At 37.8% G+C, this 253,909-nt stretch overlaps 6 protein-coding genes and 1 long non-coding RNA gene across 14 annotated transcripts; 5 read left to right on the top strand and 2 right to left on the bottom strand.

The window, feature by feature from the left end:
* The first annotated feature begins 383 nt into the window (after window positions 1-383).
* Window positions 384-14,048, top strand: LOC139980892 (matrix metalloproteinase-17-like). Of its 2 annotated transcripts, none has more exons than XM_071992897.1 (10): window positions 384-761; window positions 4,422-4,961; window positions 7,267-7,340; window positions 7,639-7,793; window positions 8,063-8,287; window positions 8,382-8,627; window positions 9,155-9,259; window positions 9,794-9,964; window positions 12,015-12,148; window positions 12,643-14,048. In XM_071992897.1, exons 2-10 carry the CDS (start codon window positions 4,845-4,847, stop codon window positions 12,937-12,939), a joined length of 1,524 nt encoding a protein of 507 aa, XP_071848998.1. In that variant the 5' UTR covers window positions 384-761; window positions 4,422-4,844; the 3' UTR covers window positions 12,940-14,048. The 2 variants fall into 2 exon arrangements, with proteins under 2 accessions (XP_071848998.1, XP_071848999.1); XM_071992898.1 differs by having other exon boundaries at window positions 4,757-4,961.
* On the bottom strand, window positions 13,956-34,776 carry LOC139980894 (synaptic vesicle 2-related protein-like). The gene is made up of 16 exons (XM_071992899.1): window positions 34,490-34,776; window positions 32,059-32,131; window positions 24,635-24,720; window positions 24,061-24,231; window positions 23,262-23,386; window positions 22,659-22,722; window positions 22,193-22,318; window positions 21,563-21,697; window positions 21,039-21,112; window positions 20,470-20,546; window positions 19,840-19,938; window positions 18,878-18,992; window positions 18,072-18,153; window positions 17,467-17,556; window positions 16,436-16,546; window positions 13,956-15,758 (listed from the first exon to the last, which is right to left on the bottom strand). Exons 2-16 carry the CDS (start codon window positions 32,123-32,125, stop codon window positions 15,753-15,755), a joined length of 1,428 nt encoding a protein of 475 aa, XP_071849000.1. The 5' UTR covers window positions 32,126-32,131; window positions 34,490-34,776; the 3' UTR covers window positions 13,956-15,752.
* Window positions 24,848-31,248, top strand: LOC139980895 (carbohydrate sulfotransferase 11-like). 2 transcript variants are annotated; one of them, XM_071992900.1, is made up of 3 exons: window positions 24,848-25,484; window positions 26,065-26,174; window positions 26,758-31,248. In XM_071992900.1, exons 1-3 carry the CDS (start codon window positions 25,388-25,390, stop codon window positions 27,604-27,606), a joined length of 1,056 nt encoding a protein of 351 aa, XP_071849001.1. In that variant the 5' UTR covers window positions 24,848-25,387; the 3' UTR covers window positions 27,607-31,248. The 2 variants fall into 2 exon arrangements, with proteins under 2 accessions (XP_071849001.1, XP_071849002.1); XM_071992901.1 differs by having other exon boundaries at window positions 24,849-25,484; window positions 26,761-31,248.
* Window positions 34,777-35,726: 950 nt separating the features above from the next.
* On the top strand, window positions 35,727-54,281 carry LOC139981130 (uncharacterized). 3 transcript variants are annotated; one of them, XM_071993316.1, is made up of 14 exons: window positions 35,727-35,861; window positions 37,693-37,821; window positions 38,722-39,242; window positions 40,163-40,277; window positions 41,306-41,541; window positions 42,119-42,254; window positions 43,442-43,665; window positions 44,095-44,170; window positions 45,634-45,863; window positions 46,980-47,106; window positions 48,029-48,162; window positions 48,692-48,862; window positions 50,118-50,240; window positions 50,504-54,281. In XM_071993316.1, the coding sequence occupies exons 2-14, from the start codon at window positions 37,719-37,721 to the stop codon at window positions 50,723-50,725; spliced, it is 2,418 nt and encodes an 805-aa protein (XP_071849417.1). In that variant the 5' UTR covers window positions 35,727-35,861; window positions 37,693-37,718; the 3' UTR covers window positions 50,726-54,281. The 3 variants fall into 3 exon arrangements, with proteins under 3 accessions (XP_071849417.1, XP_071849418.1, XP_071849416.1); XM_071993317.1 differs by having other exon boundaries at window positions 35,734-35,865; XM_071993315.1 differs by lacking the exon at window positions 35,727-35,861 and adding an exon at window positions 35,943-36,100.
* A 2,194-nt stretch (window positions 54,282-56,475) lies between these two features.
* LOC139981128 (autism susceptibility gene 2 protein homolog) lies at window positions 56,476-232,176 on the top strand. Of its 4 annotated transcripts, none has more exons than XM_071993311.1 (16): window positions 56,476-56,928; window positions 103,264-103,368; window positions 132,197-132,289; window positions 135,330-135,365; window positions 143,278-143,304; window positions 184,868-184,925; window positions 192,097-192,487; window positions 199,716-199,984; window positions 200,557-200,762; window positions 201,216-201,248; window positions 214,617-214,730; window positions 216,124-216,192; window positions 217,148-217,250; window positions 219,081-219,242; window positions 219,781-220,012; window positions 225,210-232,176. In XM_071993311.1, the coding sequence occupies exons 1-16, from the start codon at window positions 56,656-56,658 to the stop codon at window positions 226,264-226,266; spliced, it is 3,228 nt and encodes a 1,075-aa protein (XP_071849412.1). In that variant the 5' UTR covers window positions 56,476-56,655; the 3' UTR covers window positions 226,267-232,176. The 4 variants fall into 4 exon arrangements, with proteins under 4 accessions (XP_071849412.1, XP_071849413.1, XP_071849414.1 ...); XM_071993313.1 differs by lacking the exon at window positions 56,476-56,928 and adding an exon at window positions 82,566-82,751; XM_071993312.1 differs by lacking the exon at window positions 103,264-103,368.
* On the top strand, window positions 76,277-79,537 carry LOC139981131 (uncharacterized). Its single transcript, XR_011797788.1, has 2 exons — window positions 76,277-76,583; window positions 78,326-79,537. It is a non-coding gene; the product is annotated as an uncharacterized lncRNA (long non-coding RNA).
* A 3,531-nt stretch (window positions 232,177-235,707) lies between the features above and the next one.
* Window positions 235,708-249,657, bottom strand: LOC139980828 (matrix metalloproteinase-18-like). Its single transcript, XM_071992779.1, has 8 exons — window positions 248,747-249,657; window positions 243,080-243,324; window positions 240,531-240,811; window positions 239,541-239,699; window positions 239,016-239,128; window positions 238,443-238,587; window positions 237,847-238,098; window positions 235,708-237,365 (listed from the first exon to the last, which is right to left on the bottom strand). The coding sequence occupies exons 1-8, from the start codon at window positions 248,894-248,896 to the stop codon at window positions 237,256-237,258; spliced, it is 1,455 nt and encodes a 484-aa protein (XP_071848880.1). The 5' UTR covers window positions 248,897-249,657; the 3' UTR covers window positions 235,708-237,255.
* Window positions 249,658-253,909: the final 4,252 nt, after the last annotated feature.

The raw sequence follows: 253,909 nt of genomic DNA on the forward strand, positions 1-253,909 counted from the left end.
TACAGTGAACTAGAAAAAGACTGGATATAAGACAGGAACGTTAGGAATTCTTAAATAACAAAAGAGCCTAGCAATTGTATGAAACGGTCACTCAAAGAGTTCTAGATGTTAGGACCTATGAAACAGATACAATGCTGATTATAGAATTCAAAAGATTTACAGGAATGCTGAGGGAGTTGCTGGATCTAGTGGTTGTGTACAGAATAACAATTGGAAAAAGGAGGTTGAAACACTTAGGCAGAGCCCTATTACAAAATTGGAACATAAAAATTGCCATTTGATGACTGTTGATGTCGTAAATATTGAGGGTGTTGAGTTTAACGAAAAGAGGATTCTGTAAGAAAGAGCCAAACGAACTGCCTTTTTCAGAAGAGCCTGAAATTTCTGCAGTTGCGAAGGGTAGTTGCTGGCCCAGCAGAATTACAGTAAGATAAGTAGTGCAGGATAATATTATCATAAACGGTATGGAGAATTCTCATACGGTTGAGAAACAAAAATACCGACTCCTCTAGAAACTTTGATGCACGCAAAATCAAAGATGGACTTTTTGTGAGTAGAGAACATCACACAACAGGTCTTTTGACTTTTAGTGAAAGTATATAGACCTTAAACCACATCGCAGAACAGGTCTTCTTGACACTTAGTGAATGTATGTAATAATAATAATGGACACTTTGTATAGCGCCGGTATCCGCCCGAAGGTGCTCATGGAGCTTTGCAGAAACAGCAGAAATAGGTTACATAAATGAAACTTGGAACAGGTAAGTTCTTGAAGTTTCCAAGGCTGTTGACAAGTATAACTGATTGAGGTAAGTTATTCCACACTTTTGTGGCTGCACACAGGAGAAGGATATCTGGACCCACCGATTCCTTGAAATACGATCCTGTGTATGGTTGTACAAGTTCTGACAGGTACATTGGTGCAACATTATTGAGAATTTTAATAACGAAAAGAGCAGTTTTGTAAATGATCCTCTGTTCAACCGGCTGTAACCAGTGTAATTTGTTCAAAATTGGAGTTATATGGGAAGCTGCTGAGAATAATGTGATTAGCCTGGCAGCACAGTTTTGTATACGCTGTAAGCGCTGTAGTTGAGATTTAGTGATGCCAAATAGGAGTGAATTTCCGATGTCAATCTATGTAATGAAGGCGTGAACCATCAATTCCTCTGTTTCTTGGTTAACATATCGGCGAATACGGCCAATGTTCCTAATTGATAAACAGGCATGATGTAATGTGGCTCTCCTTTGATAGGGATGAGTCCAGAATAACTCCAAGGTTACGAACGTTTGAAGATGGCACAATGGTTATATTACCAACCCTAATGTAAGGGATATTAACCTTTTCAAGTTGATTATACCGCCAGTCACAATAAATTCAGTTTTTTCGTCATTCAGTTTTAGGTAGTTTTTTTTTTCATCTATTTCCGAACATCATCTAAACAGTCTTTAACCACATCGCAGAACAGGTCGTCTTGACACTTTATGACTGTATGATAGCCTAAAACCACATCGCAGAACAGGTCTTCTTGACACTTATAAGTGAATGTATGTAAGCCTTAAAGGCATTGAAGACTCGCCCTAAACCGCGTGCCGCCCTCTTAAAAAGTTAACTTTCTGTTGCTTGCAAGTGAAGTTTTTTCTGGTCGCTACAAAATGCAGACAGTAATGAAACGTAATACCTTGTTATCTTTTATCTGGACCTGAGATGTCCATCGCTGCTATGTAAACTGTGTTGTGGGTATTGATCGTAGCTGCATGTATTGACTGTACACTAGTGTCTAAATACCGAGCGAGCCTTCATAAATAAAAACGATAACATTTATCTTACCTTCACATCACCAAATCCGTAAGAAGTTTTAATCCGGTATGGAAATGGTGACACGTACGTTCAATTTCCTTCGGATCCAGAGAACAAATTATATATTATGTTCTAGCCTTATATATTGTCGGATAATCAACTTTTATTCAAGAAATGATCCCCACAACAATTTTGAAGGAATAATTTGGTACATTTTACGGTCAAGATCTTCCATTTCCTGAAACACTTGAATCCATATGAAAATAGCGACTTTTCCTTCTTCCATAAAACAAACTCTAACAACGCAGCTGGTTCCTTCACATTTTGCGAAATGATATTCCACATGAAATAAGTAAGGTGTACTTTTCACTAGCAAAATCTTTCATTTTCTGGAATATTTTAATCTGTATTAAAATGTGGTGACAACTTCCTTCAGATTATGATCCATAAAGACAACATGGATAATCCACGTTACATGACACAAATGATTGTGTACCTTTCTGGGTCAAGATCTTACATTGTTCTCAAAGAGTTTATTCCGCATGAAATGCTGACTGGTTTCCTTTATTATAGCAATATTATTCACTTCAGGGGAGTAGCCAGCTATTTGATTGAGGGTGGGGGGGGGGGAGCTAAATTTGTATCTCCAAATTTAAGGGGGGATTTCGTCCCGATTTAACGGCCCACACTAAGAGCAACCGCCAAGCGAGATAAAATATGCCCTTTTAGACATTAATTAAACCAATTTATGACTGGAAAACAGTATTTTCCCTTATTTGTTTGGGGGGGGGGGAGAGAGAAAACGTTTATTATTTACCCTTATATGGTCACTCCATCTTCAATTTGTTTTCAGTCGTGCCCATTTCTCTACCCACATCCAAAACAAATTTTGTTGGGGTACTTTGCCCTATGCCCCCTCTGGCTACATCAGAGTAAGTTGGATGTCAGGAAATATTTCTTCTCGGAGTGAGTTGTGGGCGAGTGGAATAGTCTTTTTAATTCGGTAGTTATGTCTAAAAGTGTAAATGCCTTTAAGAATGCACTTAACAAATGAATTTCCTGAGTGTGGGAGACTGTTGTCTTTTTCTTTTTATAAGCACACTGTCCTTCCTGACCCTTTTCTTACCTAAACTAAATAAAGCCAATACTTCACTTGTCTAGAAGGTGAAGGGTGAGCAGACGACGATCACATCTTGCGCAATTTGCCCGTTTTGGTAATGGCGCCGGAATCTGCTTTTTGATATATTTTATGCATCTTGAAGAAAGCTTGATCCAAGTCTAAGCCTAAACGAAAATTCTCGCCATTTGTCAACATGTAATTGAGAAATGAAAACTGCTATAGTCATTTTACCGCCCCCACACCCACCCCACCACACCCCGCGTAATATTTCTATTATTGAGAGGTATATCATTCGGCAGGATAAACCAAACGAGTAATTTCCCACAGGGCTTAACTAACATGATTCGCTAAATTTCGCTTCCTTTTCCATTTTCTGTTTGTTTGGTTTCTGACGTATATATGTGTATTAAGTATCTTTTCATGGCTTAGTATATTCTGTAAGAAGCAAAGCATTTGTTCGGCCTCTCTACGATATATGTTGCAAAGTCCAATGACTAGCAAATGTTTCATTACACGAATTCTGCTATGTTCACATGTGCTGGAGAAGTGGTTGATATTAGTTGCTTCAGTCATAATGTACACGACGTGTCATTAAGTGTTAAAGAACATGCGAGACAAGCCTTGCAAATATCGATCTCGAGTGACAGATTCTCTAACGATGAACCATCAACCACCGTCATCACAGCATGATACCACTGTATAGGATAAACGAAGACATACTGAGACGAACACAGGAGGCACAGAAAGTACTTCAACCGGTTCATGAAAAGAATACTTAGAATGCTCCACCACACACCTTCCCTTTCCTCGCACAACCCCAGAAACCCCCTTCCCCGCACGATCCCAGAAACCCCCTCATCGATGAGTTTATTTCAGTCTTACACTGTAGAAATTGCTGATCGGTTTCACCGGGTAACTTGAACCACCCTGCCCTTATATTGCTTTACCGTATTTCGTCTGGAATTTTGTTTAAAACCTTGTTGACTAGAGACAAGAGTTATGCAGAGCTGGGTCTTGATATCCCTCTAAATAGATAATATCTAATCTCCCCCCCCCCCCCCCCCGTTATCATCTCTGACGAGGCGAAAACAGTTCTGTAATTATTTAGACCATAGCCCGATAAATGACTAAATATTTGTTATAAAGACAAATATTTAATATAAAGTACCACATAGCTCATGTACCCTAGTTTGAATACTGAATTTAGTTCACCACCTACCCACCCACCCGCGCAACCCCACACCCCATATCTTTCTCTGTCACCCTTCCCATATAAACAATCCACTGACTTGAGTGATACAGAAATACAGTGTGGCGATTACTGTTCGTATTCCATGCCTCTTCCTCTTGGCCTGATCATAACTGCTTGTGTAACGGTTGACCTAAGCTGGTCAAGTACATAGTTTACATGGGTCTAACACGATAATTCGCTTTAAAAACTTTGTACTTATTGGCTAGCTTTTTTTCTTGAAACAGTCATCAACATTCCCTTATTTGTAGATTGATGACGAACGAAGAGGAGAACAATGTGGGCCACCTGGATCTCTGTGACCTTTACGGAGCCCTCAATATCTGCGATTGACCTTTAATGGTGATAAACAAGTAGGAAAGCCTTCCGACATCGGGTAGTCATTCGGAGTTAATCCCCCCACCCGTGTACTGATCATGCCAGGTTGCGGCGATAGAGTGGGCCATAATAATCCCATATAATAACAAACGGAACTGTAATTTTTCGTATATACTGTTTTGACTTTGGCAGTATCGTAGGCTTACATGCGTCATTGTGTTACGTGCTACTACTGATTGAGGAAGCGATTTGGTGCTTCCACCTGCAGGTTGGCATAGCAGACTGTTAGAAGATTTTCAACACCCGCTACCACTACCCTGTCACATTGAAGTGAATGTTATATAGCAGGAATCAACATGCAGAATTGGAAGGTCTGCAGTATATTACTGATAGCTTTGCTGTCTCTAGTTGGCTTCGTGGCAGGCAAGAAAAAGAAAACAACAAGTGACGAGATTATTGGCACTGATGAATTCGTAAGTTTGCAGAAGTTGCCGTAATGGTAATGGTATTACGTATATAAGCCTATACGTAAGTCTAAGATGTAAAACGGGGTTATAGCCTACAATATATGAGTTATTTTTAAAGCTACCTAAAAGGTATAGGCTTACCTACGTATAACCATATTTACCAACTTAGACCTATGTAGGTTTACATGGGTGTAACATGGTAACCATTGGTTTGTCGTTAGAGATATACGTCGTCTGATCTGTTGGTTGCCAAGGTATTATTTCAGCTCAATCTTGGGCATGCATGCAAGTTTGGGAGTTCTATGGTGACCCTCACCAGGTATACATGACACATTTAATGCAGAGGATACAACGGTTATTCTTCAGAAAGTCATTATATGGTGAGTACACGCATTTCTTATAGTTTGTTAGTGAGTACACATGATAAAGTGTGGTATGTTACTCAGCATGTTACGATGTAACAAAATGTTTCCCTACATCTAAGTCGTGTTTGTTTCGATATGGTGAGGTTTATGGTGAGGGTGGGACAAAAATGATTTCTGTGGCGGTAGCTCAAGTCTAACTCAACGAAATTGAAACATGCCTTGTAAAATTAGCGCAGTAGAAAGCCCGTACTGACAATTTCACCTTCTGTGTTCAAATTGGAGTATGATTGGTGGTCAAGTCACCGTGGTGGTTTTCGAGGCTGCATGATAGCATAACCAGACGTCACCATTACCAGTGTTCTCTTGTACTCTCACCTTTGAAATAGAGAACTGAATTTGTCTTGTACTAAATAAGTCATTACGTATAGTCATAATTCTAACTGCATATAGTCCAAGAAAAAGAAAGACGGATATAGATGGTCAAGCAATTTCGGATATGTAGATTTTGCTTAAAAATCACTAGGAGAGAACAAGAAATTCCAGAAAACGACGCATTTTTAAACTACAGCGTAGGCCTACAGGCAATAATCACAATTATTCGTCTGTTATGTGTAATTAAGTTTAGATATCGTAAATAAAGTTGAGATATTTCAATGTCTGAAAATTTCGAATTCAAGCTAAATATTAACCTACCAAGGTAGCCAGCTTACTGTTGGTTTTATTTCTAATTTGTTGGTTTTATTCTTGCGTAATTACCACCTGTTTCATTCCTTCCTAAAAGCAAACGGAATCATTGCGATCATGATGCAGTATGTATGCGTGTCTGTGTGTGCGTATGTATGTGTGTATGCGTATGTGGGTGCGTGCGTGTGCGTGTGTATGTGACGCTTTGGCTTGTAAACACGATAACTCAATATTCTAAAGTTGCATGAACTTCGAACTTTGTACGTATAGATGCACCATATTGAGTTCTCGGTTGCTATTGTTTTTCGGTTGGGATCAAAGGTCATACTAGGTCACCAGTGGTCAAACTGTGAAAAACTTGTAAACACTATAACTCAATATTAAAATGTTGGATGGGCTTCAAATTGGCATGTACATGCAACATAGTGAGATTTCGGCTGCTTCTGTTTTCGGCTGGGATCAAAGGCCATACTAGGTCACCAAAGGTCAAACTGTGGAAACACTGTAAATACGATATCTCAAGAACAGAGGCTTTGATGAATTTCATGTTTGGCATGTTGACATCCCATGTTAAGTAGAGGAAACCCATTGAAAATGGTGGAGGTCAAAGGTCATTTGCGGTCAACATTGAAGTTAAAGTTTGAAAATCTTGTAAGCACGATAACTCAAGAAGTACATCTTTCTTGAACTTCATAGTTTGGATGTAGTTCAACTTGGTGAGTGCAAGAACCCTATTGAAATTGGAAGAGGTCAGTAGTCAAATGAGGTCAACAGGTTACAAAGTCTGGAAAACTTTTAAACAAGATAACTCCAAAATTTAAGCTACAATTAACCTGTGAATTCTCCAACTGGCTTTCTGGTCGTAAAGTTACGTCATAAATGAACAGTCTGCATTTGCTTGTTTGTTCCTTTCAATAAATAATTCATATACACAATTCTTGTATCCATGCCGGTCGGATTGTCTGCAGCAAACAGCTTCCAATTTTTTATTTTTTATTATCATATAATACAGAGATATTGACTAATTGAAGAGACCCTGTGACACCTAAATCCATTTTTAATAGAAGGTATTGGGATTCGCTTATGACTTATAACACTTATTGGCGTAATGATGTAGATAACAGAGTTTAACATCAAAGTCAGTCAAAGCAAATCCTCCCCACCCCCCCCCCCTCCCACGCCCTACAAGCCCGACTATAATACCTGTGCATCTCAGTGGATTATCCTGTACATATCTTCTGACGTTGTGTTTGTTTTTGTAGAACTACCTTGTCAAATACGGATGGTTTCCGACTGGTGTCTCGCATAGCCAAGACTCGGGGAGATCGGCTCTAGCGTAAGTAGTTTGATATTTCATCCACTTTAGCTGTTCAGTTCTAGTAGGTTTTTGTCCATTACAAAGCAGCAAAGTGCGGCACACGGTAGGTTAGAGGTTAGGTTTAACTTGGACAATCAGTTCTTTATGTTGGAAATAGTACCGCAACCAGGAAAGATGTAGGAACAGAAAGCTCTTCAGTTAAACATTCTTAAATTCCTCACTGACAGTCTGTAATCATCATAATGGTTTCGAGCTAAAACACTGTTGAGTACATATACGAATATTAACAAATGTGTATCGCATTTATCATTGACAGTGCAATGCAGCTATTCGCCGGTCTAGAACCTACTGGAACCGTAAACGAAGAAACACGTGAATTACTCATAACACCGCGGTGTGGCAACCCCGATGTCTTCGGTGCAAATGAAATGCAAAGACCGAATATAAGAGCTAGACGATATGCGACAAGCCGTAATATTTCATATTTCATTGCTTCTTAGAGTTGTTACTCCTCTTTACTGCTCAGGATAAGTTAATCAAATTTCAGATAAAAACCGTTACCATATTGCGTAATCATAAAATACATATTCATGAGCAATCGTGCGGGCGATGTGTGATAATACACTGCACAGAACATATTGTTAAAATAAAACACTTACATGACATTGAAATTCCCTGGAACATGTACACATGCTGGAATATAAGCTTTCACTTTGCATTTTCCCATTTTATTACTATAGAATATTTATGGTCGAGAATGGATCTGAAATATTACTTTGAGAATTTCAGTGTCCACCTGACTCGGGCGGAGGTAAGAGACGCCATTGAGAGGGCGTTTGAACTCTGGGCTCGACACGCCCCTCTTACATTTCGTGAAACAGATGATTCCAGTCAAGCCGACTTCACGATTAGTTTCAATACTGGTGATCACGGGGACGGGGCGCACAACGCATTCGATGGACCTCGTAAGTACCAATCACTCAATGGCCACTCACAATTTGAAATTTGAAAACAGAAAATGAAACTATAGGTGTTTTCCAAACCAATTTTTCATCACAGGTGGAACCTTGGCGCATGCGTTCTATCCAGAGGACGGACGAGCCCATTTCGACGATGAGGAAGATTTTACTGTTAGATCATATAATGGTATCAACCTATACATTGTTGCTGCTCATGAATTCGGTCACGCGTTTGGTTTGGGACATTCTGACGTCCAGGGGGCCCTGATGTACCCATGGTACCAGGGGTACGTGGAGAACTATGAACTACCCGAGGATGATATCCAGGGCATCCAACAGATGTATGGTAGGTATACACTTACATCAAATACATTTGAAACACCGATAAACATTAGAGTGTAATGGCGTCATTGGCAGTGTGACGTCATAAGACAGATAAGTTGTTTCCATCTTCGAATTTCATTTATGTTTTGCTCAGAATTATTTATTGGATTACGACTTACATGAAGTAGGCCCAATACATAATCGATTGAAGAGAGCTCTGACGTCATTTCTGCAGATATTCCCTTTCCATTATCATATTGGTCTTGGCAGCAATGAGTCACCGCAAAGACCACAACAACTCGGCAAGATTTGTTCCTTTATAAAGATTTGATATAAAAATCGATTGAAATTAGAAAGATATGATTTGTGCTTAATGGAATCTTCGCAAAATGCAGATAATTTTGAGATCTAAAACGTTATATTTTGTTGACTATTGGTGATAACTTCGTCATATAAGCATTTAATTTATGTGATTATATTCTATGAATGTGTGAATATAAACATAAACACAATGTTACGAACAATCTATGCATTGAATTTATATTCCAGGTATTCCACCCGAAGAAGAAACCCCGGCTGTAGCGTCTGGGCCTGGTCGCACGGGGGAGAACTTACCTGACACTTGTACCAGTCCATGGGATGCCGTAGATCAATGTATGTGTGGTCACTTAATGTGTACATATAGTACAGAACAAACCATATTAAACATATCAAACATTTGTGTTTGCTTGCACATGTAAATAATAAATATGTGTCATTTGTGTAAAGAAATCACTTTCACGCCGTTTTATGGATTTGTATCGAAGGTTGTGATCTCTGGTAACACGGAATGAAAGTTGGTTTTAACTTGTAGCACTACCAAAGACCTGATTGTTAAGGATCTCAACCAGTTAAGGGCTGAATTGCTCAGTTGGTTAAGTAGGCCTTGTAATTATGAAGTCACTAGTTTGATGTCTGCTTGATCTAATTGTTTTCTCTTTCAAAAAGTGTTTATAACTTCCCATCAATTTTCTATTAATGATTTGCTTTACACTATTTTACGCAAAAGACTTTTGGTAACTAAACTTTAAACTATGTAATATAATTATATAAAAAAAAAACAGGTCACAGGCATTCATTCGAACGAAGTGAATTCAGTATATTTAAGAAACTTTTGCTAAATCTTGACTTGACATTTGAATTCTTTAGCATTTGATGCCAAGGTGTACGCGTTCAAAGGAAAGCACCTTTGGAGAATAAGGAACAACGGCGTCGCCAGTGGATTCCCAAAGAAGATTACTTCCGTGTACAAGGGAGCTCCAAGCAATGTTAACGCGGTTGTGACATCAAAAATTAATCAAAAGACTTATATTTTCAAAGGTAAGTTCATAGAAACTGAGCTGCTAACTCTGTTTTTGTTTTTTTACGGTGTGTATTTACGTCATTGACAATGTCACATGTTACGATAAAGCATTTGATTAATAAGCAATTAAACAATCACAGAAACAACACACAATAGCAGTCATAACTGCAGTCAAAACACTCTTTGCTTTTTGCCCCCCTGCCAAAAAGGGGGGGGGGCTGAAGCAACTGCCAATAAGGTAATTAAAAGGGTATAACACCCACTGTTTAAACAGATATCGAGGGCACATGCGTAGTATATCTATATTTTTTAGCACGGAATAAAATCAGTGTCGGTTAGGTTTTCATATTACTGTAGTAAAGATATGTTGTAGAAGCCTTTATTATTTATCAGGTTACTTGCAGCGTTATTCTGCAGTGCAATGAACCAGGATTAGCCGCAGCAATGCAATGAAGAGGTATTAGCCCCAGTAATGCAATGAACCAGGATTAGCCCCAGCAATGCAATGAACCGGGATTAGCCCCAGCAATGCAATGAACCGGGATTAGCCCCAGCAATGCAATGAACCGGGATTAGCCCCAGCAATGCAATGAACCGGGATTAGCCCAGCAATACAATGAACCAGGATTAGCCCCAGCAATGCAATGAACCAGGATTAGCCCAGCAATGCAATAAACCGGGATTAGCCCAGCAATGCAATGAACCAGGATTAGCCCCAGCAATAAAATGAACCGGGATTAGCCCAGCAATGCAATGAACCAGGATTAGCCCCAGCAATACATTGAACCGGGATTAGCCCAGCAATACAAGGAACCAGGAGTAGCCTCAGCAAAACAATGAACCAGGGTTAGCCCCAGCAATACAATGAACCGGGATTAGCCCCAGCAATGCAATGAACCAGGATTAGCCCCAGCAATACAATGAACCGGGATTAGCCCCAGCAATGCAATGAACCAGGATTAGCCCCAGCAATACAATGAACCGGGATTAGCCCCAGCAATCCAACGAACCGGGATTAGCCCAGCAATGCAATGAACCAGGATTAGCCTCAGCAAAACAATGAACCAGGGTTAGCCCCAGCAATACAATGAACCGGGATTAGCCCCAGCAATGCAATGAACCAGGATTAGCCCCAGCAATACAATGAACCGGGATTAGCCCCAGCAATCCAACGAACCGGGATTAGCCCAGCAATGCAATGAACCAGGATTAGCCCCAGCAATAAAATGAACCGGGATAAGCCCAGCAATGCAATGAACCAGGATTAGCCCCAGCAATACAATACACCGGGATTAGCCCAGCAATGCAATGAACCAGGATTAGCCCCAGCAATACATTGAACCGGGATTAGCCCCAGCAATACAAGGAACCAGGAGTAGCCTCAGCAAAACAATGAACCAGGGTTAGCCCCAGCAATACAATGAACCGGGATTAGCCCCAGCAATCCAACGAACCGGGATTAGCCCCAGCAATACAATGAACCGGGATTAGCCCCAGCAATGTAGTGAACCGGGATTAGCCCAGCAATGCAATGAACCTGGATTAAGCCCCAGCAATACAATGAACCGGGATTAGCCCCAGCAATACAATGAACCGGGATTAGCCCCAGCTCCTGAATACACTGGTTGCTCTGAAGGAATGATACCATCCCACGCCCCTGCCCCACCCCCCCCCCCACCCCCACCTCCCTTGGACGACACGCCCTCTCTTACATGTATCACAAACGGAAGTGCCCTTCTATAGGGAAAATAACATTTGTCTGTCGTTTTCCTGCCACCGGTAAAGGGTCTTCCATTGGCATGAATATGATAGGCTAGGCATATATCGTCATGTGTTTGTGACAGAAAGTCGCTTTTGTCCAGAAATCGGGCACTCTGCACAAGTAGTGGACTTGACAATGGTCCAATGTTTACACCTTTCTTGTGTTTGTAATCTAGACAAGGCAATCAGTCCTTTAACATATTCTTGGTCTCATACTTCGATGGACGTATCTTTACATGAATTCAAATTGTGATTGTTAGGTATCTATAGTAACTGTTTCCAATCAATGGTTGCCTTTTATTACAGGAAATAGATATTGGAGATACACCAATTACAAACTCGACGCAAACTTCCCAAAAAAGCTGAAAAAGACGGGATTACCAAAATCGGTCACGGCTGCATTCGTGTGGGGTGGTAATGGCAAAATACACATATTTAAGGTGAGTATTACAGCTGCATTCGTGTGGGGTGGTGATGGCAAAAAACACATATTCAAGGTTAATGCCACGGCTGCTTTCGTGTGGGGTGGTAATGGCAAAATACACATATTTAAGGTGAGTATTTCAGCTCCTTTCTTGTGGGGAGGTGATGGCAAAATACATATATTTAAGGTGAGTATCACAGCTTCATTTGTGTGGGGTGGTGATGGCAAAATACACATATTTAAGTTTAGTGCCACGGCTGCATTCTTCTGGGGTGGTAATGGCAAAATACACATACTTAAGGTGAGTATTACACCAGCATTCGTGTGGGGTGGTGATGGCAAAATACACATATTTAAGGTTAGTGCCACGGCTGCATTCGTTATGCATTAATTATGAATTTTGCTTTTCTTTGCGATTATTCGTCACCCTTCTTGGCAGACGAAAAGCTGCGATTTTGCAACATATGGCGTTGTTTTGAGTTAAAAAAAAGTTGTCCCTTTCATTTTCAGGGAAACCATTTCTACATTTTCAACGAGCGTACTGACAAAATCAAAGGCGGGAAACGTACAATCAGTGACAAATGGAGAGGCATTCCGTCATCGGTGACGTCAGCGTTCCAGTGGAAGAATGGTAAAACGTACTTTTTCCGTGGAGACAACTACTGGCGATTCGATGATAACACACTCTCCAAGGAACGAGGTTATCCGAAGTCCAAAGCTTTGTATTGGATGGGATGTGGAGCCGGTCCGGATATTGCCGAACCAATCCGAGTCATGCCGGAGGAGAACGAAGAAGGAGGGAATTGATGATTTGAATGATTCCGTTGAAGTTACTTTCTTATATGGATGATCAAGTTAAGAGTTGTTTGTTTGCATATACCAAGCTAAAATTATACAACCAGTAAAAAGTGTCATTTCATACTAAAATGTCGTTTTGGTAGGATTTTTCATTTTCTTTTAGTATTAATTCTTCTACCTAAGTAATTAACTGTACCCTAAAGTCATTGACATGAACAAAACAATGTTCCCGACGGTTTGCAAACACCTGATAATTGTCTACGCTCAAGTCATGCCAAGTTAGTTTCAGATTTCATATAATATGGGAAAACCGGGAATATTCATACTCTCTCAAAGCCCTATTTTCTCCCTCCCCCCCCCTGGCCCCTGGACAAACAGGGCGGTAAACACATACCTAACATAAATGTATATAACTTTTTTTGAAAACCATATATTACGTTTTAGATTTTTTGCATTAAGCTTCTTGTCAAAGACCCAAATATTATACAGAAATATAGCGTATGTTACCATTAAAGTCCAGGTTTTGTTAACGTTTTCTTGAAATATTGAACTATGAACCTTTTATATAATATAGGTGTGGCATGACTATGAATAATATGGCTGCCAGGGTGCACCCACTTATTATCCTCACCCCTCGCTATAGGAATTTTCCATTGGAAATATTCTTGTTTGTGCAAGATACGTGCGTGGGCAGGTTTTTTCTTTGGTTTATGGAATTGCACTGGCTAAAGGATTCATTCTTATAATTAAGTCTAACTGTAAGAGTAAGATGTATAGTCTTTAAAAGAGCAAAAAAAGAAACGGATGCGAACCAGTAAATCACACAATCATATAACCACATAACCAATCACCCATCATACAACAATAAGGCATACAACCATCAACTATAGTAAAATGTGGTCTATGGCCACCCGCTCCCAGCAGATAAGGGACAACATAAATGGTTACATAGAAACATGCTAGATATCGGTTCGCATAAGCTGTAAATGTGCGTATTCTTCAAATGACTGACATGAATTCATCGATTTTGCTTTAATGAATTACTTTGTTTAAAATGTTCTCTTCAGAATTTGTTTTATTTGCTTATGTAAACTGATTGAAATACATTAAAAAAAAGATGTCTATCATTTTGTTGCATTTATATTGATCGGCCTTATATTGATCGGCCTTATATTGATCTATATTGCCTTCCAGATGTTGGCTGGTTGTATCCGAGGGACGCCATTAGAGACATCGTCAATCAGCTGACAAGTACACAGATTCTTTGTAATGTATCATAGATTTGATAACATAAAAATTAACAAGAAACTTTGATAACGTATACCTTTGTCATGGGTATTTCCAAAATCATCCATATTCCTTCATAGACACAAAGTAGAATTTTACAAAGTATCTCAAATTTGCCTATAAACTACGCAAAATTTGACCTGCAAAAAAACCTATTTGCAGCTAGATAGCTCTTTTATGTGTTTTGGGGGGCTTTCCTGGCATGCCAAAGGAATTTCACATAAAAATTGTTCTCTATTCCTACATAGCGCCACTAACTTGAGATCAGAATCTTGTTCCATGTGTGGTGTCTATGTAAGTGTATGTGTAGGCTATGCAGGCTGTACACATTACTATATAATAAAGCCTGACAGTTTTTGCACTACACGTATAACTAGCGATAGAATTAGCAAAATATATTGATTGGGCACCGGGCAGTTTTGTTGTCCTGGCGAGCAGGCGATGATGAAAACATTCACCAGTTAGCAGTGGTAAGAGTACTAAGTTTAACATTGTTTGGTCGTAGTTACAATGTAGGCTAACGTTAGGCCTAGTCTATGAACGGTGGGTATATCCGAGAGGGAAGGGCAATAAAATGCTTCCTAATTTGTTGCTTGGCTGATAAATTTAATTGTTATCATTTGAAAGATCTTCTGATTAGGAATCAAACCAGCTGTAAAATTTAACAAATAATAATTTGTGTAATATTCGTTAATATGCGTAAATTTAAAATGGCAACCTAGTTTGCATATTTGCAGACGTCACAAATAAATATAAAATATCATAATACCACGTTATTTGAAGATCCAAAGACTTTAAGAAAGAACAAGGCACCATTGAATATATTACACACCTGTTTGTATCTCATTACCTAGCAACCGAAATTTAAAATTCCTATACATTATCCAGGCCTCCTGATGCAATCAAGCAGCATTTCTCTGTTATGTACTGCAGCAAAACACAGGTCATAGTTCATTCTATACTAGTAGTTTAATATTCAACTATCCATTTGAGATACTTGTGACCAATCAGATCGTTGTTCTCCGTTGCTAAGATGCTATATTGTATCACTATCCGCGCAGACTGACTCAGCGGAGAACGGTATTTTCTGTCGCCTGGAATGATCGTGAGTTCAGCTAAGAATTTGTTGGGTCATGCGTCATGACAATAACAACATCGCCCGAATCGTGCATGCGAAATAGTCTATACTACTGATTATGCGTTGGTCTACTTAAATTATTTTATGAAAAAATAACGGAAATCCTAGCAGTTACTCTAAAATGTTGGTAAACCACTTTCTTGATAAGAAACAGAACTCATTCGTCAATAACTTGACCTTAAAGGAACGTTCCATACATTAAATATTTTTTAAGATAATTCACAACCAAGACCTGCAATCAAACTTGACTTTGGATTGGAATATGACATGTCAACACGTCTGGATAACGGTCACCCTTTAGAGTTGCTGGACATAAATTGTCACTACATAAGGGTTAAACACCCTGCCATGGCCCATCAAGTTGTTCCCAGCAGCTCGACTGTATGACTCCTGTATGTTATGTCTGTAACAAAAAACGATAGAAATGTGGAATTTTCTTTATTTTACCTGCTGCAGTTTCATGTTTTAGTGGGTCGTCGGTGATAGGAAATATCATTTATGAAAGACCTATATACTGTCTTAAGGCTCGTAACCTAAAAAGAAATGTATTTTCTTTGCACTCATTTTCTCATGTGACGTCGTTTTGCCGAACTTCAAGAATTTTGGGTTATTAGAGAGTAGATCCCAATTAAATTTGTCCCTATGCGGCGGGATCGGCTCGGCCGAACTGGAGTGGATATGGAAACAAACAACCCAAAGGGAAGATGGGGAAGAGGGGGGGGGGGGGGGGGGTGAAGTCTAAAAGGCTTTAAGTTTGTAAGTCCAATGTAATATTCTTTTGTATAATCCACGCCCTTTATATATCTATAGAAGTTTGCAGACATTTATATTCCATAACAGAATTGTTGACAACTGTGTTGTTCTTAAAATTTCGTGTGAACTTATTAATCAGGGGGTAAAAACAGCATTTCCCGGAAACATGCCAGAAAGGTAAAATGTGGACATATGTCATCAAACTTCTACTGGGCTATGTGTTAATAATGTTTGCGATAACGGTGTTGTGGCCATTTCAGTTTTGTTAGTTTGAGGATAGTGCAAATCACCCCAAAAATGAGGGCGTGCATCATGTTCTTGTCTTACCGGAATCGGTTTTCCCTTCGTCTCTGGGAGGAAGAGACAGCCAATGAAACAAAAAGTGGAACATATTGCGTAAATGAGAAGCGATAGTTGAGGCGTGTATCTTGATAAGATCTAAAACGAACGAAAATAAGAAGCAATGAACAAGTATAAATATATATCTATGATGCCAGTCATTAAAATATGCATGATACATTCCTTGGAATAAGCCGTGCCGCCCGCGTCTTTTTGACACACAATTTAATTCATAAATTCATGCTTTGCATGGAACTTGACAAAACTCATTTATTGTAAGGAACGTGGTAGCATTTAAAGTAAGAGCAAGGAGTTGTTATGAACTCCCTGGTATGATATAAACCTTTTCTCCACCCCGTTTAGGGGATTGTTTGGGAATGCCCCAACCCCCCCCCCCCCCCGCTATCTCCACCCTCAACCCAGCCATCTTGTCAACAGCTATAAAACATCACCGCTACTTTTAGCATGCTTATATTGTTTGGACCTTATTGAAACATATGGCATTCCGTACTATAACGTTGCTAAAAGTAGCGGTGATGTTTTATAGCTGTTAATAAGATGGCTGGGTTGTGGTGGAGAGGGGGTAGTTCAGGCGTGAATTCAAACGCCAAAATGTTCCCCACAAATATGAAGTTAGCAGTTACATTCGACGTGTTCATATGTTTCGACACTCTCATAATATTTTGGACATGCTCATATTATTTTTGGACATAATTATATTAGTTTGGACATGTTTTATATAGATTTGGACATGCTTATATTAGTTTGGACATGCTTATATTGTTCTGGACATTTCGCAACAAATGGCGTGAATGCAAACGCCAAAATGTTCCCCACAAATATGAAGTTAGCAGTTACATTCGACATGTTCATATAATGTTTCGACACTCTCATATTATTTTGGACATGCTTATATTAGTTTGGACATGTTTCTATAAATTTAGACGTGCTTATATTATTTTGGACATGCTTATACTGTTTTGAACATTTTTGATACAAATGGCATTCCGTAACCTTACCTGTGCCACTAAAGGCGTCAGGGCAGCACCTAGTCTAGCACATCCATTGCAGACGCCAACACTAAGGGCGCGAACTCTGGTTGGATAAACCTGATTGGGGAAAGGAAGGTAGATATGCGTGTTACGTCACTATACAATCACGTGGGTAGACGCATATTTAATACCGGCATATGAAGCTGCATGGTGATTGGCTGAGAATTAATGTCGGTATTCAATAGAATTAATACCGGTATACTTTTAATTCGTACTGATTTTAAATCAGCAATTATTTCCCGCATGGCCTACCACATAGACGCGCTGTTAGGGTGCACCGTACACACTTTAGGAATAGCACCATTGTAAAATACCACCCTCATAGAAAAACGAATAGAGGTGAAAAACAGGACAATATTAAAAGTTCACGGAAATTCAAAGGGATTAGAACTTAATTTGGTTTGCAGTCTTTCATTATAAGCACCTCTGTCTTTTACGTTAATGGTTATTATGTCAGCTTACCATTTAATTTGCAATAAAGTTATATATTTGTGTGTAATTAGTCCCTTTCCAATTAATTTCTGCTTCTTTTTTAATCAAAAGCAAAGAAGATATATAAAAAAAGAGCCTACCTCTGGCGTGTACACAAACAATGTGATAAAGGTCACGTCGATGGCACCACGTGATATAAAGATACACACGGTCGTAAATATCCTATAAAAGGAAGAGGAGATAAAAGGGGAAATAACAGTCATTGCTATTGATTCAGTTTTATTCGGTGAAACAGCTTCCTTAGCGGGAAGTAAAGTATGGATCGATAATCGACAATTTAAGGCAAAACGTAACGGAGTGAACTCTTCCGCATTTATAATGAAAGACAGACAAACTGGTTAACTGTTATAAGATCTCTCTGGGAATATTACGATGTCTCTTAATCTTACTTGTTTTCATATATCTCTCTGGGAAGATTACGATGTCTCTTAATCTTTCCTGTTTTCATATATCTCCAGGGGCGTCGGAAGCTATTTGGGATTAGTACGGCAGATCAGAGTGTGGCCATCTATCATAATTATCGGGGGACGTTTGATAGGTCAAACCACGCTACGTGCCACCATGGTTAGCGCGCAGCGTAATGGAGAAATTTTGAAAAAAGGCCTCCCAGATTGCAGGAAATGGCACTTCCCGAGCTTGAAAACAAGACCCCTTCCATGCCAGAGTAGTCACATTTAGCTTACTTGCAGTCATCATTATTTGCCATGGCATCACTTTTTGCCATTTTTTTTCTTAGTCCTACTTTTTTTTTTTTTTTTGCCCCGTGAATATTGGTCCGTATCGGCTCCGACGCCCCTGATCTCTCTGGGTAGATTATGAAGTCTCTTAATCTTACCTGTTTTCATATATCTCTCTGAGAAGATTATGATGTCCATTTATATCTTACCTGTTTTCCCAGCAAGTCATTAAAGATGCTGAAGCCAAAGCAGACAAGATAGCGCCGCCACATAGTAAGAACTTCCGGCCGTAAACGTCAATGGTGAGCGAAGCGAAGACAACCCCTTTAAAGATGAAACAATTAAGGTACATTACGTATCAGTGTGATTAGATAACGCTTTGCTCCAACGTGCCTTGCAGGTAGTGCTTCTAAATAATATGTCACAAGTTTTAGTGACTACTCAATAAAAGAACAAACAAGTTTACAAACCTGTATCATAATGAGTAGAGACGCATATTTAATTAACAGGCAATGTAGATGTCATGGATGAGTTGATAAATTAACCAAGCATTGATAAATATGTTTGAATAACTTCCATAACCAAAGGTCCTTAGTTAACTGTTTCTGTTGTTGTGGTAAATTAGTGAAACACTTGGCAATTAACATAATACTTACTAGGATGGTCTATAAATATTAGGGATGTCATTATAAACCAACATTCCAAAGTATATACCACTGCAAAAGTAAACCGTGACATTAAATTTGTGTAACTCCCTGGATGAAACGGTTCATAGATCACAGACCAGGAGTAAGTGAGCGGCTCTTAATGCCAAGATCCAGTAGTTTATTATCCTTTACTTGCTAATAATACACGTCTTGGTCAGATGGTAAAGCCAAATTCAGATTGAAATGGTGAAAACTTTTGATACATAAAAGTTGATTCCCACACAACGGACCAGGAAGTTGTTATCAACTCTCAGATACATGACAGCGGTACAGCATTTTTTTAAGTCAATATCGGAATAACTTGTAAAGCAATTTCTCTCCTTAAACTTGCCTAGGATGTTGCTTACGATGTGCAAATATGATATGTTCGTATAGTTGCTACGGTATTTTTTCGACCCAATCCGGAAGTACGTCATGCGCATGCCCAGGTGAATCATGCAACGGTACTTTGGTAATATACACACCTGGCATATCAGCTAATGATACGATAAATAACGAGAGATAGGCTTCTGACGTCATTCGTGAACATTCATCGTGACATTCAAAATCAGATATTACGCAACCTGTCAAAAATAAGTAAATGACATGAACAGAAAACAGTTGATCGAAAATACACATAATAAGTGGACTCGACAATTTATACCGTTTCTTATGAAATAAGCGTGTTGTGAGTTGACTTACTTTCAAATTTCTCTCCTACCACATCTCACACATCATTTGCATAAGAACGCTTCAATTATTGTACACAGGCTTCTAACCAGTATATCTTGCAATAAATATGTAGTTTGTTTTTTGGCAAAACTATTTAAATCAAGTGAATCTTATCACTAGATAACGTGTATATGCCCTGAATATTGACGTCAACAATAATTGTACATGCATCTATACCAGTATCTTTCAATAAACAGCGAAACACTGAATCGCTCACGTGGACCAAATATCTAGAAATCAAAAGTAAGAATACAAATACGAGTATTCTGTTTTACCTCGGCATATAGAAATTATATTATATATATATATATATATATATATATATATATATATATATATATATATATATATATATATATATATATATATATAAATAGACTTACTGGAACATGGATTCTCGCTCTTAAGTAATGTTGAAGATAAGAAAACTACGCCGTACAAGACAAAGGAGGTGATAAACCTGTACAGAAAATAACAAAGATATACTCAACTTAAATTCGTGGAAGGAGGCCGCGGTTCTGGCAGAGGGGGAGGGGGGGGGGGGGCGGAGGTCTTTAGGACTCTAGGGATCTGGTGGCTAGAGTGCTTTGTGAGCTAAACAGCACAGTCACCGGGTGTGGTGTGAATGGTTCTCTCACCTTAAAAAGTATTCCCTCTGTCTATTAGAAATTCGACTTATGTCATATGCTTTAAGACGTCATCATCGTCGTCGTCATTATCATTCTCATCAGGGTTACGCAATATCCGTAAGTTTCGCTGAACTCTACCCCATGTCATGCTACAACAAATACACATGTGTAATGGCCCTGGCTTATAGCTTCCATAAATGAAGCCAAATAAAAATAAAAACAATATATATATATATATATATATATATATATATATATATATATATATATATATATATATATATATATATAAATATATAAATCTGGATTATTTGTGTTCTTACCAAAGCGCAGGTAAAAGTATAGTCATCTTCTTTAAGAAAGGTGTGGACACCAGCTCCACATACTCTCCCCTCCTCTGAAATAAATTGCACATGTGCAAATGATGGCTTAGGAATCTTATATCACTTATGGCTGATAGAGTATACTAATAATCAAATTAAGTCAATAGTTCGGCTACTATATCACGTTATAGCAATATTGGAGGAAATGTATTATAAACAATAATTCCTAGGCTTAGAAAGGGTATGATTCAATCCTGATTACTTCATGGCGCTTTTTTTTTTACACTGAACAGAAATTTCGAACCTCTGCCCAAAACAAGTTTTGATATTTTTACACTTAAGTGTGTTTTACAAATGTCTTACAAAAGTTTTGTAATTACAAGCCATGCCTCTGGAATTAGGAAATTGAGAAACGATTTTTGCCATTTTCTGGAAAGTTAAGAACAGCAGAATAGGCCTTTTTTCAATTTCTCGTATCCGGACAAATAATTTGTTCAAATTATTTCAAAATGAGACTTCCATACCTCAGAAACGTGATTCTTTTTCAATTTTCCTGGAGGTAACGGTTTTCCATTCATTTTTGCTATGTGACGAAGGACCTCCATTGCCTTCTCTGGACGTCCGGATGACATGTAAAAGTGAGGACTTTCTGGTAACCACTGGCAAAAATGGAGACAAGAAATTCGACTCAAACAACGAACACTTTAATTGGATAAAATTACTTCAAATATACAATTCTTTCTACCATGATGAATGCCCCTGCATCTTTTTTTCCGTATTAATATGCCAGTTTATTACGTCATGCTAATGGGACGACCTCATGGTGGTACCTTTTATATTCTAGTTATCCCAAAACTTATATTATTTATTAGCGACGATAATTATACCTGTCTCCTCTTAAATCATGCACTTTTCCGATCTCATAGCATGAATCGAAGTGAGTCACACTCTAACACATGTACTTGTTCTAGTACTCATTTGTACTCCTAATTTGTGATTTGTACTCGTCCAGTACCATATATAATTTGTACTACAATGCGTGGTTGTATCGTTAAGTGTTTAGTTTGTATCCACCATACGGTTTGTGAGAAGTTTAATAAAACAAAATTTAAAAAAATAAAAACAACAGAGAAAGTAGTTAAAAGAAGATATACCTGACATAATATTAGAAAGATAAGTGATGGTAAAGTACAGATCGCTAGATACGCTCGCCACCCCCAGCTGGGCATCACCAGCCAGGCAATCCCGACCGCAAAGCCACCTCCGATAGCAAATGAGAGCTGAATGTTTAAGCGTACAAAAACTCTCTTTAATACATTAAAGCAGAGGATTAGAGACAGGATTTGCCACGGTAGATGTTTAATACAAAAAAAAAACAATTTTTTTTAACTCAACAAATACCAAACTTTGAACTTTATAGCATTTATAACATCTTGTACAGCCTAATTTACATGACAATGATTACGTTGCATCTGTTATTGTTATGACGTGTATACTGACTTCATTGAAACTTCTTATCTGACAAAGAGATTTATTTACAACCTTCTAGTCATTTTATGATATATTCCATTAAGTCGTATTATATTAAGAAATATTCAAATAGGAATCAAGATAACCCACGTTAAGCAGCCAGACAAACGTTCCTCTTCGATTGCGGGGTACGAACTCCGGAACTATTGGAATACTGTAAATATTAATAAAAAAGAAAATATGAAAACCACGTCCTAACTTGCCATTATGCAAATTGACTGAGGAACCTAAAAACGATATAATTCATTATTGAATGTTCTGCTATTCACATTGTTTGAAGAACATTTTGGATAACATTATTGACATTTATGACATCATAACATTAAATTAAATTAATGTTAAAATGGAAGAAATGCACCATTTTCACGTGTAGACCGCCCCCCCCCCCCTCCCCTGAATTGGTCGTGTGATTACGCCGCCTTCAATGGGTTTACCACAATTCTTTACCTCACAATTCTGTAAATAATATATATGATACATATGATACGACGAATTACCGAAGCAGATCCATAATCGATCACTAATCGATATGGGCTGATTCCAGTTTTGAGTCAGTGGAATAAATTTCGTCCGTCCGTTTCCTTGTGCAAGAATCGTTACATATCTATTTACTCTTGGATGTCGGAAATCAGTTTACAAAGGAAATTGCTCTAAAGTTCGATAATATAAACAAACAAATAAACAGCTGTTTACGATTGATGGAAGCCAGCGATTAATCCACCGACAAAGAACCGTATGATCACCAGCCAGACGAATGTCGGAACCGCCGAGCAAAGGATTCCGAATACGAGCATCAAGACCGCAGCCAGTTTTAATTGCTGTCGAGAAATTTAGACGGGAAATAACCCAGGTCATCATCAGATATCCAAATATCCTTTAGTGTTTATGTCAGTGGTATGTGGTGTGAAATTGTCCATCACCTTCCCTGAGAATTCTACAGTCTATGGAATAAGAGTAGGCACACCACCACCTCCCTGCCTCCCCCCTATCCCGTAACGAGAATCACTACTGCAGGGCCCTATTACATAAAAGTTAAGAACATTCTTAGCTTGGACTCAAGAAGAATAATCTTTCTTAAACTACGAAATATTTCTTGTTAAAACTTCTGAAGTGGCTTACGAAGAATTAGTTAAGAAGTTTCGTAAGTAATCTTTATAAGTTCTTTCATATTTCTCATCATACTTAGATTGACGGTAACGTGCAGTTTTAAGGTATCAGTGGTTGGAAAAGATTACATTTCTGGTCCCTAAACTCAAATATTTATTTTCGTCTAAGTTTTGCAGTCCGAAATAATTCATTGAGAAATGTGTCTTATATTGGATCAAATAGGCCTAGCAGTAGAGTAATATACAACAATAAGTTGCTTACTCACTCAACCTCCACCCTTATGTGACAATGTCAGACAGGTCTTCGAAGTGATTTCACGGCTTCCAACCCCCACCCCCTCTAGTCATGCTAAATGAAAGTACTGAAGAACAACAACACATCTTACAAAAAGCCTGCCAAACTTGTCCGAGAGTATGCCCCACAATGACGATTGGAAGGTCATTCCTAGGAAAGTCAAAAAAGACAGCATACTAGTTTGTACAACGGAGAGATTCCACGCACACAATAGCTCTGGCTCCAGTACACTTAGAACCAAGATCTCCATTGAATCGGATGTCTGTGAAACGAGAAATGATAAAAACTCGTTATTTATTAATTAAGCAAATGAACTTTATGAATGTGTTTGGTCTATGGCATACTTTGTGTCCAACGGAGGTATAGGCAAGACACCCCCCCCCCCCATCACCTCACACCATTCCCTCATCGTCTACCATGGTACTCTTTTTCAAATGAATATGTAGTTGTAAATATTTACATATCTTCGTTTTGTTTTGTATCAGATAAGCTGATACAAATTTGTTGCAAAGAGAAAATTGCTTAAAATTAACTAATAAAATTGCACATTATTATTTTCTCGATGATGATAAACTTCTTTTATGACTTAGGCTATATTTACTTTATACTATATAATGTATATGATTGGCAATGTATTATATTAGGTTGGAAAGATATTTACTTACCCATCCTATTATTAATATGAACAGAGCGATAATCTGAAATCTTCCAATCCCAATGAAATCTATTGCTTCTTCCACAGTATACTCTTCTGTAAAGAAAACAACGCGCAAGTTAATATGAGTGCACGTAATTATTACTATATTATGGTGACACGGGTCACTGCCTTTCATTCAGTTATGACCAATCTATTTGGTCACTGTACCATATCCGCAGTATTAGGCACAGAACCGACGATAGGTGGTAATTACTATAGGACATAGACTAACTTATAAGGGTATATTAGTGAACTGTGAGCATGTACTTAGGCTATATACATTTTGATACATTTCTGGAGTACCGTATAGTTTGGTATAGATTAATTATCAACATTTTCTCTGGAATCGACCAATGGATTCAGTCACTTTAAAACTTTTGATGCATCTCCTTGTATACTGGAATCGTTGGACAGAAGACGTGGCCGTAATTCGTTGGATACATTTGAAGCCTACCATGTAGGCCTACGACTTAGTTAATCCATGCAATTGCGTGTGTTAATGAAACAGCCATTCCTCGCGTGGACAATTCATGTTCGATTGAGACTTCGATTGAAACGATTGGCAGAAAAGTCTCTCGAGTTTGGTAGGGCTTACCGTAAAGTGTACTCTGGATACTTCAGCATAATTTCTGGAGACTCGCGGCACGTTCTAATACTAAATTCGTCACTGGTTGCAATGATAATATTAACAAAATAAAGATAGACCAGAGCGAAAACGAACATGACTTCCTTAACTCAACGAAGGCATAAATTACTTATGTTTTTGATTGTAACAGTACTTACCACGATTCTGGTTATAACGACGAATTATAAATATGGTAAGACTTGTTTGGGAGACAATATTTTTATCGAATTATCTACAGTTTTCTTGTTTTGAAAATACCGGTTGTTATTTAGGCCTGCTTATAGCATACAAGGTCATTTAACATAGGACTGCATATAGAGTCATTTCGTGTGGCGATTTTGAACTGTTGAACAGATTCCAATCAATACGGTTGATTGAATTAATGAATCAGTTGCTCTATGACATCATTTCAATAAAACAATCAAATCATTTTGACTGAAGAAAGAGGAACAAATATTCAATTCCCATACGAACCGTTGTATTGAGATAGATGAAATGTTCACAGTTTGTAACATAGTGAACTTGAAGCAAATAAGCGTGATGTCATGCTCATACGATATTGCTTTAGCATAGGGGTCAACTGCCATTTCCGGTAAATAATGTGAACTTTTTGAAATATGACATCTAAAGAACAGAATTTTCAGGTATCAGGTTCTTAAAAGATTTATTTGATTACGTCATAGATACTTCAATGCACTTCCACATTCCAGCTCATTTAACTTCTCAGAATGTATCTTAAATTACGAATTTCTTCTGAATCTTAATTCCATGAGGACGAATCAACCAAACATTCGCAGCCTCCGATGTACTCACTTCTCAGGACAGCTTTTCCGGGACGAACGAACAAGACCGAACGAACAATAACCTCGGTTCTTCGAGCCAGGTAGGTGGTTGGTTTAACTGCTTAAACTTTATGATTTCTCCAAGACCCCCCCCACCCTTCCCGATGGTGGTGATCCCCTTCCCGATGGTGGTGATTCCATTCATCTCTCTAACTTGGCAAGATTTGGCAACATGCTAATTGTTCCGTAATTGTTGTATCGATTTACAATATCTTCAAAATTATAGTCTCCTCACCCAGAAATTGTAACCCGATCCAAACGTCACGTTCATGCAATTTATATTACGAGTTTCCCGTATGCTCTATGAATCCACAAGTCCATGAGTGGACCTGCTCTAGAGTTGAACACCAAAGAGAGAGAGATATGAATTGATATGATACTCGACCCCCCTCCGCCCCCAAGCACCTCTTTCACCAATCGCTACGAATCAAACTTTAATATATAACGTATATTCTCCAAAACAAACATACAAAACTGAAGAGAATTGCAATTCGATTCAGAGCCCCACTTTCATGTTTGTCAGCATGTTGGTTATCCCATACATATACACTATGATGTATATAATGTATTCCGTTACTATCAGTGTTGTTTCCATTGTTAAATTTGTGTTTTTCTCTCACTCAGAAGCAATGCGACAATGATTGTCAGGAGAAAGTCCAGCGCATGCGGAAGAATCACTTAACAAAACAATGTGAACAACTTGGCTTAAGTAAAAAAGATGAAGACGTAAAAGTGACGTCACGACTATTGAAAGAGCTGAATCATTCCATTGTTCTGGAAGAATACAAAGTCATTTATAGTTTCATACCGAAAGCCGGATGTACCAATTGGAAGAGAATACTGCTCCTACTAAAAGGGGTTGTGACGTCAGTAGATGACTTAGAACAACATGAAGCCCACTTTTTGGTCAAGAAGAATATGAAACTCTTATCATCATACAAGGTTCAAGAAGCTAGACACATACTGAAATCATATACAAAATTTGTCTTTGTTCGGAATCCTTTTGCTCGGATTCTGTCCGCCTATAAAGATAAAATTGAGAAACCTACAAAACTGAATCCGAAGTTTCGTGTGTTTTGGAATAGGAAGATCAATCTTGGACTTGAGAAGAATGCTTCAGTAGTTGGAGATAACACTACGTTTATCCATTATGTGGATTATTTATCAAACCACAGTGTGAACGAAGACCATTGGCAAACAATAATAACCTTAAGTCGGCCTTGTGAGGTCCAGTACGATTTTATTGGTAAGATGGAAACACTCGATAGAGATATTAATTTTGTTTTAAAGAACATCATTCGTAATACTTCGGAGAGAGTACTCTTCAGAACCTCGACTAATCCAACAGGTAGTAGTACTATGCTGGAGAGGTACTTTGCAGGTGTACCCCGTCGAAACAAACAAGCATTGTATGATCAATTTAAAAACGATTTCTTGCTCTTTGGATATGATAAACCAGCTGACTTAAATTGATAAATTGTGGCTGGCTGTTGTATACAACTGTTGTATGCCTGGTTGACGTAATAGTGACAACAAGCTAGTGTGGTGTACCCAACAAGACTCGGTTTAATGACCAGTTTTAAGTTGTGGGCTGTTGTACCTGGCTGACCTAATAGTTACAACAAGCGTGGTGTACTCGACTGGACTCGGTTACATGACCAGGTTTATATTATGGGATGTTGTACCTGGTTGACTTAATAGTGACAACAAGCGTGGTGTACTCGACAAGACTCGGTTACATGACCAGCTACAATGGCGTAGGAAGGTACTTTTGAGTGGGGGGGGGGGGCTGAAGACTGATGGCCGGCCTGGGGGAGGGGTCTTAGGGGAGGGGGTGTCCCCCTCCCCTTTGGAAATTTTTGCATTTCCAGGTGGCCTCAGATGCAATTTGGTGCAATATAGCACACTTCAACACCCACTCCATTTTGTAAACTTAATTTTGTATTTTCACCTGGCCTTAGATGCAATTTGGTGCTCCAAATGAGATTTTTTTTCTCATTTGGAAATGAAAAAGGGGTTTTCTGACTTGCAAACCGGGGGGGCGGAATGATACTTCCGCCCCTCCACATTTTTCACTGGGGGGCTGGCGCCCCCCAGCCCCCCGGTTCCTACGCCCTTGACCAGCTATATATTGTGGAATGTTGTACCTGGCTGACCTAATAGTTACAACAAGCGTGGTGTACTCGAAAAGACTCGGTTACATGACCAGGTTTATATTATGGGATGTTGTACCTGGTTGACTTAATAGTGACAACAAGCGTGGTGTACTCGACAAGACTCGGTTACATGACCAGCTATATATTGTGGAATGTTGTACCTGGCTGACCTAATAGTTACAACAAGCGTGGTGTACTCGACAAGACTCGGTTACATGACCAGCTATATATTGTGGAATGTTGTACCTGGCTGACCTAATAGTTACAACAAGCGTGGTGTACTCGAAAAGACTCGGTTACATGACCAGGTTTATATTATGGGATGTTGTACCTGGTTGACTTAATAGTGACAACAAGCGTGGTGTACTCGACAAGACTCGGTTACATGACCAGCTATATATTGTGGAATGTTGTACCTGGCTGACCTAATAGTTACAACAAGCGTGGTGTACTCGACAAGACTCGGTTACATGACCAGCTATATATTGTGGAATGTTGTACCTGGCTGACCTAATAGTTACAACAAGCGTGGTGTACTCGAAAAGACTCGGTTACATGACCAGGTTTTAGTTGTGGGCTGTTGTACCTGGCTGACCTAATAGTGGCAACAAGCGTGGTGTACTCGACTAGACTCGGTTTAATGACCAGTTTTATATTGTGGGATGTTGTACCTGGCTGACCTAATAGTTACAACAAGCGTGGTGTACTCGACAAGACTAGGTTTAATGACCAGGTTTATATTATGGGATGTTGTACCTGGCTGACCTAATAGTGACAACAAGCGTGGTGTACTCGACAAGAGTCGGTTACATGACCAGGTTTATATTGTGGGATGTTGTACCTGGTTGACCTAATAGTGACAACAAGCGTGGTGTACTCGACAAGACTCGGTTACATGACCAGGTTTATATTGTTGGATGTTGTACCTGGCTGACCTAATAGTGACAACAAGCGTGGTGTACTCGACAAGACTCGGTTACATGACCAGGTTTAGCGATATATCCGATGTAAATTAATAGTCTACGATTACCTGGTGATGTGTTCTATCAAATTACAATAATTGGTAATATGGAATAAATATCAGATGAGCTATGCAGGGGCGGATGCAGGATTTTTTACAGGGGGGGGGGGTCTGACTGGTCCAGCCGCGCCTGATCGAAAGACTATCTAAGCAGAGCGCCACCATCAGTTGGCTCGGAGCGTACCAGAAAAATTTTGGCTTTACAAACCCCCCCAGATTGCCGGAAACGGCACTTCCCGAGTATTCTAAGCTGCATGTACCTAGCCTGAAAATATGGATCTCATGTCTGCAATTTCTCAATTGATGAGAAAAAAACAATCTATGAAATATGGTAATACATATCAGATGAGTTGAGATGATACAAAAATCATAATGCCTTTAGCCACCAATCCCCCTCCCGTTCCGTCACCACTGTTTGATGCAGGGCCGGATCCAGGATTCTGGAAGGGTGAGGGGTTTGGCCTCCAGTGATCCTAGGGTCTAAGAGGAGTGGGTTTCCCTCTATCCATTGTGAAATTCTTGGATATTTAAGTACAACAGGGACACCCCTTTAATTTAGCCATTCAAAGCACCTACAAAAACTCACTCGAAATGTATCTGCATCATTACGAGTTAGCTACTTTTATTGATGATCTATTCATGGTAGATTGGAGAGAACAAACGCCGTGGATGTTTTTCAATGAACTTTCGGACCACTTCGTCAGTGTCGATAGGAGTGTTATAATACGTGTTCATGAGAACAAGAGCTGTGAGACGTTCCTTGCCCATTGTTGATCGAAGAACAGTTTTATGCCTTCTCAACGCAGAAAACGATCTCTCATGAAGAATTCGTCGGCGCATCCTATGCATCCTACCGCTCTGCCACCTCACCGCCCAAAACAATTCGAACACCACCTCAATTTTGAAACTTTTCGGTCTGAAAATTGAGATTTTTAGGCATTTTTTGCACGTGTAACACGCGTGCACACTATAGTTCATTTGACGGAAAAGACACACCTGGCTGACTTGTAAGGATAACCGCCCTTCTGACGTCCTACATGTTTAAAATTGGCGTTTAATTTAAATATTTGTTTTCTCTCTCTTTTTTTTCTCTTTTTTTTTGGCCAAGAGCAGGGGGGGGGGTCCGGACCCCCTGGACCCCCCTGGATCCGCGCCTGCTATGTAGGACCACTAGTTAAAGGTGGAATAAGTTACGGTAACTCTATGATAAACAAGAAATATCGTTACATGCTCCTTGAGATAGTTAACTTTAACCAAAAGGAGACTTTGGTAAAAGACGCACCGAGAATTTACACTAATGTATCAATCAGTCGGCCCTGCAGAGTGATCGACTCAATGCAGACGAGTTACCATAGCAATCAAGTTATTGTCGTGTTAACTTGCAATATCTATGGTAACTCAGTAGCCTACCAGCCATCCTACCAGTAAATTTAGGGTGTATGCATATCTGTCGCTCACACACACATACACGCACAACCCTGTTATATATAGGTATAATAACATAAGAAATCACGGCTTCAAAAGAAGTTTTTGCATCGCCTTGTATTTGTGTGTGTGTGGTGTGTTTGCTATTGTGGTCAATATTCCACAGACGAACAATAAGAGTCTACACAGTACTTATTTGCATAAAAAGCTACCTTTATTGTAATCATGGGTATCTTGTGTCGGCAATGGCAGAATATTTATCAAACATAACAAGTGATATGGTATTGATGGAATTGACATATAGCTTCTCTTTTTTGTCGTGGTTGTAAAATTGGGTTAATAAGTAGTTGATTACCATAGCGACTATAGATCATACCCAATATTCTATTGAGCTTCACCAGCAGACATATGTGGCATACACGCATATATCAGTAATCAACATGATATGTTTTCAAGTTCAATATTTTAGCTCATTTTTGATTCAGTGTGACCAATCAATCTCTCAGTCATTCAGTCACTCAATCGTTCTTCTTTCCCGCGTGCCAGTTCTTATTAATTCCAAGTGAAAATTAGTTGCAATCATGGCGTTTGAAATCAGTTCAGAACATCCATGCACTACTACCTTACTGAAGGAGTCAAGTTAAGTATTAACGACTGCAATTACACTTTCATTGTGAAATGTGCAGGCAAGGAGTTACTGATCAGGTGGCTTTATGCTTTATGTGACATAAAGTTATAACTCGACCCGCCGACTCCAGTTTTGAGTCCCAAATATCCAGTGGCGTAGGAAGGTACTTCTGAGTGGGGGTGGGCTGAAGACTGATGGCCGGCCTGGGGGAGGGGTCTAAGGGGAGGGGGTGCCCCCCTTTGAATTTTTTTTTGCATTTCCAGGTGGCCTCAGATACAATTTGGTGCAACATAGCACACTTCAACACCCACTCCATTTTTAAAATAAGTTTGCATTTTCACCTGGCCTTAGATGCAATGTGGTGCTCCAAATGAGATTTTGTTCTCATTTGGAAATGAAAAAGGGGTTTTCTGACTTGCGAAGCGGGGGGGGGGTAGGAATGATACTTCCGCCCCTCCATATTTTTCACTGGGAGGGGGGCTGGCGCCCCCCAGCCCCCCGGTTCCTACGCCCTTGAAAATATCCCTGGTCCATGATCACGAGTCCACACAAGCTCGAGTTGGATTCAGGATTCGAGTGCTATATATACAACTGAAATGACGTCCATGTTTGCATGCTCGATTCGAGACAATAAATTCACTGTTCAGGAAATTTATGATTCTTGAAATTAAACAAATTTTCGTATATAAACTCACCTTCTTCCTTGTCATTATGTCCACGAAGCTGATCCATCCCATAGTCTTTGGTTCTTTTCGCCGGCATTGCGAACTAAATAATTATAAGACATATAAATGCTCTTGTTTATGTAAAGAAAATAATGGAACAACGAGAGGTTTCATCAAATTCATGGCTTGCATATGTTTGCATTTATTTTTATGAGGTAATAGGAACGGAATCTTAAGGATTATTTCAGTGGGGGAGAGTATAGACCTGAGGTTGATTCGGACACCGTTGTGCAAGATTTTCTCTCAGCCTTTTCGACATTGAGAAGCAAATAGACTTTCCGAAGCCTGTTCATGAGTGGAATGTTTCTTTCTTTTGCAAGTCTGAAAGGAGAGTTCAACGTGGATTTAGTTAGCAAGTTTATCAGCATTGAAAGGGGGGAGAAGATAACTCTGGAAGGATATACGTGCGATTGGTTCCCAGTACTTCAAATGCGTGAAAATGTGAATAGGCATTCTGTTCTGCGATTTTGACTTTATGACACAATTGCAGGCTGGCTTTACATTCCTTTCCATAAATGTGTGGCAGAGAAATTGCACGATAAAACACGTAAATTTAATTTGTATCAAGTATTTGAGAACGAAATATGAAAAACCAATATCATCCAGAACTGGTAATTTGTGAGTTCTTAAAATAATTCAGTGAAATTAATCATTGATGGTACATATTGGTGTTATATAAACACGACTTATATATCTATATACGTCTCAGTATATATAGGTCTAACCCACACAAATTTCAGAATTATATATACTTCTTACTATACCGTTAGATAATATAACTGTGCATTAACGTGGCTGACAAAGAGAAGCGATATGCTTTACCGCAAGTTGTGAGCTATGGTATATAAGTAATGATATTTATGTGATTTAGATGGTATAGATTTGCCATTGCACAACGATGTTCGTCAATTCTCATTGTAATAATCCAGAAACAAAGCCTTGGTATGAAATCCCCAAAAATTGATCCACTCTCAGACCCTGCCGGCCCCCCTTGGGACGTACCATGTGACTATGACGGTGGTTACTGCTAATTTAATGGCAATATCACGAATCTGTAAGGTATACTACACATATAGCCAAAGGCCGAGAATCTACTCTTCGGTATGTACTATATACAGAAGAAGAAAAAATAGTTATAGCATCACACGTTCTGTAGGCTACAAACTAAATCGGGAATATCTTCTAAACAAAATATCACAGTTGTCTGGTTCAAGTTCACATTACATCTCTTCGTGTTTGATGTATAACAACTAAATACAAAGCAACGGGAAATGTCTCGCATAGGGATGGCCTTGCTTAGGTACATATGGGCCAAGCTTCAGTCCCCTTCATCTTCGCTTAGCAACCCCTCAAAATTCCAGACCATGCTCGTAACCAGGCCTTGGCTCAAAGGGGACCCCCCCCCCTGCCCAAGCAGACTACACCCCGTTACATGTGCCACCATCACAAAACTTCACAAGTTACGGGCAGGTGTATTGTGCTCCCCTTTTATGTTTGTTGGTGCTCCTCGTATGGTTATGCCCTCATTGTATGGTTAGTGCCCCTCGCCTTATATGGACGTTTCCCTTCATTGAGAGATACAGGATGATTACTCTTATGGAATGGATTACAATTTCACTAGGTTCTAGTGAGCGAGGTTTTGTCATTTTCTTAAACATTTACGTTATGATCTTTAAGAGAAAATGATACATACACAAGGTATCATTGTATTCCACACATAACTGAATATAGACAAGATCTTATTCTGATAATTGGATCTCACATTCGTCTTGGATTTCAACAGATGATGATTTCAAGTAATCTCAGGCTATTAATATTATGATGGAGACCAGAGATATAATGAAAAAGCATTCTCTCGAGTAATTATACGAAACTGTGAATAGCTCCACTCTCCGGCAATGTCACACTAAACAAATTTGTTCAGTCACACCTTAATGTGTGACTGAATTTAATTCCGTCTGTTGAGGATTGAGCTACGAGATATTAGTGGTGAATAACTGTAGTTTCATGAGGAATGCCGGATACACGTAACAGAAGCAGTAAATGCAGGCTCCACTCTCGAGCATTAATGTCATACTAAACAAACGTATGACTTGCTCAAGACCATAGAGGAATGAGGCACGGGGACATTAAGCTGTTATTGACTCGATTCTCCAGCCTGTATGACTCCATCAGCCAGAAACCTACGATAGAACACTCAATCACATCACCTCGTTGGGATAATTGTTATTTTATATAATTTTAAATAATTTGAGTTACATGGTCGGAGTCAATTTATACACGTCTTGGCGTTTCTAAGCCTTGCCCCCCTCCCCTCCCCCAACCCACACCTTACCCACCTTAAATTTAAAGAAGGCCACATTAAGATTGTTTATCAACTTGGCAGCTTTAATCAACTCACCTCTTCGAGAGACAATGGAAGACCAAGTTTGTTTCTTTTTCCTCCAAACTATCGAACCGGTACGAATTCCGTTTTGTAGCTAGCTCCGCATTGTAAATAGTAGGCCTACTGTGCAGAAGAAGTAGGCTATAGTTCCGTATCCAGTAATATCTATCGTTGTAATGGAGGCGGTGAGTTGTATATGTTAACAGAACACGTACATCGTTTTGTACCAACTTAAAAAACAGAAAGTACAGGAAAGCATGCCCGTACTGTGATAACACCCGTGTGATACACTTGCATAGTCAACGCAGGGAATTGTTTCTGCCTATATTCTAATCTGTACTCTACATAGTGGGGCTACTTCCACGCACTGCTACCTGTGTAATTCATCGCAGTGTGGTTAAAATTTAATGATAGCTCCTACAGAAATTTTATAAAGGAGAGAAACATATCATCGGCACTGCTTATAGTTTATTAGGTAAACATATATAAAAGACGAGTAATGTATGGTCATCAAGGGTGAATTACCGAGTGCACAACAACACAATTAAACTTGATAAATCAATCAGACTTTACATAACCGACCCTGAAGCGAAATTTCTCCTGACTGAAACCCTTTAAACGCTATCATGGTAAACTTGCCATTGCTTTATTGCAGCTATACATACATATACAGTAGCTGTTTTGTGGGTAGCATTGCTTTCTACTCTGTTTGATGTCGTAAAGATTGTAACTTTAGGAACGCCCATACCCTCTATAGTTCAGGTTGAGCCCCGGCATGGGCACCGGCAAATAAAACACTTCACGTGCTTCATCAGTATGATAAGGAGAACGTGAAAGAAAAGCTGGGTGGGTACTTTTCACCAGGCGCGTAGCCAGGAATTTGCCAAGGGAGGGGCGAAACTGTAGAATCGGCATTGCAAACTATCTAAGCGTAGCGCCACCATGATTGGCGCGAAGCGTACAAGAAAATTTTGGCTGTAAATGCCTCCCAGATCGCCGGAAATGGCACTTCCTATGCCTTGTTAGTTGCATCTTAGCATTTTCTCTTTTGAAAATAATAGCGATATCATAAAAACCTTAAAAAATTTTGTAAAAAATATGCTCAAGGGGGGGGGGGGGCGGCTGCCCCTTCGCCCCCCCCCTTGGCTACGCGCCTGCTTTTCACGGACGAATATAGGTTCCAACTCAAACTTTTCAAACATTTTCTCTGTTCGCTCGTATAGCTCCCTCAGTTTTGTCAACTTCATGTAATGATGTACGTACGTGACAGTAATATCCACAATGTCAACATTGTCCCCTTTCTATTATTTTAAAAGACAATGGGCTTTTGAGAATTCATTCGACAGTCGTGTGATAGTAGCTAGTCAACAGCAGAGCGGGTGAAATCGTAGGTCAAGGAAATCTATTGTTTCATGAATTCGCTCCCTGATTTGACCTTGGCCAGCGTGTTCGACACGAATACTAATAGGGAGAGCATGACTATGCAATTAACCATTTTTTTCTAAAACCGCTATCGCGCGTATTGTCCTCCCCATTGTGTTGTGATCGTTGAGGTAGTAGTTTCGCTACAATATCATTCCATATCCTATCATTGCTAATCTCAAGTTGACGGTAAATGTTAGCCAGGCAAGAGAATATTTTATTTTACGTGTTAATCTCATTCATTTTGTTGGACACTACTATGGACAACACATATTATCGTTCTAGGTCGTATTAGCATGTTACAGAAGTGTTTAAAATACACAATGTTCACGCAATACATTGTTTGATTATGCAATAACTAGGCCTAGATTAGGACTAACTTACTTTAGTTTAGGCCTACAATAGTTTGAGTAGGCATCCTACGATAGGCTGATGCTGTGTTAGGCCTAACCGTACTAACTTGATGACCAACCAGCTAGGATAGTTCTTCAGTCACAGAGAATAATTGATCCAGTATTGCATCGCAAGATGCTATACAAAATGGTCAAGTTTCTATGTAGGCCTTCAACATGTTTAGGCTAAAGATGTATACTATACTAGTATTGGCCAACAGTTTCTAAATTGGAAATATAGTATTCAATGAGAGAAGGATTCAGAGCTGTGGAAAATGCTACACAAAATATGGACACTAAACTATTGTTGTGATCTAACAAACTATTGTGATCTAAACTGAGTTGTGATCTAATTAAATAATTACCACAACTGAATAGGCTGACAGGAACTTCAATCAAATTTTCAACTAGATTTCATTATGTAGCCATTTAATATTAAGCTGCACTAAACCACTAAAAGAATCATACACATTCCTAGTCAATAATGGGTCTAAAGTTAACCATTCAATGTTACAGTGCTGTCAAACATGGTTAAATGTTAATTCCTTGTATACACAGTACTCAGAGAAAGGATACTTTATAATGGATACCCCATGATGAGTAAATTAATCCCATTCTGTTTTGTGGAGATTAAAAGTCTGCATAGGTTGACAGAGGTGGTAATATGAAAACCTAGTAAACACATTGTATACTCTCAAGAAGTGAATCTTGAAGTTGAACCATGCATGAGCTAGGTTGCCCACATTTATTAGTTCATGCCTGTTGTCTGTAGTGGAGATCATAGGTCACTTGAGTTCCTAAACAATCCAAATGTGCTAGTCAGGTAAACATGGTGTCTCAAGAAAGGAAGTTTGAACCATTCTTATCTTGAGGATGACCAATTGTGAGTTCAAAATGCCTTGTATAAAGTGGTGGTACAAAGGATGTTTGAGGTCAGACACATCAAAATGAACACAACCCTTTAAGAAGAAACACTAGTTTATATTTGCATGTCCCGTATTGAGTAGACACAAGCTTTTGTTTCTAGTGAGGGACTAATGTGTCATTTGGGGTCGGCAGTGGTCAAACTGTGAAAATCTTTAAAACTAAGTGTAGTAGGCCTATCTCAAGATGAGAAATTTGTCTGGGTATCATTGTTAGTTGGAGAATGTCCCCATAATAGTGGAAATGTTCGATTACATGCAGTGGTGGTCAGAGATCGATTGAGAACAAAAGACATCAAAACAAGGAAATCTTGAAAGCCTGTCATCTTCAAGACAGGAAGCTTTAGATACATCAAATTCCTGAATCAATTAATTGTATATCATCCAAAACCTCCATAACTTTAACTTTTTAACTTTTACTTTAACTTTTTTTAACCAAAACCTCCATAACTTTTTGCAAATATCTGATTTGTCTACTTAGGTTAATCCTGCACAGAAAGCCTGAAGATGGTTAGGGTGTACTATACGCTGCCCTTTTTTCGTTTTTGTAACTTCCTCCGGTTGCTGGTGTTCCTTGATGGATGCCTCTCAGCTGCATTATGGATTGCTGGTAAGTCCTTTGAATTCATCAAGTTTTGCATTGATCTATATCTAGACTATTACATGAAATAAGTGTTTAGTCTCTGTATAAAATATTCATAAAATTTCTTTGGTGATATGGATAGTTTTCAATGATTTCTGGTATGTACTTTAATGATGCACTCAGTTTAGACATGAATGTTAAGAAAGTGTTTCTATATTGAGATAGTAATATTTTTTACTTTCCTGATCAGGTTTCCTCATAGAAACCTCCGCCTTCATCACCTTGCCCAGATCCCTGATTCTTGTACTTGGTTTATGATTTGTTCTCACCATGAAGTAGCTGCCTCGGCTGAATTTACATGCACAGTATCACATTGTAACTATTTGAAGTGTTTAAACTAATTCTCACCATGTCTGACATAGTGTTTGAGTGGTCTGTCACCACAAGCTCTGTATACTGTCCGTGTACAGATAACCCCCATAAAATGCAGTAGCTATAGATGACTTGTTACAACAGAAATTAAATAGAGATGACTGGGGTAAATGCTATGAAAGATTGGTCCCATAACTTGCTAAACAGCCCCTTTACAAAAATTTCCCAAAGCCTATTCCAGGCAATCAATCATTCTTGGAAACTATGCAGCCCCCCCCCCCCCCCCCCCCCCGCAAAAAGAAAAGAAAATTGAACCAAAAAGAAATCTTATGTGGTATATTCATGTGTTGCACCAGAACTGACAGTTAACAACATGTATTCAATGTGATAGAATTAATGTTATTTGGTACCTTCCAGTAACATGCATGCCATAAAATATATCACAAATAAAATCAATACCCAGCTTGCTTTAGCTACTCTATATTTCTTGTTGTCTTTGTTAAACTTGACAAAGGTCCCTGCAAACTGATTGAAACATCATGTTTCCCTTTCCAGGTGGTCATACCAAGTACATGGAGGACAGCGTCATCGACTGGACCATCACTGGATCTGTTTTCGAGCTTGCTTGTCTTGGCCTCATCAGAATGGTTATTCTGTTCCATCTTTTCACTAAGCTGGAAGACCATTCCCTAGCCCTCCTTCAGCATCCGTATGATAGATCCATCACATCAAAGAAAAAAACTGGTTTGCTCATCACCATTGTCTTGTCCATACTATCGCTGATATATTCTGCTGTGAAAGGAGGCTTGGTGTTGTCTTGTCTGAATGGCAGCTTCTGTGCAATGCTTAAAGCAGATTCCTATGAACCTATGCATGTCACATACAATGCATTAGTCATCAGCTCTGTTGTGTTTTCATTGCTGGAGCTACTGGCAGCAGTGACAAACCCAATATTCCTGAAGAGACTCCAGGTGATGAGAATCCAACACGAATTGAAAGAGGACGAAGAAGAAGGAGAAGGAAAGGAGAAGAAAAAGAAAGCTGACCTCAGACGATTATTTACTTTGGCAAAGCGTGTGAGCTTTTACCTTTAATGTTTTTGGTGTCTAGTATTGTATTTGATTAAATTTTATTGAATTTACAAAATACAAGTAGACTGATAGTCTATAGAAGTGTCTGTGCAACCTCTTAACCAGACTTGTCAGTGTATATGGATACAGCCAATCTGCGGAAGTATCCATTGCATTGATAATCAAATCTCATTAAAACGAACAATTACTGACGCAAGGGTCATCAGTAATGACAAGAATAAAAATGCCCCCCAAAAAATCTTGATAGTGAAAGCAATTTTCATTGGAAATTGCATCAAACAATGCACTTAAGTACACACTTCTTCTATCCTGTCTAGTGATCATCAATTTGATATGGTCATAAACCTCCCTAATAGTACTTTTCATCAATTTCATCAATTTGAAATGAGCTTAGATATGATGAACAACTTCCCAAAACAGCCAAGAAAATTGTCCTTCCACTGGAAAATATCACAGTTTGTAGGTTTCTTCACATACAAGCGATCCAAGAGCAAGTCCAAAGCTAACATCGTTGAGCGACACCTGTTTGTATTGTTATGACTTAACTTTAACTCTGCTACAACACTTGATGATTGTTGGGTGTGTTTCTCCTTTAGAGTTGTAAAAGGTGTTTGTTGTTCTAAATAGAGTTGCATAGATCTGTCTTTCAACTTTATTTGAAGTTCTCAGTCATTGCAATATTTAGGTCATTACTCACATAAGTTCTGTGAATTTATTCTTGCAGATGTTGAGCAATGAACAATGTTATCACTTTTAGGTAAGAGTCATATATGATATCTATTAGAATGTTAGGTTACAAAATAAGCATCTCTTCATAAGGGTGAATTTAATTATGTAATCTCACAGATGCTTACATGTATTTAAGCAGTACTGTGCACGCTGAATTCTGTCTCTTTATACTGCAGGAGAAATGGCTAATACTCCTTGGTTTGTTGTCTCTGGTGTTAGCCAGCGGTACAACAATGGCAGCTCCTATCTTCTTTGGACATGTTGTGGATGCAGCAACCCGTAAAGATATGAGTAAGTTACACCTTAGACCAGACGTAATTAAACACTTATGAACAGGTCGCGACCTTTTGGAGATGATTGTTTATGAACTATTATTATTGATGTTACCACACATTACTTACTTTAGACCACAGGTTGGGAAATGCAACCCACCAGGAAATTTTCTGCAGATTGGAAGGATTCAAGACCTTATTATCGTCCCAACCCCCCCCCCCCCCCCCCACCCACCCCTCAGAATGTTATGGCAAAGGTGATATCATATGTATAGTATCTATCTGATAGAATAGATCAGGAAAACACTTTTCTTTAAAAAAAATAATTTTTTTTTACTATTTACATACTTCTGAATTTGTTTCAGACTATTTGCGTTCAGGTTTTTTTTTTATACATATATTTTTTATTATCGTCGGAATGGGTACATCCCTGAGGGATTCACTCTGGCCCCCAAGATCCGTTTGTATGACCACACCTGATCTCCATACCATGCCTAAATATGGCGGATGGAATTCATGTTAACTTGATTTGCATTTATAAATATCCTGGCTGGGGTTGTTGTTATCGTTAAATGTTGACGCTGCTAATTTACCATAAGATATCATCCCTTTACTAGTAAGTGGAGGGAATCACGTTGAAAGTTGATAATTTACCATTTATTAATTTAAGAAAAAACTAGTTGTTTTAAACGTCTTGGTCAAAATTTGGAATTTTGACAATATTGAGTTACAATAAAGTATATAGTTACAATAAAGTATAGAGTTACAATAAAATATTTCTGTAGATTTCATTCAAGAGTTTGCACTTGCAGACCATTTAATGATGTAAGTACTGCAAGGTTTCCACCAGTAGTATGTTTGAGTGGCTGTGGGTATTTTTAATTCACACCCAGTCTAACATCTGAAAGTGCACCAGTCTGAACTAAGGGAAAAGTGCTTTGTATGAAGCAACAAATGGCAGTTTCATTTGATGTGTTTCTGACTTATTTCATATTTCATTTAGACATTTTACATCCTCCCTTGATTTGTCTTTACATCTGTCTTTAGGTTTGGTCAACTATTACATCCTGATTCTGTTAGCCATTTTCGTGGGTGGTTCTGTGGCTGCCCTGGTTCGTTCATGGGCCTTCACACTGGCAGGTACCCGTGTGGTTTGCAGGATCAGAAGGAATCTCTTCAAAGCGATTATTAAACAGGAGATTGCATTCTTCGATGAAACCCGCACTGGAGAACTGACAAACAGATTATCATCGGATACTCAAGTTGTGCAGAATGCTGTGACTGTGAGTGAAAATGGAAGATCTTAAAACCTTTGATCAGTGTTTTAGACAATTCACAGAGGCTTGTTAACTGTGTGAATAAGTTATTAAGGGAAAAACATCATCATGAAGCAATAAAATTGAGTTTGTTATACTCAAGTCCAGCTACCACAAACATGGTCTGCTTTCATTTTTGAGATATTATAGCTTTGATGTTCTGCTGTGTACAAGACTAAAGAATTCATGTTATGTTAACTTTGCATCAAGTTGTGGCATGTGAAGCTTAATGCACCTCTGGAATGTTTGGAAGTTTGTTGCCAATAAGAGCATGCAGTAATTAATGATTGTGTTGAACATTGCAAACTGGAAAATGTGATGGTGGGGAGGAGGGTGTGGGAGGAGGGTGTGGGAGGAGGGTGTGGGAGGAGGGTGTGGGAGGAGGGTGTGGGAGGAGGGGGAGGAGGGGAGAGGAGGGGGAGGAGGAGAGGAGGGGGAGAAGGAGGTATAGAATTGGTGAATATATGCAGAAATAAAGGAAGTAAGTTCTGTTAGCAACTTTGTGACAAGGATTATGAATTTCATGTGTTTTTCCTCATTGCAGGTCAATATTTCCATGTTGGTCCGTTACCTATTTCAAATTCTTGGCTCAGTGGTTATTATGCTTACCCAGTCTGCTGCCCTCACCGGTGTACTGCTTGCAGTGGTTCCTGTTGTAGCTGTTGGGGCTGTTATCTATGGTAGGTGCCTTCAGGTATCTTGGGTTGTTATGTGTGGTAGGTGCCTTCAGGTATCTTGGGCTGTTATCTATGGTAGGTGCCTTCAGGTATCTTGGGCTGTTATCTATGGTAGGTGCCTTCAGGTATCTTGGGTTGTTATGTGTGGTAGGTGACTTCAGGTATCTTGGGCTGTTATCTATGGTAGGTGCCTTCAGGTATCTTGGGCTGTTATCTATGGTAGGTGCCTTCAGGTATCTTGGTCTGTTATGTATGGTAGGTGCCTTCAGGTATCTTGGGCTGTTATCTGTGGTAGGTGCCTTCAGGTATCTTGGTCTGTTATCTATGGTAGGTGCCTTCATGTATCTTGGGCTGTTACCTGTGGTAGGTGCCTTCATGTATCTTGGGCTGTTATCTGTGGTAGGTGCCTTCAGGTATCTTGGTCTGTTATCTATGGTAGGTGCCTTCATGTATCTTGGGCTGTTACCTGTGGTAGGTGCCTTCAGGTATCTTGGGCTGTTATCTATGGTAGGTGCCTTCAGATACCGAGGGTAGCATTAACCTGATGATTATTGTCTGTTTCCATGTGTACACTCAACGGTATTATGACAATGTTATGCAATTTGAAGTAAAGCATGGCTTATTATAATTGGTTATAAAGTCTGAACTGGTATGACCTCCAGTGAACTGATTGACTTTGCTTGAGAGTGGTCACATAAACCATATTTTTGCTAATCAAAAATTGTTTTCCTACCAATTCATGGCACCAATTTATGCTCTTTCAAATTGTAATTTGCATAGCAAACGAATCCATTGCATGGATAGTTACAACAGCTATTAATTGCTATAGCTTCTAGTTATGATAGTTCATTGGGAATGATTACAATAGTCATGTAAAACCATGTTACTGTTAATCAATTCATGATACTATAATAATGAAAAGGAAAACATTAACTTCCTATCAATGTAAACATAAAATCACAAAGATACATAACCTGCCCATGAAATCATATATATTGAAAGCCACTGGTAATATTCGCAATCAACATCTACCTCTCCACTGTCAAGCACAAGGTACATTTAAGTTTGTTACTATGTGTTAGTCTGTTAGTCACCATTTGTTGAATCATTAACACTATGTTCTTCTCACCATTGCAACTATGTTAATATTGTGCATTTATTCAGCTTGCCGTACCTTTTTCATTTTGTAGGTTGGTTTGTACAAAATTTACGTAAAAAGTTTCAGGATGCTCTTGCTGATGCAGGGACTGCTGCTGAGGAAGCCATCTCAAGCATTCGTACCGTTCGTTCTTTTGTGGGTGAAGATAAAGCGTATAACTCTTACAGCAATGAAATACAGAATAGCTACGGGCATGGCAAGAATATGGCCATAGCGACAGGAGTGTTCAATGGATTAATAGGGTCAGTGTCACAGGTTAGTGTAATACCTTGAGAGCAGCTACTACAATAGCTAAAATATTGCCATAGCAACAGGAGTGTTCAACAGACTGAAATGTTAGTTGCTACACCCATTCGAACAAACTATAGGGCTACACACTGGAAGAATATGTCAACACATAGCATAGACCTATCCAAACATAGCATAGACCTATCACACTCTTATAGTTAAGGAACCTAGCCTAGCCTGCATTTTAACAGATAAGAATCAGTGTCAGGCCATTATTTTAGTAAGACTCAATCGCAGCTATCCGCTGTGACTGCCTCTTCAGAGGAAATGGAAAATTTCATGGACCTGAAATAGAACTTTGATCAAGTAACTTGAATGAGTCTGCTGAGAGGTTGATCAGGTGATGTAGATTCAGTAAGTTTGATAATTTCAGTATTGTCTTCTTGTTTTCCACAGGGTGCCATTGTGCTTGTGCTATGGTATGGAGGTAGTTTGGTCACACACGGTGCTCTAAGTGTTGGTACACTCACTGGTAAGCAATGACAATTGTTAATCACAAGAATAGAACTATAGCCGTCACTCAGCGGGGTATGCCTAGCTTACACTACAGATAGCTTCAGAATCAATAAACATCAATAGATCACTAGTTATGCTCAACCTTTGCTCTGGACCATACCTCATCTTGCATTTAATGGTGAGGTACATAACTACCAGATTGTACCTTCTCTTGCATTTAATGGTGAGGTATTACTACCAGATTGTACCTCGTCTTGCATGTAATGGTGAGGTACATTACTACCAGATTGTACCTCATCTTGCATGTAATGGTGAGGAACGTTACTACCGGATCGTACCTCGTCTTGCCTTTAATGGTGAGGTACATTACTACCAGATAATACTTCGTCTTGCATTTAATGGTGAGGTATGCTACTACCTCTAATGGTGTAGTACGTTTCTACCAGATGGTACCTCATCTTGCATTTAATGGTGAGGTATTACTACCAGATTGTACCTCGTCTTGCATGTAATGGTGAGGTACATTACTACCAGATTGTACCTCATCTTGCATGTAATGGTGAGGAACGTTACTACCGGATCGTACCTCGTCTTGCCTTTAATGGTGAGGTACATTACTACCAGATAATACTTCGTCTTGCATTTAATGGTGAGGTATGCTACTACCTCTAATGGTGTAGTACGTTTCTACCAGATGGTACCTCATCTTGCATTTAATGGTGAGGTATGTTACTACCTCTAATGGTGTAGTACATTACTACCGGATCGTACCTCACCTTGCCTTTAATGGTGAGGTACATTACTACCAGATAATGCTTCGTCTTGCATTTAATGGTGAGGTACGTTACTACCTCTAATGGTGTAGTATGTTACTACCAGTTTGTACCTCATCTTGCTTTTAATGGTGAGGCACGTTACTACCAGATAATGCTTCGTCTTGCATTTAATGGTGAGGTACGATACTACCTCTAATGGTGTAGTACGTGACTACCAGATTGTACCTCATCTTGCCTTTAATGGTGAGGTAGTTACTACCTCTAATGGTGAAGTACGTTACTACCGGATCATACCTCATCTTGACTTTAATGGTGAGGTACGTGACTACCAGATTGTACCTCATCTTGCCTTTAATGGTGAGGTAGTTACAACCTCTAATGGTGAAGTACATTACTACCATTAATGGTGAGGTACGTGACTACCAGATTGTACCTTGTCTTGCCTTTAATGGTGAGGTGTGTTACTACCAGATCGCACCTCATCTTGCCTTTAATGGTGTAGTACGTTACTACCAGATTGGGCCTCATGTTGCCTTTAATGGTGAGGTACGTTACTACCAGATTGTACGTCATGTTGCCGTTAATGGTGAGGTAGGTCACTACCAGATTATAAACATTCAATGCCAGATGCAGATGCAGGTTTCAAAATGGATGATCATTTTAAATCATAATTTTCCCTGTCTTTTTTATTCATTTTTTACAGCATTTATGTTATACACTCTGAATGTTGCCATGGCGTTTGCATTCCTTGCATCACTTTACGGTGACTTCATGCAAGCTGTCGGGGCATCTGTTCGTATTTTTGAACTCATGGACAGAACTCCAAAGCTCTCATTAGATGGAGGGGCCACACCGTATGACTTCACTGGGGACATTGTCTTTGCAGAGGTCTTCTTCTCATATCCTTCAAGGCCAGATTCTCAAGTTTTGAAGGTAAACACTTCACAAAATTGGGAATCAATTATAAATGGGGAGAGGGAGAGGGAGGGGGATGGGGAGGGTAGAGAGAGGGGAGGGGAGAGGGAGAGGAGAGGGAGGGGAGAGGGAGGGGAGAGGGAGGGGAGAGGAGAGGGAGGGGAGAGTGAGGGGAGAGGAGAGGGAGGGGAGAGGGAGGGGAGAGGGAGGGGAGAGGAGAGGGAGGGGAGAGTGAGGGGAGAGGAGAGGGAGGGGAGAGTGAGGGGAGAGGAGAGGGAGGGGAGAGGGAGGGGAGAGGGAGAGGAGAGGGAGGGGAGAGGGAGGGGAGAGGGAGGGGAGAGGGAGGGGAGAGGAGAGGGAGGGGAGAGTGAGGGGAGAGGAGAGGGAGGGGAGAGGGAGAGGAGAGGGAGGGGAGAGGGAGGGGAGAGGGAGGGGAGAGGGAGGGGAGAGGGAGGGGAGAGGGAGGGGAGAGGGAGGGGAGAGGGAGGGGAGAGTGAGGGGAGAGTGAGGGGATCTTAGCTTTCCATTATTAACCATTTTGTGTGAAACAATTATTGCTACATACTTTCATATTAATCAACTCTACCAAGGAGTAATATGATATTCTCGGGCACATTAAAATTTATTATGCAGTCTATAGAGTAACAACTTCTAAATACACCTGCGGCAAAATTAAAACCCCTTTATTTGAATTGACAATTGGTCAGTACAAGAGACACACATGTTGGGTACTGTAATTAGGACTCATAGGCTAGTTTAACAATGGCTTTTGTTACACTGAGGGCTGTCTCTTTGCTTTCCGATGTTTCAGATAAATTGCCCTTCATTAACATACTATCACTCTAAAGGGAATAATTCCTTCTTGATGGAACTCTCTAACTGGAGATGTTGCCTAGTCTTGCTATCTCCTCCTTTTGTTTATTTTTCTAAGCAAGTTTTTAAGTTTGGTTAATGTCTTTCACTGACATTTAAGTTTAAGTTTGTCTTGAAAATGCTTAATATGTGTTGTGAAAGCTGAAAGAGTCTGCTTCAATAGTTTGTTGGTCGTTCATTGCATATAGTGTTTACACCATGAAAGCTTGTGCTGGTGGTTGGCTGCATAAAGTTATTTTTGTTTTGTCTTCTTCTGCTTAGGGAGTCTCATTTAATGTGAAACCAGGAGAAGTGGTAGCGTTAGTTGGTCCATCTGGAGGGGGAAAATCAACCATCGTTAACCTTATTGAGAAATTTTACAAACCAGATGATGGGGATATTAGATTAGGTAAGTAGCTCTTCAAATGTATGTAGCAATACCTGATGCCTGCTTTCTTTAAGTATGCCTAACATCTTGTTATGTGATAATTTGAAATTGAGACACTTTCAGAGTTGTCCTGTCAAACCCAATCAAGGTGTGAATGCGGTAAGAAACAATAGACCTTCATTATCTCTGATAATTAATGGATAACAATTTACCAAAACAGTCAAAAGTATGTGTTATGTCCTGTTGCTGCCTTATGTGTTTATGTCCTTACAATTGACTTCTATTTCTGGTGAGATTCCAGTTATTAGTCATGTTATGCAGACATTCAGCTCTTTATCTAACACCTGTAAAAGTTTCGGTTTAGCCATTTTCCCAAGACATCATAATATGACTACTTTACACCTTATTTTCCTAGTCTGTATTTCTAAACGATGTTCACACCACATTGTGATTTCTGTTAAATCACACTTGTTTGAAATCTATTGGCTGGTTATTTTTAGCAACCGCTTGACATCATGTCATAAATATGTAGAGAGGAAATATTACATATTGACTGAATGCAAGATCCCTCTCCATGAATCAACAAACAAAAGAAATGAAATTAATCAGTGAAGGAACTATTAGGGATGCTGAATACAGGATGGCAGAGATTCACTTTATTGTTAATCCCCCTCACCCCCCTATCCCCCACCTTCCTTCACTCCCTGTGTTAAGTAGAATATATATGTATGTTTGATCCTTAATAAATACATGGTTTTTTCATAAGTGGTTATCATATGCTTGACCTAGAAATGAAATTACTGGTCTGCTAAATATTGGATGACAGAGGTTCAGTTTATTTAAGTCCCCCGCACCTCCCCCACCCCTGTGTTAAGCAGTTCATATATGTTTAATCCATGATAATGAGTAATGTTGTTAGTATTATTTCTGTGTTTTACCACAGGTGGTCATAATATGCTTGACCTAGATCCGCAATGGTTTCGCAAGAAGATCTCAATCGTGAGTCAGGAACCAGTTCTATTTGCTTGCTCCATCAAGGAAAACATAGCTTACGGCAAGGAAGCCACCCAAGATGAGGTAAAGAATAATGACTCATAGGTTACTCAATCTAGTGCAGGGTTGAGTAAACTAAGAGGATGGCTTGACTTTATGAATATGTTATAATCCAAAAGAATGGAAGAGATTTAGTACTGTTTCTTAGGCTCAGTCTAGTGCAGGCTTGAGTAAACTAAGAGGATGGCTTGACTTTATGAATATGTTATGTATGAATTGTGATATATTTATGAATATTAAGTACTTCTTCTGTTTCTTTGTCTCCTGTGTGTTTTAAAGCATATGCCTTGACTCATATCTGTGCTCTATCCATAGTAATTCTGTTATTAATCAGCTTATTATCTACAGGAGGTTATCATCACTTAAAAGCAACTAAGTTTGCTACTCATGGACAGTTTTATCTTCAAGACAACATTGACTTTTTCTTTGCTCTTTGATATCCATGAAGCTTATAAAGAGCTATTAACTCTACGGGCTGTGTATACTGTGATGGTTTAAGTTATATGATTCGATATCTCTGTTCATGTTGTAACCAACAAACTCTCACTTTCAGATCATCGAGGCTGCCAAGAAGGCCAACGCCCATGAGTTCATCAATGCTTTTGAGGAGGGTTATGATACCCTGGTAGGAGAGAGGGGTGTCAGATTGTCCGGAGGTCAGAAACAGAGGGTAGCCATCGCCAGGGCTCTCATCATGGACCCTGCTATTCTTCTTTTAGATGAGGTTTGTTTCATCAGTACCAAATAAATTGTTTCACTTGACAAGCAGAGGGGTGCTGGGGTAGGGGATGGGGTGCCTATTAGGTTAGAAAAAGAATTAATCTGTAGTAAAATTGGGATTTAATTTCATTCATTGATTGGGTTGTGATTGATGACAGACTGAAGTTTGTTAATTGAGTAGGTTTGATGATAGGTAGTTGCCCCCCTCAGGGTTGTTCTGTGAGTGGGCTGTTAGTAATCACAAGTTGATAGGTAATATGATATGTTAAGTTGGCTTCAAGTTTGTTAAATTGGATAAATCAAGATTTCAAAAATTCACAAAGATTTGTCACAATTACAACACTCATGCTACTGAAATATTAAAAACGAGACTGACTTACTAATAATTTGCTGGTTGATCTTGAAAAGATCAGGAAAGTGGTTTTAATTTTCATCGGTTGCAATCTTACTTTGCAGTAACACTCACTAGGTTTGCCAACCAAGTACAAATACAAGATGATATAATTAAGAAGGGGTCTCAACTAGTTGTAAATGTAAAATGTAATGTATGAAGGGATGCAGTACTACACAAATCATCACTATTAGTGGTTGATTTGATTCAGTGTTGAGGCTACTTCAGTTGATGTCCTTTATGACAGTGGAAAACTCTTATTGTGCAGGAAGTGTTGGGAAGGTGATTCAAAGTCTGTAGTGTTCTACTTTCAAAAACTATTGGATTTATTCGGGAAGACTTTAAGTGGACCTCTTATCGTTGTGTTTTTGATGGATCAACTCTTGAGCTCTATCGTAAAATGCAGAAATATTCTAGGTATAAGTGGCTTATCTAACGGCAGGCTTTCGATCTGAAAGCCTGTAACAGGCTCTTTATGATGAGTTTTATGATGAGGTTGTCTTTTGAATCTCTCAAGAGATGGCCTTTGCGTAGTTTTATTATGAAACTCTCAAGAGATGGCCTATGCGTAGTTTTATTTCCTGATGGCAGCATATACATCATATGCAGCCAACTTTGAGCAGTTTTTCACTGCTATCAGAAGAGAATAAATATGTAAATCATGTAATATGTATGTAGCTTGCATGCACATGGAAGTGTTGAGGTCCACTTTTACAATAAAAAAAAAATTCTACTTCAAAACAAATTAAACAAATTTCATGAAATCCAGTGTACCTATTAAGTAGAAAATGAAAATTAGAGGTAGAAAAGTAGAAAATTAAGTATGAAAATGAAGATATAATCTTTGGTTATGTGATGTTCCCTTCAGGCAACCTCTGCTCTGGATGCTGAGAGTGAGCATCTAGTCCAAGAGGCCATCGACAGGGCCATGGTGGGCCGGACGGTACTTGTAATAGCCCATCGTCTCTCAACTGTCAGAACCGCTTCAAAGGTATGATCAATAAATTCAGATGTAATCAATCTTGTTATTCCCTTCATTCATCTGCTAAATATTAAATTGATCAATACCCAGCAAAACACTAAACTTGCCAATTTGTGGCAGCGTGCAAACATATTTTGTCAAGAATGCCATATCTGTGTGAAGATGATTAAAAGAGATTTACATGTGTCTGTGAGTGAGTTCTTATTATTTCCCTGTACAAGTAACTGCTGGTTCTCTGACAAGCTTCTCTATTGTTTTGACTTCTCATACAGGTTGTTGTGATCAAACACGGCTTGGTAGCTGAAACCGGATCTCATGATGAACTCATCTCAAAGGGCGGAGTCTATAAGAAACTGGTCTTACGACAACTCTCGTCGATGCAGGATCGAGCTGCTATCATTAATTCTGGACTTGATGACTACGTCCAGGAAAGTGATGACTCGGACGAATCGGACTCGGAGCAAAACTTAGATGAGAAACAGAAAACTCCTTAGTCGTTTTTTCATTATCTTCATGCTTTCAAGATTAGACAATAGGTTTTAACATCACAAATATATTCGGTTTTATGGTATGCTCCAAATGTTGGTTTAGGAAGCTAGAAGTTATACTGTAGGATAGCAGTGTTAATAATTAACATCAAATATTCAAGAAGATTTACTATCTGATATGTTAAGTATATACATATAGATATATACAATACGTATAATGCCATCTTACTGAGCTACAACCATGTGTTAGTTTTTTAGCAGTTTAGTTTCCAGCTGGAATCAAATGGGTTGTAATGTTAAATATGCTTTTAAACCGGCCCAAGAATCACACAGGTATATGTTGTTTGCTGTTTGATCTGCTCTCGTGTGGTTTTGTTATGATTTTGGATCAGATCAACTGATAGAAACACAAGAACATCTTCAATTTTATGCCAAGGTGTGCCGTGCCAAGTGTGTAAGAACACAACAGAAAAGAAATGTTTTTCCTTGTGTGCCATATCCATCAGTGATATGGTAACTAATAAATGAATTATTTTTATTTTGTTTTGTTGTATTAGGTTTACTTTAAATAACTCATTCTTTCTACTCAAAAGTTGTTACTAACAGGGTTAATTGGGTTAATGTAGTCACAGGATTGTTCCACTTTTATGCACCAAAATTACTATATTTCCACACACACACCAAAAAAAAAAAAATAATTATGGATATTTTTCTGTTTTGTTTTTATATTTTCTGTTTTTGTAGGTTAAAGCTAAAGTGATATGGAATGCTTGTTTCATACAGGGTAATGGAAGCACAGTCACCTGACTCAGATACAATTACTCTACTTATATGTAAAGAACGCTAGACTTTGTACATCTGTATCACATACGAGGTATTTGAAAAATACTTGAAAACTGCCATAAAGCTAAGGATCTCTGTGTTGTGATTAATCGACAGTACTTAAATATGATCATTAAAGTAAATAGTGATTTTTGCTGCGGTTTCGATGTTATTGCAGAACTTGAAGCAGCATTTAGAAGAAACTTTCACTTGGTGGATTCTAGCTAATCTCATGGTGAATGTTTTACTAATTGCTGAACAGGAGTAACAGGTAGAGGTATGATACGATTTGTATGTAAAGGTTTTGAGCCTGTTTGATGATAACCTATAAACCAACTATTTGCATTAATCTAGAATTATCTGGAATTGAACTTGTAATCTTTATTATTTTTAGATTATTAGATTTATTCAGATGATCCCTTTACAAAGCCTATTGCAGTGTGATGATCAATGTGACAACACCTATTGCTGTGGTATTGTGGTTTTTTGTTCATAGTTTGATTGCGTTCAATCAGACTATAACACATTGTCTATCTTTCTCACGTGATTAACATTACTGTGGCAGTTGTTTCAATGACTGTATTTGTCCTTGACAAGTTTATAGGTGGGCAGATTTGCCAAAGCTTAACCAAAATTGTAAATATAATGAAGTCGACTATTTCCAAAGTTTTGTAATGACCTGGAGTGGACTAAAGGAGTGGTATAATAACTTCCTAATCATGAGAGAGTTTTTTGACCATTGTGCAACAATAACAGTAATAGAAGTAGTCTTTTACAGGTGATGTATGTACCGGCTGCATTGAGAGAGGTTTTATGACCGTTGTGCAACAATGACAACATTAGGAGTAGTCTTTTACAGGTATTTTATGTACAGGCTGTCTTTACAGAAAAGTGGAAACCTATTTAAATTAGAAAACTGAAAATTGTTGAACATACAGCCTTATAAAGTTGAAAGCTGGATATTTAGTTTAGTTAGATACAAAATTAAATTTCTTATCCTCCTGAAAAGAATTCATTAAATTGTCTTTCAAATGCTTACCGATATGCTTAGGATGCTTAGGATATAAGTGTTCCTAGATCTAATTAGATATCTTTATATCTATGAGCATATCCAGGAGGGAGGCTAGGCAAGAATCTTGATATCAAGTCAGCCCCTCTGTACATATTTTGCTTATTTTGCAGTATGATATCCTACAGGAAGTATCAGTAAAGAGTACAGTATTGGTAATAGAGGCCATCTTAAAATGGTTTGGCAATATGGATACCTTTATACCAAAGTCACATTGGGCATAAGTTGAACTTGTGTTTTCTGTTCAGTTTCTGAAATATCGCAAAAACTAATAATTTGGCATTAATATAAATGTAATATTTTCTTATCAGCAAAGTAAGTCATCTGTGAACTGTCACCTAAGGTTCACACTTATCTTAACCTTCTTTTCTTTTGTATCAGAGTCACTAGAATCCTATCTCCTTTTACACTATAAAGATATTTTTTAAATACCTATCGATATTTCGCATAGTCAACATTTTAACTATTTTTTAACATGATTGGGCAACATTAAAAGAGAACTTAGTAACTGCCAGCAATGTGTGTGAAACATAATTAATTACACCATGTAGATTTTTAATACATCACCAAGCCGGACATACAATGGGCGGGGGGGGGGGGGGTGTTAGTTGGGAATGGGCACATGGATTGTGATGTTGGTAATTATGGTAATCGTAAATATGGTAATGGTAAGTATGGTTATGGTAATTATGTTAAAGTACTAATGTTGTTGTTCTCTGCTTTCTTATAAAGGAGGTCATTGATACTAAAGTAAATATAAAGATGGCAAACTTAAGACAGCTGAAAAAAAAGAATTACTGTAACATTTCTCTCGGTGGAAATTTGTGCCTTCGAAAGTTGTGTTTTCAGAATAATGATGAACTGAGAAGTTGGGTATTTTATGTACCTGTTTAGTGTTATTGTTATTTGTCAGTATTAAACCAGCTGGATGTGTTGACAGTAGAAATTTTCCTGCCTTGCAAAAATATACACAAGTGCAAATTATATTGTACTTTGAAAGAGCAACAAAATTGTTAATAGAAAAGTATTTGAACCATTGACCAGAGATGTCCTGTGCCCCACTCACTGAGCTATTCAGCTCTTGTTAGTCGTCTACTATCTTTGGGATGGGGGTGGTAGGGGATGTGTTCCAGGAAATACTGGACAAAGTATATTGTTTGAGTGAATTCTGGTATGGATGATCTCTATACCACTAGGCTGGTTAATGACAGGTTATTTCATCGATTAGTGGGTGGTAGGTGGTTTAGATTATGTCATTTTAGTACTGTAATATAACCAACTGCTTTCAATGCCTCATTTTCTGTGTGATTTTGACCATTATGTAGTTATTAAACTTGCTAAATTTCCTTGTCACTCTCCCTTCTTACATTTACTTGTTAAATTTCCTTGTAAGTTGTCACTCTAGTTTCTAACATTTACTTGTTAAATTTCCTTTTCACTCTCGCTTGTTACATTTGGTATGAACTGTTTCGTCCGTCTTGTAAATTGATTGAGATTTGCATTAATGAATCACTGCTGGGACCTACAATAGACAGTATATATATATATATATATATGGTGATCATTTTACAGTTTTGTTTGGTAAGTTCATAAATCAGGTATGTTTTGCAGACCAACATATTTTTCATATTGTTAAATTGAGAATCCAAAAAAAGAAAAATCTAATTAGGATTTCATCCTGTTCATTTTTCTTGTTTTCTTTGAAGTGTTAGCAAACTTTTCCTAACAAGGATGCCAGGGAGGTGAGGGTTACATGTAGGTTATACGTAGGTTACACCCAGATTACACGCAGGTTACATGCAGATGTACAGTAGAACCATACTTAAAGTTCAAAATACCTGTTGGGCAATCAAACTTAAGAGGACTATAAAGTTAAAGTTAAACATAAAGACAAAGAAGAGGTAAAATTATGTTGGACTGTAAATGAAATCCTTCAATCTTTCATATCAAACAGATATAATGCTTTATTTTCTGTTGTTGCATCCATCTTATCTTAATCATCCCATGTAATTTATACAAAACCCTCCTATGACCTGACATTCACAATGGAGGTTAAGGGGTGGAGGAGAGTAAGTTTGGGTTCGGGGGGTTCAATAATTAGAGATGGTCTATTTGGATGGACTGCTAAATAGACTTTTACCAGATGAAATATCATTAATTCCTATTCGTTCCCACTCCCCCACCCCAAATGACAAGTTTTGTACAGTGCCTTGGGCAAGTTATGAATGCCACAGAGAAGAAAGACAAAGGAAAGTGTTTCAAGAAAGATGTTATGTTTGTGAGTCCCTATAGGATTGTATTGTGTACATGTACTATAAACATGTACGCAGTACATGTACTGAGTACAGGATGTATTGTGTACAAGGTACTTTGGTGAAGGCCTTGCAGACAGTTAATATCAGGTGATATAGCCATAGGATGTATATTTGTATGTATGTATTTTAGATCCTCCTGCAAGCAGGAACTCGCAAAGAAGTCTCATTGGCTTATCAAAGCCGCAAGCTGACCGAAGTCAGTCTCTCAGATAACGTCCATGATTTTGAATTGTCAATTGTCAACAACTCTGTAACTGGACGACATACATTAATCTTGGAGTGACTCGAACTGGGAACCTTATGATTGGAAGGCACCGGCGTTAACCACTGCGCAAACACTCCATGTAATGTAGAAAGGACAGTACATGTAATGTGTACATGGACTGTGAACAGGATCTTCTGTGGTGTGAACCCCCTGCAGACAGTTGATATTAGATGCTATAGTTATGGACCAGCTTAATCTCATGGTTAATATATATATATATAAGTGCTAGTTGAAAGATAACATGTTCTTTTCAAGTAACTGTTTCTCTTTAAGAACAAAGTTGGGAGTAACATTTTGGTCCTACTTGGTCTCTAACGAGTTTTAGTTCACATAATTCAGACAACAGGTAGTTGTGTATTTACGTAAAGCATATCCAATGGTGAGTTATGAGGAAACCTCTGTAACACATATATCATGTCAGTATGTACAATGCCATCATTAGATGGACACTTAATTAACATCTTAACCATTTCATGCTCGTCTTTTTCTTCTGCCCTATTTTTTGTTTTTTTCCAGGTTTTTTTTCAAATACTTTATGGTGTTAGTGCTATGAGTGTTTGTAGGTCTAGTCTGGATCAACAACAATAAATGCCAACGTTTGTACCCGACACAAAATTGTTACGAAGATATTTCATTTACCTCTACCTGCCTGCTAAAAAGGCTCTTTCCAACACTGAATATCGGTGGATGAGGATTTTTTGGGGGGAGGGGAGGGGAGGGGGTTATTAATATTCATTATATTCCAATTCAATAATGATTAACTCCAATTGCATATAGCTGTTGTAGCCAGTAATGTAAGTTTGTTTTTAGTCAGTATTTTACAGATTTTCACATAGTTTTTTTAATGCTCCATAGAATCAAATTCATTGGTACAGTTTCCTGTGACATTCAGACCTGTTTTGTTTTTGTTTTTTTATATATTTTCTCATTGAGTTGATAATTAGTTTATGAACAAAAATAAAGTCCAGATACACATTTATTTAAGCTACAGTAAGAAACCATGTATAGAATTATATTTCAAGTCTGAGATGATTTACATAACATCTAATTATTTATGAAGTCACTGCAATTCATGCATAAATTAATCATCAAACTGAACAAATCTTGTTCCATTCCACATACGCATTCAATTGTCTTTTGAAGTTGAAACTATTGAGCCCCATTTGTATAAATAGTCCGTGTTCCACACAGGAATAAAACTTTGGAAAATTCATTTCTGTAATGCGCCACCAATTTCATTACCACCACATCCTCGCTACTACAGAGGTGCTTGTGTTGACACCAGTCCTTTAATTCTATTGTGCCAACAATGTTATGTTACAGATACTGAACGAGTGGAAAAAACATGGCGACTGCCTGGTATAACCCTTACACATTACAAGGATTTTTATCCAAACGGTGATATGGAGTGATTTCCTATGTCAACCAGAAGTTTCTTTAGGACTTATGGAACATATTCGAAGTCATGGAAAGTGAGTCAAAGCAAAGAACTCAGAGAAATCGTCGACGAGAAAGAGCACAAGAAATGAAACAGGAACGTCAAAGACAAGCCCAGCAAAACAACGAGGACGGGAGCGGGGACGAGGAATCGCCCTCACCCCCTACCAGTCGTGGTAGGGAAAAAACAAGACACCCTCCCAGAAGGAAAAAACTCTCTAGGTCTAGATCAAGTTCTTGTGAAGAGGTCATCGTTGATGGATTTGCAATTTGCAGCTTCGCCTCACTGGATGAAATGGAGGTAGGAATGTTCTAAGGGCTATTGAAAAGCATAACATAACTTGGTTAGGCCTCTGACTCTGAGTTTGTTGCACGTACGGTTTGCCACTGATAGTGACAAAGTAGATGATAGATAGCATAGGATACACGCCGCTCGTGCGGTTAGTGTAGCATAAATTGGTCACACCAGGACTAAAAGAACAAAATAAAAGGCTTAGCCTAATCTACCAGCAATCATAGCCTATTTATGCACTAACACTTGCCAAGACCAATGCTACTTAAGGTTTTGCAGAAGGCCGTGGCTGTTCTTACGACTAGTCGTAACAATTATTTATAAACTATTCTTACGACAAAGGTGAATTCAAGCGCAGTAAAGTAAATAAAGCAACTGCGCATGTAGTAGGGGTAACCTTAACCCTAAACATAACCCTAAACCTCAATCCTAACACTAACCCTAACCGGAAAATATTGTTACTCCTCGTCGTAAAAATAGTACTCCTGGTCATAAAAATAGCAACGGCGCATGCGTAGTCGGAAATTATTCATACAACTAGTCGTAAGAATAGCCACTTTGTTTGCAGAAATTTGAAATTAGTCTAACCAGGCTATACTATAGTTAGGCCTAACAACACTCGTTTCCTGATATTCTCTAAAATTAAGTAATAAAATTATGCTACCACATCAGGACAACCGCTCTAGGATTGATCTCCAGGTTTAATTAAGCTGGCTAGGGAAAATGTAGCCTACAACTCTTCTCGGCCTAACCTACAAACGCCAGAAATGGTGATTTTATCTTGGAAATTGTCGCAGTGAATTTCGGGTGACCATATGTCCCGATTAATTGGGATCATAAATAAACTGCCCTATAGCAAACTAAATTCTCCCAATTTGCTGTTATGATATGCAAACTCAAGTAAGTACACATGTAACTTAGTAATGATCACTATACATGACCGTCTTGGAAGCATGATGTAATCGTTTTCAACGGCTAGAAATTTATTATTTACTTCGCTTCCTGCTTACCTGTCACCCAACAACCTTACCACTCTCCCTCTATTGTGCTTAGTGAATTGGTAACATTTTCAGCATTGTGCACCCTATGCGACATTTAGTTGGTACCACTAAGTATATCCCACTTTTCAACCAAAGAAGTATGGCAACCCTTTATGAACATTTCTCGGCAAGCTGTGAGTAGTCAGGATGTCCCCTTCATCAAGAAACAATAATTGGCTACATGAGACCCTTAATCTTATTCTCATTTTCTAGTCATAACAAAGTAACAAAGTGTTTAACATAATGTAGAGGCACACATTTGCTATATTGGAAATGGTACAAGAACACATTTGCTGCAATGATTTCAGAGATAAATAAACATCTTCTTACTACTAACTTTGCTATTGGGAACTTCAAGTTTATTGGTTGTTGGACATCAATATTCAATGTATTATATCTATGAGCAGAATAAGTTTACTACTGTATATTTACAAGCAATAAGGAGCAGTATGTGTTTCCGTAGTGTTCAGCTTTGTGGGAGGGCGCTTGCCTCCACCTTTGAACTCATCCACATTTGGGTCAGATTCCAAACAAAGTATCACCATGCACATCACCATTTTGGTTTGGGTTTAGGCAGCTAAACAAATTGTTGTCGCAGAATTAAGTTGGGCCAGCATAATATTAGAAACTACTCATGAACGAAGGAAAGTCAACACGACAACACCTGCAGCGATCCTTGACAACCGCAGTGATCACTCAAACTAGTACAGTTAACAACCAATATAATTGGTGGTACAGTAGCTAGATTATGTTTATTTCCAGCACTACCATTGCACATTATGTACATCAACTATGATGTTGATATACATACATAGTACTGACATTACATCATTGCATGAACTATCACACAACACCAATTGTATTTTGAACCTTATAAATATGGCAAGCCATATGGGACAAACCGCATATAATATCCTTGTATTAATTACGAATATACACACGTATTAATTTGAATATATACACGTATTAACTGGCATGTCTTATAGCTTTCATCCACATTGTAGCCCCGCCAGTGCAATAAATGAGAAATTGCAAATTTAGTTTCTATTGACGTACACTCAGGCCAAATGTACTTGATGTAGACAACAGCATGACTTAATACATGTATATATTCAAATTAATACGTGTACATATACATTCAAATTAATCCTCATAACATGTATTCAAATTAATCCTCATATGTTTTCGAATTAATACGTGTTTTTATTCAAATTTATACGCGGATATACTGAAGCCTTATTGAAGCCTACTGGAAGTATTACTGTTTCTTCATATGTACACTTAGTGAAATATATATGATACTTAAAATCTATGAAACTGCCTTGCCATTTATCATCATTTGAATGGAAAGAAAACAACGTTCCTTGCCTTTTTCATGATGGAGGAGGGGGGGGGGGAGGGGTGCTTTAGTTAATTAATTTCAATCACAACTTGTTAATAGATACAGTAAGTAGAATGATAGCCACTGAAGGTACTCTTGAGTTATTGAATTACACCTTACATAAAGCTTTTGTAATTATTTCACTTTTGGTAAAGTTTTAAGGTGATACAATACTTACTGTATAGTACAGGTACTTAGTTCATTGAAATCACCTTTAGTGACACAAGTTACCTTCTACCATATGGTATTGTAGGTTCTGAGTGCATCTTTTATAGAATCAAGTTTATATTTGTAACTAACTTGTTGACAGCACTACTTACAAAGATTACAAAGACACTTAGTAGGGTGTTTATTAATTAGTTTTGTACAGTACAGTGGAAGCTATCAAATATAGACCATGGTTAATGTTATGTTTACAGATATAAGATAGTACTTAGTAAATTGTACCTTTACTCAGAAACGTGAGGTTTTCCCTCAACCCTGTGCAGTGCCTTCCAGTAACATGAGTTTTTCCCTCAACCCTGTGCAGTACCTTCCAGTAACGTGAGGTTTTCCCTCAACCCTGTGCAGTGCCTTCCAAGTAATTCTACAGTCGTCCTAAAGTTACATTCTGTCATTTGTGGTTCAAATTCATCAGTGCAAAATGTATGGTTGAGTTGATTGCACATTGATGGAAAAGGCCGCTTTCTAAATATAGCTCAATTAAGTTATCTGTTTGTTTGTGTTTTTGAAGAGGTATTGATGATGACATTGCCAAACTTCATGAAGTGAAGCACATAAATATTTGACCTTCCTGTGTACATTTAAGATTAGAAGAGAAGGCACACTGGGATTGCTGTCAACCTGTCAGTTATCCCACAGAGGTTTTTAGTTTATTCTCTATTTGAACTCTCATCAACATGATTGCAAACTCACTAGGTCAGCTACTAAATACAAGTAATTTGTACAGCAGTTTTGATATTGTGAATGTATGTACTGTGTACACTACACCAGTGAATCTATCCCCATTGTCTAGTACATGGTGAAGGAGCAGCCATATTTGTTAATTTAGTATCTATACTAGAATGTTAGTAGGCTGATATACATCTTTGAAGTTGTGCAGTAGTTTGGTACAGTATTACATAGATCTGCAATAGCTATAAATATGTAACACGATATTTTGATCTGTCATTCAGTTTTGTGTAATATTATTACCTAATGTGATTCAGTGTACATTATTGGTATGTGATCAATTCTCCATCTAGATGCATTGCTACATATTTATACCTTAGTTACAGTACTAAGCACTTCTTTGGCCAAACAAAAACATTGTATTTCCCAATACAGTCAATCTATAACATAATATATTGCCAAACTTATGATAATGAATACTTAATACTAGAACATTAATTGACACCCACTTGTTGCCAACATACTTCTGCAGATTTACATATAGTTTAAAAAAAAATAATTGTGGCTATTTTGGCCTTGAGGTATGGACACTAAGTAGACCTGAATGGTAAGTCAGTACTTTTGTTGAACTGAAGTAACTTGGCATGAGTTCAGTGTGGCTGTGTATAACAGGAAACACTGTGTGGGCAAGGTCAACAAATTCTTTCTGTGGTTACATCTTGCGGATTTAAAATCAGTTGAGGGCTGCTTTAATATTCTCTCTATTTGAAATCCATCTTAGGTTCTGTCAAATCATACTAGAAATTATTTGTACAGAGAAGAAAGAATTTCTTGTTCAACTACAGGATAATGCACAGTTACAGAATTGCTTAAAATGTAAAGACATTGGTCCTACAGTAGCTGGCTTCAAAATGGTCACAACAGTACAGTTGGAAATTATATCTACAGATAAGCACTCAACTGTTTAGATGATTTAAATCATAAATATATATCTGGTTGCATTCCATTTAGTCATACAATCATATTCCCAGCAGATGTTATTTCTCTCAATACTACTGACTCTGAGTACATTACTCTAGTGTACATACAGTAATTAAATAGGTCTCTGCAAATCAAACAACTGTACTGGCTGGTTGCATTTGCATATCATAGTGCTTCTCATCAGAACATAAACTTTAACTTTGTAAATTATGCTAATTACAGCAGCTTGGATTATTGGATTTACTTTGCTCCTCTCTTACCTTTCTCCCACTCCACAATTGCACTTTCCTATCTACCTAACTACACATTTGGAAAACGATTAGCACTGGCCACTGGGCCACGCCCACTATTACTCCTCTTTCCGTATCTACCACAACGGAAGTTACGACACATTTTTTCCGCAAATTCTTCGCTTGTAGTTGATACAACTGTGTTTTGCCTTTTGGAATTCATCTTTGGATAATTTGACTACAGAGACCTTCTTTCGTAGCTGTTCCAAGAAGCACTCATAAGTATCCTTTGTTTTCGTACATTTTGGATTGCATTTTCTGTTCGTCTGTGTGTGTTGTCCGCTTCTCCGTTGTACATTTGTTTGTACAGGTACCGGTTGTGCGACACCTCAGTGGTGGGCGCTACCTCCCCGACCGTTAGCCGTTGGCTAGGTTTTATAGTAGTTCCAGCTTTGTATTTATTTCCAGAGCTACATACTAGTATATATACATCATTGTGAATCTCCTACACTCAGCATGTACAGTACCAAATATGCTTGTACTCAGTATATAAATATCCAGCAGTCTGTTTGCCCAAGAGTGAGACAACTGTTTATTTAATTTTGAGAGAACTCACCATTGTCATGAACAAAAGCATGAATTTATTTACATAGCTGAGATCACATCTGCTTAATACTAAGAAAGACAGACACAAAATTAAATAACAACAGATTTTGAATTTCAACTTGTAACTCTTGTTCTTGGTGGACCATGGGTTACTGATACGTATGCATGCCTGTATCAATACACTACTCTGACTGTATTGCCCCATGTATCCAACGGAATCCTATCACATGTACTACTACACATGGTTAACTCTGTACGTACTATAATACTGTCCATACTGTATGCCTGCCTGCATCCACTCAACTACCTCTCACTGTAGAGTAGTGTCATATATATCCAAACAGAATCCAATCCCATCATATGTACTACTGCACATGATTAACTTTGTAAACACCATTGTTGTTCCTTTCATTGCTATTCTGTATTTGGGTTCAACTGTCAAATGGTTCATGCTGTTGGTGGTGTTTGACCTTCTGTTGAAACAGTTATAGCCTGGGGACAAGTGTAACCACTCTCTCTGTATGATGTACAGTATTCATCGAGCCTAGGTCTGTTTTACCTCCATGGTAGGATCAAGCAGTAAGTACTGCGCTCTCTCTGTATGATGTACAGTATTCATTGAGCCTAGGTCTGTTTTACCTCCATAGTAGGATCAAGCAGTAAGTACTGCACTCTCTGTGTATGATGTACAGTATTCATTGAGCCTAGTAGGATCAGGGAGCTGCTACATTAGAGTAGCAGCTCTCTGGTAGGATCAAGCAGTAAATACTGCACTCTATCTGTATGATGTACAGTGTTCACTGAGCCTAGGTCTGTTTTACCTCCATAGTAGGATCAAGCAGTAAGTACTGCACAGCTCTTGCTTTGACAATTCAAAGCTTTCAATTATTGTAGTCAAGTGATATTGTTATCGCCAAAGTGATGCAGTCCCCATCTGAGACAGTCCCATAAATTAGAGACAGTCCCATCAATTAGAGCACAAACCCATAAATTAGAGAGAGTCCCATAAATTAGAGCACAAACCCATAAATTAGAGCATAGTCCAATCAATTAGAGCACAAACCCATAAATCAGAGTATAGTTTTAAGTTGATAAACTGACAAATAGTGAATGAGAGGTTAATATTTAGATGAGACATTGTTTGTACCACCTGTTCTCATCATTATTCACATTCTTAGATGTATGTATGATTGTCTGATCCAGGTCTCTGTAAGTTTTCTTACCTTCCTTCTCTCAACTAATCAACTCCAAATGTGTAAATAACCCCTGAGTTGACATCTGGTTCTAAGCCTGTGTCATGTTTTGTCCTTTTGCTAGTTGAAGAAATATCACCTCTGATTACAAAACTGTCAAGGATGTTTACTGAAGGATTTAATTTCCAGTATCCTCAATGTGGTCCTCACATCAAGGTGTAAATTTGGCTGTTAATACTCACATCAGGTTTGCTTCTACAATACACTGAGCTGCTGTACACTTAAATTGATGACTTCCTGTACCGGCATACATTATATGTCCTGACATGTAGTGTGTGTGTGTCTTGCAGTACAGTAGATTGCATTCAGGTATTGTTAGGCTGTACTATAGCTGATTGCCTGCTGCTGCTACTGTCTTATCCCTAGTGGCCATCCATCAGAGAGAGAGCTTCAGATCAGGTTTCAGTCCTCCTCCAGACCCTGAGCGATTGAGGAGGAGGAGGAGGAGGAGGATTCCTCTCAAGATGTCATCTGTCACCACCAAAAGAGAAATGAAAAGATGCAAAACACTTAATTATTATCAGTGAGAACACATATTTAATTAGTTGTAATCAGAGTGACTGATTCTGTCTGTTAATGGTATTCAGTGGTACATACAGTATGTACAGTCATATACGGAACAGTGTTATTGTGGGGAGATATCGCCATGGTATGTAGTATTAGCATTAATTAGGATAATTAATATTTGGACAGAAGTAAACGATACCTAAGTTTACCGGATCATTAGAGTTTGCCCCATTTTTGTTAATTAATATTTTAGGAGCATAATCATGCACCATCATCAATCATTGCTGACATTTACATTTAATATGGACTTTTAAATCACTGGCATCATAAAATTGTATTTTATCTTTTGAATGACTCGTAAAAGATGTCAATTGGCCAGGTTGTTTGTTGTGCACGCCTTTGGAATGATTAGTGGCTCTTGAAAAAGTGCAAGAGTTTATGACTCTATTTAGGAATTACTTCTGTTCAATGTGAAGTTGTTTCGTTTTGAATTAGAGTGTAAGGGAAGTACTTGACAGATATATACTTGCTGTTGACATAATATTCAAAAGAAATATGGTGAATATAAATTAAACCAGATCTATGAGACAAAAAGGAATTCAAAAATAAATTGCACATGAAGGAGTAAAGGCAGTTCTTGCATATAAAGTAGCTAGCTCTGTTAACTTGGTGTGGAAACTATAATTTTTAATCATTTCATTTTTAAAGTGACTTTTGCGATCTCAACGGTCATCTTTCCATCCTTACTATAGAGCATAAATCCAAACAAGGATGTCCTGAGTTGAAATGTCCCCTCCAGCTGTTCATTTGAAAGAAAATCTTAGACATTGAAGTCTGACAAAACTTGCAAGATCAATGTCAATATATTTCTTTTTGTATTATTGTTTGTACTTACTCTACTGTACACAACTAAGAAGCATGGTGTATACACGCAAATCGCTCAACACTGTTAGAATTACATACAGTATGCATATTAAGGAAAAGTTCTAATTAAGCATCCTTTAATCCACTTCACTTCTTAACTTACCTGCCTCCTCACAACCCCAGTACTCTGACACGGTACCTATAGTGAATTGTTAAAAGTTTAAACACAACACACTAAGGAGTCACTTTGAGCTGATTTAGACCAGAACATCCTTGATGAAAGAATAATTCTGTGAAGTCAGTAAACAAATCCAAGATTTTAATTGGCTATAGATTTTTGGTATGACTTCAAACTTGACCCTTTGGAAAGTTGAATTAATCAACACCAGTTATTTCAACTCTTCTGGATTATTGTTTAAGTCATTAATTGCAAACATTTATGGTCGAGAAGTTGTCAATAATATAACAAAATGATGAAAAGGCAAAATGTTAGCAGAAAGTTGTCTCTATGGTTTTCTGAGAATAGTTTATTGTTCATATTTAACATCTGCCATTTTGTGGGTTGCAAAGTTTGTTTAATCATGGAGATTAATAGTTAGAGTGCTAAGGCTTCTGTGTATAATACATGCTTATCATAGGCCTATACAGCAACAAGTACAGTTTTGCCTGGCATGTTCTTGTGTCATTCAATATTTGAATTTAATTTATTCCCTGAAAGGAAAAGGCAACATCTTTAAAAGGGACAACGAGAAATTATGAACAATTCATTTGAACAATATTTCCTCTCCACATCTGTGGTGTGAATCCTTGGTGAAACAATTCTCTTGTGGTTATGAGAAATAGCTGGACACCAGCTTTGGTACAAATCTTATTGTTTTCTCTGGGGTTAATACAGTAACGTTACACCATAGCAGGGGTTGTTTGTCTGTACTGCAGTACAAAGTCACCTTTCATGTCATTTGCAAAGATATACAGTGGTCAGTAGGAATTGGACACAGTCAGCTTTAAAAGTCATTGAATGATATAATTCACTCATCATGGGTTTACACTTAGATGTGGCCAATGGAATCATTTTAATCATATCAGGCAGTTGTTTTATATAGTAAACAGTCTATAGCAGCATACTGTATCACTGAAAAGATATATTGTCATTCAAAAGTAGTGCATACAGAAAATTAATGTAAATTATACTTAAATTTAATGAAGCAAGTTTACTGTTACAGGCCAATAAAACCACAAACTGTTAATTGAATTAATAAAATATATTAGACCATACCTGCAACATTTTTCTTCTCAACTTTAGGTATAATGTTAACCTATGTACAGAAACCAATTTCCAGTTTTTCTTTTTCTTTCATCAACCAATACTTTCATAAATTATTACATGAGCTATTTTTGACAGTGTTTGCAGAGCTATCCAGTTTTGTCTGCATCTTGCAATGTAAACCTACAGTATGATCAGATGTAACAAAGTAGTTACAACACTCAACTCTTTCCAGGCAACTCTGCTATTTTTAATGAGTTAGGAATTCTACTCTGTACATTACAATGTGGTTAGAATGCCGTATGTATTATCAAGAAAGCAAGGGAAGACAATCACACACACCAACAACTCTGTCACGACGCTGAATTGTGCAGCTGGTGCCGCTCCAGAAACCGCATTTTCCGAGGTTCTGCAAGCAAAGTACGAGTTTAATCTTGTCATCTTTTTGTTGGGCTCTTAACAGCATCCATACTGTTTAATGAAGGAGTTTGTAAAAGATGAATATTTCCTGTAGGATTACCAAGTGTTTCTGGCTCCTTCATTACCTCTCTGTATTAGTAGTACACTTATCTGTGTGCAACACTGGCACAGTATAGAAGACTGTGTAGTCTAGATATATATCCTATATTTTATATCGAGCTCCTGTACTAATGCAGTTATAGAAGTACAGTAGCTCTATGCTAAGATACCAAGCTACAGTTAATTGAACTGAACATGATCAGATCTTAACATTGAACTAAGGATACTAGTACATTAAGCTCCATCAACACAGGAAGTGTTTACACTGCATGCAGAGTGTTAAATGCATTGTACTACTGTTGGCCTAGATGTAAACTGAAGCACAGTTTCTTAACATGGAACTACTTCCATGCTAATGAAAAACAAAAGGATACAGACTATATGTACACACAGTGTCTTCTACTCGGCAAGTATTGCTAGTTATATGAATATGCACTGTATACTGCTGGTGGCATATATAGTAAATTGTAGCCTAGCATATTAGCATAGAGCTACTGTACTTCCATGCTAGTGGCTTCATATACTACAGAAAATGTATAGACTACATTCAGTTTAATACTGCGCAGTTGTTGTCCACAGATAAATGTACTGTACTACTGGTGGCCAAAGTAAACTGTGGCTTGGTATGATAGCATAGAGCTACTGTACTTCTATTCTGTAGCTCCATATAAAAATAGGATATGTATCTAGACTACACAGTCTTCTATACTGTGCAGGTGTTGACCACAGATAAGTGCACTTTAATACTGGTGGCCAGAAAAACTCTAGCTTGGTATCTTACGGCTGCTGAAGTTTCAGGAGTTTTTTTTCTTCCATCGGATTATATCTTAGATGTCCTTTCCAGCCTGATAGGTATCCTTTTCTTGTACTGGGAGGGATTTTGGGGCTGTTGCTGTGGGGGTAGCAGTTCCGGGAACTGCACGTTAGTTCAGCCATTTTAATAATATTAATAAAACAATGTATACAAATTTATAAAATGCAACAATTCCATAAAACATAATAAAACCCACTAAACCATCAACAACTTTATAATACAAAACAACAAGGTAACACTAAACTGAAAGCTAAACCTACATAATATAAAATACCTGTAGATAATAGTTATAATCCAATACTTAAAATACAATATTACCAACTGGTACAAAGGCTGGTAATCAGACGAGCAGCTGTTCTTTGAACATGCACAACGGGAATTGAGTTTGTTAGCAGGCAAACCAGACAACAGAGAATTACAATTATCAAGTGTGGAATTAGAAATGAACCCATGCACAAGGTTTTCTGTATTAGATTATGACAATGACAGATATCAGATATGACTGATGCTTCTCAAGCATAAGCTGACTACATACAAACATTTGTAATGTGAGTTTCCATTGACAATGAACGATCTAGTGAAATAACAGATTCTTAGCACCAGAACTAAAAGTACTGTATGTTCTTATCTCTTTAATTATTTTTACTGTATGTTTGAATAGTACTTTAATAAAGCCCATCTTACTGTGGCTAGGCTACTGTGCCAAATCCTATTAAATTGTCGGTTGCTCTAAGAAGTGCTCACACAGTTTTATCACACGTAGTTGATAGGCTACCATGCCTGTTTACATAAGTTGTGCATATCAATTGTGTCATAGGGTTCACTGTCCCTTTATAAACCACTGCCATTTTGTAGGTTAAAGTTTAGTTTCCATGTTGCATGTACTTATGCTGCAGTATTGCAATCTGTATGTATGCAAATAATGACCATTAAATTCAAGCAGGCCTGTATCTGTATTTGAAGACAAGAATGACGCAAAGAGGAGTTAAGTCAGGAAGCCCATCGATTGGATGTAACATTAATCCTGGCACAAATTCTAAATACATGCTACCTGATATTACACATAGCTTCTGATAGTGCTAGACCTTTCTATGTAGGGGATTGACTGCAGATATTATCCCCTGGGACAAAGTGTTGTATCTAACCATGAGTGGGATCCAGAGTGAACCGTTCCACCCCTCAGGGGTATCGAGATAGAAGTGCAAGAATGAAGTGTATTGTTTGCAATTCCTATGATTTCTGTGAATAGCTAGGTCTTCAATTACTATATATAGAAATGTGTAGAGTGTAATGATGGGGCTCCCCTCTGAAGAGTACTCCGATGATGAAATTTCCAATTAACTCAGGAGTGCTCAAGTCCTTGAGACAGTCATATTGTTGCCAAGTGAATATGAAGGTATATGGAAGTATTCAGAGAGCGAATATAAAGGTGTATGGACGTATCCAGAGAGTAATATGAAGTAAACATATCCAGAGAGTGAATATGAATGTATGGACGTATCCAGAGAGTGAATATGAATGTATATGGACATATCCAGAGAGCAATATGAAGTATATGGATGTATCCAGAGAGTAATATGAAGACATATGGACATATCCAGAGAGTGAATATAAAGGTATATGGACGTATCCAGAGAGTGAATATGAAGGTATAAGGACGTATCCAGAGAGTGAATATGAAGTATATGGACGTATCCAGAGAGTGAATATGAAGTATATGGACGTAACCAAATCGTCTGAGACTGATGGTTTTGATTATATCACTGAATATGGTGCTGAGGAACAGTGGGATCCTATGATAGATAAAGATTTACTTATAACCATTTTAACCTGCCTCTAATTAAACCAATTTTGTTTTTCTTTGGGGGGGAGGGGATAAATGGAGAGGGGGAGACAAAAGTGAAAATGAAATTTAAGAAGACCATAACTACTTATCAGTGTCATCATATGTAAAGCATCATACAGTATATATTAATTTACTTCATTACTCTCTTACCTGTCTCCTACATCTGCTGTAATCTACCTTGCCTATAATAATTGGTAATTTATTCTTGCACTGTGCTGCAAATGAATTATTATTTGATATTTGAAAAAATAGAAATCTAGATCTTTCTAAATGAAAAATAGAAATTATATTAACTTCCTTAAGAAATCACCGAACATTCTTGTAGAAAAGTAAGCTTTACTAGGATTTGAAGAATATGATATTTTAATACGCCTCCGCAGTTGTATTGTTTACATGTATTAGTTAATACTCAGAATACAGTGTGTTGTTATTCTACTCTACTTGTTAGAGAACATTTCAGAGAATTGATTTTGTTCCTGTGTTTTTGTTAATATCAATATCATGATATGTTAAACTCATTTTTGGGGAATGTTTTTTCCATCAGATGGAATGGTTAAATCAGTACCAGACATACTGTATGATTTTATCAGCCACATGTTATGATTTTAGTACGAAGGACATAAATACTAGGCACTTAAATTAGTCATTGTTGGCATTGGGTTAGGTATGAGAGTTAGGTATGAGGGTTATGTATAAGGGGTTTGATATGAGGGTTAGGTATGAGGGTTAGGTACGTATGAGGGATAGGTACAAGGGTTAGATATGAGGCATAGGTACAAGGGTTAGATATGAGGGTTAGGTACTGTATAAGGGTTAGATATGAGGGTTAGGTATAAGGGTTAGATATGAGGGTTAGGTATAAGGGTTAGATATGAGGGTTAGGTATGAGGGTTAGGTATAAGGGTTAGATATGAGGGTTAGGTATGAGGGTTAGGAATAAGGGTTAGATAGAGGGTTAGGTACGTATGAGGGTTAGGTAAGTATGATGGTTAGATATGAAGGTTAGGTATGAGGGTTAGGTATGAGGGTTAGGTATGAGGGTTAGGTATGAGGGTTAGGTATGAGGGTTAGGTATGAGTGTTAGATAGAGGGTTAGGTATGAGGGTAACAGTAGGTATAAGGGTTAGATAGAGGGTTAGGTATGTATTAGGGTTAGATATGAGGGTTAGGAATGATTTGTCCATATGTGTTGCTGAAGGATAACTGGTCTGAGGTTTACAGCGTAAATTTGTACATTAAACTGCCATTTGTTGAACTAGTTCATTGGTCATTAGCACTTATTTTCTTTCCAGAAGGTTAATGAACTGTAAGGTTTACTGACATTGAAATGAATGTACTATAAATTAGAAAGCAAACTGAAGTTATGCATTAGAATGACTATTACATTGTAAAGTATTGACTCCATGCCAACCAACCCTCCTTGCCCATCCATATCTACCTCTCACCCTCTCCCTTTACTCTCCCCTCTACCCTTCCCTGTTACCCTCTCCCACGAAGGGAAAATACAAAGTAAAACAAGCACTTGAGAAAGAAAGGTGACACACTTGAATAATTACTTGATAAAAATAGTATGAACATGCCGTTAGCTAGAATTGTATTTAGCAAAATACACAGTTTATTGTGAAAGTGTCTTGTGACGTAAATAAGACTGCTTGTTAATTATCTAAATACTATGAACCTGCCATTAGCTAGAATTGTATTTAGCAAGATACACAGTATAATGTGAAAGTCCCTTTGTGACGTAAATAAGACTGCTCATTAATTATCTATATAGTTCAAGTTGCTGTGTAATGGATATTTACAAAACTGAGATGTATTCCGTTTCCTGTTAGAACTTCCTTGCTTGCAAAATTTGTCTCATTAATTTCAGCAAAATCGTTTTGGGTGCCCTCTCGGAAGTTTTGAATGGATCATCTGTTTTTCTTGAACTTGGCAAGTGTTGATATGAGGTCGAAAGAATTTACTAGCAATTACATTCCAATTCTGATTTTGAGCTGTTTCCAGAGACTCAGATAAATACTTTCGTTATTTAAGTATTCCACACATGAAAGTACATTAAACACTAATTCATGTTAAGGTTCTTGAAAATAAAGTTAACAGTTAAACAGTTAAAGCCAAATAAACTAGATTGTGTAGTGAAATTATGACATGTGATGTGACTATGCAACTTCCACCAGATATACATACAGTACATGTACTGGGATGTACACAACATGTACTGGGATATACACAACATGTACTGGGATGTACACAACATGTACTGGGATGTACACAACATGTACTGGGATGTACACAACATGTACTGGGATGCACCAACATCTACTGGGATGTACACAACATGAACTGGGATGTACACAACATCTACTGGGATGTACACAACATGAACTGGGATGTACACAACATCTACTGGGATATACACAACATGTACTGGGATGTACACAACATGTATTGGGATGTACACAACATCTACTGGGATGTACAAAACATGTACTGGGATATACACAACATGTTCTGGGATGTACACAACATCTACTGGGATGCACCCAACATCTACTGGGATGTACACAACATGTACTGGGATGAACACAACATGTACTGGGATATACACAACATGTACTGGGATGCACCCAACATCTACTGGGATGTACACAACATCTACTGGGATGTACACAACATGAACTGGGATGTACACAACATGTACTGGGATCAGTGGGATATACACAACATGTCCTGGGATGTACACAACATGCACTGGGATATACACAACATGTACTGGGATATACACTAGTATATGGATGTACACAACATCTATTGGGATGCACCCAACATCTACTGGGATGTACACAACATCTACTGGGATGAACACAACATGTACTGGGATATACACAACATGTACTGGGATGCACCCAACATCTACTGGAATGTACACAACATCTACTGGGATGTACACAACATGAACTGGGATGTACACAACATCTACTGGGATGTACAAAACATGTACTGGGATTCTGGGATATATATATATACATGTACTGGGATATGCATAATATACTAGAATGTACACAACATGCACTGGGATATATACACAACATGTACTGGGATGTACACAACATGTACTGGATTTCTCAACATGTACTGGGATATATACACAACATGCACTGTGATGTGCGCAACATGTACTGTGATATGCACAACATGTACTGGATTTCTCAACATGTACTGGGATATACACAACATGCCTGGGATATACACAACATGTACTGTGATATACACAACATGTACTGGATTTCTCAACATGTACTGTAATAGGATAACCATGACATGGGAATGTCCTCCCATTCAGTTCAAAGATCAGGGGCTGGTGTTTAAGGATCAAATTAGTAACGATTTATAAATAACATCTGGAGCCTTTCATGAGAATATCAATTCCCAAATAATTGAAGCAATATTCTTGCTGTTGACATGATAGTAATATCATCATGTCCTTTGTCTTCAAGGCTGATTAATACAGTTAAGACTTATCCATTGAAAATTGTCAAATTACACTGGCCTCCTTGCACCGTCCCTTGGAGACCAATAAAACATCTTGTAATCTTGCTTATATGTTATTGCAACTGATGGACAAAAATGCTGAGTGACTTTATATACTCTACAGTCTTGTGTGCCTGTTGCATGTAGACCTAACTGTGGTGTGACATAGCACTGTTGTACATCATGTGAGGGACACATACTGTGGTTTGTATAGTGCAAATCATCCTTTTACTATTTAGAAAAAGAATACAAAATTTGTGAATGTTTGATTTGTTTAAAATGTTTGTACAGTGAAATTCCAGAGATATGTTAACCTAATTGTATCTTCTTATCATACTATATTTAGTAACATATGGTAAAATATTCAGCTAGTGTACACTAATGACCTTGTTGGTTCTATAATTACATAACATTGCATGGGAACGAGGTGAGTCCCTCTTGCAGTTTTGTGGTAAATGTTCATTATGCACAACACACTATAGATGTGCATTAATCAGCATAGAATGTAAATTTACTACTCTGGGACACAAGCGTGTTTGGACACTATGACAGTAAATCATTTTCTGTCTCTGTGTATGTGTGAATGGTTTGTATTGGCAGTTAGACTGTTGCAGTGCTAAGTACTTCTATTAGTGAAGGACAAAAGATATCTCCCATTAAGTGTTAACAGAAATCAATGTGTCATTTACACTAGGTCATACATATGTGGATTCACAATGGTGTTTGGAGGGTTAACCACAAAGATTTTGAAGTTCAGTTAAAGATGAGTGGCTATTTACTATTGATATGAGGGTAATTGTCATCTATAGTAAGTTAAATAGTACAAGATTATAACAAGAATAGTTTAGAAAAGAATAACTCCCAAATATAGTAGTAAATAGTAAAGAATTCAACAAGAATAGTTTGGTAAACAACTCTCAAATGCAGTGTAATGTTAACAGACTGATGTGAGGGTAATTGACATCTATAGTAAGTTAAATATTACAAGAATGCAACAAGAATAGTTTAGCTTTGTGTAATAGACGTTACAATTCCACAGCTTGCAGTAGCTGTAGGGTACAAGTATGACAACAGTTTGTATCATGCATGCACAGTATCAGAATGGAGAACACTTAACTTAGCAAGCAATGGCTATCATACATGTATGTATTTATATAATGTCTGCAGTTGTTTTCAGCCATAAATAACATGAGACCTTGTACAAGGAGTTCCAGAAGGGGCCAGACATGTCAAAGCAAGTACATGAGTTTACATTTGGTCTGGCTAGTGGAGGGGCTCAGTTATTTGCAGGGGTCGAAAGTTGAGATAAATCTAAGAAGAAGCTAAACATTATTTTCCATTTTTGTAATAGATATATTTGTAGAAGATAAGAGTGGATTAGTCTGCTTATCTTGTAAGGTCAGCTTGAGAACTAAATATACATCATTTATTCAAACTAGGATAAATAACCTCTGCTGCTTGCATTTGGTTTGCTTCCAACATAAATAATTAACAGGCTACTACTGTATGTAGAGGCTGTGTTAAAGAGGTGCGTTAGATTGCCAGCACTGAAAGTAATACAAAGTCACTTTTAAAGAGACATGTACATTATAGCATGTGAGAGAGTACAGACTGTATCAGGAGGACCAGAGTATGAAATATACTTCAAGTCATGTATAGACCGTATCAGGTGGACCTGAGTATGAAATATACTTCAAGTCATTTACAGACTATATAGTAGGACCCGAGTATGATAGATACTTCAAGTCATTTACAGACTGTATACTGTAGGAGGACGGGATATAAAATATACTTCAAGTCATTTGTAGACTTTATAGGAGGACCTGAGTATGAAATATACTGTACTTCAAGTCATCTACAGACTGTTGGAGGACCTGAGTATGATATATCTTCAAGTCATTTACAGACTGTAGGAGGACCTGAGTATTGAATGTACTTCAAGTCATTTACAGACTGTGTAGGAGGACCTGATGACAATTATAAACAGTGTATTCTACTTTTGGATCAATATTTTGTGAAGTCAGATTCAGACCATAGTGGACTTGAGGTGTTTCTTTTGTGTAGATAAAGCACATTAAGTCCTATAGTTACATCATTCTTCTTTTACCTGTAGACAGTATCTCATGTACATACTCCACTGTACCATAGCCTAAGAACAGGTAATAGTAGACTGTACTATGCAGCCAATCACACTCCTCTCTAAGATCACTGCCCTCTTCCTGTCCAATTTACCATTCTTAAGCCTACAGTACCACCCCTGATTCTCTCAGGATTTGTCATCTTTCGAATCGCATCTGGTATCATATTCTACTTGGGTTTTTTGAAATCAGAGGGAAGTTACTTTCACCTAGTACTGTATCATATCTTGATCAATCACTGTGAATTGTATCTCAAATTTTTCCATGTATCTGAGCATGTATTTAAGTATGTGTACGGACTATGCGAAAGTGCTGTGATTGGTAAATTGCAGAAACCATTAAGTTTTGGTGTTTACTGTAGGTGTGAGTGAATGTACCATACATAGAGTGGGCCATCAATGTTATCAAGCTCCCCGCAGTCTGGCTCAGATAGCTGATGTACATTGGCATTACAGTTTAGAGACAGAATCCATTCATATCTGATAACTGTAGTATTTTTAGTCCAGATCAATTTAGAAAAGGAGGAACACTGATTGAAGTTGGTCATCATAATAGCTCTCAAAACAGCTTAATAGGGAAATAATAGTCTTCACAAATGCTCAGACAATAATTTTTCTTTCAATAAAACTGGTAAATTGTCAAATTTATGACTGGATATTCAGAAAAAACTTGGAGATTCAGGAGTAGAAGAACACTTATAACCTTCTTTTCTAAAATTGAAGAGCATGCTGTACTTTAAGTACTCTACAGTGGTACATCTCAATTGCACTCATTCTTCAGGAATTCAGCACAGGCTCTACATTTGCTAGATCTGTGCAGTGATAGAAGCTATTAACAACTACAGACCTGTGCAATGCTATATATGCCACCCCAGTCATTATAGGCACATATGCTGCTGAGAGCAATCTTGGGAGGACAGTTGACACATTGGCTGTACTGACAGTTAAAATCAATGAGCTCTCTCCTAATGAGTCCTGACTCTGAAAGTGGGTAGAGTATTAAAGTGAAGGTATCCAGTTATAGGCCAGGATCAGCAACAAACAGCCTAGGCTATATCTCCTAATGAGTCCTGACTCTGAAAGTGGATAGAGCATTAAAGTGAAGGTATCCAGTTATAGGCCAGGATCAGCAACAAACAGCCTAGGCTATATCTCCTAATGAGTCCTGACTCTGAAAGTGGGTAGAGTATTAAAGTGAAGGTATCCAGTTATAGGCCAGGAATAGCAACAAACAGCCTAGGCTATATCTCCTAATGAGTCCTGACTCTGAAAGTGGGTAGAGTATTAAAGTGAAGGTATCCAGTTATAGGCCAGGAATAGCAACAAACAGCCTAGGCTATATCTCCTAATGAGTCCTGACTCTGAAAGTGGGTAGAGTATTAAAGTGAAGGTATCCAGTTATAGGCCAGGATCAGCAACAAACAGCCTAGGCTATATCTCCTAATGAGTCCTGACTCTGAAAGTGGGTAGAGTATTAAAGTGAAGGTTATGAGCCAGCTGTACAGTTGGAAGTCTGACCTCAATATATGACCGTTACTAGCAAATTTTCGAGCACAGCTACTTGACCCGGAAGTAATTGTTTCGCGCAAATCCGGTTCTACGGACTTCGGTTCGCTACTTCCATGTATGGATGTAATCGGTAAAATTCGCAAACATCCCAATGTCATTCGGGTTTACGAGTATCGTAGCTCGATAAAGGATACTTTAGAGACTCAAATACGATCATTTCCGGAAAGAAACGAAGATTTTACCAATAGAACAGTGCATTTTCTTATCGACGACCAACGCAAAAACATAAAGGTAAGTCAAATCGAGTCGACGTCTATCGTTATGTGACTTTCGCGTCTTAGACAACTTTTAACCGTAAAAATAGCATTTTTGTAATATATAAGCTTGAATCTTACTCATATTTTTCAGAAAAGTTGTAACTCCCCCGAAAAGTGTGATTTTTTGGTCAACGAAAATGGTGCTCCTATGTGGTTTTGGTTGCCCCTAATACATGTATCCTAACGTACATAATACACATATACACAAAAGCACCTTATCCTATAACGTGCAGCCTAGCGCTATATGTCGACTATGATGTAGCTAGTGCTAGATTTGCAACGTCTCGTATTTTTCGTAATCTTTCTATTCGGCATAGATTCCCTTCATTTTTTTGCGTTAATATGGAAAAATCAGGGAGTTGATAAGTCACGGTACTACTTATGGCTACTAAATAGTTAAAATTTAAAAATTCGAGGGCATAGCGGACAGTAATATTACTAGTACAAGCCTAGGCTAGCCTATAGGCCTAGTACTTTTGTATTTACTAAAGTAATATACTACGACAAGTTTTTACTACAGGTAGGCCCTAGCCTAGTTTTAGTAATACTAGAATACCTGCATAGTTAAGTCCAATTTTAATAACGGACTAAGGCTTATAACCTTTAGTTCTTAGCCTATGCCTTCTTGTCCTTGTGTAATAATTCTAAGGGGCCTGTTCTTGAAAAGATTTGGACTGCATAAGATACAATTTAGTATTATTATTATTATACAAAAATTATTAGTAGTACTAGTAGACTGCCTTTGTACTATGTATAAGTTAAGATCATGGCTTATTATGAGTTTTATTAAAGCTGGACTGGGTGAAAATTTCCTCCATCCTGGGATCGGGATCCATTTCAATGTCACTTTGTTACAAGTGTTCAAGACCGTTATTAAATCCATGACTTAAGTCTAGGCCCAATTCCCTATGCTTCATATGTAGTTAGGTAGAGCAAGATACGTAACACAGAAATAAAACTAGCTTGCTTTATACTGCTTACACTTTATACTTATTGCTATTACAGTTAGACCTACTGCAGGTACTTGAGAACAATTGCACCTCATAGAGCCATGTCGTTGTACATAGCTACTTATAATTCCAGGTGACTTAAACAATATCAGGGATCATTTTGTGACAACATGTTTTGCTGTTAACGAGAGTTTACGATCTTTGTATTGTTAAGTTGTTTTCTATGATAGGTACAGTAGTAGAAGTACTTAGTTAGTCATTCACATACAGTCTTCCCTATGTGTGTGTGTGTGTCACACACAGATTTCTCTAAGGTGCTTTCCCATGTATATATGACCAAAAAAAAGTTATTCCCAAAAAGATGAAAAGTTTCATTCACTATTAAATTTGTTTTGTTATGTATAATGACTAACATTGCAAAATGCAGTTCCACTGGTATTAAGTATTAGCCCAGAGAGCTTCCAGAGTTTATTACATCCTCATGTTTATTATCCTCATATCTGAAGTCTTCATATAAGAGTTTATATATTTATAGAAATCTGTTAATAAATGTAGTCTCACATTCTATTTAATACTATATATCTTTAAGTTCCTAGCTCTGTTATATGTACCCGTAGTAAGAAGGAATGCAGCCTGTGGATCAGTTAAGTGCCTGTTGTTACAACTCTGCTCCAAACTATTGTTTGTTTAATCAGGTTGTATTATTAGTGTGCTACCTTTAAGCAATTTTGTTTTCTATATATATGTAATTTACATTTTTCCTCAGTTTCTGTTATACTCTTATAGAAAGAACAAGTTGTGTGCAGCAACAGGCTGTAATATACTCAGCAGTCTCATGCCTATTCTATAGCTAACTCGAACAGGTTATTGGCCCAGACACATACACTGGAAGTTAACTGTGTAGAATAGATTGTTGTTTGGAATTTATGTGCTGATTTTGGAACCATTTCTTGGGAAATGTCGGTGCTTAAATTGGTTAATTTAGTCGTGACAACTGACCAATATGGCTGGAACAACAGAAGATATGACGTTGAAAATTAACAAAATGGATGGCTCGAATTGGCTGACATGGAATTTCCAGATGAGACATTTGTTTCTTGCAAAAGGCCTGTGGGGTATGAGGATGGCTCAGGAAAGTTGGGGGTTACTGTATGTGAGAAGTTGAAGAGTGCAAACTTGAAAAAGACACAACTGGCATTTTTCACCATTGTGCTTGCAATAGCATCTAGTCAGCTGGAATTAATTACAACAAGTGACAAACCAAGTGATGCTTAGGATGCCTTGCGTACTCTGTTCGAAAGGATTCTCTAACCAACAAAATTCAGCTCAAGAAAAAGTACCTCAGAACTGAAATGGCAGAGGGCAAGTCAGTTGGAAATAATTTGAATTATATGAAAGGAATTATGGATCGTTGGGCTGCTATTGGTGCTCCTATTTCTGAAGAAGACCAGGTTGTTAAAGTTATATGTCAAGTTTGGACTTATTTATTAACTTTCTAGTTTCTACTCTTACCTTTTACTTTTATATATTTGTCTTTTAATTTTAATCTTATGCTATATGTCACAGGTATATCTCACCATTTCAAAGTTACAAAACTATCCATCCTGCCACCTGAACTGTTGTTGCTATGTCATGCCTTCACTATGCCACCTTGAAATACCCCTTCCAGTCATAATGCACTTGACATTGTGTGTGATTTTTTTTCAGACAATATTATTGTATGAAGTCTTCACAGTATGAAGTGTGTTTCATTTCAAGAAGTATTCAAATTTTGTTAAGCTATTCCTTCCATTTGAACAAAGTATTTCACTTTGAAGTGATCGAAGTAATTTATATTTCATGCCCATATTTTCACAGGACATTAAAACATGTTCTTTCATGGAGAGTGTCACACCAAATGTTTTTGTTTTCTTTTTTCTGTTGCTTAAAGTGCCTTATTGTTACAGTTATAAAATCAATAAAAGACCAGGCAACTCTATTTCCACTGTTGACTAATGTTCTACTATGCATGTGAAAAAGAAAACAGCCCTACTCAAAATATTTGGTCAGAGTATCCATAGAACGTAATGTATCCAAACACGTCCTGTGTACTGAAAGTCCGCTTTTAATTAAAGTCCCCATATGTGGCAAAACCACCTCATCCCTCCAAAATACCCTAACTCTTCCCAAAGCTGGTGAACACCACACCCATCCCAAAGCTGGGAAACTCAAAACCCTTCCCCAAATCCGCTAAGCACCACATTCCCTCCCCCAAAACCCCTAAAAACACCACACCCCTCCCCTAAACAACACACCCCTACCCAAGCCACAGTACTTAACTCCAATATTGACAAGTGGTTATGTAGTGTGATACATGAACCAAACAAGGATTGGTATTGACTGAAAAACTGTTAACTGATATTTATTGATGAATATAAGCAACAGATGAGTACCCAGCTTTGCAGAATCTCACTGAGTAAGGGCTACTGTGGAATTATGGTAAGTGGGTAAGTATAAATCATTTGGTATTGTAGGTATAAATCATTCGGAATTGTTGGAAGTTCCTTAGAAAACAACTAGAAATAAGGTTTGGCCTAGGCCATGTTACCTTTGTATATTCGACATGTGGTATGACCCCTTCAGTTTTGACAACAGACTCAGGAAAATTTGTGTTACCTTAATAGTTACCACCATTAATTTAGCTAGAAAGGAAACACCATCTCCCTTGACCCCTCCCCATTTTGTCTCTCTTACCCCTCCCATACGCAGCTCTCAGTAATTTCACATTTTACGTAATCATATATTAGAATTAGGGACAAAATTTCTTCCAAACCTTAGCACAACTTAAATTACGCCACAAAACCTAGCATTCCTAATAGACCGTACACTAAAGGAATGGGTTCCACTACATTGAAAACGATTTGAGTGAAGTCTTGTCTGTAGTAGCCCATAGCATGCAAACGGCTTGGCGAAAGTCTACCTAAATTCAAAATGGCGGCGACAGCAACAAAATCGCCGAGTCGAGGTAATCGTTTTGTGACTGGCCGTCTTAGACAACCATTTCACCTAATCTTTACAGCATCATGTAGGAGAGTACAAGATCCACAAATGGGAGAACTTTTTTGCTGTAACTCTCTTTCGTTGGTTCGTTTTGACCTATTTTGTGTCAGTTAGGAATACATGTGTGAGGACGAAGTTGGATTGCAATCGTTGTTTCATAGGTTTTCGTTGATTTTTTCTCGGGTATCTTTGCCCTACCATACATTGGAATTACTTTTAATCCATTCTGTGAGGTTCCGGTAAGTTGTAAACTATCAATGTCTGTAAATTCTGTGAGTGAAACGTAGGACCGACTTTACGTAAAATGCGGGCAAATTCAAATTTAATGATATGCGTAATCGTTGATCATTCTTCGAGGTCACGGGGTCAGACTCCCAACTGTGTAGGCCAGGAATAGCAACAAACAGCTTAGGTTATATCTCCTAATGAGTCCTGACTGTGAATGTGAATAGAGTATTAAAGTGAAGGTATCCAGCTATAGGCCAGGAATAGCAACAAACAGCCTAGGTTAAATCTCCTAATGAGTCCTGATTCTGAAAGTGAATAGAGTATTCAAGTGAAGATATCCAGTAGTAGGCCAGGAATAGCAACAAACAGCCTAGGTTAAATCTCCTAATGAGTCCTGATTCTGAAAGTGAATAAAGTATTCAAGTGAAGATATCCAATAGTAGGCCAGGAATAGCAACAAACAGCCTAGGTCATATCTCCTAATGAGTCCTGACTGTGAAAGTGGGTAGAGCATTAAAGTGAAGGTATCCAGTATGAGGGGATGAAGCTGGAGATTGGAGGGGTGGGGTAGGGGGTGGGGAGGGTATAATGTATGCAAGGGGAGGAGGGGATGCATACCATCTGATGGATTAATTTCTTGTTCATGACTATAGAATTACCCAGGCTAGTATTTATCTTGGATGTGTACTACTCACTGTAAGTGCATAGGCCTGCAGAAGTAAATATATTGATAGTTAGTGTTGGCCTGAGCTGGGGCTAATTCTACATAATACAAACACTATAGAATACACAATGTCAAGCAATAATTTTGAAATGTTATAGAAGATATGTCCTACTGTATAAGAGCATTGCTGTTTTAATGGATTTACAGTAGCATGCTTTACACTGTATTTTGTAGTGGAATTGCATTAGTAGACTGTCGTGAGTACATCCATTTTAAAACCCATCACTCAATGGACATCAGATCCCGATCAAGTAGAGGTCTTCCTTATTATCTAGCTTTTACTGAAATATGAAGCTTCTCATAATGTGTCTGCTGTTCATCATACAACGACTAAATCACTTGTTAGAGTGCCTATTGAGGATGTTATTGAGCATATGATGATAGTATCATGTACTGTAGAGTACAATTAAAAAGTTCATTGATAATACTAGTTATTAAACAATCTGAGACTTGATGGTAGTAACTTGTGTACATAGTAGACAATTGATTCAACTTGAAACAATGGCATTGATTAATTTACAGTAGAAGCAATGATGAAAGATTCGGATTTAATTACTGTATCAATTCATGTACTGTACAAATATGATCCAAGCTCTCCAGATAAGTATTATTACAGACCCATGAATATGGAATGAATAATGTCTATAAAGATGTTGTGACAGGATGTTGATGTTGTGACAGGATGTTAAGTTTCTTAATTTATGGATCATTGAAATCAACCTTTTTGAAATGAAAGTTAAAATGTTGATAATGAAACTTTGAGGAACAATTAATTACATATATTGGCAATTCTAACCAGCCACTTGACTATCAAGGACCAAAGTAAAACACTTGATAAACTCTTTTAAATGGTAGAATAATTGTTAACTGAAGTTCAAAGTACTGCTCTGATGGCCATAGAAGTTATCCTTGAAATCTCAAGTGGATTACAGGCAAATATTTATATGTAGCTGATTGAAAGAAGAGATGAACAAAGTTAGTTTGATCCTTGTGTTGAGTGCAGATGCATGGGACTCATGTTTGATGTACATTCTGTGTTCCCATCTGAGTCAAGTAGACGATTGAAGCATGTAACACAGTTTGTTATCTTCCATGTTAAACCCATGACGCAGCAGATATACATACTTTATTTCTGTGCAAAGTCAGTTTCGAATAATCCCTGGAGAAGAACAGCAAATGGTACTTCCATGAGGACAATTTAGTAAGTTGTTTTGTTGTTTTGTTTTTGTTGTTATTTCTTTTAAATAAAAAAAAGTTAAAGATGTAGTTAATTAGCAGAAGAAGGTCAGGACCATAAGATGTTATTTAGGATCTACGACGATAATTTGTGACTTATTGTAAGATAACATACATGTAGAAATTCAATGAAACATTCACTAAGAAGATGAATTCCTAGATTAAGTTCCTCTTTTACACAAGCCAAACATCATTTTGCCTCTGAACCTTCTTTTATGTTTTAATTTTTTTTTATGTCAATTTCACTCCTGTTACAATTTGTTGATCACCAACCAGTGTCACAGTTTTTTTTTTCCCCTTTCACAAAACTCACCATATTTCTTTCGCAAAGCTTATTTTTCTTCAATGTTCTCTGTGAAATTAAGTCAGCAGAGATATTGTTTGATATTGACATGTAAAATTTAAGGTAAACCGCCAAACACACAAACATGGTGAAAATATTTACAAAGGTAACAGTTCTGTGTATAATTGGAAAAACGGGCTGTGACATTTATCACACCATGCGGTATCATGGTAAACATACGGAACTGATGAAAGATGAATTTTGTACTTCATATGACCTGTGCTATTGCAAGCTACTTTGATATATTTGATATCTGAACAGGTAGAATTTTAAACACTCTGGAATTTTCAATTTCTTGCCAAAGGCAGGTCACACTTGCAGCCTGTTTTAGTTGGGTGGTTAGTCGTACATACATTACAGTGTGTTACGACATTGTATCGGAGTTGTAGGCACGTTTGCATCATTAATGGTCTAGTGGTATTAATATTTACATAGCCAGGTGTGAATTATAGAATTTCTTCCCTCCCTGAGACAGGTGCTGCCATCATAGCAGTGGTCGGTTATTTAACTACAGTGTCTTCTATGGATACACTTCTATCAGCTGCATCATCCAAAATGTCATAGATTTAATACCCTCAAAAATTTCATATTCCGTTTCCCAGGAAATTGACAGCCCACCATAAATTAGGAATGTTTGTTTCACCACATGCCAAGTTTGATTTGGAAGTAGTGTCTTTATGAAATTAGGATTGCAGGGAGTAGCAAACTATAACAGCTCCCTTGCTATGTTGAGGTTAATCAAGATGGCTGATGTATCCCAATGAAATGTGGTGACTGTTTGTTGGAGGACTGTATGAAATGAGTTATGTACCCCCTGGTGCATATACAGACTGAGAACCTGCCTGCTGGAGAATATGTGTAAAGGGAAAGGTTTATCATTAGTCCACTAGTATCTAAGACAGTAGGAGTTCTCTTTAATCAGTCAGAAGGTGTCTCTGTTCAGTATCACACGCTTCCATGAATATTGGTTTTGAATTGCCAGGCAATTTGAAGAGGATCTAAAACTATCACTCCAGTTACAGGTTTGATAGGGCTTTTAAATATGTAGAGGAAACAGCATTCAATATTCAGAATAAAATGTCAGGAGAATTTAAGAAAGACTTTGTAATACATTCAATTGGATAACAACCGCCTGCTACTGTATTTCTCAGTTATTCATTATTCCTGGATTGATATGTCTGAAGTAAATTGTACCCCATAGGAGAAGAAAAGTGTGACAAATGTCACACAGTTTATACCTAGGAAAATGGAGCCTTGGGAATTCCTTAAATATTAAATAGAAAGTTGATTAGGCCCCATTATGTACTGTAATTTTGCTACATGCGAATTATGCCATTTAGTTTCCTTGAATGAGTTTGTTTGTGAGCTGTTTTGAACTGTTGTGTGCATTATCAACAGTCACAGTTATATATGACTATATATACAGTCTTGTAGTTTTTGTACTATGCACAGATATGTTTGCAGCTGTACAGCCTTCATGTGCATACATTGATGTATCTTTGTTTATGAGAGAGATTTTGGAGATGCTATGAACAGTGCCAATCATAAATCAGTTTATTAACCCTTGGTTATTGTCTCTGTTCAAAATATGCACTCCAATTCACCCCAGCCTACAAGAATTGGTAACATTTTATATCCCTGTGCTACTTACCACGTCCAGGATTGTGAGCCTTTCCCTCCCCTCTCCTGTGCCTCCTCTTATCCCTCCTGAGCCTCCTCTTACCCCTCTCCTGTCCCTCCTCTTGCGCCTCCTCTTATCCCTCTTCCCCATTCCTTTTATTCTTCTTCCTTGCCCATTCCATCCTTTCCCTTTCCCTAAGTTTCCTTTAAATATGGAAAAATCACTTCATCAGTTATAGGAGAATGGAAATCTTTAGACCATGTTGATATTTAATTTCAGATCATAGCTCTATAGGGACAACTGGTGCTGCTACAAACTATTGTACTCTGAAACACCCCCAGTCTCATCAGCTGGTCTGACCTCTTTGAGAGTAAATTTCACCCATGGTCCTCCTCCACTGAATAGAAATCCAAGGGTGCAGGGTAGTAAAGTTCTCCAACTGTTTGCTAACTAATGATCTACACGGAGAGATGTATGGCAAGTGCTGTAAATGTGTATTTTGTAGTATTGTCAGTTTCAATCAGTTTCTAGTTCAAGTACATTTAGGATTCTGTCATCACCAATTGAACTCAGAGAGTGTGGATTGGTTCCAACAAGTTCATCAGTAGATAAGAGTGTGTTGGTATATAGTGTACAGACACCGATCTTTCTTATAATACATTCGCTGGCGAATGTTTCTGTGACATATCTTTGTTAAGTCAAAGTTAAAATTAAGTGGAAATGAATTATTACTGACAATGTTTAGTGTGTCTATGGAAACAGAATTGCTCAGGCCTCAGTTCAGTTTAGATTGAAGCCACAATCACTTAAATAGATATAACACAGTGGTTATGCTGACAGTGCTGCGGTGTCAGCATTAGATTGAATCTATAATCAATGATAGAGTTATGCATAACTTCATGTGGGAGAGAGGAGGATGTATGTACAGAAGCTTGAACTTAAGATTGAATCTATAATCAATAATAGAGTTATGCATAACTTCATATGGGAGAGAGGAGGATGTATGTACAGAAGCTTGACCTTTAGATTAAACCTATAATCAATAATAGATTTATGCATACTTAATGGATTTATATACTGTAGCTTGAACTTTCGATTGCATCTATAACTAATAATAGATTTGTGCATAATTAATGGGTTTGTATACTGTAGCTTGAATTTTTGATTGAATCTATAATCAATAATAGATGTATGCATACTTAATGAGTTCGTTTACTGCAGCTTGAACTTTCGATTGAATCTATAATCAATAATAGATTTTTAAATAGGTGTGTATCTGGCAGCTTGAATTTTAAATTGAATCTGTAATCAATAATTGATTTGTGCATACTAAAATAGGTGTGTATCTGACAGCTTGAACTTAGATTGAATCTATAATCAATAATAGATTTGTGCATTCCTAATAGGTGTGTGTACTGTAGCTTGAACTTTCGATTGAATATATAACCAATCATAGATTTTTAAATAGGTGTGTATCTGGCAGCTTGAACTTTAAATTGAATATATAATCAACAATAGATTTGTGCATACTAAAAATAGGTGTGTATCTGACAGCTTCGACTTAGATTGAATCTATAATCAATAATAGATTTGTGCATACCTAATAGGTGTGTGTACTGTAGCTTGAACTTTGATTGGATTTCATTTACTGTACAATCACATCTTTTACAGATTAAGTGGTAGAATAGTACTGTACTACGGTACTAGGCTAATTGTAAAATGAATCTGTAATCACATAAATTTAAGTAATTAAGGCAATAGGTCCATTGTCATGTTACATCTACCATGTACAGTAACATGTCAGTTTAATGTCCCTTAACTATGGAAGAGTGATTTACTTATACTCAGGACTACAAATACCCAGTCATCCTTGATCCACCTTCCCCTTTCCTTCCTTGAGCAAAAGTATTTTCGAAAATATGTTAATAATCCTTTTTCTGTAGTCTTCATAATTATATACCTGTTCTAAATCCAGCTGGTTTCTGTGTAAATGTGTGTGTGTGTGTCTGTAGATTGTAATTCCATATGTTGATGCACCCAAGCTATCTGTCATTGCATGTATTAATTCCAATTTCATGAAAGCTCTCTCTGCCATGTTTTGAAAGAAGATGATTCTTGTAACAGCTGTAATTCTGATGGTTGCTACTCTTCACTTTACTTGATAGTCATGTAGTTTAATAGTAGTAGTAAGTAGTAGACTATGGAGCTGGTATTATTATTATTATGATTATTATGCACACCCTGAGCTAAACCTCGGGGCCAGAAGTTAATTCAATAGCAAGGTTTGTAGTAACTTAAAAACACATCTGTGCTACATGACTTCACCGGATTTTAATATGAAAAGAGAGCTTATGTTGAATGTACGCTGAAGGCAGGATAAACTCCTTATCAAAACATTCAATGGTTGCTGCGATCCCTGGGGAATGTATCTACACTGTAGAGTTTTGCTGCTACCCTTGAAGAATCCAATAATTATATTAGCTACTGCAGGCAATTACGAAAAGCAAATGAGAACTGGGCAGTTATGCTCTATGCTGAGATCATTGGGTTGAGTATGTAAATTAGTTGCAAGGCTAATGTAAAAAGCATAGCACACTTCCAGCACATTGAAGGAGTTTATGTGTATTCATTGGTTAAAAAGAGAGTGGAGAATACTAGGAGAGTTACTGCAGTGTATGTAAAGAGTCTATTAAAACTAAATTGAAGTATGTCTTAATGCCAACAATTAATTTTGATACCTTTGTAGATTGCCACTAACATTGCCATATAGTCTGCATTGATATTGTCTGCATTGTATTTCTATATTAATTTTATTGTTTGAGAAATGACCCTTAAATATCCGAGTCCCTTCAATCTAAAGAATCTAGGCTACTACACCCAGAGATTTGGCATATTTTAAGTTAAATATTTGGAAAATCAGAATAGAGCTAAAACATCAGTCTTAGATTCTTTCTTCTCTGACTACAGCATATCAAGACTAATAGCTATAGAAACATTATCTATACTAGCTTCTTTCTTCTTGGACTAGCTCATATCAAGATTAAAATTCACTGCATTCTTTAATTAAAGGGATCTGAAGAGTCCTTATGCTTCAGATTGCCCAAGGTAGCTAATAAATGATTTACTAACTGTGTTAAATCTGTGTGTTTCAACTCACTGGTATATATACAGTACTTAATGCAGTAACTTTAATTGACTGTTGCACATAGTTTATGAATAATCAGCAGAGTTTTACCAATTTCTACCGTACATACATGGACAGTATGTTAATGAAGAGAAAAATCAAGCTGTGCAACGAGAATTACACTATGGCCACTGCACTGCTGGACGGAAAATACAGGTATGTGAAAAAGTAAAAGGATACTTGAGCTGTTCTCAAGCAACTTGTGGTCAAATCCTGCAAGAAGCCAGGACCACAGGAAAATCAACTCACTTTGTGAAAATCAGTGTGACTCATGAAAAGCCATCAGTAAAGTATATATACATCGGGAATGGTAGATTCAGAGGGAAGACGAGATGGATAGAAGAGTGTGAAAGAAGAGTGCAATAGAACTAGAAGAGTGCAATAGAACTAGAAGAGTGCGATAGAAGAGTGCGATGGAAGAGTGCGATAGAAGGGTGCGATAGAAGAGTGCGATAGAAGAGTGCGAAGAAGAGTGTGATAGAAGAGTGCGATAGAAGAGTGCGAAGAAGAGTGCGAAGAAGAGTGTGATAGAAGAGTGCGATAGAAGGGTGCGATAGAAGAGTGCGATAGAAGAGTGCGAAGAAGAGTGTGATAGAAGAGTGCAATTGAAGAGTGCGAAGAAGAGTGTGATAGAAGAGTGCGATAGAAGAGTGCGATAGAAGAGTGCGATAGAAGAGTGCGATAGAAGAGTGCGATAGAAGAGTGCGAAGAAGAGTGTGATAGAAGAGTGCGATAGAAGAGTGCGATAGAAGAGTGCGATAGAAGAGTGCGAAGAAGAGTGTGATAGAAGAGTGCGATAGAAGAGTGCGAAGAAGAGTGTGATAGATGAGTGCGATAGAAGAGTGTGATAGAGCTAGAAGAGTGCGATAGAAGAGTGTGAAGAAGAGTGTGATAGATGAGTGCGATAGAAGAGTGTGATAGAACTAGAAGAGTGCGATAGAAGAGTGCGATAGAAGAGTGCGATAGAAGAGTGCGATAGAAGGGTGCAGTAGAAGAGTGCAGTAGAAGAGTGCGATAGAACTAGAAGAGTGCGATAGAAGAGTGCGATAGAAGAGTGCGATAGAAGAGTGCGAAGAAGAGTGTGATAGAAGAGTGTGATAGAAGAGTGCGATAGAAGAGTGCGAAGAAGAGTGTGATAGATGAGTGCGATAGAAGAGTGTGATAGAAGGGTGCGATAGAAGAGTGCGATAGAAGGGTGCAGTAGAAGAGTGCAGTAGAAGAGTGCGATAGAACTAGAAGAGTGCGATAGAAGAGTGCGATAGAAGAGTGCGATAGAAGAGTGCGAAGAAGAGTGTGATAGAAGAGTGTGATAGAAGAGTGCGATAGAAGAGTGCGAAGAAGAGTGTGATAGATGAGTGCGATAGAAGAGTGTGATAGAAGGGTGCGATAGAAGAGTGCGATAGAAGGGTGCAGTAGAAGAGTGCAGTAGAAGAGTGCGATAGAACTAGAAGAGTGCGATAGAACTAGAAGAGTGCGATAGAAGAGTGCGATAGAATAAATGAGTGCGATAGAAGAGTGTGATAGAAGAGTGCGATAGAAGAGTGCGATAGAGCTAGAAGAGTGCGATAGAAGAGTGCGATAGAAGGGTGCAGTAGAAGAGTGCGATAGAACTAGAAGAGTGCGATAGAAGAGTGCGATAGAACTAGAAGAGTGCGATAGAAGAGTGCGATGGAAGAGTGTGATAGAAGAGTGCGATAGAACCAGACCCATAAGCAATGTAGTTGGCTAGCAGCAGTTTCCATACAAATAAAAATAATAACGGTCTGCAGACAATTAAGTTAGCACAACAGATCTGATAGCCAAGAATCAGAAGTAGATAACCTTTCAAGATGCAGAAATACTGTCCTGGCTGAAATTTGTTATAGTTGCAAAGGAGTAAAATAAGGAGTTTTCTTGACATATCAAGTTGCAACCATTTTATAAACTAGCCTTTGCTGCGATTATAGAACTAAGAGAATCAGCATCACACAGAAAGTTGAACTACGCATGGCACATCGTTATTCATGGGAGTGCCCCATGTTAGCAGCTGGTGAGGATCTGAAGAGGGTTAACATATCCCATTGAGAATAGTTTAAAATGTAGACAATGATATCAAATCATTAGTTTGAAGCTGCTGAGCAAAGGCTGCAACCCTACATGTCAGTTGAACAGATTTTAGTCAGTCATTCTTAATTTGTGTGTAGACTTGACGACCTACATGGATGGAAAGATTGGATGCAAGTAAAGAAATGGAGAAGAGCTAAATATTTGGTCAGACATAAACCACCATTCTTAACTGATATAAAAGAGGAGCTTATTCTTAACATCCACGTGTCAATTCCTTTCTACCGTTTACAAGATAGGGATATTTGAAGGAATTTTATCATAAGTGACGATAATAAAAAATAAGGATATCAAAGTTGCACAATAACAACAACATACTTTGTTTGGCTATTTTTTTTTTGTTGCATTCACTCTCTTGCATTCATAATCTATCCCACTTTTAATTTGGATGCAATTAATTTGAAGAGCGAAAATATATTTTGTCAATATGCATTACGTCTGATTGTGTCATGTATATATCTGGTACAAAATGTGTCAACATCAAATGTTGTTATGAACTTTAAAAAAAATGACACATAGGAAATAAAACGATTGCAAAATTTACCAGGATGTTAGACACATTAGCATTGTTTCCTTTTATTAGTCATAATGAAAGGCACTTCTGTAAGGCTCCACTTATCTCTCGATTATTACAACAGTCTCTTTTACCCAGCTGCTGGCTGTACAGTAGGTTTGTGATTTAACCTGGACAGTATTGTAATGTAATGTTGTGATGAGTGATATTATTGTGGGGGGGGAGGGGGTCTAATACCCCCATGGGATGTAACCTAATGTTGTACATTAATGTATGATTGGGTTAATGATTACCACACTGGGGAGGATGACCGATCTGAGCGTACACTTTAAACTGATTGTAGCTGTTATTTACTGAGTAAACACTCATGAGGAGCCAGTTATTACACGTAGCTAAGTGTCTTCTCATCCTCAACTTAATTAGAGAGCTAGAGAGTCGTTTCATGAAGGTTTTGAATTCTCTGAAGTTAGTCACTCACTTTGGAAACTCAGTTTAAAGTCACAAGAGGTTTGAGTTGGGGGAGGGGGGCAGAGTAGTTGAGGGAATGGAGGGGTGGCTGCCTATAATACCTGTCAATAGGAGTATTCTTGCTTTAAATTAGCTAAACAATGGATGCAAATCATATTCCTGTTTTTGTTTATGTGAATTTAGGAGGCTAATTGAAACATGTCTATAGTTGTATTAAAGCCAGTGCAGTAATGTACTGTACATTTTTATTCTCCACTAGACAACAGTTTCACACATTCATACTAGTCTGAGAATATATTACATTGAAGTCCAGTTAAGGTAAATTTAAAACTTTGCAGGTACCTCTGGAACTTACCACGTTGATTATGTGTTATTGTCCACATGATCACTGCCATAGTGGCCTCCTCATCCATGATGGCCTGTTATAAAATTCAGTGATTGATTATGTGTTATTGTCCACATTATCCCTGCCATAGTGGCCTCCTCATCCATGATGGGGGGTAAAACACTCAATGATTGATTATGTGTTATTGTCCACATTATCCCTGTCATAGTGGCCTCCTGATCCATGATGGGGTATGAGACTCAGTGATTGATTATGTGTTATTGTCCACATTATCCCTGTCAGAGTGGCCTCCTGATCCATGATGGGGGTGTAAAGCTTAGTGATTGATTATGTGTTATTGTCCACATTATCCCTGTCATAGTGGCCTCCTCGTCCATGATGGGGTATGAGACTCAGTGATTGTTTACGGTCAATTGGGCTGCTGGTCTCCAGAGTACAAACCTACCTCCTCTAACTCATTCAACAGAGTGCTATTGAAAAGTACCTCATTATTCTGAGGCAGTCTCTTTTATTGATGTCTGGGAGACTTGATGCATTATATGGCTTCGGGTTTTCCTGGTATTATCTGCGGAGCTATCAATATCCGTAATTACTTGTATGGGTAGGTGTATCATACTTAAAACCAGGGCTTCTGCAGGTTTCTGCACTAGCAGGTAGTTGTGATATGTTGCATGGTTGTAATGTCAGGACAATACCGAAAAGAAAGAATTTCAAATATAGCACTATTAGTCACTTGGCACCGTAAAAGAAGAGGCTGAAAGTGGTCAGGAATGTGGGAGGGAGAAGGATATAGCAGTGGGAGATGTCTTATTTAGAAAGAAGTGAACATATTAATAAAGACATAATTAAAAAGAATTTACAGTAGTCCAGCACTTTATACACATGTTATAGGCTATCTCATTGTAATCTGCTACGGTACAGTCATATCAGTTGCCAGCCCAGGTTTCAATACTATAGCCACTAGTGGTGCTTTCTACTCAGTGGTTCTAGTTTCTGTATTCAGTGACTCCAGGCCTCCTTCCCTTATCTCCCCGTCTCACCTAGTTCCTGGTCACCCGACCTTGAGACCCAGCCCCTACATCCCTCCCCCAGAGAGCTCATACCAGACTTGGTAATTGAGAAAGACCAATTACAAACTAAGACTGATGATAACTGATGGTTAACTTCAAAGCAGATACCAACACAACCAATGTACCTTATATTGTACATTTATCACATGAGATGCGAATACTTCATGAATCCTGAGACACGTTTTAACGTGAATGTGAATTGACGCTGGAATATATTTCTGGCTAATTCAGAGTGTCTCCATCCTTGGGTGATAAATTGTATTTATTTGAAAGCGATCACAAACATGACTGTACTGTAACATACCACCTTGCGAGTGATGGATGCTCTTACTATAATTAATCTGTCAATATTCTTCCCACAGTACACAGTACCAATACATATTGCCTGCTGATTAGATACACTGTCTTCTCCTCTTGCTAATTTCAACAGCCGTGAACATTGTCATCAAAATGTTCATAAAATGTAACTGAATTTTGATTGATGTGGGTGTATGGCAGTGAGACTATATCCATAGACACTGTACCTACTGTACTTGTATCTAGTGAGGGTTTAGAGCTGATGTGATACAGTGTAAATCATTCTATTATTACTCAAGTTGTGCAGTGTCAAAAATCAGTGTATGTTTAAATATACTGTCTGACAAGGGCTTAGATTCACTGATTTATAAAAAAGAATTCAAGATCATTTATGGGTTATTACCTTTATTATTTAATTACTACATTTCAACCTGCTTGTTATAAAGTACTATCCTTCTAGTGCACTAATACTGCTATACAGTACATGTCTGTGCTTGTATAGCCATCTGCCCATTTGTGCAGCATTTGGTGATACCATACCAGGTAAAATTATTCCTTGTTTTGTTCTTGTTCTGAACTGCTGTTATGATCAGTCATTCACTTGTGTTTTGGATTCATGACAGTAGAAGTAAGATATATTTAATGTGGATATTGTTGGTCTGTCAACAAATACTGATGAGCAGTATTAACTGGCAGTTTGATCAAACTCATTGTTGTCTGAACTGCAGGTGTTATAGCCCCTGAAGCTACTATGGGGTCAGAGGTCAACAGGGCAAAGAATGTGTAAAGAATACTCCTACTAGTGTGGTTTAGTTTCATATCAATTATAGGGTGTAGGTCCATTTAGACCTGGTGGGATTTGAAATATATCAACCACATAAATTGATATGTGAAGGTGAATGGGTTTTGTAGCTTTTTGACCAGAATTAACATTAGCAACACATAATGAAATGGTATGCAGAGGTCAATGAAACTTGTATCATTTGATCAGAATTATATTAGCAAAAAAGTGAAATGATATGTGAGTTGAACACATACTTTATCATTTCACCACTGGGTTGAGTTGATAACACATAAAATGGCATGTAGCAATTTATGGGTCCTGGATCATTGACCAGAATGGATAAAACCAAAATGGTATGTAATAATTTGACCAGAATTAATAAGCAGCACATTTCAAACAGTAGTCTATGTTTTAAAGTTTTTAAGATTCATATACTTGATTGCTATTGGTAACACTACTGTAGTATTTACTTTTACCATAGAAATGTTCATTGCCCCCAAAAAATAAAAATCATGAAAATTTCATCACTTCTTTGTGGTCATATGACTTAAATACATTACATCACCCAAACTTAGCTTGATATTGCTGACTTAAATACATGACATCACCCAAACAGAGCTTGATATTGCTAAATACCAGTGTTGGTGAACCAACTGTGTGATTGTATGGAGTATTCCATTGACTTTAAAAGCTTCATTACTTAATGCTGTAAGCAGCACATAAACAGGAATTTATAATGCTGATTTAATTAATGGAAGTATAGTGTATGAAATTTAATGATGGAAACATAAAATAGAAATGAATGCATTTGGGCATTACATTATGTAACGCTATAAACAAGTAAACTAGTCAAGGATACCGTAGCAATTAAATAGATGCTGGCAACATATAATGTTTTATGTATAGATGTAAAATAAATGAAGCATGCTGAAGTGGAAATTGTTATGTTGTTGTTTTGATGAAAAGTGTGTAATGTTGAAAAGATGTTATGAGCTGTTTCTATTCTGTCAATAGGAACTTGTGCAGCATGTATTTTGCATGTACTTTGCATGTGTTTTGCATGTGTTTTGCATGTATTTCACACATGTATTTGAATGTTCAGTATTGTGCATGTATTGTTGGAGCATTTGTGCATTTTCAAGAGATGTTTTGATTTGAGAATAATACAGAACCTACAATAATTGAAGGAGGTCTCATAATTGTGTGATCCTTTCGTCAGGTGTGATGTAGTTCTATGGATAATCAGCCGTTAATCCACCCCGGCGACCCCAACTTTGTGGTTACACACACAGGTCGATGTACTGTATGTCGCAATTAACCGATTTATTTATCGCAGAATAAGGAGCTGCAAAAAGAAACTATATTTATGCTACCTCTTTGGAGATAGAGTGTTTGAAGTGATCATTATCCATTTATTACGGTGAAGTCGAAGGCTGAGGGTGTAAGTATAACAGGACTACAGGGAAAAACTGTGTCCTTTGTCAAGTTGACAAATAACATGTGACACAGTAAGAAGTAATATCATCGTAATTCGAATTGTCAACTTGACTATAACCATATTTTTGACATGTTGTCAAGTTAAGTGGAATGCAGTAACTCCACAAGTTGATACTTTTTACCAATTTTATATGTTATCATAACTTGTCAACCTGGATAAAAATCATATTTTGGACTGGATGTGCAGTTATGTGCAACACATCAGTAACTGGACAATTTGGTAGTTTTCACCAAGTTACAATATTATGATATTGTAGTTATGTGCAACACATCAGTAATTGGACAGTTTGGTAGTTTTCACCAAGTTATAACATTATAATATTGTAGTTATGTGCAACACATCAGTAACTGGACAGTTTGGTAGTTTCACCAAGTAATAATATCATCTACTCGACATATCATATGTTTGACTTCTTGTCAAGTTACGTTCAGCTCATCAATTTTCGTCAAGATGTAAGAAAAAAAAGCGTAACTTATCAAAAAAAAGTCATATATTTGACATGTATTCAAGTTATGTACAACAAAGCAACTGGACAATTCACTCATTTTCTTCAAGATGTAATAATGTTAGCATAACTCATGAACAAGACATTATATTTAAATTTTTTGTGATGTCCTGTTAAAGTGACACGCTACTGTAAGCAAACTTCTCTCCTGTCTGTCCAGACCCACGTGGCTTAGTGAATAGCTACTTTTCTTGTCAAAGGTTGAATTCTGCGACCAACTTCATCAACATCACACATTTTCTGATGTGCTTTGTTGTTGTGTTCATACCAGTCCTTACCAAAATGTCTGGAAAAATCTAAAAACCTCAGACAGAAAATTCAAACCAATCTGTTTACTATGGATCTGCAACCTTTTATTCATGCAGCTAATTCTTAAGTTTATTGTGACAATGTCTGTAATGCCTAGCAATGCCATTACACAAAGTGGGTCATTAGCTTCATGTTAAGTTACATTTCAAATCATGAAGTCAAATTAGAGAAATGTTAAAGTGTTTTGTAATCTGCTAATGACATGGGATTATGAATGATATAGTTTCTTGTCGTCAATATGTTGATAATCGATATGAAATTGGTTAATTACCAACTCATTAACATTCGGTTTGGTTAGTAACAGTCTAAGGAGGATATCCTGGTTTTCATCAATTGCATTAATGTTCTGAGTCAGTACTCTGTAGTTTTGGTAAAAAATTAATGACCAAACTGAAGGAAAATTGCTGTAACTTTATAAAATGTTTTGCATAATGAAACGATGCTTCGTGTTTATAACTTGAAGAGGCTGTAAGATTAGTGGCAATTAGGTTCAGTGTACAGCAATGTTGTGTACTGTAAGAAAGCACATTGAATCCTTCTAGTTTGCAAACCTACATACAGCATGGTTGGATTCCATACAGCATGAACAGCTATTTATGGCAGCTTAGTATAAGCCCTGCACAGAATCCTCTCTGTTTGCAGTACTTTATGCCATGAGCAAACTTTATAAACATTGACATTGCTATGCAAATTAGTAACAGTAAGCCGGCTTTAAATGCACAGTAACTATCGTTTTATATTTTTCGTTTTATCTTCTTGTCTGGGAGACATATAGTGCAGTGAGGCATTGTAGAGAATCAAATAAAATAGTCATATATAGATATACAGTCCATATATTTATAATATATAAATATATATTTATGTTTAAGAAGCTACTTGTAAAGAAACATCTTCTAAAACCAGCAGGATATATTTTTTTTATTCTACAGAAACATTTGTTTGATAAAGTAATGTCTATACTAAGGTACTACATGGGTATAATGACCAAGATGTGTAGTAATCTTGTTGTTGTTGTTGGGAGAAAACAAAGGCCATCAGCTAATAGCTCAAGTTAATCAATCATCGTTCATAGAAATTAGGAGGAAGAAAACAAAACAACAGATGAGTGAGAATAACAGAATTAATACCAGTGATCTGAAATCATAAGTTGGTCTGGTGATTTTGTGCGTTAAAAACCTAAATATTGGAATTATAATATAGCAGGAGTCCTGATTCCATTTGAGCACTTATTATTAAGGACTGTACAGTAGTCATAACCTTCTTAAGACAGTTTCATTTTTATGTAGTTATCCAGGAGAATTGGCTTAGCTCATACTGTAGTTTAATTTCCTTGGATGTTCATTGCTTGGCACTAAATTGACTGATGCTTCCTGTAATAATTTCTCTCTGTGTAAACAAAACTTGCGATGCTGCACTTGTTCTGACTACACTTTATTAATACATTAGCCTCTTCCACTGTACCATACTGGCTTGCAGGGGATTGGCAATTGGACTGTCAATTTACGTTTCGGGAAATCAGTCATTTTAATCTCAGGTTCTTTCCTGCTTTCAGTTGTGATTGACATTAATAGCTGTGATACTATCTCTAGTGTTAAATTGCAGGATTCTGACTTTGTCTTGGAATTTGATGGATCATTCATGGATCAAAAAAGCTCTCTTTCTATGTCAAATTTGACAAGTTTCCAATGTAACCATCAGGCAGTCTTTGGCAAGTGTACATCTGAGTTAGAAGACAGTAGGATGGTTTCTGATTTTCATTTAGGTTTAAAACCTGTCGCCATGGCAACATCAAGAACTATCATACATTACAGAGGTCATATAATAAACATATTCAGGGTAAATGATTTGGATTTCTGGATTTATTGTAAAGTTAAACATTGTGCTTCTGAATGGACAGATGATAATGTGAGCATGATTATATACCATGCTCTGTATATGCACAAATTATATTAATGGCTATTTAATTGTAATTACTTAACTGTATAAATTTAAGAAATTTGAAGTGGTTGTCCCCAGGACAACCATCTCACCAATTTTTGGTTGTCCTGCTGAAATTTTGGTCGTCCTGTAAAGCTATAGTATTTTATCTTCGGAAAAAAAATACTTGTTTGGGACTCCTAAGAAACCGTGAATGTTGAACGATTTCATGGATTCTAGATAAGTAGCAAATTCTGTGTTTCTTTCTGTGGCCTTACTGGATTTTATTTTCTTATAAAGCTGACTGTAGTTAGATTGTATACATTAGTTAGGTACATGATGTTTTTCTGCAGAGCGTAACGATACCATAACCACGTGGTAATCTGTAGGTTCGTCATAGTACTGGCCAAGTGTTTCAGTTTCAGTAATGTTCTTAGCAAGAAAAAAAAAAATGCGCCCCAGGAACGCAAGCCCCCGAAAAATATTGCGTCCCGCTCGAACACCAATTATGGTTATTGTATGACCTAATACTAGTGTAGTATCACTGCCTATACTTTGTGAATGTTATACACAATATTATAATTTATAGGGCAGATAGCTCAGTGTCTTAGTTTCGGTGTTTGACAGGGGCGGCCCGGCCCACTCCTCCTTTGGCCCACCCTGCCGTTTAAAAAAAAATATCCCAAGCCCCCTCCTTCATCCGCCCTTTTACTTCCCTTTTCTCTTCCCTACATTTTACGCAAACTTCAATGTTCTAAAGTACAGAAGTTTACACACGAATGTTGCTCCAAAATAAACTCTACTAAAGCACATGGTCAATTGAACCGCGAAAAGGTTTTCAACAGAAACTACTGTGGTATGAATGCAATATGAAATTTCACATTAGCATCTGGGTCAGATCCAAAACCTCTGCCAATGTTATGGACGGAATTCACAGAGATAAAGTCCCATCAAAAATAGTGTGAGAGTTAGTATTTGGTAAGGTATGCATGATTGATCTAAGTTGGGATACCTCTACCATATAATGGAAAAAAATTAATTGGGTAGTGCAATATTAGTCTGTATATGCAAATTAGGTGTTCGTTATGGACGGAATCAGAAAAATGATCGATATCCACCAACCTTCATAGTGGGTCAAAACTCTGTGAAGTGTTCAGGATTTCAAAGTATCAGGTACTTTTCATCACAGGCCTGGTACCTTAGCTTTATCATACTCCCACTCATAATCTTCAATGTACCTCTATTAACCCACTACCCCAAACCAAAATTCTGTGTTATGGACGGAATGTACAACGTTATGGACGGAAGGTTTTGTCCTGATTTAGGATCAACTCTTGAATTGTGAAGTGTGTGTTATAAGTTAATACTTATGGCCAATATGTGTAATAATATCAAATAAAATTGAATTTATTATAAGAAGGGAAAGAGCTAGTCCTGAAATAGGAATTGTTATGGACGGAATGTTATGGACGGAAAGTATTGAATTAGCCTGAAATGAATTGCTACAGCACATGAAAAGTTTCACTCTTGCTGAAGGTACTCATCAGGTGGCTTTCAGCACTATAAGCAGAGGCTGTCAGTACTTTTCCCATTTGTTTTTTTCACTTTTGTGGCTTCACCTCCTTCAAACAATGCCAATGCAATCAAAGTTTCACCAGTCTGCAAAGCTTGTATGAAAGAAAACAACACATACAAATAAAACTGTGGACATGGGAGGCCTGTATGGTTGAACAGTCATGAAAATTTGAAATAGACTTTTCAATCTCAACAAAATACATCGATTCATATTTGTCAAAATTTTTCGTCACCATCACGGCTCACAATCTCTTTGAAACTTGTCCCTAATATATTCAACCATCTTTGTTGCAATTCCCACTTTGCTACTTGAAATTAGGAGGACAGGCTGTTCTAGTTTTCCCATGATCATTCCTAGTGGGATATTTGTCTCAGGTGATGGCCAGAAGAAAGTATTGGTAGGGCCCTTAGGGTGTAGGAAGGAGACAGACATCATTACTGTCAACTGATATTTGGTCCACCTTTTCCAACCACCAGTCTCCTTCATACACAAAAACCATGTTGCATAAGGATGACAACTTGGATTTATAAGGGTCATTCCGTGTCAAATCAAGAATGGCTGTTGCTGCACCCTCTCCAAAAATTCCCAAATTTTTTGTGTGATTGGACCATCATGAAATAAGCATATTCTGAAAATTTCAGTTGCATTGCTTTCCAATTGGCCGATTTATCACACTTTGAAATTCCGCAATTTGTCGCCACCATGGCATTTTCTTGACTTTTGAGGTCTCATTTCTCAGCAATTAACCATTCTAATACCTTTCTATTACAGATGCCTATAGAGTCTATCCCATAGAATAGGAAAATAAAAAATTAGGCTACAAAAATATTGTCTTGTGGAGTTAGGTTCACTTAAAAGTGTCAAAATATACGATTTTTGTACTTTTCACTAAAAAATGTGCTATTCTTAGTGATGAATTGCTCCTAAACCATTGCTTCAGGGTACTTGATTCTTTCAGAGGTTATTATGTCTGGTACAAACATTACAAAATAATGATTACAATGCTTTCCTATGATATGTTTGCAAGTTGTGCAACTCTAAAGTTGCTATTTCATGCTGCGATTCAGCATGAGGTAGGAGTTTTGATGCCAATTTTTTACCAAAGTAACCATGTTAGAGCTGTCATGGTTTTATACTTCAACTATAAGTATAAAGTTCTTACCCCTAAGCAAATTTCAGGGTTCTAGCTGTTCTCAATAATAATTTAAGAAGTTGTTAAGCTGCTCCGATGTACAAAAGAGGTCGTCTTTGACGGCCAATAACTCAAAATGCGTAATGTTGAAAAAATCTGATAATTTTTCCTGGAAGAGATATAGTACCACCCTGTTTGTACAAAAAATTTCAGGAGGGTGTTTTGCCTTATTTTGAAATGACAAATCCTCAAAGTTTGGGATTTTTACAGAAATTTCTTCTTTTTTTTTTTTTTAATTAGGGAAAACATCACCTGAAAGCCTAGAAAAATACTGCAATGTACATGTAAAAAAAGGTTTTCCATCCTAAATAACATTCATTCACATTTGATGTCTTTGATTTAACTTAATAAAAAACATTCTGCATAGTTTATCCAAAGAAAGTAATTTCCATCCATAACATTCACATTCCGTCCATAACGTTTTCCTAATTCCATCCATAACACTGATGTTTCATTGAACCCCAGCTTATCAATATGCAAGAATCTGGTAATTTTTCACTTCATCCTTAATGGCATTGATAACCTTCAGAAGATTACATGCAAATTTTATCACTGAAGTGAACTTTAAAATTGCCAGGAGATTAATGACATCAGGTAGCGTTATGGACGGAATTAATGATTTTCTTCTCGATTAGCATCTTAATTAGGGATGCCCTACTTAATTTTTCCAAAAACTATTTTGGAGAGATCAGTACCATAAACAATTATTCATGTGCAGATTCCTGTGAATTCCATCATTCCTTGCAGTTCAGTGGCACAAATTGCTGTTTCCGTCCTGGTTTAAGTGCATTGTTGATATAATTAAGCAGTACTCGTTAACAAAGAAACATACAAATTTAATTTTTTAGCCAAGCAAGCTTAAATTGTTCTTCTTTTGGACAAAACTATCAAAATTGATAACTATGATCATCTAAATTTTAGCCCTGAGGTTGACAGGTTTTGGATCTGACCCATCTCTTATTGCAGAGAAAAGAAACATACTGTGAGGTAAAATATCCTTTCAGGATCGGATATGTAAGCTTCCCACAAAATTCATAGATTGTCTCAACTCATAACATTTTCTGATCAAAACAATGTTTAAAATATTACGTGATAGTCTCAGAAACAATTCAAGTGCATCTTCGTACCACCAGTCATTGTTGTCAAAATGTACATTACAAATATGAGAAAAGGCCTAACGTTATGATATTTGAGTGCACACATATGATAGCCTTTACCACAAACGTTGTATCTCTACACAGGGGAAAGTAAACGTTGCAAGTAAATGTTGTTAAACAACTTACTTCGTGTTCATTGAGCACTGGAAATGCAAGAATGTTTGCAGGTAATCGGTAGGGACTATTAGCCAATCAAATCACGGGAATCTTGGTAAAGCACCATTGTCTATTTTTAGCATGAAAATCTCTGTAATAAAGTTTTGGTAACCCTGTACCTTGCGGTTGATTGTTATGATATATTTATTTTCAAACAAATTCAATGATCTGTAGGAGTAGGAGAACTTTTGGCTCTTGTCAGAAGAAGTTGTGGTTTTTGGAAAAGAACAAATTAAAGATGTTCATTCAAAAATGTGTTTTGTTATGTTTTCCGTTGACCCAGTTGTGAGTGTGTACTTGGTGTTTGTTTCTCAAAAAAAAATGTGGTGGTTGGGCGGGGTCTTTGCCAGTGGGGGTAAACCTGAACTCTGATTGGCCTTTGTTGACAAACGGACGGAACAGAAAATACCATGAATCTTGAACTGAGTGGTCCATGTCAATGTGAGGGATTGGCCTTCCTCAAGCTAATAGAACGTGCGTATACGTCTATGTATATTATTTATTAGATGAAGGTGGAGTTTGGAATGAGTTTCTTCTTATGTGAAATGTCATTTTACGTTTTTGGTTTGACGCTTGTTTCCGTGTCTTTTTCCTTTTGTTTCACGGAACATTAACCAGCCTTTTCGCAAGTTTTTGGTTGTCCGCCGGGCAACCAGTACTTCACGATTTGACAAGTTTTGGTTGCCCGGCAGGTAATTTGGTCGTCTCGGACGACCGGACGACCGCTAAATTTACACACTGCTTAATATGACAATTTAACATACAGTATAGCACAATAATTTGGTTTAAATACAAAAGGGATCAAAAGGTTACTTGTATGGAGCCAGTACTGTAACAATTATTTATACTCTATTGCCATGGTCCACAACCCTATTGGTCTAGGAAACCCAATATTTAGGTTGCAAATGATTTTCAATGGGTCATAAGGTTTTTTGTCAGAAATGGAAAAACATTTTTTTAACTGATCTTTGGTCAAATTATCAAAATACCAGACATCTTGGCCCTGTGAGCCAAACTCGGGATTGTTTTGCCACTTTGATAAACAAGAAAGAAGAGCCAGCCATTACATACAACATCCATGTATACATTCCAATGGCATTGTAATAATAAATTGAAGGGGAGGGAGGAGGGGTGGAAGGTGATTCTTTGGTCATGGCAGAATGCCAAACATTTTTGGTTGGTTTGTAGCAGGTAGAGTGTTTGCTATGCTAAAAATATCCAGAGGTCCAATGATTGCATTATATACAGTGTCTCAACATACATACCTCCACACAAGAAATACTGTAGGAATATAAGCCATGTAAAGACTAAACATTGACTACTGTAATTCTGAAAGAGAGCTGGTAATAATAGCAGAAGTGTACAGTAGTATGTTCCAGAACTAAATTGGCTGTTTGGAGAGCGTCCAACTCAATTGTCTTTTCTTTTTTTATCCAGAGTGAGGGACAAGTTCGCAAGGCAAAAACTCAAAAGCCAGAGAAAGACTGCAAGAATGACCCAAAGAATGACCGTCTTAGGAAGAGGACTGGGATGAATCGTCAGGTAAGGTGGTCCCTAACGTGGTCTACAAAAAATGCCTCCAAATCGTTACATTGTCTTCGTTCCTCGCTTGCCTGTCTCCCCACAACCTTAGCACCTCCTTTACCGTGCCTAGAATGAACTGGTAACCGTTTAACACAGTGCGCCCTCTATGATCGGATCCTTTGGTCAATGCCCTTCTCATTCTACCATCCAAAGTGCCAACATTGTGCGTTTTGTTGTCTGGATTTCCTACAGCAATTTTCGTAAGGAAAATAAACTTTGAATTTATAAACGATACCCATTTAAATTATAAATGTCCTAGGTATACCACATCCTGTACATTTTGAAATATCCTTTACATCAGAATGCATCCTCCAAATTATAACTTATATTCACTTAAATAACGCACACCAGGATATACCATGACCACTCTCAGCTATTCACTGTCCCCATAACTTTTCATATATGCGATGGTACTACTGGCTTTGTTTTGTCCTCCCAAATAACCCAAAATTTCTATTTCAGTCTACTGCCCTCAATTTTGTTGTTTACGTTCCTCTTCTATGAAGTACTTCAGTAGTATAACATGTAACTACATACTGAAATGCCAGCTAACTTCAGGAGTGTTCAAACAAAATCATAGGGAACAAAAGTGATAATTCTTTATTTTTGAAGGCTGCAGTCACATGTAATTTACTTCGCTCCTCGCTTACCTGTCTCCTCACAACCTTAGCACCTCATTCTACCGTGCCTATAAAGTCCTGGTAAAATAATAACACTGTGCGCCCTCTATGACCGAACCCCCCCCCTCGGTCACTCCTCTCTACTCATTCTACCATTAAAAGTGTCTTCACGTGAATTTCTTGTGGATATATTTCCCTTGGATTTCGTCTTGGTTTTCTTTAGCGATCTTTGGAAGTTTCTTTCCTCGGATTCTTAGGAGTATTGCAGTCCTTTCCAGCCCGATAAGTATCCTTTTTTGTTGAAAGGGAGGGTTTTGGGGACTGTTTTTATTCCTAGTGCGTTTCCGCCCTTAGGTTTTTTGCGGGGGTAGCAGTTCCGCGAACTGCCTAGGTTTCCCGCCATTTTCCCTTCCCCACGCTATAGGCGTGTCGTTGTATTTTCATGTTCATAGCATGTCTACATTGTATTTCTATTCACGATTTCTTCTTCTATATTTCGCTCTCTCATGTTCTTTTTCAGCTTGTGTTGATTTTGTTAGGCCACTTCGTAGCGTTTTTCGTATTTTGCCGTTGCTAGGTTACGCTACGTACCTCTACTCACCGTTATGTACCTCCCGTTATCTCCCGTTCTCTTGTTAGTTTGCATTTTTCCGTAAGCTTAAGAGTTAGTCTTTCCTTAATTCGAGCGTTTTAGTTTGTCTCGTAACCAGCTAAAGCTTTTTAACTACTCGATGTTTCGGCCAGGCAGAACCTGGGTCGAACACGATTTCTGTCCTAAGTGTAGAACCTACACCAGACGGGACCCACGCCTGGTCTGCATAAATTTTTCGCCAGCCCAGTGGCACTAGATAGACCAGTGGCTTACGAGTCTAAGAAGCAAGCTTTAGGGCAGGCTGGACTTGATTCCTTAGGCCATCGGTGCCCCAGAAAAAGATATAGGAGAGACAAGAGAGAGAGAGAGAGAGAGGAGGAGGGAGAAGTGGTGAGAGAGGTGGAGGAAAGTGGCCAGGAGAGGGCCGAAGGAGAGGTGGAGAGAGAGAGAAAGAGTACCCCTAACGGTCCCGGCGACGTCCGGTTGATTACGGCCAGAGGGAAGGGCAGGAGCAAGGCTCCCGCCAAGAAAAGACCTCTTGAGAAGAGGCACGGCTCGGCCGGGCTAGAGGCAACGTCTCAGTCCGGGTCGCAGCAAAGAGTACCCCTAACGGTCCCGGCGACGTCCGGTTGATTACGGCCAGAGGGAAGGGCAGGAGCAAGGCTCCCGCCAAGAAAAGACCTCTTGAGAAGAGGCACGGCTCGGCCGGGCTAGAGGCAACGTCTCAGTCCGGGTCGCAGCAAGAGAGACCCATGGAGCGCGGGCTACAGGCCACGGAGAGCTCGGGTCCGAGAGAGAGAGTACGACCGAGGGGTCGCTGAAACGGAGCCGGTCCCATAGCAGGCTCCGGGAGCCCGGGTCCGGCGAGAAAAAAAAAAAAAAAAATATTAAAAAAAAAAAAAAAAAAAAAAAATCCCACCGGAAAGGACAGAATGTCCGGGTCGAGGAGTACCGGCGTGGTGGTACCCGGCGTGGTACGCACACAGAGACGGGCTCCGGGAGCCTGGGTCCGGCGAGGCCCCGGGTCCGGCGAGACCCCGGGTCCGGCGAGACTCGAAGGGAAGGCAGAACCGAGGTTTCACTCCAGATCCGAGACCGCCCCCGGAGCCGGGAACCAGAGCTATACAATCGACTGCTGGGTCCTCAGAGATTGGCTCCGGAGGGCCCGGGCCCGACGAGAACAGGGGCGCAGGGGCAGAAGCCCGGTCCGCAGATCTCCAAACGGGATCCAAAACTGGTCCCGAAGTCGGGAGCCTACGAGAGTAACAACATTTACAACTGCGACATTTACAATAACATTTACAACTACAACAACATTTACAACAAGATTAACAACCGCTAGGCCCCCAGAACGGGGTAGCAGGTGCAGAAGCCCGGCCCGCAGACCCCCTAACCGGAGCCGCGGCCGGTCCTGAGGCCGGGAACCGATGAGATTACCAATGCCGGGCCCCCAGAACGGGGTAGCAGGGGCAAGCGCCCAATCCGAAAAGAGAACCAGCCCCGAGCCAGGTTCCCACGGCAAAGGGAGAAATACCTATCCCCAGACACCGAACACAGACATCGGTGCCGAGGAGCGATCGCAACCCCTAGATTTCGGGGTTACAGAGGACGGTTACTCCCGCTTCCCAGAATAGGGGGAGTGTCCCCCCCCCCCCGGAACTAGCAGCTTGAGCGGCGACGACAGGTTCGAATCATTTGCGGGAAAACACCGCTACCACTACACATCCCAAATGTGTGTTTATTTATCGAGTACCTGCAGACACTCAGGGGTCATATTCTCCTCGCTAATTATACTCCTCTCTAATCATAATTCATCGCCATTTGCCTAGGTTAAAATCTTACTTGTGTTTAAAAACACTGTCGTTTAAAACACTGGTGAACCCACTTCCAGAACATGTTAAAATGCGTAAGACTGAGGGGTTTCAAATCGGTTCTCATGACGTACAGTATTCCGTTTACTTTAAAACCTTGGCAAACTGCTAGGAAGAGAACTTTCTCGAGACTTGGCAAAGTGCCAGGAAACATAACGCTCATAGATCCTTGGCAAACTGCCAGAAAAAAAAAAAAAAAAAGGTACAACGTGGCACATTTGTTAAGAGAGGAGGGGGGCCAAGCAGCCACCTGGCTTGACACGTGTAAGCTCAACTTTTACCGCAACGAGCTATCGACTACGTGAGCGATCCTATGGAATAAGCCTTTCTTCCTATTTCTTTGGTGAATTACCAAGACAAACGCGTTAGTAAGTTGAAAAAGTGGTAGGATACAACCCCAGCAAGTTACAAGCGCTAACACGCTCCGAACATACAGCATGCGCTTCATGAGCAATGTTCGATGTTCCGACATCTTAAGCAGAGTTGCATTTCGTAGCACCTGATGGCCTAGTCTTGACTAGCCTAGGCGCTAGGTGGTTTCAATAGGAAGCTGGAAACCTTTACTGCACTACGAAATGGACACATCTCGACAGGAAGAGATTTGAGAAGTAACGGGTACGTTATCATAACATTCAATACGTGTTTATTACGTTAAATGTGGTGTTGATAAAACGTTGACATAAGATGTCTATGAGATATTACGTTATATTAATGTTATATTAATGTCTTAACGGAAATTGTTTTGAAATAATAGCCCCTAAAGGGTTTCGGTAACATATTTCTTACACCTCTAATAACGCTATCATAGCAAAAGACTAAACATTTAGTAACGCCTTTGTGTTTGCTGAGTAACTCCCTGGACTCCGTTAAACAGCCAGGATTTATGAGGTGGAATTTCCACAAACCCACCCTACACATCCTCTGTTGGGAGTTTGTTCCTGGTGAGTAGGGCTGTACAGTAGCTTAGTTAGCTCAGTGGTTAAACCCGGTGCCTTCCAATCAAAAGGTCCCCGGTTCAAGTCACCCCAAGATTAATGTATGTTGTCCAGTTACAGAGCTGTTGACAATTCATAGTCATGGACATTAAATATGAATGTACGAGACTGACTTTGGTCAGCTTGCGGCTTTGATAAGCCAATGAGGCTTCTTCACAAGTTCCTACTTGCAGGATGATCTAAATTACATACACAAATACATACATATACTGTAGTTGTAAACTGTAGTTGTAAAAGCCACATAGCAGCTGTAGCATTGATTAAGACTCTGATGAAGCAAACTATCCATTCAGTACTCAATTTTTGGAGAGCACTGTGGTCAAGCAGTGTAGGCAGTGTACTGGTGATCTAAGGCTTGCAGGTTTTAGTCCTGGCCAGATCATTCTGTTGTTTCCTTGGGCAAGGCACTTTATCTCCATTGCGTCTTTCCATCCAGGAGGGATTTCTCTCTGTTTAACAGGTTATTTTTGAGAAGGGTAATATTGCTAGCGCCTCTGGCTTCGTTATCGATAGATAGGCCGGCGCAGTTCAACCCTCAATATTATTATTAATATTATTTTTCATGGAAAGAACCTCCATGAAACCTCCCTACAGGGTACAGCTTAGGTCTACATCATCAAGGCAGTACTTTTCTTCAGAGGTTTTCTGATTGCAACTGGTTGATAACTAAAGGGGTCATCAGCGGTACTGTGGTACTGCAAGCAGTACTGCGAGTGCTGCTGTATTGCAGGCGCTAACAAGGTCATCATACAGGCCACTGTCCTTGACTTCTCTAGCAGCATATACAGAGAAACCACTTTCCTGCACCACAGTGGCGTCAGCAGGGCAAAGGATCGGCCTCAACACCCTATTTGCAAAGATAACCAGGTTTCATGTACTTCCACCTCGCTCTCAGGACTGTGGGGTTGGGGCTCTCTGGAGCCCTCCCAAGCCCAAGTACAGGGCACTTTGATCACCATCCTCTCAGACAACACGATGGTGGTGGCATACTGCACAGTAGCTACATCAATAGACAGGGTGGCACCAGGGCAGAGAGACTGTGCCGTCTGGCATGGGAGACCCTCACCACAGCTGCAGAATCTGGCACGGCCCTATGGGTCTCCCATATAGCCAGAAAGGAGAGTGTGAGGGCCGATGCTCTGCCCAGGGGACAACTCGACCCCGACGAGCGAACCCTTCGCAAGGAATATGCGGTAGGTTTTTCCACATGTTCGGCATACCTCTGATAGACCTGCTTACGACAAAGGGCAACAATGGGCTGCCCATCTTTTGTAACAGGCGGTCCCACCTGCAGCCTTCCACATAGCGCCAGGTCCCTGCCTTGAGACGGACCAGAGGTTTAAATTCTTCCCCCCCCTTTGGCATGATCAGCCAGATACTGAGGAAGACTCGCAGCTCCAAGGGTAAATTCATCCTAGTGGCTCCCTCCGGACCCCGGGTCCCAGGCCGCAGGTCCCACACGCAGGCCCCAGACGGGGACGTCTGGTTTTCCAGACGGCTCCACGCTGGGCATTAGCCCAGACATTGACCAGCTCACCAAAGGCATGGCTAATCGCCGTCCACGAGTCAGACAGTTAGCCCCCTCTGCGGGGCTCTCAGCAGTGCTGCATGCCCTGGCAGGGCCGCTGTACGAATCAACGGGGAACGCTTCCCTGGCTGCTCTTACAAAGAAAACACTCTTCGTCATTGCGGTAGCGTCAGCGTGAAGGAGTTACCTCCAAGCCCTAACAACCAAACAGAACCACATCAGATTCGAGGGCCATGGGGCGAGGACGGTTCCAGACCGGCCCTTATTGCCAAGAACCGGGCCTTGACTTTCTTGCCCGGTGACATTTTCTTTCCGGAAATCAAAACCCTTTCATCAGTGGCTGAGGACAAGCGATGGTGCCCAGTCAGGGCACTGAAGTGGTACTTAAACAGGACAGAGAAGTTGAGACAAACAACCTCCCTTTTCATCCTGCCACGACCACCTTAAACAGCAGCCGCCAAGGATACCCTATCCCGATGGCTAGTAGAGATGATCCGCCCGTTCACGATGGGGGGATACCCGGCCAAGAGATCACAACATCAGTGGGGCCTCGGCTTCCACAGCTCTCTCTGCCGGTATCCCGATACAGGACATCCTCAAGGTGGCAGCGTGGAAAACACCAACTACGTTCGTCGCCTGTTACTTACCGGACACTCTACACGCCGAGGCAGCTTTTGGTAGCTCGGCGATGCGAGGTCCGGTTGGTATTTGGTCCCACCCCTCGGGCCTCCCACCATCGGGCAGTGCCACTCGGTGCTAAGGTTGTGAGGAGACAGGTAAGCGAGGAGCGAAGTAAATATTCCAAAACTTACTGGTTTGGATATTTACGAGTGACGAGCTTACCTGTCTCCATTCCCGCCTCCCTCCCCCGAGGGGGTGGGACACAGCCGGACGGGGGAGCAGTCGTTCGACTAGGCTCACGACTCCAAGCACAACACCAGATAGACAGAGCCAACAACTACTAAGAGTCACCGGCCAGGTCTATCGGTGAGGGTAACTTTGCACCCTGTGTTTTTCATATGCGTACTCACCTAAGTTGTCTTAGGGTTAGCAAGTGTTGGGCCTTTACAGGATGAGGCTCCTTGTTAGGAAAAAGGGGTAGTTTCGCCTGCAGGGCTCAGGAGAGTGTCCCCCCCCTTACCCGCTGCGGCGGGGAGGATTACACTCTCCCTGCTAGGAAGGCATCAGTGCCTTTTGCTAAGGGCTCACCTTTGAGAAGTTTAGTCGACGGGAGTCCTTGGGGGTGGCCAGAGGATTCTGGCCACCCCTATTTCGGTGACCGTGAGGCCACTTTTAAGGAGTGGTCTCATGAGTAGTGAGGAGTGACCGAGGGGGGGGGTTCGGTCATAGAGGGCGCACAGTGTTATTATTTTACCAGGACTTTATAGGCACGGTAGAATGAGGTGCTAAGGTTGTGAGGAGACAGGTAAGCTCGTCACTCGTAAATATCCAAACCAGTAAGTTTTGGAATATTTGTGTCACAGAGATCACCATGAGGAAATTAACATAAGAAATGTAACATGTTACATTGCAAAAAGCACTGCATAGTTTGCCAAATAAGGGAATTTACTTCCCTTAGTGTCAGTTTACAGATTGTTTCTAGAACAAGGAAATATCTTCAACAAGGTGTTAAAGGAGCTGCTGTTTTGTAATGATATCATTTCATTGCTTGTTTTCCTTTCAATAGATTCAGAAATCAGAGAGGGCATTATTGAGATAAAACTTCTAGTAGCTATAGGAATATTGTTGATGTTTTTATTGAAAAGTTAACTGGGCTAGCTCCCAACTTCAAAGATCTGTTGTGAAATTATTGCAGCAAAGAAAAGAAAAGAAAAGAAAGTTGGAATATTCCTTAAATTAAATGTCTCATGAGTCACTAACCTGACACAGTTTCTAGTGTGACTATGATGGTGAGTGGTACCGGGTAGCAGGTAACCATTATTCTCACCACTTACAGTGAATTGTTTTCTCTTCTGTTGTGGAGTTGATCTCATCATTTTGTGGATGCTACCCATTACTAAAAAAATCGAACTAAAAAATTTAAAAAAAATCCCTAGGAATGTAGGTCATCAGCTTGAGTTTTCAAGTTTCATTTTCAATAATTGAGTAAATACCCAACATTTTGAAATTTTTGAATCTGTTTCTACATATGATACCACTCACTACCAGAGGTGCATATAGGTAGTTTAGGCAGTTTATTGAACCAGGGCCCCAAAGGTCCAGGGACATCTTTGAGCTGGTTCTGACATTCTCAGTCAATATATCTCAACTGCCAGTCATACAGAAGAGAGAGGGCCTCCAGCATTCTTTGCAACGATGTGTTGTAAGGTCAATCTAGAATTGCACAATGTTATCCCATCATAAGACAGAAACCACATGAACAGTGTCACAAAGTTCAACAAATAAACCCTTTTATCTGTGGAGGCTAAAAGCCAGAGGATAGCCACATCCCACATCCCCACATCCTTATTAAGACAAACACAAGTTTCCATATTAAATGGTGCAATGGCGCCCTCAGTTTACTTACAGCTTATATTTTCTCTAGTTTAATATTTTATACTGCCCTCATATGATGAAACATACAGGTTCCTCCTAATCATTATAAAATGTTCATAAATGAAATGCCTGAAGTATGATATGCTGGCTGTACAAATATAATGAGTTGATGGTGGGTAAGGGGGTTGGTGGTCAACATCAACATAGCCCCTGTACTTGATTACATAGTGTATAGTATCTATTGAAGTTTAGAACAAAAGGATTTCCATATCACACCAAGTAAATAAATATATTGATTGCATGCTTAACTAGGGTTGGTAGATGTAAGAATATTGAAATGTGGATGCAGGGTAAAAAATTAAACAAATTTCTAGAATTCACTAAAATGTGACCCTGGTAGAACTTGTCAGCTTACTGTGTTGTATAATTCAATCCTGATGGTGTCTTATTAAAGAATAGAGTAACACAGTGGTCATAAATTGACTTTACACCTTGCTTACTTGTCTCTCCATAACCTTAGCACCCTTGTTTTACCGTGCCTAGAATGAACCGGTAACCTTTTAAAACCGCACGCCCTCTATGAACGGCTCCTCTGTTAAATGTCCGTCTCATTCTACCATCCAAAGTGCCAGCATTGGGCAATGCAGTGATGGGGACTTAATTTTACTTTTTTTTTTTTTTTTTTAATGACAGCTACTGTAGCAGATGTTGTCATTGGGGATAAATCAGTTTACTCCTGGTAAATAAATCTATGGCCATGAAACCATTAGGCTCCTCCATCTGTTTAAACACTAAAACATTATTTACCTGGTTGTCATTGTAGCATATGACATACATACATATATATATATATATATATATATTTATGTATATAGTGATCTGCCAATGCTTGTCGGCGCCGGTCCACCCGGATCGGCACTCTCAAAAGCCGACTGGCATTGAGCCAAGAAAGGTCTTTTTCCGACCGTTACAAGTTTTGAATGAAGAAGTAATATAAATAAGTTTTATGTCATCAAAATTCAGATGTTCAAATGAATTCAATTTCACAGAAGATGAAATTGTGTACCATCGAAAACATTCTCAACTTGCATGAGAATAAAATAAGTGACACATGGCGTGCGTATATCCTTTCCACACGTCAAAACCTTTGAGCTTTCACCGCACTTAATATGTGACTACATAGCCTTGTAAATAAATTGATAGTTATTTTGGGGGACTATTTGTTACACACTATCCAAGACATTAATCGTTTCAAATAACTCAAAAGATTTGATTTCCCACTGCCCCATAATCACATCCTCACGCCCCATAATCACATCCTCACACCCCAACCAGTAGAGCTGTTTGTTTCGGAAGAATATCAAAATGACTGTTGATGAGTTCATCATTGGGTAGTGTACTGTGGATGGCAGTGTGATGTGAATATTGAGCAATCAGTTTAGATAACAACATCTGCTACAGGGAGAGTTATCTGTCACTGCTCCCCGATAGCACTACCTGCAAAATCATCTCTTTTTGAGATTAAATTGTGTTTGTAATAAAAATCTGCCCTGGCCTGGTGGCACTTTATATATTGCTTGATGTGATGATGATCTCAGTATAAGACCTGAAATGCAGCACATAATACTGATAATGATAATAATCCATTGCCTTCATACATTGAGAGAATTGCAAACAGTACTATGAGGAAGGGTGGGGCGGGAGGGTTCAGTAATTACCTCTGATAATACAAAAACCAAATCAATATGATTAACAGTTAATGTGACACATATGGGATGATCACATTAGCTTGTCATCAGTCAATTAAATTCACAAATATCTTAATAAGTTGAAGTGGGAACATGATTTTACAGTAGAGGAGGAGGTGGAAGGGTAGAGGGAGGGGGTACTGGGGAGGGAGGAGGAGACTGGGGGAGGAAAAAGCAAGAAAATCTGAAACAAAATGATAAAGGTACACCTAGAAGACAACTCCTGTAAAAATGTGAAGACTTCAGGAACTTTCTTTCGAAGCATGTTGCTTTGCGGGAATACACACTGACAGTGTTGTAATACTGCCCTCTAGTTTCTTCCAGAGAATAATAAAGTTTGGTTGTAAATGTTGATATTTAAAACTAAAAAAAGAATTATATTAGCTGGATTCAATGAAAGGGAACAGACTTGCATTATTCTGCTGGTATATGTACCAGGTTCATTTACTGTTTCTTGATGACACAACAGGATTAGGTAGATCTGCACATCAGATATGTCTGGGATAATTGGCATGTAGCCATCACAAATTTACTGATCTGTGTGAATACATGAATAGTATCTCATGATCTTCATTGCACCAACAGATCTTGGTGACCATACTATAAGGGTGATTAAAGCTGTGTGCAGCTAGCTATCAGAATAGCAGTCTTTTGCTACTGTGTCTGTCACTAGTCTAAGTTAGAGAAATCTATTCATTTCATTGTTGTGTTGAACTAATGATGGTGTACTTTATAAACTACTGTACCTCTCATAGAAATGTTTGGCTATAGAGGTACTATGTATTATCCTGAAGGCTTGTAGCGGTTCTGTGAAAATGAGGCTTCAGTCTCACCAAAACATTGTGTTGAGTGCATTATTTTAGAGTTGCAACGTCAACTTGATAGTGGCGAGTTTGGTGAACATGGTTTTTTGAGACCAGGTTTGAAAAGGTTGGAAAAGTGAAAGATCAAAGCAAACATTAATGTTAATCCTTAGTGTAGTGTTTTCAAGCTGGTAACATAACTGGATTTATTATCACTGAACAATGGCTTATAAACACTTCAACAGTGTCAATAATTAAACAAGCAATATCTCAATATCTTAACACATCCTGAATATAGTTCAATTTATAGTGACAGCTTAGAGATAAGCAACTACTTATGAAAACCCCCCAGAGTAACCTGAATTAAATGAATGAAATTGTGATTATGGTGGGTGCACTGGTTTACTATATTGATAATATCAGTCAGTACATAACACACAAGTACATAATACCCACAACACATATGGGAATGGAATCTGGCCTTTCTATAACTGCCCAGCAACATTTAATATCAAGTGGTGACATTTTGTGATCCTAGAGGTCACACACTCAAAGATTTTCAATTTTATGTGTTTGATCTTCCATCAAGTGGAATGTTGTATTGTTGTGATTGTCAGGTAGTTAACGATGCACTTTGCTCCAGTACAAAGAGTCCTCAAGTGTTTGTAGAGACATTGGTAGTAATAGTACGTTAGTAACTGTTGCCTTGTGGGCAGGCAGGCAGCAGACTTTGAATGTGACATAAATTTGCAGGAACACTGTAAAGACATTCCCCATTGTATGCCAAGGCTGTAAAATCAGTTGGTATACTTGTGAGACAGCTGGTCAGTACTGTATGTCAGTAAGTCTCTAGGCTGCCATGCTATTATATCATAGCACATGCATGTGAATGCTATGTCACTAACTACAGGCTTCAGAACATCTAGTTGAACATTTCAAAACAATAAAGTATCAAATGTAATCCTGTCATAGCAGAGCTAACTGCACTTCTAGCCTGGAACTAATTTGCATAAAAATTAATTCAGTTGCTTGACCATTCGTTTGAAATAAAACAAAGTTGGAAATATTTCAGCCTTGAATACAACACCTTTTGCCGTTTATTCAACTTTGAGAAGCACTGTGCCGTTGTGAGAAAAAGATGAGTTTTCAAAAGTACAGTACTTAGGTGAAACTTGAAGGTGACCCTCAGAGGATTGTTTTTCACTAGCCAAAACACAAGAAGGCCGGTCATATCAGGATTGCTACAGTAGGCAATACAGCAGTAATCTTAATGTCGACTCCAAAGTTGCTTTACCTATCTGAATATACCAGTGCTCAGATGTTTTTACAACAATACTTTTGTCTCGAGCTAGGTTACCTTGTCCACACTTAATCACTACGATAAAAAGCCAAGCAAATGTTTGATGTTTGTGTTTGTCAACATGATAAAGAAATTTACCAGGGCTGATAACAGATACTTGTTGATCTTTCTTATCACTTCAAAAGGTGATAAGACAAGATACCTAGACTAACCTTTTAAAACAAATCAATACATGTGTTAAAGTATCATCCAAAGGTCAAAGGTCATTGCATTTAATATTCTTGACTTTCTGTCTAGAGTTAAATTGGACCAGTGTCACAGTGGTGTACTGTGATCAATCTCTATGGGATAATAATTGGCATATTATCAACCTGTTTGGTATATATACTGGACATGTTATCGTCTATAGGATGTACCTGTATAGGATATATCTGATCTGACCTAGACTATATCTGACATCAATTCATATGGGATATGCCTATTTCTGTATGGGATATGCCTGACATCAGTCTGTATGGGATATACTGTATGCCTGACATCAATCTGTATGGGATATTAGATCAGACCTCAGCTATATCTGACATTTATCAATTCATATGGGATGTACCTCTTTCTGTATGGGATATGCCTGACATCAGTCTGTATGGGATATACTGTATGCCTGACATCAATCTGTATGGGATATTAGATCAGACCTCAGCTATATCTGACATTTATCAATTCATATGGGATATGCCTCTTTCTGTATCCATGGGATATACCTGTCATCAATCTGTATGGGATATAACTGTCATCAGTCTGTATGGGATATAACTGTCATCGATCTGTATGGGATATAACTGTCATCAATCTGTATGGGATATAACTGTCATCGATCTGTATGGGATATACCTGTCATCGATCTGTATGGGATATAACTGTCATCAATCTGTATGGGATATAACTGTCATCAATTTGTATGGGATATAACTGTCATCGATCTGTATGGGATATAACTGTCATCAATCTGTATGGGATATAACTGTCATCGATCTGTATGGGATATACCTGTCATCGATCTGTATGGGATATAACCCATCAATCTGTATGGGATATAACTGTCATCAATCTGTATGGGATATAACTGTCATCGATCTGTATGGGATATAACTGTCATCAATCTGTATGGGATATAACTGTCATCAATCTGTATGGGATATACCTGTCATCAATCTGTATGGGATATACCTGTCATCGATCTGTATGGGATATAACTCATCGATCTGTATGGGATATAACTGTCATCAATCTGAATGGGATATAACTGTCATCAATCTGTATGGGATATAACTGTCATCAATCTGTATGGGATATAACTGTCATCAATCTGTATGGGATATAACTGTCATCAATCTGTATGGGATATAACTGTCATCAATCTGTATGGGATATAACTGTCATCAATCTGTATGGGATATAACTGTCATCAATCTGTATGGGATATAACTGTCATCAATCTGTATGGGATATAACTGTCATCAATCTGTATGGGATATAACTGTCATCAATCTGTATGGGATATACCTGTCATCAATCTGTATGGGATATAACTGTCATCAATCTGTATGGGATATAACTGTCATCAATCTGTATGGGATATAACTGTCATCAATCTGTATGGGATATAACTGTCATCGATCTGTATGGGATATAACTGTCATCGATCTGTATGGGATATAACTGTCATCGATCTGTATGGGATATACCTGTCATCGATCTGTATGGGATATACCTGTCATCGATCTGTATGGGATATAACTGTCATCAATCTGTATGGGATATAACTGTCATCAATCTGTATGGGATATAACTGTCATCAATCTGTATGGGATATAACTGTCATCAATCTGTATGGGATATAACTGTCATTAATCTGTATGGGATATACCTGTCATCAATCTGTATGGGATATACCTGTCATCGATCTGTATGGGATATAACTGTCATCAATCTGTATGGGATATAACTGTCATCAATCTGTATGGGATATAACTGTCATCAATCTGTATGGGATATAACTGTCATCAATCTGTATGGGATATAACTGTCATCGATCTGTATGGGATATAACTGTCATCGATCTGTATGGGATATAACTGTCATCGATCTGTATGGGATACAACTGTCATCAGTCTGTATGGGATATAACTGTCATCGATCTGTATGGGATACAACTGTCATCAGTCTGTATGGGATATAACTGTCATCAATCTGTATGGGATATAACTGTCATCAATCTGTATGGGATATAACTGTCATCAATCTGTATGGGATATAACTGTCATCGATCTGTATGGGATATAACTGTCATCAATCTGTATGGGATATAACTGTCATCGATCTGTATGGGATATAACTGTCATCAATCTGTATGGGATATACCTTTCATTAATCTGTATGGGATATACCTGTCATCAATCTGTATGGGATATAACTGTCATCAATCTGTATGGGATATAACTGTCATCGATCTGTATGGGATATACCTTTCATTAATCTGTATGGGATATATTTGATCTGATCTCCACCAGCTATAACTGACACATCAGTTCATCGAAGATAAAGCTGATCTATCATTGGTTATTGGATATGCCTAGCTTTATTTTTAGTTTGGTTGAATATGCATCATTTAGAAACTGTTGGAAAGTCTTTCCCAGGCTAAAAACATGGTAAACATATTTTCTTATATACATTTAGACCTTTTGAAATGGTTTAATTTCACAGCAATGCTATTGTTATAGCATTGTAGGTGGAGATAGTAATGCCAAACTGTGAATTTAGATGTGTGGGATAATTGTTGTTTTATTTGGATGAATCTCCGTCATTTGTTAATCCCAAATAATAAATAAACTTATTTTTCCTTGCTTTATATTCTTACCTGCTGTACTATCACATGGTTTTGTATTAATACTGTCTTGACAGTTTCTTATAAAGTATGGTTCATTGTTTGCACTCTATGTATTTTGCTGTTTCTTAATGTGGCCCCATCTTCCTAGTGTTTTGGTTCAAAGGGACATATTTAATGAGGCATGCCTTTATTAAAAACTGCCTGATTGTTAGTTGTTTCTAGAATCCTAATGGTGGTCGTAGAGTAGATTTCAGAAGAAATATTTAAGATCTGTTAACTTTTCAAGCTAATTCCCATCCTGCAGGGCTGTCTCCTACTTTCTGTTATTCCACATTATCATCAATTGGATGATGGTCTTCTACCTGTGATAGTATTCGGTCCGTGCAGGCGCACAGGCCGCAACATGCACCCTTAGTTATATTAGCTACTGCTGCTTTACAGAGATTACCAATGCTAAGAGTCTGTATTCCGGAAGAACGCTAAATGCCAGGAGTGGAACCCAGTCATTTCAGCAAAGCGCAGCATTCATTTGTGAAATGCAAGTGCAAACACACGACCATGCATTGATTGGTGAACACAGTCTCTGTAGACTATTTGCTAAATACTTTTATTGTTCACCTCGTCGCCCACAAGAGAAATCTTCAGTGAGATTTTCAAGTACAAGCACAGGTAAATTGAGTGGGCTTTGTGGAGTCCCAGGGCATGTTGCTAATCTGTTCGGGATTTCTTGCGTCTGTAATTATAGTCGATAGCAAGCGTATTACATTAGCAGATGAAACGTGCCTACAGATTCGGGCAGAACAAGAAGCAGCTTTTGAATAATATATGTTTGCATATATATATAGTGTAGTCACTGTTGTGTGAGATGTGGTTCACTGTAATGAAGTGAATATTATACTGAGTCATCCATACTGATTGCTATGTCAAAGGTGTACATTTAACTACCATTGACCATATACTATAGGTTACAACTGTTTCATAGCTAGTCATGAGTGATTCGTGATTATAGCTGTAGTCAGTAGTGTACATTAAACTACCATTGACCATATATATAAACTACTATAGGTTACAACTGTTTCATACAGTAGCTAGTCATGAGAGATTTGTGATTATAGCTGTAGTCAGTAGTGTACATTAAACTACAGTACCATTGACCATATATATAAACTACTATAAGTTACAATTGTTTCATAGCTAGTCATGAGAGATTCGTGATTATAGCTGTAGTCAGTAGTGTACATTAAACTACCATTGACCATATATATAAACTACTATAGGTTACAACTGTTTCATACAGTAGCTAGTCATGAGAGATTCGTGATTACAGCTGTAGTCAGTAGTGTACATTAAACTACCATTGACCATATATAAACTACTACAGGTTACAATTGTTTCATAGCTAGTCATGAGAGATTCATGATTATAGCTATAGTCTGAACATTTATGAATGTTGTTATGAATAGAGTAAAAAACATACATATTGGGCTCAAATGGTTATTCAGATATCTAATGGAATCTGGGTCTTTGTTGTCACAGTGTGATACTTTCGATTCCTTGCCATAGGCAGAAGATTACAGCATGTGATATCACTTGTAAACATGATATCTCAAATAAATTGCACAGACTGATGGGTACACATACCTTATTGAAATTGGTTGAGAACAAATGTCATTTGAGGTCAACATTACATTGCTAGATTTAACAACTTTACCTTTGGAGAAAAAAAAAATATTTCCCTGCATATTTTGGGAATACAGTTCTATTCTGAGGAGGGGTGGGTGTAGGAAAGGAGGAGGAAGGTAGAGGTGGGAAAAGGATCAAATATTTTCGATGGCTATTGTAATAATATTTAGTACCTTTCATAAATTATCTTTCAACTATTTGTCACAGTTCATCGGAAGCAATCAAAGCTGGCCAAAGGTCAAGATTCATGCCTGGCAATTTAGCAGTGAGTTTGAAAGTGTCTTTAAGAGATAAGAAACAAGTCTAGCCAATTAGCTAAAATTAGGGGAGATGTGCTGTCATATCTGAAGTGCTTTCAACACAAATGATGAGTCTTCTCCATGCATCCTGGAGTCTCAGTTATGGAGTGGGCACTCGTGTTAGGTTGTCAAGGACTAACATGGAATTCTACTCATTCCCCACTTCACTTGAAAAGCCTTTATCTCTGGGTCAACAAAAGTAATAATTTGGTTTCAACTTGACGAACTGATAAGTTTGAGATAATGAGGACAAATTTCAAGAGGCAATCTGTGCGAGGAACTTGTTGGCTCTTAGAAACTCTTTACAAGGCCGAGCCTAGCAACAATTCAGATGCATACATGTCATTTTAGATTGTAGGCATGTTCAAGTACCACTGTATCTAGCTGAAATTGTCACATGAAATTATATGTTGTAAGCTTCACTTAGCTAACTGCGCTGTTGGTACATGTTTCAAGTAGATTTGGAATAATATTAATGTTGATCTTAGTTGTATCATTGTCATTTGCTGTGTTTGCCCTTCTTTTCTTCTACATTATGGGTACATTTGTGAAGGTCTGATGCCTACAGGCTGCTGCCGAATAAGTTGATTCCAAGTTTATGTGAGTAACATTATGCTTCTGAAGTGACTCTCAGTGGGAGTTTATATATTTAAATTAGCATAGTCATCAGGGTACAACAGTCCTTTGTCAAAGCAAGAATAGATCGTGAGATTTACATAACATTGTAGGCCTACATTCTCTAAGATGGTAAATTACTGAAAGCTTCCAAAATGAATTTTCACGGAAGTTGAGACCCTCTGAACAACTCCCAGACACCCATGGTTTAGGGGCTTGGGTAGAGTTGCTAGTTTGAAGCTTAGGCTTTAAATATCTCACATATGATTGATCTCAATGTTATCAACAAAGGATGATAAAGTCAACTGTGATATATAACAAGAACCATATTCTGAAAAAGCAGAATTTCAGATTTAATTTGCACCAGAGAAACTTTTTTACTGACAACAATTTACGTCATTAGAAGTATGCAGATTATTGTCGACTCACAAAATGCAAAGGATTGCTGTGTTAAAGAAGATATTGTGTCAGTAACACTAAGCGCTTAAATGCCAGGTTGACAGTATTCACATAAAGTACGGTAGTGCATTGACTTTAAAATTGTATAAAGAATTAACTTCAGCTTTAGACGTTTCATTCCAAATTGCGATGATTTATGTGGCATTTAGTTAGGAATTATCTGTGATAGGAATGTCAATCTAGTGATTGTTATATAAAGGAGAGTGATGGATACGAAGCCTATCCATGCAGCAGCATTTAATGGATTTATTAGGACACAAGCCTTGCTTCTTAAGTCTCCTATCCTCTCCTATCCATCAATATCTGTTTACAGTGTGTTAGTTCAGCATTGGTTCCAGCTACCTGTTTTTGGTTCATAATTTGAAAACTTCTCTCTCTCTCTCTCCCTTGTTCTTGTTTCTTCCAAGCTGTCTTGGAAACCCCCAAACATTTGTTACAACCTAATATCCCTTAATCTTCTGTAATTTAGCCCATTAGAGAAAGACACACATGAATTTTGCCTGCAGGCTGGAAAATGTACATACAGATTGATTTCTCCCGTGTTCTTGATAAGAAGAAAAACTCACTAATAAGAAGTTCATTGAATTGATTAGCGGTTGATCGATAGCGGGGAATAGATGTGGAGATTGCAATCTTTCCAGTCAGGCCTTGTACTTCCTGGTTCTACGGTGGTTGTGGGAGAGAGATTTCACGGATCATGATGATGATGATGATGCATGGTCTCTCTCTTTCCTTCTATTTTCATGTCTTCCTCGTAGCAGCGTTGGTCGGATCATGTTCATTTATTTGCAATTTTGAAGCTGTTCAGGTACTGATTGGTGGCTGCGAGGCACATTTGTACTTTGAATTAAGATAGTTGTAGTGTCATTTCAAAATGTGGGTTATACCAAGAACCTGAAATCGTGGAATCTTTGTCTGGATGACGAGAGACAGAGAGAGGAAAACAGGGAGAGGAGAATGAACGGAATTGGTTCTGTGGATGCATAGGAGGAGGAGATGGATGGATGGATAGTTTTATAGAGTCAGTCACTTGAGATTCAAATTTGAGATCTTATCATATTAAAACAAATAGGATAATAAAGGTAAACAAACAAACTAATATACGCAAAAAAAACACACAAAAAACAGTCCATGACAGTTCTTCCCTATTTCACATGTTTCGTCAGAGGTGCCATATTTTGTTATCTGCCATACATGCTATCTGTACTTTCTTGATGTAAGGCTTTTCTAGAGTTTGAAATAATATTACCTTTATCCTTGTTGCCTAGCCCATGAATCAAAAGAGTGAAAGCAAGGTGTGTGAGAAACAGTAACTTGTAGCATACATAACTTAAATAAAAGCAAGTCATAGGGTGCTGCCTGTACTGTTTGCACAGAAGTTTGTACAATTGTACTAATACAGATGAAGTGGTATTAACCACTAAAGGTTTGCTGAATTTACTTCTGAAAGAGATCTTTTTGTTCTGAATTTCTTTCTGTCAGTTTTATTGTACAGCTAGCGGAATGCAGAAATTCCTGATGATTTACGACAGTGTGTTGAAGCTCATACATGTACCATTTGTCATGTCATGGCTGTCTTAGAACAAAAACTTGAAGGATTTTGTATCTTGGAGATATGTGTAATATTGTTTTTCATCAGGTCACTACCGTAATACTTAGTTACAGTAGATATCTGTTTTGCGATATTTCCATACATTGTTGTTACCGGGGATAGCCTTGTTGCTCGGTTTTGAGACAGGTGTGGTAGTGTGTTGTCACTTGTAAATCCCTAATCCAGTACATATTTGGGAGAGTATACTGTATATATGCACACACATATATGTACACACCCATATGCACACACACATATGTACACACACATATGCACACACATATATGTACACACATTATATAAATGTGATACAACACTGCCAACTCTCACATATATAAATGCTTGGTAATAGTTCTGCAACGTGAATTCTGGTAACTTCCAAGTAACACTGCAAAGTGACTTCCATTGCAACATGCATTGTTAGAAAGCTGTTGGCCAGGTTGTTTACTCCACCAGTCAGAAACCTTTGAGATATATTTGCTGTTTGTATCAGATATTAGATTGCTCTTTCTGTCTCCCTCTTTCAAGTAGTTAATATTTGTTGCTCGAACTTAAAAGCTTACAGGCTTTTGATTATTCCAAGGCCATCCACCACCTGACACGCTGGCAGAAATTAAATGTCATAGCTTGCATTTGTCATGAAATATTACTAATTTCAGACTGGTATAATACCAGCTAGTCTCGACTATCTTGATCTTTATCTGACAAGCAGAGAGTAGTTTGAGAACGAGAGAATGCATGTATATGTGTTGGACTGGTGGCTATGAGACCTGTTCATGTAATCAGGCCTCAACAATATAACGGTTGCCAACTCTATTGGCGAGTATAATTTTATCTTTGGTGAATAGAAAATGCACTGAGCTCAACATTTAAGCGAGTGAGTCTTGGGCTAGTCAAACCCCAATATTAGCAAGACTATATTTACAAACATTTCACAGAACGCAAAAGAAAAACGACCTGAGGGACCTTGAAGCAAGTTTACTGTAAGTTGTCAACTAATGTTTGTCAATGACCAATCTCAATGGGAATTAACTGTGTAAAATGGCTCGCTATCTGCATGTGCATTATATACAGGAATTTTTCATGTGCGAAGGTTGTTTACAAATGTCACGAGGCATTCCCTCCATATATTAATATACAGTGAAACTTTTAATATATAATATTACTATTTATTACAGGGAACAGGTAGAGCTTACGACATACATTGTGTTTTAAAAACATTCATAAACATGTTTTATTCAATATTCATTTCTAAACCAATTAAAAAGTTTGTTGAACATCCATATCATGATCGCTCGGTATTGTGCAGACAACCCCTAAACAGTTAAGTATACTACTATCGGCCCAAGTAGACTACTAACAATAAACATGTGGATGTCCCCATCTGAACTAGAAGTATAGGAGCACTAAAATACTACAAGTTCAACAAGTTGTAACCACTAGTCTGGCGTTATTAGAATACTTCACATGACCCATGTAGAGCCGGTATGCAGACAATCACATCCACAGAACATAATTATCTTTTATATTGGTAAACACATTTTCTCTGACAAAGCATGGAGCTGCCGAGTTGGTTAGGCTTTACTGAAGGTACATGAAACAAGCAAAACATATTATCTTTTAAAGTAAGAAAAGCTGAAACATGTACCTACGAAAATATATGCCTATCCGCGTAAACAAGGCGGTATAGGCAACGAACGAAGTAGTCTCGCAGAGCTACTACCTGTTACCCTAAAAACGTTACGTAAGAAAAAACGAACGCATGGGCGAGAGTGTACACTAAAAACAGCCCCCAAAAACACCCTTCCCTACAAGAAAAGGATACTTATCAGGCTGGAAAAGATCCTTGGAAGTGCAGAAGTCCTGATAGGAAACTTCTAGAGTATAAATCCAAGGTAATCCGGGCGAATTTCGCGAAAATTTTTCTAACTCCGAAAAACACATTGAGACACTTTGTGGGTAGAAAAATGAAGGAAGGCCATTTGGGCCAGTGAGGGTGTACAGTGTTAAAAGATTACCAGGGCATTCTAGACACGGTAGAATGCGGTGCATAGGTTGTGGGGAGACAGGTAAGTGGGTCACTCGTAAATATATAAACCAGTAAGTTTTATAATTACTGTGCCACACACAGGCAATGGTAGGATAGTATTAGGTTCGTTTACACAAAAACATGAAGAAAATTTTTTTGTGTCAGAATACCAATACACTTAAGGTGGACAAAATAGGCCTAGCTACTTGTAGTGTGCTATAAATGGGTGATAGTTATGTACACTGGTGTAATGTGCTATAAATGGGTGATAGCCACAATAACTTCGTGTGAATTTTTGGTTATCAAGTACTCAAAACCCATCGATTCGCTTTAGACGCTCAGTATTTTAATAGAAATAAATATAGGTAGGTAGATATGTGATAGGCAAAAAAAAAATAAAAAAATGATATAGCAGTTTGGAAATACGACCACTCAACACATATCTTCAATTTAGGACTAATAGCAATTTAGCTTGAAGTTCAAATAAGCAAGTAAATAGCATTAAACCCGGTCGGGATAAAATTTAAGAGTAAGTCAACAAGCCTGATCAATAAATAACGCAAGTGCAAATGTTTTGCTTGAATGGAGTGTTTGGGAACCAGCTCAAGTGCTATTGATGCCTGCTTGGTAAAATTAATCTCTTTACCTATGTATAAGTAGCCACTTGAATTGGAAATAGAAAATTACACCAGCCTCTCTATAGTTACAACTTAATGGCAGGCTTCTTCTCCCCCAAATTGAGCTCAAGTAAATAGCTTGGTAATTGCCAACGATGGAAGGTTTTGTTAAAACCACCTGTCCGTTGCTAACAGATTAATCATTCAAACTGTAATTAATAGTGACATACTAGGCACTTCATCATCACATTGGATTTTATTTGTGGATTTCGTGAGCCGTAGAATGAATTTGCTCACTACAGTAATTATATATGAAATAGAACTGTTTGTTTTTGCTATAGTCAAATCAGCTTGTCTCAGATGTTATTGCTTGTACTCTATTACGGCTAATTTCAGTATTGATGTAGAATCAAATTCTATCTTCGAAGATATTAGGTAAGATATTAACATTGCTGATGGGATTCTTCCAAACTCTCCTATCCCATGCCACAGGACTCTCTTTCCCTCCCTCTCCCCCTCTCCTCTCTCCAGTCTCCCCTCCTCCCCCCCCGAAAAAAATATATATATCCTATTTTTATGATGTTTTTGTGCCTTTACTTGCCCTGTACTGTACTGCATACAATAGTCATCATTTTGAGGAGACAGGTAAGTTTGTTGTTCCTAAATATCCAAAAAAGTTCAGTTTTTGGAATATTTTAAATAAATTCAATCATTTTTGTCTTGAGACCAAGTCTACATTCAAGGAATGCCGGAGTTATATATTTGTTATGTCAATTAACTATAGGAATCTGATTCATCAACTTCATTAAAACCACTCTACATAATTATTAACGGACTTTGTGATTGATTTTTGTCAATTTTCAATACTATTCCACGTGGTTATATTTCATAACAATGTAGTTCGTTAGCTTGACTAATTAAGTTTGCACTTCCGTAATGATGTAATGACGTAAAAAGTCCACAATTTTGCACGTAATTAAAATGGTAATGATGTCTCGGCAATGAAATGTTTAGGATTGAATAGAGTTTAATAGTAGTTTTACAGTAGTTTTAGCTGCTAATTGTTGTGCTTAATTGGTGGTGGGGGGGGGACCTTGAAGGGCACCTTCATTGTTACATTTGATGTCTTTTTTCAGAGTGTGTGCGAAGCAGCTATTTTCAAGGTGCCTACAAAAGACTTGAAGTAAAATATCATGTAGGCTACAGTACAAGTTGAAGTATAAATTCAAAACATAAAATCCTGTCTTCAATATACATATTGGACATTCTCACATAAGTATGTTGAACTGCATGAGTTATCAAACTATGACATCATGAAGATAGAGATAATTAACATGAACATGAATATTCATAAACAAGCAATTAATGATTGCTTTCAGCTTTGGACATCTTTGTCAGCTGACTCTTTGTCAATGTCGCTGTTTATCGTTAACAAACATTTACATCGTATACAAACACTTGTTTAGTAAATGAGGGCATAAATTATTCAAGCAGGATTTCTTTGTCAAATATTTTGAAATTTTCTTTACAAAATGAAATGAACTTAGTAAAGATGCTTTTGGCTAGTAGATGCCAGTGAATTTTTAACATTGGAAATATGGTGTGGAAAGAAAGAAAACATAAGATAAAATATAATTGTAAAAGCACAATTACATACATCACTGTATCAATCCAAACCCAAGTCCTGTTTAACTGGCAGACACTAAATTATGCCTTGGAGAAGAGTGAGGGTGCAGTTGTTGGGGGAAACAGGTAAGTGTAGAGCAAAATAAATAAGGGGTTAATCAACGGTCTAGCGTGCGTTACTCACAGGATTAATGCACGATCGGGGGATAATGCAAGCGATGCACGAGGGCGGAGCCCGAGTGCATCCAGCAATAGCATTAACACCCGGAGTGCATTAATCATGTGAGTAACGCACGCTAGACCGTTGATTAACCCCGTTCATTCATACACTACCATTTGTGTGGGGGAAAAATCATAAAACAAAACATTTTTGGTTACATATAACCAAAGATTTATTAAAGTGATGCCCCGTAATTTTACCGTGCGTTACTCACAGGATTAACCACGGTCAGCTGACCTGAATGGACCAATAGGATTTAGGAATCTTTACTAAGTATGAATGAACATGTGTTTACTTCGCTCCTCGCTTACCTGTCTCCTCACTACCTTAGCGCTCTCGTTCTACCGTGCCTATAATGCCCTGGTAATCTTTTAACACTGTGCACCCTCTATGAACGGCTCCCCGTCATTGCCCTTCCTTCTCATTCTACCATTTTTAGTGCCTGCATGCATTTTTTCGATCGTAATATTTCCCTTGGATTTCATCCTAACAATTAAATATAATTATATAACTTTTCCTCTCTGACACATATCCTATCTTGCTGTAATTGTGACCATTGACCATTGCAACTAAATGTTTGAGGTCACACAGGAATGTAATTCTTCAAATTGAATACCCTGCTGAACTATGAGGCAATGTACAAAAGATAGGTATGCTTAAAGTCAGTCATATGAAATATAATTGTTTCTACACCTGGACAGTACTGCATGCAGACAACAGAAAGTACCAATGAGTTTCACGATCTCCCTTTAATGCCTGCTCTTCCCAATTTATGAGATATATAATGTAATGTCAACACACTATCCTCTTTCATATCTCTCCATAAACTTACTTCTGCTGGTAGTCTGGGTGGATTTCGTACTAATGATCATGAAACTTTATGTGGAATTGATATGGTAAATTGTGGAATCCATATATAGCAGTATATATCATTAGAGGTAGGATATGAGGGCAGTATCATGCTGCATGTCATTCATGATACAGCATAACTTTGTGTTCAAGAAACTTGTAGTTTCCATCGAATCTTACAAACACGAGGATTTGTTTCGCTGTCTCTTTTAGTTTAGTAATCTCCTTCAGTTACAAATGAATTCAGTCAACTAAAAGCTATAAAAAATTAGAAACATTTATTTGAATATCAATATCATTCTTTCACTTTTGGGTGAAAATGCTAAAGGCAATAATCTGCAAGAATGACATACATGACATATCACTGTAAAGCATCATAACAGATATTCTGTTGGGAGACTACAGAAAGCTTTCATAACCTTAGCACCTCGTTCTACCTTGCCTAGAATGAACTGGTAATGTTATGATTGACAGGTCTTCAAGTTAAATCATTATTGTCATTTGTGATGCTCCCCCCCCCCCCCCTCTATCATGAGTGATTCTTTTCATACTATGAACAAAAGGTGATGGATATGTACGATAGTGGTTTGATCATAGGGCTTACACCTCCAAGGTCACCCATTTATCTTTTAAGAAAGTGAAGACAAATTAGACTGTACATGACTAAATCAAGTTCTGCAACTGGTTAGTATGAAGTCTCTTCGTATGATGATAAGCCTTAGAACGCAGCAGACAAGACCACTGTAGGCTGATCACCTCTGTAATAGAACATGTTAGAAACTCCCCATGGCTCCTATTCATTTCGCAGGTAAAATAAACTTTCCAATCATGACATTTTCAATCAGTTCAGAAGTAACATTATTGCATCACCTCACATAAAAATTGAAAAGTTTTTTAAGTCCAGTAATTAATAGTGACTGGTATCTTGCATGTTTGGGTCTTCCAATCTTTGGGACTTCCAATCTATAAAGTTTGCAGCCAATGTAAGCCACTTTGAGTACCACTGAGAATTTCATGGGCATGGAGACAGAATCGATATTACTATAGGAATCATTATTGTTAGATTAATAACTTTAATATACATTCCAAATAGTGGAAGCAATAAAAGTTAAACACCTGACTTAAAATACAGCTTTTAAAGGTAACATGCAGGTAATATATGATGTCAGTCTGGCGCATGTTCTTCAAACGCTTTACCATATTCCTTTAACGTTTTTGTGATTTCTCTTCCAAAGTATGATGATATTTGCTAAATTTATTCGGGAATGTAGTAAAATGCCAGATTGTTTGATCTACAGGGAAAAACTAGCTGGCAGATGATTCAAAATACTGTCAAATAATTTTAGCTTTATTGAATTTTGTTAAGCCCAACAAATCCATATTGACACTTTAAAGTGACAATTGGATAGTTCTACACATCCCATTTATCACCACCTGTATCCCAGTCAGGGGTTCTAACTAGGTTAAAGCTGGGGTGACCTAAATTACATCTTCCCATCCACTAATGCACCCTGCATAGGAACGTCAAATTTCCAGGAAGATCGTTTCCATAGACAAACAAGTCATGAGATTCTCCAGAGTGGTTGCACATTTAACAATGATAACTATGATTGCTGAAGGTATTCCAAAGTACTTTTTGCGAGGTTATACGACCCAGAAATGAAAGTATAGTACTAGGCGGCAATACAAGAAGATTGTTGGGCAGTTAGAAGACAATCAATATAGATCTCCGTGAATCAGGCAAAAAAGTACTTTTGAGGGTGAGGAAACATTTTCTTGAAGTTTGAGCATGATCCAATTACCATAAGTTGACTTTTTCGTGGCATATTTGTAGAGAATGATGACTATGAAGGCAGAGCTGTCTATGTGCAGGGCCCCAGAGCTATCTATGTGCAGGGCCCCAGAGCTATCTATGTGCAGGGCCCCAAGAAGTGGAAGACCAATATCGTAGCATTTTGGGCCCAATCCATAAGGGACATTAACGAAGGTCAAAAGAAGTATCCATTGCTTTGTTTGTTCTCAAGTGTCTTTGCTGTTTTCCATGCAAGATTACTCCCATACATGTCTATTGTTGATGATATGGAGTATCATGAAACTACTAGTAAAAGTTTATGATTGCAGACGATATAAATTTCGTAGAGTATATTTCAATACTACCATTAAATGGGTATATTACAACGATGGTCTCTGTCCACATCATAATAAGATCTGCTCTGCTCAGCTTAGGTTTCTCTTACGGATCAGTTGACATGTCTTGGTTTCTTATTCCCCCTGTACCCAGATGTGATGACCACAGTGCAACTTTCATATTGTTATGGTTACATTTCCCTCTCTCTGGTTTAAGGTCATAAACCCTTCACCCTGTGAAACAATGTAAAGGTCTCTGTTAGTGTTTGCTAGTTGTTGCCCTTTGTGTCTAGGAAGATCTTAGAAGGTAGGGTATATCATGGAGGTAAAAACAGATGGGTATATAACAGCATAGCAAAGTTTAAAAGAGAAATGAGGAAAGATGCAGTAATGAAGTGGGAAGTTTTCATGTCAAATTAGAGAGAATTTGAAGAAAAAAAAAGCTACAATGCAACAGCTTCATGTGTTCCGTAAAAGACGAATGCCAATGTTGGCAATCATTTTAATAGTAGCAGGTTGTATGCCTTATAGAGATGCTTCAGATTGTAACATTAAATGTTACCATCTGGTAAGGATATCCAAAGTACAAACTCGTTGAAAGTAACGGAAACTTTTCCAAAGTACTTTATTGGAATGTTATGACCTTCTAAATTTTTTCACACATAGTCGACGAGGTTTAAAGTTGGCCGTTATAAATTGAGCAAAAGTATTGAAATTGTCAGAAAGTCTTGTATCTAATGTCTGTAAACTACAGCAGCACATTAAAGATGCATTTTGCATTGAGTTTAATGTGTTATAACTTTGTGTATTGACTTCACTCTCCTCACTTACCTTGGATACCCCACTGTACAAATAAGGTCTGTATCATATTAAAGATACAAGGGACATGAAGATAGAGGGGGCAGGGTGGGAACTAAAGCTAACCCCTGACAGCATCCATAGTCAACAACGGGCAGTAGAATGGTGTCCAAGGGATGAGCACTGTGAGTTCAAAGGTTACGATGATGTCAGGGGGAGGGGAATTATACATGTAATCAGAGGTCTCTGGTCAGTCTGGTGGTATGATCCCTCCAGCATCCACACTACAATCTTCATTGCCCAGCTTGCAGGATCAGAATCACGATTGCAGGGTCTGATCCTGCTTGTTATCCTTTACACTGCAGATCCTGCTGGTGTTATCAACTGTGCACACAGCTTTCAAGATTGGTGTGGGCTTCAACATTTGATAACACCATTGATAATAAATTAGTCCTTAACTGTTTTATACGGTAGAGAAAAGTTTGTGTCCTGGCAATTTTATGATGGTATTGCATTTAAATGCTTGAAATTTATGCGTAACAATATCCTCTTTGGTTGTAATCAAGATAGCTGGCGTTTTGGTGTGGTGTAAGTTCAGTGTGTGCTGCTGTAGTTAACTGTATTTTATGAACCTGTTTCTACAGATGTACTGAGCTGTGATAATTCAGTCGTCCAGATGTTCTGTTTGGAAGAACTGAATTTCAGACACAACCAGGAGCATGAACACTAGATAACAACCATGAGCGCGTGAACACTAGATTGTATAGGTTAAGAATAGCTTACAGTTACTGTAATAACAGGCTTGGGAGCATTATCCATGACTCATGGCAGATGAGAACTGTAAGATTAGCCTAAAGAAAATAAATTGACAGAAACATTTATTTGAACGGAAACATGAAGCATTCTCCCATGTCCATAATTGCCAATCTGATTGTGGATAGTGGTGGTTAATGGATATGATGTTGGGTAGTTGTAGATGGTTTAGTAGGTGATAATATCATTAATTGCTTCCTTTCATATCTTCTTCTTACAGTCCAACTCGCCCCCCAGCAGCCCTAGAGGAAACAGTCGTAACAGTCAAGTGAATGGATCGACCAGACCTAATTCACAGGAACAATTGAGTGATGTAAGTACTTCCTCAGCTGCTTTTGTTAATGATGCAATTATGATTATTAAGCATTTGTTAATTTTGTGCTTAATTCATACGTTGGATGGCTTTTTGTATGTGTCTGAGTGTGTATGTATATATATACAGTATGTGACGATTGGTTTGTATATCACAATAACACAAGAAATACACCTGGGGCTGAACTACAGTTTTGGAATGTAGATGCCTTTGAGTGAGTACAATATCCTTGTTGTGTTTGGTAAAAGTTCTAAGGTCAGTCAAGGTCAGCAGAGGTCAAAGTCTTCAGTATTTATGTCGCTGTGGTCTTTGTAATAACTCCATTGCTGGTAAACGTCAGAGACCAGAGAGGTTAACATGGTGGGGGGGGGGGGTAGCAGATCTAGAAACTTTAACATGTGAACTCCATTTGACAAAATGAAGACAGTTTCATTGCAAAAAAAGGAAGAATAAATAATGTGATGACTATGTGGTTTGGACAATGTAAACTTAAGAATGGAAGTAAATGGATTAATCACTTGTTCATTAACCTTCCTTTGACTGAAAAATATCAAGTTGGATGTCTTAGTTTTTAGCAATTTGAGCCGTACTCGGTAGATGTGGTAAAATTGTTTACCGTACAAGCAAGCTGCATCATTTTGTCGAGGTGGACTGAGTGTGATGATTGGCATGTCTGTAGAGTAGTAAGCTACCATAATGTTACAGTTAGTGAGTGTACATAGTCTCATCTACTCTGCTCTTTAGATTTAGGCCTGTGGAGGCCAAATTATTTAATTAGGCCTGTGGAGGCAAAGTACCAGTATATTGCACCTCCTTGGACAAGGAGACTACTTTGAGAATGTTTTTCAACTAGTTACTTGAATGAATCTGTTTGGATCTGGTTCAAGTGAAATAACACCGCATACCGCTTAAAGCTGAAAATGACTTTTCACTTATAAGTCCTCGGCAATCTAAGTTATTCTTTTAAAATTTATTTGATCTGACATAAATGCGGGATTGGATGTTGGATATGAATGAGATTCCATGTCACTGTCATACTTTGTTCAAGTTACTGCAGAATCATGCAGTTTACTACATTGCCGGGGTAATATCAAGATTCACCTAGTTTCTTCCACCGCAAGCGGAAATGACATGCAGAACAAACCGACATCAGCAGTAAAAACATAAGCAACTGATGATGATGATACAAAGATTATTTTCTTAAAACTGTAAAATTATTATATTAAATTTGTACAGTAAGGAAAGGTTGCTTTATACATGCGAAAGATAACAAGTCACTTGGATTATATAAAGGGATGATTGTAAGGGGTGAGATTGTGAAGATTAGATCAGTAGCCTGTGTAGATTGGTGTACCTTACCAAGGCCCTTCTTATCTATCAGTGCCTCCAAGACAACCTTCGGGGATGTTTGTGACAAGACCATTAGAGACAAATTATTGTTGCTCACTGTCCATCAGACTGCCAATAAAATCTTCAATCAGGGAAATTGTATTTAATTACCTTTGATGGTGCTCGGGGATTTTTAAACTCTCACCATTTTTTGTCGTGTTCAGTGATGGATCTTTATTTACAGTAACGAATGAGTCATTAATAGTCCGGAACAGTTGAGTGGGAAACTGAAGGGGCCCAAACCGTGCGATAGGGCTTTTAACACCTGATTATATTATGTATCTAGATAGAGGGAAGACTACACACAGGTATATATAGAGCTGTTTAATGGTTGACCTTTTACTTGGTTAATTAAATGCTGTTCACCATACCCAGATTTATGTTGATCGCCCGATGATACATGATATTAAAAAGTTAGTTATATAAATTATCTGTATGAGTGCAGGCATACATTATTGTGTGTGCGCTCTATAAAAGAAAGTAGCTTGAGAAAAGTTCACTCAACTGCTCAGCTCTAGCCTTTTCAAGATGGCAATGTTGTACACATCTATATAGTGGTAGGAAACAATGATAATAATAATAATAATAAATAAACAATATGCATATTTAATGACAGTGGTGAATAGAACCTGGTGAGCTAATAGATTTAACACTGTATGTATACATGCGATCCATACTTCGATCCAAACTTCAGATTCAAGTTGTAATATCATGTTGTTACGCTGTGACATCTGTGGCCACCTGCCCTAGTCCTTTCATGTTCTGTATCATTAGTGTCAGTAATTGGGGCAGACCAGACCAGCTGGGCTCATCTCTCTTTTGCATTGTTGTAGAGTAGTGGTACCATACTTACTTCACCTACCTGTCTCCACTGACCTGATGCATGATAATTATCTGCTGCCATGTCAATAGAAACATGAAGAAGATGAAGGCACCATGTGTGACTGTACAGTAGTATGACAACTGTAATGTTCTAAGGCACCACATAGAGAGTGGTACAGGGTGAATTGTTCTGCACTAGTGACAGATAGGTTTGTTGCTCATGAATATGCAGAGAATTAGTATTTAGAAATTAAGCCAAAATTTCACTTTGAGCTTTCTGGAAAGTCACATTCTCTTTGGTATTCTGTTGTTGCATTAAGTGGCAACTCACAGTTTTGGAGTTTTGGACTTGATCAATGACTGCTCTCTGCTTCAAAACTGTTTGTTTTTTATGACAGATTGTATATTATTGGACAAACATCAAGGGTAGAACCTTTAATATGTGATTGTTGACAACCTGGAAATAAGATACAACTGACTTTCTTTCTGCACCCCCAACCCCCCATACCCCCCCCCCACATACTGTCTCCTCAGATATATCTGTTATCTGAGTTTATCAAGGGTTTGCTGGTTTGTTTGTGCCTTTTATCTGTTGATTGGACACTTTTTCTGATTATTTCTACCAAAACTTTGTTTTTACCCTACACAGTACCCACAACATCAGAGAGAATAAGTAGAGTTAAGTAGGAAAGATACACATTTGGTTGCTATTTCCTGTGAGCTGAAGATAGTGGTTTTTCAACAAACATTACATTTGAAAGCTTCACGCTTGCTGATCTTTCTGAGAAATGATTTAAACATTGATTATGTTTCTCCTCTCTGATTACAGGCGAGTTCCCACTCCAGGACAGGAAGTGGCTACATGGTAAGTGAGACATGGCTAAGTCAAGATGTGGTTAATACACCACTGAGCTGCTGTAAGGTACAGGTTCATAGCTGTAGTGCATTTGATGTATGTAAACTTGAGCTAGCTGTAAGGTACAGTTTCATAGCTGTAGTGCATTTGATGTATGTAAACATAATGCTGAAGAAGAGAAAAGAAATATTTGATTAGGGATAGGATTCAAAATCGGTGACCTCCCAAAGGTTACAAGTTCCCACTGTCTACGTACTGAGCTATCCAGCCCTTTAGTTAGTGTTTATCCCTACAGAGCTATTTCCTCTCCTGGTGTGAGGGGGTGGGGAGGGGTGGGGGGTTGCCGGAAAACAGAATCAGAGGGAGTTGATATACTTCAGTATTTACTTCGTTCCCCACTTACCTGTCTCCCCACAACCTATGCACCGCATTCTACCGTGTCTAGAATGCCCTGGTAATCTTTTAACACTGTACACCCTCACTGGCCCAAATGGCCTTCCTTCATTTTTCTCCCCACAAAGTGTCTCAATGTGTTTTTCGGAGTTAGAAAAATTTTCGCGAAATTCGCCCGGATTACCTTGGATTTAAACTCTAGAAGTTTCCTATCAGGACTTCTGCACTTCCAAGGATCTTTTCCAGCCTGATAAGTATCCTTTTCTTGTAGGGAAGGGTGTTTTTGGGGGCTGTTTTTAGTGTACACTCTCGCCCATGCGTTCGTTTTTTCTTACGTAACGTTTTTAGGGTAACAGGTAGTAGCTCTGCGAGACTACTTCGTTCGTTGCCTATACCGCCTTGTTTACGCGGATAGGCATGTATTTTCGTATGTACATGTTTCAGCTTTTCTTACTTTAAAAGATAATATGTTTTGCTTGTTTCATGTACCTTCGTTACTTCTTACGCTTTTGAGACACTTTGTGGGTAGAAAAATGAAGGAAGGCCATTTGGGCCAGTGAGGGTGTACAGTGTTAAAAGATTACCAGGGCATTCTAGACACGGTAGAATGCGGTGCATAGGTTGTGGGGAGACAGGAAAGTGGGTCACTCGTAAATATATAAACCAGTAAGTTTTATAATAACTGCGCATTGGTTAGTTTCTCGTAAAACAATTGTCAGTTTGTTCACGTTCATGGTGCAGTTTTTCTTCTTCCCTGGCAAGAAGATAATCATGATATTTTGTGGCCTTATCTAATTCTGCTGCCGGAGATACTATTCCAGGTAATGTTTGCCCAATTCGACACTTTATCAGCTCTACAGAACAATTGGAGATTGGTTTTATTGCAATTACTTTTTCTTGTGAATACAGTAGATCTGTCACCCTTGAGATAATTGAAAGTCAAAAGTATGGCATTTGCTCATACTTTGTTTCATATTCAAAGTGAAGGACTTTCATCATGTTCATGTAAGGAGCCTTTGCATAAATACATTGCTGATAGCCTAAGATATCTAAGTGGGTGTCCTCCCCATCAATTGCCCGTCAAGTGGGTCGCATAAGTGCCACATTGTGTAACACTTTTCCTTACCAAGCAAATAGAATTTGAGGTTTCACTTTTGAGTCTTGAGAGGTGTGGGAAAATTCACCTCTCAAAGCAGAGCTGAAGTGGATGAATTGACATTCATTACGAACAGTTTCATTCCGCAGATTGTGGATGAGGACAAGTTTACACAACTTTTCTTTTAGCTGACAAATCAAGACAAAAGCCACAATAATGAGGTGCTTTAATATTTAAGTTGAATGTGTACACTTTCCATTTTGTGTGTAGGTTATTATGTCTAACTTGATCTGAAAAGCAATCAGTTGAATTGATTGCTATAAAGGTCAAGTTTCGTTTCAAATACTGAAGAATAAAAAGGGTAAAAAGTATAAAGCTTCCAATTATCATATATATATCATAAATATATATATATAAAATAAGAAACCCATGTGTAATCCAAAAGGAAATATTAATAGATAAAAGCAGAGAATAAGATATGGCTCATAATTGACAAATAAGGAGTAATAAGGCGTACTGCTTTAGAAACAATAGGACTGTAATAAAGTGTACTGTTTTAGAAATATAGTACTGTAATAAGGCTTGCTGTAGTTAATAAGGTGTTTTTTAGTGAATAAGGAATACTGTTTTCGAAAATATAGAGTACTCCTACTTTCTAAACAGTACTCATTATTTGTCAATTATGATTCATATCTCTGCATTAACTTCGCTCCTAGCTTACCTGTCTCCTCACAACCTTAGCACCTGGTTCTACCCTGCTTAGAATGTCCTGGTAACATTTGCATTTTAGCTATTAGCTTAATAACTAGAAACCAGATAATGCATTCCATCTCCATGTCCAATTGTAGATGCCTATCATGACAGCAGACATCTTTGTTTCTGTTTTGACAGGTTCCTTACAATCATGTTGTTATGAAAAGGAGTTTCTTTTCCACATGAATTAACTCTTTTGCAAAAGAACGTGCAAATGAAAGTTTGTCAACAAGTCAACACAGACACCATCTTGTTTTGTAAACATATTGCTTGTTCATTAGGGTTACAATTACATTGTGACAGATCACCGTGAGCACACAACCCACACCCCCCCCCTGTCCCTCCACACCTCCACACCCCCACACATTTTATTTGGATAAAGTGTAAAGGTTATCTTTATTTCTGTAGCTTCCAAATGTTGCTGCTGCTATAACCATAACAAAAACACCAACGGTGAAACTCTTATAGTCTGGATGAAATGTTACCACCAAGCATGAACTTACTAAACAATCTTGCACGTATGGAAGCAGAGCGTTTATTAAGTTGATGCATCATCTTTCTCAACTGCACTAAACCTAAATGTCGCCCTCTCTTTTCCATCTCAACTGAGAATGGGCAGGGTATTACTTACTGTGTTGGTCAGAATTCCTTCTCTTGAATGCCCCTTTGACTTTTTGTAAGGATCGTCAATGTGATAATACTTCAGACACAGTTGATTAGTATATGGAATGGTGTGAAGTTTAGGAGGGGTAGGATAGGGTTGGACTTATGGTTCATAACTGTGGGTAAACTGGTACAGACATATTGACTTCTTAGATCTGAAGTAAGTAAGTAGATTGTAGTATGTGATAGTAGTTCCAGATTAATTCTCCCCTAAACATCTCAACTTTGAGAGACTGTCCTTTCTGTCTTACTGTTTTTGAGAATTTTCTTTTAATTAAGGTGATTTTAAGGACATTAAATTATGGGATCCTATTGCCCGTATGTTTAATAAACAGCTTTGGTTATGTCATTCTTTGGGTATTGTATTGTAGGTTAACAAAAAGAGAACTAGATTAGAGAACTACAGTATTGTCCAGTTCTAGACCTCAAACATTACAGTTTGTTGTACATTATTACAAATACCAGACACTTATAGTAAAAACAATTTCAATTATCAGGTAAAACATCACATAATTGGCAACCGAACAGACCATGACACATGACCATGAATGTTGTTTAATAGCTGTTACATTCCACATAGGCCATTTTGGAACGTTGAATTGGGAGTGGGGAGAGCAGAGGAGAGGGGTAGTGGTGTGAGCAAATTGAAATGGGGAGGGGGTTGGGGGCCCTGGAGCTAATACTTGGGAGGGCTATAGAACAAAGTTGATAATTATTGGCTTATTTGGAAGAATTGTAGAGTGAATAGAATTAAAAAACTAGAGAAAACTATGTAAGTGTAGGGTGTGAGGGATTGAGGGATAGAGCAAATGGCCAATTATTTTAATTAGGGAGGTTATGATCAGAACAAAAGAATGGATTATAAATACATGAAATATGTTATTTGTTAACATGGCTTGCATATGTCGGGAATTTAAGAATCCCTTAATGGTAATTCCCTTGTAAATTGCTCTTGAGTGGGCTCTATATAACTATATAGGTGTAACTGACACACTACCTTGTCTGACCCCCCCCCTTCTTGAACACTGATCATATCTACTGTACTGAGAGGGAGGTGCTTTTGTCTTATTGTGGTGGATTGGAGGCTTCTTGTCCCATGTTTAGGTCTTTACTAAACTGCTATTCGGGACCATTTCTGGAGCCCCTCATATTTAATTGTCCTTCACACTGCATGTTTGCTTAGCGTGAAAGTCTGTGTGTAAAGATTATACTTACATCGCACATCCATGTTTTACATCCCGGTACACTAAACACTGTAATATGCATCAATATCACCTTTTATAAATTCAAGGACTAAATATGTAAGATTGTACCTACAGTGATGTGGCTTCGTGTAAATGCATGGATAGGGCAGATGGTGTGCAATAATACTGTGGTGTCACCTTGTACACTTCATGGACGAAAAAGCATGTCTAATAGTTAGAATTTTGAGAAAAGGAAATTACAGATCTGTAAGTTGCACACAGGATAGAGAGGTGGATAAACTTATCTTTTAATGAGGTTGTTATAGTCTGGGGAATCGTGTTAGTTGTGAGGGGAAGTTTGTATGTTTATGCATTGTATTAAGGTCGTAAACACCTTAATGTCTCAGGGGAAATAGTTTTTATCAGAAGAAGTTGTTGAATTATGGGTAATAGGTGTCAGCGAACAAATATGGTATTCCCTGCAGCTTGCTGATGGACTGGTTATGTGGGGATATCCAATCTAGACAAGGCAAATATTATAATATCACCATTAATCAATCCGTTAGCTGTGTGAGGCGGTATTTTAATCAAAGGCTCGTTAGCTCTGCCTGTTGTATAACTTGTTTCCTGCTGTGAATGAATAATTTCTAGGATGGTTCACTTGTGCCTGCCCGAGTGCAAAGTAGAGTGAGGTGATCACGTTACTCGGGTGATTTGGGAAAGAGCAGAGAAGGTTGAATTGTTGTAGAGAGATGCATTTTGCCAATGAACTTTGAATTGGTATTAAGTAGTGTATGGGTGAGAAAGGTTGAGTGGAATGTCCCAATACACAGACCATGTCTGAAACAAACAAGATAGCATAAAGAGAAAGTATTAACTGAGACAACATCCATGTATAATATCACAATACACAGACCATGTCTGGATAACAAACAAGATATCACAATGAGAAAGTGAGACAACACCCATGTATAATGTCATAATACACAGACCATGTCTGAAACAAACAAGATATCACAAAGAGAAAGAATAAACTGAGACAACATCCATGTATAATATCACAATACACAGACCATGTCTGAAACAAACAAGATATCATAAAGAGAAAGAATAAACTGAGACAACATCCATGTATGATGTCACAATACACAGACCATGTCTGGATAACAAACAAGATAGCATAAAGAGAAAGTATTAACTGAGACATCCATGTACAGTATACTGTCACAATACACAGACCATGTCTGAAACAAACAAGATAGCATAAAGAGAAAGTATTAACTGAGACAACACCCATGTATAATGTCATAATACACAGACCATGTCTGAAACAAACAAGATAGCATAAAGAGAAAGTATTAACTGAGACAACATCCATGTATAATATCACAATACACAGACCATGTCTGAAACAAACAAGATATCATAAAGAGAAAGTATTAACTGAGACATCCATGTACAGTATACTGTCACAATACACAGACCATGTCTGAAACAAACAAGATAGCATAAAGAGAAAGTATTAACTGAGACAACACCCATGTATAATGTCATAATACACAGACCGTGTCTGAAACAAACAAGATAGCATAAAGAGAAAGTATTAACTGAGACAACATCCATGTATAATATCACAATACACAGACCATGTCTGAAACAAACAAGATATCATAAAGAGAAAGTATTAACTGAGACAACATCCATGTATAATGTCACAATACACAGACCATGTCTGAAACAAACAAGATATCATAAAAAGAAAGAATAAACTGAGACAACACCCATGTATGATGTCACAATACACAGACCATGTCTGGATAACAAACAAGATAGCATAAAGAGAAAGTATTAACTGAGACAACATCCATGTATGATGTCATAATACACAGACCATGTCTGAAACAAACAAGATAGCATAAAGAGAAAGTATTAACTGAGACATCCATGTACAGTATACTGTCACAATACACAGACTATGTCTGGATAACAAACAAGATATCATAACTAAAACATCACGGTCAGATATCACAACTAAATCTTTAAAAGAAAGCTTTATTCATATTCTTCAAATGTTATCACTGTCAGCACTTTTTCAGCATTTACATGGATATATTAAAAAGGTTGTTTTGTTGTTATTTCAAGAATCCCTTTCCTTCTTAACTACATTGACCTTTTGATAGAAGAACAGAAACCAGGATGAAGTCAAAAATAATGCTTATAATTACAAATCTTTCAGGAAACAGTCATTTTCATAATGAATAACAAAAAACTATCATTTAAAGGTCATTAAAGTAATGAAAACATTTCCATAGCTCTTTTACACTGTTGTATATGTGTTCAAGAGTGTTTACTATCTGAAGATAGCCCACATACAATATGTAGACTCTTTAATGGCTTCTACCCAGGGAACAATTCTCCAACTCAATTTGATTTCATCTCACTGATATAGCAATGTACAAGTTCAGAACGTGTCTTGCAACAAGGCAAATTTGATTATTCTCTGGTTAAACAAATTTAGCCGCATTGATGGAAGGCGTGTAAACACCCAATAGTTTCCACGAAGTAGGTCTGTGTGGATCATGCTTGGCAGCATGAAATGTGTGTTTTACAGAATGTCTGAAGTATTTATTAAGATCCAAATTGAAGTCACCGAGCAAGAAGTCACGTTTTTTGTTGTCTGAGGGGTTTTAGTGGAAAGTGTATTGACAGCAGGTGTGTCGTACATATGAACGTAACACTCAATACATCACATCAGTCATTAAAAACAAGGACCAAATAAAATGAGTAAAAACTCATAAATGTTCAAAGGCAAACATAATACATCAAACAAAGAATGTGTCAGCTGACAAATATACTGAGGTTTTTGTTTTGTTGACATTTTAACAGCAGTCGTGATATTATTTCTGGAGATCATCTTTAGGGCGGTTTATAATCTGGGTCACAATGTCATCATCATGACTACCAGCTGAAGTAAGGGTCTTATCACTACACGTTTACATCTATAGTCAAGAATATCAAGGATTTTAGCCAACTACAGTATGCATGATGAAGCATAATTACAGAAAATTTAATCACCTCACAAAAACCGCACCCTTGCTCTTCTGTGTTTTGAGTGACCTGGTAACCTTTGACACAGACCTCCCATGTTGACCAGTCATTTCGGGTCAACCTGCCTCCTTCTCATTCTACCATCCAAAGTGTCTAGTCGTGTACAGATCTAGAGCTTGATGCAGTGACCAGTCTCCTTCAGCCAATGATACAAACGTTCCTGATTTCATTTTGATAACTTCTTTTTGAGTTTTGGTTTGGTTCATTTATGTTCTTTCTAATCATCTTTTATGTTCACATAGTGTAGTAACCTTTATTCATTCATACTTAGTAAAGATTCCTAAATCCTATTGGTCCATTCAGGTCAGGTGACCGTGGTTAATCCTGTGAGTAACGTACGGTAAAATTACGGGGCATCACTTTAATAAATCTTTGGTTATATGTAACCAAAAATGTTTTGTTTTATGATTTTTCCCCCACACAAATGGTAGTGTATGAATGAACGGGGTTAATCAACGGTCTAGCGTGCGTTACTCACAGGATTAATGCACTCCGGGTGTAAATGCTATTGCTGGATGCACTCGGGCTCCGCCCTCGTGCATCGCTTGCATTATCCCCCAATCGTGCATTAATCCTGTGAGTAACGCATGCTAGACCGTTGATTAACCCCTTATTGAACAGTTCACAGAGTTCTTTGATGTCATGTTAAGATAAGCGGTAAGTCCAGTTAGTGTTGAATGGTCAGACATATGCTTAACATTTTTTCGTACCTTTATTTTTACAGTGCGACAGCGAAAGTGAAGGAGACCGGGTGAGTAAATTCTCTTTGATTAGCTGTTTCATTTGGTTTGGATCCTACTGTTTCAGTTAAAGATATTGTGAAATGTCTATGCAAAACCTTGTTGTGGATCCTGTGACGTGAGAGACTTGAAAGTAACAAAGTGTCTTGCAATCGGAAAGTGATTTAATATCATATTTTCTCGTCCATCTTAGCTGTTAAGTACCTGATGTCGACAGGGTTTTTGCAGTACTAGATGTACAAGAAGTTTGTTCCAATATATTCCCCCTGGTGCCCCCCCCCTCCCCCACATTACCATCCACCTCTTTTTGCATAAGGTTAGGTCCTCATATTTAACTGTTAAATCTTTTCAATCGTGCAGTCACTCAATGAAAGTGACTGGACAACCTAGCTGATATCCCCAAGTGATCTGGGAGAGAATTCTGGGGAGTATGAATGTGGGAAAATCCATGTTCAGCTTAGTTTAAGTTTCAATGCTCTGTTATGGTCCTTGTAAATGAGTTGTTCTGTCACTGCATATTCATGACCTTCTTCTACTGATTCCTTTCATTCCTGTGATGTACTGGTGGCCTAATTTATGTGACCTTTGACATGTATATATTTGTAGACACATGAAAGGAATCAACAATCTGTTGACTGAAATTATCCCCTGGATGTAAACATTTTTAAGTCATGTTCCTCCTTCCATTTTAACTTCTGTGTCTGTTTATGTATGCTATGACTTGTCCTTGTTTGTGTCTGTGGTATTTAAATGAAAAGTGAAAAGTGTTTGATATATAAGTTGATGTTTGTTTTTAGTTACAAGCTACAGCCTAAGGTAATTGCTGTAGTGCAGCAGGGGCTATTGAATGTACTAGATCTTCTCTCTTGACATGTCAGATCTCCTATGTCACACACTCCTTATTTGTTTTGTCAACATGTCTTTGTCAAGATAATGTTCCCATATAAACCCTATCCCTTTGGGGCATGCTCTTCCCTGGGGTATTACAATACCTTCTTCTTGAGCAAGTATTTTGAAGCTTTGTAAATTGAAAGGCTTGGTGAGCTGTACTTTGTATTAATGAAAATATTTTTCTGCAAGAGAAGTTCAAGGAAGAAGACCTATCATATCCAATCTGTATTTCTATAGTGCCCATATTTTGTTTGGCCTCTAGCTAGGTTATCAAGGTTAATCTGCTCTCGGAGCTGAGAGCGAGAGACCACCTCATTCCGTGGCAAGGCATCACCACAGTTTTGTGCTTTCATATTGTCCTGTAAAGTGAAACTTACGTAGGAAGGTACCACTAGTCTAAACAAACTGACATCTAACTAGCCAGCCACTGTAACCACAGGTAAACCTGCAACCAGCTACATGGATGTTCATACATTGCTCAGAAAACCAATCAATATTATGTCAGTAGCCATACAGCGAAAAACAAATTTAAGCTGCATTTTCATTTGTTAGAAAACATAAAATAAATGAAACTTGTGCCCTCCATCTGCTAGCACCTGATTGTACAAACAGTGGAGCTTGTGCAGTATTGGTAATATATGCTGTATGCACTACACAACTGGTGCACAGTCAAGCGAGACTAAAGCTACGAGTTGTCAGGTGTCAAGCATACCGTCTGAACCACCGCCAGCGATCTTGCGGACTTAAAAGTATAAAAGAGATAGAGCCTGGAAACATAGGCATAGCGGCTGAAAGACAGTTTCCACTGTGGGTCAATCCATAATTTATTGATTGCAGTTATGTCTTGAAGGGGAAAAACACTTGATTTTAACCTGCCAGCAGCATTGTTAATTCCCTTTTGACAAAACCTTAGTTGATATGTCGATAGATATAGCTTCATGTGTATCATAGGCAGAATGTGAAATCTCAAACAGCCTGCTATCTAATTCATGGTCAGTCCCGGTATCTTCATTAACGGAAATGGTACGTGAAGGTCACAGATTCGACTCGGAAAATACACAGTGAAGTGGACTGAAGAGAAGTATTAAGAGCATGTGAAATTACGATAACAAAGGATGAAAGAGAACAGTTAATTTATTATCATATGAATCGCAAATGGAGCAATAATAAACAACAGTTAAATATCCTTTCGTTTTGGTTTTACTTATTGTGTAAAGAGCACTTAATATTTTGTCTATACACATCCAATGAATGAATCTTCTCAAGGTCGTTACTATAATATTGCATCATATGTAGCCACATATTTTAGTCACATGAATATTTCCATCAGAGAAATGTATTGTCTGCATGTTGTAGTCGCATGGGATGAATTGTATTGTCTAGGTATTGTAGTCGCTTGGGATGAATTGTATTGTCTGCATATTGTAGACACATCAGATGAATTGTATTGTCTGCATATTGTAGACCAGCAGATGAATTGTATTGTCTAGCTTATTGTAGACCCATCAGTTAAATGTATTGTCTGCATATTGTAGTCGCATCGGATGAATTGTATTCTCTAGGTATTGTAGACACATCATATGAATTGTATTGTCTGCATATTGTAGTTCCATCAGATGAATTGTATTGTCTAGGTATTGTAGTTCCATCAGATGAATTGTATTGTCTAGACCCATTATAGTTCTATCAGATGAATGTATTGTCTGCATATTGTAGACACATCAGATGAATTGTATTACCTTCTCATCTCCTCTGTCCGCCGATGTGTGTTGATGCAAAGTGCAAAACTGATGGTAATTATAAGAAGCTGAAGAAGGTTACATCGTTGCACTTCCTTATATCCATATTTTCTCAAACATGAATGTTTTCAAAGATATTTGTTGCACATCTGGCCTGTTTCAATCGAACATTAGTTTATAAGTAAACTGTCCTATTGATCTCTAAATGGTACAGCTAAAAATATAGCGAATGTTTGGTCTCTATTGACTTGTGATTCCCCTTGATTCCACAGCAATTTGAATTATAATTCTGTGGCCAAGGCATACTTCCCATCCACCACCCTCCTCCCCTTTATCCCTAAAATTAAAAAATTTGAAAACATGAGAAATTTCCACACCCAGAATGCCCCATACGTCCTTTAATTATTTATGCATACTACAGATCATATAGTCGGATATTTAAATGAGCACTTAAATGTAAATTTGTTTTGGGAATCACTTTGCTGTTAGCACCAGGTGGTCATCAGTGATTGGTGTAAGTGTTTATGAAATAACCTTTGATTTTAGTGAGTTAGTAATAGCAATAAATAATCACTTTCCTTTTGACTTGTTGCTATATATCGACTGGTTCAACCAGATGTGCTTTCCTTTTTCGACACTCTTCATAATATTTTTCTTCTCCGTGTATCGTACGTGCATTATTACTAAAAAAGTTCAGATACCTACGTACCTAATTTACTGAACGAAGCTCTACAGGAACTGTGTTCTTGACTTGGTTTGACCTGGAGTTTCCGACCTACTCCAAACATTTTAAACATACTTTCCCTCGGTGATTAAACGCAGTGAAGATGTTTATACTGCGACTCTTTTGGGACGGACAGATGGAAATGGTATTGATCGAGTATGGTGCGAGACTATTGTGTTTATTGATTTGCTGCCACTGAGCATATAGGTGTTGAGAAATCATTAATTGTGGTGGCAAAATCCATTGTTTTTATTGATGAAATGTTTGCTGGCATTAAAGGATCTTGCAAATCTTTCAGATTTGGGACGTGTTTAAGCATTTTCTAGGCTTGACCCGCTTAAATGCAGCACTTACTATATAAGATTTCATATATTTTGTCGTTTTGTGGCCTTAATATCATCATCATAGTGATGAGGTTTTACCCACTGACCTGGTCATATTTCTCTTAGTTCACAGATAAGGATGGTTTTTTAATGTGGTTATTGAGGCAGACCTTGTACTTGATTTTGGTACATGTCTTGTTGCTTATCAGAATATTAAAATTCTGTACCAACTTAGTTTTGGATTTGCTTACCAGAAAATTTTCATTTCAAATGAATGAAAGCAAAGTTGAACATTTTCAAGTTATCAAACTTTTGCTGTTTGCATACATGTGATTAATATCTGATATGGCAAAGTTTCTTGAAGGCAAAATGTTGAGAATCGATGTAAATTTATTCATCGATCACTCCGTAAACTTCTCTAAGCAAAAGAATTCTGAACTTATTTGATCAAATTGCGATCTCCATTTTAATAATTAATACTTTTTGGTTCTGATGTATGTGTGTGTATGTGATGCCCTAGTTTGTAAACATGGTATCTCAAGAAGGACATATGTGATTGATGTCATACTTGGTATTTATGTTGGTCAGGGTAAGCAGATTACCCCTATTGTTTTGTGTAATATATTAATTTATATTAGTTTTAGGGGTTATGCTGCTGGCAACCATTGTTTTCTTCTGGATGAATAATCTGGTATCTTCAAACCAACTCAAACCAAATGTAAAATTGTTTTAAGTCTAATATACTAAATGTTAAATTTGGTTTGTGTTGGGAACTAGTGTTGTAGAATGAAGCTAGTGAGGTGTGCATATGCCTGTATCTCACCCAGATGAATTACTACGTCTAAGGTAGACAGGGTAGACCAATGTTTATACTGTGAGGGAGTCTGCCCTGCTGGTGTCTCATAGGGCTTTCTGCATTCTGCATGCTGTGTTCACCATGTTTGGTCTTTCATTTGTATGCTACTTTAATTTGGAGAGAAACCGACTTTGTTTTGCTACTCTTAGGTCGCTCTGAAATCAGACAAATCCACTTAAAAATTACTGTAAGGGTGAGAGCGAGAAACTGGTTGCATCGAGTTGCGTCATAAAAGCTGTTGTCACGATTCTTTGATGTTAAAAAATGACAAAAAACAAAAGGAAGAAGGAAGAAATTGCTATAAGAGGTTGTCAAGAAAGTTTCCTTAAACACCGACTGGGAGTTGAAGAGCTTCAATGGAATGACTCTGTCATTTTACAATATACACACATGACCGCACATTGCTTACCTCCAGCTGAAAAAATCCTTTCCCGAAATGGTCTAATTGAGAATTTTTACTTTCATCAATTCACTGCTGTTCATTGGACCGGAAGATATAGTCGGTAATGGCTCTACGATTGAGATTGTGAATTTTTTTACCAGTCAACCGCTCGGAGATATTCGGAAGGCTGTTCAGTATTGTTTTCCCTCCTAACCATTTATGAGCACATTTTCCTGGTCAAACATTTTAAAGTCCTCCAAAGTAATATTAACGTCGTCGTCGGAATGCCTCCCTTTCTAGCACTGTGCTCGAATTGACATTTTTTCTGCTTGGGCTAGTCCAGTGGCAGATTTAGAGTTTTTCCTAGAGCATGTGGCGGCTTTAGGATGCACTGATGAGCATAATTCGCCGTGTTTTCTCTGCAATTAGTTTTCCAAAGCCCAGCAGGCGTATTTGCCCACAGTTCAGCGGCTGATTGATATGATCTTAGGCTAGACCACGGGCCATCAACCTTCAAGTGTTTTGTCAGATGTCTTGGTAGCCAAGTTGAGTACAAATTGAGTTAAAAATCATAGACAAAAACCTAGAGCTCTTTAACTTTCATTACTGCTTTCCCTAGAATGGGATTGTGACAGGCCATTAACCTGCTCCAATCCATTCTTCATTGCCTTCATCTGCTTTGGGTCTACAGGAGGAGAGGGGAGAGCAGAAGAGGAAGAAGGAGTTTATTGAAAGTGCTCAGCTGTGTACAATTTGTTAGTTTTACTCATCATGCAGGCTAGAGGATCTTTGGGATGATGACTTACAAAAACATCGCTGTTTTTATATGCGAGTAATATCAACAATACTATTGCTATCAATTTGAGGGAGAAAATGGGCATGCAAGATAAAATTCACTTTCATCAAGTCAGTTCTTATTAAAACATAATGCTAGAGGTGGAAATTCTCCTTGTTTTAATTTCTGAGAAAGTGTAGGCGTTTAATACAGAACCTACTGTAGGATAGGCATAGAGGATGGGGCTACTGGCAGTGAATGGGTGTAGGTGCAGAGGAGGGTTGGGGGAAGGTTGGGGCTGAGAGTGGAAGCTGACCATTAGAGACATGATTGGCCTGGTGAGATCCATAAATGCTCAAAAGAGATTCTCTTCTGAACAGAATAATATATGTTAAAGAACAAGAAAGCCTTTTCGTCTGATATCTGGAACACCTAGAATTGACATTGTTACACAATGACTACCTTTAAACTAAAAGTAAATGATTCACTAAGATTTCAAAGATATGGCTTAGAAGTTCCCTGACTTAAATTTGGGCTCCAAGACAGCTGTGTTTGTTAGGAACTATTCAGATGTGAGCAGCAACAAGTCCCATTCCTCTCATCTTTAAAATTAAACTAATTGGTTTGTTTATTCACTGAACAGAAGTAAATTAAATGAAGCAGTAGAGCTGTCCTTTGGTTTAAACATCTTGTATAAATTACCTGAACCTTCACATTTTCTGTGTGAATTTTTATGTCAATTTCGTCTACTTCCTTCAGCACATTTCAATACTCCTTGGCTTTACATTCACAAAAAAAAGGAAAGAAGAGAGAGAGAATAAAAAAAAACATTGAAAATAATTTTGGTGTTTTGATATTACTGCTGATTGTGAGAAGATTCTTGCCGCCATCCTGGTCATGTGTTTCTCTTTGCTTAAGGAGATGTTCCCTGTAAGTGCCGCGCATCTCTCAAATTAGGTCACGTCCGACAGCTTTGTTTTCTTAAGGCCATGTCAGCAGCAGTTGTATCCCTTTGCCATTTCCAGAAGAAACAAAAACCTCCATTTCTAATCAATTTATTCGCCTCTGCCCAACAGCAGTGTTCATCTTCTGCAGATGGCCAAAGTCCTCAAGTTCATCGGAAGCGGATTACGTTTCGGTTTGTCTTAAGTTCGCTGTCACCGATAAAAATGAGTTCCAAGCAAATTTCTTCTCATCTTTCTCCCTCTTGGTCCACTCAGCCAGTTATCTTTTCCTTTGGTCTTGATCTATATGTCTTATTTGAAGGTCATTTCTTCATTAAATGCACACAGTGAGTTCAAGAATAACTTCAGTTTTGGCTGCAAGTCCATAGTTTGTGACCTTCACATTTCTTTGTGTGTTTGTTTGCAGTTATTCATCTATAAATTCATCTTTGTTAAATATTTTGTTCGCTCTTTCTCATTAACAACACATCAATAGAAACCCAAATAGAACATAAACTTGTAGAGAAATATATTTTTTTTCACCCTCTTTATCTAAACACATGATTATGGTCAGGATTGACATTTGTGTTCTAATTGTCAAACCAACCTTGAGACAATTGGGATATGTGAATATAATTAGTACAGTAGTACAGTCAGTCTTTGATCTGTCCATTCAGGGCTACCGTAGATTTGGACACTAGGACAATCTCAGCTCGTAATACATTTAAATTGAAGAAAAAACCAGACGTTTCCAAATGTGAACTTTTTGACAATTATTGCAGCTTATTGATTGGCATCTGGATATGCTTATATAGGAGAAGATCTGTCAATCATACAAACGGACAAACAAACATACAAGCAAACAAACAAACGAAGAGTAATGACACACATGTCTCCTCTTATTTACACGCTCCTTTTTGTCTTCTTTCAGTTTACTCTGCTCAATCTCACCTTCATCGTTTTGTAGTCAAGGATTCTGGCAAATGTTTTAAGATACCGCTCTGTCGATATCAATCAATATCACTTCTATAACATTAATAAATGTTTCATTGAAGCATATATTGCATTATTCAGTCACCGATTGACACACATCATAAATTAACATAGTATATAGATATATTTATATAAATATATGAAAGTTCTGCTGCTTACCAACCCAACATATCACTACCCGAAGAGATTACAAGTCCTTTGTGGTTATAATGACCGCTCCATTTATAAAACTTTACCTATCACGGACTGGTTTTGAAGCAACCCTCTTTCGTCACGATCACCATTGATCCATTTTTAATTATATCGATCCGTGGCACTTAAGGCTTGCCCAATTTCGTTTCCCGGAGGTATGGACCAATAGCTGAGTAAACACAGTATTGATTGTGGGGTAGGAAGTCTTGCTGGTTTAAAGGAAATAACTCTGAAGAACTTGAGAAGGTTTCTCTTCTCTCTGCCGAACAAGATCTACGACGACGACGACGAAAACGCAATCTTAATTTCAGTTTAGGTGTTTGTCGCTCCAGAGGCTTGACATTTACCCTTTTGTTTCAGTATTGTAGTCTATTTGCAGAATTTATTGAAGGTCATTTAAGTCAACATTTCCTGATCAGAAAGGGATATATATACTTTAAGATTGCATTGTAAAGATTTAAAGGGTGACTGTTCACGTAATGTTAACACAATATGTTTTTTTTTGCTGGAATCTGAGAAGACTACAGCCACACTTGTAATGCTTAAGGCTCATTCGGCTTCCATAGACTAATCAATATCATTTCTGTCTAAGTTGTATTTTTTTTATCTGACATGTAGCAAATTTATGAACAGGAAAAGCTGTTCTTTCCCAAAATGAACAGTTGGTAAGTAAACAATTTTTAAGGAAATACGTCCCAGTCTACCCCTTACCCCACCCCTTTCCACATTGTTATATAGATGATCTTCATCATAAGCACATAGCCTTTCCACATTGTAATATAGAAGGTCTTCAAAAGTGGCTTAATATCATAAGCACATTGCCTTTCCACATTGTTGTAATATAGATGATCTTCAATTGTGGCTTTAATATCATAAGCACATTGCCTTTCCACATTGTAATATAGATGATCTTCAATTGTGGCTTTAAAATCATAAGCACATTGCCTTTCCACATTGTAATATAGATGATCTTCAATTGTGGCTTTAAAATCATAAGCACATTGCCTTTCCACATTGTAATATAGATGATCTTCAATTGTGGCTTTAAAATCATAAGCACATTGCCTTTCCACATTGTAATATAGATGATCTTCAATTGTGGCTTTAAAATCATAAGCACATTGCCTTTCTTTCAGTCAGTCCGAGTAGAATACTTTGTTTGCATGTGCTAGACTGCTTTTCATTCCTTATCAAGTCGTTTCTATGTAAACGTGTTTGCAAACTGCTGTAGGAATGCCTCATAGCACCCAACATGCCAACTCCATATAACAAATGCTGTTCATGATAGTATGGTTCATTATCTGTTCTTAATATTGTACAGTCTGCAGTGCAGAGGTAACAATAAACAAACCACGCTCTATAGTCCCGATAGTTTATAATGTGACACACAGTACACTTTGTAAACGCAAAATCCTATGTCCACAGTTTGGAAAAGAGTGAAATGGAGACCAAATAGCAATTTTTCTGAATTTTTGCTGGTCTAAATGTGTTGCTTGTACTTACTTAAAATATTCAAAACACAATTGTATTAATAATAATAATAATATCATTATTCACTATTTTATAGGGTTTTAACAACATAAATAAAGTAAATATCAAGATATCGACAGTATGACTAAGATAGATCTATGTGTAATACCGGTGATCATTGTTAAACCGACCAACCTTATTTTTAAAATGGTCTCTCTTGGAATCCATTTAATAACAATTGGCTCATGATTATTCATGACAACATTAATGCACAACACACTTGTGATTGTGATGACTGTAAGAGAGATGGCTCAAAAAAAAGTAGGTGGCCGTCACTTCCCTCTGAGAAATGGCTAACCTCACTCACACAGCCACTTTTTGTCACTCGGTCTATCAAAATATTTAGAGAGTAATTGCATTGTGCAGAGTGTTAAAAAAAAAAATTAAAAGAGAGAAAATATTCTGAAAACAAATTTCTCATGAAGGGTTTACCTGTCGCATATGGTAATGAATTATTCAATCCATTAGGCAACACCATTTGCATTTTGAGCAAAATGAAAAAAGACAAAAAGATATCTGCATTTCTTCATGCATAGGAACTTAAGCTCTTTTCATATAAAAACTTGAAGAGTAAAAGAATAAATGGGCACCCAGTTACTTTTAAAGAAATTTTAGGGTCTAATATAGCATAAAAAAGTGCGGTTACAAGGGGGGAAAAAATGACTGTTTTTGAAGTTGATAGATATTGTTGACGTTAAATGAATCCCCTCTAGCCATTGATAGTTTCCTTTTGCTTCTCATTTTTTATTTTTTTATATGTTTATTAGTCCTTTTTGACTCTATGAGCCATTTCAGATAAGCCAGGAGGTTTATTCCACAATGATCAAGTGGTGGGCATTAACGATACGAGTTTGAAAGGCCTCTTGCCTGGTATTAAAAGGTTTCCTCTTCTCTGGAGTGTTTGTGTGCTGTTGGCTGTGATTCCTACGGTTATTTCACAGGCTTCGTTGAGTTTTGCCATAATGGCACCTCTCATTTATCCGTACAGATGATTAAGGGGGGGGGGGGGGAAGAAATTATCGCCACTAGCAGCAAATTTGGCTTCTTCTTCTTCACTTCAGTCCACTTTTTACAAACAAGGATTTATGTCAAGGTAGACAAGAAGGGTTTTTTTTTTTCCTTTTTTATTTCCTTCCTTCAAAACACCCGTTCCCCTTTATTTTGTTCTTTCTTCAAAACTTGCTAGTAGCTTTCTGTACATCACACTTCCTATCTTCAACAAATAATAAATTTCTCCAAAGTTTGAACGTGGGAGTAAGGCTAACTGTAGGTTAGAAAGCCAATCGGAAGTTTCCATGAGGTTGTCTTTGCTTGATTTCATGGCTTAAATGCTATATTTATTTGTTTCTTGGGTACATGTATGAACCATTGTTCTATGATTACATCAGTTGCACCCCAGTAGTGTGTGTAGTAATTTGCTTTGTCTAAGTTTCAATAATTCACATTCACTTGTGTGGGCATACTTCGATGTTCATAATTCATATGAAACGGATAAAGGGATGATCAGAAAATGGATGATGCCTTCAGTGGTGGCGTTTTATGGCTCTAAAGCTGGATTAATAGTCTACAAAAGTAGATTAATGATCGGAAGATTAGGACTCCATGATGGAGGAGGAAAAGTGTGGAAGAGAGGAGAAATAATTTATGTGTGGACTTGTTGTAACTGTAGCTCTCATCTTGGTCTGCCAAAAATGGATTTATGATCAACAGTTTGTAAGATCTCGTCTGGAGTTAATGATTTAATACACTGGAAGACTTCACGCATAGTGATAGATCACTGTCTCTTGTAGTTAAGTGATATATGTACATCTAAATACATCATACATGCCGTGTACAGAAGTGCAATATCTCTTACTGTAGGCAACCCACAAAAAGAAAAAAATGCTTACTATTGTAGTTTGCAGTCATTAGGTTTGATGAAAGGTTGCTTGTCACACACAGAACTATGTGAGGGCTTGATATCATGTACATTACTGATCAGCTGGTATTGTCTGGCTTCTTTGATACTTTGTAAGCTGCTGTTACTTTTGTAGCTTCCTTTTGCAGTATAATTGTTTTCTTCTGCCAGTTACAGTATCTGTGTCAGTAATACTACCATTCAAATCTGTCAGTTTACAGCTTACATGTGTAAAGCTTCTATTTCCAGGGTGTTTTCCAAGTTAAGCATTGTGGTTGGTAGAGAATTTTGTTTCAGTTTGATGTTTACAACAGTTTTTTTTAATAGTCTGAATAATACCCAATTGGCCCATTCTGTAACAAATGATCTGATAAGCTGAAATGTGGCCCATTAATTAGATGTCTTAATGAGTCGCAATGATGATCGTTATATCAGTAATGCTAATTTGGTGAGTTGTACCAGCTTGTTCCTTCTCAGAAAGTTTTTCTTTCACACAAGTTTATATTAGGAAATGTAGAACGGTTTCCCTTCAAGTTGCTGCTATACTTTTGATCTCTCAGGTCATACTTAATTGATTAATTGATCAATATGTCTGTGATTAGTGTCTTTGATTGTATCTATCCTTCATGGCCAGCTATATCATACCTTAAATAATTAACATTGCTGGAAGAATTACCCATTCATCCTCTCCCTTAAGCAAACCCTCTCCCTTACCCCTATTTCATACCCTCCCCCTCCCTATCTAGAGGAGATTTATCACTAAATGTCACCAAGCTCTACAACCTCCCTCCAGTAATTGGTCTAGATTTATTTCTGTGATTGTTGTTTTCATCCTGAAAGGCCAGCTATAATTCCACCAGATAATGATCAATGACTGAAGAATGTACTGATTGAGCAATTTTTGAGAAATCACTTTTTGTTTAATCAATGGTAAATATCCCTCCCCTGTTGTCGTTCACTTTCATCCCACCGGTTGATCTATTTGGTTATTTTCCTTTTTTCAGTCTAATCCTTTAATAGTTACATTTGACCTACCCGTCGGCTGCTATAATTACTTTGATTTTTTTACTTTGCTTTGCTTTGTCACCACAAATGAAGTATGTGATTTAATTACCTTTCTGAAAGTCTCATCCTAGTCTTGGGCTATAGCAGCTTGCTGTTTATCTATCAGTGGTATCATTTCAAGTTATTCTTTATAATAATTGTCTTTCATAAATTGATAAGACCCCCATATCCTTTAATCTCAGTCACTTGTCACCCGTCATTTAGGGGACAGGGACTCCAGCTTTTAGTGGATTAATATCCCAGTCGTTACTTACCAGCCAATTAAATGGATTTAGTATCGGCTGCATCTGTATTAATTTTGAATGGAAAAAGTTTCTTTATTTGAAAGACTTCTTCTACAAGACTTTCCTAAGTGGTTAATTGTTTGGATATGTAGCCTGCTGGGTGACAACATCTCTAATAGATGAATGTCTTCTTGCGATATGTTTAAGAACAACCTCTCCCCCAGCAAACAAGAGGAATAGTATGAAAGAAAAGAAAAATTGCTAAGAATATTAATTGAATTATTGGAAGACTTTATTGAGATATTCAGGTTTACATTCTATTTCATTCAAGAACTTTAAAAGCCAGATATTATCAAATTAAAACTTCTGTAGGCAAGTTTCATCTCCCAAAGAATGAAGGAAAACATCACTTTATGTGAATTGCAGTTTGCGTTTGCATGTTGAATAAGTGTTACGAAACAGTTGTCTGGGCAAACAAAATTTTAAACTTGAAATTATTCATTATTATTAATTACTCACTAATTAATAGAAATGTGGTTAAAAGTTCTACAAAATCTGTGTAGTTAACCAGTTTGATGAACAGCAATATTGTTTTGAAAAGTATAGTTTGTAGGTTTTGTTATAAACTTGGGAGTTTACAAACCTAATCCAAAAGACCTGCATTAGAAGACAGGTTTAAGGATCAACTCGTCTGAGTGACACTTTGAATAACCAGAAAGGAGCTGTTTGTACAGTTAGCCAATAAATACGGGGAAGCCTAACTGGATATCTTTAAATGGTCTGTGTTTTATCACTTTACATTAGCAAATATCGATGAAATGTTTATTTTGAATTGTTTGAATAAACGGTTTTGCTTTGTGTTCAATATATTCTGCCACAAGTCAGGCTTCATCTGCGTTCTGCTGGCTCAGGGATTTTTCGTTCAGCTCAAAGAAAGCCAATTACCATAATAGTAGTAATTATTGATATGAAGGAATGTGTTAATCAAATACTGCGCTCTGGTCTGGACCAGTGCCAAATGCTTTCTCGGTGAATTTACTTCGCTCCTCCCTTACCTGTCTCATATATGCACTCCAATCTTCCTAGCTTATAACTAACTGGTAACATCCTTGCACTGCTGCACCCCTATGACCCTCTAGGGGTGGATCCCTATCCTCATCCATCCAAATCTATCTTTACATATAAAGTTATATAGTAAATGTATTTCTCTCTCATTCTGCCTGTCTCTCTGTCTTGTCTCCTTGAGTTTGTATATACCTAGAGCTGATGTAAATTAACCAATCAGTTAATTATTGAAACTTTCTTTATTTTGCCAGTAACTTTTTGCCCTATCATTTGTTAGACCTAATTCAGACAGAGGTTGATATTTTATTCTGAAGGACCTTTTTTATTCCTTTTTTTTTTTTTCAAGCTCATTATTGTGAAAGCTTTTTTCCCCCTTATAATTCCTTGTCATTTCTTGAAGCTATATAACTTAAGAAAGGAGATATAAAGGCGGGGAGGTGTTTTGATTTCATGCCAACCAATCAGAATTTAATGAATATGCTAATTAGTTCTTAGTAACCGAGCTGGAGGGTGATAACATTGACAAAACTGCACCTTTGTTTCCCCGTTTTTGATTTCGTATAAGTTAGCTAGCTAGATTGTAAGTGGCAGCACATATTACAGGTTTAACATAAATCAAGATATTACTCAATCGCATACAAAGAGAATGAAGTGTACATTCACATTGCTGCCACCAATGGAAGTAATAAACTGACAAGAAAAAAATGAAATAAAAGAAAAGATTATTGCTCGTGCCGATGGAAGTTTCACATCAAATATTAATATGGAAATATAACAGTAGATTTTCCCAACTATATTTTGTGTTGTTTTTGAGATGTATACCTACAGTATCTGTGATACAAAATGGTAGATGAAGTCTATTGGAATGAGAGGTGAGTTTTGTTAGTAGAGAGGATAAAACAATAAAGAAATGTCTGGAATTGAATAAGTTGCATGGGGAGGATCCTAAAAGATGAGACTATATACTATATGGTAGAGCAGTGTTTGAGTGGGATACTGTGGTATGACAATACTTGGTGGGTGGATGATAGGCAAGGTTAAACTGTGTCAACTATTCATTACTTACTCTACTATTAGTGTGTTTAACTGTGTTCGTAGCTCATTTGTATGTATTATTCTTGGCTGTGACCTTATTCATTTCTCTTAAGACCTACCACTGGACAGATAAATACATGGATCGGTGAGTTGTTCTAACTTTAGATTATGAAGATATTATTATATATATAGTTGATTGGATACCACATACCTCAATCCCTCCACTACATCCACCTCACCATCTTACTGTACTGTATCTGCCCCTCCCCACCTCCCCCTAAAGAATAAACCCCATCACTTTTATATATAGCCTGCTAAGCAAACAGACCAAGTGGTACATCCTAGCACTAAGCTGACAAGTGGTATTTAGATGATAGCACTATTGACCAGTTGCTCCTATCCTTCTTGACTTTTGAAATCCTAGTTGGTGGCCAGCAGATATCCTAGGACCAAGGTCACCCAGTGTGTCCTCTTTCTCCGGTACCCATCTTGACTAGAGTGTCGACCTATTCATCTAAGATGTAATGTTTGCGCTTTTAAGAGAAGTGGAGTGTTTAACCAGGGTGCCACTCGACTGACTTTATAAATCCAATTGTAATCAGCATTCTTTTCCCATTGTATTAACAAACATCCTTAACAGCTGCCTAGTTCAGAGAGAGGTGTAGAAATAGGTCCACTTGCACCTATTATTGACCTATTCACTGGAGATGAGGCTGTAGGAGTATTTCTGTAAACAGAATGATCTTGCTGTAACAGGGTAAAGTGACAACCCACTCCTTCCCTCCTCCTTGCCCTCTTGAGCTGTTTGCCCAAGTCTTACAGTTCCATCTACTAACATCAACAAACTATGAGTGTCATTAAGGATGAACCCGTCCATGAGACATCCGCTATTACATGATAGAATCGTTATCAACTGCATAAAGTAGGCTGGTTCGAAAAGGCGTCCACATAATCTTGTAAGATACTGTCAAAAAGCAGCTTTCAAAAAGGAAAAAACTTCTTCATCCTTACAACAGTGTGAAAGATTTCTGCCTCAAGTGATACTACTGATAGTAAGCAAGTTTCCAGCAATTCTTGCTGTTTTCAACTTAAGACTTTTGCTTTGCTTTGCTATGTACCTTTAGCCTATTTGTGAATGTTGTGGTCAAAAGCATCATCTCAAGCCAATGTTTTTGAACCTTGTGAGGTAATTTCAGAACAAATTTCTCTGGGTTTATAAAGATTTCAAATGTTAGATCTTACATAAAAATTCACCATAAAAATTCACTTAGAAGCCATTACTCAAGACTCGTAGGTTCATGATGTCTCCCTACTTTTCAACTGATTCCAGAAAGAAGGATATTACGATGCATTGCTTCTCCCTGACTTATAAGTATGAATAAATATGACATTTGATATGAAATTAAAACGTTTCATTATCTCCCTGAGTGAGAGTGACCTATTTTGTCTAACACTGTGGCAGCAGGCCTGACGGTTACGATGATAACTCCACGAGATGCTGCCACAGAAGAGAGAGAGAGTACAGTTATTCTGAGGAATAAACAGACAGATAGATGGAGTGACTGACCCATTTGTTGTTTGCTGATAAGATGCGCTGATAACGAATAGATAGTTCAGCTTCATCACCTCCCTGTCCATGACATCTGCTAATTACTTTGTTGTACAAGATTTGTTTACCTCTTCTGTGTGAGAATTGACTACTTAATATTTGCATGTTGCAAATGAAGGTATCTGACCGCTGTGACTGTCATCTTGCCGTCAGCAGTTGGGTGTCATAGTGTCCCTTGGTCAATAGCCTGGATGTTATCAATTTTTAGGAGACACAAGACTAATCAAGTGGTGATGTAATCCTCATTATAACATATTACAGCAGCAGAGCGATTAGTGCTCGTTCTGACAGATTATATATAAGCCCATGATTATCCGCAGTACAGGCATGCTGCATCCTCTCGTAGGCTATCCTGTATTGCATGTGAAAAAGGATGTCGTTTAAGCAGTATTTGTTTGTGGAACCTTTCTCATAGGCCTTAATGGACTCAAGTTATATTAGGCTCATTAAAATTGATAGCTTGCATGTCATTGAGGAACCTGTAGTGGTCAACTTTAATCTGTAATATCCAAGGTAATCTCCTGGAGGGATATTTTATTATTTATTGTAAGTTACACCCAGATACCTTAATTAGTAGAGATAATGCAGCAGCAGCCCTCTTGAAAACTCATTTATAGAACAATGATGCTTTACTGTACTTATAGTTATGAAGAAGAATTTCTGCTGTTTAAGGAGATAGCAGGGCTTTGATGTTCATATGCAAAACATTTATGCATCAAAGGTTGCTTTTGCTATGTTGAACAAATTAGTATGTAACAAATACTCTATGATCTCCATGCCATGTACTGTTTAACAAATTAGTATGAAACAAATACTCTAATATCTCCATGTCATGTACTGTTTCACATGTAAGTATGAAACAAATAGTAGATTATCTCCATACCATGTACTGTTTCACAAATTAGTATCAAACATAATAAAACTATGCCCCATTGCAAAAACAAAGAACTGACAGTATATGCACTGAGTAGTTTCTATTCATGAAATAATCAAACGTGCAAAAATATTCCTTTGCTAACGCTGCTACAATGTTGTGGATATCACGTTTGATTTGCTAACCCAAATTAGCTCACTAAAGTTGCACCCATACAATAATAGAACGACCTGCAACTTGTTTACAATCGACATACACTGTACCACAGAGAGATGTTAATGAACAGACATTGGAATCGGCTCCAACAATATAGGTCATTCTCACAGGCCACATTCCACACACAAAGTGTGGAAAAGTTCAAATTGCAATCTGCCAAAAAAGTAGTCCTTTTAACAGAAAATGACATCGAATTAGATGGGAAACCTGAATAACAAGTAAATATTTGGCTTGGTCAAGTCTCCCATGAGTGGAATTATTCCCAAAATGATGGAAACTTAAGATGGAAAGACATTTTGCTGCTTGCACAAACACTCATACTGGTCATGAATACTAAAATGTTAAAACAAATTTCATGATAATTGCATATGATCTGTGGCCTACATTCCATCATAACTGAAAACTTAAGAGGAGGCCCTGTTTTGGGCCCTCATACAACAAACTTTTTTCCTGAACAACTTTGGTTCACCACCTTCAAACTTTATATCCACAACATTTCAGCAGATTTGGACAAATGCTACGAGGAGTCGCATATTTTATGTTTCAGAAAGTGACCTCATATGACCTTCAGATTTATAAAGTATGATTGCAAGTATGAAAATTTATCTCACAAAAACCACTCATGAAATTTAAGCTGAATCAAATGAAAAATGACGAAATGGCAGTCAATCAAACACGGTGGTGAAAATTGACATAATTTCGGCAGAATCGCGCAATTGCTAATAATGAAATGTCAGCAGGTACTGGCAAATGCCTGGTAGGCCTAGATAGTGTAATCTTATTCTTTTATATATGCCTAGCCTATCAGCAGATAGGCATAATCAGTAACATCAGCCATAGACCAGTATGTAGGTAGTAATTACTATAGAATCGTAAGATTGTACAATATGTTAGCATGAATAATTAAAAAGGATCTATGCTTTGTTGAAAACTTGGTATAAATGAATAGGATATGAGTTAAAATATTTCCAAACTTGAGTATATTAAGAACTGCAACTCTTAAATGGAATACAAAAGAATGGTGGTCACATTTTCCATGTGTGTGAAAGTCTTTGTCTTTTGTGGCTAATTTCCATCAATGACACCAAAAATTCGGTTAAACATTGTAGTTGATCCTACTGTGAAGTCTTCTTGGTTTTCTCAATCATTGAACTGTAATTGCAGTGAACCTATCAAGATTTCGTTCAAATAATTTAACATTTTATCGCCCAGACACTTTGTTCATATCGAACAAAGTTTCCTCAAGTACTTTGCTTCATACCTCCTTACCTGTCTCTTCACCATTACTGCACACTCTCCTGTGTTTGTTTAGTCATCTGTATGGATGCCCTTAATCACCTTCTAAACATATCCCTTCCTGGGATAGTCCTGGCTTGGTCATAAACTGGTAGTATACAAGTAGGAATCTGGAATACTCCCCTCATTCCTCAGTCATATATTCTCAGATGTGATTTTGTGGTTGGAGATGTCATTAATGTTTATATCTTGAATGTTTTATTGCGGTACTCTGAATAAGTAACTCAGAAATGGAGTGACATATTTTACGTTTGTTGACAAGTGCAATTTTTTCCTTTTTTTCTCTTTTTGACAACATTATGTCACCTATTTTGCTAATAAAATACAGTATGTTTTTATTATTTGCAGTCAGCTTGCACAACAAGACAAAATGTGTCGCAAACATTTAATCTTGAAGTCACAACAATCCAATTTGTTGCAAAATTAAATATAAAACTGTCACCTCAAAATACCCCAAAAATCTGAAAAAGTTACTTTCACTGTCCATATATGCAGAGAACTCTTGTTATATTATAGCTCTGTTAAAAACATATGAGCAGAATCACTTGATTTACCATGTAATGTTGACATGCAACTACCATAACTCATATTTCTACCACCGAATTGACGGTTTACTTTTCTATTCAAAAAAAGGCTAAAAAGGCTCTGCTGGTCATGACATAGTGTCCTCAACATACGACTCATGTCTACGTACATGGTATGAGTATCTTATCAGGCCACTATTCTGATGGCTCTGCTGGTTATGACATAGTGTCCTCAACACACGACTCATGTCTACATACATGGTATGAGTATCTTATCAGGCCACTATTCTGATGGCTCTGCTGGTTATGACATAGTGTCCTCAACATACAACTCATGTCTACATATATGGTATGGGTATCTTATCAGGCCAATATGCTGAAGGCTCTGCTGGTCATGACATAGTGTCCTCAACATACGACTCATGTCTAAGTACATGGTATGAGTATCTTATCAGGCCACTATTCTGATGGCTCTGCTGGTTATGACATAGTGTCCTCAGCATACTTCTCATGTCTGTCTTTTCAATGAAGTGAACTATCCATGTTGGTTAATCAGAGAGGACTAAGTTCCTTGCCTCCTCCGTACCCCTAACAAGGTAACCCTTCCCCTCCCCACCACCCTTACCAGGTCACATTTAATGAGTATAACCAGCCTGCTGCTGTCATATACAGCTGTGCTATCATAAAGTTATCCTTTGTTTGGGTGCCATACTGTTATGGGTTATACACCTTAGCAAACAATGTGGGAGTGTGAAGTGAACAACTCCTCACAATAGTTTGAAATGAGAGCAGATCAACACAGCAAACTGCGGCCACCATGTCTGTGTGTGAGTGTGTGTTCAGCCTGCCTGCAATTAGCCAGTATATAGTGCTGTGTGCAGTCTACGTATGTTACAGTGTGACTGGGGTACTGGAATCAGTTTAACTGCAGCTTTGCCCGTGTGCAGACGTACATCATTTCTTCGTGGAGTTAGCATTCGCGGTAAAGGAGCATGTAGTGTTTGATTCTATTCTGTGGAAGTTATAAAGAAACACCAGGTGATACTATTTCTTTGGCCTAATTCAGTTATTCTTTTTGCTTTGGAATATTTGCATAATTTTACTATAAGCTTGCTCATCACCAGTTGTTATTAATAGATGTTAATTAATTGTGGGCAAACTTACGGGCATTGTTTAGAGCCCCCAAAAAAAGAACTGAAGCTATGTTTGTTATAAATGTATGGGATGTTACATAAACATGTTGTGATGTTAATATGTTCAAAATATTTATTCTTGTGATGCCAATTATTTTTGGATAGTAATGCTAGTTTTACCTGTTTTGCTCTGTAATTTCATATGGAGAACATACCGATAGGAATAAAGACCACAACAGAGCATTTTGCAAATTTCATTTTCTGGCTTTGGTAAAGAGTTGGATATATTCTCAGCAGAGAAAATGGAATTATATTTTAATATGTCTTCCAAGTAGGAAATTATTTACTTTCAATCATTCTTGCAATCTTGGAAAGTTATTTTTGGAATATTACAGTGGCAGGCAGGTGTTTGCCATTATTGTACGGTTGAATTGGATTACATGCTAAAACACCAATGAGAAAAATAGAGGTAAGTTTCAGCTGTCCTGTAAACTGGTAGGCATAACACAAATGGTATTAAGGTGCAGCTATGCAGTGTGTGTGTAAGATCTAGAAGCAGTCCTCACCAATCTTGTAGTGGGATGATCATGGGATTAAGGTACAGCAATGCATTGTGTGTGTAAGATCTAGAAGTAGTCGTCACCAAGCTTGTAGTGGGATCATGGGATTAAGGTACAGCAATGCATTGTGTGTGTAAGATCTAGAAGTAGTCGTCACCAAGCTTGTAGTGGGATCATGGGATTAAGGTACAGCTATGCAGTGTGTGTGTAAGATCTAGAAGTAGTCCTCACCAATCTTGTAGTGGGATGATCATGGGATTAAGGTACAGCAATGCAGTGTGTGTGTAAGATCTAGAAGTAGTCCTCACCAAGCTTGTAGTGAGATGATCATGGGATTAAGGTACAGCTATGCAGTGTGTGTGTAAGATCTAGAAGTAGTCCTCACCAAGCTTGTAGTGAGATGATCATGGGATTAAGGTACAGCTATGCAGTGTGTGTGTAAGATCTAGAAGTAGTCCTCACCAATCTTGTAGTGGGATGATCATGGGATTAAGGTACAGCAATGCATTGTGTGTGTAAGATCTAGAAGTAGTCCTCACCAAGCTTGTAGTGGGATCATGGGATTAAGGTACAGCTATGCAGTGTGTGTGTAAGATCTAGAAGTAGTGCTCACCAAGCTTGTAATGGGATGATATGTAAGTGAGCACTAGTACCTCAACTTTGTGTAGCTTTTAAGTACTACTGCAGTCTGCATTATGTGCAACAGCTGCATTCAGGCTGTACCCTGGCTCATTCAGGCTTCTAGCTGTGTCTACAAGGATTGTATATAAATATGATCCAGTACACACAGCTGTTCCAAGTAGATAAGCAGGCTGCTGAAATAAAAGTCTCATGTAGCTTACAGTATATATACCTGTGCAGCACAGACTAGAACACACTACAACTAGTTTTGAAAATATGTGTTTAAAAACTAACTTACATATCACAGAGTACATCAAGTAGCAATGTACGATGTACATCTCTACAACCATACATGGTGTACAAATGGGTAAACCATCTCTACAACCCTACATGGTGTACAAATGGGTAAACCATCTCTACAACCATACATGGTGCACAGCTGGGTACAATGTACATCTCTACAACCATACATGGTGCACAGGTGGATAATATGTACATCTCTACAACCAAACATGGTGCAGACATAGCACAGATTACTGTAGTACAAACTTAGGCTGTCTCACCTTTCTCGTATATACCTGGCAGACATAACACAGATTACTGTAGTACTACAAACGAGGCTGTCTCACCTTTCTTGTATACACCAGGCAGACATAGCACAGATTACTGTACCATATACAAACTTAGGCTGTCTCACCTTTCTTGTATACACCTTGCAGACATAGCACAGATTACTGTAGTACTATACAAACTTAGGCTGTCTCACCTTTCTTGTATACCTTGCAGACATAGCACAGATTACTGTAGTACTACAAACGAGGCTGTCTCACCTTTCTTGTATACACCTGGCAGACATAGCACAGATTACTGTACCATATACAAACTTAGGCTGTCTCACCTTTCTTGTATACACCTTGCAGACATAGCACAGATTACTGTAGTACAAACTTAGGCTGTCTCACCTTTCTTGTATACACCTGGCAGACACATAGCACAGATTACTGTACTATACATAAAAACTTAGGCTGTCTCACCTTTCTTGTATACACCTTGCAGACATAGCACAGATTACTGTAGTACAAACTTAGGCTGTCTCACCTTTCTTGTATACACCTGGCAGACATAGCACAGATTACTGTAGAACTATACAAACTTAGGCTGTCTCACCTTTCTTGTAGACACCTTGCAGACATAGCACAGATTACTGTAGTACTATACAAACTTAGGCTGTCTCACCTTTCTTGTAGACACCTGGCAGACACATAGCACAGATTACTGTAGTACAAACTTAGGCTGTCTCACCTTTCTTGTATACACCTGGCAGACATAGCACAGATTAATGTAGAACTATACAAACTTAGGCTGTCTCACCTTTCTTGTAGACACCTTGCAGACATAGCACAGATTACTGTAGTACTATACAAACTTAGGCTGTCTCACCTTTCTTGTAGACACCTGGCAGACACATAGCACAGATTACTGTAGTACAAACTTAGGCTGTCTCACCTTTCTTGTATACACCTGGCAGACATAGCACAGATTACTGTAGAACTATACAAACTTAGGCTGTCTCACCTTTCTTGTAGACACCTTGCAGACATAGCACAGATTACTGTAGTACTATACAAACTTAGGCTGTCTCACCTTTCTTGTAGACACCTGGCAGACACATAGCACAGATTACTGTAGTACAAACTTAGGCTGTCTCACCTTTCATGTATACACCTGGCAGACACATAGCACAGATAACTGTAGTACAAAGTTACTGTAGGCTGTCTCACCTTTCTTGTATGCACCAGGCAGACACATACAGTAGCACAGATTACTGGATTATTAAGCTAAGTACTGTAAATTATAAAAGGAAAACAATTATTTGCTATCTGGTGTGTGTAGATATGTATGTGTGTTTGTAGTGCTTTAAATTTTTTTTTTTTTATCTCTCTCCTCTACGAGAATGTTTCTGTAAACTACACAATTTTAGTAACATTTTTACATCCATTCAGTGCAATGACTACTAGGTATTTGGTACATCAGTGCCATTTGTTTAAAAAAAATTGTCCATTTTTGAAAAGTAATTGTAGCTGCAGTCCATTGTTAACCTTTGATTAGAAGAAATCTATCTTAATGCCAATGTAGCACAGAGTGACATGAAATGTTATATGTAGGCCACAGATTAACTCTACTGAGCTGTAAGATTTAAACAAAATTCTTTAAGGTAGTGTGTCTGGAAACAAAAAGCTCCCCAGGCATTTTTGTTGTTATCAGTATATGTAGGAAAAACAGTTGCCTTTCCCTTCTGCTTATATCACCCCCTGGTATTAACTTGAGTGACCTAAATTAGCTTTATACATGTATGCAAAGTGTAGACTTTGAGAAAACCAAGGTTATATAGGATCAGCTTTTGCTTGTAAATGCCAAGGGTTGGAGCTTATAGCGATTTCAGAGTAAATGGTACCTGTATTTCAGTAAGGGTTGTAAGAACTCAAGCTGAATATTAACAGGTGCTCTGAGTAATCACAACCTCTGCCATTTTTGCCTCTTTGCCAAAAATTTGCCCCATATGATAATCAACGTTATTCATGAGCCCAACATGCGAGTTTAGGTGAAATAAAAAAAATATGATGCCCAGAGGTACTACTCCTCTGCTGCGAGTGAGTTTGTGCTGGTTATTCTTGGGACGGCCTAGGGGTAGAGTAAACCACTCTGCGTCTGTAGTGTTCGTAAGCTGGAGGGCGTAAAGGTAACAAAATTAAAGTTGTTTGAAGCAGGGAAAGAATGACATGCATGCCGCAGGGGCACTGATTCTCAAATATATGCATGGCTGCTTGATTAATTTGATACAAGTGACTGCTTATAGCCAGAGCAACATGCATGTTTGGAAAGGGAAATTAAATTCGGGGAAAAATTGACGGTCTTCCATACTTCTTGTATTTTTTTTAATTGGATTGAAAGCTTGCTCCGGGAAGTAACATAATCCTACCATTTTCACAGAGAGTTAAGCTGTTTGACAGAAACCCAATAGTGGTGACAAGTAGACAGATGTATTATGAAGTAGTCAGAAGGTTTGGGTAGCCACTGGCAGCAGTATCTATATATGCTGATGATTATACTAAGTTTGTTAAAGCTCTCTCTCTATCTAAATATTCAATAAAATACAGCAGCTGCATTGCTGCTGCGCCTGGTCCTCTTCAGGTCATGCAGCACGTCATGGTGTGTTAACAAAATGCAGAATAACGCCTCACGAAGAATTATTACAGTTACTTAACGCTGACAAGCATTTGATTTCAATGAGCACGTTGGCTGGCTGTACGCAAGCAAAAGCTAACAAGTATCTACCATATCTTGTTGCTATTCTTTAGGGGCAGAAGTTAGTCTGCAATAAATATTGCATCAGTAGGCCTGCATCTAGGGTATATATGTCTAGGAGCTCATTTAACCCCCCCCTCCCCCCCCTTTGTATATATGGTGTGTTGCCTAGGGGATCATTTCAACCTAATTTGTATCTAGGGTGTGTGCCTGGGGTATCATTTCAATGCCCTTTGGAAACCAATTGTACCAATAATGCCCATTAATTAAATTGGATCCAATTAAGTTAAATCCCTATTTGGTATTTTAAACAAACAATACCAACTGTTGAGATTTTTTCGTTGTCAGTACTATTTTTGTGATTCAACATATTTTATGTTAGAGCCTGACCAGTGTCACAATGGTCCAAATATGCAAGCTTTTCAGAATTCCAACTTCTCAGTTTCAAACACTTGTTTGTATTGATCAGTATTAAAACTGTAAACTGAAGATAATTACTTTCCATATAATAGCTAGTAGTTTGTTATATGTATCCTCTGCATGGCGTATATGGTGATATATCGGCACATTTCCAACATTAATTCTGTCTGTCTCTACTGCCTGAGAATCTTTTCTGCACTACTTCTCTCTGTGTCATCAAGTGGCCTGGTACACTTCTCCTCCATGTCTCTGTTTACCCTCCAAAGATCTCGAGAGCTCATCTTGAAATGTCGTGATTTGGGTTCCACATTTCCATTCCTCAGCCTTTGCTGTACATTAGTTTCTCGCCGCACACCTTACAGGCTCTCCCAGAAGCAATTTCCTGCACCAAGTACATCTGGAGAGCTCTCGGTGAAGGAGTCCTTCCTTTATTAATGCACATCCAACAAGAGCCCTCATCAGCCACTCCAGATCTCGTTGGCATTACGATGCCGGAGCTTGAATCTGCTCTTGACAGCTTGCATGTAATTGAGATTCTAATCGCAAAGCAACGAGTGCCTCATCACTCTACCTTCTTCAAGGTCCTTTCACCGTTACCAATCTACCTAAGTACCTGGCCAGAGTTTCTTGGCATGTCCCGAGAGTTGTAAAGGGCCGAAATGATTAACTCTGCATATGAATTGAACTCAGTACTTAGAAAACTCTTCCTCTCACTCTCTTGTACTCGTCAAACCTTTTCAAACAACTTGGCGAGGAGGCCTAGGGCACTTGAAGTGCAGAGTGTGTCGATCACCCACTAGCGTCGTCGTACATATTGATCCCAGTTCTAGTGTTTTGAAGCTAATAGCGTTCAAACAGTTGATCTTCCTCAAGTGGTGTTCCGATGCAAGGCAAACACATTTCTGCTGCTAGCTAATAGTGCTTTCTTTATTTAAATACTGTTGCTCTTTTCCGACTACGACGTACTTTTGTGGTCAAAGCCCTGTTGTCTGCATACAGCAATGGGCAGCTGTACCAATAATCCTCTAAATGTGGGTTTGTCAATTCTATGAATTCCAATTAAAAAAAAAAGGGAAAAAGGATGATTCCTTGGAGAAATATTAAATTTAATGAGAATCATTTTTATTGTTGCGATGCCTGCCCGGTGGCTGCTGTGACAGACGGTGACGAAGATAAGAAGGATAGCCTGGTATAATATAATCCTAGTCCTGATTATGAAATGTGCATAATATGCAATTGTATTACGTGAAATGGGAAAAATATTAAACTAGACAGGATTTATTGATCATGTTACAGGAGGTGTATTTTATCATGTATATTCATCATGTATAGTCCTGACATCACAATAGTTGCTATGACAGTGGTCTCATGTCGCTATGCTATTAGCTAAGTGTAATTTATGGTAAGGTCAGGCCTAATATATGGGTGTCCTGGGCCCTTTGGGAGTAATTACTTTGAATCTGGTTCTAGCTGATGATTTCATTAGTTTTTAGATATGCTCATGATTATGCCCAGTAAGGGCTTTTTTAGCTGATAAGCTAATTTATCTCACATGACAGATATTTATTAGCATGCCAGTGCAAATATGGAAACCAAAAAAAAAACATGTTGTTGGCTAAATTGATAGCATTGCCTAGATTGATGACTTTGTCTGAATTGATGTTCTTTTTGTCTGATTCTGCTTTAGTTCACTCTGCATTTTTATTGTCTATAAATTTTCTGTAATCCTCTTAACTTGAACCTGTCACTGAAACAGAGTCACTTTCCTCTGAGCAATAATAATACTTTAGACAACTATGTACACTAAAAAGTCCACATCACTTTACCTCAACCAAAAAAGTTGCAATTTTATTTTGGAATCAATCCATGAAATTGTGTCACTTTAATACAGAAGTATTATATGTGACATGTCTCTGACCTTCAAATCAATTATGAGAACTTTCAGTGGGTGCACTCTGTTGTTTCTCTTTGTTGTCAATCCAAATGCATGACACCAAAACTATAACCTGGATTTCTGAAGTAGAGAGGTGTGATGAATATACATATACTGTATGTATAAATGGCTTTTGTTTGTTCATCTTTCTTTCTTTGTTAAGTCAAGTCAAAGATTGATATCAAGTCATTAAAACTTGGTTTGGAGAGTCGTTGTCAAGTTGTAGTCAGGGAAATTGCTTGTTTAGTGATAATTGCCAATACTGTACCAGACTGATCAATCATAATTAACTGGAGGCCACTGATGGAGTATACCACAGTACAGGTATAAACATATAATACCATAGTACATGACTGTTGGACTGATGTATGATGTGCTGGAAGCTTGTACACTCTGTGACCATCATGGGATTTTCTAGCATATTTTAGGTTAGAGCAATGTAGGAATATGACATTAAACATATTCATCACTGTACAGTTTATAGGCAGCTATTACTGTGGGATTTTAAAGATGTCACCAATTATTATAAATGAAGAACAAAGCAGGAGACTGATAAAGATTTTTATATATTAGAAACCACCACTCTCTGTGAACATGAACACAATACTTCAATGCGGGAGTAGCTGATAATAGATACATTCTGTACAGGTACATGATGCAGGGAACATCCTTCCCAGCAAATTCCATCATGTTTTTACCAAGCCTAGACAGATGAACTTGAATGTGAAGATTTATACTCCCATGGATGATGACCTCATAACCTTTGACCTGATTAGGTCAGATGGGTTTAGTTCATTTTGGTTTTAAGAGGTGTTGTGATCATGATTCCTTGGTGACTGATTCTTTGTAACACCACCAGGTAATTATGGTTTGAAGGAGATGAAGGGACTTTCATAAATAGTCATACTGGAGCTAAGAGTGAGGATAATAATGAGTTCTAACAAACCATTCCAGAGGAATACTACTGTACACAGTCATTTGAAGTATGATCCAAAGTAGGTACTATAGGGTAGAATAGGTGTTTGTGAAGGGATCTTACAGAGGTGAGACCTCACCATAAAGGAGGATAGCCTGAGTGAAATATCTTACAGCCTGGGTTATCTATTAGACATATCTCTAAAGTGCTGTAGACAAGGATGTTTGTGGAGAGATCTTACAGGAGGAGTGGGGGGGGGGGTCATCGATGAGACCTCACCATGTAGGAGGACAGGAGTGAAATATCTTACAAGCCTGGGTAATATCATTTGACATCTCCAAGTACAGTAGACAAGGATGTTTGTGAAGAGATCTTACAGGGGAGGGGGGGGGGTCATCAATGAGACCTCACCATAAAGGAGGACAGGAGTGAAATATCTTACAGCCTGGGTAATCTATTCAAGTATCTCCAAGTGCTGTAGACAAGGATGTTTGTGGAGAGATCTTTTGACAGCTAGGGTAATCGGTTCACGTTCTATGCAAGCGATATTATCACCAAGGGTTGAAGATCATGATGCAACACTTACAGTAGGATAAGATAAGGATTGCATCATTATCAGATTAAAATCAGGATTAATTGTCAAGGGACCATAAATAATGTCAGTTTAATGAGCACTGTATAGTTTACATGCATAGCATGTGTGACCTGGGATTTATTTTTAAAGCAGCATTTTGCGTCCTTTTCTATGATTTTTCTCAACCTCACTGATTCCACTTTGCCATAACGACATACATAACTAGCTAATCTATTTATATTTTACTTCAAATGGTGGCATAAAAGTCGAAAAATTTGCAACTTTCAACTTTGTTGTTCTCCAAGATATTTTCCGTTGGGAACCCAATAAACCTCGCCCATAATATGAATATTTAAACACTACGAACGTCATTGACAGATACGTAATATAACACCACGCTTGATTTGTGTACAGTCTATATGGCAGTTGTACCAGGGAGTTGCATAACAACTCCCTGGTACAACCAACGCGAAGTCTTGAATCTATTTTTAGCAACGGCTCATAACTAAACCTGCATCTCTGATTGGTTGAATTCAAACTAGTGGGTTTGGCCGAATTGTAAACGATTAATTTTAACTGTGAAATTTGTCGAGGACACTCTTCTCATTTATCGACATAAATCGTTAATTACTTGCTAATTAACGCTCTTGGCAGGGTGAAACTTGGATGGTATCTTAGATTGCTGTTTTATGATTGATACATGTAAAAAAATCGATGCACATGTTAAAAAAGTGGAAAAAAGCGACCCAACGCAAAATGCTGCTTTAACAAGAACCTTGAAAGTGAGTGTTTGGTTGACTTTTCTTGCTTAGCTACAGGGATTGAAGCTGACACTGTCCTTCAGTTTTGGAGGGCTTGGTTGGCCTTCACACTGGGACTGTTTTCAGCTATGGAAGGTCCCCTGCTTTGCTTCCCGTGTATCTCTGCATTCTTGAAGTGACATAACCTCTTAAATTTAGATCACCATCTCCCCAGCAGTGCAAGACTACAGTATACAGTATATTAATCTAGGCAACGTCAAAGTAAAATACATAGTGCATTGGTTGAGGAAGTTTCATGCTATCTCTGTACTTATGTACTACAGACATGACAAGTCTGATCATACTATTACAGACAATCTTTATGTACATCTGTGTTATAGTGTGGAACTGCTCTGTCTCTCTTTACATATCTATAGTCTGTTTTGCAGACTTGATTCAAGTCTGCTACTAGTAGAGACTAATCATTCATTAACAATATTCTCTCCCATTGTAGTGATATATGGTAGACTGGTTATTATTTAGAGAAAATTATCCTATCTATTACTCTCCTTTCGTGTCTGTTCTGCAGACTACTAGTAGAAAATAATCTAAATTTACAATATTCCTGACCCATTAGTCTATACAGTAGACATGAATCAAGTCTGCTACTAGTAGAGACTAATCATTCAATATTCTCTCCCATTGTAGTGTATACAGTAGACTGGTGATATTATTCAGAGATTATTATCCTTCCTATTACTCTCTTTTTGTGTCTGTTCTGCAGACTACTAGTAGAAAATAATCTAAATTTACAATATTCCCTACCCATTAGTCTATACAGTAGACATGAATCAAGTCTGTTGATATTGTTTAGAGGTAATTATCCTACTCATATTGCTGTCTCCTTATGTCTGTTCTGCAGACTGAAATCAAGTCTGCAACTAGTAGAGACCTAGTATCCAGTTAATGCTCTCCCCTTCTACATGTCAGTCTATACAGTAGATATAGATCAACTATCATGATACTATTAGAGATTATTCGAAGTTACAGACTTACATTGTTGTCATGTAATTTTGTAGTGCTGAATTGTACTGGTAGTCTGGTATCCTCTTATGGTGCATGTATGTGTACATAGAACTGTATGATCAGATGGATTTATTCTGCAAAAAACTCAATGGAATGATAAACATCCACTTTCCGCATGAAGTAGTAGAGCTATATCTTAATTGGCACTTGTCTATAGCAGGACATAAAATGCTGATCATTTAGTAATTGTGCTGGTTGCTCTTATGAGGAAATGTTGCTGTGTAAGTATGTCACTTAATTGTCAGATAACATTGCATCTGTCTCCCTGTAGCTCAGACAAAATAATCTATTCTAATCTGGTCACCCTGAATGGTTAGAATTAGTATGCATTATTGTGACAGGGTCTACAATTTGTTCTTCAGAAGCCTTGCTCCTTCCTAGTTTTTAGATTGTCAGATACTGTAGTGCCATACCTGAGCACCTCAGAATTTGGTTAGTCAACCTGAATGTTAAGTTAATGTTGAGAGGGGTGGGGTGGGGGGGGGGGTGGAGGATGGGTAGGTCGAGTGTGAGATAGCTACACAATATGTTATGTGTTTAATAGTGACCAGAATATTATAGCTAAAATTTAAAGGTCTAAACCATGCATGCATAGACTTGAATAAGGTTGAATGTAAAAGATTTTAAGAAACAACCTCACATACAGTTGATAATATTTGATAGAGTTTGTCTTTATGGGAAGGAAAGAACAGAGATATGTTTACCCAATCTTTGACCATGTGTGATGGTTCTTAATGAATTATGCTTTCCAGCAGTTCAATATAATAATGATGGAGAACTCTATATATGTTCAAACTTCAGTCTTTTGACATAATTTCAATGTGTTGGATATTAGTTCAGTGACTTGACACTGGTTGAGACCTTAACTGTTATGTATCGAAGACAGACTTTGATTTAAAGTTCAAATATTTGCCAGGAAGTGTTATATTCAATCAACTTTAATTGCTACTAAGCTGATTTACGTTCAGGAATGACTTACAGAGTACAACAAAAGTAAGCATCAAGATTAGATTATCTGCAGTTTATATGTATTCCATACTTGAATCACACTCTGTATTATTCAATCAAATGAGGCTTAATTTACACTCTAAGTGACTGGAAGTAATTTTCACTTTACATGACGTTAGGCCCGCATTATGTCAATTGATATCTTTAATTTGAGTCACCAGATTTAGGTGTTTGGTCGTGGCTGAGGGGTTGACTACCCCGTCATTCAATTATTTGTAAATTATTGCCTCTTTACAGGGGTGTTGTTATTGGTAACCTTTGTATGATTAAATCAAGGTTTTGTTTGAGTCTGTGAGTGTTTTATAGCTTTATAATATTAGCATTGATTAGCGCCTTCCTTATTCAGTTAAAGCTCTGCTGTTGACCTAAATTAAACATTATTTACTGCAGAATGTGCAATTACCCGATTTCCCATGAAGCCATAATTACGGTTAAGTGTGCTTTTTATTACCGATCAGAGTCGCATTGAGTGAAACCATTCCACAATTAGGACCTTTTTGTATTCGTGACAAACATTTTAAAGGAGCATATAATTAAAATGCCTTTCTTTTGTACCTTTCTTTGAAAGCTATGCTACTGTTACATAAATAGCTGATGGTGCAAAAAAAAAATTGCAGTTAAAATTAACTATGATGTGCAATAAGAATGTGTTATTAAACTTGTATGTTATGGTTACTATATAGCTTGGAACTTAAAAGAGTTAATAGAGAAACAAAAACTGACACTTTTGGCGATTTCAAAATGGCCGGTCTAGCCCAGGATATTGTTTTGCCATAGATTGTACTGTCCCCTTGTATAGGCATCACTCACCTATTCTTATTCAGGGCACATTTGTATAACTACAACAGGGGAGGGGGGAAGAGGGCTGGAATGGCCTCCTCCTGGTGGTAATGTTATTGCTGTGAATATTCACTATACAGATTGGATCTCATAAAGGGTTAAAGTTAGTAACTTTTTGCCAACATTTTTTAACCACAATTACTGTCAAGTTGCTTAAGATTCAGTGGCCAACAATATGCATCACTGTCAACAATATAATGGCCAACTTCAGCTGTTATTCTTAAATGTTAAATTTAGTCTCTAAGGCAACCAACTACTAAATATGTGCTTTATATCTTGATTTGTTGAGAGAAAGCTTAGAACTTGGAAACCCAGCCAGTGGCATTTAATTTATGGATGTCAGTTAATGGCAGAGATAGTCATAAACTGTAATTTACTAAGTGTTTAATGAATCTGTTAATTAAAGAAGAGATCATTAGTCACTTCCTTGTAAAACTGATCAACTGTGCATGCATGTTGATGTCTGATCTTTATTAGTGTTTTGAAGTTCAACTCTTTTTTTTTAAACGTCTTTGAATCAGTTGATACACTAGCCAACAGCTACGTTAAAACTTAAAGTAGTTTGTTATTTCATCAGATTTGTGTATATCTTGCATACATGTAGAGAAAGGTTCTGTTGATTATTTATTCACACTGGAAAGAGAATAAAACATCTTTAGTTGGTTGATTTTATACTTGAAATGGGAATATGAAACATCAAAGTAAGCTTTAAAAGTGCCTGTTTGACCGTCATTATTAAGTGGGGCCTGTGCTCTAATTAACAATTACAGCAGGATTGAAATTGAATTTAGCTTTAAGTACTTCAGAAAAAATTGTCCAGCTTTATCCTAGGTATTTTTGGCATCTAGGTTTGCTTGCTGCGAGGTCTCACAAATTATTAATATGCAAATGAGAACATTTTTCAATGTGTTTTGAAATTTCATTATTTGAATTTGAAATTAAAAATTTGATTAGCCGATAAAATAACTCTGCACTTTGATTTGGTATAAGAAGCACACATTAGTTCTTTCGAACCAAAAAAAAATTTCAAGGAAATATTGCGTGTTTGTGTTTAAAGGAAGCATGGTCCTTATTGTGTTATTTCTCTACAGTTCTATGGTACTTATTGTGTGTATATATGTACAATAGTACAGTCCTTATTGTGTGTATACATTTCTGTACAGTAGTATGGTCCTTATTGTGTTATTTCTCTACAGTTCTATTGTGTGTATATCTGTACAATAGTATAGTCCTTATTGTGTGTATATATTTCTGTACATTAGTACATGGTCTTTACTCTGTTTATTTTTCCTTCCTGTACAGTTCCATGGTACTTATTGGATGTGTTGGCCTATTATGTATCATTAACAATCATGAAAGCAGGAAAGCTTTAAGCTGTTTTTCTTTCTCTACAAGAAGCAGGTCAATAAGGTTGTTTTTGTATATTGAGTGAGTTAGAAAAACATCAATATTTGATTAATGATAGGCAAGTACAGAATAATGTGGTTAACCTTGCATTGCAATTAGCCATTTAGAACTTCATATGTTACATGATTTTTTCTTGGAAAGTGTAATGACTTCAACATTCAGGAGAGTTGACATTTAAGTGCCTGCTCTTACCTCATTGGTGTACTTCTGACAAGGTGATTAACATTGTGATTATAGCTTCCGACCATAGTTCACTAATGCGTACTTTGAAGTACGTTCACTGGTGTCGTTGAAGCAATAAAATCTTGGTTCTCTGACTGGGAAAACATTCAATTGGTGGATAAAATCCTGAAAGAAAGGCTTCTACCACAGTGTAAGAATACCTTAGAATGCATTGGAATACATACACACGTACAGCAGTTGATTCATTGGAATACAAACAATACACATAGCAGTTAATTCATTGGAATACAAACAATACATGTATAGCAGTTAATGCATTGGAATACAAACACATATGTATAGCAGTTAATTCATTGGAATACATACACATATGTATAGCAGTTAATTCATTGGAATACATATGTATAGCAGTTAATGCATTGGAATACAAACACATATGTATAGCAGTTAATTCATTGGAATACATACACATATGTATAGCAGTTAATTCATTGGAATACATACACATATGTATAGCAGTTAATTCATTGGAATACATACACATATGTATAGCAGTTAATTCATTGGAATACATACACATATGTATAGCAGTTAATTCATTGGAATACATACACATATGTATAGCAGTTAATTCATTGGAATACATACACATATGTATAGCAGTTAATTCATTGGAATACATACACATATGTATAGCAGTTAATTCATTGGAATACATACACATATGTATAGCAGTTAATTCATTGGAATACATACACATATGTATAGCAGTTAATTCATTGGAATACAAACACATATGTATAGCAGTTAATTCATTGGAATACATACACATATGTATAGCAGTTAATTCATTGGAATACATACACATATGTATAGCAGTTAATTCATTGGAATACATACACATATGTATAGCAGTTAATTCATTGGAATACATACACATATGTATAGCAGTTAATTCATTGGAATACATACACATATGTATAGCAGTTAATTCATTGGAATACATACACATATGTATAGCAGTTAATTCATTGGAATACATACACATATGTATAGCAGTTAATTCATTGGAATACATACACATATGTATAGCAGTTAATTCATTGGAATACATACACATATGTATAGCAGTTAATTCATTGGAATACATACACATATGTATAGCAGTTAATTCATTGGAATACATACACATATGTATAGCAGTTAATTCATTGGAATACATACACATATGTATAGCAGTTAATTCATTGGAATACATACACATATGTATAGCAGTTAATTCATTGGAATACATACACATATGTATAGCAGTTAATTCATTGGAATACATACACATATGTATAGCAGTTAATTCATTGGAATACATACACATATGTATAGCAGTTAATTCATTGGAATACATACACATATGTATAGCAGTTAATTCATTGGAATACAAACACATATGTATAGCAGTTAATTCATTGGAATACAAACAATACACATATGTATCTAGAAGTGAATTCATTGGAATACATACACATGTACAGCAGTTGATTCATTGGAATACAAACAATATATATGTATAGCAGTTAATGCATTGGAATACAAATACATATGTATAGCAGTTAATTCATAGCTGTTTATGGATGATACCTTTTAACAGAATATTGTATTTGGGTATTAAATTTGGGCAATGTCATTTGTCCTACCCACCCACCAAGATAAAATATAATAATAAAATAAAAAGAAACAAAATAAAGACTGCCATATTTATCAAATTCAGAAACCAACCTAGATGTTATCATCAAGTGAATTAGCAAGTTGGGCAACTGCCCTAGTCCTAAAGATGTAAACTTGATTGTCCGGATGCATCTTGATGTTAATAGTAAACAAATGCAAACATTAACTTTCTTTAATCATGTTTTCGGCATATTTTAGTTGTGTAGTATGTGACAATTTAAGCTTATAAAGTTACCTTGTTATAGAGATTGGCACTCAAGTTGCATTATTTTATCTTTTTCTATGAAAAACAACAGGCTATTGTTGAAACAACATCAAAACAACAGGCTATTGTTGAAAAGTAAACCTTGGTTTGTTTGTTTTGTTAGAAGTAGGTTGGCTGTATGATTCTCTGATTTACATATTCATTAAGTATAGAACAACAAACAATTAGAGATAAGAACTTGATTGTCATCTTAGCCTCTGTGGACTGAGGTGATCTCTATCACTGTGCATTGGTCACCCATATCCTTGAACTAACATAATAACTATGCATGGAATAACATGAAACAGATGAGTATTCAGTTTACACCACTGTAGAGACTGAGTTAGTATGGATGGCAACCACCACCTACCTGTAAGTGCTGTCTAGTTCAGTTTACGATAAAAATGTAATTAATTAGTACTTGTATTACCAATGATGATTGTTGGTGAAAAAATTGGAGTAAACTTATTGAATTTTGAAATCATTAACATAAAACAAATTGTCCAGAGAATCTGAATCATTGAAATGTTACTTTTGGCAGTTTTACCATGTTACAATCTGGGCACAAGACAGATGTTCAAAAATATGTACTGTATACTTTATGCCAACCTTTAAAATTACTGAATGGATGAGTACCATCATGTTTTATTGATTTTGTGGTTTCGATTAAAGAAGCCTTTTGTTTTAATGACTAGTTCGTCTGCAGCAGCATTACAAGGCAGCCATGCATTTAGTATTACGGATATAACACAATAGCGTAATCTGTATACCATTATAACTCCTCAAGCAAGCTTACTTAAATGATGCCCAATATATGAGTGGAGCAAAATGATCCCTCTGAATCTAGGAAAGACATTTCTATTCATCAAATTAGTTATATTTAACCCCAAACAAGTTAAACATCCATTCCAAATACAATTATAATTTTGGAATAGGTGGAGTTTTGCATGCCAAATGCTACTTTGAGGTATAGCTCAGTGGTTAGATTTTGAAATTATCTACATTATATCAAAATCACATCATTCCTACTAAGGAATCATTTCCCCCCCCCCCCCCTTCTAATTTAAATTGAAAGGCTTTACCTTAGCACTGGATTTTTGTTTAAAGTTTTGGATGACAGTTGTTCCTTGTAGAATAAGCAAACAGCTGTTAATAAATATTTTCAATTAAAATGTAGTTCATCAGGATGAGATGAATGTTATAATAAGTCATTCTTTGTATTGCTTGTTTTTTCCTTACATGGTTTGCTTCTGATTGAGTTGCTTGCTCATAGTGTACAGTAGTACTCAGGAATGCCTGACACGTCTCATTCTAACTATATATAAAGAGATCTATGGTGATGTTTTTAAACAATAATTTGGATACCCAATACCAATAGTTGATTTATTAATGAATAGATTACAAAACACAACGTTTAGTGTCACGCTAAGTTCACATAATATTTTACTTTTTCATAGTTTTGATGGAGAATTTGATGGCATAAACCATCTGATTATTTGGAGGTAGCTTTATTATTATATATTTCCTTTAATATTGAAGTGACCAACCATATTGAAGCATACATATTCAACACTAAGTGTAGTTTACCAAACATGTGCTCCTTTACATGTTCATGTATATAGTGTGTACTATCATATGCCTTTGCTTCTAGGCTATATATATATCTATATCAGTTTTATCTGCGGCTACAAGGTGGCAGTTCTGTGCACAGTTCTGTTTTATTCCATTGTTCAGTCCATTGATGTTCATTGTTGCTGACTACAGAATTGACAGCATTTTTCACACCTGTTTAGTTGCCCTAATTCCATCCCTCACTCTGCACTCGCCCAATTGGTGCAAACACCATAATAGCCGTGACCAGGCCTCCCAGCTAAGATCTGCAATGTTTAATGAAGCGTCTTCTCAAATTTGAGAGTTTATATATAAAATATCACACACAAAAACACAGCGAAGAAAGACACAGATAAAGTAAAGAAAATGTCTAAAGAGGTGTCCAGTGTCTATTTGAAACATTCAATATATCTGTCACGTCCTTATTAAACGCCATTCAAGGATAGAAAGGTAAAGAGGTCGAATACAAACTTTTATTACCGTCAGATTTTGTTGATTGCTGATAATGAATCTTGTCTGAAATCTCTGATATCAGGAAAGTTAGATTCTCTTGGGATCCTTCTTCTCTCCTTCATGCATCCTGGACAGATTGAACCAGATATTAATGATTTGTGTCTAATGTCAAATCCACTCTGAGTACAGATAACCACTACAAGCGAAAATTAGATTGAATTGGTCGACCAGTTTAACCAATTAATTAAATGTGGCCAGTTATAACAAGTCATTCTTTATCCTGTGCTCAATGTTTTCATGGTTAGCATCACGAAGGATTTTCTTCGGACTATGTTATGGAACGATGGGAGGGGAGATGGGGTCAGGGTGGGGATATGAGGTCAGGGATGGGGTGTGGAATGGGGTAATGAGATCAGGGGTGGGGATGTAAGTAGAAGTACAGCTGCTATACATAGATAACATAGATCCTTCTGCAAGCAGGAAGTTGTGAAGAGGCCTCATTGGCTTATCAAAGCCGCAAGCTGAGCGAAGTCAGTCTCTTACATTCATATTTAACATCCACGATTATGAATTGTCAACATGTACCAGTATGTGCCAGTATTCTATGTAACACAATTGTACTTACCTAAGAATCAAGAACATACTTGGAGACAAGTAGCATAGACAGTGTGAAAATATAAAACACTAATTAGTTGTTCTTGTAGCTTGTAATTAAACTTTTGGAAGTGGCGAAGAGGACGCAGGCAAGGGGAAGCGTTATGATTAACAACCAACTCCCTTTAACTTTGAATTTAGCTACAGTACATGCGTGCTATAATTGCAATTTGCATTTTACTGGGCTTGATGAATCGACCGAACGAACGATAGATCATTCTCCGCTCTATTAGTACCGTCTTTCAACTTTAATTCAGTGGTGAGATATCCAGATCAGATCTCTAAGTGTTTTGACACCTCGCCTGTCCTGACTCATTGCTGTGAGAAACAGGATTTAGGTTGTTCTTGGTTACACCCCCCTTAGCAGTTTGTAAAGTGAATCTTGACAAGTGCTTGGTTTGTTGAAAGACTTTAAGTACTCTGAACTTGTTAGAGTAACAGCCAATACTTGTTGAAGTGTTGTAGATCACTTGCTGTTTGTAGTTGTGGAGGATTATTTGCTAATCCATCAAACAAGATGCTTGTTAACCCATTGGTCAAGTACCACCTGAGGAAAATTAAATGCCAGCAGTGTCCATATATATAGGTATATAAATATATATATATATATATATATATATATATATATATATGTATATATATATATGTAGTGTCCATATATATATATATATATATATATATATATAGACATCTCTTACACATGTTGTGCTACCAACTCGATTAGCCTGTACAATTCTACAATGGTGTACAGATCGCAAGCAATATAGCTGTCTGTTTTGATACCTGAATGAAGACATTTTCACTTATATTCTCTGAATGTAAAGAAAAATACAAGGAAAATATTTTTGCTGTTTGCTTGCTTCAAGGGATATAAAACCCTGGAAATGGACCTGTGAGTGGATTAGCATAGATGTTGGATGTCTTTAGGCGTTTGTTCTTGTTCTTAAATATATCATGTTTCTGTGTTGGTGATTCTTTACTGTCCAGCTGGACAGATTCTGTTTTCACATGAGATAAAAAACAGATAATCCAACACCGGGATAAAGTACCGGGATGTATTTTATTAGTATCCGGGGTTTTGTGGATGGAGAACAATTTATATTTTTCTCCTGAGCATTCCGTTTGATGAACCATTCCCACATCCTTCCCTCATGTACTGTATCTACCACCACATCTTGCATGAAGTTAAATGTCTTTGGCATTCAATGCAAAATACTGTATATTAACAAGTCAGTTAATGGTCATGCATTTTCAAATCTTGTCATGTATTTTACTGAACATCACTGTACTCCAAAAGTAATTTCTGCACACTAAGGTACTACTGTGTGTATTTTCTATGAATAATATGGATTGAGGCTCAGAGCCTAATAGTTCGAAAAGTTCTAGTCGCCCATGAGCATGGTAAAATCTGAGCCTAATACTGAAGACCTTTAAGAAGCCTTTACACTGTATAAAAATATGCAAAGGTTTTTGTTGCATTTGTGAACACTAGTATAGGCAGCAACCATGATGATCGTCAATGCATCAAAGCTGCAATGACATCATTAATGTTCCACTTATTCAACTAAAAAAGTCCCAGTTCATCTGAACTATTTTCATTTTCTGCCATAGTTTGTCATGTTTCGCTAATAGCATTCTCCGTTTTCAACCACCCGAGTCAGAGAAACAGGTTTTCAGCCGCTACGCTTTTTATAAAATGGCATTCATTTCCTTGGGCAATGGCAGTGCGCGCCTTTTAATTGGACTTTAAACCCAGTTGCGAGGTTTTACATTTACCCGATTAAGTCAATCAACTTTGGAGATTTTTGAGGATTTAGCCAGCTTTCCCTTCCTTCCGATGTTGAATCAGTTTTGCTTTGGGCGATCTCTGACAAATACCTTTTATATCTTTGGCTTTCACGCCGAAATCTTCTCTAGTCCACATTTGTTTGAGGAAGATTTAGATTTTGGTTATATTTCTTGAGTCTTGTCTGTATTGAATTGGATTTAAGCTGGGAGTGTTTTCTGGGGGGCATGAGCTGGTGTCAACAGCTTCGGGTTCGACTTGATCCAGAAGGTTACGAACGGATGTAAGGACGGCGACAAGAGAGCTTAGAGAAATTGAGTCAAGTTAGGCATGTGTGCCTGCCAGTTGTCTCTATAATCTATCTTTGGGAATTTAAAGGATAAATTTGTAGGCAGCTGAGAGCAGGGATAGAGTAATGAGATCAAGGCAAGGATTAATGTTGTTGATGTAATGTTTCACAGTATTAACATCTGATTGATGTTTGGCCATGTTACCTTTATACAATTTATTTTTCAAGCCTTTTTTTTTTCTTTTTCTTTTTCGTGAGAGTGCCAGGCATGACAAGCCAAAGACAATTTTTGCATTCATAATGAAGCGCTGTGTTATATAGCATACGTTGTATGTAATGTGATGTGCAAGCTGATCAGTAGCGAATCGTTTTCAAGACTAGTCTATGCCAGTAAAGTTAGTCCAACTGTGTGGATAGTGTATAGTTGTATGTTAGTACATACTACTAATACACATTGTTATGATGTAACACCTGTAGGATAAATTTACTATATTTATGACACAATTTAAGGCTGTAAGTAAACAATTTCCTGTACGGTTTTCTTTGACCTTTCCGGGTTTCAAAGACTCGACAAAATAAATTAATGATCAAGGTTTGGATAATGGTGAATTATCATCTTTATCAGCAGATTGTTGGAGTCTCTTCAAATCAATTTATGCTATTTTGATACAAATTTGACTGAAATTTCATGAAATTGAAGGTTATCTGCTTTACTTGTTAATTACATTTCAATCCAGGAAGTATAAATGTTAAGCTCTATAGAGCTGACGTAGCATTAAAAAGGAAACATATTCAGTTTTTGTATTTATTTTGGTCGTTTGTTTGTTTGTAATTACTTTGGATGAGATAGTTCTTATAATTCGTAGTTATTTTTGAATTTCCTGATTGTCATTGGCCGATGTTATTACTAACATTTCTTTGTTTTATCTTTCAGGTCTCAGAAGAGGGATTAGATATCTTCAAGTTTGCTTCCACTGCCCCTGCAGCTAGACGTGAGTTTTTTATATCTTCTTAGTATCCACTATCCTCCCCCATCCTCATTCTTCCTCTCCTCCGACCCCTCCCTCTCTTCCTCTCACTCCCTCTCCTCTCACTCCCTCTCCTCTCACTCCCTCTCCTACTGTATCTCTAGCTCTCCTCCTCCCCCACTCCCTCCTACCCCTGCACCCTCTTAACAGCATATGGAAGAGTAATTTCAATTAGTACCTAAATTCTTAGACAAGAGCTTGACATTTCGGTCTAAGCAGGATCTCTTCAGAGTCTAACTGAAACAAGACAACACATAACTAGCCTCTGATGAAGATCATACTGTCATCAAACACCAGGCCCTCTAAGATCCTACTTTCATCAAACATGATGCCCTCTAAGATCCTACTGTGATCGAACACTAGGCCCTCTAATGATCCCACTGTCATCAAACATCAGACCCTCTAAGATCCTACTGTCATCAAACACCAGGCCCTCTAGGGATCCCACTGTCATCAAACACCAGGCCCTCTAAGATCCTACTGTCATCAAACACCAGGCCCTCTAAGATCCTACTGTCATCAAACACCAGGCCCTCTAAGATCCTACTGTCATCAAACACCAGGCCCTCTAAGATCCTACTGTCATCAAACACCAGGCCCTCTAAGATTCTACTGTCATCAAACACCAGATCCTATGAATTTTACTTCTTTTTTTTTTATTTAACTACACAGGGCTTTGCGTGAGATAAGCAAGTTGTTAACAGTTTTATCTCTCTCTTTAAAGAATTTTGTGACAAAAGAATGTGATTTTAGTATCTACAGGATTTGAACAAAGCTGACAGTATTTATAGTTTACTATGCTCCTGGAGCTACAACCACAATTGCCCCTTTAAGTGGACCGTTAAGATATTAAAAGTGGTACAGCTGAAGGATTTATAAGGTTTGTCAATTTATTTAGTTGTAGTTATGGATGTCAAATATGGATGTCAAGTCATCAATTGATAAGGAGTTCTGTTTGATGGAAGGTTACAGAGATGATATTGAGGTTAAAACTCATGTTGACATCTCTGATCACAAACAAAATTGATAAAGGCTGAAGTTTTAAAAAGAAGACTGACTCTTTAGATTTCAACTTTTTAAGACCTTGTTGGAGTACATACAGTACGTGGTTGATAAAACTGGTTTCTAAACGCCCGAACTGTGAAAGTACCTGTTGCACTTTATAGGTCAACTACTTCACCAAATATTCCTGAAAATAAGATTACAGGTTATGAAACTATAAAGACATCTGCAAGCCTAGATTTTCCATCTTAGATGAATGAGCTAGCAGTTTGTTAACTTGTTTTAAGAGATTTACTTCATTCCTCGCTTACCTGTCCCCTCACAACCTTAGCACCTGTTCTACCGTGCCTATAATGTCCCATGGTAACCCTTAAACACTGTGCGCCTTCCATGACCAGCTCCCCAATCATTGCCCCTCCTTCTCATTCAAGTTAGTTTTGGATTATCTTCCACATGTGGTAACCTAAACACTTTAACTTGTCAGTTTAAATTACTTGCAAACATAAAATATTGGAACTTCAACAACAACACTAGAAGAAAAAAAAGGGGTTTACCTTATTATTTGAATCAAAAGCTTGACTATAATTAAGTTAATGAACTACATTGTGTTAAGGGATTTAATGATTACATACTATCAAGAAATTGGTCAAATCATCATACTCCAATGTAGCTGGTTTTTGACTCGTATATATGCTAATGTGCATGTACTCTTGAGACATTTGTCATAATATATACACATAACACAGTTTCCATAGATCCATCATCACAGTATGTAAACCTTAATCATAAGAGCTGGTAGTAGGTGAGGTTGGTATGTTGTTTTGATTGCCCCTCAGGTTTCCAAGTACATATATATGATTACAGTTATTGCTGCCTGGAATTCTGAACTGATATGCTCAATAAAAGAGAACTTTATAATACCTACTGATAGATTTGTAGTTCTGTTGCACTCTGAGAGATTCATAACCCAACAAACCCTCTGTGTAGTCATTTGTTGGCTATACATATACCTTACAGTACCATGTTAGAATAGCTATGTATAGGTTCCTCCAATATCGTAACAATTTATGCAAGAGATTTAATATTATAATTTATTCATCTACTATATCATTTAATCTTATTCCCTTGAATTGCTGATTTTTTTTAAAAGAAGACTTTAAGCAAGTCTTCAAATGACCAAATGGAATAAGATTGGTCCGATTTAATAAATCTGGCGAATTTTATTCAGCTTGAAATGTTTAACAACAGATAACTCAATAAAAATAATGAATATTGATGTAAAAATTGCATAGAACGTTGAGCTTTTAAGGCAGTAAGCTGGAAAGGTCGAAGTTAAAATTTGGCAAACAGTTTTGAGACTATTATGTGTGCTTACCATAGTGGACCTTGTTGACCCAGTGGTGTAAGCCCCTAATATTCCTCATGTAATTTCCCAGGAGTGGCTCCCTTCGGTGATACTATCAAAATGTGCTACTTTGCATAATAACTGCTACAGGGGAAATTTGGTTTAATTTGTCTTATCTAAGAAAGAGCCTTTAGGGAGACCAGCAAACATTACTATGAGTTTATTGAGGATCAGAGAAGGGTTTCTATAGAAACAGTGAATCTCTGCCTTAATTCCCTCTGCCATATGCTATTTTCAGCACATTTTGGCTTGTTTTGATAGGAAATATTTTTTCCATATACTTGCCATATTCTCTAAGATGAGAAACAAACATTTCCATCGTTATTGAATACAGAGTACAGATAACTTTGATGAAAAACTTCCTCCAACAACTGGGAATTTTTTTAAACCATCACAGTTTTGCAGTACTCCAATTCACACACAAAATTGTATGTGAGATCATGGAGCCATGTTGGCTTGTATTGTGACTTGGTTTCTCTATGAACTATGAATATGCCTATTTTTGTCATAGAAATGGGTTTTGCATAGAAAGAGCTAAGCTGATGACCTTAATCCTCCCCAACAAATATTTCAACTTACTTAGATCTGAAAGAAGTAATCAAGCCAGGATCGTTCCTGTCTGTGAACTTGATCTCCATACCTTTACAATATTTAAATAGTCTGATGAATAATTCATGAGGTCCATTTCATGCCACAGTTGGCTGCTTGTCACTTTCCTCCACAGAGTCTTTCAATCCATTGGCAATATTATTTACACTATTAATATTAATATATCAAGTACTTCCCAAGAATAATGGGTCAGATACCCAAAGAACATCCCATGACCACAACATTTGTGGGACTATCTGCGATAATAGGACAGTCAATGAATATTGATCCCTGGAATTCTGATGAGCTTTTGTTCAAAGGAAATTGAAAGTGGCAATTTGATAATTAGTTAATTAGTAAAGTGTGCATATGACATAACATGCCTCCATCACATGAGTGATGATATGAAAGCAATAGAGGTAAAAATCATATGGTAGCATTCTGAACAAAGTTTGTTAATGTGGGCAATTAGTTAACATTAATTACTGCATAATGATATCAACGTAAACTCTCTGAAATTTATATTTGACAGTCGGCCAAAATTATTCTGCAGATTTTCACAACTTCAAATGCAAAGAGACTTTGAAGAGATATGGTCACAACAAATGTTGAAGGTTTCCATGTACGGCAACAAAGACTACAGGTTTTGTGAACAGAAATGTATGGAAACATGTGTGTATGTATGTGAGTATGTATGTAGATATGAATGTATGTATGGTACCAACAAAGCTTATTCATTACCGACTCCTACTAGATGACACACACACACATTAAGTATATACATGATACTATGTTCTTATTTGGCTGCTACATTCTCATTGCTAATACTATGTACACTTCCATGGTGTTGCAAATTATGCCATTATTAGAAATTGTTAAAAGTTTTTACATCATTTGATATTGCTTCAGTTCACGAGGAGTAAACAATTTACATTTTATATGTCAGGTTATGACTATTAGTTTGAGTGAATGGGAAGCCTGAAAAATTACCATTGACTGTGCACATTTACAATAATACTGAGATTAAATCCAAATGTTGGTCTGTCTAATAGCTAATATATCCGCGTGTAAGATTCTTTCATGTGAAAAGCATTACATAGATCTGTCTTTTTGGTAATAATGTGGAAATTCATGATTCAGACGCTGCTAAGACAGCTGGTTCAAACAAGTTTTTAGGTTTTGTATTTATTGTCTCCTGCCCTGGTACTGTACCTTTCATGTAAACAGCCAAATGTACTGATATTGGATTTATTGACTAGCCCAAGCCACCACACATGAACTGACAAAAACACATGACAGGATGGCAGGTTTCACATAAACTGGGATTATAATTGTCGTAGGTGTAGAGTTAATGACTGCAAGCTGACGGGCCATTTATGTCAAAATGTTGAGCCATCAACGGGGGAGCTGTCACGGAGCTCCCAGCGATCACTGTCACATAGTAACACTCCCACAATGCATTGCTCTGGATGCATAGGAAAGTAATATTATATCTGGAGAGTTATAAAACAATAAGTTCAGAGAGAGCACAAGGCTATGTCTGATCATCATGTCTGTGGCACAGGTGCAGCTCACGCTGTGCCTTTGCTTAACGTTACAGCATGCAGCCAATTACTCTATTTGAAGCCCAGGGGGAGGTGGTTAGGTTCACAGTGTGTACCCCGTATCTTTCACAGCAGGCTAGGCCTGGATATCTGTTTGAACAGTTGCACTTTAGCGGAGATGTACGGGCCTCCCCGAGTAGAAGGAGTCAATTGACATGGTGGAAGTCAGCAGATACAGCCTTCGAAAATAAGTGTCAAGTATTGTCTCATCCAGGAATTTGATTTCTTATGAAAATAATCAACTTGATTGCACAAGTTGGAAACAATAGCTCACATGATATTCAGGCACAGAGTACAATGAAACACTCATAACGGCTGGCGCCTGGTCATTGATAGGGATGATATGAGAATGTTAACATATACCCCACCGAGTGACTGATGTCGAACATACCCTCTTGTACTTGGGCGACTTTAATTTGTTTTTTCCCGTCTCTAACATACTTGCAAGTTTGCCAACCAACAAGTGTCATTACATTAAATTTTAGCGAACGAAATGCTGTTCATGGCACAGGCACTTCACACATCTTAACCAGAACTATCAATACAATTTCTGGAAGCGAGCGACATTCGTGATGTCCTTATCGAGTCTTGAAGTTTGTTGTTTGAGTCTTACATTTAAAGTGACTCATTATCGTTAATTGTGAGGCCCTTCTTTCCTTTCAGTGAGGCCCAGCATCATCACTGTCTCATGGGAATGTAAAATATTTGGAGACCTGGTAAAATATGACCTACAACTAATACTACTATGTGTTACAGTACTTTGTGTCACTATTAGGATTAATTAATTAATGAAAACATTTTAACTTGAAAGTCAGAACAGTCAGATTTTTGGGGAATAGAAGACTATAAGAATTAAGTCTTTATATCTATGTTTTATTTGCTCTAATGTTTATGAAAGTTTTTGTAAAATTTTCTTCACAATGTTGGTTATATTTACCATCAAATATTGGATTTGTACTAGGTAAAAGACAACTTTTATAACCAAGACATTGCATGGTAAAGAAAACAAAAGGAAATTTGTGATGGTTGATGACACTCTTCTGATAAATCACATCCATATGGTGGCTGTTGGTCATTTGTAAACATCAGGTGGAATGGTGTCCCTCCTCATCCCCTCCCTACTCTACCAACCTCCTACTTGCCTTGCTACTCTCCACGCAACTCTCCCATGCTGTCCTCACCCATCCCCACCAATCACCATCCCCTCCCACCAAGCACTCTCCACCATCCCTGCCCCCTTCTCTTGTTCTGTCATATTTAAACTGCTCAACTATCATGTCTAATACTGTTGTGTTTATATACTGTGTTGAATTGATTGAATTAGATTGGCTAGCCAATATAGCTAGCTCTCAGTATCGCAGGGACATGGTACGTCACTACGATTCCAATCACGTAGATGGTAGTCACATAGATACTGTATATCCTCATGAGGACATGTCCATATTTCTCTCAATATTGCAAGTTTTACTGACATTTGCTCTTCAAAATGGCTGTGACTCTCCAAGTTGTTTTGCTTGTTGCCGTTTGTTTATGTCTCCAGTCCAAATGCAGCGTCCATCTTTAAGCCCACACAGCAGCCCGAGTTTGACTTCACTTGTTTAAATGCTCTGCAGTCATCAAATTTCTCCCACTCTGTGCGTTTAAGTTTCCTTTTCTTGGGGAACTAAACCTGGTTGGAATTGATTTGATTGCTTCATTGGATGGTTGGAATTGAATAATAGATACCCTGTTAAGATGAAATCAAAATACTAGCAGGTTCTTGTAGGGTTGAAACAGCGGGGCTCGCATAAACGTGGGATTGGTAAATTGAAGTCGGTATGAGTCTGTCAGTGTCCGTAATGACTAGAGTTAACATGCAATTAGAGACAGGCAAAACAATTGGAGCTATAGTTAGCATTTTGTTTAATCCGAATTACCAAGGCGGGCGGGCGTCAACCGATGTAAATGGGTTGGATGCAAAACGGTAACACACTAACCTAATATTCTTGTGTAAGGGTTTGAATAACTGTGTTGATGTTAAACGTGTCATGTTTGGAAAAGTCGGATATATGACCAGTATTAAACCGTTCTTTGGGTTAAGTTGTTAGCCCTTTGGTGTTTTTCTAGCATTAACTTTACTGGAGGCTACCAGGCTGGCCTATTGACCTGGTTTACACAAGCTGGTGTTCTGTATGAACCAGAACTAGCTCTAGAATGTCATGTGATCTGATTTTCAACTTTTTTTCTTCTCAGAAAGTCTGTTTGAGCAAGGTTTAAGAATTGGTCATTGAGGAGAATTATCCACATTAAAAATTCTTGAATCTGTTAGTTTGATGTTTGTTCCCTCCAATACACCTACTCCCATTCAATTGAAAAATAGTTATGTACTTTACTATTTAGTCTACACTAAAGCAATAGGGCTACAGTATGTTTTATCAACATGACAAAACATAGGATGAAACATGGGATATTTTTCACAAGATTATTGCAGTGGTTGCTCTGGTTTATACAGTATACAGTTTACCTATTGTACATTTATTTCTTTTTATTTCTTCAGGGGATCCACTCACCAATGTGACAGCTAAGTCAACTCAGACAAACGGCGGGACCAGTCCCGATTCTGTATCCAGCCAGGAACCCCTTGCCACTAGACCAATTACTACTACAACTACCATAAGCACTGCCTCCACCTCTATAGTGTCAACCAACTACAAGCCAGCCAGGGAGGAGAGCACCAACACACAGACACATACTCATACAGACGCACCACACACATCCTCAAAGTCGACCGAGTCTGCCCCGGACATCGACAAGCGTCAAGTTACCAGCCAGGAACAGGAGAGAGTCTGCAAAGAGAAAGAGAGGCAAGTAGACGCTGAAAGAGAGAAAGCTGCCGAGAGGAAAAGAGAACGGGAGAGGTGCTATAGTAGAGGACCAGTCTGGCAAAGGTATGGATTGAGTCATCAAAAACATGTACCCTCTCTTCCTCACCCCTCTCCTCATGGGTTGGGAGGGAGTATAAGGGTAGTTAGAAGGACTATGGTGGCTTCACATCCCCCCTTCCCTCATGGGTTTGTTAGGGAGTATGGGGATAGTAGGAAACACCCATACCATAGCTTCATCTCCCCCCTCCCCACATGAGTTTGTGGTGTTTCTCCAACAAAATTAACATCAGCAGATGCACAGTTTACAATAAGGATTGATATTCCATTATATAAATTTCCATCCTGTCTGAGAAATAATAGGAGAGTGAAACCTGTGTAGCAGATCATTGTTCCAAAACACTGCGTTTATGTTCTGATTAGGCGTCTTGCGACTGTTCTTTAATGAGGCATTACTCTATGTGGAGTCAACTATAAAGGCATATATATGCAGGTTCCTTTCTGGCATGCACTTTAACTTAATCAAGGAACATCAATGATACAAAAGCCTACGTTAATGTTGCAAATCACAAGGAGGCTTGGATTGTCTGTGGCTCTGTAGGACAGTTAACTGTTAAACAGAATGAAGATCTTTACAGTACTACACATCACGTTTCTTGTACTGCAGTACCTATAGTATCTGAGCAACAGCTACTGCTGCTGCCTCAAACATATTGCTGATTTTTACTAAAACACAAAAGTAAGACCAACGTAATATCTTTCCATCATCACTGACGTTGTTAAGTTACTGTGTAACAGTTAGAGACGTACATCAGTCAACCTCAAGAAAGACAGCTAACTGTTTTGCTGATGTTCGTATGTAGAGCCTAACATTAGACCTACAGTATGTAGAGCCTAACATTAGACCTACAGTATGTAGAGCCTAAGATTAGACCTACAATTTGACTTTCACATATATATAGAGCCTACTAACATTAAACCTACAATTTGACTTTCACAGGATATGCAGATTTGGTGGGAATAGGCTAGTAACTAACATATCAGTCTTTGAATTTGAATCAAGCAGCCAATTGGAACCCTGGCAGACTGCAGCTGCCCTAGATGTGTTTCTACTTTCTGTATTGCATATTTCAGTGTATCTGTATTATACTGCCTTAGACTGTATTATACTGTCTTGGACTATTACACTATATTAGACTGTATTATACTGCCTCAGACTATTAGACTATATTAGACTGTATTATACTGCCTTGGACTATTAGACTATATTATACTGCCTTAGACTGTATTATACTGTCTTGGACTATTACACTATATTAGACTGTATTATACTGCCTCAGACTATTAGACTGTATTATACTGCCTCAGACTATTAGACTATATTAGACTGCCTGTAATCTGTAACATATCCTTCATCTTCTAACCTGTGATTCAGCCTACTTATTTTATCTGTCTGCGATGTAAAGATTTGTTTGTTACGATACCCTTCATACTATGATGACAAATCCATTTTGTTTTTCAATGTCAAGCTCCCAGATAACACGATCAGCACCTTCCAATTGGTGCATGTTTACAAGTTATCACCATCTCTGGCAGGCCTGCAGCCTTATCTCTGAGGCTGCCTTCAATTAACGATATCCTGATGAAGCCCCTCACATTGAATTCTAGTTATGTACAGGATGTTAGCTCATTCATGACTGCTGGCCTGTAGACAGAATCTCATTTCAAGATTCAAAAATCACTCCTTAACTTTTAACTTTAACATGGATTGTTCGATTAGGTACACTTTTACAACTCTTGTGGAATGATTAACATAGATTTTTCTGCTGTTAGATCTTAAAGTCCATTTAGGAAATTGATGCTCATCTGTTTATTAGATCACATGAGAACCCGATAAATGCAAGCAAAAATTGCTAGTTTCTTTCAAAAGTATATTCTCTGGAAGAATTTCTGATCCCCACACAACCCCCCCCCCCCCTCCCTTACATTATTCCCAGAAAATGAAGAGTGTTAAAGCTTGGAGCATGTCTTAGTAAGAGAAAATTCTTTGAGAGTGGTTGTCAGATTATTGGTGAAGTTAGGATCTGTGTGACCATTAATTTACTTTTCCAGCATATTTGTTATCTTTCTAGCATATTTGGCACACAGTACTGCCATCTAATTGTGTGGGAACAAGTTTTCTTATATTTTTGTGTTCATTCCTAACAGGTTTGTTTTTAATATGATCGAATCTATCAGGTCACACTTTGTCTGTGTAAAGTTTAGGATTAAGTTCAGTTGTTTATATATATTTCTAATTACAGATTATTCAAGGTTTGGTTCATCTGGCAATTTTCTTTACCACTAGAAAGGTCGTAAAGGCTAGCGTTTTAACAGTATACGAATCTTTGTACTTTACTATATATGGTAATGCAGTCTAGTCAACTGTTGAGCATTTTAAGGGTTTTTTTTATCTCACTGTTACTGGCACTAATTATCACAACTGTTATCATTTCATATCATAAGAAGATAAGACAACAAGAATAAATAACAAATCAATCCAGTTTCTAAAATTTCTGACAATATTTGTGCAAAAAACATAATTATTGACTTTATGTTTGTTGTTGCTAATGAACACTGTTCCTAAGTTGAGAATAGATCCAGTATTTTTCAGTTCCAGCTATATTTCTTCTCCTCAGTGTTGATATCAGTAATAGTAATCAATGCTACAGATATGGTGATTTTAGTGGAGTCGTTCGTTTGATAGTTAGCGGTATGTTTAATCCTAGATGTAATCGTCTCCACTAATAGACTGCTGGCTGCACAAACATGATAAATATGCCAAGATAAGATTACATTCATGATTCATGCAGACAGAGTAATCTTATAGAAGGTCTGATTTGCATTTTAAGTAGAAAGTACATTCCATTTGCATTAGGAGCATCATATTTATTGTTAGCAAAACTTCTTATCCTCATTGTTAGTCTCTGTAACATTATCTGGATATTTCCTCTTCTTTGGTAAAGAAATCTGCTGTATGTGTAATAGTTTTGTTGTTAATTGTGTTAAGTTGGATATTTGTTACAGTGTACCCTCTGTAATGTGTCCAGCTAGTTGTATACTGGTTGTGATCATCTTCCAATCTGAATCACTTCAAAACACCTTGTACTAAGATGAAATAACCATTGAACTACTCTCAGTCATTCCTACCGTGTGTTAACTCACTCTAGTGTTAGGAATAGCTCTGATTCCATCCTGCGTTTGTATAGGCCCACTCTACACACACTATGCAATTGTGTTGTACCATCACCTTTAACTCCACAACTTTGTTATAGTGCCACCACCTTCTTCAATCTTGTAGCATCATCCTGGTACCAGTTTGAAGCTAGCGGACATTAACAGCAAATTTAGTCACTAGGAGCAGACATTGAGAAACTTAGGTCACTAGTATGATTCTCTTCTGACACACACCACAGTATAAAGCAAGTCTGACATGATAAGTAGTAGTGATACATCATAGTGAGTAAATAGTGGTGGCTAGTGGTGTTTTTAAAGTGACTAGTGGTAAGGTAGAACTGGCTTAAGCATGGAAGTTCAGAGTTCCCTGATCACTTTAACATTGACAGCAAATAACATTACTTTGCTCAACATACTTATGTGACCTCTTTTAACAGGTTATTGCAGGTTGGAATCACCAACGACCCAGTAGGCTTAAATCTGTTCAGTTTGCCAAAAATCATAATATGTTTGACCTTGCCTTTTTGGGGCATCTGTGTAATTTCAAGGTCTCCAATGGGTTTGATCTAAATGACCTTGTAAGGCCAAGTTCATGTCAAGGGTTTATTGATAGTTTGACTTATGTAGATATTATCATCAAGGCTACCACCATCCAATACCTGCGAGTTGCTGCAGAGGTTCTGATTGGCTCACCAGACATTTATTGGGTGACCCCTTTCAATGTCTGACTGCACTCTGGGGGGGCCGGGGGGGGCTAAAGATAAAAAGTAATTGAATATTTGATGTATATTGTTAGTATTATCCAAGAAGCTTGGGGAAGCTGGTAGACACTGTCATCAATGATACTGTAAACAAATTAAGAACGATGAGTTTTATTTATTCTGAAGATACAGTAGACATGCAGAGATGAATCCAGTGGTGGTAATTTCAATTACCAGGATACTACACACAGCAGTAACACACTGAGTATTTTATTCAGATAATCAGACTTATCACATACAGCTGTTGGTTTGTTATTGTCCTTATATGGTGTTTGGTTGCGGTCAGCTAAATACACCTGCTCTACTTTTGTGTTTCAGTACTAGCTTTAATAGGGAGGCCCATTTAGCTGTCAAGTCATGGTGCGGTATCAGTTCTAGGTTATACAGTAATTGTGAATGGCAGTGATTACGTTTGTGGTTATCCAGGTATCTCCAGACTCCAGTCAGAGTGGGTTGTTCAAACAGTTGTTAAGTATTTTGCTATGTTCAGCTATATGATGGTGTTCCATTTATCTTTCTGGCTCGTTCAGCTGTCAAGTAGTCATGGTGTGGTGTTAGTTTCTTACAAATGTAAATTATGTAAATGAGGATGATATGGTTGGTTAATGTTCACAGGTATCTCCAGTCACTTGGTACAGTTTCAGTTTTCAGTTTCCATCATTCCAGTATACTTAGCCTAAAATACAATTTATAAATAGGAGAGTATAAAAAGTTATGACACATAACAATAACAACAATAATAAAAAGAAAATTGATTAAAGGCATTAATAAAGGGCATTTTAAAGGTTAGAAGTCTGGGTAGCTTCACATGTGGTAGATGTTACCGACAATGTTTTTATGAATTTAAGTAATTTCATCATTTTGCTAAATCCATATTGAATAGTATCTGGAGTAATGACATAAACACTGTCAGGCACCACGGATCCCTATCTAACACCTCCCAGCAAACATCTTTGGAACTCGGAGTGGCAGGGCAGTTGAACAATGTGACCACTATTGGATAACATTGTGTAACCAGACCTCAACATATTATCATGCTAGAATATTGGAAGCTGAAGATGCCAAGTGTTGGTGCGGTCGTGTTATACTTCTACACATGCTGCACCTTCATGTGATAATTACTCTCAGTTCTAAAAGTGTGTAGATTAGCATGTTTGTAGACCGTTACAGTATGTCATATTTCATGCATATCTATGTCCAGCAGATTTAATATTAAGTTGTTTTTATATACCAATAAGTAATGACTCCTTACCATGATATAGCCCAGCTGTATGGTGGATTGCTGTAACAGTTTTGATACTTTAAATTCTTTTATCATGGGAGATACCTTTCTACTCGTCTGTTATTGTGGCTACGTTGAAACAGTTCCCAACAAATGTGTTGTACAATAGACATGGCTTGTGGTTCATCTTAATTTCTGAAAAGGTCTGTGTCGTTAATATAAATGATGATATCATTAATATCTACACAGTTGACACTATACAGTACAGGTGGACAGTATGTAAGTCAGTGTAAGTTCTTGAAACTGTATTAACAACAACAACAAAAACCCCAAAAGCAGTTTGCTTTATAGTTGTGATTGGATGGAAAGCCTTCTTTCTGCTAATTATTAACTCCTTGATACAAGTTTTTTCCTGGTAGTGGACATTATGAGAATTACCATTTTATAGTTTATTTGCTGCAAAAAGTTGCACTTTGATAACACCTGCCCCTCTTACTTGCCAGCTTCAAAATAAGATAGATTCCCTGCAGTCTAACAATTCCCAGAAAACAGGTGTTCATGTGAAAAGGGCAAAAATTATATAGAATTAATAGAAATTTTAACTTTTACATGACACAGTGTCCTTTGCTATAAAGCCTGAAATAGATCTCTCCATGTGTCTCTGTGCCAGCATGTGAGACTTGAACCGATGTATGTTATTAAGGAAACATTTGGCTATTGATAACATTGTCTTCTATATATATCTTTTCCATTGTTGCCAGGAGTGAAAAACCTTCTGTTATAATTGAAGTTTGGTTTGCAGTTTCAACTGTACACCTAAGAATCACTTAACATTTCCCAGCTGTTGAACCTTGAAGTCATGTAAATATCAGCTATTGTAGGGACATATTCTAATTTAGACAACCTCCCTCCCCTCACACTAATAACGCCCACTCCAGAGATTAACATCAGATTTTGTCTCCTCACATAAAGCCAAAGTGTGGACATGTACTGTATCACACTTGGCATAGTTAATGAGTTTTAAATGTGGTTTTATTGAATTTTTGACAGTTATGTTACAAAGATCATAGATTACAATTACTGCACTCTGACCAATCAGGACAGTTATACAATCAGCTCTCTGCATTACCTATAGCTGCTATGTAAGATTGGACTGGTTACATCTGCAGGCATCTCTTCCAACAAATTGAGTTATTTGATCCTCCTAATCTTTGGGTGAATTCCACTGCTTCTCGGTGCTAAACATTTTGCCTCTCTAGGAGAGAGATGCATATGTTTTATTCAAGATGAGTGGAGCTGCTGTACGAGATGAGTTTGGTATATCACTTGTTTTGGTTATGTTTCTTGATACCCAGAGCGGCTCAGATGAGCTGTTTACATTAGTATACACTCTAGACTACTATGCTTGCTCATAAATTTGCAAGTTGTTTAAACAGACATCAGCATTGCTTGGTATTAATATGACAAAGACGTAGCCATGCATTACTATCAGCATCGGCTGCCTCACATGTGTAAACTAACCCACCAGGACATAGCAATGCACAGCGGATAGGACTCTTGAATAATTTATGAAACTCACATCTTAGATTTGTGTACGTTACTCAAAAAAGCGGGAAAACAGGTTGTCTGAAATTACTATGGATGAAGACGTGTGATGAGTACAGCAGACAGTAGTGTACAGCTGACCGTGTAAAAAGAAATTAAACAAGATTGAAATAATAGTGCTCATGAAACGGAATATTTGCGGAATATAACATCCATCTTTGAACCAACTTGTGTGTTTAAGAAACGTAAATATGTTTGTCTTTCAGAGTGGCATTGTAAATGATACATGTAACGTAATATGTAATATATTTATGCAACAGTTGCAGTGATATGCTGGTCATAACAAGCACAAGTTTTGAGGATTGTGTACAGCAGTTGATGGAAAAGATAACTTACCTCAAATTGCACAGGAATTTATCTTTATTCACTACCAGTACAAGTTTTTGTCTGATTATATTAATTACTACATAGCCTTGTATTCAAGCTATTATCTGAAGATATTGATTATTGAAATAGATATTTAGAACGATTTATTTTATCTTGTTTGCAGTAACCAGCCTGGGAGCAGTAATACACAACCCCCTCGTCCATCCTCACACCATCCTCCACCTTATGGTACAGTGCAAGGCCCAGTTTCATCCTATCGCCTGTCCCCCTGCCTACCACCTCCTCATCAGAACCCCCATAGTATGTTCTCAGCTGCAAGTGTGAGACCCCAGACACCCCTGACATCAACAGCATTACCAATGCCAACACAAGCCACTCCTAACGCTAACCCATTTGGAGCTGAATCTGGCCCCAATTTTTCCTATTCAAAAGGTAAGGAGATTGTTATCATGTTTGCATCTTGTAATTGGACAACATTATCTGACAGAAATACTAAGTTTGATTTGTTGCAGAACAATGAAAACGATATTGATGAGTAGGCTGGGAAAACTGAAATAGTTTTCAAAATTTTGTGTAGCATTTTCAAAGGAATCTGAATTAGTCATTTTGAATACTGTAGTTCCTATGTAGGGAACTGCTATACATCTTTACACTTGTATAGCAACAACTTGACCATTTTACGATGCGATACTGGATCAATTTTTCCCTGGTGTGTGTTAATTGTTTTTAATTTGTTGAGAAATGGCCCTTTTCAGCATTGGCAAGCTGAGCCTGTCGACATGTGACTTGCCCAGTGTTGGCAGAATGCAACCATTGATAAATGGTCTCATCATCTGGTAAGAAACAATAAGCTGAACTGGTGAATTTGAGGTTTGTCTTCATGTTTTTGTTAATTGTCCTAATTAAAAGCATGGTTGTAGGTACCAGTGGTATGGTACTCATTAGTCTAAATTAGTTTATAGCCCAAATTCCAGCATTATACTTTTCTTGTTTCTTGGTAACAGGTAACCAACAACAAGAACTCATACAGGAACTGAACAGTCGCTTCATCCACAACCAGCAGAGCATGACCACATACCCCCCACTCATGCCCCTTATGAGAGAAACTCACATGCATCAGCATATGCACCAGCATCAACACACCCACGCGTTTGTGCCCCCGGCACCCATCGCAGGGAACGGCATCCTACCCCCTGTTTCCCCTCAGCTGGTAAGTCAAACAGAATCAATGTACTAATCATATCTTCTTCACAAATATTAATTATATTTTCCTCTGATTGACCAAAAGCTCTCTGCAAACTCAACAAGTATGACCAAATTTTGAAAAAGCAAATAGATTTTGGCTTGTATTGGCCAGGTCGGTGGTACAAATTCAGTTCTAGCAGACAAAGCCTTGCTTAGCTCAAAGTTTTGAAGCTGGCTATATTAAGTGTACACCAGATTAACTATGCCTCAAGTATACCATGATTAATTGCACAGAAATGCAAATAAACAATGTTGGTCAGTGTTTGATAGACATATCCTAGAGCAAACTCCTCACAGCTATAAGCAAGGGATTGCTGACATTTTACTTCCAGTATGGCAAGCAATATTGAGTACTCACTCTCCTAAAACATTGTAACTTTTCATTGTAATTCTTGCAAATATTTTATCTTCTTTACAGTCTCGCGAGAGGGAACAACACAAAGCATTCCAGGTAAGTGCTAGGAATTGAATCATATTCCATATTTAGTTGAGAGATCAGATTGAAATCTTATGGTATGGTATTATGGTGATGATTGTAGAGTGCTAGATATCCACTTCTTTCATGGAGCTGTTTGATGATGATGATTGTAGAGTGCTAGTCATCCACTTCTTTCATGGAACTGTTTGATGATGATGATTGTAGAGTGCTAGTCATCCACTTCTTTCATTGAGCTGTATGATGGTGATGATTGTAGAGTGCTAGATATCCACTTCTTTCATGGAACTGTTTGATGATGATGATTGTAGAGTGCTAGATATCCACTTCTTTCATGGAACTGTTTGATGATGATGATTGTAGAGTGCTAGATATCCACTTCTTTCATTGAGCTGTTTGATGGTGATGATTGTAGAGTGCTAGTCATCCACTTCTTTCATTGAGCTGTATGATGGTGATGATTGTAGAGTGCTAGATATCCACTTCTTTCATTGAGCTGTATGATGATGATTGTAGAGTGCTAGATATCCACTTCTTTCATGGAACTGTTTGATGATGATGATTGTAGAGTGCTAGATATCCACTTCTTTCATGGAACTGTTTGATGATGATGATTGTAGAGTGCTAGATATCCACTTCTTTCATGGAGCTGTTTGATGATGATGATTGTAGAGTGCTAGTCATCCACTTCTTTCATGGAGCTGTTTGATGATGATGATTGTAGAGTGCTAGATATCCACTTCATTCATTGCGCTAAATAACCCATTCAGAAGATATTTTGACACTTAAACCTTTACTATTTGTAGCCCTGGGGAAAAATGTCTTTTACCTTGAATTGAAAAGATTCTGACATTTAGTGCTTAAATAAGTTCATTAATCACTGAAGGCCTGTTTAGTTGGTTTGTAGTAGTCTTTAATGCTCAGTGATCCAATGAAAGGGGCATTCATTCTCTTATTGGTGGGGAGGCAGGTAGTGAAGGCATATATAACAGGTACCAATGCCTCTTGTCGTTTCAAGGCATGAAGAGCAGTTTTGAGTGAGGCAGATGTTGACTGTATCGAGAAGTCAGCAGGACAATATAAATGCCATTATATTAATTTTACAGACGCATAGTTGGACAACCTTAACAGACTATGCTCATCATCCTACATTCAAACAAGTATTATTCCTGCTCGAGAATCTAGGCCAAGACTGGCCCCTAGGGCCACATTCACAGAAACGTTTTAAATTTGAAGAAAATTGGATGAAATTGAAGTAAATTGTCTAGTTGAAATATTCTTGTTTTCTAGTCAGTGACAAGTCTTTCTGAGTGCCCTGTAACCAACTTTGCAATAAAAAAAGAAAAAATGCCTTGTGTTAGCAATCATGTGATGGAAATTGTAAATTTGCGTTGCATCAGGGAATCGCATTTAACTGTTCCCCAAAGGTAGCTTCAGGAATTCCTGTTTGTTTTCCTTCCCGATGGGATTTGCTTGATTTCATTTTGCTTGGAGGAACAGTCGTTTTTATTGTTCGCCTGTTCGGGGTGCTAGCGGGATACTACGTTTCAATGAGAGGGCCACCCCCAAAGAATATGTAGTCTTTTGAGCAGATTAATGTGATAAGTTACATTTCAGCTCTCCCTAATGCCATCAACTCAGTCATTTCCCTAATGAGATAGAGCAGATCCCATTAGATATGCAGTAAAGAGATCTAAATTAAGAATAATGTCGTAATCATAAACGCTAAGGACTGCGTTGATGCGCTCCTTCAGCACGTCAATGTCGATTTGAGCAGGTAGGCACCAGGGTTTGGCACTCAGCTAGCAGTAATTTGCTCAAATTGGCAGGAAATTAGCACAACAAGTGTCCCATTAGTCTGAGTTAGACTGGCTTATCTAAGCTGACAGGGTGAATTTGTGGAAAGGCATTCGGGAGGATAGAGGATGGTTGTTTCCCCCAGGGGGGTAAGAGGGTGCGATATAGTATGCTCTACTGCACAGGCTTGAAGGTGGTAACTCCAGTAGGATTGCAGGCCAAGATGATCAAATTTGAAAAGGTCAAAGGTTTCATAATGGCTGATGGGAGGAGGAAGTTTTTACCTTGGTTTGGTTTTTGTTGTGGAATTAGAGACCGCCTACCGTTTCTGTTGATGTTGTTCCGATTTGTTACTGTGAGTGAAGCTGTGGTATAATTAACAAACCCAGGGGTGCCCACCTCTCTGGTCCTCCTTGTTTAACGGTAACAAGAATTTCAAGTTAAAAATACCCGTGTCTGATCATCTTTGGCCTCCATGGTTCCTTCTTGTTTTTCTGACAAACAATGTGATTGTATAGTTCAAGTGGAATCATTCACCCACTCTCGGTTTTACAACCAAATGTTAACATTAATAATTTAGTTGCCATAAGAAATGACCTACATTGTGAGTGTCTATCCTCACATTTTGTTTTGAACCTACTGTATGTTTTCAAAAACTTACCTACTTCTGCAATCATTTTAGGGCACTGGGAAAATTCATGTCAAACGCTGAAAAGATCTCAGTGGTAAATGTACATAGCTATTAACAATTAGTGTTGGGAAGCATAGACTTGACATTAGTGATTGGCACCACTATAACCCAGTGCAATTCAGTTAATGGTTTTGATAATAACAAGATCCTTCATGGTGACCCTCATTTAATATAGAAATTGATTTCAAATTAATACTTATCAATTTCTGATGAGTTAAAAGAGTTTGCAGTTTTTTTTACGTTGCCATTAATTTCCAATGTCAGTGAATTTGTACCTGTTTTATATATGTATACCAGGATATCATTCTCAGATCTTTACTTTTCCATTCTGGTCATCAATATTCTCTCACTCAGTAGGGCATCACCTCCCCCCCCCCCCTTTCAGACACAAATTTCAACTGCAGTCACCTTTGAAAATGGGGAATTTGTTTGCAAGTTAATTATCTATTTATTGTCAACTTTGTTTCAAATTGAAATTGAATCTTCTTTTGCAACAAAACCATTTAATAGAAGCAATCAAAACTTAGATGGCTGTTGTTGTTATTTCAGTTTGGCTGGGAATGTCACTGATTAACAACTTTCAAGTCTAAGTCAGATTCTATCCTATATATTGGAATGTAGGACATAATGAACTCCCATTGTGAACTCCTCTCTCTGTCTTATACAGTGGAGTTGTTCCTCTCCATAACAATCTACAAATGAATGGTAATTATCACCAATCTTTAGAGCGTACCAAAGATTGTCACTGAACAACTGGTCGGCGCCTTGCTTCGTGTCTTACTGCTCCCGCAACGACAAATGCTGTAGGTGTCTTCCAAGCATCACGCTCTAGCCAGATTTTAATCCGTCCCAGCAATTACCCATCCTCTCATGTTTCATGGCTATTACAGGCTGTTTACTAATTACTGGTCCCCGGACGACCTCCCAGAGTCATCATTAGTATCATTTTGCTCCACTGTTGAAGTTTGTAATTTTTCTAGTGCATCTCTAGAGACCCTGCCCTGCATTACATTACATCTCATCCAAATTATAAAAGAGCACTGTTTGCCAATTCCTATCAAAGCATCTACTATATGCTTGTTTCTTGTGTCTGTTTATACTGGGTTTATTTTTTTCTCTTTTTTTTCTTTTTTTTCCTTTATTCTCCTTTTTTCTTCTTTCTCGGGACATTAATTTTCTGTGATAGTTACGAGTAATTATTGATGAAAGTTTTTTTGGATTGAGATGTCATCATTCATCAGAAGTTGTTCAACCATGATAACAAAAAAAATTAGAGCAGGTGGGGGGCCCAAGGGTCGCATGAAGTGAAACTAGCTAAAAGTTCTATGTGACTTAAACAGAAGAGGATAATGACAGTAGAATATATACATAGACCATTACGGTTTGTTGGATATTACAAGAAAATACAAACAATTAAAGTTAAATTGTGATTTTACATTTCTTTAATAACTTTTAACTAATCACAGGGAAAATAGTACTTTTTCTATTCTATTTATGTTAGTTCTTAATGAAATTTTTCTACTATGATTCAATTGCGGTTTTGTTCGCCTAATGTTTCATACAAATCTGCTGAAACCTAGTATATAGCTATATTTGTTTCTGAAAATGGCAGTTAACGTTAACATAGTTGCCTGTACACGGACACCATAAACACCTTGCCTTAATATTTGAGCATAATTGGTCTCTCTGAGTGCATCTAAGATAAATTAAAAATGACTGTAGGCTTTGTTAACCGCGAATAGAAGTATGAATTTTGAAGCCCCTGTTTTATCAACGTATAAACCATACTTGTGTTGCTTTGTAGTCCCTTGATTAACCTTACTACCGAATACCTCAAGAGACATTAGCTGTAGTGTGTGAAAACAGCTTTTAGTGTTTGCGCTATAGTACTTTATGACAAGTTTGATGAACCTCCAAGGATGATTTAAATTAAGACTGCCATCTATCAAATGAAGACACCATTCTAATTATCATGCCTCAGAGGAATGTTCATTTGGGAATTTATATTATAGTTATGATGCTTTCATTTCTAAATATTTTTCCATCCAGATAGCCTTTTTCATACAAGGTTAATCAAATGCAAAGGCAAATTGAAAAATTTCAAATTTTTGTAATTTTCTATTTTCTTTTTTATTATTTTTCTTCAATATTTTTAATGACTAGTCAAGTTTTAAAAAATAGATTCAAGCTCTGGGATTTAGTATCAACTTCACAAAGGCAAATTGAAAAATTGTAATTTTCTATTTTCCTTTTTATGATTTTTCTTCAATATTGTTCATGACTAGTCAAGTTTTAAAAACAGAAAATTCAACGCTCTGGGATTTAGTATCAAATTCGGTCATAAATTGACCAAAATCAACAGCAAAAGCTGATTTAAACACACTCATTTACAGGATAATAACTCATTTAACGTCAATATGTAATCAGCTGTACGGGTTACTGAATCCAATCATTATCTGGATGAAAGTAGCAAGTAGCTTAATCTTAGAAGAGGAGGAGGAGGAGTAGGAAGCAGGAGGCGGAAGATGCTCAAGGGCTCCTCGGATGGAGGGAGGAAGGCCTTGTTTGATTTGTATCGTCTTGAGTCTAATGGCTTGATAATGGCAACGGGAATACTACCATCTCTCGTAAACAAGCCACACGTTTGCCAGGCAGCCATGCTTCTAAGCTCAATTACCGCTCAATTTATCAAGTTTGACAGGCCAGGAAATCTCATATGACTAAGCCGTTGTTTTCAAATGGTTTTCAGAATAATGGCATATCCTCGCAGCTACATTCCTGGGAGGATATTGGGTTCGATGCAGTTTATTAAATTGACTGGGTGTCTAATTAAGCAATTATAAATGAATGCAATAGTGGAATCCAATTAGGGATACCTACTCCTCCAGAGAAAGTTACCATCACAACTTAATTAGTCGAGCAATCAACAGGCTAATCATATCAGCAAAACTTTAATGCAAGAAATTAAATGCTATCTGCTCGAAGCTAGGCTTTTTTTCTCAAGAGGTGTTAATATGAAATGAAGGGGGTAGATACATCCCTCATTGTTTGAGTGTCTTTATTCACATGTTTTATATTATCTATTTATAGGTTTTATATTATCTATTCACAGGTTTTATATTATATATTTACAGGGTTTGATACCTTTGAAGCAGAACAGCAGAGTTAATTTTGTGCTTATAACAATAAAACCCCATTCATTGACCAGTATTATGACATTATTAAACTACTGTAGTCTGCAACTGTTCATCAGTAATGAAAGCAGATTAAAGTTGAAAATTTTAGGAACTAAAGGGACAGGTTTTTGGAGTCTGCTTTCAAAAATTTATGACATCATAAATGTTTGCTTCAAGTTCACATTTGGTACAAAGTAGGCCTTTTTTTATCATTTTCAAACGAGTATATCAATACTGGTTATGATTGCAAATTTAAACATGGGGCTTTGATGATACAAGATACAGATGTCTATAGTAGCCTGATAAGCCATGAGCCAAGGTACAATGTAATATGTACTAGAGATGATGTCCACTTACTGAAGTTTACCCACAGACACACACACATTTACACACACACACCCACACACATTAAGTTGATCAATTCACTTTGTATACAACGTTGTTGATGTTTCATCCTGAATAGATTCCCACCCAATGTGATTTCTCTTTATATTGAGATCCGTTTAGTTTGTGTTAATAAAGGTTATAGGACCATTTATCAGGATTATCGGCCATTATCTATCCATGAATAAATCTTTAAGGCTGTAATCACTCACAATCCTTTCTGTATCCATGCTAGTCCTTGGAACCCTCTTATAATAATGAAGTTGATGTAAGTACGTTTCTTCCGAAAGCAAAATCTCATGATGAGTATAGATATGTCGGAAAGATCGACACTATTGAACTGAGCTCTACTAACGGCAGGCTGCAAGATGTTTGTCTTTTCTTCCAAACTCTGAATTCTGGGAAAGGTTTTAGTAGACTGGACAGTGTGTTCACATGACCTGGTCTAAGGCCAGCAGCAGTTATCATGCATTACAGAAAGAGCCCAGGACATGTGGACTAATTTTACAGGGCCATGGACATTGGCTAATGAAACTGGTCCTAGGACACATTACAGAAAGAGCTCAGGACATGTGGACTAATTTTACAGGGCCATGGACATTGGCTAATGAAACTGGTCCTAGGACACAATACAGAAAGAGCCCAGGACATGTGGACTAATTTTACAGGGCCATGGACATTGGCTAATGAAACTGGTCCTAGGACACATTACAGAAAGAGCCCAGGACACGTGGACTAATTGTACAGGGCCATGGACATTGGCTAATGAAACTGGTCCTAGGACACATTGACTAATGGCTCAGCGCCCTGGATGTGTTGACTCATGGTTCAGGGCCTCGGACACATTGACTAATAGCGCAGGGCCCCAGATATATTGACTAATAGCGCAGGGCCCCAGATATATTGACCAAGGGTGCAGGGCCCCAGATACATTGACTAATGGTTCAGGACCCCGGATACATCGACTATACATGTACAGCTTAACTATACAAAACTGTTCTAAATGTTCCTGCAAGTTAAACATTAAAATGACATAGATTTTCAAGGGAACTAATATTGAATTGTTCAAGTGAAATAAAAAACAGATCACCTTTTTAGTGTCCATGCTCTCGTGTACAATTCCTATTAGAGATGATAAATTTGAATATATCAAGCTATTAAGCATTTCAACACAAAGAGTTACATGTCCCGGTAGACTTCCTTCCTCCTGATCATTCGGATTTCAAAAAGGAGATGATTGGTTCCCTAAACACCAGAGGGAAAACCTGTGACAAACTACAGAATCTGCTGATGCCTTTAAACTTGAGACACACTATAACATTAAAGAGCCCACGGGGACAACTTTCTGCTTGTCCAGAGTTCTTCTTGAGTGACTACCGTGGCAGCTTCTGGGAGTAATGATACAAACGTCTGGAGGCCCCCACCATATCACTTTCACAAGGATACAAGATCCCGAACTGATTTAACGATGTCACAGAAAGATATCTAGACAGGTTTCATATCTAAGCAATTAAGTCAAAGAGAATATCAATATCTTGGAAAAGTTTCGTTATGGAAAGTATATCCGTTTGGTTTCATACATTTCATAAATCAAAAAGAATCCAAACAAGTCTGCGAAGTGTGCAACGGTAGAGGGGTGAAGCTCTACTTGGGGATGGAATAGATTGAATTGGCTCTAGAGTCGGTGAAAAATACTGCAGGGGTTTGTCTCTGAACAGGGTGTTAACTTTCCAGAGGGCTAAACACCACCAGAAAGTCTCAGTCATTGGAAATTGTTTGGCATGAATGAAACATTCTCCCATGTGGTTCTAAGAAATATATTTCTAATATTAAACCTCTGTTGGATGTTGATAATAATTAAGAAGAATATGAAGGAAACATATGGAAATAAATAAAAGCAAACTGTACTTTTAGACTGACATTCATGCTACCAATATATATAGCATTCCTTGTAATTTTCTGCTATAGTGAGCAGCCTCCACCGCCCCTCGACCCCTTCTAATTCTCATTTGTGTCTCATTTGTGTTGAAAATGTCCCATTACAGTGTACTTCATTAATAATGCAACATTGCTTTCATTTTAACATTCTTCGATACACTTTAACTCCATTAATGTTGCAACATTAATGTTGTTCAACTCTATTATTACTCTGCGAGTCACGGCCTCCTCGGTTTCTCTTAGCGGCTTCGCTCTGCTCATCAAAATGTCAGGGAACTGTGAAGGTGTTGTCATTTATAGCGTTCACAGGCAGTTTATAGATGAGAAGACATGTTTACAACCTCAATTAACCTTTCAACTAAACAGGAGGAGCGTTCCTAGTCTGTCACTGAATAGGCAAATGAACTGCTGCCGTACTAACAGGCCTGCAGGGAAAATGCTTGGGGAGTCCGGGGTTACCAGAGTAACTTTCATTGCCAGAGATCATCTGTTTTATAGGGGGATCGTGTTTGATCTTGCTCCCCTTAGGAGAGCTGCTGGTGGGATGTAAACTTCATTGCCCTCCACTTGCCCATAGGAGAGTTCATTCTACAATGGTGACCTATTTTATGATATACAGTACTGCTTGGATTGAGTTTACATTCAGAAAATTGTCTTGGTCTTTGGATAAATGTTTGGCTCATTGTATTAAAATAGCTCATGGTGCTTATTTAGTTCATATTGCCATGACGATATAAGGCGAATCACTCAATGAACTATGGCATTTAATTAAGAGCAAGAGCTTGTGATGGTATTTACTTGACAAGGAACCAAGAATTAAATATGAATCATGAAAATGCTTTATTTTCAATTAAAAAGCTGTTTTAATTCCTAATACTGAAAAGAAGATTGCAGCTGATCAAGCTAACACTGAATGTTGTCCAAATTCTTGGCTTTCACTTGATAGTTACCATGTGTAGATGAAACGTAACTTGTCCAGCCAATCCACTTCATTACATGGAATTGTGGTATTGGTTAGGATTGCAGAATACTATCATCATCAAGTCATAAATCATGAGTAATGCACTCTACTGATTGACAGATTAGTCCATTGATTAATTGAGTGAATGATCAATAAATTGATTGTTTGATGTAACAATTGGTTGATTGACTTATTGAGTGGGTGGTTGATATAGAGAGATGGATTGACTGAGTCAATGAGTGAATGAGTTATTAATGAACTGATTGAGTGAGTGGTTGATATAGAGAGATGGATTGACTGAGTCAATGAGTGAATGAGTTATTAATGAACTGATTGAGTGAGTGGTTGATATAGAGAGATGGATTGACTGAGTCAATGAGTGAATGAGTTATTAATGAACTGATTGAGTGAGTGGTTGATATAGAGAGATGGATTGACTGAGTCAATGAGTGAATGAGTTATTAATGAACTGATTGAGTGAGTGGTTGATATAGAGAGATGGATTGACTGAGTCAATGAGTGAATGAGTTATTAATGAACTGATTGAGTGAGTGGTTGATATAGAGAGATGGATTGACTGAGTCAATGAGTGAATGAGTTATTAATGAACTGATTGAGTGAGTGGTTGATATAGAGAGATGGATTGACTGAGTCAATGAGTGAATGAGTTATTAATGAACTGATTGAGTGAGTGGTTGATATATGGATGGATTGACTGAGTCAATGAGTCATTAATGAACTGATTGAGTGAGTGGTTGATATATCTATGGATTGACTGACTCAATGAGTGAGTGAGTTATTAATGAACTGATTGAGTGAGTGGTTGATATATGGATGGATTGACTGAGTCAATGAGTGAATGAGTTATTAATGAACTGATTGAGTGAGTGGTTGATATAGAGAGATGGATTGACTGAGTCAATGAGTGAATGAGTTATTAATGAACTGATTGAGTGAGTGGTTGATATAAATATGGATTGACTGAGTCAATGAGTGAATGAGTTATTAATGAACTGATTGAGTGAGTGGTTGATATAGAGAGATGGATTGACTGAGTCAATGAGTGAATGAGTTATTAATGAACTGATTGAGTGAGTGGTTGATATAGAGAGATGGATTGACTGAGTCAATGAGTGAATGAGTTATTAATGAACTGATTGAGTGAGTGGTTGATATAGAGAGATGGATTGACTGAGTCAATGAGTGAATGAGTTATTAATGAACTGATTGAGTGAGTGGTTGATATAGAGAGATGGATTGACTGAGTCAATGAGTGAATGAGTTATTAATGAACTGATTGAGTGAGTGGTTGATATATGGATGGATTGACTGAGTCAATGAGTCATTAATGAACTGATTGAGTGAGTGGTTGATATATCTATGGATTGACTGACTCAATGAGTGAGTGAGTTATTAATGAACTGATTGAGTGAGTGGTTGATATAGAGAGATGGATTGACTGAGTCAATGAGTGAATGAGTTATTAATGAACTGATTGAGTGAGTGGTTGATATAGAGAGATGGATTGACTGAGTCAATGAGTGAATGAGTTATTAATGAACTGATTGAGTGAGTGGTTGATAGAAAGATGGATTGAATTAATTAATGAGTGAGTGAGTTACTCACTTACTGTAGTAAAGGAAGCTGCAAAATTGTTTTTTTGAGAATGAGAATGTATAAGTGTGGCAGTCATTTTGTTTTCCAAACCAAACTCACCTAAGATACTGGATTGTCAGGGTAATATTAATATTTGCTTCAATATTAGTATTTGAACTTATAGAAGAGGCAGGAGTTGTGTACACTTTGTATATAAAACTCATGTTCCAGTTCTAAAATGAACATGTAGTAACGATGTAATTAGGAATACAGTGGAAATATCACTGTGAAAAGCAGTCAAGGATGGAGGAAGACCTAAACATAACAAGTTTTTGATAGAGGGACCTCCTTTTTGTGTTTGGGGAATATCCCCTGTCATATTAAATACATACTATACCATGCTGATTAGTGTTGACACCTTGTGTCATGTAAAACTGACAACAAATCAGGCTTGAAGGCTTTGAGAAGGTTGACCTTTGGATGTACTTTCCATCTGTGGGGTGATGGACAAGAGTTTGAACCAAGGAGGAGGGATGATGATCACTCCCCCCCCCCCGGGCCTCCTCAAGGAAAGTGATTTTAATTTGCTTAGATTTGTAGAAGCAGGTCGAGTCTTTAAGTTGTGTGCATGAATCATATGTTGGATGTTTCACCATCACTGAAGTGGAACAAACCCTGAACAGAAAATCAGGATATAAGCAATCAGAAAAAGATTTTTGACTAAAGTGAGATTGGCAGGAAGGTACCTCAAAAGAAATTGGAACCAATTTCTTCCAAGTCTTCTTTTGTCATAACAAATTGTTTGATAATTAATAAAAGTCGCCATGGATTTGTGTTGTCACCTTGCTTGTAATATATAGCCATGTGTATCAAAGGTATATATCAGATAGACCCAAACATATGCTCTTGTCATTATATAAGGAAGATTCAAAAGCCATCTTGTCATGAAGGGGTTAACCAGAACTGTTATTAGCTTTGCAAAGTTTACCTGTGGTTATATGTTTTTGGTTCCCATGCTTTGCATTCATCTGAACCTCTGCAGTCAAGTTGGTGTATGTGTGTGTATGTGTGTGTATGTGATTCCCTATGTTGTAAACACGGCATATCAAAAAGGAAATATGTGATTGATTTTTTTGGTTTGCATCTCATATCAGTGTGTCTGCATTACTAAAAGTTCTGATAAAAACATACTCAATGATCTGACTCATTGCTTGTGACTTTTCTGTAACAATTTGGCTTCCCAGAGGCAGGATATTGGAATAATGTCTGCCAACAGAAGTGAAATGTTCTCTTATATTAGTTGTCAATAAATCATATCACAAGACCAGTGCCCTATAATGTTGACATGTATCAAGGTGAACATGAAGTATTGATCTTGTTTTGGCTGGCATTTAAAAGGATTGTCTGGTGGCCCAAAGAAGTTACCTTAAAAAATAGTAAATAATTTTCCAAACATGTTGTCAAAGTATGAGAACGCTAATGTTGCGTTTGACAGAGAAACGATTTTTTAATCGTTATGGATAGACATTTCAAAAATGATTTGAACAGTACAATACGTGACGTCAGCTCTGCCATAGCAGATTGCGTCATAACCCACCCTCCGCACAGTACCTATACGGTAATCACAACAAAAACAGCGTTTGTATACAGATAAATTTCTTCCTTAATTTCCGGTGAAATTTCTTAAAAATTAGATATGTTTTCAAAAACTCCTTAAGCCGCCATGTACTTGAGCGGTGGTTCCGTGGTCTTTGTGTAACACAAGGTAAATTTTAACAGCAGACTCTGAGTTGTTCAGGCTATACATCGCACTATCCAGCTCCAACGCGAAAAATGTTCGCATGTAGGCTATACTCAAACGTTCACAATCAGACAGTTCTGCGAAGCCTAAGCTTCTCAGTGCTATATTCTGCTCTGACAACGAATCGATCAATTTCTTCAATAATTTCCGGTGAAATTTCTTATAAATTAGATATAATTTAAAAAACTCCTTAAGCCGCAATATATGTAGTAGATCGGTGGTTTCGTGGTCTTTGTGTAACACAAGATAAGTTTTAACAGCAGGCTCTTCGTTGTTTATACATCGCGGTATCCAGCTCCAGCGCGAAGAATGTTCGCGTGTATAGGCTACTCTAACGTTACAATCGGACAGTTCTGCGATGACATCGATCCCGCCAAGTTTCATCTTTCGGTTTAACGAATACTTTATAAGTTTCCTTTTACTGTTAATTTGATCCGTGAAATTTATTTCAGCGATTTCGACGAACAGTTAATGAACTGTGGTTTGAGTGTGAGTGTACTATGTGTAACGCTATACACCAACTGAGCATCGTAGTATATACGTTCGCCAGTATGTACGTTATATATATGAGGCAATTCAATGTGCTTACACGTGAGTTAATTTGCTGCGGAATTGGGAGTGCTAACTTCAAGTCGCCTGTTTTGCCTATCTGCAAGCACTACGTCAATCACCATATTGAAGCGTTCGAACAAACGGTACTTTTGGTGAGAAACTGGTGAATTTGAAAACCAGATTTCTACAAGAAGAAAACGTCGAATGGGGACAATTTTTACATGGTTAGAAAGAGAAAAATAATAACTACAAGGACAATGTATCAAAATCTTCCACCAGACAATTCCTTTAAGGTAAAATACTCTTGTCTGTGTTTTCAATAACTTAATGGGATTTAGGGATTTTACACTCTGCAGTTTGTGAGCAAAGGTGAAGAATGAAGAAACAACTTGTAAAGGAATCTATGTGATGCTTAGAATTGAGCCCAGAATGCTAAATAGAATTCTTGACTTTATATTATATTTTTATTAAATCCTTTTCATTTCAGCTGGGGATGGGACTACCACCACAACCACCTCCACCAGCAGCAGTACCCGTCATGCCACCCTCATCCATTGGCAACAGTTTAGGTTCCTCAGGACATGGAGCCTTCCAGCCAAAGGTAAACCACCCACATATCATGTGATACAAATGTGTTCACATCATAGATTTTAAAACCAAACAGCCTTAACTATTGGGACAAAATAAACATGTCCTTTGAAGAAGCTGTGTTTGTGTGCTTGTTGTTTTCCCCTTGCACATTGCAGTTGCCAATTTAAAGTGGCATTATTCTTACAATATATCTAAGTTCAGTATAATTTAGTGTTTTTGAGTACTAAGCCTTAATAGTGACCAGCTTTTGCTTTAGTCAAACGTAGCCATAGCCAGAGGTATTATTAAAATAGAGCTAGTAAAACTCCCAAGTACCTGTGCCTTAATACGCATGTGTATCAGTACACCCTCCCCAGTACTTCTGTACCCTGCACATGTCGTCTTAACTCTTTTCGGAATTGAGTTTTTATCGCCGTAACGTTGAGTTACAGTCTGGTCCTGTTTTTTTAAGAGCAATTTTATCAGGTGAATAATATCCAGTGCTCTAGGGTTTATTACCCATTTCTGAAGTTAAAATGCCTCAGATAAAATTTTACTTGTCAGTTTTATGTGGCGTAATAGCTCTCTGATGCTAGGGGTCGCACTTGGTGGTAACTGATGTGGCTGAAGGTACAATTAATGGTTAATGTTAGATGTAGAAATACAAAAATGAACTTAAAAACAAACTTGTGGGTTTTATAATCTGCACCTGATTACCAGTAGAATTGATGAAACTCCTCTGTTGCTTTTCTTATTTGATTGTTCCATTCTTATGTATTTTTGCACTTTTATTGGCTAATTAGCTGTATATAGTTCGTCATTAGTCACTAATTAAACACCTGGTCTGGCTCGACCTGCATTGAAATCAAATCCTTTTGATAATACATCTAACAAATAGTAAGCTTTACATGGTGGTTGAAAATTTCAGTAGAATTTTCTGGTAGATGATGGGTTAGAGGAATAAAATATTTCTTAATAACTGCCACAAATCTGAGCCAAAATAAAAACAAATTCTTTGTGTCTTGAGTTAGAGCCAATTCTGTGGTAACATTGTCCTGAATAGGGGCACAATAAGGGCAATTTGTCTTTAAAGCTTCTAATGTGCAAGTGGTATGACCTATGCTTCATTGCCAGTGATTGAATTGTACCTCAATGTCCTGTTATTGCTGGTACAGGGTGTAGAGCCAATACTGTGGTAACATTGTCCTGGTACACGGCCATGTTCTACCATTGGTATGACCTATGCTTCATTGCCAGTGATAAAACTGTACCTTAATGTCCCGTTATTGCTGGTACGGGGTGTAGAGCCAATACTGTGATAACATTGTCCTGGTACACTACCATGTACTACAAATGTCCCGTTATTGCTGGTACAGGGTATGAATACTTTTCTCACCTGAGTTTGCACTCTTCATTTGTTGCAGAAGCCGGGCAAGTGGTGTAGAGCTCACGTGACAGTAGCATGGTTAATACATCACGACCAACAACAAAAGGTAGGATGGGAAATGTAGAAGGAAACATCCTACAAAATACAGGATATGTGGGTGGGATATAGAAGTAGCTAACAACTGTTAAAAGTAATGTAAACACAGGTGTGTAGTGTAGTGAACATAGGTGTGTCATGTAGTGAGGGTCCTAAATCTGTTTATTCAAACCATCCAACCTTGCCATGAGAGAGATACAACTTGTCTTGCTGGGTGATCTGAGACACAAAAACAAGTACTTGAGTTTATTACATGCCAGCATCGATGGACTAGAGATATAGAAGTCTGTAGGAAATGATGGGACATTGTCACGTGATAGGCAAATATGATGAACAACAAAGTAGACTCAAAGATTATACTGATAATTTGTATGTCGATAATTGAAAACTCAGAGAATTTATTACATGAATCATGCTTTTTAATCTGATCACTGGGGCCCCTTTGTGCATCTCAGTTGTTGTGGTTTAAACATTGGAGAAGAAGTATTGTAATGTTTGCTTTAATTGCTGGCTTTCATTGACACCTTAGCCTGGAAATCTCTCTGTAGTTAATATGCTTGATCATTGATAGGTATATAAGCTTTATTTTTAGCCTTATAATGAGGAGAGGACATGTTATTCATATAACAGCTGAAAACACCTTTTCTCTTTTGATACAGACGGATATTATGCATAAATTGTTTTGATTGCAATTATTTAAATTTCAATCCATTAAAAGGAGAAAGATAACGTAAATGTTGTAAAGGTTAGATTTTACTTTGAAACACAGAACCATGGTCCACCTAGGTGAAGAGAGCATGATTTTAATTGTTAATATTGTACGGGAATTAAAATAGAACATCTGGAAAATATGTTTTGTCAGTATTATCCAACCAGAAGTCATTTTGCTTTTTAATAATGGTTACATTGTATATTCAAACTGTCTCAATTATATAATCTTTTTTTTTCTTTATTCTGCTAAACAGGCTAAGTTGGAGGCTCACAAGGACCCATTGGGCAAGCCTGGACCTCATCTTTTCTCTCCACACAGACATCTTGATCCTCACATGCAATCATTTTTCCAACATGGTATGTTTCTTTCTGCTTCCTGTCTTTACTGTTAAGTGAATCCTGTGAAATAGAGTGCGGTCCCTTTACTCTCTTGAAACCCTCAAAGTATCATTGTCTTTATGACGTTTTCTCAAGTGATGAATATTCCAGTCATTTTCTAGACAACCTGATTCTTGTTGGGCTCGTCATGTTCCTGCCCCCCCCCCCCAGAGCAGTCCTTTAATGTCCACCGTTGGACTGACAGGGTATACCCCTAACATCTGACCATCCCCTTCTACAAGTGAAATCGAAGTAAAAGAAACCTTGTAGAGCTGTTGGTGAATGCCATAGCTGCAAGGCAATAAATAGCAGAAGGGAACAAAGAAACCCATGTGAGACTTGACTTGAGATAACTGCACGGAAGTTATTTTGAGAATTTCGCCACTGGTGGAGTTTGAATTAAAACCTACTGATGGTATAGTGTAGACACTCTCCATACTCTCTATAGTTCTATAGTTGTGTATACAACGGTAGTAGAAGAAACAGTCAACTAATAGTAAGAAGGCTGGCCGGTACCCATAGCATGGCATTAGCAAAAACCAGTCGACTTAAACTTCCCAGGAAAGAAGAAATACTTTATATCTTTAATCCTTCTGTGATATGCTGTTATAGTTTAATAAATGTGAGTATTAAAACATGTCATAGTGACGATCCTTTTAGAAGTGAATGGTTTAATATTCCTTGGTTGAAATGAAGAAAGAAACAAAATTAAGGAGCATGTGCCTTATTCGGACCAATAGCAAACTTAAATTTACTTAGTACTCGATAGGTCTGGTGAAATTGTAACAACCCTCACCCATCTGTTAAAGAGTTGTTTGAATGAAGTCTTATTGCGATGGTTCGTAATTTACTAATGTACAGTAACATGAGGATGAATGTATCGTCATTGCGGAGACTTGCTTTGAGTCATAGCCAGTCTTGGTCGAGGTGTCATTGTTTGCACCTGTAGCTGGTCTTAACTACCTTCAGTCATGGTGGTGACAGGATTTCTAGTTGACATTGATTGTTACCAGATATCTATTGATAGCTGTTCATGTCTCCAGCATCTTAGAGATGGAAATTAAGGAGCAGATAATGTCAAACTTTCTCTCCCTGATCATCTGAGACAAGGTTGTGGAAGCTAAAATTCTGAGGCCAACGCAAGGGTTTATAGACTGTGAGATGGTACACTCTCCTCGTCTGTCTGTCCGAGAAGACAGGCTGAAATGATAAGACTGTACAGTGAGATTGACATAAGTGTCACTATAAGAAAAGGTATTTGTTTGATCGTTACTGTCTAAAATGGGAGGGGGAGGGAGGGGGGACGAGAGGATCATTATAACACAAAGAACATACCAAGCTTGTCTGGTAGAATGGTTGTGAAAGGTTGAGGGTAGACAGATTCGTAATGTTGTTGCAGAATCTTGATTGTGGTAGCTTGCTTGTCATTTTGTTTCAAACATGTTTCATTTTGTCCTCCTAGCATCCAAAGACTGTGTGTAACAGTCATGACATGTTTCATTTTGTCCTCCTAGCATCCAAAGACTCTTTACCCGTTATGACATGTTTTATTTTGTCCACCTAGCATCCAAAAGACGGTGTAACAGTAATAACATGTTTCATTTTGTCCTCCTAGCATCCAAAGACTGTGTAACAGTCATAACATATTTCATTTTGTCCTCCTAACATCCACAGAATGTGTGTAACAGTCAGTTTTTATATCTTTTGAGACTGTCTGTAAGCACCACAACGGCTCCCTCACCTCTCGACTATTTTATTTTGCGGGGTCAACATACATATTACCATCATTACTCTTTTTAATTTTTTCAGGGCCACCAGGGCTTCCGCATGCACCCTTACCTGGTGCTTCTCATCACGGTGGCCTGCTGGCACCTCCTTCCGCTGGACAGCTAGGGGTACCCCCAATGGGCAAACACAATGGATACAACCCTATGGCAATGCTAGGACAACCACCAGGGAGCTCCTCTAAAGGTAATACTAGTCATACAAATGTATGAACATGCAAAGTATTCTTCTTTGCCATACATTTTATGGTATCTAATAAAGGTGTAAATGTAGAAATTACCCTCTGCAAAGAGAGGCACCCCACCCCCCATCCTCCCCCGCCCCTCATTAGCGAGAGTTTCAGTGGATCATATCTCATCTAATCAGTGTTTCATACTTTACTGAGTTGTTTTTATAGTCCACGAATGTTTTCTTGATGCATACAACTTGTCTTTATCAGTCTGGGCAAAGGACAGTAACAAGTTACCCACTAAAGTGTTGTAGTGTTAAATCAGATCCATGAGACTTCCATCTTTGGAGTATTGAAGCTCAAAATGTATATATCTTGTAACCTGCCATGTGAAAAAGTAACAGCCACTACATATCTCTACGAAAAGAGGAGATAATCAGAACAAAAATGTGGATTCGTTACTGCTATGTGGTTGAATATCAGTTAACAAATGTAATCCAGAATGTGTTGAATATGTCTTTTCATCTTTCATTCTGTCTTTTTCTCCTGCTGCAGCCCTTGGCAATATCTTCAGTGAGCGAGATGCCATGACACATCCCGCCCTGGGGGGAGGCCCCCCGCATTGGTCTCGTCTGTACCATCGTCCAGGGCAAGGTTTCCCTCACGGGCCAGGGTGGGTGAAACCAGAACCAGAAAGACCAAAAGAGGGGTTCTTGGAGAGACACTCTATGAAGGAGGAGGAACGAATTAGAGAAAAGGAGAAAATGGAACTGGAGAGAAGAGAAAGGTAAACAGATGGATCTCATATCAAAACAAACATATAATAATATGACATAACAAAACGAAATATAACAAAACAATACATAACATAACAAAGGATAGATCTCATATCATAGCAAACATAACATAATGTAACATAACAAATCATAACAAAACATAACATAACAAAACATAACATAACAAGGAGAAAATGGAATTGGAGAGAAGAGAAAGGTAAAAGGATAGATCTCATATCAAAACAAACATAATATAACAAAACATAACCATAACAAAACATAATATAACAAAACATAACAAACATAACATAACCATAACAAAACATAGCATAACATAACAAAACATAACAAGGAGAAAATGGAATTGGAGAGAAGAGAAAGGTAAAAGGATAGATGTCATATCAAAACAAACATAATATAACATAACAAATCATAACAAGACATAACAAAACACAACATAACAAAAAAAAAACATAACAAAACATAACATAACAAGGAGAAAATGGAATTGGAGAGAAGAGAAAGGTAAAAGGATAGATCTCATATCAAAACAAACATAATATAACAAAACATAACCATAACAAAACATAATATAACAAAACATAACAAACATAACATAACCATAACAAAACATAACCATAACAAAACATAACAAAATAATTAGTTAGTCATCATTGGAAAAGCTCTCTGTTGAGTCTTGAACAAGACCCCTGAGGGTATTTGTTGTTATTGTATTCAGCACTCTCTAAGAAATTATTTAAATATATTCAAATTGACAGAAGGAGTCACAAGCCTTTCTATTTGATTAGCTTGGTTCAGTTGAAACAGATTTGTTTTGAAGTCCTTTTTTTTCATCTAGCTACGAGACTGACAAGACCCTGATGAAGAAGCTCTTATTAAATCTCCTGGTTACTTTGCTGTGAACTTTCTTTGTACTGCTGTTTGTGGAACTTTTATATCAGTGGGATTAGGAAAATGTCTGTTATGTTTTCTGGGTTAATTGTTTGTCTCTGAAAATCAAGTGGAATCAATTTTATTGAACTCACCTGTTTTCCCACTTGTATAGTTTGTTTTCCCAAGTTTGAGAATGTTTAATTTGATAAGGGAGCATTGGCTAACACTAGGGAACCATAAAATAGCACATGTTACCCTATACTTGGCAGACACCGTTAGGGCTCAGGACCATTATTTATCCTCTACTTGTAAGAAATCTGCAGTTTTCTTTATGGATGGATTAACCCCACAACATTTCAAATATTAATTTTGTGTCAGTTAGAGGTAGAAAAGTTTGACAAGGGTATTAGGATATATCTTTACTCAGTGATAGGCAGAAATCAATTTTGGCATTATTCTTCTTTATACATCTTTATGTCCCAGTCATCATCTCCCTGTGTTTTATGTCTCAGTCATCTCTCCCTTTGTCTTTATGTCTCAGTCATCATCTCCCTGTGTCTTTTTCTTTATGTCTCAGTCATCATCTCCCTTTGTCTTTATGTCCCAGTCATCATCATCTCCCTGCGTCTTTATGTCCCAGTCATCATCTCCCTGTGTCTTTATGTCTCAGTCATCATCTCCCTTTGTCTTTATGTCCCAGTCATCATCATCTCCCTGCGTCTTTATGTCCCAGTCATCATCTCCCTTTGTCTTTATGTCCCAGTCATCATCTCCCATTGTCTTTATGTCTCAGTCATCATCTCCCTTTGTCTTTATGTCCCAGTCATCATCATCTCCCTGCGTCTTTATGTCCCAGTCATCATCTCCCTTTGTCTTTATGTCTCAGTCATCATCATCTCCCTTTGTCTTTATGTCCCAGTCATCATCTCCCTTTGTCTTTTTCTTTATGTCCCAGTAATCGCCCTGTGTCTTTATGTCTCAGTCATCATCTCCCTTTGTTTTTATGTCCCAGTCATCAGCTCCCTTTGTCTTTATGTCCCAGTCATCATCTCCCTGTGTCTTTTTCTTTATGTCCCAGCCATCATCTCCCTGTGTCTTTGTCTTTATGTCCCAGTCATCATCTCACTGTGTCTTTATGTCCCAGTCATCATCTCTCTGTGTCTTTGTCTTTATGTCCCATTCATCATCTCCCTGTGTCTTTTTCTTTATGTCCCAGTCATCATCTCCCTGTGTCTTTATGTCCCAGTCATCATCTCTCTGTGTCTTTGTCTTTATGTCCCAGTCATCATCTCCCCGTGTGTTTATGTCCCAGTCATCATCTCCCTGTGTCTTTGTCTTTATGTCCCAGTCATCATATCACTGTGTCTTTGTCTTTATGTCCCAGTCATCATATCACTGTGTCTTTGTCTTTATGTCCCAGTCAACATCTCCCTGTGTATTTATGTCCCAGTCATCATCTCCCCGTGTGTTTATGTCCCAGTCATCATATCACTGTGTCTTTGTCTTTATGTCCCAGTCATCATATCACTGTGTCTTTGTCTTTATGTCCCAGTCAACATCTCCCTGTGTCTTTATGTCCCAGTCATCATCTCCCTTTGTCTTTGTCTTTATGTCCCAGTCATCATCTCCCTTTGTCTTTGTCTTTGTCTTTATGTCCCAGTCATCATCTCCCTGTGTCTTTATGTCCCAGTCATTATCATCTCCCTGTGTCTTTGTCCCAGTTATCCCTCTCACATACAGCAGTAATCCTATAATAGGGATCGCAGTTTTCTGATCTGCTGTAACCCTCAGCATATATTTAGGTCAAAAACAAAACAGGAGAATATTTACCAGACTGATAGTTATTTTAATGCATTTTGAGTCCCAAATGGAAGGCAAAGAAATTAATTCCATTTCAGCTAGATTTGATGGTTCCCTTAATGGTGGAGGTTGGTAGTGTGAAGCCATTAGAGGCCAATATTTCTATTTGTTATTGCCCCAGGAGGACGCTAAAAGTCTAAAATGAAAGCAGTTTGCTTTATTCTCCATAGAATGACATATGTTTATGTAATGTACATCAAAACAAAATGAAAAATCAGAATGGACTTGAACAATTCAATTTTCTGTCAAAGAGGTACTCATAAATATTTGAACTGAACTGCTCTGTCTGCTGAGAAAATGCAATATTGAACCTGAAATGGTTGCAGAATAATGAGAGAATGTAGAAGTGGTAATTTACGTGCACTGACAAAATGCGCCACTGTCTTGACTGACTCTGTTCATCACCTCAATGCAAGATTCTGCATTAGTTTGTTTTCAACGTTATCAAAGCAGTTCATAAACTTAGACAAATTAACATTTCAATTAAAAGATAAAGAAGACATTTCAAAGTAACAGACTTGGAGGTTTGTTTGTATTTTGTTTGTTTGTTGTTTGTTTGTTGTTATTTGTCCTTTCCTGTTTCTTTTGGACAGTTACATACTTGTCTTCCTTGCATCTTTCTCATTCACTTTCCAGTTTTCTTATCACTCCTTTTTGTTTCTTGTGTGGATGTTGTTCTATGGCAGAGTTTAATACAGCTAGAACATTTTACTAATGTTATTACATGTATCCATTATATATATATATATATATATATATATATATATATATATATATATATATATATATATATTTATATATATATATATTTATATATATATATACATACATATATATATATATAATGTATATAATATATATATAATGTATATAATGTATATATATATATATATATATATGTATATATATATATATATATATATATATATATCCATTCTATGTATCCATTATTTCTTAGTCCCTTATTGAACTCTATGCCTCCGTGTCCTTCAGTAACACTTTCACTGTTATTAATGTCTGTCCCTAATATATTCTGACGGTCTTTTGTCAACGTTTGTTTGCCAAGGAATCACCTAATACAGTAGAACAATTTGATGAGACGTTCATGATTGGTAACACAAAAGGTGCTTGGACAACGGATTGTCCATTTATATGAGTGAATCTCACATCTAAGTGGTTGTAAAGATACCATTAAGGCTATTGGTAAGCTCTCCACGTTCGAATGGATCAAGTCTTGTCACGGTGTGAGTGATTTATGGGTGGCTCAAATTGATGAGTAGTGAGAGGCACTCGTCTGACGACGAATGCAAAATCTGGAGAGTTAAGGACAAAAAAAATGGATGAATGGTGTCAAACTAGCGATGAAAGGATCGGTTGAGAGCACTGTAAAAGCGTTGCTTATTATGTCGAATAGTTTGGTCAGAGTTTGCCTTTAAAGTTACGAGTAAATGAATATCTGTTTAGAATTATTTAGGTCATAGATGGTCAGTCATAGGAAGGTGACCTACTTGCAAGAATTTTTATCCTTGAATCGTAATACTTGGAATCAAGGGATGCAAAAAGTCAAGTGTTTTTTCCCTCGTGCCATGAGTTTGCTTCATGCAACTGTCGACGTGAGACAAGGTCATGTACAATGTCATTTATGGGGTCATATACAAGGTCATGTATGAGGTCATATCAGAGGTCATATACAAGGTGTTCTACGATCCAAGACCTTTTCATGATAAGGCAAGCATAGCTTGACAAACCCTGGACAAAAGAAAATCATTATTGGGAAAGTAATGCCTTGGCTATCATGTACATAAACTGTAGATCTAGCTATATATCTATATATATCAGCATTATGAAATATTTCTGCCATGTCATAAAAAGAATTTCAGAAGGTGCTTAAAGTAAAAGCAAAAGCTGACTGTATAAAGCTAATAAGATGTAGAGCTAGATTTATGGAGGCCTAAGATGGGTGTCTCTTCATTACCATTATCCATTGATAAACATTGATAAATGAACCAGCGGTAACCATTACTCATCCAAACAAGATGGGTACTTTCAAGATTTTTATGATTTTGAAATAAAGTGATTTTCTTTTGTAATGGCATATGCTAATAGCTTTCTTCTGGTGGTAATAAGTGGGTTAGGTTGCTCTTCACGGTCATACTAGTCTGTCAAAGATGTGATTCGTGAAGAGATGAAGGTTACATTTTGATTTCAGCTTACATCTTTGCAGTTACACACCAATATAACAAGACCTGGCATGTTGTCAAAGTTTCACTTCGGTTGCCGTTTCAGTTGGGGTGTCCAGAATTACCCTTAAAAGTGATTTGATTTATAAAGACCACAATTTTCCAACCTGGAGACCACATCATGACTGGATTGTTCAACAGGCATGTTATTAGCTCATATCCATATCGATATAATATCTTCAATTTGTCTATTCTTTGTTTGTCTTATTTGTAGAGAGAGAAGAGATCCGAGCAACTCTGAACACAGAGAGAGGAAAGATGACTCGGATCACAGACTCTCGATCCAGAATCACGAGAGAGGATCATCGAGTAGAGACACAGATACGGACAGACACAGCAGTCAAAACGGCAAAATCCTAGAAGGGAGGATGAGTGTGGGGGGGATGAGTGTGGGGGGGATGAGAGGCTCACCGTTACGAATCTCTCATGACATAAGAACTCTGGATATGCACAGAGACCCTAGAGCTGATAGTGCTTTCAACAACGTTCTCCACGGAAACCCTTTGTATCCAAAGGACGAACGGAGAGAACACGATAAAGAACGTGTGGATGCAATGCACAGTTCTATCGGACTCCATCCAGTCTCGTTATTAGAACAGAGCCGGCTAGAGGCTTCCTCTTCTTTTAACCCTCCCATGCACGGATTGGACCCCTTACATAGACCCCCGAATCCACCCCAGTGGGATGTGTTTGGGCGGGGCGTCCATCACTTGGAACAACTGCGCCCGCCGGATCTTCTAGAACTGGAGAGGGACCGTCTTCTCCGCATACAGCAAATGGGCCCCGCTTTAGAGGGCGACAGATTAAGGGAAAGAGAACCGCATGATTTTACGAGGGATAATCCTTTAGCATTCCGTAGAATGGAAGCGCAGCAACAACGGATGGCCCACTACTTGGAGGAACGTGATCGTATGATTGAGGAACACAATAGAAATAGACTCTTGCACGGTGCCGCAGAGCACCCCTCTCTGAGCTTGATCCCCAAACAATTTGGCCCTCTTGGAGCGGCTCAGTTTCACCTTCCAAGAACTACTTCAATTTATCCATTCTTAGCACACAAAAATGGGACTCCACCAACCTCACAGCCTCCCCCACCCTTGATATCCATGATGACCAACGGTATCCCTCCATTCTCTCTGGGGTCACGCCCTCATAGTAGGAACACAACACCGCCAAAACCAAGAGACATTTTACTGAAACAAGAACCAATGTCAGGTGAACACAGCCAGAACAGAGAGAAAGCCACAGACAAGGAAAGCCAGTCCAGGTAGTTAAAACATTACTGAAAGGAAAGGTTTTAAAGAGGATGCTGAATGAGAGATAGATAGATGCCAGTTACTGATGAAGGAAGTCACACCAAGCCTGAGAGTCCTCTCAATATCCTGTTAATGGAATAAGAAGATAGGGAAGTTTTAAATAGAGTAGTCAACAAGAGCTGAATGTGTTCTGGCCTCACAGCAAGTCTGTATGATATGTTTGTTATCACTGAATATTCATGAACTAACTGTATTTTATACAGGTTGAGTTGAATATTCACTTATGCACCATTAACAATATAAAGTAAGTATGGTGTTTCAATGGATGAGCACCATATGTTGGCATCAGAAGCAACACCATCAGCACCATAGTATGCAGTGAAAGTAAACACCTTGTAATAGTATGTAAACCAGTCAAACCAGTTTCAGTGTTTAACAAATGACCTAGTGTGATTACAAGCACCATGTATTTGTTTAAAAGATCACCATCTGTTGCATCTGTGTCGCTAGTGTTCTGTGATCATGAAGTTCTTCATATTATGTCAGTACCAAGATGCCACAGTCATGTGGTCCAGCTCACCCCCTCCCCTCCCTCCCCTCCCGTCATGCCTTGAAGGAACAAGGGCTACGTTGTACAAGTACACTACTTAATGCCATGATTAGCCCCAAAAACAATATTTTACTGCTAGTAGTTTATATTTATGATACAAGCCTGAGTAATTGGACAGTGTTAATACATGTGTATTGTCTCTGTAGACCAAGATGATATCCTCCATTGTCCTTTCTGACCTGAGTTTAATGCCGATTCATATCATAGGGTGTCCATTAGTACCAGCAGGGACAGTGGAAGACAGCAAAGGACAGATATTGCTGTGTAGTCAATTGTTAATGACCATTCTTGACCAGGATGGAGTGAAATAATGTCTTGTTGATGCACTGTGTTTTGAAAGGTTACAATTACTTCACTTTCACCTTTTGTAACTCACCACGATCACTGATTAAACTTTTATTTCTAAGAGTGACTTAATATTCCCTCAAATGTCAAGTGTAAAATCATGTGTAACACTGGAACAGATACCATCGTGTAGATGATAAATTAATTGGTAATAAATAAGACCAACTAAACCAGTCCTGTTATTAAAATAACAGATGGTTCTCTGTCCCAGATTCATAAAAGCTCTTATTTCTGATTTAATAGGATAATATTACAATCGTTAAACAGCCTGTAAAGTTATGCAGTTGGATTTATCGTTTAAGCCAGGAAATGGTCTGGTGTTATTAGGATGGTATATTAATCCCAACAAACTCTCTTCAAAGCCATTGGTATCCCTGGTTAACCTTAACCCAGATATACTTGAAGTTATTGTGTTTGTTCATGGTATTGATTTATTACACCCTGATGTCTTTGATTTGACCACAATGAAAGTTTATTAATATTGGCAGTAACAGGTCCCCATTGGTTTATTTTTGGTTTCTGATGAAATATTTTAGGTTTCCTGTTTTTGCTGCTGGGATTTTCATTCTCGATCCAAATTTTGGTTTTGCATTCCTCAATCCATTGAACGGAAGCAAGACAGTGTATGGTAAGATTGGTTCCGAACTTCAGATTAGCGAAATAACTTTGTTTCTCCCAGAAAATATCTTGTTAAATCATCTGTATTTGGTGTCTAGGATTGTATCCAAGTCACACATTCTACCATCAGCAGGGTTAAGCTACGATGACATCTGTTAGACATCCAGAACAGCAGAATTAATAATGAACGGCAATGTTTTTAAGATGAAAAGAAAAACTACCCCCTCCCTGCCTCAACTTCTGTTTACTTTGGTTCAATATAGAAATTTAAATTGCTTGTATGTGTTTGGTTAAATGCAAGTGGGCTGAGACATAGTAGCAGGGGATTGGAGGGAGGGGAGGGGGCAAGGGGAGTAAAATAAGTCAACCAGTGAATATGACGCATGTAATCAGTAAAACACATTGCTAAATTGATCTGTAACTTCCAAGCTAACAATCAAGAGGTTTGAATGGAATAGTAAACAGAGCTCAACCATGGTTTTGTGACATATGTAGATTGTGACATTAGTTTACAGTTACCGTAGAAACGAGTTTGTGTTTTAGCTGTGCTAGCCCAGCCTCAAGATCTTGTACTCCTTGGGTAAACTTCACAGATATAGGTCTCTCAGTTCATGATAGTTGATGTATACTTAAAAACCCATCATGGCATATATCAGATAAGGTTAGGCATTGCTTTCAATTAAAGTATTTTGCTCATTTTCAATGGGTGTGCTTTTCTGTTCATGCGATGATAAACATTATAGTGATCATGAAAGTACAACTGAAAGTTGGTCGTTGAAATTCTCAATTATATCCTAAAATAATTATGTTACGTAATTATGATTGTAACAGGTGTAATGATTGTAATGAAAGCCTAAAATAAACCATTTAGCTGTTATGCAGAGTTATGTCAAATTAAATTAAAATTGAGAGATATGAATAGAAACCTTGTAAGAATAACAATAGAACAGTTAATAACCATGCACTGAAAACAAGTTAGCTATGAGTAATGAAGAATTAGCTATGAATAATGAAGACAAGTTAGCTATGAATAATGAAGAGTTAACTATGAATAATGAAGAGTTAGCTATGAATAATGAAGACAAGTTAGCTATGAATAATGAAGAATTAGCTATGAATAATGAAGAATTAGCTATGAATAATGAAGACAAGTTAGCTATGAATAATGAAGAGTTAGCTATGAATAATGAGAGTTATCTATGAATAATGAGAGTTAGCTATGAATAATGAAGAGTTAGCTATGAATAATGAGAGTTATCTATGAATAATGAGAGTTAGCTATGAATAATGAAGAGTTAGCTGGGATCCGAATGAGTTAGCTATGAATAGTGATGAGTTAGCTATGAATAATGAACAGTTAGCTATGAATAATGAAGAGTTAGCTATGAATAATGAAGAGTTAGCTATGAATTATGAAGAGTTAGCTATGAATAATGAGAGTTACCTATGAATAGTGAAGAGTTAGCTATGAATAATGAAGAGTTGGCTATGAATAGTGATGAGTTGGCTATGAATAATGAATCTTTCATTAGAGTTATGAGATTGTTATTGTTAAGTACTACCCGGTCACAACTATGTTTGGTTCCTACAATTATTAAGTATGATTCTCTGTTTTATGTTTTGTTTCATGTGCCAAAGTAATCTGACAAGATATGTTAGGAAGACCTCCTTGCAATCTTTAGACATTCCACTTAGTCATTTATTTTACCTTAATTCCCTTGTTTCCTACTTGATGCATTAATAAGCCCAACTTAATGGAGTAATAAGCCATGCTTGGTTGCATAACAAGTCATGTTTGATTGAGTAATAAGTCCTACTTGATTGAGTAATAAGTCCTACTTGATTAAGTAATAAGTCATTGGCATAGAAATAGCTCTTCCTTCTCTTTATGGTTTTTAAGGTTGGAATATAGCTTCCAATTTCTAAGGTGTTGAAAAGTTTACCAAAATTCCACTTCAGTTTTGCTACCTATAAATAAAGATCTCTTTCTCAGTTGAACTTTCTTCAATTAGGGTTGTGGGGTGGGGGCAGTGCAGGACTTTGAAATTGTGTGCAGCCCTACCTCTGTGTCAGTATCTATGGATAATTTCACATTGTAATTTGGGGTTCATTTTGTGTTGTTGCAAGATTGTTTTAGGACTGTTTGTGGATGATGAATGGTATTTTATTCCAATCCCAGTAAGAAGTCTCCAAAGCTTTGTCAAAGTATGTCCAGAATTGTGGTTGTTAGACTGAAAGTTTGATATCAGTGAGTGAGTATCATATCAGTGAGTGAGTATCATATCAGTGAGTGAGTATCATATCAGTGAGTGAGTCTGATGTGAGTGATTGAGTGAGTCTGATGTCAGTTAGTCTGATGTCAGTGAGTGCGTGAGTATAGGTTACACTAGATTGATCGAACTCATGTATCATGCTAGTAAATGTATGTTTTGAAAGCAAGTGACAAAATGCTCTAGTAATGAAGTTTCAATCAGAAACGAAAAAAGAGTAGTTTAAATATGGCAAGACAAAAAACAATTTCTGTGGATATATATCTATATTTTATGTAATTTAATTGTGGTTTGTACATGACATCTTTATGAGTCCATGCTATCCTGGTAGCTGAGTTAGTGAGGGAGGAGGGGTAATTGGGTAGACAGCCGCAGCCTTCTAAATGAGTAGGAGAATAGAAATTGGTTAATCGTCATTCAAAATATTTTAGATTTCAAAAGAGATCTCTGATTGTGGCCAACTCTGGGTCATTTTAAAAATTGTAAGTAATACTAATTGGTGCAATTTCATAATTTTTTTTCTTCTTCTTTTCATGACTGTAACATGTTTTGTTTTTTATCCACCCAATTCAAATCATTTTTACTTTCTACTTGAAAACAATATTTAAATTAGTAGGATGAAGTTCCTATTTTATTTTGATCTGAATTTTGACAAAATTTTTGTAATAATTTTTACTGTTTATGTCAGGTAAGCTTTATAGTCATCTTGAAGTCCATCCTGCTGAATAGAGGATTAAGGTTGCAGGATTGATTTCTGAATGAATATTCATTAGGACTGATTTATAGCATGAGATATCCTTATCTCTCAGATTTATGGTTTTGTTTGTCGGGGAATGTTGCCTTCACAAGACAAACAGGGGGAAGGGTGGATTCTATGTTGGCTCAAGATTTAATATTAACTTTTATATCAGGGTGGGTAAGATCCGAAAAGATATCAAAGTATTGAGTATGCAAATTAAGAAGATTAAACGCAACAACATGAGCCACAGTTATTCAATGTTGACTCTGAATATTGGTTCAGGAATGGATAAAATTGATATGAAGATAGTCCACAATGGTGTCACCTACCGTGACACTGGTTACCATGACAATGGCTACTTCCATTAAATGGCTGTTCTGATGTATTCTGGGAACAAAAGAAGAACATTTTCAAGCAGTTTTCAAGGCCTTCTCAAGTTGGTGAAGTATTATTACTTTAAAACACCAGTGGATATAGGATTGGTAATATCATATGCCAATGGTATCAAAATGTCAACGAATCTAGACTGGCTGGGTTACATGGTACCGGATGCCATCTAGCTGTACTAGTGCTCTGCTATTTAAAGTGGATGGCATATAGCTATGTAGCAATGCAGACTAGGTTGTTTGACTGCTTGCAGTAAGACTGTGTTGTTGTGTGACAGCAATGAACACATGTTTAACCAGTGAACAATTTGTCATGTTATGCAACTAGTGACTACTACTGAAGCTGTGGGCTTTTGTAGGTAAATATTTATATTAAAGCCATCTTCTGAGTGTGTGACAACCTATTAAATTCTGATTTGTGACCGTGCCTGATCCATGCATGTTATGTGACAGCACTCTACACTTCTGTGACAGTCAACAGATGACCAAGAAGTGTAGAAAGTGATGCATAAGTTGTGAGACAGCATCGCACCTAGATGCTTCTTCACCGATCTTCTCTCAGTGAGAGAAAATCTCCATTTTAACTTTTTACGACAACATTAACCTTTTGACAAGTTTTAACGAATGAACAAACAGGATGTTAAGAGGATGAAATTAATTGTACGTTGTAGGTATATACAAGTTTTATATATTCCCCCCTGTGCATAGTTAGAAGCTGGAAACTGCTGTTTCATAACAGTGCTGTATTCTTTAAAATGCTTTGTAAATAATTTTGTGCCATTTTTCTACTGATTCTAAAATGTATTTAATGGTTTGAACTAAAGATGAGGATTGTCCTCTGTTAAGAGGACAGCTTCCCTTGTCTGTTTCTATGGAGATATCAACTCACTTTATTTGTAGTAAAAGACATACCTTGTAATGGTTTTACAACAAAAAAATACACATAAGGTCAAACAAGTTGATTTGTTCATGTACATTTGTGTGTTCCAAGTATTACTATAAGAGATAGTTGTGTTAATTCTCTCAAGGGCAAAAGGTTAAACCGTATCTATTTACAAAACACATCACCAATTGACGAATCATTTCAAAATAACTGGATATTCAAGCACATACTTCTGATTTACTCATCACTTTTCCATGCAGATTCATGTCATATGTTAGAATTAATGAGAGAAGGAAACCTAAAACCTGTGGAAAGGGGGAAGGGAGGGACTAGGAACACACCCACCCCCCCACCCCCCATCTCCAAAGTCTGCACCAAATATCCAATCATTTTGCACATTCCTTTACCTGTAAACCTGAGGTAGCCCTCCCATTAAAAATGGCTGTGAAGTTCGAACATGGACGCAAATTGGAGGCTTGTTCCTTTTCTTTTGATTTCTTTTAGAGTAGTTCTGTGTAGGGATTTCCTTTATTACGTCCTCATCATCACGTACATTCGTCTAGCACGTCATCACTTGGGGTCGGTAACTCGATGAAGTTGATGGCGCTCTTGCGGAATCATTTTGGGTTATTGTCTGGTCTTTTCTTTCATGTAGCTTTGCTCGTCCATCATTTCATAATGCCTCTGAAGTACTTGCCATAGTTCAAGAAGCCTTATGATTGCCGCCCCCCCCCACCTCCCCTCCCCGAAAACAAGTGAAAATTTTTGTGTTTTAAAGGTTGCAACATCTTTGGTTAGTTCGCCCTCTATTCTCTCAATCAAACCAGCTAGTGAGCTATGACACACTACGTTGGGAATGGGGAGTGGGGAGGAGGAGGATAAGCACTAATAAATTCGTCACGTGGGGGGGGGGGGGATAATTGATGGGCTATTCTAAAGCTACTTCTAAGGGAAGGCGTTTTTTTACCGTGATGCAAAAAAGGGGTAGCTTTCCTGAATAAATATGTTTCTCTCTTGTATAAGGGGAAGAAGACATAACTGGGCGCTAATATTTGATATTCAACTAAAATTCTTTTTCACATGGTGGTTGTCAACAAAGACATAATCAGGCCCGCCACCGGAAATTCTGAGTTGGAAGAGCACTAACAATTTAAGGAAGGGCACTAACAATGTAAGGAGTGGCACAAACAATTTAAGGAAGGGCACAATACTCCTGTAAGTCCTGTACCTTGTGAAGCTTTTTGTACACATTGTGGTTAGTACAAATGGATGGTACGTCCATCCCCACCCCCCCCCGCTCCCACGGGCCACTCCCACGGCCTTAGCTACTGGCCTTGACATAATTTTGTGATGTTCGCATGCTATATGTTCACAGGCGGCTTGAGCACAGACTGAAGCCTTTGATTATAGATTCGATTACATTTCCTCCATTTCACAATTATTTCTAATAATTGATTATTTAACGTATGATATCATAAAATCAGCAGGATTTCCTTAATTCTGATCATATAACCAATAGGAAATGTGTTCTTCATGCATCGCTAAATAGTTAAATAAAGATAAAGGATTTTACAAAACCGTATAGATTACCGTACCGTATAATTCATGGTACGCAAAGTGGCACTATAGATATGAGTTTGCTCACGTATTCTGATGAAATATAGGGTTACGGTGACTTATGGTATCTGACCGTGCCTTCTTGGTAAGACGGATGACCTTATGACCTGTGTCTTCACCTATAAAAGAATGTTTCGTGCAAAATGATATTCGAGAAATTAAACTAAAATCAGATGACGTGGAGTTAGGTTTATGATTGACGATAGTATTTTTCATTCGAGTGGTACCTCCCCCCCCCCCCACTCCCTCCTCCCTCTCCAAAGAGGACTTTCTGTAGGGTTTTCTGTATGACTATCTATGAGATCATAAATTCGGTGACACTGCATTGGCAACCTGTTGTATCAGTCCGTTTATGCGGGCTGAGGCGCAGCAACTGCTCCGATTGATAAGTGGTGGTTAAGCTTAATGGCGTAAATGGGGAGGTTAATGGCGTAAATGGGTAAGCTTTTTGGCACAAACGTGATTCAGATAATGCAGTTGCGCCTAAATAGGTTAAGTTGGACGTTTTAATCGGTTAAAACCGCTGGTTAAATTTATGCAAAACAGACAGTCGTGTTTATATATATAGTTGTCAATTAAATACCGTTATAGAATATATTGTTATGGTAATCACCTAATGTTTATGTATATTGGACATTCCGATGAGGATTTACTTTTGTTTGGCTTGGTACTGTTATGTCTTACTATAATACGTCTATGGGCAATGGGGGCGTTATGTTGTAGTTAGCAGAGCTGCCGTACATAATCTTAGGCAAGGAAGATTTGCTTATATACATTATTTTCTTAATTTTCGTGCTGGAATTTTGCAAGAAGCAGACGGGTACTGAAAACAGTATAATGCAGGTAAGTTTGTTTATTGCTTCATTTCACGTCATCATCGCATTGTTAAGGTCTCAATGTAAGGAGTTGAGGATTGATCCAGTTTGCTTGGGGTTTTTTTTGTCCATGCTCTATCTTGGGTGCTTGATACTTTATTTTCCTTATTATTTCTTTTACGCTGTATCTGTTCCGATACGCCAATCAAGTATTTACTGCGTATGGACACGTATGGTGAAATTGTTATTTCTTTGCTTAGTACATTTCTTGTTAGTCCTTCCATGTTTTCGCTGGGCCTAACCAACGTGTCAGCCGATTCACATACTAGTATACACTATAATTGTACTGTAATATTTAAAAAATAACAGTATAATTATCAGAATATATAATTGGACCATGTAATACTATATAAAACAATAATTATTGTGGATGTTTTATATTATATTATCATGATACAATATTATTGTGTGGTACTATGTGAGTCGGATGCACGTGCCTTGTGTGCAACTTCAAGCGGAGTATATTACAATAGAACGCTCTTGATTGGTTTCACAGCAAATCTCGCCAACAGTCAATCATTTCCGTAAATCGGAAGAAGAAATCATGTTTGCATGATGTTTTTTATTTGATCGGAGGGGTGGGGAGGGGTGGGGGGCGGGATAGAACGTGCTACGAAAAATAACGTGTGGTATTAGATTACGTTATAACACATTTAGAAATCACGCCATCTATTTATCTTAACTTTGCATCTGCGTCTCACCACGTGCCTGCAGAATGATTGGGAAAGAGAATGGGGGGGGGGGGGGGGTAAAACTCCATGTGAGCGGGGGCGTAATGCTACGATCGCTCGGCTATGGGTGGCAGATGGGGGAAATTTGTCCAGTGTCGCGAAGGGTGGGGCCGGGAGGGAGGGAGGGGGCAGGTTCAAAGTCTTCCAGTATTAGAGATTGATCAAGATCTTGCGCAGACCAGGACTAAATACTAAGTTACTAACAAGTATATATTTCCATAGGCTATTCCACCCCCCCCCCCCCACCCCGTCATGTTTATCCCTACACTAGTCGTCACCCACGCCACCATATAACCTTTGTATGCATCAAGCCATGATCAATGATAAGCCCATGAGTAGCAGATAAAGACGTATATGAAAATAGAAAGAAACACGTTAAAAGTATTAAAGAAACAGCGTTGTTAAGAACTATCCGGATAACAAGCAGCAAACTTAGATAATGTGATTACACAACATTACTGATCAAAACTTGTTTACATCAATTATACAAGCAAGATAAAGGGATTTTCCTGTAGCGATCGATATTAATCCATAAGGATATCAATCACCACTGCATACATCTCCCCAACCCACCACAACCGCCACACGATAGTGTGAAACAGCATCGAGGCAGTGTCCCCTCGCTTAAGTGTTGATTCCAACACCCTTCTACAGGTTCAGTTCATACCTACCATACTATTTAACAATTTTACTCCTATTTTCTTCTAACCCAAGAATTATTTTTTTGGCAGTACTCATTTTCTCACCATCTAGTATCATTATATATGAAACACCTGTATATAATAGATAACATTCAATTCAGGAAACCAAAAAATAAGATTATTGAAATTCAGGAAACTGAAGGTTAAAAACAAGACTAAAATCAAACCATTGCATTTATGTGAGTTTGATCTGATACCAATTTCCGTCAACTTTCGGAATTGACGGCGCCCTTTGACCCTTCCCTTCTCAATAGGACAAACTGTCCCTTCTTGAACTACTGTTTGCAGTCTCAAGCATGGAATATGAATCTGTTCACGCGTATGAAGTGTGTATATTACACATTTGATACTCAATGTCACATGATGACAGTAAGTAAGTACAATTTTTTAAACCTCGACCGTATTGCCCCAACCACCCCACCAAACCCATCCCTCCCCAACCCACCCCACCAAATGGCTTAATGTATTTCCGTCATGTATTACACCAATATTGTGATACTCATGTCACAAACTTAAAATGCTGTTGTTGTTGTTGTTGTTACGTTGGACTTACCAACACAACAGTAAACAATATTATAGACAAACGTTACAACTTGTTTGTTCCACTCACATGGGCTTTGCAAGTTAAGGATTACAAATGCACATGGGCCTTAAGGCATTTCATTTCCAACTGTTATCATAGATTTGAACTGTTCGACGTTTGGACCTGTTTTATCTTTTAGAAAGATTTGATTGGTGGATCACGTCGTCTGGCTATATTAATATTTACATAAATTAGCATATTAATAGCAGAAACACTATCTGTACAAGATTAAGCAACGTTAACTGCGCAGTGCGATAGGCCTGACTGAGATAGTTAGCCTACTTCATAGATTACCCTCAATGAGAATAAAGACGTTTCATTTCTTTCTAAAATTGACTGAACAGAAAACAGGACAATTTCCCGCTCAAACTAAGATATTGTTCATGCATGTGAATCGTCCTAATCCTCCCTCTAAATTCTTACGAATAGAAGTTTGCTTCACTGACCAATCAGCGTCCTCAATTTATGTCACCAAGGTAACAACAATCGACCATTTATGTCGAATTATTGCAACTGAAAGTCTCTCCTGTTGGTTACAATTCCTCTGCCTTGAGGAATTTCAGGCTAGAACATCTGTTATAACGAGTTCACGTGATTGCAAAAGCACGTAATTATAACACTAGGCTGTATGATGTGAACCGTTGGATCAACAGCCTAAGAAATCTTCTGCAAAGTTTCGAGGACCCGAGTCATCAAGTTCTGCCGTCATTATAGCCAGCCGTTCGTAATTTTGACCGTCAAGAATATATAGGTGATCTGAAAATAAATTGATACGTGGCATTTATTTCCGAAAATTGAACACCAACTGTGAATTAGTTTCTCGTGACGGAAATAAACTCTAGACATGCATTTCGGTATAAGACGTTGTCCTGCTTGAAATCGTAAAGACTTGTAAGACCTTGTGTGGAGGTTCCCCTACTTTCATTGCTGCCTTAATGGGTTAAATGCCCCCCTCCCCTCCCCTCCCCTCTCTCTCCTTCTCATTCTATCCCCCCTTATCTCTGAGTTCACAAATTTAAGAGACTTTCGTGGAAACAAGCTAATCGTAATTCAAATACTGACTAAGAATAGATGTATTGCTTTCGCCAAGCATATACAGTAAAATATAGGTAAATATATATATAAAAATCATCGTACACATCTCCTCCCCTGGAACTTTCTACCACGCAAACACACCCTTCTCTGAAATCTCGTATAACAGTGCTGCGTTGACAATTAAATTTGAATAAATATGTACCGTTTAAGATAAATGCGCTGTCCACATTTTCTGGAGAATAGCCCCACAATCTCCGCAGACTTTGAGGTGAGTCTGGGTGTACTCCTCGGTTGACCTCATCCATAGACCAAAGCTTTCCGCTCCTCATAAAGAACCCTGTACCACGAATCGAGTAACCTGCGTCGGCACTTTTCGGAAGATTCATATCACGAATCGAACTCGGAGCCCAAGGGAATAGCATCTCAGTGACGTCATATTCGTAATATTTGCCGCCTAGGAGAGAGAAATAATATTTCTGTTATCAGACTTGTATTGTGAGTCCGCACCTATGCTCATATCCTAGTTGCCTGTAGTCGATGTCCTCACCCTCATGCATGGATTTGTACTCAAACTTGAGGCATGTTGGAACTGCAGTGTACATACCGTGTAAGAAATCGTGCTGACAGTTAAAAACTTCACCTTATACTCGAAATCATACCAAGGTTCATTCTACTTGTAATTGTACCCATGCTATTTTATCTGAGGGCTTAAAATGTTGTGTACACTTAGCGAATTGTTCGTTTGATCAAACGTGAAGTAAACACCTTTCAATGTTAGGACTGACCTTTGATACTAACCTTTTGTTATAACCACGTGACCCAAACTGTTTTTGTACACTACATCGACATCACGTACAACCTCTGGCCAAGCGTCGCTTATGAGAGCGCCCTCACTTGAAGACAGCAAGGCACCATCGGTTGTTAGCTTCCAATATTTGTCTCCCTAAAATTAAAAAAAAAAAAAATGTACTTTTTTAGTTTTCTCCTTTCCCGTGTATTGCATGAGAGTACGATAACCTTAGCCATCTTACACCATTTTATGATGACATCATCAAATATCGCATAGGTAACAATTAATTAACATAACAATAGATATACTTTGAAAGCGTAAACGAAATCATTAATTAACATGACAATCGATTCACTTCTTACTTTGAATACGTGACTGATAACCATTAATTAACATAGCAATAGTTTTACTTCTTCCCTTGAATACGTAACTGATTATAATTACTATCATAACAACATGTTTACCTTTTACTTTGAATACGTGACTGTAAATCATTACTTAACATAACAATAGTTTTACTTCTTACTTTGAGTACGTGACTGATAATCATTATTTAACATAACAATAGGTTTAATTCTTACTTTGAACACGTAGAGGTAACTATCCATAACTGTGACTGCGTCATATGTTTCAAATTGACAGAACGCACGCTCAGCTGCTGGGGTCTCGACCTCCGGAACATTGCCGGAATTACCTATATAAAACAGACAACATGAACACCTGTCAAATATTATGCCAAAACCTTTCGACCTTTTAAGGTTCAGGGGAAGTTGTATGTTGTTTATAATCTTCAGTGTATATGCGTATCGCCCGTGTCATCTTTGTATTGTATACTGATGGTATACAGATATGTGAGATAGGTAGTGAACGGTAACTATATAAGTGGCATGTAATAGAATTACACAACTTGTAGCAAATAGCGTACTGGAAGTAGTATTAATTCATTCTTGATGGTACGTAATTACCTTAAACAGTACATACCCCCCGCCCGCCCGCCCCCCCCCCCCGGCTTCCTTCACCCACTTCAAGCCTCTCATCTACAACGGAAATTTTGCTTGGCTGTTGGGTAAGACTGTGTTGGAGTCGTACTCACATCCCACACTTACCATAAATGTGATTAAGCGCGTCAATATCACATTGTGTGAGCTGGTAGTTTGGTGAATACGCCGGTACACATGGCTGCATGATTGAAGCGTGGTTGGAGGTGTGACCCATGCCTAGCACGTGACCGATTTCATGCGCAACGACAGCCAACATTGGAGTTCCTGAAAACGAAATAGATGATAACTTTATCGTCTATGTCACATCCAATCACTTGCATTGTCAATTAATGTAATATTAATGATTTAATAATATAACCATATCATACACAGGTTATTATTACATTATCTAAATTCTTTTACAAATGTTTCGTTATAGGGAGACACTATTTCATGACATTGGGCTGATTATGAAGACGCAAACACAGAGACGTTTAAGTGATGATTGATATGTTAATTCATTTGAAAAGCCTTACTATTTAAACTTTCAACAAAGTCATTCGATTGAATCCAAGCAAGGATCACGTCAAACATTGCCGAACTCACTTCATTGTTAGTCAGGTTCTGACATACGGAATGGTGTCATGCAATTATGACCCTGTTGTGTCCTTTTAGTTAGAGAATGTAAACTTAATCATACCTACTCATCACCCCACCCTAACCTCGAACCCCGACACCACTTCGAACTCCTGTATTCCTGGGTGTGTTAGTCTAGTATTACGACATGTAGTGTGACGTCACCATCGATATGCACACACCATTGTTGTAGCGTGAATGTTTCTGATCTGTAATGTTATCAGTGGTGGTGTGACGTCATATTACTTCCCACCCACATGTTGTTGTTGTAATGTGTATGTGATCGGTCGAGTGTTACCGATATAGTAAATTGACGTCATGCATTATTTCGACGCAGTGTCTAATCTATAGTTTCCCCAGGAATATAGCATCTTAATCCATGCATGGTTTCGCTAAACTGGTGTCAGTACGAAACCTAATTTAATGAATGGTATAAAGATCTTCATTAGCGTATAATTATAATCTTAGTAATGAACATACCCTCTGGTCCTTCAATCGTGTAATCCTCTTCAGAATCAATGTAAATTTTGCCGGTATCCCTGCTGTCGGCGAGAGGGGGGTATGCCCACCCGACAGTTTTTCCTCTCCCGTCCATGTCCGGGTCATCCTCGTGCGACTGAAACATGATCTGGATATCCGCTGGATCCCTCTTAGAAACAGGGGTAAAGGTCATAGGTACATAAGGGGTGAACATGTCGAATGCTTCCTGAACTACAGATGCTATTTGCCTCTGACGAAACCCAGGAACTGATCCTTGAATTCTGATAAAGAAATTAAAATAATGTACAAAGAAACAAAAATAAATCATCGGGCTTATAATATCATCAGTGAACTTAATATAGTAAAGACCGTTGTGAATATTCATACAGCAACAAAGTCATGAATCGAACAACGATAGCTAATTATCAATTTTACAAATTTCAAAATTTGAAATTTGGTTGTACATCTCTGGTCGTCTCTATGGCTTCAAAAGCTATGCCAAGTTATAGGGATGGTGAGACTTTCAAACTAATTACTTTACTCGTTATTTTGTATCTACCATATATTCTGCTACTTTTAAAGAGGATCACTTATGATTCATTGGTTGCTATACAACACTGTGTCATTCAACTATAACCAAGACGACCATGTGAGCACGAAGTACATGAATTAAGAGCCCCCCACCCCCACTCCAACTTCCCCGAACCTGTTATTTTATAACATGATTATTTTATCAGCTTCGTTTGTGTTCACCACAAGTTAATACTCTCAGCAGCCTGGACAGTAAATCCTATAGGCAATAAAATGCAAGTAAATCCGAATCGGAACCAACCTTCCAGGAAACTCCCCAGCAGTGATCCCCGAATAAGGTTTCGGTAAATGTTTATGGAGTACTCTGATTGCAAACTGGTGGGGGACTTAAATTTCCCGTTTTAGAAACGGTATTTCATAGTGACATGTAGGTCTTGATGGCCTGATAACAATGGGCAATCAAAGGTCAACTTCCATGGAGGTGAAACGTCACACACAAACGTAAATAGATTTAGATATATTAAAAAGGGAATTGGAGATGAGTTTCCTAGAGTATTTTCCCAAAAGTTGTTTTCCCATAGTCGTGGTAATGTAAACTTTCCATTTAAGTAAAAAAAAGTAAAGAAAACGAAGGAGCACTCCGGGATCAAATTCAGCCAATATACGCGATCACTGAGCTGAGTGGAAGAACTTGTCTAGCGAGCAATTCGATGAAAAATTTTGCTGTAATCAATCCGAAACAAACTAGATCAATTCTTGACAACATCTGTTCGGATTGTCATAAAATTGGCAACAGCAGGATGTCGACATTAATTGCAGCAGGGGATGAAACTCAGAAAACCTGAGCATACAATTCCTTAGCAACCAAAATTCAGGATTATATAATATTGTATATCGACCTGTCAATAGTCTCGAAGTTCCTTAAGAAAATAAACATCACACCGACACCCCGTAACACACCTTGCAATACACAATACTACACCCCAACAATAATAAAGTGCATATATCATATACAAACCATACACCCCATTCATCACACAAGACATCATATTATTTACCACATCACCCACTCCATCATACAATACATAATACCACACCCCATGCCACACCATCACTACACCATAGAACACATGACACCACACCCCATGCCACACCATCACTACACCATAGAACACATGATACCACACCGCATGCCACACCATCAACACCCCATACATTCGGATATAAATCATGATCATATACAAACCAACACACCATCATTGTTATAATATATCAGACTTCCCTTACACATAGTAAATCAGAAGTTTTTCCAATAACGTACCCGTTGTGATGATATGGTGTCTTAAATATCAAACGAACTAATAACTCTAATAAACGGAAGGGTTGGCCGCAGTTATCAGTGGGAGATTATGACATAATTATGTAACATTATAACTAAAACGAACCTAAGTTCTTCCTCTACTTGCTTCATAGTTATTATATTTCATGTTTATATTCTCGGATGTAATATCAATAAAATATCAATATACATTATATCGGAAGGTACCAGATAGGGTTGCAAATAGCTCGTGTCGTAAGAAGTTTCGCTCCACTTTTCCTACGTCTTATACACTTCGGATTATATTAACATTGATGTATGTGTAACAGGTTGCCTTCCTCCCTCACCAAGTTTATCAAATACCAATTGGGGGTGGGGGACGGGTGGGGGAGGGTGGGGAGAGTTTAGAAATAGCTCATGATACCATGACTTTAATCGGTGCCATTGTCAATTTGACCTATTCTCATTGATCACGTGATAACCTCCAGAACCACATGCTAAAGCTTATATCATACTGTGACGGTGTCACAATTCCTTCGACACCGGCAACACACTACCTATCCTCACTTTCTAACAGCTCCCTTTCTCAGTCCTACCCCCCCCCCCCCCATCCTGAAGAATTCCATGACAACATGATGGAATTTAGAATGAATTCATAACAATCAGGAGCAAAATATACTGAACGTTGCCATGTAGTTACCTGTACGTGAGATCGGTTTTATTCCATCTCCCACCTAACAATGTAAACGACTGATCGGAGCCTACGGGGTCAATTACACCACATCGTGGTTGATATATGACATTCATTGTTTCATCATTGTAGGTGCCGTCTGCTGGTAATCCCATAAATGCTTGAAAGTCCCTGAGAGCGCTTGAAACGTCGGGACGTGGCCCGCTAACTTTAGACGGATCCACGTGAAGGTAGCCGTAACGTTTCAAGTATTTCTGAAAAGCAAAATGCAAAAAAAAAAGCAATGTTTACACTACAATTATTTCATCTCGATATTTAAGGAGATAAATATACAATGGAAAATACTGACTTTCACTGGCGGAAAGAATATCCGCCAAGTATGCAATATTTAAACTTGATCGATAAAACCACAACTAGGAGGTGAACTATTTCCATTTGGCACCTTAACTGTTGTTATGACAGTTACCTCACCGATACAACAAGGGCCCTTTTCTGTCTTTATCCCAAACTATTGTTTATAACCTACATATTTGAAATATTTCAGAAAAAAAAGTACTGAATACTTCACCAACTCTGTGAGATTTATGGCTGTAACGTGCAAAGAATACGTCGTTTCTTTTCAGATAAAAAGAAATGAAATCATATCAAAACATTACGAGAATCAAACCAATGGAAGTCGAACCACAAGAAAGGGATACTTTGTTGTTGTTTATACAAACAAGTTTTCCATTTTCGTGAGAGAAAGTGAAAACAAACTGACACTCGTCACAGAAATATTGGTTTATTTGAATGACGTCATATAGCCTATTTCCTGTCGGTCCTTTTCCAGTTTAGCTCTTTGTATTTAGTAGCCTACTTTACCTTTTTTTTGGACGTATTTTACTATTTTTATACATGACACAAGTTAACAGTTATTTGTACATGGTAGTATACAACATTTAATGTTCCCATTGATGCACACTAATGTCTTCTAAGTACTGTAGAAGTTTCCGTCACGAGCGAAGTAGCTTCCGGTGATATGCAGAGGATATCGAAGGTTAGGGTGGCAGGGGAATACGGGGGGGGGGGAGGGGAGGGTGAAATTCTAGATTCCCTGATTTAAATAGACAGGTTATACCATTATACAAGGGGGTCCCGGACCCGGAAAAGTGGTCTAATTCTTCCTCGACTGAATGTGAACTTCTCGAGTCCCAACTCAACGTTGACCACGGACTGACGATGGATGTGTGGGCCATTCCCACCTCCACCACCCCCCCCCCCCACACACCCATGTTCGTACACCCTACTACCCCTCACTGGATAACTGACAAACTTGCCAATTTTCGTATCCGTGACCGTGTATTTATATTTTTAGCTATGAGATACGAAATCCGAAACGACGATTTGAAAAGTGGCACATCCTAACCATGTCGCGGTCCTATTTCATGCTTCACTTTATATGATTGATTGATAGTTCGTGCACCATTAGCGTCTTCGAGAGGGTCTGTTTGCGATGTATTTTCACTAACCGCACTGACCACCATTACAGCATGTATTAAGGGACGTCACATGGTTCCTTTGCGTTCTATGGTGTACACTTGAATGAAGTCCAAAAAGGTAGCTGTCACATCGGTAACCGCAGTATCAGAACTATGGATTGGCCTAGTCGTATCCATAGGGCTTAATATGTTGCCAACATCATATGAGTTACGAGACAACTAACATAAGAGAACCAAAAATAACTTAATGCCATGGCATATCAAATATGACCGTTAAGACATAACAAATCCTTTGCCTATGTAATAGGCCCTATATTATGCCTGTAATACAGTTCCTATAACTCTAAACAGGCCCTGTCACTCCAAAACAGGCCTATAACTCTAAAGCAGGCATATAATTCTAAAACAGGCCCTATAACTCTAAAACATGCCCTATAACTCTAAAACAGGCCATATAACTTTAAAACGGGCCCTAAAACTCTAAGACAGGCCCTATACCTACTTTTTGTTTACACCATTATATACTTGTATCGGTATTGGTAAGGTACGTAGAAGACCTAATGTTACAGGGTAAGGCTTTGGCCCACCGAGAACCTTACAGCCCATCCACACCCGAGGCATACTTCAACCAGACAAACAATGTTGTAGATGGTTATCTATTTTAGTCATATTAGAAATCAGATATATGGTATAGCTAGACAAATATAGAATCGTTCTATATGGAACGCCAGTCTGTACGGTTAATTTTGTTTTTCACGATCATGTGGTAAACATAGACCATCACAAGGTGAACGAAGTGAGTCAATCTTTTGCTATAGCAGGCTGCAGGTATTGTACCATAATACTGTTTCTTCTTCGTGCAGCACTGCAGTATTTAGCTATCCTGGGCCAGTATACGCTGTACTTATAACTATTCACTTCGTATTTCGGTGGAATCTAGTCATTGCCAATAATTTCCCTGAGTTTAGAGTCATTGACAAACTTCTAGGGGTCACTTTTCTTTTGAAATGTTGTTATTCGAATAATGACTTGTTACAACAGTGGTGTATAGTCCTATACATAACATCCTGATGTGAGATTTTACCATTGGTATATCACTAGAACAGTGTTTTGAGTCTATCCCTCGATAAACGAACATTATAGGTTACATCCACAACAAGAACAGGAATAGACACGGCACAATAGATCAGACTATTCAATGTGTGACGTCACCAGAAGCGGTACAGTGTCAATGACCTAAAAGGCATTTCAATACCATGTATTTATAAGCAAGACGTTCGTTGTCATGACTACGTAACCATGTCTGTTAGCTATGTTTACCACGTATGATGAGGAAAGACTCAATTTGGCCTATTCGAATCATTCTATAGAGCAAACTTTGATAATGTTTTGAATAACCACAGTGCTAGTGTTGTTGGTCTTCTCCTATGACGTTTTATGAAGTTCGGATATTTTGTAATCATGTCCGGAGGTTATTGCTTTAATTTCATACCACTCTTACCAAAACCCCCCTGTGTCTTCGAATCCCGTCTAAAATAAATCGACTTTTCATTTAAAAGAAATTGCTTTCTACATTTCGCAATGCTCTTATAATCGTCTTTGTTACAATATATATGTATATGTACAACTGCCCTCTAGACAATAAGGTAACAGTGAATTCTTTTATTTAAAAGAAATATGCCCATGGCATTCTTAGCATATACAACCGACACTGTAGTATAACTCCATATTGTACGTGTATATGGCCCCGTCACGGACTGGCCTAGTTACTGTTACAAACGAGGCTTATAATACGGCTTACAACCTGTAGGTTAAACACAACTTGCTTTTTTTTCTCCATTTTATCTCCTTTAATTAAGAGTAGTGCTTTTTTAATCCATAAGCAATGTTAATTGTCGTAATGGTGACGTAAATGTGTCGAATTCGCATAAGTTTGGCATTGTGTGATGATGCGATCGCTCATCAGTGGGCCTATACTGCGTAAGTATATACGTTAACCTGATAATGGGTAATACAACCGTGTCAACAATTATTGTCTGACGGTAATGGCGACGTTTAACCTTTAGCAGGATACTGTAGGGCATATGTGTCAATTTACAGATTACAAATAAATCACGGACTGGTAGAAATATCACTACAACGGGAAAATCCGTCTCAGTGAATGACTGCAAAGCGACGACCATGACCGTTACCGAATATATGGAAGGGGTTTACCTGGAAAGGGTGGGATTGGGGTGGGGGTGTGGTGGTTCTGGAGATTAAACTTTGCTAGAATATATTTTACATCTTTATTGTTTGTATTTACCTGTGTGAAAACTCAAGGAAACTGTACGAGATGAATCCTGTTGTTCCCCCCCCCCCCTCAACCCGGATGTATCTAATTTAAATAATTCTGTAATTCTCATGAATTAGTCATTTTCACTTGTAAATAACCACACAGGATTTTGCGCAACATAAAACATTTTCTTTTTCTCGTAAAACAAATCAGTGACTCATGTACAAAAGGAAAAGCAATGGTTATTAATAAATGAAAAGATTTCCTGACTGAATCACTAAGTGTTCGATTAATGCACCATTGTTTGCCAAGTATATGAAACAGGGTCCTGGAGGGGGGGGGGGGCTATCCGATTTGCCCAACCGTCGTCCGGTACAATGAATGCTGGTAAGAATCAGTGGCAAGGTATATGCTGACTTTATTGTCAGTAATATGCGTGCATGCTGTCTGAGAAGTCAGCTGGCCTGCCAATCACTTTCTGTTCGGGCATTATATATATCAGAATGTGGCAGTATATCACGTTATGAAGGTTAAACATACGTCACGGTACGACAATGCGTAATATCACGGTACGTCAATGCGTAATATCACGGTGCGACAAGACATAATATCAAGGTATCAAAATGTGTAATGTCACGGTATGACAAAGCGTAATGTCACGGCATGACGATGCTTCATTTCACGGTATGACAATTGTACAGTGTCACGGGATGACAGTGTCACGGGGTGGCACTAGGGTAAAGGTCACAGTGTGACATTGCGGGCAATAAGGCACGCTTCGGGAATAATAGAAAACAAATTGAAAAGAAGTGAAGCGGCAGTGAAAGGTGATAAGGGTTTCTTTTGTGTAGCGTGAAGTTTTAAAGTAGAACTAGTTTCATCTTCAGTTTCCGTTTAGGATGTATCGAGTTATAGCTTACACATTCAATGACATATACATCTCATGTCATGTTATTATAACTGGTTCAATTCTCAGAAACCTCCGCTCTTAACCAGTTTGTAAATTGTGGCCTACATTTGTCTTGACCTATTAGCCGTATGTAAATTTTACTTATTTTGAATATTTTAGTACCGTATGCATTGTCTCCAAGTGTTACCATAACGAAACACGGGCCCCTACCTCAAACTTTTTTTCTCCACTTTTGGAGACTTGTTTCTTTGTACTTACTGTTCCTTCATTGCTACTTTAATACTTCGCAAATGCCAGCGAATAACTTTGCCAATAATACTCACAAACTGACAGAAATAAACTTCTGGAAGACCATTTCATGAGTCTTAAATTTGGAGATGTAGAACTTATACCTTTAAAACTAGTCTTGAATCCATCGCTGCGCGTGCGGAGGCCAAGATTGGATCCCGAAGTCTGGCTAACTTCCATAATTAGAATTATGGAGATATTTTACGTCTATGATTTGTTTGTTATCATAACCACAGCACAGCGCAGCGGCATACCATGCTTGAGATGATGTGGTGTAGCACATAAACGAAATACCGCAATAAGATATGATGTTAGTACGGTACGTGTAGGTTATCAGTAACGATCACGTAAAACATCCATTTCATGTTACTTTTCATATGCGTTGACACGAAAAATCCGGTATTAATTGATATATTTAACATTTGTACATGAAAAGTATGACGCAATAATTATTGATTTTACCAAAAACCCTTTCTAAAATGCTAACATTCGATACATACATATATTTTTTCCTACTGATCCACTACGTCTAACTGATTTTTGTAGCATGACGTATGTACTCGCGATCGTAATATCTAGATAACTAAATAATGATGTGTAATTAAAATAAATAGGCTAATAGATAGGCATGCGTTATAATCGTCTACTTCGCATTTCGTTATAAATGCTACTTTTAAACTGTAGAAATATGTTTACATGATTAAAACTGACGTTCAACAGCTTACCATGGAGGCTAATAGCTTTTTCATCATTGCTGGATCAATGCTGGGTCTTCGTGCGTAAGATAATTCTCGTCCCCGTGCCTCCGGCCCTAAATTTGCCCCCATACAGACGGTGAAAACACCCAGGAGAATGACAGCTGAGGAACCGAACATCGTGCACCGAAATTGTTTCGAAGCTTCCGCTGATTGGAAACTAAAACTGAGTTTGAAATATATCTCACTTACTCTCTGAGCGAAAGAAAACAAATCCGAAGAGCAAAAACGCCTAAGTGAAAATGACTGGCTTCAAAGCCCAACCGTTTGATTTAAAACTTTCTTACTTTACGAGAAAGAATGTCACTCATTCAGGAGGTGGTAATTAACTCCGACAAGATTCTTCCCAGAAAAACGGCTTCGGCTTCTGCAAAAAATACCACAGTGAAAGTTTGTCAAAGAAATCACTCGGATGTTGCGAGGACAAGTAAGGATTCGGAAGAATTAACCAATTACCGAGGATGAAAAGATTTGAAAAGAGTGACAAAGTGGCAAATTACTCCTACAAATGAATAAATATGAAACAAGAAAAGCACTGGCTGAGGGGTTGGATAAAAGCCCGGCTGTTGATGAGTGCGTTTCAACCATTAGCTTGTATAGTATTTGGAATCAGTCTTCACAACTTCAAAGGCTTCAAATACGTCACACACAAATGATCGACGAGAAAAGACAATTCCCCAGCGTGCGTGAATCAAACACCAAATACTTGGCAATGCGAATATGCAAATTAAGACCACAAAATAGCTTCTAAATAATCACCGAACTAGTTTGTCAGTAGGTAGCGTCTACGGAAGTTACGACCAGGATACACAATGAAAGTTATATGAAGGAATTCTTGTTTATGAATGTCATATATATACTTATCCCTGACGTACGAGCTGTCAGGTTATTATGTGTGTGCGCAGTGGGTTTCGGTTATACTTCCAATAGTAGAAGACATGCCACGTGACCGTGACGTAGTCAGTATAAACGGAAGCGGGACCCCCCGAGGCCTCTTGTATTTCAGGTTCGGGTTAGGACTTATCCCTTGTCGTATGTCCATTAATATGATTTACCTGGAAACGTAGGGTTACCTACTTGACACTGTGGAGTAAATGCTGTGAGCGCAAAACAGCTGCCGAGGTTAGAATATCCAGCCGATTGCATGCAATACGAGGCGAGATGGGGAATTATTTAGATTATATACGCGTGACGCGTCGTAATGTAACGGTGTGGGGCGGGGGGGTGGATGCTTAAAGGAATATGGCATCCTGATAAGTCTAGGACTTGATATTCTTAAAGGAATATTGGCGTCTTAATGTAACGGGATAAGAAGGGATAAAACTGTAACGGAGGAAGAATATATCAGCACACGACGATGCCGGAATATTGGGGTAATAATGGAACAGGTAAATAGAAAATCCGGCGGAACAGAATAAAATAAAGGTCACAACGAAGCAGGGATATAAATGCGTCCTGATGGAAAAGGGACAAACAGACAGTTCATGACGAAGAAGGGATTCAAGCGTCCTGGTGCATCAGGGTTGTACAGGTGGTTACGAAGCAGGGACAATATCTTAAGCTGGTGGAACAGGGATATGCAGGTCATGGCGAAAGCGTCCTGATGGAATAAGAACACCCTGGTTGAATGTGACAAAATATATTTGCAATTCCCGTAAAATACGACAAATCAACAGAATGCTGCCTGAAAGACCATGCATGCTGGCGACGGCATCGTACATATGTTCGGGTGCGTTGAATGTGTTCAGGTCATCATCATAATTTATCTAAGTGGCAATTTCATATATCCGTAACCGAAAGTTGAACTACCGAATGCCCTAGAAATCTCTATGTTTATGTCTGTGTTAGAACTGGGAACAGAGTCCAGGGAGTAGTAAGAGATAATTGAATCCATAAATATACCTCAAAGTATCAGACGTTGTCTCCACCATATGCTATAACTGTAACCGTTGGCATGGACCATGTTTTAAAGGGCGACCCTGATATTAGACCCTATACCCATGTTATATAATATACAATATTTGTTGGGGAACCGTCCCATGCCGTAACGATCATTGGATTACCACATAATTAACAAGACACATTTCCAGTTTCAATGGAACTTTAAATTTTCACTTGCTTATTGCGAGGGCACTGCGCATGACGAAGTCAAGATGCCCGGATTTCCATTTGCCGTTGCATTATACTCAAACAAAATAGTAACATGGAATTTGAAACCTCCTTCTCCCCCTCCCCCTGTTACTCTGCCCCTTCCACCTCACCCAAACTCTCCCACTCCCCTTCTTTGATTAATTTGAGCCAAGCCAAGTTGGGTTTTTTGCACAACAGCCTCTTTAAGTCCAATCTTGCATGCTCTTCATTAATTCTGTTGGATATTCCCAGTGGTAATAATTAGGATTAATTTCTAAGTTAGGTTCACCCCTGGTCCCATAAACCTGAATGGTCGAATCCTATCGGTGATTAACCGTCACGTTTACACGACAATAAACTGTGAGCTAACACACACATGTATTCTGTTATTGTTGTACATAAACAGTTGGTATAACGTGAGTATATTAAAAGAGTTATGCGTTTCATTTCCAACAGCTGGTTGAGAATAGCCGTTTATAACTTATAACATAATATATAAGTTATAAAACTTACATATAACTTAAAACCTTATATATTACTTATAAAACCTTTTATATAACGTACAACAGAGGCGGATCAAAGATTTTATAAAAGAGGGGCTGCTGTATTTGAGTCGTTGTAACGGACTCAATATGTAGGAGTGGGGGTATAGGGGCGGGGAGGGGGGCTCTAGGAGCATTCTCTACAGGTCTAAATGCAAGGTTGTGCATATTACTACTAGTAAGGAGTTGATGCCCCCCACACTCACTCACACCTACCCTGGATCCCTTCCCTATCAAAGCTTAGGTCGTTGAACTGAGGAAGCATATTACATGCACAGGCAATAGGATCATTTGAAAGTAAAGCTCTAATTTATTTGACAATATACACATATTGTTCCTTGCAATTATCGACCAATTACTCGTATAGATTATACCACATTATCTTAAAAATCCCATAATATCATTTATCTATCGCTTATTAAAATAAATGGGCAAAAATGTATATAATCCTCCTATAATTTAAGAGGTTGTCTCAGTAGGAGTAAGAACAATTTATATATTGGCCATACTCGTTGGCCATATGGATTAGAACCAAACTGTCCGAAATTTGGAACCAACCGAAACCGCTTAATACGCTGTCATTCTTTTCGTAAGAAGTCTATTCCCGGGAGACACTTTTTTTCTCAGAATGTCAGGGTCAGTGTCTCCATAGTTGAGCCCCAAGAGGGGGTAATATGGAGGTCATCTATATCGCCAACCCCCCCCCCCCCGGCTTCCACCCTTCCCTACAAATCCTTAATGGCCACTCGTGTTCATATATGATTCATAGTTGGACGATGCTCGATAGTTAAAATCCCTTACCAACTGATGGTCATTATAGCTGCTTTCAGTGTTACAAGTTTCGATTAAAAAAGGTTGTATAAAATGTTAACATTTATATAGACATGAACAGATAGAGAGACAGTCAGACAGACAGAGAGAACGAAATATATACAGACATATGGACAGACAGATAGACAGACAGATAGACAGACATATGGACATATATATATAGATAGACAGATAGACAGACAGACATATAGACATACAGACAGACATATATACATAAAGATGCATTTTCAAATTGTTGTCAGGTTTTGTAAATATGTCGACCAAACCAAAGGGATGTCTGATATTATGTTATTATTATTATTATTATTATTATTATTATTATTATTATTATTCTTATTATTATTCTTATTTACTATTATCGTTGTTATTTTTTGTTCGGGTGGAAAGCAAAACTTTGAAGTGAGGTAATACAAAAGATTCTGCTAAAATATTTGGAGACAATACTGATGACCATTAAGTAGGAATGTGTTAATTAGAAGGCTACATCCATAAGAAGGCTACATCCATAAGAAAGAAATTCCTTTGAAATGAATGACATTTTATATACCATCTAATATATTCCTGGTACATGACGTAGCCACGCGTCATACATACGTCATGAATATTTTCTACAGCTTCGAAAGTGAATTGATGGATGGAATTTCTTAATTCTTCCGTCTGTTATAACTGAATATGATCGGCTTTTACATGCCCCCAAATCATATTTTATAACTTCATACAACCGGTGTTAATCTGTTATTGGTCCATCTTGGGTGAATTACTTTCCGACCTCAATAACAGTACGAATTCCGTTCTTAAAAAAACTTTTGTATTCAATTGGCAATGAACGTAGCATATAGCTTTAATTAAAAATGTCTTGTTTCGCTCAAAATGCTCTTCACAAGTATCTTCCTATCACGAATCTTCCTTTTTCCATGTATATGTTACCTTTTACAGGAAACAATATTCCTTCATTGTACCTTCCTGCCTTCGGTCACCATGTGACGGTGTAAAGTTTCGAAATTCTCAAAAGGTAAATCATCAAATAGTTGCAAACCTCAACTCGGTTTTTGTTGTTTTACCTTTAACCTTAATCTCAGTATGAGTTAATTTGGGAGATTCATTTTTGAAGGGAAAAAGACCATTTTCGTTGTCCTGTTGAATCAACCACACGTCACTGTATACCGTCGTGATTGCCACGAATCACATCGCGATGTCGACGGTTATCCATGTGATACTCCCCATGCAACATTACTTACTTGTCGTTGTCAATTTTGTTCAGTAGAATTGAGGAGGCCAATATTTAAACGACCTTAGAGGGGGTCATGGTGGGATGATTCGTAGGGTGTAAGCAAATAGGTTCGGGTCAGCAGGAGGTACGAGGGAACATGGAGCTATTAACTCCGTGGAGGGAACAACAACGAATTATTTACAAATAGTCTTTCACTTTTATCACCTTAAGAGTTAGGACACATATTCACCCTCCTTCCTCACCCTCCCCATTCCCTTACCCGTCATTCCTTCTCCCTATGTTGTCCACGAGGAAACAACTGATTTTGAGGGCACGGGGACTGCAAGAAGATTGGCAAAAGGAAAATAAATATCCTTGCTTTATTCCGTATGTTACTAGTTACTTGTTTTTAGAGCACGA

This window comes from Apostichopus japonicus, chromosome 15 (genome assembly GCF_037975245.1).
Source record: "Apostichopus japonicus isolate 1M-3 chromosome 15, ASM3797524v1, whole genome shotgun sequence".
In the NCBI taxonomy this organism is placed as follows: Eukaryota; Metazoa; Echinodermata; class Holothuroidea; order Aspidochirotida; family Stichopodidae; genus Apostichopus; species Apostichopus japonicus.

What these genes read in the sequence shown, in the direction of transcription:
- LOC139980892 (XM_071992897.1), top strand. Translation starts at nt 4,845, where the DNA reads ATGCAGAATTGGAAGGTCTGCAGTATATTACTGATAGCTTTGCTGTCT. An exon ending in CAACGCATTCGATGGACCTC is followed by an intron (nt 8,288 to 8,381) that starts GTAAGTACCAAT and finishes TTTTCATCACAG; the next exon opens with GTGGAACCTTGGCGCATGCG. An exon ending in GGGCATCCAACAGATGTATG is followed by an intron (nt 8,628 to 9,154) that starts GTAGGTATACAC and finishes TTTATATTCCAG; the next exon opens with GTATTCCACCCGAAGAAGAA.
- LOC139980828 (XM_071992779.1), bottom strand. Translation starts at nt 248,896, where the DNA reads ATGTTCGGTTCCTCAGCTGTCATTCTCCTGGGTGTTTTCACCGTCTGT. An exon ending in AAAAGCTATTAGCCTCCATG is followed by an intron (nt 243,325 to 248,746) that starts GTAAGCTGTTGA and finishes TTTGCTTTTCAG; the next exon opens with AAATACTTGAAACGTTACGG. An exon ending in GTTACCTCTACGTGTTCAAA is followed by an intron (nt 238,588 to 239,015) that starts GTAAGAATTAAA and finishes TTTTAATTTTAG; the next exon opens with GGAGACAAATATTGGAAGCT.
- LOC139981128 (XM_071993311.1), top strand. Translation starts at nt 56,656, where the DNA reads ATGGAAAGTGAGTCAAAGCAAAGAACTCAGAGAAATCGTCGACGAGAA. An exon ending in GGACAGGAAGTGGCTACATG is followed by an intron (nt 135,366 to 143,277) that starts GTAAGTGAGACA and finishes TTATTTTTACAG; the next exon opens with TGCGACAGCGAAAGTGAAGG. An exon ending in GCAATCATTTTTCCAACATG is followed by an intron (nt 217,251 to 219,080) that starts GTATGTTTCTTT and finishes TAATTTTTTCAG; the next exon opens with GGCCACCAGGGCTTCCGCAT.
- LOC139980895 (XM_071992900.1), top strand. Translation starts at nt 25,388, where the DNA reads ATGACTTCCTTAACTCAACGAAGGCATAAATTACTTATGTTTTTGATT. An exon ending in AACGACGAATTATAAATATG is followed by an intron (nt 25,485 to 26,064) that starts GTAAGACTTGTT and finishes TAATTCCATGAG; the next exon opens with GACGAATCAACCAAACATTC. An exon ending in ACCTCGGTTCTTCGAGCCAG is followed by an intron (nt 26,175 to 26,757) that starts GTAGGTGGTTGG and finishes TCTCTCACTCAG; the next exon opens with AAGCAATGCGACAATGATTG.
- LOC139980894 (XM_071992899.1), bottom strand. Translation starts at nt 32,125, where the DNA reads ATGCCGGCGAAAAGAACCAAAGACTATGGGATGGATCAGCTTCGTGGA. An exon ending in ACAAGTTTGGCAGGCTTTTT is followed by an intron (nt 23,387 to 24,060) that starts GTAAGATGTGTT and finishes ATTTCTCGACAG; the next exon opens with CAATTAAAACTGGCTGCGGT. An exon ending in TGACGCCTTTAGTGGCACAG is followed by an intron (nt 16,547 to 17,466) that starts GTAAGGTTACGG and finishes CGTTCGTTTTAG; the next exon opens with ATCTTATCAAGATACACGCC.
- LOC139981130 (XM_071993316.1), top strand. Translation starts at nt 37,719, where the DNA reads ATGGTTAGGGTGTACTATACGCTGCCCTTTTTTCGTTTTTGTAACTTC. An exon ending in TATTTACTTTGGCAAAGCGT is followed by an intron (nt 39,243 to 40,162) that starts GTGAGCTTTTAC and finishes TTTATACTGCAG; the next exon opens with GAGAAATGGCTAATACTCCT. An exon ending in TAATAGGGTCAGTGTCACAG is followed by an intron (nt 43,666 to 44,094) that starts GTTAGTGTAATA and finishes TGTTTTCCACAG; the next exon opens with GGTGCCATTGTGCTTGTGCT.